The sequence below is a fragment of the Ochlerotatus camptorhynchus genome, unplaced genomic scaffold (genome assembly GCF_037179485.1).
Source record: "Ochlerotatus camptorhynchus isolate MF236.1 unplaced genomic scaffold, CSIRO-AGI_Acam_v1.1 ptg000646l, whole genome shotgun sequence".
Taxonomy (NCBI): Eukaryota; Metazoa; Arthropoda; class Insecta; order Diptera; family Culicidae; genus Ochlerotatus; species Ochlerotatus camptorhynchus.
In genome coordinates, this window is record NW_027041125.1 from 435,200 (window position 1) to 678,992 (window position 243,793).

Consider the following 243,793-nt stretch of genomic DNA (forward strand, 5'->3'; position numbering starts at 1 on the left):
TCGTAGCTAAAGTATGTCAACTACACTTTCAATTCCATTAATTACATTTTGGGTACTATTAATTATATTAAGTACGGGGTAATTAGGGTAAGTGAGCTAGTTACGGCACTAGTGCTCCAGTTTTTGGTCCTAGATATTAGGCAAAATCTTTGTGCTATCGTTGCATCGACATAAAGTTGTTAAAGAATTATTAAAACTTATATTTAGGATAGGGCCACCTTGAGCTGTCAAACTGAAAATTTGTTGAGGGATACACCGATTGTTTATTTTCATCAACATCGTTTAGCGACTTTCCAAATTGTTCATCCAATAGCCCCTCGAAAAGGAATCAGCAATGCTAGAAATTAAACAAAGCCCAACGAGCGAAATTCGACTGTACATTAATTACGCCCCTCGTGCAACAATTATTAACAATTGCTCTGCCGTTTTTTTTTTCTTTGTTTTGTTTTCCGTGCTGAGCACCAATGCTACCGACGCCAGGGAGGCAGCTCCCACACCTGGACCCTACCTATCGACCCATCAACTCATGAACCGGGGACCAACGGCTTTACTTCCCTTCCGAAGGAAGACGTGATCAGAGATGTTATGCCTCAGAACATCCCGGCGGCGCCGACTGGCCTGGCCTGCTGGGGTGAGAGGCAATCACGCTTACCACTACACCACCGGCGCCGCTAATTGCTCTGCCGTTGACGAACCATCTATTTGGTCGTTGGCAAGGGCCCATGCATTAATTATGTCACGCTAAATCGAGTAAACAATAACCCCCCCTCTCCCCTATCGTCACGTTTTTCCTATACCTAATGCATTGCTTGTCACACAATCTTAGAACCCCCCTCCCCCATTAGAGCGTGACATAATATTATATGCATCAACCCAAAAGGTCGAAGGACAAAAGGTCGAAGGACGAAAGGTCGAATTAAATTTAAACGAACAAATTGTCGAATGGACACAAGGTCGAAATGGATAAATGGTTGAAGGGGCAAAAGCACCGACAAACCGACATGACACTTAATTCTGACTTATGCCCAAAAATCGTAAACGGTCGATTTAAATGTGCAGTGATCCGAACTGTCAAAACCATAGGATTTTTAGATAAAAATAATTTGTCCAGAATAGATCAGACACGAACCAAATCATAACTTTTGCATGCGAATTCATGGCTTAGCTGAATGTTTCCCGCGAATACGGAGCAAGATGTCAGTTGTGTGCTTTGGTCAGAAATTTTATTGTTTTTGCTATGGTCATTCATGTTTGTCGGTGGCAAAAGGTCAAATGAACAAAAGGTCGAAATGGGCAAAAGTTTGTAAAGACAAAACGTCGAAATGAAAAAAAAGGTCGAAATGGACATAAGGTTGAAATAGAAAAGACGTTGAAATGGACAAAACTGCCCATAAAAGCATAACTGTCCCATATGAATAGGAAATCAAGCAAATCTGGCAATTATGCTGATATGGGCAGAAAAGGTCAAATACACTAATCGAAATCAATTGTAGTTGACAGCAGCTGTCACCTATGCGTTTGTGTTTGACTGACGATAAACGGTTTCTGTAGGCGGCGATTATGAATGAAATCATTGTCCGGTGGGACCTGGTCGAGCGGGAACGATTGTCGGCGACAAAGCCGCAGAAGACGGTAAATCTTTCGCTTGATCTGGAAGATTGTGGAAGAATCGCAGTTGGTGTGCAGCTGTCTTCCCAGCACGGATTGTTTGAGTGTGTCTAGTTGGTCCTGAGGGACTCATCGTTTCCTATAGGTTTGGAGTTCTGCCAAGAAAAAGCCCCAGAATATTGTTAACTTTACCCATGGAAAGACGGCCAATGGGGAAGCGAATTGGATAAGTGCCATCGCGTCACTTCTGAATACGGATGTGATTGCATCCGGATCATGTGATGGTGATAATGCAAATAAAAGCGCATGATTAGTTTGAATCATCTTGGTGACTTAACCACCGACAAACTGTCATGAATGACTAATAGCGAATTCGTTTATTATCGGGGTTGGAACCAGTTCCAACCCAGTGCGAAACCGAACTTTTTGTCAGTGCGAAACCTGAGCTAGGTTTTAAAAACAAACGAGCAAACTGACGTTTGTCAGAAAACAAGCAGACCCAATCCTGATACCCGATCCAGGTTGGAACTGAATAATAAACGAATTCGCTATAAGTAACCATAGAATTTCTGCTCAAAGAACACTACCGACATCTGTCGCCATGCTCGTAGAAATCGTTTAGCTAATCCACGAACACGCGTGCAAAATTCATGAGTTGGTTCGTGTCCGATCTATTATGGACAAACTATTTTTATCTGGATAAAATAAACGTATCAATCGGCCGTTATAGATTTTCGAGTAAAACTTAAGTTTTAGTTTCATGTCGGTTTGTCGGTAACTTAACCTAATCGCGCACTTTTATTTGTCACGACGGGCAAGCTCATTGTGAAGGTGTATTGAGTATTTTTTTCTTGCCGTGTACGGAAGTAAACCCTTGATATTTGACTCAGTAGGCGATTATCCACACCATAAAGACACGCTATGCATAACTGCTATCGCGAGTTTCGAATCAGACTTCGGCATTATACCACAAATATGACTCATCTTTTAGCCGGTTCCGACCGAACCCTATTCTATTGTTTTCGGATGCTTCAATCATAAGACAAACTACTTACTTACTTTAAAGCATTTCAACACTTTTAGCCGAATTCTTCACTTTCATTACCTATTATTATAATAATAGCTATCTTTGGAAGTACCTAGGTACCCAAATGTTCCAAATCTTCAACCCACATTTCATTGGGAAACCAAATTGACCCATGTGATGCCTTCCTTCCCGTCGGGGTTGGTAATCTTCAGCTTCACCAGTTGCAGCCCCTCGTCATCGACTTCATGACTAATGATGTCGGATTCCTCGATGAACCCTTCGCTAGACGCCAGCAGTGCTGTCGATTCCGAGAGCTCCACCGCATCGGGAAGGTGCAGCTGAGTCGCCGTCTGGCTGTTACTGCTGCTGCTCGTACCAGCTATGACCGTGTGTAGTTCTTCATCTTCTTCCTCCTCTTCGATATCTTCTTCCTCGATATAGTACTGGAACAATACAATTTTTTTTTCAATAATTTCGATGCACAGGAAATCACACGGACACTTACCTCATCCCTCATCAGAATATGCTCCCCGTCAACGTCTTCCTCCAGAATGATTCCATCCTTGGTATCGAACTCGACCGGGTCTCCTATCGAGTCAGTGGTGGTATCAAACTCCAGCATATCCTCGCTCGTTATCCTCGGCTGGTTGACCACGATTGTATCGTTGAGATGGCCCCGTTGTTGCATGTGCGAGTACAGCTGGGGTTTTCGCATGAATCCCGCTCCACAGGTGACGCACTCATATGGTTTTTTATCGCTGTGCACGAACCGATGGGCATTCCGGTTGTCCCGGCTGTTGAAGGTTTTGCTGCAAACCTCGCAAGCAAACGGTTTCGTCCCGGTGTGGATCTTCTGATGTTTCTTGAAGTGCTCCGGGTAGACAAAGGTCGCCGAGCAGACATCGCATTTGTACGGTCGTTCGCCGGTGTGGCATGCCTTGATGTGGTAATCCAGCAACCGCCGGCGTTTGAAGCACCGACTGCAGATGTCGCATTTGTACCGTTTGTCATTGAAATGCGTTGCCCGTTTGTGCGATTGTAGGTTAGACCGCTGGGAGAAACTAGCGTCACAAATGTCGCAAACGAACGGACGTTCTCCGGTGTGAGTACGTTCGTGGTCTTTGATTTCCGCTTTCCGGGCGAATCCTTTTCCGCACGTCCGACAGATGAAGGGTTTGTAGTTGAGGTGGACGATTTTGTGGATGTCCAGATTGTGTTGGGACATGAAGGTTTTCCCGCAATCGGGACAGCAGTAATCCCGCACGCCGGAATGGATTTTCTCATGTTGCAGGAGATTGTTCTGACTGTAGAAGCCTTTGTTGCACTCTTTGCAGCTGTACAGTCGCTCCCGATCCTGGTGGATCTTCATGTGAGCCGTCAGGGTGTACTTGGAGGCGAAGTCCTGTTTTGATGGGATTATATTTTATTTAATTGTTTCATTGATAACAGAATTAGTTGGGGCGCTTACCTTCGGACAAAGGGAACACTTGAACGGGCGCTTACCCGAGTGCATGTTCATGTGCTCGTCCAGCAGATTCTTGGAGCTGTACTTCTTCTCGCAGACCTCACAGGACCACACCTTGGGCGTGGCCACGTGATTCTTGCGGTGCATTCGCAGTGACCGGATGTTGTTGAACTTGGTCTGGCAGACATCGCAACGGAAATCGGTCAGCTCCTGGGCCACATGGTGGTCCAGATGTTGGTTGTATTCCGTACGCCGGCGGAACACCGCATCGCAGTGCTCGCAGATAAGGATCTTTTCGTTGTGGTCGTTCTTCAGATGGATGGCGACGGTTTTCACGTTGTGAGCCGTCGATGGGCCACCGTTGGCGTTGCACAGAGCGCAGTAGTAGTTGTCATTGGTTTTGAAGAACAGCTTTAGTGGAGAAGGGAGGATGGATATAAATTTACTAGGTATTTAAATCAATTGCAGTGTTGACAAATTCTTGTTATAAACTAAAGTGTTTCAAAAATGCGAATCTATTTAAGGACCTCAGTTCTGTGAATGGTGACATGGAAGCTGGAAGTATAGAATAACAATGTGTTTTTTATAGTGTCTTTGTTACGGGTAAAATTAGCATGGTTTGCAAAATTGCTTTAGTCATACGAAAAAGTCACCACGTGCCTTTGTGCACCAAATTCGTTCGAAGAAACTTCGCGCCTCAAAGAACGAATCGAAAATGAAATATTTCACGCTATGCCGACAAACGAGAGAAGTGCTGCCAACGGACAAAACGATTCCAATTGGAAATCATTTGTCAATTTTGAGTGCATTCTGCGGCTGCATTCCAGTTTGTAAACATCAACACTTCGCATTGCTTCGTAGTTTTTCTCCAAAGAAATGCAGATAAATCGATAAAAACAGCAACATTTGTAGAGTGCATTCCATTTTAAAGCTTTCAATACTGGTAAGTATTCGATTGCCCTTGGAATCCATCGAAAATTGCCCCTGATTTCGATTGTTTTCCAGCACAAAGCATCACGATGGGCTTCGTACAGCGGGCACTTTTCACCTGGTTCATCATTCTGGTGTTCCTGATTCTGCTGTGTCTCCGGCTAGAAAGTCGCATTAACTGGAACTGGTTCATCGTTTTCATACCCCTCTGGCTATACGACACCATCCTGATAACGTGGGTCGTAATCGAAATCATCCAACGGCAGCACGCCAATCGACTGATCTCCTTCCGGCACTACGAGTACTACGTGGCCGGAATACTGCTGAAAATCCTGTCGCAGATTGCCATCTGCCTCAAGCTGGAATACAACTCCATTCCGTTGTATGCGATGATGATTCCGGTTTGGTTGCTGCTGGCCATGCTCATCGTCTACATGGCTACCAATTTGCAACCGAAGCCTCGCTCGATGGGATCGAACAAGAGCAGCCGACAGACGGCGACCGCTTCGTCCTAGGGGTACGTCCGGGTGAAGCTTTGAGTTTCGCCCTCACCCTAGAGTGCCCGCGCGGTTTGCCACTGGCGGCACCTGGGGAATTTCCGAGCTGTTGTGTGCTAGTGCAAGTAAGGATTTAGCTTATGTATCTATTTTAATGTAACGTAAACGTGACAGTATAATCTATCTAGTTTGACAAATTGCTGTTGTGTATTAACAAGAACAGCTCGATTTGACGCCCGCGCTTAATACGTAAGGGACGCAATAAATTCTCAGTACAGTATGTTAGATATGTAGAATATCAACTCAATCAATTTACAAGTTAAACTCTATTGGAAAGAAAGCCAAACTTAGTTTTTTTTTATATTGTTAAGGAGAGCATCCCGAGCAGGAGAAAATAGCTTATAAATATCAAATTTAGGTGTAATAACAGCATAACTGGCAACCTAAATATGGCATTGACGAGCCTCTGACATAAGAGGTAAAATATGAAAAATAATCCTCACTAATTTTCTACGAAGAGCGAACTAATAAATAATCTATTTATTAAAATAACTGAAATATAATCAACGCTGTATTGATGCCAGAATTCCGCAATTTGTTATAGAAAAAGACTTCTAATACCAATCCAAAGGCCTCCCTTAGCTCAGTCGGTAAAGGCGCAGCTACAAAGCAAGATTATACTGGAGGTGGCTGGGTTCTATTCCCGATCCGGTCTAGGATTTTTTTTCGGGTTGGAAAATTTCTCGATTTCTCTGGGCCTAGAGTAGGATTGTACTTGCCACACAATTATACTAATGCAAAAATGGTACAGGCATCGGAAGCTCTCAATTAATAAGTTGAGAGCACGCAATAAGCTAATTTGCGATAAGCAATAAGTTTGAAATGCGAAGAAGAAGAATGACAATACAAATGGATGGATATTTTTGGTGGCCAGAGAAACATTGTCAACAAATGCTTTCTTTAAAAATTTATGTATGGGTTCAATATTAGGGACACTACGGCCGACAGTTGGGACATGAACTCTAAATATAAAAAATATCCATAACTCACCGATTCCAGCTTGGCCTTCATGCGGTTCAGGCTCTCGTTCGCCGCGGCTATCAAGATCTGAGCACTGTCGGGATCCGCTTCCTGTCCGAAGGCCTGCTCCGATATAGTAAATTCCGAACTCTTTTCCGAATGACTCTCCACCAGCTGATCGCCTTCGCTCATCTTTGCAGTCGTGGAGCTGCCTCCTTCGAGGGCCAATATTGAGCTGCATGCTTCATCCTCGCTTTCACCGGGATCGTCATCTTCCGGTGCACCAATGGTCTCGATCACATTTTCGTAAATGTAGTCCGTCGAGTTGGCATCGGTTATAATTTCCACCATGTTTCCGTCGCCACCGTCGAAGAACTGTTCCATTGTGATTGCCGTCGAGGGAACCTCACATATGTCGATGTCGCTTTCGATGGAAGTGCCCGTTGAATGGCTGGATATAGGATTTTGTAGAACTTTTATAATTGAACGAGAATTGTTCTTCGATGGGGAAAGTGCTTCCGAGGGTTCGGTTTGTCGAGGAATAAGATGAAGCTTTGGCATTCGCTGCATAATGGTTTCGGTGGTAGTTTCTGAGTCGGACTCTATTGCAACATCGGATGTGACTGGAACAACACCCGTAAGATCGCCCAGTGGAATCGCTATCTGTTGAGAGGTAACCAATTATTTAATCAAATTTCAATGAAGTAGTGGTAGAAAATGTATCTTACCATATCAGTATCAGTATCTGTTAGCCCAAGATCCTGGGACATGCTGGAATCATCCAATGCCTCGGCTTCTGCTTCAACCAGTTCCTTAGCCGTTAAGCTAGCTGCCAGCTTGGTAACCGTACTGTTGTAGCTAACGGTCACTTGAAGTTTGATGGAATCCAATCGATCAAGCAGCTGTTGATACTCGTTGCAAAGTAGGTTACATTGAATGCAGATTGCTTGCGAGTGGGAAAGTTCCGGCGTTATGTCCAACTGAAGCATATTGGCAAGAATGTTGGCCGGACTTAGAGCTTCGTCTTCCTCGCTCATGATCGAGAACAGATGGCATAGGTTGTTGGTGGTGTTGGAAACCGGTATGTTACACACGTAGCAGTAGTGGATGGTTTCCTCTATTTGCTGGTGCAGGTCCTCCAGGACGACTGCTCCTTCGCTGAGCATCTGGTAATGGCAAGTTTATAATATTTATAGAATTATTAATATACATGCTGTGGATATTTTCTTAAATTTAAATTCCTCAACAGAGCTGGCAGAAATTCAAGCATTCTCTGTACGTATATCGAATTCCAATAAGAAGCGGGAACACAAAAGCATTTGCATTGGTTTGTTTTGCTCTGGTATTTTTTCCCCTCATTTTCACCAACACAACAAACACCAATCGATAGCTGTCAACTGTCAAATGTTGCGCTCGTGCGTCACGCCTGCGACGCCATTTGTTGGAGAAATTCACGTTTTTTGCCGCAGTAAAATCATAAAAATCTCACCGGACGATAGGAAATTGTGCAAATTTAAATCCTTTTCATCAGTTTGGGCACTTACCATTGTGATTGAGCGCAATTTTAGCTAGTTTCAACTGATGTAAATAACGAATTCACAAAATTTTCATTGCAGAACGTTGTCAGCAATGATAGTCGGGGAAAACACGAATGGAAATATAACGGAGAAGGGAGAGAACAAAACAGAAAACGGCAGTCGGCTCAGGTCAGTTCGTCCGACCGAATTGTACCGACAGGAATGGAAAAGTGCGCGTGTTGCAATATTTTATCCCACGTGCCAGGGTTATTCAAACGGTGCGAAACAAAACTGGAATTTGGGAATTAATCATTCAATAGAAATTTCTACTGGCTGCTGTACATAACTTTTACTGAGGTTTTATCAAAGATAACTTACAGCTTTATGTTATCTTTGGCTTTATGATCTTGATTGAACAAATCCGAATTTTGTAGCATAAAAACCAAGCATTTTTGGTGAGATTTTCTTACAGCGGTTTCACAAAACTGAACCAAAAAATTGTTATTTTTTGTGAATCCCACACATTTTCGTTACTTTTCTCGTTGTTCTTCTAGAAAAATAAATCGCAAAATAGGGTTAACTATCCCAGCTACCTTTCCATACGTACCGTAAAATTTGATACGGAGAAACAAATTTTTGAGATATTGTTAAAAGTCTAACACTGTTTTTTGACGCCAAACTCGGCCTACGGATTCTAAACTCGGCCTAACCCATTGAAACACCATTGAAACGCCAATTAATTCACTTTGGCCTATCGGACGAAGATAAAGATTGATGCGGTCGGATCGCTTCATTTTTGTCAGAATATTGGGTGGAAACATTGATAACACGCGTTCTTATTGGCTTCGTTCGGTAGCATTTAAACTAAAGTATCGTACCAAAAGCATAATTTACCTGTTAATGCCAAAATCGTGGTTTTATTTTATGTTTTCTGCTTGATAGGCCCCAAATGGGCGCTTATGCCGAAGTAGTTCTCTACCCTATCATTTTATTTCAAAGTGAAAATAAAAATCATAAATTTTGACCAGCTGAAAAAAAAAACTTGAGTATTTTTTTCGGCGTTGTTGTCCCCACTTCCATTAGATCACAGACAAAATTAGATATTGATCAATCGAGCAGTATAAAATGAGGTTTCCCATCACTCAAACTATGCAGTGGAACAATATTTTGAAATTTTTTCTTCAAGAACCTCAAGAAAATAGGGTCTTATTAATACAAAGCTTGACAAATCAGTGCCAACATTTCAAAGGGGCGTAATTGCATTTGTACACACTGGCTTTAGCCGTCGATTTCTCGCGAATAAAAGCTCACTCATGAAAAATAATGACACCAGAAGGTAGAAGAATGTTTCCTCTACCAGCTAGCATTGTTATTTTGGAGAGGTAAGATTTCATTCGCGAGAAATTGACGACTAAAGTCATTGTTTACAAAAGCAACTACGCCCCTTTGAAATGTTGGCACTGAAATCTTGAATTAACTGCTTCATTTTCTTAAAATCTCTTTTAGAAGGTCGTCCCAAATCTGCTAGAAAATATGATAAGTTATTGGTGTTCCATCATTTGAGCAGTTAAAAATGACGTTTTCTGCCGCTCGAACCACGGAGTATTATTATAAGATTCTTTCTTCTAGAACATCGAAAAAATAGGATATGCCTAATAAATCTTCAATTTATTGCCTCATTTTCTTAAAATCTATGGTAGAAGGTCGTCCGAAAACTGCTCGACAATATGATTCATTGTTTTTATGCGTCCTTTGTTGAAGGGGTCAGAGAACACGTAATAAATATGAGCAAAAATGCTCGGGAAATTGTGCGACACAAAGGAAAAGTTTTAAAAGGTTTTACTTTCGGCAACTATTTTTAAATAACGGCGCCGGTGGTGTAGTGGTAAGTGTGATTACCTCTCACCCCAGCAGGCCTGGGTTCAATCCCAGTCGGCGCCGCCGGGATGTTCTGAGGCATAAAATCTCTGATCACGCCTTCCTTCGGATGGGAAGTAAAGCCGTTGGTCCCCGGTTCATGAGTTGATGGGTCGATAGGTAGGGTCCAGGTGTGGGAGCTGCCTTCCTGGCACGTCGGTAGCATTGGTGCTCAGCACGGAAAACAAGATCGACGGAAAAAACAAACCAAAGGAAAAATAAAAAAAAAACTATTTTTAAATGTTCGTTTTTATCGAACCAGCTTTTTAACATTGAGCTAATAATATTTCAATCGTTATCAATCGTTACTGAACACATTTGCGTTTGTTAGTTCTAATTATTCAAAAATGATATCCAATATCTAAAAAATCACTTTGTTCCTCAACAGAGACGAACCAAAAATGACTGAAAGTCTCTTCAATAAAGTAACCTAACCTAACTTTGTTCCTCAAGATTTTTTTTTATTATGGGGGAAGCCGGGGGAAGACAATTACCATTTGGATTATTGAGACAATCAAATCGTGAAAAACATATATGATATAGATTTTTTTGCTACAGCACAGAGAACAGACATTGAGGCTCGAATAAAATTTATGGAAAAACTAGTGTAAAGATTCCTTTTCGACTCAAGTGCCACTAACGCAAACTGCCCCATTTAAAACCCCTCTTTGACAACATGATGGCGAAATCTGTGTATACCCAAAGTTCAACAGCTGAAAGCTCGGTAAACAGTTTGGTAATTTTTCACAGTTTTCTTGTAATTTTTTACCGAATATCTGTGAAAATTTACAGGAAAACTGTGAAAAATCACCAAACGTTCAGCTGATGAGATTTCGGTAAAAATTTCACAGATCACAGATTTCAGTAAAATAATCTTAATGTGTAAAACGCTGTACAGACTGGAGAGTTATAACATTTTTTTTTATCTAGTTCGTTTATTTGGAAGGCTCAATCGCGTTAGCTTTACGGAGACGATAATTCATTGTTCACTGTGTGTAACAAAATTCACTTAATTCTATGTCTAGTAGGAGTTGGGCCGATTACTCGCGGCTTACTCGAGGTTAGAAGGGTACATTTTCGAAGGATAGGATCAGGGGAGGAGCTTGGGGTAGGGTTTCGTTGTCTCATCAGAGCGTTGTCGCCAGTATGAACGGTAGTGCTGTTCTAGCTTCGTCCGGAGTTCGACCGGCTATGGTGGGTGACCAGTGGGCGACGATGAGACTCATCGAGACGGGGGGACAAGACAAACAAAAACTAATAAAGAGAAACAAAAGACAAAAGGAATTAAATTCTTATACTAGACATTTGAAGAAAAACATAAACGGACTGCATATAGCAGAGATCACGGGTTGCCAACACGTCTCTGATAGGAACATAGGGTTGTCTTCCTTGGGCCTCGAGGGTATTCAAAAGTCGCTCTCTGGCGGCGTCATTATCCGTACATTGCCAAACTGCGTGTTCGATGTCATCGTAACCGTTTCCACACCGACAGATGTTGCTGTCCACGAGGTTTATTCTATTGAGATGAGCATCTAGCGAGTAGTGGTTGGACATAAGTCTACTCATCACGCGAATGAAGTCACGACTTAAGTCCAAGCCTTTAAACCACGCTCTCGAAGAAACATTAGGAATAATTGAATGTAACCACCGTCCAAGATTTCCAGTGTCCCAATCGGTTTGCCAACTCGAAAAGGTACTCTGACGCACTAAATGGTAAAATTCATCGTGTGAAATTTGCCTGTCATAAAATTCGCCTTCCTGCGTGCCCACCTTTGCGAGAGAGTCCGCCTTCTCATTGCCTGGGATTGAGCAATGTGAGGGGACCCATACAAAGGTAATCATATATGATCTTTCGACCAGCACACACATCTGCTCCCTTACCTTTGAAAGGAAATAAGATGAGTGCCTACCTTGTTTCATCGACCGAATAGCCTCAATCGAACTGAGACTATCCGTGAAGATGAAGTAATGGTCTGCGGGCATGTTGGAAATCATCCCCAATGCGAAGTTGATTGCTGCCAGCTCAGCAACAAAAACGGAACAAGGTTCCTGAAGTTTGCGGAAGGCGCTAGAGTTTTCATTGAAGACACCGAAGCCAGTGGATCCACTGAGACGAGACCCGTCTGTAAAATATCTTTTCATGCAATTGACTTGTTGGTACTTTTCAGTAAAAATACGCGGAATAATAATAGGTCGAAGTTGATCGGGAATCCCATGAGTTGCTTGTTTCATGGTCAGATCATATTCAATTGAGGAACTGCGATTGGTGAAGTGAACACGGTCTGGAGTATAACAAGGAAGACACATATCTGATGATATGTAGTGGTGGTAGATTCTCATAAATCGAGATTGTGTGTTCAGCCCAAGAATTTCTTCAAAATTTGCAATTATAAGTGTGTTCGTCACTCCGCATTTGATTAGTATTCTGAGAGAGAGCTCCCAGAAACGGTTCTGGAGGGGTGTTACTCCTGCCAGAACCTCGAGACTCATGTTATGCGTTGAGTGCATACAGCCTAGAGCAATACGCAGACAACGATATTGAATTCGTTCCAATTTTATTAGGTGACTTTTTCTTGCCGAGAGAAAGCAGAAAGAGCCGTACTCTAGAACAGAGAGAATAGTTGTTTTATAAAGCGGATGAGCACCCCACCATGTGCCGCAAATTGAACGGAGAAAGTTGATCCTCTGCTGACATTTTTGCTTCAAATACGTAATATGAGCATTCCAAGTGCACTTTGAATCAAACCAGACCCCAAGGTACTTGAAAGACAATGATTGGGTAATGTTTCTGCCCAAAAGATTAAGCTGCATTTGGGCTGGGTACCGCTTTCGAGTAAACACTACCAGTTCAGTTTTCTGCGGCGAGAATTCGATCCCTAGATTCATAGCCCAAGAAGACAAGTTATCTAAGGAATTTTGCAATGGTCCTTGCAAGTCCACGGCATGTGGACCTCTTACGGAAACCACACCGTCATCTGCAAGTTGTCTTAGCGTGCATTGTTCTGCCAAACAGTTGTCGATATCTTTGACATAAAAGTTATAAAGAAGAGGGCTGAGACATGAGCCTTGGGGTAGGCCCATGTAGCTAATTCTGGAAGTTGTCAGTTGTCCAAGGGAAAAGTTCATTTGCTTTTCTGACAACAAATTGTACAAGAAATTATTTAAAATTCCAGAAAGTCCACATCTGTGCAGATTGTCTGACAGAATTTCAATGGAAACTGAATCAAAAGCCCCCTTAATGTCCAAGAATACTGAAGCCAATTGCTCCTTGTGCGCAAAGGCCAGTTGAATATCTGAGGAAAGCAGCGTTAGACAATCGTTTGTTCCTTTGCTCTTGCGGAACCCAAACTGTGTATTTGATAGCAAGTTATTTGATTCGACCCAGCGATCGAGTCTCCGAAGGATCATTTTCTCCAACAATTTCCTAATGCACGAAAGCATCGCAATCGGACGGTATGAGTTATGGTCAGACGCTGGTTTGCCAGGTTTTCGAATGGCTATTACTTTGACCTGTCTCCATTCAGGCGGTATAATGTTGTTTTCTAGTAAGGAATTGAATAAGTCTAGCAAGCGTCTTTTAGCGATATCTGGGAGATTTTTCAGAAGATTGAATTTAATCATATCGCTTCCCGGTGAGGAGTTGTTCGATGAAAGAAGAGCCATAGAGAATTCCAGCATTGTGAATGGTCTATCCAGAGAGCTGCCGCTCGGAGACGCTTCTCGAAGAATGTGTTGTGCTGGAGCTGAGTCCGGACAGACCTTTTTAGCGAAATCGAATATCCATCGGTTGGAGTATTCTTCACTCTCATTAGAAGATGAGCGGTTACGCATGTTCCGAGCCACCCTCCACAAGGTGTTCATTGAGGTTTCTCGTGAGAGTCCCTCGACGAAATTGCGCCAATAACCGCGTTTCTTTTCTTTGACTAATTGTTTCAGCTTTGTCTCAAGCTTTGAATATTCCTCGAAATATGTGGAAGTTTTGTGTCTACGAAAAGCTTTGAAAGCATCAGATTTTTCTACATACAATTTTGTGCATTCTTCGTCCCATCCAGGTGTGGCTGGTCTCCTTTTGAAGGGCGCACTTGGAACTTTTCTTTTTTGTGCTTCCAGTGAACTTTTGTATATCAAATCGGCGAGGAATCGATATTCTTCCAATGGTGGAAGCGTATCTATTGATTCGACACCGATTGTCACCGCCGTTGCATATTTATGCCAATCTATGTTCCTTGTAAGATCAAATGGAACTCGAGATGGTTCTGCAGAGTGAGGGGCACACTTAATTGAAATGATGATTGGCAAATGATCGCTACCATGGGGATCATTGATAACCTTCCACAGACAATCCAGTGATAGCGATCTTGAACACAAAGATAAGTCGAGTCGACTTTCTCGAGCCGGAGGTTTTGCTATACGTGTCGCTTCACCAGTGTTCAAAATAGTCAAGTTGAAATCGTCGCATAAATCGTAAAAAATAGCCGCTCTATTGTCATCATATAGATCGCCCCACCCAGTACCATGGGAGTTCATATCACCCAGAAATAATACTGGGGATGGAAGAATCGAAACTAGATTCCAGAGTTGACTACGGCTAACGGAGGTTCTTGGTGGAACGTATACTGAAGCTATGCAAAGATCTTTGTTCTTCACATTTATTTGGCAAGCAACGATTTCGACGCCGGATAGAGCAGGAAGGGAAATTTTGTAGAAAGGGTAGCACTTTTTGATCCCTAAAAGTACTCCTCCATAAGAATCGTCTCTATCCAGGCGTATAATGTTAAAATCGTGGAAGTTGAGTTCTTTATCGGAAGAAAGCCATGTTTCACAGAGAGCAAATATATCACAATCAGAATTGTGAAGTAAAAATTTGAACGAGTCTAGCTTAGGCACTAGACTACGGCAGTTCCACTGTAGCACAGTGATCATATCTTCAACCTCGTTCGACGAATTATCCATCGAAAGATATGATTGATGCAAGGAGGGGCCATGAAACAGTCAATTGCTTAAGATATAATTCTAGTGTTGGAAGCAAGGCAGAAACTAAGCTTCTAAGAGGGTCTTGTATGTTGAACATATTTAATATGAATTCCACAATGTCCGAAAAAGCTAGCAAACCTCGTTCGGACTTGGATTTCTTTTGAGAAGTTTGAGGAGCAGCTTTTTTGTTTTTCTTATCTTTGTTGGGTAATGGCGGAAAATCCTTACTGCAGCCAGGAAGTGGAGCAGTAGGAGCCTTCGATTTAATTTTTTCATCCCCATTACCCTGGGAATTTTGCAATCCTCTGGGAGTGACTTTAGTTTTCTTACGGCGCACTTTCGGGGAGGAGCATTTTCGTTTTGAGGATCCGTTCGTTTTCAAAGGTGCGTGTACCACCGTAGAGTCACCCTCATCGGATGAGTCAGAGTCCGATTCTTCAGCTGACAAAATCGAAAATTGATTTTCATCTTGGACGGCTGATGCAGCCTTCACCATTTGTGCATATGACTGCTTGGAGCGTCCAGAGATTGAACGCTGCACTTTATCGGAGTGCTGCTTGTACACACTTAGATTTTTTCGCCGATATGGGCACCACCGAGCAGCTCGGCATTTTATTTTGCTGGATCTCAGTGAAAAACTTGCCGAGATTCAGCTAACAAACGGGAGTTTTGCCGAGATCTCAGCTAACAAACATATTTTTTGCTGAATTTCCAGCAAAATAAAATGCCGAGCTGCTCGGTGGTGCCCATCTCGGCAAAAAAATCTTAGTGTGTACATCGGGCACTCCTGCAAGGGGTGAGGATTCTCGCCACAATAAGCGCATTTTACTGATTCTTTGTGGCAAGAATCCTCTTTGTGGTTTTCACCACATTTGCCACAACGAGTTTTGTTGCCGCAATGGCTGGCCGAGTGTCCCAGCCTTTTGCAGTTGGTACAATTATATACCCTCTGTACAAACAACCGCACCGGAAAAAAAGCACCATCAACTTTAACAAAGTTTGGGAGAACTGAACCAGCGAAAGTCACCCGAAACGAGTCTGAATGCTGATAAACTTTTATGCCATCTTGCAAAGATACTGAATGCAGTTGCCTGACATCCAGTATCTGTACCTGATCTCCGATTTTCGAGTTTTTGAAGCAACCCGATGCTCGTTTTAAGTCCGCGACACTCAGACTCGCGTCGGAGACCACACCTTCTATCTCCACATCTCGAGAAGGGATGTAGATGTTGTACTCAACACTAAACAGCTCATGTTCAGCAATTTTATTTGCCACATCATAAGTCGGTGCTTCTACACGCAGTTTATTGAATCTCTCCTTATGTACCAAGATTCCCGGTTACTTCCGCAGCAAGTCTCTCGAAATGTCGAGAGTTTTCAAAGGTTTATTTTTAGGCCGAAAAAAGACAACCCATGGTCCTTTCGAAGACGGTTGGTAGTATCTAGTTCGCGCAACGTAGGTATCCGAAGACGCCATGAGTGTTGCGCAAAAGCGGTGCACAACCGCTTAAAAAGGAAAGAGAAAAAAAGACTAAAAAAAAAAAACCCTTCACCAATTAAACTACTTAACTACTAGATGTTAATATTTTGTTGCCCAGTGTATAAACAACCAAGCAAAACAAAAACAAAATTATCAAAAAAAAAAAAAAAGAAAAAAGAAAAACTTTTCACTAGTTGCAAGAAGTTGCACCACTATAGCCCTCACAACCCTATCAGGGGAGAGAGCAGAGCCACGCGCAAAATTGAATAACAAAAGCGCGGCAATGGGCTAGAGAAGACTATTGTATAGTAGGTATACTTAACACCGGCCGGTGCCGGCTGTGTGAGCTGGTGCAGCCACTCCGTTTGCTGCTTTGTTGTTGTTGCTTGCTGCTTTGGAGTGGTGATGAGATGATGACGGTGAGATGATAGTCCACCTATAGCGTCGCTAAAGGTGGCTACTTCCTCTGCTGACTGCGGTTGCCTTGGGCACTGAACTTCGGCCACGGTAGGTAAAACGCTCGATATAAAAAACCACTATGGTGGGAAAAAAACTCCACCGGCTACGAAACCAATACCCGCAACGGAGACACGAACAAACTACGTCCGGCTACTTCAAGCTATCGGCGAGGAATGAGAGTTATAACATGTTATAACGGTTGTCAAATAATTGCAACACAGAAACCACCATCAAGATAGCGCAATAACATGTTATAACTCTGTAGTCTGAACGTACTATAATAGTACGTTCAGACTACAGAGTTATAACATGTTATAGCGCTATCTTGATGATGGTTTCTGTGTTGCAATGGATCATTTTAGATGGCTGAGTTTTGAACCCACCACAGCTTTCATTTGGCGCTACTGTATACGGACGAACCAATGTAAAATACTGTGGTAGCCACAGTACGGTGCTGTCAAAACCTCAGCATCTTCAATGATCCATTAGTTGACAACCGTTATAACATGTTATAACTGCTCAGTCTGGCCAGCGCTTAAGGCTCTTTCATCAGTAAACTCGTTCCAAAAAAAAAAAAAAAAATCAGAAGTCAACCAGCAGCAGCAATAAAGTGATTCCCATAATAATGCAACATCCGGCTTCTAACCGGAACATGATGGCCAACATTCGCGGTTCATAGAACCAGATGTGAACGTCTTCACAAATGTTCATCGATTATCCCACCGGCACCATGGAGAACAACGGGTGGTTCTTATTCTATCCGAGCAGCACATCATGAATCATGGAAAAGATTTTTTTCGACTGGAAGGCCCCGATCGAAGCGCGATTCGTGGAAGTGGCAAGGTGAGTTTAAACAGTTTCACAAACCAAGCACGAACTTTTAACACTTCATTATTCTTAACATCCAAACATGCTCTCTTCCCAGGCCGGTTTCTAACACCAAACAGTTGATGTACCTGAACAGCGTTGCCAGGTCATTTCCAGAAAAATCTGGAGCAGTTAAAATATAAAATCTGGAAAAATCTGGAATGCTTAAAAAATCCCGTTTTAAACATAATGCTATTGAAATCAAAGTTATGTGCCAATCTCCCGTAAAAATCGGTCAGTATGATCACCTGGAATTTATTTAAAGTACTAGAATGGTTATGAATTACATGTTTAAATAAATTATATAAAGCAAATAATTTGTTAGCATTGCTGAAATCATCCAAAAGTTGAAAAGTATTGACACATTGTGTCCAAAAAGTTTAAATATCCATTACGCAGCATTTCAAAAATTTAGTCAAATGTGGGTTAAATACTGCAGAAAATATGTTAAGAATTGTTTTTTTAAACTGTATCTTTTTTTTAAAAAGAATGAGAAGCAAAGAATCAAGCAAATTTGATGGGATGGATTTGTTTTAACTTATAATAATCGATATAGTCCTTACTATTTGATGCAATACCAGAATTTAAAGATTTTATTGATTCTAAATAATTCTAATATTACCCTGAGGTTGATCAGATTGACAATTTAATTCTTGACATCATACAACACACAACACCCAGGAGTCCAGTAGGCAATTTTATTTTGAAGCAAAATTCACCTGGCTGAAGTGGGAATCAAAGTCTAACATTGTGGTACTCACACACAGTTTTCCTAAACTACGGATAAGTCCACTATTCGCATGACCATTACGAATAATTTTATAGCAAAGAATAATTTTATTATATTATCAAATGAAAGTCTGATAGCTTCATTTTGGAAGTCTCAGGATCTTGAAATGATTCTTAATTCCAGATTTTATATTTTTTCTGGGTCCCAGATCATGAAATTTTTTGTAAGACTGATTTTACTTGGATCTCTTCACAGGATATTTTCGCCCTTTTTTTAGTTCCATTTGAATCATCCTAGAAGTCCATCATAGCTCTTCTCTATATTCCCCTAAAATAATCTTGATAATATCAAAACTTTTACAGTAACATTCTAAGAGTTCTTAGCATCACCTCTTTTGATCTCTTATAAATCACTCTCCAATTCCACAATTTCCTCAAACTCGTAATAATTCCCAAGAATTAGCACAATTTTGTGTCCATTCTTCTCTATAAAATTCTGAAAAAAAAAAATCAATTTTTCCTTGGTACACGCTTCAGAATAACCGCACGCTCATCTCAGACTCATCCGATAATTCCCTTTGGACTGCGTGGTAGGTAAAAATTGTTTTTAAATCCTCTTCAGTATTTCCTAATTATTAAAGAATTTTGAATGTTTCCCAGAAATTGCGCATAATTCCGTTGAAATGTCTTAAAATTAATGTTCATAGGACAGAATTCTATTGAAATTATTCTCACGATTCGTATCAGCATACTCCTTAAGTTTCATCCTAAGAATTTTCTATGATTTCTCTTCCGGGTTGTATTTCCTTTATTGACAAAATCTCCATGCAATTGTCATCAGAGTTGATAAAACAATTGACACTGTCTTCAACCAGAGGTTGCACAGACTGTATATTTAACACTAGACAACGGACAACACACCCAGTAGACCAGTAGGGAAATGTTCAGGTAGTCAAAATTTGCACCGGCTGGAGCGGGAATCTAACCCTCACTTCGTGGCACTCACAATACGCCTGAACGACGGGTGAAGTCACAGGAACACGAAGCCCACAAAGATGGATGATGGAACTCTACTCAGAATTAGCTTGAAATTCTTGTTTGATTTCACAATGAATTACACTTCACTGCGAACTATTTTCAGAATTACCTTAATTATGTAATGTCCAGCGTTGATAGACGTTGAGTAGCAAGTTTTGTTTTTTATTTTTTGATTAGATGGTAAATCAATTGCATTGATAATAATGAGAGAGAGAAGGATTAGTATTTTCCATTTAATTCCACTACTTTATTTGCTTATCCTTGACAGATACGCGTATTTCGTCTACAATGTGCAGACTTCTTCAGTGTCTTGTACTAATACTCGACTGAAGAAAAACATCGCATTTACCGAATATATATTAACACAGGTAAATGGAAAATACTAATCCTTCTCTCTCTCATTATACAGGTATTCCACTAAGACGCCCACATTCATCAGGAATTGCATTGATATTTTTAAAGCAACATGTTTAAAAAATCTGGGAAAATCTGGAACATATTTAAAAAATCTGCAAATATTCGTGGTCTGTCTGTGTATCTGGCAAGGCGACTAAAAATCTGGAAAATCCAGATAAATCTGGAATACTGGCAACGCTGTACCTGAATGCAATCATCCTATAGCGCCGGTTCGTACACGGCGAATGAGAACGACTCAAATTTGCGTTTAGTTCACTCATAATCGCCAAAAGTGCAGGAACTCAGCGATGAGTAAAATTTGTCTCGTGGTTTCCTGTGGAAAACCTAAAATATCTGCCGGAAAATGAGGAAATTTGACAAAAATTTTATTCAGTCTCGGAGTAGTACCAATAGACTGAGTGAATCCAATCTTTACTTTTCTCAAATTCAGGAATTTTTCCCTGGAAAATCCTGGAAAAGTCTGGGAAAACATGAGGCAAATTAACTCATCGCTGAGTTCCTGCTTTTTTGGCGATTATGAGTGAACTAAACTCAAATTTGAGTCGTTCTCATTCGCCGTGTATCATTATGGTCAATTTCTTCGGTATTTATTTTTGAGTGAGGCTTCGAGCACAGGAGTGGAACCTCGGATCAGAAAGTGGCTCCACTTGTCATTTGCGAACACTAGCGCACCTAGCGGTAGAAGGCATCTTCTGCCTGCAGTTAAGATAGGCAGCATGCTATGATAGTGTGAGTGCACATAGAAAGCGCGTGTGGAACGCTACCACGCTACTACCGCTTGTTGAGCAGAAAACCGAATCACGTTTTGATTCACCGATTTGTTTGCACTTCCCCTTTTGTTCTGTGCTTCGAGGCAACTGACGGTTGGAAAATTTCTCGACTTCCCTGGGCATAGAGTATGATTGTACTTGCCACACAATTATACTAATGCAGAAATGGTACAGGCATCGAAAGCTCTCAATTAATAACTGTGGAAGTGCATCTAGAACACTAAGTTGAGAGCACGCAATAAGCTAATATGCGACATGCAATAAGCTTGAAATGCGAAGAAGAAGAAGAAGAAGACGTTTGTGAAATACGCAAGTATTAGTGCAGAACTTGATGTAAATTATAAGTATTAGTGCAAGAAAACCTTTAAATTCACCCAAAGTTCTGCACAAATACTTGTGCAATTCATAAACGTCAGAGAAGTCTATAAACAATTTTTGTGCAGATGAGTAGAATCTTCCCAGATTCTGGGTAATTGAGCCTTGTAAAAAAAATCATAAAGTTAAAATGGCGCGGCGTTGAAAGTTCGACTTTTGCGTACGATTTGTACGATTACGATTACGCTGGAATAATTACTGTTTAAAATCAAACAAAAAAAATGGAACAACAACGGAACAATCTGGATAGTGAAATTTACCAGCAGCTGGTTGGTAAGTATATTATAATATTTTATGCATTAAACTTCGTCTTCCCGATGCAGCGTTCTAAATTATATCCCTATTGCAGGTGGTGATTGCAATGTCGTATTTCATCATAAACAGTCATCAAGAGCTTGACGCGTATGATGAGGTTATGGTTGATGAAGCTAGTGAAGCAGTTTGGCATCCACTCGGACCAAGTACGACATTCTTACGCTGATTTAAATAAATAAATACTGATATACTTTTAAATTGCTTCATTCTTTCTCTTTATCTGGTTTAAGAAATTATTTGTAAGTATTTTAAAGGTTTTCATGGGTTCCCTTTCTATAAAAATAAGTAAAGTCTACCCAGGGTAGGTTCAGTTTTGACCGACCTCGGTAGAGTTCACCCATTTTTGGGTAGTTTCATAATAGCGTGTAGTGAGAAAGTTTGTGAATTAATCAATCACCGGAACACACTTTCCGAAGACAACTTTTTCAATCTTTTTTAGCAAGTGATTTTCACCTGGGGAAACTTCATTAGATTATCAGGACAACAACGTGAAGTTCAGATGCACACTAGCGCCACGTAGTAAGAGAATTCTGAACTAACCTGCCTAAAATTAAGAAGACCTTGGTCAGCTGAAGAAATTTCCCGAAGACAACTTCCTATATCAAGCTGAACATTGCATCAGGTCCTAAGTAACATTGACAGATTCTCTTCATCGATACTGGCCAAAGAGCAAATGTACAGCAAAATGAAAAAAAATTAGGTATCACATTTTTCAATTGCGTAAACTGAAATCAAATTATGATTTCAGTTTGATGTTGATATCAAAACTTGATTTCAATTTGCTGTCATTTTGATGCTTGACTTATCTCGGGACATGAATCACTTTTCTCGACTACTGTGTTACCTGACTTATAACGAATATACGTTGTATACGAGTACCCCGAATACAACGTATGACTCGTCTAATTTTGCATAGCATTTGCAATGTAAAATTAGACGAAATACGTTGTATTCGGGGTACTCGTATACAACGTTTATTCGTTATAAGTCAGGTAACACATTAGTTACTTCAGCTTTGTAAAGGAGCAGAGCAAAAGCTGTAAAACTGCACACGTCTAAAAATAAACCTAGTTGACTGTGAAAATGCTTCCAAAGTAGCGCTAACACAGTTTATTAGCTGAGTACAGGTTGTTTAGAAGTGAAGAAGCTCTTTTGATGTTTATGTTATTCAGCAAGAGTGGTTGGTTGTATAGAAGGCATCAAATGAGCAATATATTCCCTTTATTAGCTTTGTTTTGCAGCTACTGTGTTACCTGACTTATAACGAATATACGTTGTATACGAGTACCCCGAATACAACGTATAGTTCGTCTAATTTTACATTGCAAATGCTATGCAAAATTAGACGAGTACGAGACGACACAGTAGAAGTTGAAAGTTGATTAATATTAGCATAGAAGTGGTATTAGCATAGAGGTAACTCTAAGACAAGTAGGTCCCGAAGATACGTGCTCAAATTTTTGGCTCACCTCTGGTACTATCTTCGGTCCCAAGCTTGTCGAATCACCCCTCGAAACATAGGAAAAACCAATAACCCCTCATTTTATCTGTCAAACTTTCATAGCGAATCAAAACAAACATTGCGTAGTACTAGAATTTCGACTAGAATAGGGTACGTTAATCGTTTGCTTGGGACCAATAGGCTACTAAAGTGGTGAGCCAATTTAAAATCGTTAGTTTCGTATTGATTGTTGGTATTAGCGTTTATTGGCTGCTGTTTTTCAGCACGACTGACAAACTGAATAATGGTTGTGAAAAAGTTGAGTAAACGCTCTCCAAAACTAGTTTGCTAGCTTCTGCTTGCAGCTGTATCTGCAGCTTTTTTCAGCTACTTTACAACACAATGCTGGAAAAGTTGGCTTATAAAGTAGAAAATGTTAGTTGGGCCATAGCTTTCGAGAAATCATCGAGAGAAGTCATTATTTGCAAAAGCTGTTTCGCCCTAATTCCAGCTCAATCTAGATTTGACGTGGTGCGGAGGATGTAGATGAAGGTACGAGGTGAGAAAATTGAAGTAAACTGGTACCCCACACGACAGAAGTTTCGTCAATATTTCCATGAATATTTTCAACAATATTTTCGGGAGGTCATCAATACAGGGTCGCTCTCACTACTGTGTTACCTGACTTATAACGAATATACGCTGTATACGAGTACCCCGAATACAACGTGTAGCAGCTCCAAATAAAACGTCTTGTTCCGATGAGTAGTTGAATATGAATCACGTTTTATTATCAGTATCCTGGCTTGGCCTACTATCATTACATTCTTAAATCTATGCCTACTACATCTCTCCTTCCTTTTATTTTATTTTTTTTTAATTTTATTATTATTATTTTTATTATCATTGTTTAATAATCTTATAAACTTCATAATCATTTAAATATTCAGGTTTGCGTTTCTGTCTTTTTCTTCGAATTTCCACCGGTTCTACTGTTGCTTCTTCCTCCATTTCATTAACCGGAACATCCTCAGAATTGGTGAGAACTTCATCTAAAGCTGTACTACCGACGTTGAATGGGTTACTAGAAATCAAAAGTTTTGCATGATTCACGTGACGGTCAAATTCGATTCCCGTGGACAAATTCTTCAGAGTGAGTCTTGTTCCATTTTTCTTCACGACCACATGAGGTTGTGGATTGAAAGTGGTATCCAATTTGCAGCGTTTCACCAGATTCTTCACTACCACATGATCTCCAACGTCTATTCTTGATTCTCCATATTCTTTTCCCTTTTCTTTCTTCGTTTTGTCATAATACCTTGCATTGTTGTAAACCTTCAAACAATCAGCTTGAACAAACATAGGGATTTTATCCTTCAAATTTCTTCCTAACATTAGTTTTGCTGGAGTTACATTTGCTATTGAGTGGGGTGTATTACGATATGCTAGTAGGAAATCCTGAAGATCATTTTTCCAATCTCTCTTCATTGCTATGCTTATTTTGATTGTTTTTAGTAATGTTCTATTATGTCGTTCTACCAAACCATTTTGGAACGGTGCGTATGGAACTGAGTGCATGATTTTAACTCTGCTCGTCTTGAAAAATTGCATACATTCAACTGATGCAAAAGGATGACCGTTATCACATACAATTTCCTCAGGATATCCGAATCTTGAAAACATAGTTCTTAACTTGAATATTGTAGCCTTTGCCGTAGTTGAAGTCATAACGTCAATTTCAGAATACCTTGAAAAGTAGTCAACAACAACTAATAGATGGACTCCATTTGCTACTTAAGTGAAATCCAATGCCAATTTACGCCAAGGACCTTCTGGCAAAACTGTCCTTGTCATTGGTTCAACATTTGCCTCCGATACCAGTATACATCCTGCGCAGTCTTTCACGTACTCCTGAACCATTCTGTCCATGCCATTCCACCAAACTTTTTGCCTCAAACGTTTTTTCATTGCTTCGCATCCTAAATGTGGTTCGTGAGCAAGTTGCAGGACTTTTCTTTGCAGTGATCTCGGTATTATTATTCTATTATTCTTTATTATGAGTTTGCCATCTGTAGAAAGATCATGCGCAATTTTGTTATAGCTTGATAAGGTTTTAGGCCACCTTGTAAGAGGGTAAGACATCCATCGCATGAGGTCTGCCAGTTCAATATCTTGGTTTGTAGTATCAATAATATCTTCCAAAAGTAAAGCCACTGGACAAGCATCGGAAGATACCAAACGGATGATTCTCTCACTTTCCTCGTCGTAGCTTTGATTACAATGGTTCATTTCTTGGCATAACCGTGAAAATGGATCTGCAATACATATTTGTTTTCCCTGGCTGATATATTACTTTGTAGTCATATGACATAAGACGAAGCTTCCATCTTTCTATGCGCGCACACGGCTTGGCCCTATCTCCGAATATGGTTACCAATGGTTTGTGATCCGTAATAAGCCAGAAAAATTTCCCATAAAGGTAATAATGAAACTTTTCAGGTGCCCATACAAGTGCTAGAGCCTCACGCTCGGTTTGAGCGTACCGTTTTTCCACATCTGATAAAGTTTTGGATGCGTAACTGATTATCTTTAGAGATCCTTCCTTAGTTTTCTGGTACAATACAGCACCGAGGCCGACTGGGCTTGCATCTGCTACTATAAATGTTTCTAGATCGGGATCATAGTATGCCAAAGTCTCGTTTCTTGCTAATTAAATTAAAATGTCCAATTAAAAATTACTCCTTTCTTAGTCAAATCATAGAGGGAACTTGCGGTGGTGGATAAATGAGGAATGTACCGGTTGACGAATGTAACTAATCCCAAAAAACTCCGTATTTCTTCTGCTGAACGTGGTTGACGAAATTGGTTTATAGCTTCTAACTTTTCTCTAGACACCCTCGCTCCGTTTGCCGATAGATGAAAACCAAGAAAATTTATTTCCTCCACGCATTCAATAGTTTTAGCATCATTCAGAAACAAATTTCTTTCCGTTAAACGTTTCCTCACTAAATTTGTCCTAATTTTGAGAGATTCTTGATCAGGTGCGTGTATCGAAATGTCGTCAATGAAAACGATCAACCATGGCAAATCCACTAATATTGTTTCCATGCATTTTTGAAATAGTTCAGGAGCAGCTGATAATCCAAATACCAGTCGTTTGTATCGCATTAAACCTAGCGGAGAAATGAAGTTAGTTATATAGCGGCACTCTTCATGCAGCATCAACTGGTGAAATGCTTGTTTTATATCAAACTTGGTGAAATATTTGCTGCCTTTTAACTGACAAATCATCTGTTCCATGGTTGGTAAAGAATGGACTTCTCTAACAATGGCTTTGTTCGCCTCTCGTAAATCAATTATAATCCTGACCTCATTAGCACTTTTCCTTTTAATGAGCTTTGGAGAAACCCATTCCGATGCTTCATTAACTCTCTCAATTAGGGTAAATGTCGGCTTCGGCACCCATTGACTGTTTTCGGCAATCAAAATTTAAACGTTAATTTCACTATGTTTTACCATCAACACACTTCCCTGAATGTATCCAAATGATTCTTTAGTCTTTCAGCTTCAATCTGATTATATTTGTAGGACCGAGCAATCCTGTTATGCCAGATTTTTCTTCAAATGAAGTATACGTAATACAAAATGGGGCTGATTTCGAGTTGCCGATAATAGAACAGCTGGTTAACACGCAGTTCTAATGGGAAGGTTGCCGTAGAAAAAGAGGCTGCCGACAATAGTCACACTCACCTGAGAAGTTTAGAGCGTTGTAAAAACGCTTTCAAACAGTTTTGAAGAATTCTGTCGATTGGAATGGATAGAGAAGCAAACAGCAGATGAATTGAAACAAACAGACACGTCATATATGTGCGTGACGCTGTGAAAATGCTAATAGAAGTGCGGACGCTGCGGAGAATACGTAAATTCCCCTATATCCTGTTCCTCTAATTCCTTTAACTTTAGAAGCGTTATTTTTTCTAGGGGAATTGGTATGCGCCGGAAAGCTTGCCGAACCGGAGGGACTGATTCATCGATTTTCACAGATACTGTCATGTCTATTTAATTTATATTATATTATAACTGTAAGCAAAGTTATAACTGCTATTAATTCTCACCTTTGATACAGGGCATGGCACTGCTGCTTGTAACATTCAGAAACTTCACCACTCCTAATTTTTCTGCTGAATTTCCAGACAGCAAGCAACACTTCCCATTTTCGATTACAAAGAACGTTGTGTTGCAGGTCCGGTCTCCAATGACAATTTCCACATCGATTTCTCCAAGCACTGTCAACGGACGGTTGGATCCATATCCTCGAAAATTTTTACTGCTGCCCTTTCGTACGTCGAATGCCTTAAATCCCACCTTCTTCAGAGTCTTCCAATCCATTGTACTAAGGACGTCTTCATCAGCACCAGTATCTACCACAAACCGAAGATTTACACCACCAACTGCAGCTATCACTGTGCGTTTACCGTCCAGATGAAACAATTCGCGAATCTCTACTGTGTTAGTAACATTATCCACTTCTCTTACGAATTTGAGCTTTCTGTTCGAATTTTTACCCTGAAAACGATTTGTTGGCGATTCGAGATTCTTAACATCACCTTTCCGATTTTCTCGTTGGCCATACGGATGAAAATTTTTACGCGGCTTCCAACAGCAACGTGCAAAATGGCCAACTTTCCCACAATTGTTGCATCGAGAGACCCGAGCAGGGCATTGCTGGTCACCAGAAATATGAGTTCCCAAACACCGGGTACACGTACCTTTGTTGTCCATTGAAATGTTGCTTGATTTAGAAACCGCATTCAAATCGTTGAAATCCGAAAGCTGACAGGACCTTGAACGAAATTCTTGCACTTGTGCGGAAACTGATTCATGAGTTCGCCCAATTTTCAACATTTCTTCAAGAGTAACATTAGCTTCTAAATATTTGGCCCTTAGTTTATCATCGTTTTCGGTCGCATACACTATTTGATCCATTATCATTTCATTGACTTGATCTTCGAAGTTACATGCTGTTGCTTGAGTTTTGAGGCGTAGAACAAATTTATTCAATTTTTTCCTTGGGATTAAACTTGAGCTGACGGAACTTGTATCTCTCGTATCGGAGTGACATCCGAGGTGAGAAATAATTATCCAATATCTCCATTGCCGCCCGGTAACGATTGTCCAAAATGCTTCCAGATACCTCCAGATTTTTCGCAATTTTCCGAACGTCCGGTCCACCGAAACACATCAACGCATTGTATAGCTCATCGTGGTCATTAACACCTTTTAGCGCAAGGTATGATAAAAATTGTCTTTTCCATTCTTCCCATCGCACAGATGTAGGACCGTCGCCAGACTCGTGGAATGGCAGTATATTGAAATTCAGCTGTAATTAAAATTTTCTGAATATTTGTTCGCATTAAACCACACACGATTTCATTGATTGACTTTTCACTAGCTTTATCTATTTTCAATTAATATAAGAATTATAATTTAATTTTAAAATAAATTTACATAGCGGACTGGAACCCGAAGTTCCCTTCGCTTTTCCCTTATATGGGATCAGTCAAATGGCCTGGAATCTTTGTTCCCTTCATTTGACTCTCTAAATGGCCTGGAACTTGTATTCCCTTCATTTAGAGACACTTCAATTGCCTCACCTCAGTAGACTTCCAGACAAATGGCCTGGAATTATTATTCCCTACATTTATCTACCTAAATGGCCTGGATATTTTTCCATAATTCCCTTCATTTAGGTTCTGTTTTCAACATTGAAAGATTTAAAACTTCACATTTTCCAAAATGAATGTACAAGTTATACTAGTGGAACTCAAACAACTGTTACTAAGAAAAAAAAATATTCGTTACCATGGACATGTTGACGTTTCAAACAATTTGCACAACTTGAAGAAAATTTCCGTCCAATCGACTTGTGATGCCTTGCTGCTCTAACCTTCGCCCTCGTCTTATTTGATGAACTTCAAATTGTCTTTAAACACGTACGGGTAACGTTTCACCACTCGTCGCCAATGTAGCAGCTCCAAATAAAACGTCTTGTTCCGATGAGTAGTTGAATATGAATCACGTTTTATTATCAGTAACCTGGCTTGGCCTACTATCATTACATTCTTAAATCTATGCCTACTACACAACGTATAGTTCGTCTAATTTTACATTGAAAATGTTATACAAAATTAGACGAGTACATTCGTTGTGAGTCAGGTAACACAGTAACATTGTTGTATCCGGTGGAATATTCCGAGTCATATCACAACCACCTTCACCAAAGTTGCCGAGGAGTAGGCCCCATCATCTAGTCAAACAGAAGCGGAAAATGAGGGGAAATATTTAAAACATGAAAATCAAACTTAGTCACTCAAAATTGATCAAAGCAGTCGCACATACATCAACAAAATTAGAATGAAATATTGTTGGTATAAACATCAAACGTCAGAGCGATCTTTTGCGTATTATTTTATTATATTGATACAAACACTAACCAATCCAATTTAATACATTTACAGCACATTACTCTGATATGTGAAAGCTTGATATGGTATGAGCAGGATGTGTGACTTTAAGATTATCCAAGCCAAACATCCAAGCCAAACATCCAATCCAAATCAATCCATACACAAACATAATTTTTCTATCGCTACGCACCCGTCTCAAATTTTGTAAAATCGGGCGAGGGTCGCTGCAGGATATTTTAGCATGGATTGGATGATTAACTTGCAAACTTTTGGGTATGAGTGGGCAATCAGAAAAACAGACCCGTCGCACTCATAAAATAAATCACATAACCAGTGGAAAATATCCATGTGAATTTCGAATAACTTTCATGTGATCCCATAATTGGAAATTGCACCACTAAATCAGATGAATGTTATGTGTCCAATGAAATCTATATGATTTCTCATATAGAATTTCTAATGCTATGTAATATTCAGGTAAAAATCATTGTTTTTGTTTTTGGAAAAATACTATGTGCGTTCCTAATAGAATTTAAGTGAAAACTTTTTTCAGTGCACTTTAACACACTTGCACAGACAAACAGACATAACACATTGAATATTTCAGTGTCAACATTTCAAAGGGGCGTAATTGCTTTTGTAAACAATGGCTTTAGACGTCGATTTCTCGCAAATGAAAACCCACACCTCCAAATTACAAATGCTAGCTGATACAGGAAACATTCCTCTGCGTGCTGGTGTCATTCATTTTCATGAGTGAGCTTTCATTCGCGAGAAATCGACGACTAAAGCCATTGTTTACAAATGCAATTACGCCCCTTTGAAATGTTGGCACTGATTTCTCGCTGTAAAACATCGTTGCTAAAACATTACCGCCATCTGTTGAGTACACTGTGGTGGGCACTACGCTGAACAGATGACGGTAGTGTGTAAACGTCAAACGCAAGGGAATTGACTATGCACGCCACAGGTGGTGGTACTACCAACTACGATACTTTTAAATTGTCCGTTAAATGATTGTTCGATGAACAACTTTCGAGTGTCATGTCTGTTTGTCTGTGACTCTTGGTCATTCGTAACTTGTCCGGGGGTGAGATTTGAACACGTGACTTTGACGTGAGAGGTATGTACGCCGGAATCGCCCCCAAGAATTTCGTAGCGATAAAAGCCATACCGGACGCCAATCCGTCAATTATCATTGCAGTTAAACCCGAACCCGATTTGTTTTCAAGTAGTCAATCCCGAACCCGACCATCTCTAGTGGTGCCAACTCTGCTTCAAATAAAACTCCTTGCATTTACTCATAAGTAATCGATCTTTGTTTTTATTATTAATCTTAATAAAATCTCTTCAACTAGGTAAAAAGTGTTCAATATATTAACTACTTAGTTCGCATAAATGTTTACCCTTCCACATTTCGTCGATTTGTCACGTTTTTCTTCTTTCTTTGTTTTCCTTCTAGTTTTTAACAGTACCATTTAAAAAGAGTATAAAAAAGACAAAACTTAAGCAACGAAAAGAAATACATACGCTTCAGTGGTGGTGCAGACGAGAAAACAAATGAAATTAAAATATTTATCAACTAAATGTCAGTTTGCTCGTTCGTGAAGTGACAATTAGTCATGTTTTTGTTTTATTTATTTAAACGATGATCGTCCTTGTCAAGAAGTTTTCCAAGTTCCAAGTTCTTATCTATCGAATTATAACAAGTAACCCGAAGTTCCCGGCGAGAGGTTTTGGTTTTGAGATGATCTTTGTTAGGTAAATATTAAGTTGCTTAATGGGTGATTTAAAGATTTACAATTTTTCCCTAAATTGAGTCTTACTTTGATTTTACGGGGTTTTCAGATTGACATTTCATAAATGTTGATTTGTTTTTAAAGTTGTTTTGTTTTGGAAAGTTTTAAAGGGTAAGGATTTCTTTGGAATAGTCGATCAATTTTTAAAAGGGAAGCTTTGAAAAAATGTCTTTAAAATTTTCTTCCTACATTTGTTGATGATTGTTTGGTTTCTGTTCGTTTGTTCGTAATCTTTGGTTTGTTCTAATGTTACTCAGCAAATTAACTGCCACCGCCGCTCAGTTCATCTTCGTACTGCTTCCTGAAGCAGTCACCGACGGGGAAGAAGTCCCAACATCTCTGCTGGTACATGTTCCACACGTACGTCTCCTGACCGGTATATTCGGTGTCCGGTTTGTTGATTAAATGCATCAGGAAGAACATGTAGTTCGCCAGGTTGTGCTCCTGGGCGACGTGCGTATCGAACCCGTGGGGTACCTATGGAATATGGATTGTTTGTTAGACTAACCACTGGAGTAAAGCTTTTCGAAACTCACCTTATCGAAATAGTCTTTGCCTATTCCGCAAATGAAGCAGTTAGACTCCATGTCCTCCTTGACCGACTCCAGCTGATCACGAAGCTCACCGAAAGCATCAATGATCAAACCCTGGATGATGGCAAGCAGAATAACGATGACGAAGAAGAAGAATGAGATGTCGAACAGGATACGGTACACCTCGTACTCGTCACCATCCGGATCACCGATTTCGTCACCTATACCACCACCCGCCCGGACACCCTTGTACAGATGGAAGACAAAGCAGGTGCCCATGTCATGACACTTCCGATCGCCCTCCTCTCCATCGTCGTCCTCCTGGATGTAGAACTTACGGAAGAAGTTGAACGCAATTACGGTGTAGATGTACACGATGATTGTGAGCAACATCATCGTCAGCACCAGCTGTTTGCCGTTGTGCGTTACGGACTGCAAGATCGTACGTAGCGTCTTGAAGCCTACCGCCACATCGAGCAAGTGAGCCGCAAAGAAGAAATTATTGAAGTTACCCATGACTGAGAAAATGAAGTACCACAGTGAGTACAGGAACGAATTATCCGTTATGGTGACGCCGGCCTTCCAGATCTGATATCTCCAATCGATGTTTGCTATAAAGTGGAATAAGCCACCTCCTTCGACACTTTCCTGGGCGGCAAAGGCATTCTTCTCCATTCCAAGTAGATTGGAGATAGAATCAAAGTCATAAGTTTCGCTGTACTTCTGACGGACCTTCTTCTTGACGAATTTATCCCAGTAGTTGACCGGGAAAGTCTTGGCCGAAATGACCAGTTTATCCCAGTGTGATTTGATATCGTCGTCTTCCGGTTGCTCAGCAATGAACAGTCCATCGAATTCCAATCGTCGAGCAATTTCCTTTTCGCGCTTGAAGATAGCCAGTGGTACCTTCAGGTGATAGTAAGCGATCAACATGCAGAGCGATACCAAACTGTGCAAGAAGGCCGCCACCCGCATTACGTGTTCCATGTAGAAGAAGTCCTCGTCCACCTCGACCTTTTCCATTGGATCTTCTCCGTCGCCATCATCACCACCATCTCCACTGCCACCATCGCCGCTTCCTCCTTCCAAAACCGTTTCCGCCAATCCAGAGCCAAGTCCCGATGCCAATTCCATCATATCATCGCCAGATCCATCTGCAGCGTCGTCCTCTCCCAGTGTTGTTACCTTGTAGAATAGCAGCATAAAGTTGATACAGAAAGCCAGCACCAAAGCCACATACTTCAGGTTATAGAAATTCCTAGCCAAAAAGCTGACGGCCTTCTTCGTGTACTTGGAGAAGTCGATCTGAGTAACGGCAGCTGGCTCCTTAACTTCAGAAGATGCTTTCTTCTGTTCGGCCTCAATGTTAGCCAGTGTAGCTTCCTGAGCCTTCTGGGCTTCGGATCGTTCCTGAGCCGCACGCTTTGCCGCTTCACCTCCCAAGAGATCAATCAAGGTCATCGGTGGTTCACCACTTGCAGCATCAGCCGATAGTTCGCCGGCACCATCTTCTGGACTGCTTTCGCCAGTCTCCTCCACAGACGAAGACGGACTTAACGCGGGTGATTCGTGCGCTTGTACGCGGTACTGTCCGTTCTCTTCCTTACTGATATCTAAACCGAATGCTTGTACGGTGCTCGGTGGTTCTTCAGTCGGTAACGGTGGTAACGCTAGTAGCGTAGGTTCAACCTCTACGATCACTTCCTCTTCCAATTGAGTCGATCCACGCATCAGTGACATGAGAATGTTCACCAAGTACTTGATGATGACCGATACCCCGAAGCCCGAGTAGTAGAATGCGTAGAAGATCATCTTGAAGAAGCCGACGATGATTTCCGGGAATGATTTCGTCTGCAACACTGCGATCTGGTGCTTGATGTTCGACGGGGAGATCATGTACATCGAGTAGGATAGACCATCCTTGATGGCTTGGATCGTACGTTTGATCGGATCCCGTGCTGCACGTTCCTCCTCTTCTTCGCTAATGTACGTGAAGGATGCCTCGCGGTGTACATTTCCGCCGTCCTCGTCGCTAGCCATCAATCCCGAAGCGTGAGTCATTTCAAAAATGGCATCCTCGCAGAAGTTTACGAACGCTTCGAGCTTTTCCTTGTCGCCACCCTCGGTAACGATCGAGTAGAAGAAGGCACGCTTGGATTCCTTGATTTGCGGTTTCTCCCACTGTTCGATGTTGGCTTCCTTGATCTCGAAGTATACTCGTTCGATGCGTTTGGACGAACCCATAATTTCGATGCGGCCCAGGAACGACTCGAAGTAGTTCAGGACGGATCCGGCAGTTTCCAAAAACCGTGCCAAGCGAGGTTCATTGGGCATGTGTTCCGAAAGGTTGGTCAACAGTACAGCCAAGTTGAAGCCGATTTCCTTTGCCGGTTCGTGGAAACGATCGACGAAACCAATGTAATCGATCTTGCCATCGTGGTTGCTTTCGCAACATGCCAGCAGGAAGTTTATTTCCTCCGGTGTGTAGCTCTTCTGCTGCTCCATCTTCTCGCGGAAGTCCTTCGGTAAAATCCAACCATCACCATTGGGATCAATTTCCATGAAGCTCGGAGTGGAGGTCAGATCCTTCAGCTTGAGGAACATATCGAAGTACTTGAGAATCAGCTCTACGTTGGAAGCCGATTCGACCAAGGTGTCCACCATCTGCTTACCGATCGTACCGTTGACGACATTACCTTCAAGCATGGAAAGCATCATGGTTATCATGTCCTTCTGCAGGTTCAGCAGTTCCTTCAGCAGATCGACCTGGCTAGAGTGCTTGGAGAGATTGTCCTGCATGTGTGAGAACAAGAACAGGAAACCTCCGACGGCATCCCACAGACGGGAGTGGGCCAGCGCCTGCTGATTCTGCGTACACGGACCCTGGATGACTTCAGTGAGGGTGTTGAATACCTGACTGGCGACACCGATTGCCTTGAAGAAGTTAGCTTTACCGGCTGGATCGATCAGTTCCTTACTGGAGTAGTGCCAGTAGAAGTCCATGATGGATTCCTGAAGTCGCAACAGGTAATCGACGGTGCAGATAACTACGTTGACGGTGGTGGTATTACCGGCTTGTGTTCTCAGGTAGTTCTGCCAGTCCAAGTTGTGACCTTCACAGGTCAGCTGGATGAATCGGAACAAAGCGCATGTGAACTCGGCGTCGTGCATGTTCTTCTCGCCCGCTGCTCCTTCGGCACCGACTCCGAGACCTTCGGCCTTGGTATTACGCTCGAAGGCGTCCAGATCGAGGACACTGCAAGAGTTCATTAGGCCAGCGATCGAAGTGAAGAATCCAACGTCTTTCTTCTCCTTCAGGTGATTCAACATGCCCATCTGGATGTCGATGTTACCACCGCGTAGAATGGCAATACCTAGCTCCAGGGTACGCATCACCATGTCCGAAGGGATACCCTTGGATGCCGATATGTGCAACAGGACCATCTCAGCCACTCCACGGTTCGCCAGGCGGGCTTGGTGGAATAGAAGTTTTTGCTTTTCCATTTCTTGTTCCTGGAATGGGGGAAAAACGGTTAGATCGTTTTAATCGAATGTGCAGCACTTATTACCGAGGTTTGAAATCTTACCATGAGCTTATCCATGGTCTTTTGGGTTAGTTTTGGCATGGACGATTTAGAGGTTAGTTGGGATCGCATTATAGGCTTCAAGGGTTCTGAACACGCCATACTTACATGAATGCTAGCACCACCTTCATCCTCGCCGCCGCCACCGCCTTCCTCTTCGTCGCCTCCTTCCTCTTCCTCTTCACCACACGACCGGGCCACAATGCTCGCGTAGGACATGTACAGGGCGTCCTCTTGGAGGGCACCGCTGCGTTCCGTCATCGCACCACGGCAGAAGGTCGTCACCAGCTGAGTCAGCGGATCGGGTTTACCCTCCTCCTCTTCCTCCTCCTTCTTCTTCTTTTCGGCATCCTCGAATGTTTGCTGTAATGCAAATTTCCTGTTATCAGTACGCTCTTCCGTACACAGATTTGAAACAGAACTTACAGTAAGGTCTTCAATCATGACCTCCTGTCCAACATTCTCGTCCTCCAGCCATAGTTCGGAATAGGTCTTGGCGAAGATGTTACACGCTCGGTGTCTAAGAAAGTTTTGGATCCATCCCGGAAAAAAAATATTTCGATTAGTTTCTAGTTATAGTTTAAGCAAAGAAAGAAAAAACAAAACGAAACAAACTAAACTACGACAACGAAACGAAAACAAAAAAAGAAGACTAGGTTAGTTTTAAGCGGTAGGGATCTAGATTAGAGTTCAATTTTATGAGGATACGAAATCGAGCTCGTAAACAATAAGTAAGCAAACAAACGAGATACGAATAAACGAAACATAAAAAATTGCATCTATTGTAGTTTTTAGACGCTCCACGAATCGTTGGAGAAGAGAGAATGATAAAAAAAAAACAACTGCGTAAAAGTAGTAATAATAGTGGACAAGTCACCTGCTCAATCTATACATTGGTTTTGATCTTATACATGCAACAGCCATTTTGCGACGTGCTTGTGATAAAACTAGTTTCACATTCTTACGGCTGTCTTTTGGTCGGCATGCCTATATATAGTTGGTGGTATCCAAGTTAGTAGATTACAATGCGGTTAGTAAATCTTATCTTGAGCCAATAAATATGGTAGTAATGCGTGTGTGCATGTGTGTGCTTGTGTGTGTTTGTCTCGGCGTGCATTTGGTGGGAATGATAGCGAACAGAGAGACAGGGTGTGAAAGAGGGTGAGGCGGTGCGAAAGGGTAGAGTTAGTGGAAGACCAATGAGCGGTGCGCCGTTTGTTTGTTAGTGGTGGTAGTGTGTGATTAGATGGCTGTGTGCGTGTCAGGGGCTGATTAGACGTGTGTTTTTTTTGCTTAAAAGGATTCACCGAGAGCGTAGAATTTTGTTTAGACCGAATTAATAAGATGCTAGTTGAAAGTGCTTTGTCAGGGGGAAGACATTTGATTTTAATTTTGCTGTGGTTTATTTCTCAAAAACATGACACTTAGTGCAAAAATACATCATTCTAGTTTCTGTTGTCAAGTCAAGATCGCTCCCACAAAAAAGGATAACAAAAGATAAAAAAAGAAAGAATGCTGGTTATGCAAAACTTTTCATCTCTGAAAAGTTTTGTTTCAGACTGCGCCTTTGTTAAACTTTGAATAAAATTAATCTTACATTACCATTCATTGCACATCAATCGAATTACGGATAGATAGATAGAAGTCGCAAAACAAAAAACAAAATCGATAGCGCGGAAAATCATTAGAATTAATGCAAAATACAATTCTTTCCAAAACTAACAATGCCCGAAACTTGGAGTTAGAAATGCTTTATGTGAATGGTTACAGTTGTCTACTTAGCATAAAATGGCTCATTCTTCGCACTTAACCCGGCTGGTATGGTAGTTTGCGGCTCTCACCGTTTCGCAAACTGCACATAGTGAAGTCTCAATGTAAAACATCATCAATACTGTCATATGTAATAAATCACACCACAAGTACAGTGAAGAGAGGCGATTTTTGGAAACGTTCAGATGGCTACCATGAAATTTTCTCTGAATATCTTTGTGAAATACAGTCAACTCTCCATAACCCGATATTGAAGGGACCATCGAGTTATAGGATTATCGACTCGTGGAATAACAATTTTTTGTTATCGTCTATAACTTTAAGGATAATACCGAAATACTGCATTTACTGGAATATTTGGCCTTATTTACTCATATGAATTCGGAAAATGGTTCAAGGAACGGATGTTCTGAACAGTTAATTTAACAGATTTGTATGCAGTTCAATGTGATCAAGAATGATTGAACCATTTAAAGTTCAATTGATTTGAACACTTCATGTCTGATTTTGAACACTTCTCTGGGAGCATCTGGAATATTTTTGAATTTGTTACCAATGATCCTTAGCCCAAACATAAATACATTTTGACAAGCTTCCTTACACAGTTATGTTTTTAAGATTTTGAACTCTTAGATGTTTGTTTAGACCATTCGGGCTTGGAAAACTTTTTGAGAGATCTCGGACTGCGAATCTTGATTTTTTTCCGGAATAGAAAAAAAAATCATGCATTGAAATCAACTGCTAGTTCATCTCCGTCAAAAGCTGCTCGTTTTTTCTCACACCAATTTATAGGACTTGGATTTTTTTTTCGATATTGAATAAATTTTATAGAGGGCACTGAATTTTCGAAGATTAGGGTTTTTAAATTTGGTAAGAAATCAAAATTTAAACTTCATTTAAACATGAGCCGTTCTTTAGAGATTTACTGTTTTCGTGATTTTCGGCAATCACATTTTTTTTCCAAGATCATTATTTTCTCACACCAATCTATTTGACTGACTTATAGTTTACTGTGGCTAACAATGTCCTAAGTTTACAAGAAGGCTGTTTTTCTCATAATTCGTTAAAATATGTTATTTTTGGTTAAACAACAATTTGATTGGCGCAAATGTTAAATCAATTTTAAGGGAACAGCTTTACAATCTAAACAATTAAAAGCTTAAGTTGAACATTTACTAAGATCTCAAAAAAATGCAATGTCCTAATGTTTCAAATTCCAAGTCCAAGTTAAAGGTATTAAAAAATTCCAAAGTGCCAGAATAAAACAAAATGAAATGATGTATGTTATGTTCACAATCTTAAAAACATACCGAAGTTTGGCATTACGAATACTTCTGTTAGTGTTGGAACTGAAAAACTTGTCATATTTCAGGATCTTGGAAATTTTTTCCATGTCTGGAATATTATAAAATAAAACTTCCTGAGTCTTAAAGGAATGAAATCTCAAAATTTATTGATTTATTATTTTCTTACCAAATCCAATATCTTGATTTTGGCAGGATATCGAAAAAATATCTATGCTGAAATCATCCTGATTCCCTTGGAACTATTCATGGGATTTATTCAGTGTTTTTTGAACAACTTCCTTACAATAATCTCAGAATACTTTCAGAGTTCATCTTAGACCTATTCCTTGTATACATTAGAAATGATTACCAACTTTGGTAATTTTTACCGAACGTTCAACAGCTGAACTGTTCAGTAAAAATCAGGCATCTTAATTCATTAGTTTTAAGGCTTCAAATCATTGAAAACTTTACCACAATCAGGCATGGAAAATCATTTGCATTCATTTCGTGCATTCATTTACATTCATTTGCCTCTTACTTTTTTCTTCACCAGCATTCCGCAAAATGATATATAAAGCTTTTGTAGGTTTTGTTATTAGCTACAACTTTTGTTAACAATTCAAATCCGTATCTCTCATGCATGACGAAGCAGAGCGAACAGAAGCCACTACTGTTTTTCAGTGAATATATTTTACATTCACTGAAAAACAGTAACAGGTTCTGCCCGCTCTAGTTAGTGATGCATAAGAGATACAGATTTGAGTTATGAGCAAAACTTGTAGCTAATAACAAAACCTACAAAAGTTCTATAAATCTTTTTGCGGAATGCTGTTGATGAAAAAAGTTAGAGGCAAATGAATGTAAATCAATGTATGAAATGAATGCAAATGATTTTCCATGCCTGACCACAATGGCAAGAATCTAATATTTAAACAAGGCTGACAGTGTTTTGAAATTAAAATTAAGTGAAACATCTCTTTAGAAAGAGTGATATCCTTGTAAATCATCTGCTGAATACTCCTTGAAGTCACTATGCAATGCTCTTCAAATTATTAATAATTCATGCAGTAGTTATAACTTACGAATTCTCCAACGATTTCTCTGGAAAATTCACTTGGAGTTCTCCTCAGCATTCGATATGTATTCTTCAGAAATTCCTATGTAATTTTTCTAGGAATTCCTTTTTAGTTCTGCTCAGGATGCCCATATGTTCTTTGAAATGCTCCTCCGAATTCCCATGGAACTTTCTTTTGAATTCTTAAAAATTATCACCGGATTATGCTTGCAATTCACTTGAAATGTTCCTTGATATTACGTATTTCCATAGAGTTCTCTTGAAATGCGTCTTTGTATGAAATCCAGTAGAATTATTCCCAGAATTTCCAATAAATTAATTTCAGAATGCCCTTTGAATTTTGCTCCTTCTCTTAGAATAATACTCACTTTGAAAGTTTTCTAAGAATTGCATAGATGTTTCATTAAAAAATATTTGGCACTCAATTCAAAACTCTTCCGGAATTCATTTCCTAGTTCCTTTGAAGTTCATCTGGAATTATTTTCAGATTTAATTTTAATCCTTCTTTTAGCATACTTCCGAAGTATTCCCGTAAAATTCCCATGAAATTATGCTCCGGATTCTTTTTCACCCTGAAACTTTTTGAAATTATCCTCTGAATTCAGTTGGAAGTTTTTTTAATTCCCTTGGATTCCTTTTCCGAATTTCTTAGGAATGAACTTCAGAAATTTCTATGAGTTTTCATTAAAATTTCATTCGAATACTATTCAGGGATTACTTTGAATTCTACTCAGAGCTACCTTGATATTCTCCTCAGGTTTCACATAGAATCTGGAGTTCTTCGGGATTACTTTTCCTCACAGTTGTTCCCAGAACTCCCTTGGAATGAGTTCCTTAGAAATTATCATCAAATTTCATGAGCCTTGAAAGTCATGCAAGCTACTTAATGTTGATGTTATTTAAATCTGTGATCTCGGATAATACCAATGCTGAAAAAATTGTGTTTTGCTGTGGTTAGCTGCGCGCACGCTGAGTTGATAGAAAGAAGATTGATGGCGATTCTGAAGATTTCCAGCAAAAACATGATGCGCGATGCAAGTAGATGCGAGAAATGAAAGAAGATTTTTCGAAGGTTGATTTACTAGTGTGAGATTTGTTGAGTTAGTAGAATTGAGATTTGGGTGTGTTGCCCTCCTCTGAAAATACCTAGGAAAATACTCAATGTCTGACACAATGAACATTTGTCTTCGGTCCAGTATAAGTATAATTATGTTTAAGCGCAAACTTTCAAAATAGTTTATCCAAAATTTGTGAAAAATATCCATATTACAGAACCTGGCCTAATGACCTTCGGCATCCACCCTGTGCATGTAACCTGTCTGATACATTTCGTGATCCTGCTATAAAATAAAGGTACGGACCATTTCCCCGAAACGCCAGCAACCTGTTCTGATGTGGTAGATGGGTCCTAGGTACTCAATATGACCACCAGTTATCTTGTTTTCAAAGTTCCTTTGATTTCAGCATCATCATCACAGAATTCAGAAGCTCTACTTTTGACATATCGAGTTATAAAATCAAAATTACACTGCATAGATCATCAACCAAAGGAGGTATTGACTTGCAGAAATGTCGACTTATGGAGAGTACGATGCATGGGAAAATTAAGAATCCATCGAGTTGTGGAGGGTTGACTGTATTTGGAATTGTCCAGGAATCACCTGAAAATTTTCGGGAAAGTTTTCGCCGAAGAACATGAACTTTTAAAGCTCTCTAGATATGTCCTGAATGTCCTTTAAACTATCCCTACATGTTCAGAACGATGGAACATCACTCCCAAGTAACATTTTAGGTTTTATTAAGTACTACAAAGCTACTATAAAACAACATTAATAAAACCCTTTGCCATTGATGCATCCACTAAAAACCTTATTAAGGCTAATTTCTGAGGGGTATATTATCAAGCTCTTTTGATGGGTCTAGGTTCTAGGTTCAAGATTGATTTACTGCAAAAAGGTAGTATGACGAATGCATTGAGAACCATTTGAAAACCGTATTCAAGCTACAATCACCAGTTAAATTCAATTTTTTTTTCTGTGAAGACGAGCTCAAAAAAATCCAATAAGGTCATCAGAATAGTGCTGCACCGAGTATTCGGCCGTTATAGTATTCGGCCAAATACTTTGGCTGCATATCTAGCTTTGAGAGGGCAAAATTTCGCTCATTTTGTCGGCCACTCCTTTGAATATCGGCACAGCTCTACCTTAGAATACAGAAAAAAAAAATCATTCCAGATAATCTCAAGAAATATTCTGGAGAATACCAGAAGGCATTCCGAAAGTATCGCAAGGGGAATACAGCAAAATCCCAGGCAAATGAGAATCTAGGGAATATCAAAGTGGTCCTCCATATAATGTTAAAGATATTCCGAAAAATCCCAGATGTACCCCAAGTGATATTCAGCTTATTCCCAAGAGCTACTGCAAATAATTCTAGAATGTTCTTTACTGAATGCTAACAATGATTCAGGAGGTTTCCTAAGGTATTTAGTAGAATCTCGAAAGGGATTGCAGATATTCTGAGAGGCTTTTCGCAGAATCCTACGATCGATTTCGGAAAAATCCATAGAAGTATTCCTTGATATCTGAAGAGGTTTACGGAGAATGTCAGAATCAATTTGAAAAAATGATCGAGTACATTGTAAATGAATCCAAAGAGATATATTCCGCAAATCAAAAATTCCGAAATATTCCACAACATATCGTGTGTAAAATTGGATTTTTTTTTTTAGAAATGTTCATAGGTATTAATTTTGTAATTTCCTTATACGTTGGAATATCTTGGAATATATTTTCCACTTGAAAATCTTCTTTGAAGTTTCGCCCGGAAATTAGTTCAGATTTTTGTTTGGCATTTCTTCAGGATTGTTGTTTATGTTGAGGTTTCCCTTAGCTCAGTCAGTTTAGGAATTTTTGGGCTGGAAAATTAGAGTATGATTGTACTTGCCACACAATTATACTAATGCAAAAATGGCACAGGCATCGAAAGCTCTCAATTAATAACAGTGGAAATGCATCTAGAACACTGAGCGCACAGAATAAGCTAATATGCGATAAGCAATGAACTTGAAAAACGAAGAAGGAATGTATCTTGGGACTTTCCTGTGTTTTTTTTTCTGAAATGTTATTTTCAATTTCATTTTGATTTTCCTTCGGAATAACTTTTATAGTTTTTTGCGATTGTAGTTCTTATAGACTATAGAAGCTTTTGAACAAAACTACTGTACTAAACTAGGGTGGCTACTAACCTGGAATTACCAGAGAATTTAAATGCCTTGAAAAACTTGGAAATATCAGGGAATGTGTATATACACACCGCTATCCCTATTTAACTTTCTCAGAGAGCCAAGAAGCAGACAATTAAAAAGTTAACTGCGCACTGAAGTGACTGAAAAGTGAAAGCAGTAATTTCACTTCATTTCAAAAATTAATTCATCAGTCATTAACTCCTCATAGTAGATGAAATTTGTTTTCGAGATGACTTTTATTGAAAACCAGTATAAAATCTTAACCTGGAAATTTGGTGCTGGTACCTGGAAAAACCTGAAAAACTCAGGGAATTTTGATTGAACTTTTGAGTTGCCACCCTGCAAACGTATGAATGCTTCGTTTACGTCAAAATCATTGATATATTTGAATATGACGGCCATACGTGCTTATGCCGAAGAAGGTTCCAACCCTCGTTTAAAAAGCGCCAAAATTGACTTAAATCGTGAAAGTGGCGTTGTAATCGCCAAAATGACTTTAAAAACAATAAAATAGCCAAGATGGTCGTTTCGAAACATCAAATAAAAGCTTGCTTTGAATTGAAAACAACCCTAATTACGCCAAGTAGTGTTGAGAAAATATCAAAAAATCAAATCTCACCAACGCCCAAGATCACGCTCGATTTTCGTAGACAAAAATCAACAAGCAAACTACTGCGGTTGATTTTGCAAACTGCGATATCGCAGCTCGGAATATCAAGCAGATCTCACCAAACTGTGGTGAGATTGAGTTTAATGATTTTTGCTTTACACCCGAATGCAATCGAAACTTCCATAACGGCTTACAGCAGTCCCTTCGCGTCTGCCATCGGTGAAGATTGAAAAGAGATAGCAAACTATGCTTTCTCTTTCTAAAAAAACGACGTGCAATGGAATCATTTTTGTGTCGAGTCAACTATCAGCTTGATTTTTGCATGTTGTGAATAGTCTCGCAATATCAAAGGAGTTTGTAAAATCAATATCAAGCATGATATTTTGTTCCAATATAACGCGTGATATTGTAAGCGCATGAGAGCGGAAAAATATCAATTGATTTCTGATTGTGCCAACACTGACGTCAATAGGAAAAATTACATTACAATAAATAAATTAATTAATTAATATACTATAGTAGCTAGTTCATTTGTAGGGGCTAGAGGTGGAAGCATCGTCTTCATCGCCAAATATTTAAGGCTGTTTATGGAAAATAAATGTCTCAACTCACTCCAAAAGTTTATCATGAAGGATGCCGTTGAAAAAATTTTAAATGATTTGAATCAGTTTGGCTGAAAATAAGTTTAAATTTTGAGTAACTTTTTTATAATTTAAAATAGAAGTCGTTGTAACGAGTGAAAAAAATTAAAACAAATTGGTTCTAATTTAAGCAAAATTATACTAAAAAATAATAAACTACCTGGGAAATCGTAGAAAATCAGGGAATCTCAGGGAATTAAATTTTTAACCTAGAAACTCAGGTAATCTCAGGGAGTTTTCCTTAAATTCAGGGAAATATTTGTCAACCCTAATTCATAATTGCATTACAAACTATAATATCACCAATCATGTAAATAGGAAAGTGAAATAATGACTTTTTTAAGAAGGCTTCGACTTAAACAATTTAAATCCAGGAAAAAGTTCTTTGGAAACGAATCATTTTTTAGAGATCCAAGACATGAACCATTTCTTCTAGGTTTTGGGAAGTATTTCAGTTTCAAGGGTTTGTACTTCTTTTTCTCTTTTACTACTGTCTTCACAGATGGTTAAGTGCAGGTTGGTCCATCTCACAAGGTTTCGTAGTTGGGAAAATCTTTAAGATTGCGAACTTAGCTTTTTGTCAAAATCCAAGGTTTATATGACATATGATTGTGGATCATTTGAGATTTTATGGATTCCGGATTTATTAATACTTTTTATATTCTAATCCAGAAAGATTTGCATTTCGTACTCATGACTTTGATTCTAATTTTGAATTAAGTTTTGTTTAAGTCTTAAAACAAAAACGAAGCTTGCGGGTCATTTGGAAGTTATCGGATCTTGAATTTGGAAACAGTTTAATTAAGATCTTGGAACATGAAAAAAAATTAAGACCCAGTGTAAAACAAACTTTCAAATCAAGATCCCTGCATTGAAAACAAAATCACGGGTAATTTATAAAAAAATCCAATTAAGAAAAATGTTCACTATCCTCAATTTTCATTTTTTTTTTATGATCCGGTACTTTCTAGGTTCTATACTAAGAAATATTTTCAAGATTCTTTTAAGACATTTTTGATGTTACTTTTATTATTAAATATAATAAATTGAGATCCCGGATTTGCAAAAAAATGATCGGCTTCTACAACCCAAACAAAAAAAAATGAGTTGTAGGACTTTAGAACATCGATTCAGGATTTGTGCAAATTTCCAATATTCGTAAGCATTAAAATGTTAAAACAAATTTAACTCACCAAGATCCCGAGTTTTATATTTTTTTAAGATCCTGAAGTTGAATTCTCAAAGCATTAAAAACATACTTTATGATCAAAACATGATTGTAGATTTTAGATATCTACCGTTTTGTTCAGAAATATTTAAATTTATTTGATTTTGTTATTTGTTGTAATATTTATTCCCATAACAACTATCAAATTTTGAAGAATAATACGAATATCAGTGTAGCATCAAAGATGAACACTAAGATGAAACTGTCGAAAGAAAAACTTCCTATTTTAGTGTCCTCTTTCACGGTCCTTTTCATCCAATGAATGCCCCCCGTAGTCAAGGTAATTTTGTGGTTTTGCTGCCCTCTTGGTAGAGATGAAATTTTGCGCTCATTTTTATCAAAACAATCACACCAAAATCAGAAGTGTTCCATCTTTTAATTACTCGATTAACAACTAATCGATTATTTTTTGTTCGCTGTACTGCCATTTTTCAACCAATGAGAGTGCAGCACATGTTTGAAACGATCGGTGGTGATGATCCTATGGAGATGTTAATGCTTATATCGGCACGATATAACCGATTACAAATATTTTACTTTCGGTTCGTTAATCGATTAATCAATTATTCGAATGAAAATTGGCCATCCCTAGATGAATGTGAAACGTCATTTGAAATATAAGGACCGTACATAAATAATGATACAATTTGAAAGGGACCGGGGCTAATCACAAATTACGTCCCCACGGTAACTGAAATAAACACGAGTGTTCATCGGTTGGTAGCATGGTCTTTCAGCTAATATTTCAAACTTATTAATCTAAAATTTTTTAATGGGTTTCTATAAGGCAGGTGTTCTAGTGGAGTTTCTATAACTGCAGTATGGGAGTTTTGCTCGAAACATGGTGGATTTTCATATGTTTTCAATGGATCAAAAGCATGGTTTATGTTTGCAACAGATATCGCTGGTGTTATTGAAATAGAAACAAAGGTTTCCTGTATTTTAGGGCCAATAGGAACTTCCACATCTAAAAAATGACTACAAGGGACAGCCCTGTGGGGTTGTACGCAATGGTGACGTAGAACTACGTGGTCTTATATAACAAATCTTATTTGTTAACTGCAGCAGGAGCTTGTGTTTTGCGTAGGAATAGGCATTTGAGCGAGGTTCTCTCTGTTTATACTCTTTAGTATGACGCGCTTGGCATAGTTGGCCCACAGCAACTCACGAAGACCTACTGATTCCGATCAATAGCGGTGCGGCTTCTTCTTCTTTATTTGGATGCTCATGTGGGCTGCTACTCGTTGCTTCCAGACAGCCCTTCGTTGTATACTGGAGAACACCACCACTCACCACGCTGTGATTGAATAAACACCGTTTGGTTAGACCGGATGGAATTCAACTTTGAAATCTGTGTTAGGGAAATCACTTTTCACAGGCAATCGGTGCTCAAAGCAACAGTTGCACATTCGTGAAATTTTCAATAGTGACATTTTGAAAACTGATAACGTCTTAAATTTAATAGATGCGTAGAATTATTGAAATTTTCCAGGGGCAGCTGAGGTATTAACGATCAAAATCTTTCATTATTTCGTTACATGTTCCATTTTCGGTTTTCACAAAGTGTACGCCCATATAAAAATCACAGACTTAGTCCTACGTCAAAAACTATGCCTATTAATGGGCGAAGAGCTTAATCATTTAATTTTTAACTAAACCATACAGTTGTAAATTTTCCAGTAAAGTCTAGTATCACACCTGTAGTAGTATTAATCAGTGAGCTTAATTTATTTTTTGATTTCCTTTAATTCTATTATTCCAACCCTGTCTGGATTTTTTTTTTCAGAACAGTGGCTGGAAAATCAGGGCATATCAGGCAATTTACTTTTACACCATTGAGTCGACACTCTGACCTGGATTGAGACACACTGAACTATGCCCAGTTTTTTTTATATTCGCATTCTAGTCACATGAACATCGATCACCAGCTCGTCGGGGGTGAATTGAAACAACCGTGTATTTGGTTTTATATTATCCCTGCCGCCACTCACTCGAGGCTATCTTATTTCGGATCCCCTGAAATTTGATGAGATTTATCAAGTCTGAATCATGTCCGGGAGCCAAGAATTTGTTCCTGGTCTTGATTTGTTTATTCTGAATGTAAGTTTTCCAGTTTTATTTAAAATCGATAATCAATCCCCTGCTGCACGGACTTTTTTTTAAAGTCAAAGATTTTGATTTTTCAATGTTAAGGATTATAAAGTTTTTCCAATGTTTCTAAATCTTACATCCAGAGAATACTTCTAAGTCTATGTTATATCGTGTGAGATCATACGAAATACATTTGTGTAGTTTCTAAAATACGCCAATTAGTTACACAGCGTGCTTTAATGGACCACAAACATCCTTAGGATCCTTGAATCCATTTTTATTAGAGTTCAGCCCTATCCGTGTTGGAAAAATTATTCGACGATTTTAAGACTTTTCCCCCACGCCTCATTTGATTAATGAACCACACTAAATTAAATGTTACAATTACTGCGCCAATATCACCAATACATATATGTTAATTAATAGCTAAACATCAACAATTCCACAATTTAGCTTTGATTCGATGCTTTTTAGTAAATCTGTTCTTTGCTTTTATGCCATTATAGAGTGAGCAGTTGGAATTGTCTTGAACGGAGAGCAAGAAGGTTCTGTTATTCAAAAGAAAACAGGTAAACAACAGTTGCAAAGTTATGGAAATAAGTGAGAATAGTAGTAGTAGGTTCGAGTCAAGTGCAAAGTTAGATGCCATTCTGCCGCTGGTGGAGTGTTCTGATTTAAAGATTGATAGATAGATAGATAGATAGATAGAATGAGGTATTTTGCGCGAGAGAAGATAGAGCTAGGTAAATTTGCACGTGCAGTCATAACTGGATCCAGAATTTTCCTAGAATGTGTTCAACTATTCTCTGGAAAATTGTACTAAACAGTTGGTGACGGAGTAGTAAGTGCTAGTGGCTAGATTTAGGTACTTTTTTTTTGAGAAAGGGAGTGATAGGTAGCCGCTTCTATTCTGGATTTTTCATTAGTTTTTGGGAAATAAATTTCAACTATTGTTAGAACATGTTGGGGTGGGTTTCTAGGTTAGGGACATGTTGATGCTTCGGGGCCAATCGATGGTTGGTGTTAGTAGGTTTGATTGGTTTTATGCTACGAGTCAACTACCAAAAGGGGGAAACTCGATGCAGGAAAATGCCAGTGAAGAGGAACGTAATGTGGGATTTGGTGAATTTTGCATTCTTGGCTGAACGGTTTCAGTACGTGTTAGTTTTGGAAAAGAAGTGTGAGAGAAACTAAACTAGTTGTCTTTTTGTTTATGCATTAATGGTAATTCGAGAGAAGATTAAAGTTTCAAACAATCCTCTTCTTGGCAATACGGCAGTGAATGTGATAAAAACAGAACTCACAAAAAAGAAAAAAAAACAAATAGAATTAAGGTAGTTTTTTCGAGCAACAAAATAATAAACTATAAACCTTGGCAGTGAATGTAAGGAGACATGTCTGAAACAAGCAATAACCGCCCGTTTTCTCTGTATCGATACACAACTTCTATAAACATTTTTACTTTGTTGTTGTGGATGGTCAATCTAGATGTAATACCGGAAATAATATAGTAGTGTACTTTAGAAAATGGTGAATTTTCTTTGGGTTTTGATTTCAAAAAATAGATTTTTCTTAACGGCTAGCAATGTAGATGTAGATGTCTGATTCAATCGATTCGATTTTCGACTTTCTGATGAAGTGATGTATGGACTGAGAGTTTTCATATAACGAGAAGGGGTCGGAATTGGACCAATCGGAACACTTACCATGTGCAATCCGTAGAGGACCTTGGCCATGGCGACGATTCGTTCGACCGTGTCCTCGATCTTGTTGCCCTGCTTCTTATCGGTCTTCTCAACCAATTCCTGGATGGCGGTGTCCTCCTTCTTGCCCAGCTTGGAGTATAAATAGTGCTGCCAAGACATTTCATCCGCCGGGTCTAGCTTGTCCGGAAGCGTCAGCTGAGTATGAGCGAACTCCATCACTTCATATTCGGGCATTTTCTGGAAACAGCAATTATTCCATAGAAGATAACTCTCAGCTAATCCCAACCCAACTCACCTTCAGATAGCGATCCTTACAGTGCTGCACCAGTTCCTGCTCCTTACCGGCAAACAGGTTCAAGCCAACCGGTAGCAAACGCTTCAGGCAGGCCACCATCAAGCTGGACTGGATTTCCTTGTCCTTGTCACGCTTCTTGTCGCGCGCACGCTTCTTCTTCTTGACCTTACCTCCGGCTGCTGGAGCGTCTCCAGAGACGGCAGCCGTACGACGGGTGGCAGTCGGCATAATCAGTGCCATATTATCGATTTCATTGGCAGAGATAAAGTTCTGCTCTTCCTTCAGGAAGTACTGACTCTTTGACCAAACGTTGAAGATTTCGGCAACGTAGTTGTACAGCTCTTCCGCCTCGGCAATGTTATCCTTCAGCCAGTGATTCTTCTGTAGATCAACGTACTTGATCAGCAGTGGATAGAAGGAGTAGATATCGCGAACCAGTAGTTGCCAGTCTTCCTGAATCTGGGCTTCAATTTGGGACGTGTCATCCGTGGAAGACTTCAGGAAACCTCGTAAGCTTTCCTCTTTGTGGAACATGCTGTCGACTCGCTTTTTCGCACGTTCAGCCAACGGTAGGAAGACACCCTTCAGCAACTCTTCGGAGCTGTTTATGATGATCTGCTGAGTGAAGCTAGCAATACGGGTCATCCAGGGTGCATTTTCGTTGGCAATGTTCTTCTTGATCATCTTCAGAACGTTCTTCAGTAGAAGATTCATATGTTCGGCAGTGACCATAGTTACATGGTTTCCAGACTGCGGGCTAACGTTATCCGGACCTTGGTTCCACCAGAACGGTAGATACGAGCATAGCAACGGTAGAATAACGTCAATGATATGTTGAGCGTCTTGGTAAGTCTTTTCCGACTCGACAAAGTGATCCACCTCTGAAAGGATCGTCTCCAAAGTTGGCATCGAACTCTCCATCTTGGTCATGATATCCTGAGCTTCCAGGGAGGTATCGGCGATGCGATTCAGCAGCGAGAACGGATTGTGTTTGTTGCAGTGCGGTTCCAGGAAGGCAACCGGGAAGCAAGAGCTGAACGCTCCCAAACAAGAACCCAAAGCAGGCTTATGCCGTTCGATTTCGGTCTTCAGATACTTACGGTCCCGCGTGAGGTTCGCATCAGTTCCAAGATTATACAGCGATGACAGAATTTTGTAGGATGCTACTTGGATTTCGTCCACTGCAAAAGATACCAACTAGTTCAATAAGTCCACCAAAGCCGGATCTCAAATAATACTTACGGAGCAGATCACTGCCATAATCACAAGCAGCCAGATGATCAAACAACGCCGTCAACACCGGCAGTATAACCTGATTAACGTACGCCAGCGACGTGGACGTCTTCAGATGAGTACCGCGCAGGCGATCGTACTTTCCTTCCTGCAGGTTGAAGATCGTCTGTCCCAAGTCATCGGATGTATTGTTGAAGAACGTCAGCATAGACGTACGGATAAACTCCGGGCAGTTCTTCGTCAACGATTTGGCGTCAATGCCCTTGACCAGCACCTGCAGACAGCGAACGGTGATCCTCACATCGGCTCCAAAAGCAGCCATACGGTATCGCAGCAAGCTAGCCAGCTTGGTGAACAGTGCGGCTACCATTTCCTTTTCCTTCAGCGATGCTGCTCCCACATTGTTCGTGGCCGTAGCGATCGCAATGAAGTAGTTACGATTCGAAGAGAAGTACTTCTCAATCAACGGCAGCACGACCTTCGAGAAGAACTTGATATCTCTTGAGCAGGTCTTGAAAGAGGACCGTCGACTGAAGGTCGTAGAAGGCCTCAGCAGCTTCATGTTAATCGTGGCACGATCGATGTACGAAATCAACTTCTCCAACAGCGAATAAGCGAAACGAGCCTCGATGGCTGCGGCGGTAACTCCCGGCTCCTCGGTCATTCCGCGCGATGGTCTGCAAAGATAGAAGTCAGGTTACTTCCCGAAAACTTCAAGCTATCACGCAAACTTACTTGTGCAACTTCAGACCCTGATACTGCAAATACTTCAGGAACTCTTGTGAGCGTTCACGATCCTTGCGCTTCTCCTTGTCGGTCAACAGATCATACGGCACCAGCTGAGCATGAATAGCGCCACCACACTGGTTTAGCTCTTCGAACTTCTTCTTGGCCCAGATATCATGCGAATTCTCGGCCAACCGTTCGGCCATGTTCTGCATTTCCCTGCTCAGCGTCAGGTTGGTCATGTCGACAGGATGCGGGTTGTAGTTGAACGGCGAACCTGTATCTCCCTGTAATTCCTTTGAGCGTTAATTGGGCAGCGATCGCATACAGAGTTACGCACACAAGGACCAGACGTATTTTGTTCCACAGTTACATGAGGTGAGGGCATTGGGTGAAACGAATAATTTGCCAATCGTGTTTGCAGGTCAGATCAAAAACAGAGTTAAAAGGGTCAATTTTGATTGCGAATTTTTGGGGTTAAGTTATAATGTCAACGGTTAGTAAACAGGGGATCACTACATTACTTACAAGATTCGGCTTGGACTGTCTACGCATGGATCCGCGATTGGAAAGCGGGACGTCACCTTCGGAGTGTTCGACGCGCCAGTTTAGAGCAAGCAGCGCCTTTAAGCTCTCACGGACTGGTTCCCTGTAACGTTCCTTCTCCTGAAACGATCCATCAATTAGATTAGCCATCGACATTTCGCATATTCGTGAACTACTTACGTATTCTGTGAGCATGTTGTACGGTTTGAGACGCGGGTGGGTCTTGTTGGAATCAGACCACTGTTCTCCGTAGCTCCAACCGTTCTCGAACTTCTTGCTAGCCCAGGCATCGTGATAGTGTTCGCTGAACTTCTGGGTTATCTGGTTCAAGTCGTTTCTCAACTGTACCACGGTGGTATCGATCGGTTGTGGGTTGTAGTGCGGTTGATCAGGACTGCTCGTTGACTTACCATACATATCATCTTCGGATGTCTTCGACAAACTGTAGTCCGGTGGAAGAGCGCAACCGATGGCGATCAGGCAAGGCAGTGCTTTACCGAACAGCTCCGGATCGTAGTCCATGTTACTAAGCGAATCGAAGATGTTCGAGAACAGCAGCATAGTGAGACGCTTCTCTTCGTCCGAGGAAGCTCCGAATTGTGACGCTTGACCACTGCCGGTCGTTCCGTAGTACTTGGCACAGCGATCATAGTGCAGCGTCAACAGCCGCAGTGCGACGGTAGTATACTCGGACAGTTTGGAGACATCGACGGTGAGCTTTCGCAGAAGTTTCAACAACATAGCTGGATGCATGGCCGAGGTCAGTGCGACCAAGAAGTCGGAAACTGCCTCACGCTGTCCCTTGGTAAGCATGCGATTCTTGGACATTCGGTAGACGGTGTGCAGGGTGGCGTCCAGCAAGCTGGCATAGTTTTCAGCTTCGTTGTAGAACTTGGAGTGTTTGATGAGCAAAGGCAGAATGGAGTTACCGATGTAGCGATTCATAGACAATGCCATGTCGCTTTCGGAACCGTCACTACGATCCAGAATGGTAGCTGCTCGCAGATCCGGCAGGAAAGAATCTTCCAATAGACGATAGTACAATTCCTGCGTTTCAATTCCATAGACACGCTCCAAGAAAAGTACCACACTCTGTTTGTGTCCAGGAACCAACCCAGATGGCATGTCCGATTTTGGTCTCTCTTCACCGTCAGCGGGATTTATTAGGGTAAACTTCAGACCCAGAACACCCTGGAGATCTTCCAGTGGTACCAGGGAACGCAGAATGGCACGAGCTCGCAGTGATTCGTTCTTGCCTTGCTCGATAACCGATGCATCCGGTGCGCAACGGCCCAGCAGATCCACCAGCGTACAGTAGAAGCACAGCATAGCAGCTCCGGTATCGATGTAGTCCTCGTCATCATCTCCCTCCGGAAGTGGATGCGAGAAACCCAAGCTAGTGACCATACCTTCTGCATCATCGTGCATCTTTCGACACTCGGCAATCTTCTCGGACATCTTGTTGGCGTCTATGATGGCTTTCAGCAGACCTTCACCTTCACCACGAAGCGCAGGACCCAAGCATTCTGGACGTCGAATGAGCAAACGAATGACCAGATTGGCATTCTCCTCGACGCTTTCACCGTTGACCCACACGCAGAATCGCAGGAAGTCCAGATAACGTTCACCTTCCACGGGATCCCAACCAAGATCCGGATAGCCACGTTCAATCAACTCGGAATTGCTTTGCAAACCGCAACGAGATAGATAGACGGCGATCTTCTCCAAATAGTGTTCGCGAAGAGCCAGGGCGAGCTCGGTGTTCTCCATCAAACTGGAGTATGCTACGTCCAGTGGAGTGGAACCTCGAAGGCTAGGCCTGGACAGCAAGATGTTGGAGTTTTCCAGCAAGAAGTCGAAGTGATCGAACATAGCTCGCTGATTTTGACGACCTGTGCGACAGAAGTAACACAGGAAGCGACAGCAAGCCACGACCATCTGATGAGAGGTATCCTTCTCCTTCGGCGGTGTCTCCTCACCCTCACTGGACTGTACAGGTGCGTCGCTTTGAGCCTGAGCGCGTCGACCCAGAGTGTTCATCATTACAGCCATGACGTTCTCGTGCACTCTCAAGATACGAATCAAATCCGGATGCTGGAAGAACGTATGGTTGTTAACCAACTTCCACAAACGTTTGCGCATCAATTCCTCTTCCTCTTGGCTCATCTGCACTGGCAAGAGGGCACGGATCTGACTCAAGCCGATCCACATGTTTGCAACATCGGCAGTTGTCTTGGAGTTGATGACATACGTTTTGTTCATAGCACTGATCAGTTCACCGATCGTATCGTACTGTCTGACCAACAGGCCGAACATCTCACGAACCAGTTTGGGGTTTTCAATTTGAGATTCCTCCGCCCAGGAGACGATCTGCTTGATGAGCACCTTTCGGAAGATTTCTTCCGGAGTTTTCTTCTCAACCTCTTCGGGTTCTTTGGGATCCTCCTCCAACTCCTTGACGGCGTTGATAAAATTGTACAACTTCTTCAAAGCTCCCGGTTTGGTGTCTTCTGTGGCATCGGTGGATTCCTCCTCCGGTTCCTGCAGTGCGTTCAGAGAAACTTTGCCCATCAGCTTGTCATGGAACTCTATCAAACGATCGCGTAGTTCAGGTCCGCATGAGCCGTTCTCCAAATCTTCACCTTCCAGGTTCTTGAAACACAGAATGGCGTTCATCTGTTCTCGTGGTGGACAACGGAATTCACGGGTCTTCTTGGCCGCTACAGCACTCGGCATGTCCGATTGTTTGATCTCGACGTATCTGTAAATGGGGAGTCGTGTGTCGTTTGAATATTCAGATGACAAGAGCTGATGGATTGACTAACCTTCTTAGCTGATCCTGTTGTAAATCGCACACATAATCGTAGGCGAAAGCAACGATGCTTTCCGTTCTGTGCCGCAACTGGACGTCGTACAGATGATGTAGCAGATAGCACATTTGAAGCTTGGCACCTTCGGCCATCTTCATCGTCAGCAGACCCTTACGATGTTCATCCTTACCTTCCTTCACGAATGCAGGATCCCACGTCTCGGGATCGATCATGATCAGCAGCTTCTCGACGTCTTCGTTGATGATCACGCCGACCAACAGCAATCTGTCGATCAGCTTAATCAGCGGCCTAGAAATGTGGCGTTCGTTAATTCACCTCCGGACGGAATTCCCGATTGGCTGAAATACTCACAGGAACAGGTTCTCGTTGGAACCTCCGATCGGATCACGGTTGTGTACCTGATTGATCTCGACCGCCTCCTTCAGGGCGGTCATAACAAACTCCCGCACCACTTGGAGCGGGAATCTTGGCGAATAAAGCGAATCAATTGCCGGAATCGGTTCACTGGAAGAATCTGGTGCTACTATTGTTGGCAAATTCGATTGTGGGGGTGTGGGTGATCTGGAGGGGAGAAAATGGCATGCCCAAAATGTAGAGAACAAAAACGGGGGTCGGGGACAACTAATAAAAGTATAAGAGCTAGACGTAGACGTAGCTGGATGAACGTTTCAATAGGTCCGATCTGCATCGTTTGATTCTATCCGTAGACTTTCTTTTACCGCAATAACTCAGCTTCAGTCCCAGAGTTGTGTTTGACGTTTTGGGCACTGGAAAATAAGTGTGGCGAAAATCACACAATGTGTTCGCATAGCCGTACTTATGAATAGAGCAATTCCACGCCAAATGAAGAATCGGAAAAACTCGACCTTTTCGGGATTGCATGAAACTTTGCATAATTGTTTGTTATGGGCTAGGATTCTCATTTCTGTTAAAATTCGGCCATTTTAAATTTGTAAAATATTCAAACTGGCTTCCTTGATTTTTTTCAAAAAAATGAAGCAAGAAAACGGCACTTCTGATTGAAATGACGTCTGAGACAAAGTTGTAGAGCAAAATAATGTATTTGTGAGAAAAATATACAAACAAATGTACTTAACAATTCCATGTAAAAATAAAAAAAAACTCAAATTCCTTAAACCTTAAAATAATATATATTAAAGTGTCCTTTTCCGATGTTTGAAATAAAATAAAAAAATCTCATGAAAAATTAAATTGTTTGGAATGTTTAAACTATGGACACCCAAACCAAACAATTACACAAAAGGTAGTGGAATTAAATGGAAATTACTAATCCTTCTCATACAAATCGAAGAAGGTCGTTAAAGTTGATGAAGAGAATCGATCATCGCAGATAGGACCTTTTGAAATGTCCAACTAGACATTTGCACTTCTATACTACACAGAGAGTGACGGGAGGTAACAAATAAGAAGCGACAAAGTGCTGCTATCTGGTGGAGGTTAGTGTTCTTCTACGAGGGTTAGGAGCATTGTGCTATACGATGAATAGCTGTGCCTACAAAAGTACACCTATCCACACTCATCACTCGGGGATTAGTTCAGACGGGGTTAGAGTAGATCACATTTTACTGCTTCGTTGGGGTGGATGTACTTACGCAATCTCGGTCATGTTCATTTGGGGTTTTACGGAAAGGGTTTGAAGGGATCTAAGCGAATGACACATCTCCGGGTCCGAGTATAGGTCTTTCAGTTCCGGACCCAATGGGATGATGAATTCGTTCTTACAAACCTCCCTGTGAATGGAAATGAGTTATCGTTGGATTGATGGAGGACTACAGTTCGCCTAGCTTACATGGTGTTTGCATGGGATTCCAGATGGAGAGCGATCAGTAGATCGCAGAATCCTAGACGGAGTGGTCCGCTTAAGTATTCCGATTGGATGGCGTACAGCAACTGCTTCTGGTCAACGTGATTGCAGAGCGCGTGGGCTGCCCGGTAGTTGGATTGGTAGCATAAAGCCGAGTAGAGAGTTAGCGTGTGAGAATGGAACGACAACAGTCGATCCATTTCGATCAACTCGAGGATGTCTATGCAGCGATCCTCTTCGGGTATATGCAGAGCCAGCATGGATACTGGGTCTTCACAAAGCATTGACCAACCACGAATGTCGGACAGCTTAAGGGCATGCACTTGCAAGGCAGTGTTTGGCACACGGGCCCACTGGTGGGGCTTCAAGCATTGAACCTTCAACCTGGGTGGGAACTGTGGGTTGATATGTTTGTCGCCAGTTGGAAGAACTGCAGCCGATAAGGGTAGGGTGGTCGGCGTACGGCCTAGTTCGATTTGGAGTATTTCTTTGCTCGTGGCTTCGACAAAAATAGCTGGAAACAGTTTGGTTTCCGGTTCCATAAGGAACACGTGTGAAGTTTCCTTACCCTCGCAGGTAAAGCGAATTGTACCGGTGGCGGTATCAACGAAGCATCCAACAAACATTCCCTGGGAAGCTCCCTTGCCGGAGGCATCCTGCGAGACTTCGTTGAACAGCTCGTCTGCTCGGACCATGTAGCACGATTGGCGATTGACGCTGGAATTGGAAAATATGCGTTACCTTCTTGATACATACAATACAATCCCGATAACTGAACTTACACTTCCACGGTCTTTTCGTTTTCATCTTCGACGTAGATCGCAGCGTGGCGAACCTTGTCCTGATTGAATTCTTTGCTATGTACGTGGTACTGCGTGGTGACCCAACCGACGTAGACATGGGTCGGATCCTGACCAGGGAAGATGCGAACCCCGTAGAAGTATTCGTTGATCAACTTCAAGCAATCTGCATCGTAGACTTCGTTTCCGAATGACTCGACTCCCTGTGGGCTACCCATAGACTTACGTTCAGCAGCCATCTGGGCGGAACCACGGATATCGGCATTGGAAGAACGCATCGTCGTACTACGGGCGACTGTACGTTGCTGCATAGTTCCCTTGCGAGCATCCGGCTCTGGTGTGCGCCGATCCTTCAGCTTGTCCTTGCTTTGGTCGCGTTTCTTTCCGAACAGTCGGAATGGACTGCGGCCACGTTTCTTGCGATCGTCCTCCAATTCGTGATCTGAGTAAGCGTTTTCAGCATCGGACATGTGCATTTCACCGTTGATTTCGATTCCTGGTGGACTGAGGCCTTCCGCTCTGCGAGAACCACGCGTCGGACGCTGTGGTCCATGACGCATGACATCGTCGGACTCGACACCGTCTTCGGAGTAGTTGCGCTGCAGACCCTTGAGGTCGTTCATGGTGAAGCCACTCTTCATGATGTGGTCCATGTGAGCACCACTTGGCTGGGTTTGGTGTTCGGTTTCCATCAGCAAACGATGCTGGCGGATACGGATCTCCTCCCACCGGTGCATCTTCTCCGTTTCACTGAAATAGGGGTAAGTGAGCTTAAAAGAATCTGGCTGAGTGCTGAGTGACCGAGGAAACTTACTCGATGAAGGTGTCGTCGCAGGTAACCGGAAGCGATAGACGCAAGAACTCCCAGTTGGCCTTCTCCATCGTTTCGAAGGTGTTGTGCGAAATTTTCAGACATGGCGGCGTATCGGCACCACCCGGAATTCGGGTGACGTCGATTTTACAATCCGGGATGTCTTCGTTGTTTTCGAAGATCGGTTGATCCTTCGTGTACCAGTGCGTAACGGCGCGTTTCATGTTACTGAGAGCGAAGGTGTAGGTTTTAGGTTAGGGTTGATTGTTCATGACCTTGCAGATTACTTACACGCAGAAGGGTTCATAGCCCTCTTGCAGACCGCAAGTGGTGAACCATTTAAGTGAGTCGACGTCTTGGCCGTAGACGACGCGGGCTTTCTGACCGATCTGAGAGTTTTTTTTGGGGCAAATATTCAGTATTGATCGATATTATAAGCAAGTGGAATAAACTAGCAAAACTCACTCCAATGGTACAGGCCGGTACGAATCCGACTCCTTCCGGAGCGTTAACATCGGCAAAGGTGGTTTCTCCGCCGAGGGCGTCCATCAGCAGTTCTCCGTTCAACGAGAAGCCTGGTGGGACGTTCAGAAAGTGAGGTTAGGTTCATTGCTTGTAATTCGAAAGTCCAAAAGGGGATAGACACCAAACAGAAGCTATTGTCATAAATTCTCGCGTTAGTCATGCTGTTAGCTCAATCAAAAATTGCCTTCGAAGTTAGCTAAATAAGCGTATTTAGTTGATGGCAAAAGCTGAATTATTTTCTTGAAGTAGTCATTTTCTTTGTATTTACAATGTTTGTTAGACGTCACATTGAAACTCTTGTTCAACTACGGTGGGGATGGAATTTCGAAAAGGATGACGTTTAATTTGGAGTTTTTAATGACTTCCAATGATATGAGCACGATTTGTGAGATGGGTTTCGGGCTATGGAAATGATCAAAATTTCATGCATTCAAACAAAATCAATTTTTGGTTACATTCTCTTCTACTTTTCTCGCTATTTGCAGAAGAATTGGAGCAGGTGAGTGGCAGTCAAAAGTGCAGAGTGGATGTAAACAAAAGTGGGATGTTTTGCAAATGTCAAACCAATCAAAATAAATCGAAAGAGAGAAAAAAGAAAACCCAAAGAAAAAGCGCTGGCCAATCAGAATGATCTGTACAGTAAAACAATCGGCACTACTATCATAAACTACTGGTAAAACTAAGGCAGCCTTAACTATTGGATTTGTTATTATGTTTATGTTGCTTTCAAACAAAACTCTGCTGACGGAAAGATCAATACTTCCCAAAGCGTACAAGGTGATTAAATGTCAAAAATAGTAATAATAGAAAACAAATATGATGCAAAGTAGGCGGTTGCAGCTTGCTTTGCCACGAGATTGCTTGGATGCGTTTGAAAAACTTAGTAATTTGCTTGCAAGACTGTTTTGGTTGTCAAGTTGCTTTCAGTTTTAGGTTTTGGTTACGGTTTTGGCTAAATTTGAGGATTCTTACTGATCGTATGATCCACTAAGTCAAGAAATACACCAACGATATCGCCAGGTACCCACTGTTTGCCGAATGATTCCGTTGCACCTCCAGACACTTTTTCTTCCTATAAATTTTCAAGGGAATTGATTTTTTTTTCAGAGGATTTTGAAATACGGATTAGCCAATCGTTGACGTGAGTGTCGAGTTATGGTATGAGAGTGTTTGGTGGTTGTTGGTTTTGTGTGTATGCGGATTTGTGTGAGTAGATTGTGATCGCAGTGGGCGTGGTTGAGATTCAGTGTTCAGTACAGATTGAGAGAGAAAAGAGAAGAAAAGAGAAAGAGAACAGTTTTAAGTGGAACGAGACGAAGTGTTGGCTCCTAAACAACGAACAACATATATTAGAGTGCGCAAGTCAGGCGAGCATCCGACGAATCCGAGAGCATGGTATGGTAACCCTTCTCTCGAGAGGAGTCGTCGAAGTCTCACGCAACTGATCGTCAGCCTACTGCGGTGATCGGAGGCATAGGGTTACTGGGATGACGACGTATCAAATCGACTGTTTTGTGAACGAACACGAAGATAAACAATTTAATAACAGAAGAAGAGTTATCATAAATCAAGAAGCCTTCGCCATTTCTTTATTCAACATAAACTTTGGGCTGGGGTTGTGCTTACTCATGCTCTTCTCGTGGACGTTTATGAGGCAACCGATGACGTCTCCGACCTGGTATCGTTTACCGAAATCTTCGACCGTGTGCAGATGTAGCTTACGTGCCTACTCAAGAAAGGGAGAAAGCGCGCGGGCGCGAATCGTGCGTTGCGGTAGTAGAGAAGTGGTATTACAGGAAAGTCCGAAATGCCCATCAAGCACGCGGCATAATAGGTTGGTATAGGAGGTCACAGGGATGGAAGTGGAGGTTGTCGGTAAACAAACTTACGTTTGAGATTTAGTCTAGTTCTCTGAATTCTAAATAGCAGTGATTTGGTTCATGATGAACGTGTAGAAGAATATGTCTGGGCTAAAATTTTGTACTGTATCTTCTGATCAAACTGGCTGTGGTAGACAGTGTGCACGAGGTAGAAGGGATGGTGATGTGATTCTTTTTGGGATGATCGGAATCCGTTTTGAAAGCAATACTTACATTGTAGCCATCGAAAGCCCACGAGGAGTCATCACTACCCAGCATGGTACCGGGGTTGCAATCTGCGCGTGCCCAGCCGACCTGTAGAAAAACGAACCTTCAATGACCATCAAGACGCAACTCCGCAATCTAGTAAACGAACCCTCATCGGACCAGCGGTCAACACCTCAAACTCAAAGTACCACTTTCCGGACGTGACGGCATAGTTCTTCTCCGCGCGGTAGGTCCTGAAAGCGGAAAACTTCTGCCGGAATGCTTCGGCAGCCAAGGCTTCGTTAGCCTCTCCAGTTGGTGGATCCAGGTTGTACCCATAGATCAACAAAGTCCGCACAGTTTCCGAAGCTGTATCACGGTTCGCCTTCTTGATGGCTTCATCTACCTTGCTGTAGGGCACCAGATGTGGACTGCGTCGATTCTCGCTGTCTTCGTTCAGACCGTATGTCCATCCCTGCTGGATACGTTCCTTAGCCCACAGGTTGTGCGTATTCTCAGCGAGCAGATCAATCAGCTCTTCCATCTTGGGATTCAGGACGGCAGCGCTCAAATCCAGTGGCGCTGGTTTGTATCCGTTACCCTGCATGTAGGGATCGTTCGGCAAACGGATCGGTCGTATTCTCGCTGGAGGCTTATCCATTGATATGTAGTATCCCAACGCAAGAATGGTCTTCAGCGTCTGGACGGCCAGTTGACAATCGTATCGTTTCTCCGCAGCTGGTAATTTCTCGAATGACGTCAAGCAAGGGTGAATCCTGTACATGTCATCACGACGTTCACCCCAGGTCCAACCGGCTTCAATTTTATTCAAGGCCCACATCTCGTGGATATTCTCCGCCAGCTTGTCTTTGATCGTTTCCACGGAAGCTGGCAACGTAACGGTAGAAGTATCCACCGGCTTCGGTACGAAGGCGCTATCATCTTCCACCATCCATGGACCGGCTAGGACGCTCTTGTGTAGATTACCAAAATAGAAGCACGGATCCAAGCTAAGGTTCTGGTGGGGCATAAGGCACTGAACCAGTGGAGAGAATCCCGGTGGAGGATTGAACTTCAAACGACCATGATCACCACCGAACAGAAAACGGCAACTCAATTTGGACGAGCAGCTGATGACAGGGAAGAACATACCATTCAGATTGAAATCCGTAAAGCATCCATGCACCGGTTCTCCGTTGAACGTAAACCGAATCACTGGAACACTCAGATCCAGCGTACAACCGATCACGTCATTCTTCTTGATGTACGGCTCCGTATTATCCGAGAAAACTATCCGTGTTCTGCGTCCAGCAGACCAGAAGAACATTCCATCGTAACCGTACGAGAACAGGTCATCACCGACTCCATTACCTCCCCATTTCTCACCACCACCTGGGTACGGCACGTACCCGGTCGTATTGGCCCAACCAATTCTCAAGTGCGGGGTCATGTGCGTAGTTTGCTCGATATGATCCATGGTCACCTCAAAGTACCATTTTTGATACACGGCAGACCCTTCAACTCGTCCTACGAAAATGTTCGGTCGGACACTGGCCACATGATCAACCAAGCTGGTCTGTAGCAACAGGTTCTTTCCCGGTAGCAAAAAATCGCAGATGTTGTTCTGAGAAGATCGCACAGCTACGCCGTTACCAACGCAGAGCGAGCACAGGACATCCAAGACTTTCGGATCTCGACCGTGCTTCTCCAACAGCGAAATGATTACCTTGATATGTTCGTCCCGCATCATGTTCAACGCTTCCGGAGAATCGATGAGAACGCAATGCAGTACATCCAACATACCGGAACCTTCGCTGGAGGCTTGCGATCCCAACCGGGAGAACAACCAATTCAGACGGTTGGAGTTGGCAAACTGGGCACAGTTGGTGTGGTTACCCTGGATAATGGCGGCTAACAGCTGGTACAGATAACCGGAGATCATCTCCCAGCTTTGGCCGGTTTCGTCACTTGCCAGGAAGGACGCCAGGAACCCTTGCGAGGAGATGATGTTGATCTTGTCGATCGCTTCCAGGATCAGGTTCAACACACCTTCCTCCTGGAACAAATCCTGACGGTTTCGTAAAGCTCGCAGCCTGTTCTGGCGCTCCTCGTGCTCCATGTCATCTTCCGGCTGAGCAAAGTAGTTAATCAAATCCTCCAGGCACATCACCATTTCGCCGAGATTGATAGTTTGCAGGAAGAACGAATGCCGACGGTTCACCTGCAGAGTTTCAAGGCCACTGTAATGAAAGATTTTGTTTTAGAATAAGCCGCTTTGGTGAATTGAGTTCGGTAACCATACCCGATGAATTTGGTGAACAGATGGCTACACTTGCGGATGACCCGTGCAGTTCTCGATTCCTCCTCTTGGGAGCGGGAAAAGTCCAACCCGTCGTCCATCTTACCTTCCTCGTGCAGGACAGCTTGTTTCTCCTCAACCTTACCGACACCCTTCTTCTTGGTTTCGTAGCTCTTGTAGCTCACCCAGAGCGCCGACTCGTGATGCTGCATGATGACGGTGGAGTCACCGTACTTGATGATCGGTGCACCGATTATCTCAAGATCCTTGTCCTCAAGCACCACCTTCTGGTCATCCTTTTCGGAACGTAGTACGAATGCTGTCTGCGAGGTAGTAGCCTGCTCCCGTGACATCAGAATCAGCTCATTGTTATCGTTGACACCCAGATATCGACCGGTGGTCAGATGACGAATCCGCATTGGATGGGACCAGTTGATGAACCCTCCAGCCCATTTGGTACGGGCCAGCTCCAGTCGCCACAGGGACCGAGCCTGGGACATCACAGATCCGCCTTCGTAGACTACCATGCTATGGAGTAGAATTGATGGTTAGATGAACAGTTCCAGTTATCCAAAACAATCGGAGACTTACTTTTGTCCCGTCTCCTGTCCCCACGTACTCGGTATGGTTAGACACTCGTCACCTCCGTGGAAGAACCGAAGCACATCGCCACCGAAGACGTAGCCGACGTACTTCATGCGTGAGATACCGGTGCCGTACGGCTGGACGCTCCAGTGCGTAACGTGGAAACTCGCGTTGACGATCGATAGGTCATTCTCCTTGGTGGTGTGCTACAAGTGGCATAGACAAACGTCAGTCAACACAAATTTTAAAAACGCGCCTATCTTGTGGGATACGTACCAGGTAACGTTCGGTTGCTACTGAGACCAGAATCAGATCGTCACCGACGCGGACCTTCTCACCCTCGGAACGCTGCTTGCTCGCCGGGTGTACCGTCCACCAGCAGGCTTCGCCTTGGCTGTGCTCCTGCAGACCGACGTCGAACGATAGCTTATCGTTGGAAGACGACGTGGAAAGGCACGCTAGATACTACGGGGGATGGCAAAATCAAAGGGATAATTACTTTGGGAAAATCTTTCAGCTTTGCTTGGAGAGCCATTTCGTGCAGTACTTGGAATCCTGTGTGCCAATTGGTTGTGGCAGCAGCGGCAGCAGCAGGTGTAACTGGTTTCTCACACCCTTTCGTTGGATGATTCATATGTACGGATGAGGGGAAAAGCAATTAATTCGGTTTATTTATAGTCATTTACCTGTTACAACTGAGAATATGTGAAACAAAATTGAATGAGAAGAATGTGGAGCAAGGAAATCTCATTAAGACCGGTTGCCACAGATAACGGGAGCAAAGTGAGCTGGTAGGTGTGGTTTCAAGGCTGTTCAGAAGATTCTAAACCACGAAGTTGTGAAGGGATACCATCACAAACGTCTAGTTTGTAACTCTTGGTCTTAAGCCAATATTATCGTTTGCCTATGTTACCAAACACACACTTGCGGCTTCCATTTCCAGCGAAACATATTTATATCCCACAGAGCGAAAACAAACCGCCTGTTTCTTCCCACTAGTCCCAGCTAGCTCAACCGCAGTCAGTGAAGGATCCCCCGAGTATTTCTGATAATCTAATTTCCGTTTTCTTTTCTTGCATCCCGTTTTCAGCTCCCCACGCACTGGCAGCCACTTCCAGGTTTGGACTTTACCACTTACGGAAAAACCGACTCATAGCTTTTCGTTTTTAGAGTAGCCATTTCACGTCCCACACGTGCTTCATTAAAAACAAAACAATTGTGGCTGAGATAACTGCGAAACAGAACAACAAACATCAACTAACACCAATCAACAAAACGGTTGGTGGTATGTAGGCACCAAGCTGGCGTGAAATGGAATTCACACTTCGAGCAAAAAACCTTTTATTTATGACCGCGATGCGCCACCAGTGAGCATCTGCTGGCTACGCGACCAAAAAACCCTCCGAAAGTCCAGACGAACAGACTCAGTTCAATAGGCAAGGCAGCCACAAAAGCATATGTTTACTCAACTTGCAGAAAGCTTTCGAAATCAATTGGCTCGAATAGAGCACGTATCAGTTGGATCATGATTTCATGTTTCTTGTGGAGGCACGAATCGATTGCGTGACTGACGGTATTTAGCAGCTACCAGTAATCATGCAATATCCTGTTCCTTCTAACTGTTGTTGGTTGATTGGATTTGCATCGGACTCATCATAAGTTCAACCAACCAAAGTCCATCGGGTCGGACTGGGAATGAACCGCTTTAATTGCTTTAACCGCACCGGTTGGTGAATCATTTGTTCAATCTAGCTGATAAACATCTCATTCCTAATGGGATTCATTGCGCTGAAGCAGCAAGTCGGCAGATCGGAAATGTAAAATTACCTTCACTATCTGATTTGTTTGGTAATAATTACTGCTCTTCCATCGGGTCAGAATGGCCGAGCGGTCTAAGGCGCCAGATTTAAGCTCTGGTTCCCGTAAGGGAGCGTGGGTTCGAACCCCACTTCTGACAGTCATCTTTTTTTATGTCCATATTATGATTCACTGGCCGTAGTGCAGCGTTTGGGTGAAGAGAAGAGTATTGCTCTTTTGTTGTGCTAGATAGGGGTTGGAAAATCAGATTTCCATTTCCTTTCTGCGGCGCAGATCGATTTCACACAAACTAAAGTCTGGTCCACTTTGAATTCGGACACATGAAACCAGGTGTTCCTCGGGATTGATTTGAGGTAAGAAAAATTAAATTTAGTTAAAATGAAGGTATTTCATTGTACTTTCAAAATTGCAAAATGACACCAACGCCGTTCAAATGCACTTGCAGACTTTCTTTTGAATTCCCACCATGATCTGCCGCAGACTGGTTTTGAGTCCGCAGCATAAAATCTCTGATCACGAGGAAAGTAAAGCCGTTGGTCCCCGGTTCATGAGTTTGATGGGTCGAAGTAGGGTTCAGGTGTGGGAGCAGACGGATCCTCCGGACGATATTACGACTGCCCAGACAACCAGAAGTCGTATAACAATGTACATATAATATCGTAAATAACTACAGTTTGAGTCAACATCCCATATAAGTATGACATATACCGCATTGTGTTTAAGTTAAATCGTATAGAATGCAAATTTCCGACTTATATGCGATGAATCCTTTTTCCATCGTACTGTACCACAAATTCAATCGGATTACATCGGAAGACTTTTAAAATACGAACCGGGAGTACAAGAGATTTCAAAAGAAGCAACCAACGGCGGCAGGCATCCATTAGGGCATCATCATAGGTAAGTATATGCACATCATCAAAGGTAAGTCACTGTATATACTTTCCCAAAATTACAGCATTTGCAAGATATAAATTTAAAACTACATGACCCAATAAATGCTGGGAAGGGGAAGGACCACCAGAGCACCCAATTGAAGCGATTTGGATGGGGAGAGTGAAAATGTCAACTCCCTGTTGCTAACATTTCGTGGATAAAGGGCGGACTCTTCTTCCCATTCATTGGGGCATCTTCCTGTTGGATGGCTCGTTTTTTGACCAATTGACTGATCAAGTTGTTGGAAGGAGATTCTTTGCTGTCTCAAGGAGATAACTAGGCGAATTGTCGATCAATCCATCCCTTCGTTTTTGGCCCTTCATACAGCGATTTGCTGATGTCAATCAGAGGTTATTAAGCTTGATCAAGTTCAATAGCGAGCAGAGCCCACAGCTATCGGACTAGTTTCCGTGCTACAAAGAGTGTAGACCACTATCTTCACATCATCATCACAATTAGAAACACAAGTTACTAGTGTAAGAATTGTCGAAGGAACTACGCCTAAAATGGCCCTTGTTCTTTTATCGATTGAATGTTAAATGCCTGAAATGTTTTTTTCTTGATACCCATTAAGTCTAGTGATTTAAAAAATGTGAGCTATTTAAGTTGATGGGAATTGTTTGAAGAGCTTGGTATTACTCTCTTTGTAGGGGAAATGGCTCTAATGTTGTCCTATGGATCTAAGATTGGGCCTATCACTAAAAATCTGCTATTTATCAATTTTATCTAGATGAACGCGTCATTGGGACGGTACTTATGAATATTTTAGGTCACTATTGAAAATTTATTCGATTGCTGAATTTATGTATGGACCCAAATAAGGGGCATTTAGGCCGACATTACATCCATTCCCCTTATTTGTTGGTTTCTTATAGATTTCGAAATTGAGCGAAGACGTTTCCCTAATGATGAGAGGAATATCCTTGTGTTACTTATGGCATTCACATTTTTTGATAAATCTTCCCTTTTGACAATGCTAAAAATGTCATTCACGTACCACGGCAAAAAATTCCTATCCTCCAGAATATTTTCTAGGTTAGCCATGAACAATTCACATAAAAATGAGGAAAGCGGATTGCCCATAGGAACACTTTTAGTTTAAATAAAACAGCAAAAAAAGGTTATCTTCCATTTAATTCCACTTAATTAAATTTGGTATCCATGACAGATACGTATTTCGACTACAATGTGCAGTCTTCATCAGTGTCATTTCCACCCAAGCAACACACTTTAATCATAATATGTTGCTGCAATTTGATTGTGACTAAAATAAGTTGTATACAAGTTACCACAACTACTCAGTGACAAGTGTGCTGCTAGGGCACTAAAGAACTTATCAAAATCTAACCCCCTTAAGTACTCATCCCCTAGGTAAAAAAAAGTCAAGATCATAGGTATAAAAATGAAACTACAATGTGTTGAATCGGAACCTACCTAACTAATAAAAACCAAAGATTTAAGTAAGCTAAAGGAGAAAAATCTATACAACTCTCTAATAAGGAAAATCCCCATAGGCTTGGTAGCCACGGGGGACACCCCTCACCATCCCTCTCCAAAGGGGGAGTTTGGTAAAGAGAGATGAAAAAACCGATTTGTACCTTCCATAAAAGTTGTTCTAGCTCTCTATTCTAATATCTATATGCAATCTTCACACTGCCGTACTCTAACGGAACTATCAACTCTATGCTTTCATCTACTCCATCTATCGTATAAAAATTACCACTACAGTCTGTCTAGTCTAGTCTAGTCTAGTCTACACATACACAGCCAGTACTTGAAAGAATCCTGGAAATGATAGAAATACATCTATCATTTTCTTGTCATTATTAATGCCTGCTGCACATCAAGGATGTGAAACAAACAATAAAGCGGCCAGGCCTACTGTGTAGCGTTTAGTTAATTTTTGTGGAAGTGAATGTTTACCATGTCTACTTAATAAGTATAGACAGTGGTTAACATTTAATCCACAGGTAATCAAAGAGCGGGGACATACCGTACCAACCGCTCCGTATGCAGGATTTGGAAATAGGGTATATAAATCGTTGGGAGTGACAGAGCTAAGAAAGTTAATGTACACTCCTTGGTTGTCCGCTCTCCTGGGATGGAACACAGGTATTTACCCCTTGTGTTCGAGCGTACAGTCCTCCCTCCGTACAAGCGTGGACGGCACCGCCAACCCACTGCCATCCCTCAATCGATCCAGCCGACCTCAGTCGAAGGACAACAGAGAGCGGTGTGCGGACGTAACCTATACGGAGGGAATGCTGTATTCGCCTAGGTTATAGCGCCCTTGCTCGCTACCATTTTCTTCTAGCGGTTGGGACCTGAGCACTAACTCTTGTCCTAGCCCTATATGGCATATGGTTATAGCGCCATTACTCGCTTTCTGAAAAGAGAAGAAGGGAAGGGAAGGAGAGGAAAAGGACTTGGGAAAAGGAAATGCGGAATTCCTTTCCTCATTAGTATTTGTATCGTCAACTTTTATGAAAACTATATAAATCATTTTTCCTTGGTCAGAGGTATTATTACGACATTTGAATAAGATTGTCTTATCATTTGTTATTCAAAATTTAATGTTATAATGATCAACATAGCTTTGGATTATCCAATATAAATCGGTAACACTATCCTGCAACCGATGATTTTTCTAATCCGAAAACTAAAAGTTACGAAAAAGCACTTAGGCCTTCATTAAGTTCCACTTTCACGCGACGTTCGATGTTTCGCGGTTTGCTCTTTACGCATTGTTCAGGCTATCATAACAAGCTATGACCGACGTGACGATTGCTTAAGCCCTGGTTAAACAAGTAAACAAGTTATTAAAATGAAATCATGTTCCCGAAAGCAGTCAACAATGTATCTTAAACCGGATCAAGCGTGCGCCCTATTTTTCTAAACATTCCGACGCGTTCCGCCCAATATCTATCAATTACGTTTTTCTAGAATAGTAGCCTGGGATAAATCCTAATTCGACCGACACGTGTTTGTTGAAAAATTATATTCTGCCTAATATCAGTAGTCAGTAGTCATTAGGAAACCTGTTACTATATTACCACATATGTATCCTTCTTTCATGAATTTTTTTTACGAACATGATCTAACACAACCTTTTTCTATGACAAAACTATATTCTGATAAAATTGGATCATTGCCTAGACCAACTATTGAAACTAAAGAACAAAACAATTGGCCACGTGTCTGGAATAATATTAACTTAAAGAACCTGAACTCAAATGAAAAATCTATTCCTAATTTACTTTATAATAGGAAAATTGATCACAGAGCTCATTTGTATCGCATAGGTATTGCTGACAACCCTAATTGCTTATCATGCGGATTCCTCGAAGATCTTGAGCATATATTTTGTAAACGTTTTTCGGTCAATCAGTCATGGAACTATTTTATTAGACATTTACTAAACAGATTTGATCCTCGTTTAATGCGCTTCTTAACCTTTTCCAGTTTGATAGCTCCAACCTTAGAAGAGTTTAGCAGGGATGACAAAATTATGATTCTAAGAAAATTTGTTCAGTTTAGTCAATATATTTTGGAAACAGAATGACATATGATCTCCTTGCCTAGCTTCAAATTCTTCTTAGAAATAAATGCCTGTAATTAGTTTAGAATAGCTTAGCTTGTAAGATATGTTTATATGTTAGGATTAGAATAAAGATTTTATAAAAAAAAAAAAAACCGACTAATTTTGACACATTTGACTGATGCAATTTTTCATTCGTTCATTTATTGTATGTACTGTATGTATCTACAATCACACTCGTGTCTGGCAGTGGTCTGGCAGTGGTATTATGTATAAAATCTACCTGTATACGAGAAGAAGCGAATTTTGAGTTTGCTTAAACGGTTGTGCAGTTTACTCATAAATCGGAAATAGTTCAGGAACTCAGCGATGAATAAATTTGCTCATGTTATTGCAGGATTTCCAGGAAAAAAAAAATTCCCGAATATGAGAAAAGTAAAGATTGGATTCTCTCAGTCTTCATAGACTAAGAAAAACTTTGCCATTTTTTTTTTTTTAGTTTTTCCAACGGAAAACATGAGGCAGATTTACTCATCGCTGAGTTTCTGCACTCTTTGCGATCATGAGCAAACTGAACTCAAATTTAAGTTGATCTCATTGGCCGTGCGGGATAGTCCTGAGAATCCAAGAAATCATGGAAAAGCTCGCTCCTTAATTCTGGCGGAATATTTCCCCGTTTGAATTGGTCAATGACATTTCAAACGGCTGCCATGCCACGTGTGTTTGTTTACAATCTAACTCCCACTGTCTGGCAGTGGCATTATGTATGAAATAAGTTCTTATGAACGCAAGAAGCTTGGACCCGGGAGTTAGACCGTCGCTCAAATAGCCTCTAGATAAAAGATTGACGGGTATTTAGTAATTTAAATGATCGTCTCAATTTAGAGGGATAAGTCCTGTCCAATCTTCCTAATCTTGTATTTTTTAAATGGCTGCATCTTTGAATATTTCCGGGCCGCAGGCCGCACGCTGGGAAGTGCTGTTATAGAGGAAAGAAGAACTAAAAGGCAAATAAACTTAGCTGAACGTTGCTGCGCTTTATTCGGAACGGAGGGCACCTCATGCAATGGAAAGGGAAGGATTTGATGATTTTCACTTATGCACTTTTCAACACAACTTCTGTACATTCAATTAACACTTTTTAACACTGAAATTGTAAATTTTCCACATTTTCACAAGAACGAAAACGACGCAGCAAAACAAAACACGTCATTTTCGCAGCGCTGCCTACTTCGATCGTCTAAAAATTACCACTACAGTCTGTTATTTGAAATTAGCATCTTCAACTATGTAAATCGTTGACTTCACGTAGAAGTAATACTAAAACATATAGTCAAAGTACTTTTTTTGCTGTTTTATTTAGCATTCCGCTAACAACCCAATTTCATTACTTCACTTTTAGTTTGTTTATAAAAAAATCCTCTAAAAATGAAATAATTTTCCTCCATACAAAACAAGTAAGCTTGAAATGTGACCGAACTTTGTTTTCTCAGGTAGAATCATCACTTTACTTCAAAAGCCAGTCCTCTAAGAGGCAGATGGCTTCCTTTACTGGTACACTCGGAAAAAGTGCTGTGACAACAAATGAAACCATGACTACATCTTCCCGAATCTCTCCTGATGCCTGAAGTTGATTTGCGAATTCCTCTACAATCTACTCCTCCTAATGTTCAGATTGTAATAATATCTGCATTGGTCAGACGAAAAAGGACTTTAGATCAAGTTTTAAGGAACACATCGCAGAGGTAAAAAAATGATAACCAAGAGATGGATAAAGGACTTCATTATGAATTTAAATCTAAGGTTGCAGAACATGTCTTTAGAAAGGGGCAACATTTGACAAAGGATAATAGTAATATCATAGAGGTAACTCTAAGTCCAGAAGGTCTCGAAGAAACGTGCTAAATTTTTTGGCTCAGCTCTGGTACTATCTTCGGTCCCAAGCTAATCGATACACCCCTCGAAACATAGGAAAATCCACGAACCCCTCAATTTATCTGTCAAACTTTCATAGCGAATCAAAACAAGCATAGTGTAGTACTAGAATTTCGACAAAAATGGGGTACGTTAATCGATTTGCTTGGGACCAATGGGCTAGTCAAGTAGTGAGCCAATTTAAAATCGTTATTTTCCACCGGTTGGTAATATCCTCCGGAATGTAACTTGGAAACTAGACATAGCAGAAAGTTTAGAAATATTGCAAACATAATCCATCGACATTGCTTAATGAAGATCAAGGAAACGGATACTCAAGACTCTTTATCGTGTTACCTAAAATCACACATCGTAGCATGCCTCTACCTTTTGGAGACTAAATTTAGGTACCAACTAAATTGGTTAGGTAAATGTGGCATGGCAGTTGGTGATTTTTTGTACCTATTGATCAGTATAGAAGTAGTAGATAAAAGATGGATTCTTCAGTGGTGCAGTTGGCACTGATTAAGTCTGCAAGTTGTAGACAAAATACGCCTATCTTTCGAAAGATAAGCAATTATAACGGAATTAAAAGGAAATAATACGGTAAAAGGTTCCACAAAATTAAAAGTTTCGCAATATTATGCTCAGTAAGCAAAATCGGTCACTGCTAAGCCACCGATCTCCTTTCATCGCAACTAAACTGAAGCTATTCAAATGGAATCGATTTTTACGGGTGCCCATAATATTTTTTTCCGGTTTTGAATAAACAGCAACATTTGATAAAGAATGGTTGATTTCAGTAATAGATGTCGCTGGGAAAAAGGATACGTCAAGGAGACACAAACCGGAAAACACTTCACTTGAAAAAAAAAAACAGAATATTAAAAATGGTTTATTCTCCAATATCGCATTAGCGTGTTAAATTATATTCCATTTTAGATAATTTTTTGAAGTCCGAAATTTTTGAAATGATTTAAATGAGCGCAGAATTTCGAATTTTGAACACTAGTGATTAATTGGACCGCATGTTATACAGTGAAAGAATAAACTCAGAAATTATAATAATTAGAAAAAAATTAGAATTTTTCTGAAATCCTATTCCGTATAGGACTTTTGAGATCCCTGACAAAGATTTTTTTTGAAAATCACAAGAGAGAATTTTCAAGTTGTTGAGGCTAGGCCAGTTTTTCACATTGCTAAACTTTTCGAAATTTAGGACTTTAAAAATCCTCACGTGCTCGGTATCAATATTCGGCTACTGTGTTAGGGAAACCACTTTTCCCATCAAGAAAACGCCTCGTTTTCTGATGACAAAATTACGCATTGCGAGAATTTGTATGTACCCCTTCAATACTGTTACGCATTTGACCACAAACGCTTGGTTGCTGGGTACATTATTAGCTTTGGGGGTAATGTGGCTGGCAGCAAGGCGAGCGAACTTTCAATGAAAATTAACTCTTAAACGTATTGTCGTGATAGTTGAGTACTGCTGAGCCATTATGGTGTTCAACACGGATGAGGTTGGTGAGCTGTATGTTGGCCCACAGCAGCTCACGACACGATAATGAATCGAGGACTCTTGAAGGCAACTTTGATAGCTAGCTGCTTGAGGAGAGCCTTTCGTTGTGTACTGGAGAAAAATGTACAACTGCTGCTACTGATGACGACCGGACACCACCGCTCAGAACACGCGGTGATTGAATAAACACAATTCTATTTTGAAATCTGTGTTAGGGAAAGCGATTTTTGCAGGCTATCGGTGATAATTTTAATTATGATAACAACAGTTGCACATTCGTGCAATTTGCAATAGTGACCTTTTGAAAATTGATAACGTCTTAATTTTAACAGATTTGTAGAAATATTTCCTTTCGATTGGTGTATTAAGAATTAAAATCCATTATCTTTGGATAAAAATCAGACCACTTTCATGCCACGACCGACTTTGGTTTTTGAAATTACACCCCTAATGTTGCCTTAAAAATACATGGTATGTTAGATTTAAACATATGGGAACTGACATCCGATTGATGACCTTGACAAATTGCCCAGAAAATATTCTTTAACAAATTTATGATGGTCCTGAAAAGGACAGTTTTGTCATGATGGTTTAGTAATGTTGAGGGTGTTTTAACGCAGATGAGGCTAGTGAGCTGTATGTTGTTTGGAACGAGGGTGACGCGCTTGGCATAGATGGCTCACAGCGACTCACGAAGACCTACTGAATCCGATCAGTAGCGTGCGGGTTATTCCTCCTTCTTCGGAGAATGGACGCTTATGTGGGCTGCAGCTCGCTGCTTGCGGGGAGCCTTTCGTTGAGTACTGGAGAAAAATGTTCAACGCCATGAACCGAAAGCACTGCTACTGCTGATGACGACCGACCGGACACCACCACACACGGTGATTGAATAAGCACCGTTAGGCTACACCAGATGGAATTCGATTTTGGAATCTATGTTAGGGAAAGCACTTTTTGCAGGCAATCGGTGATAATTTTGATCACCATTGCAACTGTTGGAAATTTGTGTAATTTCCAATAGTGACCTATTGGAAATTGATAAAATGTTCATTCGTAGAAAAATTTCCAATCGATTGACTTGTTTAGAATTAGACAGAGTTAAAAGTGGTCAAAACCTAACAACTTTTCTTCACGCGGTTAATTTTGGTTTTTTGAAATTGCACCCCTAATATGTTGCTGAAAGACATAATACAACACAAAAAAAAATTAAAACCTCAGATGAAAAAAAAAAAAATTATGACTCTTGGACTAAAATTAAACTTAAGAATTTTAACACTTATCATTTAACTTTTGAAGAAATGTCTAGAGAATTTTGATTAGAATGCCAAATAAGTTTTGGGGAGAATTTTAGTCGTCTACAATTCTCTCTCTCTAATAGAGAGTCTATAGGAATAGTTCTAAACAAATTCTGAGGACAATCCCAAAGAAATGTGTTAATAAGCTGCAGGTAATTTTAAGAGGCATTTCAGGGAAAACTGTAGCTGAATCCCAAGGTAGTTCAGAAGAGATTTTTTTAAAGATTATTTTGTATTTGTATTTGCATTTAAAGTAATTCAAGTCTTAATGAATAAATTAAATCCGATTTGCAAAACTTCCAGTTGGTTCATTGAACTCGAAAAACTCTTCGACAGCCGTAAACGCACGAATACACGTTGATATTGGTTCGTTGTTCCCAAACATGGTTCTGTGAAAATTTGATTGCAATAACGTTGTATTCCGAAGAGATCTGCTCGGCACACGAAAGTTCAACATTGCAAGCAGTTTGGGGGCATCAGTTTCACCATTCAACAGCTTAGCAACAAGCAACGATTGCTGCACTTTCCGTCGCCGTTCCAATGTGTCTAAGTCCAAGAGTAGGCATCTACAGCGGTAAATTGTCAGGATTACTCCACGGCAAGTTTCTCAGTACCAGACGAATGAACCGTTTCTGAACCCATTCGATCCTTAGGCACCATGTGACATGGTAAGGATTCAAAACGACGGTCGCATTTTCCAAACTTGGACAATGACTTCCAACAATGTTGGTCCGAAAAATCCTTCGCAACCTTAGAAATAAAGCCTAACTGTCGCGTTGCTTTCAATATGATCGCTGAACGGTGTGAATCAAAAGTCATTTTTAACCCGCAGATCAGTCACACTGGTAACTCTGGTAAGAGTATCGCCGTCGATATGATAGTCAAACAACAGTTTTGCAGAAGCCAACAATCCTCTTTTGTGCGCACCATAAGGTTACATCATCTGCATACACCAGTTTGAATAAAGAGCAACGGTCCGAGATTGCTACCTTACCTATCTTCACTCGAAGTACATGGTAGGATTCCAACCAAAAATCCAATTGCATAGAAATGAATCCGTGTTGATCAGTGGATATGTAGCTTTGTGTGGCATCGAGAATAACTCCACCTACCATAATCTCAAACAATTTCAAGACGGCTGAGAGACTCGTGATTCCACGATAGTTAAGAACATTGTGGCGATCGCAACGTTTGAAAATGGGTGTCATAAACGATTGCTTCCAAATGCGAGGGAATTTTGCATGCTGAAGGGAGCGATTTAAGATACCACATAACGGTTGGGCTAAAGCGGCAATACAACGACATATTATAAACTGCAGGCAAACCGTCAGGACCAAGGACACACGAACGTTTCAGCTTATATGCAGCCAATGAGACCATTTCTGGATTTACAGCAAATAGTTCAAGCTCAACCAAATCAGCGGGTACATCACGGGTGGCTTCATGGATTTACAAGTTTTATACGGGATTCAGCGTGAATACGGATGTAAAATGCTTGGTGAACAACTTGCATGACTCTGTAGCTGACGCTGTGGTCGTTTCGTTCAGATGGACATTCGTTGGGATCACTGCACTTTTCCGTTTGGAGTTAACACAGCACCAAACACCACGTGGATTTCTTCTCAGACCCATTTGCACACGCAATACGTAAGATTATGAGCAGAAGTCCAGAGAATTCTGAAGTAACTCTGACGGATTTCAAAGTGCATTAACCCAACACAAATAACGATGACTTAGGGTCTTGAAAATCTGTTAAATGTTAATCAATCATTAAATTAATAAAAACAATCTAAGGAGAATCCCCAGGGAATATCGATAATTATTCCAAGAGAATCTAATGCTGAACATAACTGAAAAAAAAACGTTGCCGAATTTCAATCTGAAGATAGTTTTAAGAAAATTTCTACGAAAATTCATAAGGATTTTGAAAGAATTTAAAGACATTTCCAAACGGGTTTCAAAGAGAATATTTTTCAGTAAATTTGAATTATTGTTTCCTAAAAAGTAGTACCGTTCCAGAAGATTCTAACATCGAACAACACATGGAGATTGCAAAAGTCGACAAAGAGTTGGAAATTGCTTAAGATTTTCACTTTAATAATTTGGAAACATTATCACCACCAAAACTCTAGGGCATTGCTATTTTTTAGATCTAACTCATTAAGTTTTGGTATCCCAAACTAAGGAAAAGTTAAGAATTTCGAGCTTGCTGAATTATTCAAGATTATAAGTTAAATATTTTAGATAGTGGACGTAGACAATTCCTAAAAATTTCAAAATTTAAATTTAATTTTAAAATATATTGTAAACATATTCATGTACATACAAGGTGGGTGACTGGTAATTCGTGTTACACTCGAAAGGAAGTGAAAGTAGACCACATTTACAGCAAAAAATGTATGGCAAGGTAGGTTGAAAAATCAATCCTTACTGAGTGATTGATCTATTTATTTTACATTGCCGAACAACACTACCACTTTTTGCTCGGGCACTCGCGAATATTACCAAAGCCCACCGGGAAGTCAACATTGCTTGGCTACTATGATCAATCTGTGTTTACTAACCACTCTATTCAATTGGCGCAACAGGCAGAGTGGTTAGTAAACAAATTTTGATCATAGTAGCCAAGCAATGTTGACTTCGCGGTGGGCTTTGGTAATATTCGCGAGTGCCCGAGCAAAAAGTGGTAGTGTTGCTCGGCAATGTAAAATAAATAGATCAATAACTCGGTAACGAATGATTTTTCGACCTACCTTTCCGTAGAATTTTTGCTGCAAATACGAGGGGCGACTCTATCTAAGATGCAGGAAATTTATTGCTTTGATGTTGTAAGATGCTCGCATGCTTAGTAGATTGAAGGAAGATTGATGAAGATTTGGTAGATTTCCTGCAAAAAGGTGGAGAGCGGGAAAATGGATTTAGATGCAAGAGATGAAATAAGATAGATTTATTCGCTAACGTGACATTTTCCAACCATCTTAAATTCAGATTTAGATGTGTCGAACCCCCAGTGCAAATGTGATCTACTTTCACCTCCTTTCGGGTGTAACACGAATTACCAGTCATTCTGTATTTAAAATACCTAAGAACATGTAAAAATGTATTTTAGGTTCATATCAAATTTCCGGCTAATTACCAGTGGCCACCCTGTATTACTTAAATTAAAAAAAAACAAGTTGCAGCTAAAGCTGTTTCCAACAACCTACGAGTTCTCACGAGACGTTACAAGAAATCAGTTTAACAGAAGATCTGAATTGAATTCCTAGGTGATTCAAAAGAGATTTTATGGGAATCGTAAGAAGATTGAATAGCAGATGAATTTTAAGGAGGATTTAAAAAGAATTCTAATGAGAATTCAAATAGAATTAAGGTAAATGACGGCTTGGGCATCCAAAATTTAAACGTTGATTGTACTGAATTTTCCCATCAGTACACTTCACTGAATGTGTTGTACCGAGCTTCAATCTTATTTTTTACGACTAAGCAATCTTGTTATGCCAGATTTTTTTTGTATCATGAAATATACGCTCTACAAAATGTGGATGATTTCGTGTTGCCGATAATAGAACAGCTGGTTAACACGCAGCTCAAATGGAAAGGTTGCCGATGAAAAAAGGCTGCCGACAATAGTCACACTCACCTGAGAAGTTTGGAACGGTTTAAAAACGTTTTCAAACAGCTTTTGACAATTCTGTTGATTGAAATTAATAGAAAAGCAAGCAACAGATCAATGTAAACAAACAAACACTAATTGAAGCACGAGAATGTATAAATTTCCCTTTAAGCAAAATTTAAAGGGTGTTTTCTGTGGATAATTTCGAAGGAATAGTGAGTAAAAATATAACTTTAAACCCAAGTAACATTGCAAGTTTTATTGAGGTTTTAAAGCATGTTACAAGTCTAAATCGTGGTCTACAGAACCCTTATAAAACCGAAATGGTTACTTGGGAAGGGATCTGATTATAATAAAAACAAAATTGAGGAGAAGAAGAGAAAAAACAATCAGAAAATAATTATGAGGATTTCTGAGGAGAGAGAAAATTTTGAACAGAATTTCAAAAGAATCTAATTGTCAAAAAAGTTGTAAAGGAATTTTAAGAAGGATTCCGGCAAGCATACTTTTACATATAGAAACTTCTATAATAATCTTTTTAAGAAGCTTCCTGTGGATGCTTTGTTTAGAATAATGAGAAGCTTTTTTTAGATGATTACTCTAGACTCTTGCCCGTCGCCCTGTTCCTCTGACTAAAATATAACACGACAGGACAATAAATCATAAATGGAGCAATTTTCCTTGGTTTATGGATCAATATTTATAAAAAAGGACCAAAGCATGAAACATAGGTATGTGTCAAATTTATGGATCATTCCTATATTTTTTAGTACGCAAACCTGATTTTCTATGAATCAATTTTGTTAGTTTCTGCTTTACTAAAAAAATATGATGGGCACCCGGGTAAAATCGATTCCATTTGAATAGCTTAATGCTGCCAGGTTTTAGCAATCGTTAGTCGTAATGGTTTGTTGTGATGAAAGGAGCTCAGTGGCTTACCAGCGACCGATTTTGCTTACTGCGCATAATATTGTGGATTCAATACAATTCAATTATTTTGTAGTGCGTAAACTTGATTTTCTATGGATCAATTTCATTAGCTTATCGTTCATATTTGATCGTTCTATGGATCATATGTAATATTTTTATGGGTAATTCGTACAATTTCAATGCTCATTCTTTAGAAATTGAGAGGTTCATTTTTACAATTGTGTTGCTAAATTATGCATAAAATGTGGATCATAGATACATTGTTTATAGATCATTGTCACTTTCTTAGGGATTTTCACCGGGGTTTCAAAGGGTCATTTGGGTGTTTTTAAGGAATATTTTTCAATTTTTGATGGGTCGTTTCATCAATTCTTAAGCTGCCCTAAGTATGCAGCCATCATTTATTAGCTAGAGAATGTTCTGAAGAGGTTAGATTGATAGTTCCGCTAGAGTACGGTGGACCTCCCTTAGCTCAGTCGGTAAAGGCACAGCTACAAAGCAAGACCATGCTGGAGGTGGCTGGGTTTGATTCCCGGTCCGGTCTAGGAATTTTTCGGGTTGGAAAATTTATCGATTTCCCTGGGCATAGAGTATGATTGTACCACACAATTATACTAATGCAAAAATGGTACAGGCATCGAAAGCTCTCAATTAATAACTGTGGAAGTGCATCTAGAAAACTAAGTAGAGAGCACACAAAAAGCTGGATAGAGCTGGAATTACGGCGTAACAGCTTTTGTAAACAATGACTTCTCTCGATGATTTCTAGAAAGCCAACGCACGCCCACTCAAATCAACGTAACCATCGGGTAGGGGAAGACTTCACCTTCCCGTTGGTTATGTTGGTTTGCGTGGGCGTGCCTTGAGTTTCGAGAAATCATCGAGAGAAGTCATTGTTTACAAAAGCTGTTACGCCCTAATTCCAGCTCTATCAAGATATGTGCCATACGCAATAAGCTTGAAATGTGAGGAAGAAGAAGAAGAGTACGGCAGTATGAAATTGAGTGAAGGGCCATTTATGCGACAATACTAATCAAACGGGCACTACTTTACCTAACTCATACATTGATGGATGAGGGGATTTGAGGTTTGTCCTGTGGATTTGAGGACATACCTCAAATCACCTCATCCATCCATGTAAAAGAGTGCGCGTTTGATTAGTATTGTCGCATTACTGGCCCTTCCCTCAATTTCAACTTCTGTTCAATTTCACACTGCCGAAATTATCAATCTATCCTCTTCAGAACTTTCTTTAGCTATTTAATAATAATATTATTATTTATTATGTTGATTTAAGTACAGCTTTTCCTCCCAACTGCCCGAGCAGGAAAAAATAACTCATGAATACCAAACTCAGGCTTGAAAATAGCATAACTGGCAACCTAAATATGGTATTAGTGAGGCTTACATAAGAGGTAAAATACCAAAAATAATACCTCAAAAATATTCTACGAATAACGAACTAATAAATATTTTAGTTATTACAATAACAAACGGATAACAGACGCTTTTTTAGATGCCAGAATCCCATAGTTTGTTATTTTGAAGGTCTTCTAATACCAATTCAATAACTCTTTTAGGTGTTTTGGTATTCATTTGATATTTTACAAAGTATTTCGATAACTGAATAATATCAAAACAAGGTTTTATACCACAAGCAAACCGAAATCTGGTATCATACCACATTAAGATATTCATTTGTTATCGATTAGTTATCGGTTCTTGCTCGGGTATGGGTTTGAGTTAAATCCTACAAAAGAACGCAGGATATTTGTGACAAAAATGTGATCTTATAAGAATGATTTCCTGATGTGGCAACTTGAAATCTTGTTCCACCTTTTCCCACGTTGTAATCCTCAATTAGCACCACTTCGTTGCACTTAAATCCTCCCGTCACAGCGAAGAAATCCTCAAGTGTAATTGGCACCACAGTAGCATCATCCATCTATCACGCTGCCAACTCCTGTTCTCTTTTCCTGCACAAAATGGCTCTCGTACGTAATTAATGATCCTGCAGCGTGGGTTACTACAGTGCAGGCATTTCCGTTTCATTACGTTACATCATTAAAACCCTGTGCATGTGTGCTGCCCAGGGGATACTCACCATATCACTGTTGTTGTGACGCAGCAGAATGGCATTGCCGTACAGTAGCGTTCGGTGTCCGGAACCCGTTCCCTTGCCCTAGATTTCGATTATTTTTTTGGTTTATCGTTTGCGTGAAACGAACAATTTCAAATTCAGAGGGAGAAACAAAAATTCGAAAGAAAAACATTCATTAGTAAACGGTTTCAATTAGCTCGCTGCAGCACAGTGTTTTAGAAAAAAAAGCGGTTAATAACTCCATCCATTACGCATTATTATCCATTTGGGCATTCATTGTTTGACAGATTTTTAGGTTTTAGGTGTTGCTTATTTTACGGATTAAAACGTTCGAGTTTGGTATTGTATTTAGACATTCTGGCACAACAATTCGGGTTAAAGCGTCATTCCATTCGGCATTCGCGGCATTCTGTGTTGCTATTCTACTTGGTCTAGTTAAATTTAAGAAATAAAAAAAAAAACGTATTTCAAGACACCCAGAAGGTTACATTCATTAATAATAAAAAAAAACATCAGTGCCACTATAGTTCAGCTCCTTTTGCGGTCTCACATTTGCAGCAGTTTGTGTTTGGAATTGCATGGCATACTTTAGGGTGGGTGATAGTCGAAGGGAAGTAGTCTGCTACGCTCGTCAAACTTTCTTTATATTGATTTTTTTTTCGATTCTTCTACCTTAAATAAAAAGGGGGGTTGCGCTTGCTCTAAAGTGTGATTTGTGTGCAGAGTTTTGTGCTCGTGTAATACTTGGGTTTGGTTTTTCAGCTGAAGGTTACAGGCAGGTTTAGTGAACAGCAGAAAGTGACGACGTGACGATGGCTGTCGCATGCTAACCATCCACTTTCTGTCAATCTCGTACACGCGGGCAAACAGGTGAATTGAAATATATGAGCCCAGATTGTCACGACATGCTGATATGAAGCAATGTTGCTGATACTGTTTTTGTAGAGGGTTTATGAAAGTTGACCTTCTTGGTTTCAATCAAAGAGGATTCCAGCAAAGTAAGGATCTCAACGCAGTAATTTTACTAATGATGATGTGCGTTTCTTAAGTATCCCTTAATTAATCTTAAAAATGGGTGCAATGTGTGATTATTTTGATATGCAAATGAATATTTTCTTTTTGTTTATTATACATTTCCCATAACTTGAAAACGATGGCTACAGATTGCAGCCATTTTTTTTTCTAATTGCCACAGTTGATGATGGAAGTGAACATCGATGCACTGAATACAATCCGAAAGAGCAGTGGAAAAGTTTACACACCCTATTCAAAACATTAAATTGAGGTAGGGGCCAGTAATTCTAATACATACTAACATTCAAACGAAATTTTTGACCAACATAAGAATAGTAACGATCTTCTATCAAAGGGGCCTCATTCGAATGTGAACTATTGCTGATTGCATCTGAAACTGGACTGTCCCAAAAATACAAAAAGTGTGATAAAAGTGCACGTTTCCGTCAAATCGTGTTGATGTCTTCGGAGAACTTATTGCTTGCATCATAAAGAATAAGTGCACAGAAGGCACCAAGACAATTAGACGTAAACTTGCAGTTTTATCACACTTTTTAATAAGTGAAAACGCGCTTAAAGGGTGTCCACGATGAAATTGCCACACACAAAATTGATTCGCAAAATTCGAGTTTTCATCCGATTGCCATCAAATTTTCAGGGATTGAGAAATAACTATTAAACTTCATTTTACCATTTAACTCGTATTTTATTTACAGTGCATACGCAAATGCCCGCACCTTGGCCTTTACCCCGGCCATAAGATTCTGCACAACCTGTGAATCAACCGTTTTTTGCATGTAAACCCATACTTTCTTCAGTTCCTCGACTGTCTTCACTACCTTAGGTCGTTTAAGAAGGTGCTGCTTCATAATCGCCCAGTACTTCTCGATGGGGCGGAGCTCCGGAGTGTTGGGAGGGTTGAACATTTTCGGCACGAAATTGACCTTATTGTCCGCATACCACTTCAGCACGTCCTTGGAGTAGTGGCATGAGGCCAAATCCGGCCAGAAGATTGTTGGGACGTTGTGGGCCTTCAGGAGAGGAAGCAGCCGCTTCTGGAGGCACTCTTTTATGTACACCTGTCCGTTCATCGTGTCCTGGGTCACGAAAGGTGCACTCCGCTTCCTGCACGTGCAGATGGCTTGCCAAACCAGGAATTTCTTCGCAAATTTGGACATCTTCTGAGTGCGAACATGCTCCGGAACGCTGAACTTATCCTTGGCCCTGAAAAACAGGTTGCCGGGGATCTGTTTGAAGTCGACATTCCCAACGTTTTAGCGATGGAACGATACGAGAGATCCTTGTTCTCGTGATGAATGCGCAAGATTTTATGACGCACGAGCTGTTCTTTCGACTCCATTTCCGCGAGTTTTGATCACAGGACTTTAAAACTTGCAGGATGTAAATAATGCACTATGAACTAAATCCACCCCAATTTTCATTAAATTCTACCCGACGGTTAAAAAGTTAGAGCAATTTCATAGTGTGGCAATTTCATCGTGGACACCCTTTATTAGTCCAATTTGGTGTGAAACGCGCAATAATACATTTCTGATTTTCAAGCTTAGCATAAATAAGACTCTATTTTCACGAGGTTCTAGAAGATTTTTATTTCAAAATATTATTCGACGACAAAGTTAAGCAACCTCACTTTAAACAGCTCGAATGATATGATTTATTGAGAAATGCTTGAAGCCATTTAATCACGCCTAAACGGAGCTTTGGACACCTGAGTAAATTCGACATCAATTTGACTTCCAGCAGAGCCCAAACCGACTTTCGTCTGACTAGAACTCGCTATTAGACCAACATATGCTAAAAATAGACCCGAAATTAATCCGACATAGTCTAATTGGGATTCTTTTTAAGGTTCTACCAGCCTGCGGCTGAAAATCTCCTAAATAGAGATAATAATAATAATAATAATAATAATAATAATAATAATAATAAGGTTTTACTTGATCAATGCCATTGAAAGTGAACGGAACTCAATTGACAGTAGTTGAGGTTCGTTTGAAGTCTGGTTAATAATTTCAGCTAAATGTACTTGCTTATGGCTTTTACGTCTGAATTTAAGCATTGCGGGAAATTTGCAGCACAAATTTGTGTTTTGAGCAGCTCCACGCCAAATGACAAATCGGAAAAATTTGAACTTTTTCGAAATCCATGAACCTTTGCATAATTGTTTGTTATGGGCAATCATCCACAAATTTGCTAAAATTTGGCTGACTGAAAACTGCGTTTTTTTCTGGGGCGGTTGTTGTACAGAGGATTTACAATTGTACCAACTGCAAAAGGCTCGTTGTGGAAAATGTGGTGAAAACCGCATACTGTGGCGAGAATCCTCATCCCGTGTAGGAGCGCCCGATGTAGAAGCAGCACTCTGATAAAGTGCAGCGTACAATCTCTGGACGCTCCAAGCAGTCATATGCACAAATGGTGAAGGCAGCATCTGCCGTCTAAGATGAAAACCAATTTTCGATTTTGTCAGCTAAAGATTTGGACTCTGACTTATCCGATGAGGGTGATTCTACGGTGGTACACGCACCTTCGAAAATGGACGGATCCTCAAAAAGAAAGTGCCCCTCCTCGAAAGTGCGCCGTAAGAAAACTAAAGTCACCTCCAAAAGATTGACAAATTCCCATGGGAATGGGGATGAACAAACCAAACCGAAGGCTCCTGCTGATCCAATACCTGGCTGCAGCAGGAATTTCCTGCCATTACCCAACAAAGATAAGAAAATTACAAAAGCTGCTCCTCAAACGTCTCAAAAGAAATCCAAGTCCAAACGAGGTTTTCTAACCTCTTCGGACATTGTGCAATTCATATTAAATATGTTCAACATACAAGACACTAGACATTAGAATCATGCTTTTTTTTGCGACCATTTTTCTGATCTTTTATAATATATATTCCCCATTTTTCAAGATGCCACAGATATTCCACATTTTCAAGTTTCCTTATCACTATTATTAGGAGTGATCGCCATTACATTATCGCAGCTAGACATTACACTTCGAATAAAGTGCACTGCCGTACTAGGAGTTGTTCTCCAAATGTCAAAGGGTTCTATCAGCCCCTTGTCGAAGACCTTACGGCTTTTTTTTTAAAATTGCCGGAGAGTGGCATAGCAAATGTTCCGAGTCTTCCTTTTCTATGCCACAGAAGCGACATACATCATCTTGAAGTTTTCCAATCAGCTTCAAGTGATAACGGCTCAGACAATGACCTGTTATAAAACCTGTATAAATCTTTCTTAGAAAGTTCCAGGATTTTGTGGATCACAGAAATGTTTGGATTAATGAATTACTTCGACTGCCTAGCACGCTTTTAGCTCCATTCTTAAAGATGCAGCCGGTAAGCCACACAAGGGATCTGGCCCTATGAACTTATGAGAAGATCCGAGTCTTCCTAGAGCATAGGCTCTTTCATTTCCGTCAATCCCGCTATTACCAGGAACCCAATATAAGTTGACTTGATTATGGCAAGAGACTTTTTGAAGTGATTGAACACACTCCCAGACAAGTTTTGATGTACATGTCGCTGATTTTAAAGCATTTAGAGCAGTTTGACTGTCGGACATTATGCATATATTTGAACTCTTATAGTTTCTACGCAAACATATAATAGTACACTCTAAAATTACTAGGATTTCAGCTTGAAACACAGTTGGCCATCTGCCCATAGAAACCGATATGTCTATCCCTGGGCCAGTTACTCCTGCTCCCACTTGATTGTTCAACCCACTTGATCCTGGACGAAGAATTGGACCACCAAACATACCTTATCGCAATTGACTGTTTCATGGCCCCTCCTTGCATCAATCATATCTTTCGGTGGATAATTCGTCGAACGAGGTTGAAGATATGATCACTGTGCTACAGTAGAACTGCCGTAGTCTAGTGCTTAAACTAGACTCGTTAAAATTTTTACTTCACAATTCTGATTGTGATACAATTGCTCTCTGTGAAACCTGGCTTTCTTCCGATAAAGAACTCAACTTCCACGATTTTAAAATTATACGCCTGGATAGAGACGATTCTTATGGAGGAGTATTTTTAGGGATAAAAAAGTGCTACCCTTTCTACAAAATTTCCCTTCCTGCTCCATCAGGCGCCGAAATCATCGCTTGCCAAATCTAGATAGAGCTGGAATTAGGGCGTAACAACTTTTGTACACAATGACTTCTCTCCATGGTTTGTCGAAAGTCATGGCTCGCCCTGGCAAATTGACATCACCATCAAGTAGAGGAAGACTTCCCCTACTCGATGGATATGTTGGTTTGTGAAGGCGTGCATTGAATTCCTAGAAATCAACGAGAGAAGTCATCGTTTACAAAAGCTGTTAATCCCAAATTCCAGCTTTATCTCGAAACAAATGTGAATAACAAAGATCCACTATTAGCCGTAGTCGACTCTGGAATCTAGTTTCGATTCTTCCATCCCCAGTATTAATTATGGGTAATATGAACTCCCATGGTACTAGGTGGGGCGATCTATACGATGACAATAGAGCGGCTATTTTTTACGATTTATGTGACGATTTCAATTGGACGATTTTGAACACTGGTGAAGCGACACGTATAGCAAAACTTCCGGCTGGAGAAAGCCGAATCGACCTATATTTCTGTTCAAGATCGCTATCATTGGATTGTCTGTGGAAGGTTATCAATGATCCCCATCGTAGCGATCATTTGCCAATCATCATTTCGATTAAGTGTGCCCCTCACTCTGCAGAACCATCTCGAGTTCCATTTGATCTTACAATCGGAGTCTAATCAATAGAAACGCTTCCACCATTGGAAGAATATCGATTCCTCGCCGATTTGATAAACAAAAGCTCACTGGAAGCACAAAAAAGTGCACCCTTCAAAAGGAGACCAGCCACACCTGGATGGGATGAAGAATGCACAAAATTGTATCTAGAAAAATCTGATGCTTTCTTTCGCAGACACAAAACCTCCACATACTTCGAAGAATATTCAAAACTTGAGACAAAGCTGAAACAAATAATCAAAGCAAAAAAAAGCGGGTATTGGCGCAATTTCGTCGAGGGACTCTCACGAGAAACCTCAATGAACACCTTGTGGAGGGTGGCTTGCAACGTGCGTAACCGCTCATCTTTTAATGAGGGTGAAGAATACTCCAACTGATCGATATTCGATTTCGCTAAAAAGGTCTGTCCGGACTCAGTTCCAGCACAACATATTTTTCGAGAAACGTCTCCAAGCGGCGGCTCTCTGGAAAGACCATTCACAATGCTGAAATTCTCTATGGCTCTTCTTTCATCGAAAAACTCCTTACCGGGAAGCGATATGATTAAATTCAATCCTATATCAATATCCTAGATATCGAAAAAAGACGCTTGCTAGACTTATTAAATTTGTTACTACAACATTGTACCGCATGGATGGAGACAGGCCAAAGTAATAGCCATTCAAAAACCTGGCAAACCAGCGTCAGACCATAATTCATACCGTCCGATTGCGATGCTTTCGTGCATTAGGAAATTGTTGGAGAAAATGATCCTTCGGAGACTCGACCACTGGGTCGAATCAAATAACTTGCTATCAAATACACAGTTTGGGTTCCGCAAGAGCAAAGGAACAAACGATTGTCTAGCGCTGCTTTCCACAGATATTCAACTGGCCTTTGCGCACAAGGAGTAATTGGCTTCAGTATTCTTGGACACAAAGGGGGCTTTTGATTCAGTTTCCATTGAAATTCTGTCTGCAAATCTGCACAGATGTGGACTTTCTGGAATTTTAAATAATTTCTTGTACAATTTGTTGTCAGAAAAGCAAATGAACTTTTCTCTTGGACAACTGACAACTTCCAGAATTAGCTACATGGGCCTGCCCCAAGGCTCATGTCTCAGCCCTCTTCTTTTTAACTTGTGTGTCAACGATATAGACAACTATTTGGCAGAACAATGCACGCTAAGACAACTTGCAGATGACGGTGTGGTTTCCGTAAGAGGTCCACATGCCATGGACTTGCAAGGAACATTGCAAAGTTCCTTAGATAACTTGTCTTTTTGGGCTAGGAATCTAGGGATCGAATTCTCGCCGCAGAAAACTGAACTGGTAGGTCTTACTCGAAAGCGGTACCCAGCCCAAACACAGCATAATCATTGCCTTTCAAGTACCTTGGGGTCTGGTTTGATTCAAAGTGGCACATAGTGAGGGTGCTCATCCGGGAAACCTCATAACGCTTTATAAAACAGCAATTCTCTCTGTTCTAGAGTACGGCTCTGTCTGATTTCTCTCGGCAAGAAAAAGTCGCCTAATCATTTTGTAACGAATTCAATATCGTTGTCTGCCTATGGCTCTCGGCTGTATGCACTCAACGCATAACATGAGTCTCAAGGTTTTGGCAGGAGTAACACCTCTCAAGAACCGTTTCTGGGAGCTCTCTCTTAGAACACTTATCTAATGTGGAGTGACGAACACACTTATAATTGCAAATTCTGAAGAAATTCTTGGGCTGAACACACACTCTCGATTTATGAGAATCTACCACCACTAACATATCCGACGTCTTCCTTGTTATACTCCAGACCGTGCTCACTCCACCAATCGCAGTTCCTCAATTGAATATGATCTGACCAAGAAACAAGCAACTCATGGAATTTCCGATGAACTTCGACCCATTATTATTTTCACTGAAAAGTACCAACAAGTCATTTGCGTGAACAGATATTCAACAGACCGTCTCAATGGATCCACTGGCTTCGGTGTCTTCAATGAAAACTCTAGCGCCTTCCGCAAACTCCAGGAACCTTGTTCCGTTTTTGTTGCTGAGCTGGCAGCAATCAACTTAGCATTGGGGATGATTTCGAACATGGCCGCAGACCATTACTTCATCTTCTCGGATAGTCTCAGTTCGATTAAGACTATTCGGTGGATGAAACCAGACATGCACTCATCTTATTTCCTTTCACAGGTAAGGGAGCAGATGAGTGTGCTGGTCGAAAGATCATGAATGATTACCTTTGTATGTCCCCTCACATTACTCAATTCCAGACAATGAGAATGCGGAGTCTCTCGCAAAGGTGGGCGCGCAGGAAGGCGAATTTTATGACAGGCAAATTTCACACCACAAAATGGTTAGTTGACAACCTGGAAGGAGCGGAATACCTAGCCCTGGTCCTCACAAGTTCCTACTTCACGCCTCCTCGAGTCATATGATAACAAAAGGCTACCAGCTGAAACATGGACACAGCTGGGTGGCGTAGCCTGGGCAATGTTGCCAGTTCGGAAATAGCAAAGTGAAGAGGTGCGACGCGAACACTGGCGCGGTAACCATAGTAAGGTGATAGAGGAAATGCTTCACCAAACCCGAGCGTCTGTTCACCATGGAGGAGCGGCTCAAAACGGCGTCTGTTCTCCATGTTAGGAGCGGCTGATCACCGTCCTAGTGCCAGCGTGGGACTCTAAACAGAGCTGTGCACGATGGTCCCCCGGCGAGACAGGGGGTTGGGGCAGGCGTTACAAGCCGCCCTGGAAAAAAACAAAGTTGCAAATACAGGCACAGACCTATGCGACGAAATAAGGACTACGAATGGAAACTCGGAACATGGAACTGCAAATCGCTCGGCTTCCCGGGTTGCGATAGGTTAATCTATGACGAACTTCAACCACGCAACTTCGAAGTCGTAGCACTGCAGGAACTTTGCTGGACGGGACAAAAGGTATGGAAAAGCGGGCATCGAGCGGCTATTTTCTACCAGAGCTGTGGCACCACCAACGAGCTGGGAACCGGCTTTGTAGTGCTGGGTAAGATGCGCCAACGCGTGATTGGTTGGCAGCCGATCAACGCGAGGATGTGCAAGTTGAGGATTAAGGGCCGTTTCTTCAACTACAGCATCATCAACGTGCACTGCCCACACGAAGGGAGACCCGACGACGAGAAAGAAGTGTTCTATGCGCAGCTGGAGGAGGTGTACGACGGCTGTTCGCAACGGGACGTCAAAACCGTCATCGGCGACATGAACGCTCAGGTAGGACGGGAGGCAATGTATAGACCGGCAATCGGGCCAAACAGCCTGCATGCCGTATCGAACGACAACGGCCAACGATGCGTGAGCTTTGCAGCCTCCCGGGGTATGGTAGTTCGAAGTACCTTTTTCCCCCGCAAGGATATCCACAAAGCCACCTGGAGATCACCTGACCAACACACAGAAAACCAAATCGATCACGTTCTAATCGACGGGAAATTCTTCTCCGACATTATCAACGTCCGCACGTACCGCAGTGCGAACATAGATTCGGACCACTACCTAGTTGCAGTTGCATGCGCTCAAAACTCTCGACGGTGCATAACACATGTTGAAGTCGAACGCCGCGACCCAACATTGAGCAACTACGGGACGCCTGAGTTGCCCAGGACTTCGCGCAGCAGCTGGAAGTTGCACTACCCACGGAAGAGCAGCTTGGCGCAGCTTCTCTTGAAGATGGCTGGAGGGACATCCGTTCAGCCATAGGTAGTACTGCTGCAGCGGCACTAGGTACTGCAATCCCGGACCGAAGAAATGACTGGTTTGACGGCGAATGCAAACTGTTAGTAGAGGAGAAGAATGCAGCACGGGCGAGAATGCTGCAACACCGCACGAGATTGAATGTGGAGCGATACAGACGAGTGCGGAACAGACAAAACTCAGTTTTCCGAAGGAAGAAACGTCAGCAGAAAGACCGAGATCGCGAGGCGATGGAAAATCTGTACCGCGTAAACGACACACGGAAGTTCTACGAGAAGCAAGAGAGTTCGTGGGGCAATACCAGGCGGGATTCATGGGTGCCCGCGCTACCACGGACCAAATTTTCGCGATTCGGCAGGTTCTGCAGAAATGCCGCGAATACAACGTGCCCACACATCATTTGTTCATCGATTTCAAATCCGCATACGACACAATCGATCGAGATCAGCTATGGCAGATTATGCACGAGTACGGACTTCCGGATAAACTGACGCGATTGGTCAAGGTGACGATGGATCGAGTGATGTGCGTTGTTCGAGTATCGGGGACACTCTCGAGTCCCTTTGAATCTCGAAGGGGGTTACGGCAGGGTGATAGACTTTCGTGTCTGCTGTTCAACATCGCGTTAGAAGGTGTGATCAGAAGAGCTGGGATAGACACGAGTGGCACGATATTCAGGAAGTCCATCCAGCTCCTTGGCTTCGCCGATGACATTGACATTATGGCACGGAACTTTGAGATGATGGCGGAAACGTACATCAGACTGAAGGCTGAAGCTAGACGGATTGGACTTGCCATCAACGCATCAAAGACAAAACACATGAAAGGAAGAGGTTCTAGGGAAGACAATGTTTGCCTCCCATCCCGAGTTCAGATTGACGGTGACGAAATCTAGGTGGTCGATGAGTTCGTGTATTTGGGCTCACTGGTGACCGCCGAAAATGATACCAGCAGAGAAATTCAAAGACGCATTATGGCAGGGAATCGTGCCTACTTTGGACTCCGGAGGACGCTCCGGTCGAATAAAATTCGCCGCCGCACGAAGTTGACTGTCTACAAGACGCTGATTAGACCGGTGGTCCTTTACGGCCACGAGACCTGGACTATGCTCGTGGAGGACCAACGCGCCCTTGGTGTTTTCGAACGGAAGGTGTTGCGTACCATCTACGGTGGAGTGCAGATGGATGACGAAACGTGGAGGAGGCGAATGAACCACGAATTGCACCGGCTGCTGGGAGAACCATCCACCGTCCACATTGCGAAAATTGGGCGACTACGGTAGGCTGGGCACGTCGTAAGAATGCCGCACGACGACCCAGTGAAAATGGTTCTAGAAAGCGACCCAACAGGAACAAGAAGAAGAGGCGCGCAGCGGGCAAGGTGGATCGACCAAGTAGAAGGTGACCTGCGGACCCTTCGCAGACTACGAGGCTGGTGAACTGTGGCCATGGATCGAGTAGAGTAGAGACGACTTCTTCGGACAGCAGAGGACAACAAGGCCTTAGCCTGATTGGTAAGGTAAGTAAATTTCACACCATAAATTTTCCCATTTAGTACGTCAGAGTACCCTTTCAAGTTGGCAAACCGATTTATCACGCAGTTATCACGGATAATGGCGCCACCAGAGAGTGACTTTTGAATACCCTCAAGGCCCAAGGAATAATTTAATTGCTTTGTGTTTTGCCTCTCTTTATTTTTTTTTTGTTTGTCTTGTATCCCGTCTCGATGAGTCTCATCGTCACCCACTGGTCACCATAGCCGGTAAAACTCCAGACGATTCTAGAACTGCACTACCGTTCATACTGGCGACAATGCTCTAATGAGACAACAAAACCTCACCTCAAGCTCCTCTCTTGATCCTATCCTTCGACAATGTACCCATTTAATCTCGGGTAAGCCGCGAGTATTCGACCCAACTCCTACTAAACACAGAATAAAGTGAATTTTGTTACAATGAACAATGAATTATTGGCTCCGTAAAGCTAACGCGATTGAGCCTTACAAATAAACGAACTAGATAAAAGTAAATATTTCGTGATCCATGCACCCATAAGTGTGATTTGCTATCCTGAAATCGTGAACTTGTATCACATGCAAAGCTGCTGCTGTCATTTTCCGTTGTCGTAGAATTTATCCATACTGAGTGCTCGGTTCCGTCGAGAATTTTGTTTTTATTATTAGAGAATGCAGCTGAGCAGTACCATCAGAATGGTTGCCAGACATAAAGCCAGTGCACAGCCAATGCCGTGTACCTTGAAGAAAAGGATCCCCGAACGTTGCTCCCGCCGCTGCAGTGGAAGTCGAAGGGTAGTGTTGATTTGTTGAAAGTGTGTCCATTCCATCCGCTGGACAGATGCCTGACGTCAGTGTGGGTGAAATATGCATCGAGTCTTCCATTGTTTTCTTTCCACTTCCTCACACCATTAAATTTTTTGAAAATTATTTTATTGTTGGAATTTTACAGTCCATGAACCATGTTCCCGTTTTCGAAAACAGGTTCACGATATCCAGCACTACTAATGAACATAAATCACGTTTATAAGAACTAGATCACTAGATTCAGAACAAAGTTTTCTGTTCTATGACATTTGTTGCCTTTGCTGGTGCCCGGTACACCATAAAGCAGGCGTTACTTTTGTTTTGCGGAACCCAATTTCGGAACGGAATTTTTCCCTTGCAGCAGCAAAAGCGCCAGCTTTGTCATCTTTTTGCTACAAAGAATTACTCCCATTCGATGTAGTGGAAACTATATCTCACGTGTTACATTTTTTTTTCTCCTTCCAGATTTTCCTGTTCCAAGTCGAGGCAAAATAGTGTCACTCAACCTGGAAAGTGCACATGCATCCGTTGGATCCGAGTCCCGGACCGTTAAAGGTTGGTACATAGAAGTGTGGTGGTGATGGTTATGGTGGGAAAATCTTTGCTAGTGGCTCAAAGCATGCTCGACTGAATACGAGAGTACCTGCAACTATAGGCATTAGGGTGGGTCAAGTTTGTACAGTGCACTGTGGTCCAGAATGCAGATTTAGGTGGAATGATATGTTTTGAGCCTGAAGTTGGAACTTTAGACTAAAAGTCTCTTCTACAAAGTTGTTCCTTATAGTTAGGCCCTCATTTTTATGACAATGAATTCTAGGGTGGTTCCTATTATCATTAAAATCAAAAATTTAACTTTTTTGCTTAAATAAATTAAGGTATACATTTTTCGGCAAAGTTATAGATGAGCTAATTTCAAGCAACTTTGTTGAAAATAACTTTTTTGTATTTCTTAAATTGGCCGATTTAGAGCTATTTTCTTGAATTGAGTTAGGGTGGCTCTTAAAAAAACAGTTTTTTTTGCTCTATTTTTCTTATTTCGAGTTTCTCAGCAAAGGTGTCAAGAGATAACTTTTAGATCTTAAAAGGCGCATATTTTTGATGCACAAAACTTGTCAATATGTTTCACCGATCAAGAGTTATTGACGTTTTTATACTAAAAATATGCACTTTTCAAATATTAATATCTCTGGTTGGGGCAAACAAAAAAAAAAGTTTTTTTTGCAGTATTTGAAAGGGCGTATGTTATTCTCAATCATATGAAAAAAAAGGAGGTACATTATTTTTTAAACTCGTATAAAATCAATTTGAATTTATTCATATTTTTTACTATATTTGAGTATATCTTTTTTATTAGAAGTGATACAGGCAACAAATCCAGCTATAACACATTCGTCTTAAAGAGTTTTAAAAGTCTCTAGAAGATGACTTTCATGATAAATTTCAAATAAAAAAGTTATTGGCAAAAGATGGATTTCATAGGACCACTCTAATGACAAATTTATATAAAATGTGCTAGTACATTAGTTTCAATATTTGGACATTTAGTGTCTTCGAAGAAGTTTTTGTTCTTAAAAATTCCCTTCTTTTGGTGTTTGCAAACGTCAGGGTGGTCCTCAAATTAGGGAATTTTTAAAACTAACTTTTTTGTTTTACAAAATATAAACATGTGTTGTTGAAAAAAGTAGCAGTTAAGTTACTTGCAAGCAACTTTGTCGAAGAAATTTTTTTTTATCTCTTAACGTTCTCATTTTAGAGTAATTTATCGGAGTTGACTTAGGGTGTTCCTGGAAAAAATAGTGTTTTAGCAATAACTTTTTTATTTGAAAATTCTCATGAAAGTTTTCTACTAGAGACTTTTAAAACTATTTAAGACGAATGTTTTATAGCTGAATTGGTTGCCTGTATCTCTTCTAATAAAAAGATATACTCAAATATAATAAAAAATATGAATTAATTCAAATTGATTTTATACGAGTTTAAAAAATAACATACCTCCAATTTTTTCATATTATTGAGAATAACATACGCCCTTTCAAGTGCTGCAAAAAATTGTTTTTTTGTTTGCCACAACCAGAGATATTAACATTTGAAAAGTGCATATTTTTAGTATACAAATGTCAATAACTCTTGATCGGCGAAAGATCTTTGTGCAGCAAAAATTTGCGCCTTCTTAAGATCTTAAAGTTATCTGAAGACACCTTTGCTGAGAAATTTGAAATAAGAAAAATAGAGCAAAAAAACTGTTTTTTTAAGAGCCACCCTAACTCAATTCAAGAAAATAGCTCTAAATCGGCCAATTTAAGAGTAACAAAAAAGTTATTTTCAACAAAGTTGCTTGAAATTAGCTCAGCTATAACTTTGCCCAAGAATGTATACCTTAATTTATTCAAACAAAAAAGTTAGATTTTTTATTTTAATGATAATAGGAACCACCTTAGAATTCATTGTCATAAAAATGAGGGAGTAACTATAAGGAACAACTTTGTAGAAGAGACTTTTAGTCTAAAGTTTCAATTTCAGGCTCAAAACATATCATTCCACCTAAATCTGCATTCTGTACCACTGTGCAGTAAATCACAAACCCCCTGTTCTCCACTGCTCTTCCGATGTGCATTAAGTTCCTCACAACGGTGTCAAATTTGAACGGATTTGGTTATGATCTGGATTTGCAGGAAAATTTTCAGTTTTGTATGGGAAAATGTATGGGAAACGAAATGAACCTATTAATTTGCATAACAAACATTCAAATACTACTCAAATTTTCTCCAAATCTTGGAAAAAATTGGTATGTTTCGAAGACTGCAAATCGATTAGACTTCTGAGAAAAAATATTATTAAATTAATTAAGACACATTTCACCAAACATACCTACAGTAACTTTTTGTGCAAATATCAAATCGATTTGCAGTCTTCGACAAAGTTGTTTTGTATACTATTCTCAATTTAAATCCGAGATTTAGTGAAATTTGAGCAACACTATTTTCATATTTTATACATCGAAAGACCAGTGGGGAAGGGGGGGTTAAAGTTGACCCACCCTAATGTGCATGCTAAGTGGCTCATCGAACTGTGCTGGCGGAGGAAGGGAAATATCTAGCATGGCTCCAAGGTTGACTGACTAGCGTTTTACCACTGGATGAGAGGGATGGGATCGATTTTTTTGATTCATCCTTCGCGCCGAGGTGATGAAAAAGCTATCTTCCAATGCATCACGATTCACGGTTGCATCCCACGGGAGTTGAGTATATGAGCATTCAATATATCGTTCCGCTATTTTCGGCATGATTTATAAGCGTTTTTTAGTGTTGCAAGGACACGGTGAGGCCATCAAGAGGCGGAAATGTATGTAGAAAGTGAAAAAAATATTGATTGCGCCATCGTTGTTGGAGGTAGGCCAGCTTAGTTGTCGTCGTCGTCGTCGTCGTAGTGGATGCTGTGTTTAGCTCCGTGATTTTTTATTCATCGTGCATTCTTGATTGTGAGATTTTGATTTATGAGAGCGGGAGACAACGCGAGGGTTACTGTACAAAGTGAGGCACTTGTTCATGCTTTTTGTTGTGGATGGCTGAAAGCGTCTGCTGGCAGTATACATTCACGGATGGTCCATGGAGCGAATTTCATGTATGTAAATAGTCAGTTTTTGTTACACGAGCAGCACGAGTGTTTTGTGTTCTTGTGTATATAATGGATTTTTACAAGTCCACGTGACTGAACGACACGCTTGGGAGTAACTTTTTTTTTCCACCGTTGTTTGGTAAATTATCCTACACTATCCTAGTAGCTGCATCGCGATGGAGGACACTCAAAATTGGATAGCTAGAACTTTGTTTGTGGATGTAATTTACATATGCATGTACATTCAAGGCCGGGCGCCTAACTCTATATATTGTGTCAAGTGCCGTGTTCACCAGAGGAGAAGAGGATTTTGAACCGAACAATGCATTGATCCGTATTTTCGATTCCGCTAGGAGCAATCAGTGTTAGACTTCATCCAAAAAGCGGTTTGTTTGTTTATTTGTCGGTTGGTAGGTGTCTGTTTTGCTTAATTTCATTCCGCGGCAGACTCAGAACAGAGAACAATATCACAAACACAAATCGGTCAAAGACAAACGGATAGGATAGAAATTTTGAAAAGGAGTAAATTTAGAACGAACAAAAAAATAAGAAAGAACAGGACAGAAAAACAAAAAAAAAAAACAAACTGAAAAAAAGTGCAGAAGGAAACAAAGGAGTCGTACACCAAATGCAGCCAATGACAAGAAGAAGAAAACGGAAATAAGTACAAATCATAAATGGCAACGAAAAAGATTATACAAAACACATAGGTCACGAATACGAAGTCACGGGGTTGCTTGCGGGATGAAATCTGCACCGAGTGTGTGTACTTACTACCGATTCATTGCCCTGAAATTGAGAGAGAGGTGTTTTTTCGGTGAAATGTTCTCGGTAAGCTCTAATACGTAGAATACGCGCAGAATCGATTAGAACTATTTTGTTGATTGAATGTAGGTCAATCAACAGCGAAACGTTTTGTGATTTCTCGACTGTGTGAACCATTTTTTTCGTTGATGTTTAAAGACTTTTGTGAATTATTTACTCGTTATTGTTTTATTCATTTTGATGTTTTGTTTTGTTATGTTTATAAGATTGATGGTCGATTATTTCATTTTGATAAATTTTAGTCACTGGAATTTATGGTTACTTATAAGTTAATCAAAGTATTTTTAATCTGTGATTATTTATTTTGATAGATCGTATAGCAGGATTCAAGAAGACTTTTCTAATTAACTTCCTTTTTTTTTTCGTAATTTTATACTTCAACATAAAGTTTTAAACATTTTTTTTTAACTAAACACTCTTTACTAAAGAACCATATACAATCTTCTACTGGATTTGGGAATATTTAAAAAATCTGATGTTGTTTAACAACAGGGAAACCCTAAATAAAAGGGCGTTATGTAGCTAGAAAAAAAAAACGCACCCCTCGCAATGCAAAGTTGCAGTTTCATTATTCGAGCACTATTTTGCACCAGATTTGCAATTTCTTTGGGTGAATTTATTGATGTTTCCCGTAAATGTTCAGAGAACTTCATAGAAGTTGTGAAGATTCAATAGATGAAGGAATTTTACAGAAACGTTGGGAACTTCTGAGAAGTTTGAGAATAGTTTATAGAAGTTTGGAGAACTTCATTTAAATAACGAAGAGCTTCACAAAAAAAAATCGTTAATTGTTAACAGTAAACTGTATGGAAATTGTATTTTTACAAAAACTTTAGGGAGTATCATTGAAGTTTAGGTAATTTCAAAGAAGTGAGAGGTATTTCGTACAAGATCGGGAAACATCTTAGTAGTTCTGAGAGTTTCTTAGTATATTATAGAACTTCATGGAAATCCATGGATCTTCGCAGAATTTCATGAAAGCACTAGCGTCTTTTACGTTTAAAGATATTCTCTCATATGATACCAGACTGCTCAGAAATTATTCCAATGATCTTAAGTTGTTCTAAAATCTCCAAGAAGTCCTTTAGATATTTTTCAAAACTTCAGGTTGATCAGGTATCATTCTGAAAATGTCCAACTATCCAACAATCTAAATTATATCTCTCAGATATCCTCTGATATCAGGCAGCTCAGAAATTTCTCTATGTGCTTCAAGATGTCTATAAAGTCCTCTGGATACTTTTTCAAGACTTCAGGTTGATCAAGTACTATTATGATGAAGATCTCAAACTATCCAACAATTCAAATCCTTTCAAAGGCCTTCATGTGATCAGAGATCACCACAAAATTATCAGGATGTTCTCATGTGCTCAGGTTGATTTAGTATAATTCGAAAGATCTTCAACTGTCCTCTCAGATATTTAGCTGCGATACTAGGTTGCTCAGAAATTGTTTAAAAGATAATCAGGTGATCAGGTTTCTCTATAAATAATCATACTTTCTTTACATGGTTCACCTGCGAATCGTCCGAGAACTCTTCTTGTAGTTCGAACTTGTTACCTGACACTGGATTACGAATCATCGAAGCAAACAAAATTTGCACACGCACACATTTGTAGGGATGAATATCAAACGCCTTTTAAAACTGCGCATTGCGCTGATCGTGTCAAATTTTCATGTTTGACAGTTTACAATTTTTGAACTGTCGAGTAGTTTGAAACAATTTCGAAACTCAGCATTGCGAACGGCCTAAGAAAAGTATGGAAGACTCCTTCGAAAAGTTCAAATTGAACTGTCAAATTCAACCCACACGCAAAAAAAAAAAACACCGTTGCGATATTCGTGAACAAAAAATCATGATAAACTGAACTACTAGTTCTTTCGAATTCATGAATTAGTTCCCATAAACGAGATCGAGTAAATCGAATTTTCATGAATCTAATCTCAAATCTGTGAACTTAGTTCACGCCTGTTCAGCGCAACTAGCGATTTCGTAACTCTTAGCAAAATACAAAATAACATCATGATTTCGTGATACCATGAAACCATAATTGAGATTTTCGTTCCTGAAATCGTGAGCTTGGATCTCATGCAAAGCTGTAGCAGTCATTTACAGGTTGCTGTCAAACTTATCCCTACTGAGTGCTCGGATTCGTCGAGATAGTGTGTTGCTTATTAGTGCATTCAGCTGACCCGTTTCGTCAGAATGGTGGTGGAGTTCATCAATCTGGCTGAAATCCTCGAAGGGGTGAACCAGTGATCGTTCTGTTTCAATGCGATAAAACGGTATCAGTTGTGGACACAACTTTGAAGATTGTCCCAGAGGCGGCTAGTTGAGACCATAGAAATAGCATGAGAGGGAAGGTGAGCAGGCACTGATGCAGCTAGCATCAATGGGGATGTGATCAGTACTTGTTGCTTGTTATGATGATGATGATGAAGGTGGTCGTAACTGCGGTCATGGTGACCGAAGATCCGTTGAATTGATAAACTCAATGTGTGTCCACCTACCCCCTGCTGCCAATTTGGAGAATGGATGAAACCTGCATTGTTCGGTTGTTGCAGCCAAGTCTTCCGCCTTTTTCAGATTCCTTCCACTGTACAATCCAATCAAAACATTGGAAATTATTTTAATGTTGATGTTTTACAGTCCATGAACCATGATTCTATTTTCGAGAACGGGTTCACAATACTAAGCACAACTCATGAACTCTAATCACGTTTACCAGAACAAGATCATGATTTTCAGAACAGAGATCACGTTTCTATGACTTGTGTTGCCTTTGCTGGTGCCCCGTGCAACTTAGCGTAGGCGTTACGTTTATTCTACGATTTTTATTCATGGTGTACTTTCGTAAACGAAAAATTGACTTGTTCCGAAAATCGTGACTTGAGGTTGACAAATTTCGGATCAGATTTTTTCCCGTGCAATTACTAAGTACTATAATCGTGAATAGTTTTCCAACTCAGTACATTAGACTGGCCCCCAAAAATAAAAGTTCTAATTTTCCACGGGCCAACCTCTAGATGTGTGCCTTTAGGTGAGAAAAAACCATTCTCTGAAAGTTTTAGCTCATTTTGTTGTAGGATGAGCTGGCGCTTTTAGTTTGAATTTTGTATGGGGATTTTGGATCAAATACATGAAAAAATGACACTCATACACTCTATCGATCACAAAAAAGTTTCCTTATTCTTGATTTTATTCACATTTTCAAAGCTTGTACTTCAACCAATGAGTAACAACTTTTAAGAAGACCGCATTTTTTTAAATACTAATTTGAGCAAAGTTATTTCTTATAGATCAAGCTACATATTCTGAGCATAAAAGAGTTTGCTGAACCAGTTTTATGCACGAAACAGTGAAGGGGATGTTATTTCTCCATGAATTTCGAAAAATATCCCCATTTAAACTTTTAGCCAAAAGCGCCAGCTCGTGTTACATCCGAATGAGCTTAAATTTTCAGAGAGTGGTTTTCTCACCTAAACTCCCATATAAATGTGGGCCAGTCTACAGTACATGTTATCCAGAATCATGAATACATTTCTAAGTTCAATATATAGTAATGTCTTCGTTGTCTCTTCTTGGACAGAGGTCTTGAAATATTTTTGAAGTCTAAAAGTGAAAATAATTGTTTCAAAGAAAACCGTAGGTTCGGATCGTTCGCTTTTCAAAATTCGGCCTAATGACCCATTCGACCTAATGGCTTTCGGACTAGTGGCCTTCGGCCTAATGATATTCAGCCTAACGATATTCGGCCTAATGATATTCGGCCCAATGATATTCGGGGCAATGTTATTCGGCCTAATGGTATTCGGCCTAATGATATTCGGCCTAATGAAATTCTGCCTAATGATGTTTGGCCTAATGATATTCGGCCTAATTATATTCTGCCTAATGATGTTCGGCCTAATGATATTCGGCCTAATGGCCCTATACCTTCACTTTTTACTCCGCGTTAAATTTAACGCAGACATTGGAACACAGCCGGATAATTCGTTGCGTTAAGAAGAAATGAGTTTCAAAGTTTTGACAAATAAATTGTGCGAGAGAGATTCTCAAGATTATTCTATTTGATTTTTTCCTCTTCCAATTGCATTAAATTTCTCACAATTGTTCACTAGGGGCAATGAATCAAGTTTGTGCTCGAATTCGGATATTTAGACTCTTTAAACGCCTAACGTTTAAAAATGGCGTATTCGATATTTTTCAATAAGTCATAGCATAAAATCGGCTTATCTGACAACGTCTGAGACAAAGTTGCAGGATACCCCGTAACGTGGGTAGATCACCTTTTCGTGGTACGTTATGGGATGTAAGATCTACCACCGATTCCTAGTCCTGACTACTTAAAACTAGGGGAACAGGATTTTTCAGTAATCCAAGGAACACATCTTAGTTCTTGTTACTTTTTATGCCTTGTTGATAGTGACAAGACTCGGCTTTGCCCACCGAGGATGATCTTGAAACAAGGAAAAAATTAGTTAGTTAGTCTTAATCTATGTGATTCCTAATCTTCTGTTTGTTGATCTCTAGTTTAATGTGGTTAAGATAAGGGTTCTAGGGGTCATTCCTTAATTTTGTTGCTAAGGAATCCAATTTTGACTGACAGAGGGGCGCGCCTATGGAGGGTGTTTCAACTCTCCGAAGGGTATAAATAGCAGAACCTTTCAATTAGAGTCGGATCCTTGTGATAAATGCAAGAATGACAACTGTAAAAAAAATTCGAATATTTTATCATTTCTCAATAGTGATGGAGTAATACGACATGCTAAACTAAGGACACGGGATAGACTACAATAGATAAAATTACTGGTCGCAGTGGTGTTAGGTGCCGAACAGAGGAAAAAAAAAGTTGTAGGAAATGGGAAATGTTAAAAACGTTATGAACTACTTCGGCCTAAGCGACCATTTTGGGCCTATCAAGCAGAAAACAACCAATAAATCCATGATTTTGGCGTTGCGGTAAATTATGCTTTTGGTACGATACTTTAATTTTAATGCTACCTAACGAAGTCAATAAGAACGCGTGATATGAATGTTTGCACCCAATATTCTCAAATACAAATGAATTCTTATCTTCATCTGATAGGCCGAAGTGAATTCATTGGCGTTTCAATGACGTTTCAATGCGTTACGCCGAGCTTAGAATCTGTAGACCGAGTTTGGCATCAAGAAACAGTGTTAGACTTTTAACAATATCTCAAAAAAAAAATTTATCTTTATCAAATCTTACGGTACGTACGGAAAGGTAAATAAATTTGGAAGCCATCAGTGATCATCTGTTTGGCGCTAAACTACGCTTGATTAAGGAAGAGTTGTACGGGTTGTGCTTAATTGGCCGGAAATGGGGTAGTTAACCCTATCAACTTTTTTCATATTTTGACGAAAATTAGTTATTTTTTCAGTGTGTATTTTATTTATTTATTTTTTTCAGAAAAGGCATTCCAGGATCCTACAACTTTGTCTCAGGCGTCTTTTCAATTAGATGAGCCGTTTTTATCAGTGCTGCCCAAGCTTGCAAATACTCATTACTAAAATAATGTTTTTTTTCTTCGGAATAATAAAACCAAAGATGGTATGATGTCATGTTTTACTTGTAACTTACAAGAAGAGGTTACAAAATTTGCGTTTGAAACATAAAACCTGTAAATGTTGCTTTCTATGAGTCACAATCAGCGATTTGCTGATCGCTGAGTGAGTGAGTGAGTGAGTGAGTGAGTGAGTGAGTGAGTGAGTGAGTGAGTGAGTGAGTGAGTGAGTGAGTGTGTGAAAAATGGCTGATTGTGACTCTCATGAAGTGAAATAAACAGGTTTAATATGTCAAACACATTCTTTGCAACCTCTTCTTACCAATTCAAAATATGATCATAGTATCAAATATATTATATTAACAATATGATCCACTCTTTCGCTTAGCTGGCGAACCGAATTTTTAGCGATGAAAGCACCTCTGTGGCCAAAAAGGCTACCAATGTATTTGTTTATCGTCATGAGAGGTAAACCAAATGAATAATAGGTTAATATTTAAAATGAATATATTTCAGCATTTTATTTTATTTGATGACAACAGTGACATGTCAGACAAATTTTAAAGTAATATACACAATGTAATTAACGAAAATAATTTGACTCTTACTTTTGTAATAAGTGCTATATTCGCATCCCTAGATTGTAATTGAATGATTGTTGCTGACCTTTTTCAACGCTAGATGGTGTGTGAAGCAATATTTTGCGGGTCGCCATTGCAACATTTGGAAAATGCATAAATGGATCATATTGTTAATATGATATATTTGATAGTATCTAATTATTTCAAAATTTAAAAAAAAATACATTGTTTTAGCTGAAATGAGTATTTGCAAACCTTGGTGCTGCCATGGTAAATTGAGCTTGAATTTTCATATGTGCGCCCCCAATCACCTCAAATTCAGTCACTCCCTTTCACGAGCGTCCATTATTGTAATGTACTAATGTATAAATACATGTAAGCACAATAAGATCCTTCTCGGAACTTCCCCGAACTTCACGTAACTTCTGTAAAGATCTCTAAACTTTATGTAAATTTCTTTGGGCTGCTCTCTGGACTTCCCTGAAATTCATTAAACTTCCTAAAAGTTTTCTGGACTTACCAGAAGTTCCCTGAACTTCCCTGAACTCGTCAGAACTTTTTAAAAGTTTCCTGAGGTTAATGGAATGATTTTAAAGTTGTTTGATCGTTCCTGAAGTATGCTAACGGATTTCTATTAAAATCTCTAAAAATTTTTGAACTTCTATGGCTTTGGCTAGGTTCCCAACATTTACTAGAAGCTTTCGAAACCGTGATTTCCCTGGTGCTCATGAATCTTCTCTAACGTTCTCGTTATTTTTCTGGAATTTTCAAAACATCTTTGAAGTTCATTGGACCTCTGTGAAGTTCTCCAATCTTTTCTGAAGTTTTATTAACTTTTTGGAGTTCTTTGGACTCCCATAAAATTGTCGGAACTTCTCTAAGGTATTTTTTCTGTAATTAACATCCGATTAATTTGCTGAATTTAATGGAACTGTCTTGAATTCATCGGAACTAATTCATCAAGATTTTTTAACTATCCTGAAAACATAAACTCTCCTAACAAATTAGAGCTTTCCTGAAGTTATCGTAACTGCCCTAAAGGTCTATGTTGAATTTAATTCAACGGGACGTTTCCAAAGTTATTATTCCCGCCCAGATACAAATGAATAAATGGAATCCAATTGTTGATATAGTGAGAGTATAATTTTCCTAAGTAGTAGGTAGATACATAATCTTCATTAGATTTCATTCGTATAATAGTGTTAGTTGTATGTTAACGTTAAGGTTTTATTTTGCTCTAGCTTGCATATTAGCTTAGGCAATGGTACGAACTTGTTGTAAGTTTAATGTAATTTTAGATTACTTACGTTTAGTTCCCTTTGTAAATTTCAACCTCAATCCAATCAAAAGAGCAACTGATAGTTTTAGCAGTAAGGCCTGGTAATCATATAAATAGTTTAACTAATAGTTTTTTTTTGTTTTTCTTCATATAAATTCATCGTCTGCATCTCTAGGAGCTTTAAGAGAAATTACTCTTACCGATTCTGGTAGCTACTTCAGTACATCGGGTGTAGCTCAGACGTAGTGATAACAAAGGTATAAGGTTAGCTGTAGGTCCTAAATGTAAATAGTTGATATCTTTTAGTTATAAGTTTGAACTTATATATAACTCCTTACCAATTTGATCGTAGTTACTTTACACTAGTTTAGGTTTATACACTAGCTTTAAGTAATATAAATACACCTATTAATTAAGATTAACACTCTGTAGAAATTAGCATGCTTCTTGGCATGAAACCATCGTGTTTACACATTTTCCCTTTTGTTCTACCGTTCTCCCAACTGTACTCACCGACGTGACAATTACCTGTCACTTCGCTGTACTCGGAACCACCGCAGTAGCGCGCTACGCGTGATGCTGTCACCACCACAGTGTATGGGTTGAAGGTGTTCGCGCTGGCCTAATAGGGTGGGCCAACACTCCCTCCAGAGTACGTCAACTTCCGGTGGGCTTACTACTCGACGCGCTGAACATCCAACACTGCTAACTTGGCTGCTGGACGTTCGTAGACACCGGTGAATGTTTGTACGATTGCGGATCGGACTTGACCGTCTTTACTGGAAATCGTACTGATGACTTTTCCTTTTGGCCAGCAGCTCCGGGGCATCTTAGGGTCGACGATAATTACAACATCTCCACTAGCGACCGGCTTAACAGACTGGAACCATTTGGACCGACGAGTGATTTCAGGAAGATAATCAGTTACCCACCGCTTCCAGAACAGGTTGGCCAGAATCTGAGAGGTGCACCAGTTCTGCTTCAGGGCGAGATGGCAGTCGTCACTCTTGACCAGTGGTTTCGTCCCGTTGGATGAACTGAGTAGGAAATGGTTCGGGGTGAGAGCCGGAGCAGAATCGTCGTCTGCCGGCACGTGCGTGAGTGGCCGGGAGTTTACTACGTTCTCTATTTCGGTTAGAGTGTTTCGCAGCACTTCGTCGGACGGTTTCTTAGTTATGCAGACAGCCATCAGGTTGCTATTTACTGTTCTTATTAGCCGCTACCAACTTCCACCCATGTGTGGTGCCAGCGGAGGATTGAACACCCACTCGGTCTCAGAACTAGTGAACTCCTTCATTATCTCGTCATGGTTGATCACTTCTTCAAGCTTCTTCAGCTCTCGATCCGCTCCGACGAAGTTGGTTCCCCGGTCACTGTAGAATTTACGGGGTTTTCCGCGCTGAGCGACGAAATTGCGGATTGCCATGATGCAGGAACTAGTGGTCAGTGAGTGAACTAAATACTTCAATATGTATCGCTCGAACGGTCAAGCATGTGGCTAGCATTCCCCAGTGTTTCTCGACCCTCCTTTGGCGCCCGAATAGGGACCTGAACCCTAGACCGTTGGTGTTCGCGCTGGCCTAATAGGGTGGGCCAACAGTCTACTTTCCAGAATGTTACTCTCTTGGTTTACGGATCTCCGTTTAAAATCTCTTAACTTTCCTGAGCTTCTGTGGACTTCCATGAAGGTTTTAGGACTTGCCAAGGAATTTTTCGGGTTGGAAAATTTCTCGACTTCCCTGGGCATAGAGTATGATTGTACTCAATTAATAACTGTGGAAGTGCATCTAGAGCACTAAGTTGAGGGCACGTAATAAGCGAATATGCGATAAGCAATGAGCTTGAAAAGCGAAGAAGAAGAAATGTTTCGGAAATGGTCCTTGAATTTATGGAAGGCAATTTTCTTGAAGAAGCTCTTGGAGCATCTGTTATGTCGCTGAAATTTTACAGACGTTAATGAAACAGCCCTGTAATTCTCAATGTTTCGTTAGTTCCCTAAAGTTCCTACAGAAGTCCGTAGGACTTCACAATGTTTCTCAAACATCTTCAAACTAACCTGATGTTTTCTGGACTTACTGAAAGTCGTGGAACGTCAGAAAAGTTCATTAAATTTTATCAAAGTTTATGAAATTACCGCTGAAGTTCTCTGATCTTCATCCACAGTACTAGACAAAACAACCTCGAAATCATACCGATAAACCTGGAATGGTTGATCAACCAACAGAAAAAGAAAATACAACAGTTTAACGCAAATCCTTAAAAATTACAGTGAATTTAACTTTTTCGGAGAGATGAAAAATCACGATGTTCTGTATTTTTGTCCACCACTGTATGTTTCAGCCATTCTATAGCAAAACGATATAGTGGTTTTCAGAATTTCGTAAAAATGGGTAATTTTGTTTCTGATCGCAAAATATTAGACCCATTTTTTTTATTTTGTCATTAAGGTGACCATTCCCATGTTAGGGTGGTTCAGTTTTTTTTTCTAATGTTCATACCTTTTGAACCACTGAGTCGATTTCAAAGATCAAATGAAAGTTAATTGAAAATACTTTTTAGGAAACATATAATGATATTAAAAAACTATGATTTTGTTTTGAAAACAATTGATTGTATTTGTTTTTTATAGTTTTCATGGTTTGTAGATAGAGGGCGTAATATGTTTTTATATTTTTCATTGAAAAATTAGGCTTTTTTACACAACATATCAGAACATCAGCGATGTATTTTTTTCCTATTTGAGTTATATTTTTTTGAAGTCATCATGTTTTGGGTTTTCACTCAATACTCCTATGCGGCAGGACTACCATGCGTCGTGACCATGTTACAGTCGCTATAAATCAATGGAGAAAGGGAACCACTCTTGCCTGTACCCATCTTTATATGCAGAGCAACCGTGCGTCGATTGAAAGAGATACAACTAACTTTGTATCGATAAGAGAGTTGATCGTCTTACTGAATATTGACTGCCGTGCTTGAGCTAAAGTGAAACCACCGTATGGAAAATTGAATAAATCCACAATTTTTGCTATAATATTCGTACGGAGTTTTAACCATTTAGCATTGTATGGCGAGATTGTACGTGTCTTTTGGCGTTTGTATAAAAAATACATGTTATGGTTGTCTTCGAATACATGTAACGATTTATCAATTGTTTGTGACTTTTACCGTTTTTTGTTTATTTAGATTATTTATATTTATGTGAATTATAAATTGTTTGTTAAGTTTACCGAGAATACCGTTTATGCGTCTTTGCGTCCTTGTTGTTGGTGAATAGTTTTAAGTGTTTGTCCCTTCATACCTTCCCATTACACATTCCCGCCAAAAAGAAAGAAAACAGGTATTCATTTCATTAGCATATCACCACCCGGTACAAGTAACGTTGTTAGCATTTTGTTCTTTACGACTACCCGGGCGCCCATAAAAATGAAACTTGAGAGCAATTTTCCCTTTCTTCGTATTTTGGGCGGTTTTCCCCGAAAACACCGGTTGGTATGTTCCATGCTAGTAATCCTGATACATTTATGGCGTGGTGCCGTGCGTGTCGGTGTGTAGTGCGTAGCGAGGTCCAAGGTTTGACATGTGTGCTTACAATCAGTTTCGGCAGTTGCGTGTGAGCACCGTGTCCAAAAACATAATTATGGGTTTGTGGGAGTGGCCGTCAAAAAGCAAAACGGAAGATTCTCACGGCACGGCTCATTAAGGTGGGTTACGTGAGAAAAGTTGGGTTTTCATCGATTCGGCCGTCATTTTGGCGCACAGTATGCAAATGTTGCGAGCTGAGTACATCGATTTCAACCAGCACCAAATTGCAACAAGTCGCCCGGGGTCTCGAAGCGGAAAAAAGGAAAGGATGGGTGATAAATGAATTCAGCACACAACTTTTTATCTGCATCAAGCTATCGTGTGCCGTGTGGGGTGTAAGGTGAAAATTGTGCTTGAAAACTTTGCTCTTGGTTGTGTGATCTTTGTCGGGTGGGAACAGTGTTGCCAGATAGATTGAAACTGTTGACTCATTGGGTTCACGTTTGGAGAGTTTTAACCTAAATTTGACAGATGGGAAATTTTCAAATTACCTTGTTATTCCAACAGACAAGGAATCAATTTTGACAGTCACCTTCTCGAAAATCGGTCGATGAACAACAGAAGGATTTTCGAAGCGTTAAATTTAAGCATAAATTCACCAAATGGAACTCAGCCTCAGTTTGATTTGTTCTGGCAACACTGTTTCAGTGCTAGTCTTCGATTCTACAGGTGTGTATAAATAGTCGTGGCAAACCGGTGCGCTGCAAATTGTCTCGCGCCTAATGGGTGTGGGGAGCGATCTTCTTCAGATCCTACTGAACGCTTTCTTTGAACGTTGATTCGCTTTTCTTTCTAGTCAAATGGACGGGTCGGCGAGTTGTGCAGGGCTGTGTGGGGGTTTGCTCTAAAACAATCTTTTTTGCGCTTTGTGCATCTCTCACCACAGTGCCACAGTGTGTTGGTGGGAAAATGTTCAACCTGTAGCTATATTTAAAATAAAACCTCTTTGCTAGTCGTTCCGACGTTTTGTGGTTTGTGCGACGTTGGCAGCTATACTTACGGTTTCGGAACCGGCAGCCGTGACCAGCTCCTGCAGGGCACGAACGGAGAGCGCCTGCTCGATGACGAACACGCACTGCGATAGGTCCGGGGGGATGTTCTTGTCGGCGATGTTCTCGAGGAAGCAGTGCCGGTTGCCGAAGCCCTCGGCCGCCAAGCAGACACGTTCGCCCGTTGCCGTGCAGGACAGACAGACCATGTCTTCCTGAAATTGAAAAAAGTGAAATCGTTAGTTTTGTCGCAGAAATCAGCTTGTTTAGTATATTCAATAAGTTCAATTTCAGTTCAAATATAGTCTTTAAATTGTTTCTAACTCGTTGCCCACCTAATCTCTCAAAAGAGTTGTTAATGATGAAAGTTACACTAACTTTTTGTCAGTCAGCGGAAAACTTTTCCGAGAACTAATCCTGTCTCTATTGTATCCTATCAGCGGAGGCAATAAATCTTTTCCCACGCAGTCGACCCCAGTGACATCCGGATAACTTTTGGTGAAACTTTTTTCAAATAGAATTATTTCTTTACTAATGTTCATAGTACAAATTTTTCAGCTTTCTGTGTCGGTTGGTAGCGACCTTCAGTTTCCGTGAACGCAGCAAGCCCACAAGGCACTGGCAATAAAATTTGCCAATATTTTATAATCTTCACGCCTCGTAATCGCATCCGTGACACGAGGAAATGCTTGAAGGCATAGAAAATTAAACATTCATGGAAGGTGATTCGAGGCGTGTTTGCGTTTCTGTATTTTTTTGCCAGCCTCGTTATATCAGGGTCCTTGTAATAAATTCGTTTAAGAGACGGGGGGTGCGCCACTCTCGGTAGGTTGTAAATATTTTATTCCCTAAGGATCGGTGCGGTGGTATGGTACGATGATGGTTCGTTTTATCTGCTGGTGAAATATTAACATCAATTTTACCTCGCCCTCACGCAACCCACAGCATCTGGTTCTTATTTATCGAATTTTGACCTTCCGTTGAGGATTCGAAGCATACCGCTGGATTTTTGCAGTTTATGTATTTCTATGGGGGAGGTCGTGGATATTTGCTGATTCGTTTTCATTCTTATATTTTGTTTGTTCGATCGATTTGGAACTGTGGTAAATTATTGGAATATTGATTCGTTTGTTATTAGTTTCTGTGCTGTGTAGAACCCTAAATATTACCCAAGTTTGGACATTGATAGATGCCCTACATACAATTTATGCATTGCATTTCATGTACAACTTGAATTCGAGCCAATTTTGATTCTCACCGTTATATATTGGAAATCGGGATATGTTGAACACGTTCACGTAGCTAAGTGTCCGTTTATTATAATCATAAACTAAACGATGTTTTAATTCCACCCTATTTGATCGCTCGATAGCAGTAACAATAGTTCATCCAACGATTTTTTTTATTCATGATCCTGTGATGAAAACAAAACCCGGATAAAATTCCGAAAGGCCTTGTAACAGGCCACCAATTTCAAGGCTATGAACAATTTTTAACCAAATCCGAAAATGGTACCAGAACAGGTAGGGACCAAAATCTATTTCGAGTAAAAAATTCACCCCTCGACATTTGTGTTGTCCAAACTTGTTTGAAAACCTAGTTGCAGATATTCAACAAATAGGAAGGATACGGTCCGTACGGCCGTGACGTTTGTTTGTTTGTTTTCTCTGTCGCGTTGGAAAATTTGGAAAAATTTAAAATTAATAATTTATGTGAGATAGTTTGTCTCGTAGTTGGAGCACATTTTCCGCGATTCGAAATTCCAGTCATGACCTGTGTTATATTTATACTTGGGTGCTGATCCAGTCAACAACTACCATAGATGGACCTGGATTCTATTGCTCGGTTCTGGGTCGCCACCAAAGCCGAGATTCAAGAAGTTATTTTCACGAGCAGCTCAATTCCTGGCGCAAATGGCCAATCTTCAGCAACGGAAGATCACCCATTCGGAGCACCGCGAGTGCACGTACATCGACGGTCTGCAGGACCTACAATATCCCCCAGCTTGTTCCTGGGGCCGCTGTCAAGCCAGCAGACCCCCAACGTCCCATCGTTCAGTGCGATCATGTTACCGAAGTAGGAATTTGGTTAACATTGGAGGCATTTGGTGAGATCCTTCCATTACACTGTATTTTATATACCATTCATTACATTGCATATTACTGTTACATTCACTCATAACCTAGCTCGGAGCTTTTGGTACGGTATGTCCACGCATCCTTTCACCCCTGAAGATTCACGAAATGCATCGCTGTTTAGATATACCTTGCCAGCACCATATTTGACGCGTTCCTAATGATGACGCACTCGTCTATTTTAACAAAATATTTTAAGAAACCTTATAACTCCATAATCCCTAGAGCACTGGAACTAATAATTGCAGAAGTAACATTTGAAAAATAATTATTTAAAATAGTCGAACATTATGGAGTGCTTCGATTTAGGAACTGCTTCGAATATGGTGCCTCCACGGTTTATTTGAACTTGAATCCTTTAACAGAATCATCTTTGCGGCAGATGCAACGCAGTAGGCCTGGCCGTTTTGATGTTTGTGTCATATCTCAGATATGCTGCAAACATCAATGTCAAATGATTAGGTCTTATCTGGTCTTATCTAACCTAATGATTTTCCAGGATCCTTTCTTGTACTGGCTGCGATTGTATTAGATAAGATTAGATTAGATTAGATCTAGTTGCAGATATTCAAATAGCCTAAAGGGTGTTATGATCAAAATTTGGTCGACTTAAACTTGACGCATTTCTTTTAATCGAACCAATGGGTATGCAACTTTGCACGTACTAATCTGTGCCGCGATATTTAGCTGCACCGATAGCTGTGCACTGTGCCGAACGTGCCGAAGTAGGCCGAAGCGTACCAATCAAGGTGTCAATATCCCATGAGTCTGGCAACCCTGAAGTAATAATGACTTTTGTGATTGTGTTTTCATTTTGAATTTCTTTTATGGTTTCTGACAAACATTAAGTTTCATTTTCATTTGAACGTGAATTGACAGCAGTGGAAGAGGAATTTGCTGCCATCCAAGCTATACAGTGTTCCAGTCAGAGCTGGTAAATATCACGGCCGTCATGTGACAATGAGAAAACAGGTCCTCTCACTATCACGAGACGAAACTACCTATCATTGGATTTCTTGTCATTTTCCAATGATCAAACACTCACGAGAATAATTCATATGCGGTTTTGACATCAATATTTCTAACTGATTTAGATGAATTTAAGCAAGCAACCGTATGTAATCGGCAGAGTGAATATATTATTAAGATTTCCTCGGTAATAGTAACATTAATAGCAATAAATGAGCTTGTAATTACAATGATCACAACACTGTCACGTTCCTTCATGACCAAAATTTCGATTAGATTTTGAAGAAAATCTCAATCATCGTTTTCTCATCCGATGATAGTGACAGAAGTATCTCTGTAAATATCGCGTGACATCTTTCATTGAAAAATACATTTTCCAGCCCTGGTTCCAGTAAATTCGACCCGTCCAAAAGAAAAGAAGCTGTAACCTGTTTGATGGTTGATGAAATTTCCTCCAGTTGCCTGTTAAATGCTCTCCGACAAAATCAAAACCAGAATTGGAACGTCCGAAATTTCAATCCCACCCTAGAAACCACATCCTCGAACCAGGTCATCTGATTGACTCAGAAGTACGTGACCTCGAAGACTGATATCCTACGCAATGTACTACCAATGAAACCCAATGGCCATTGTACCACCGATGAAATCCATCAAATATCTCCCCACTCTAGATCATTCATAATTCGGAAACGGTTTGTGATCCAGATAAGCTTCGTAGCTGCAGTTCTACCTGTGATTGTTGCTGCTGATCTGCACGCCCATGGGCTCTTGCACAACAGTAAGGTACTTAGTGTCGTCATGCGGGAACCGTTGACCCCACCGAAACCCCCTCTTCCACGAATCAAATTTTAGAGATAGATCAAGGCCTTACTGACCTTACAAGAACTGATCGGTAGGCCACCCATCGCATTAGGGCCCTTTTGAGACAACAGAAAGATGATGACAGAGATGCATCGTTGGCCGGATCGTTGATGATTCGTATGTGCTTGATGTCGGACTCAAGGAATGGTATGTTATTGTATTGAGCTGTTCCTATTAATCCTATACTAAAGTCTGTTCCAGTTAGTATTGTTTAGTATGCAAACCCTACGCCTATGCTCAATCGATTGCACAGCCCTGTGTGCCCCATTTGTCGACGCTACTGATGTCGGACTATTTCTGTTCTTCATTCACCTTAAGCGACAGATGCTGTCTCTGCGGCTGGAATCTGGACACCTGCAGGACCACTTCCTCCGGTTCGATCGCCTGGTAAGGGAGTACCGGGGAACGGGCGCTGTCATCGAGGAGATAGACGTCATTTGCCACCTGCTGCTTACCCTCGGCCCGGCCTACTCGACCGTCGTGATGGCTCTAGAGACTATGCCCGAGGAAAATTTAACTCTAGAATTCGTCAAGTGTCGCCTTTTGGACGAGGAAATAAAGCAGCGAGGCGGTGCAAGTGCGGAATTCTATTCGCCGAAGATGGAATCTGCTGCGTTTGTCGGAGCGAAGAAGAAAAACAGAAATAGTCCGACAGCAGTAGCGTCAACAAATGGGGCACACAGGGTTGTGCAATCGATTGAGCATAGGCGTAGGGTTTGCATACTTAACACGCCCGCTCTAACACTTCTACGGGTCAATCCAAGGTACTCATGGAACTACCTGAAAGCAGGGCCTGGCAGACTCTTCGTCAGTATGTCTGCTTGCTGCTTCAACGTAGGGATATACTGGATGCGTATCTGGTTGCTCTCCAACAGTTCTCGGATGAAAAAAAATGCTTCACGTCCAAGTGCTTCAGCCGCTCAGAATCCTTCGGGTCTAAGCCCGTGGCCCCAATGACCTACCATGAGGACAACCAGTCCACAATGAAGATTGCCGCTAACCCGAAGGATTCTGGGCGGCTGAAGCACTTGGACGTGAAGCATTTTTTCGTCCGAGAACTGTTGGAGAGCAACCAGATACGCATCGAGTATATTCCTACGTTGAAGCAACAAGCAGACATACTGACGAAGAGTCTGGCAGGCCCTGCTTTCAGGAAGTTCCGTGAGTACCTTGAATTGACCAGTAGCAGAGTTTGAGCGGGTGTGTTAAGAATGCAAACCCTATGCCTATGCTCAATCGATTACACAACCCTGTGTGCCCCATTTGTCGACGCTACTGCTGTCGGACTAATTCTGTTTTTCATTCTATCTACCTATTACTGTACGGACAAAGTTCCTTGAATAAACATGCGTTTTGAAATCGTTCTCTCTAAGTATTTCGAGTCTTTTATTTCGATCCGCAAAGGTTTTCCGTTGAATAATATCAAAGATATTTAATTAACAAGATATCCCATTAATCAATTCCTCATATAAGGCAATGGATACACCACCCTTATGTGATCGCAGTGACATCTAGTGAGTGCACATTGAAACTCTGGGGAGTCCCCCGCCAACTTCACCAACTTCAAATGACAGGTGTCAGTATGACATATACCAGCCGAGGGAAGAAGATGATCGATATCATCATCATTATATTTCGAAAGCAAAATTCTCACTTTGTTGCGATTGTATCGATTTTCAATCATTACCACGTTATAGGCTACAGAAACGCTTGAGAATACAAGGACACATCCAAGCTGGGCTTGTAATATGTTTTGCTTTCGAGTGAACGAGTTTCCAATATCACCACCGGTATCAGTAAGATGCATTGTTTACAATAGCAGATACGTTCTTTCGAAAAAGTAATCGAAAATTGATGATTTTTGAATCTGTCGCTCAACATAATCTTTATAAGCATAGAAGTATACTTCGAAAAAAAAGCAACGTATTGAAATCATTGCTTTGTAATAAAATATGCCGTCTTCCTTGGCCAACGTTGCACGCATTCTATTCAAAAATTACGTTGGAATAATGATTAATTTCCTATTTTATAAAGAAGGTATTTGTCAACGCCACCGAAATCGCAAACTGAAGCTGCCAGAGCTGAGTGATGACGATGAGTGTGATGACACCGCTTCGTGTTTTGATTTGCACTGTACCCTCCGCTCAGTGGTGTGCGTTCGTACATGCATAGATGTTGGTGTGCGTGTTTTCTTTCAACGCTGCAGTTCAACGTTGTATCGTCACATACCTATTGGCGCTGTTATCTGTCTCTATAAATTCCAAAGAGTGGGGGGGGGGGGTCTGATAATATCAAGTATTTGGCCGCTTCTTTTTAATTACTGTAGCGCCTCTAGTTATCGTAGCAAGAAACTATTCACAGCGTTTTGATCCGGAAGGATTTTTTATTTAGTAGGGAAAATTCATCAGGATTCATATGCTTGTTCAAAAGTTATCGAAGATGGAACGTGACAGACGTGAAAAAATTCTGCACACTCACGTGCAAAATCCAACGTAGTCATTAGGAATGATTGCAAAGACTCTCAAATTTCCAGAATCGACTATAAATACCGTGCTTAAACGTTACCGGGAAACACTAACGTTGGATCGTGCAAAACAAAACAAACGTAGAAGTAGAACATATGACCGAAAACTACGAGTGAAGGTCATAAGGGCATTCCAAAAGAATCCTAGGATCTCCAGTCGTGATTTGGCGAAAAGGTTCAGTGCGCCACACAGTACAGTTCGGCGAATCTGTATGCGAGCAGGTTTCCGGTCGTACCATGCCAGCAAACATCCCAAAAGGACGCTGAAACAAAACCTGGTTGCCAAAAAGCGTTCAAGAAAGCTGTACGAGCAAGTTCTGACCAAGTATAACTGATGTATTTTGGTACATTCCTATCAATGTGCTTGTCGAAGCACTCTCCATGATCATCCATCAAGTTGACGAAAGAAGTATAAAGCAACTAGTGAATGTCGTCAGCGGTGGCGACTAATCACCAATCTGGTTATTCTCGACAATCATTACACTCATCTGTGCTCGTTTTGAAGCAGTTGCTGCTGTGTTTGCTTATGTGAGTGTGGTGGTGAGTGAGCCCAACAGCTTTCGTTTAATTTTGCCAGCATTGTTTTGTAACTCACACAGTCGCGCCTGCCGAGACAAACTTGGAATGCGTAGGCATTGTTTTCATTTGCTTCTGTCGTTTCCCTTTTTCTCATCATCGTAATGCAGAAGTCTTAACCAGTGCGCAAAACAGTCAGGGTCATTGAGTCACTTTGATATGAATATGAACTGCCATCTGCCTCATCATTCACTGCCTCGTGAGAGTCTGAATGATTCAGAGGTAAACGAGTTACTGACAGCCGAGCACTCAGTCAGTAGCTCAGTCAAAACGTTTATTCTGCCGTGATGGTACCCAATATTTGTTTTGAATGACTGAGCGTGTATTTTTTTTATGGAAAAATGACTCAATTACATGCTGTGTGAGTGAATGCAAGTGGTGTGCGTCGCCTGCTCGTGAGTGACTGAATGTTTTTGTTGGCTCTTTCATTGCCTCGTCCTTTACCATTTGGTACAAACGGTCTGCACAGAGCAATGGATTGAATAGTGCAGTGCTTTCACACTCAGCCTAGGCATTCAATAATTTTAAGCTCTGGTCTTAACTGTTTTCGTTGTGCTTTTCATCATCAGCAGCGAGTGTTACGTTTTGCCTGTGAGCAGCGACCATTATTGGTGATTGTTGTTTGCCATGGCTACTACCTCTCACTGCGTGACCAGTGCTGCAAAATATCAATATCAATACCTACAAAATGCTGAATTTCACTAGCCACCTGATGCCAGGATCAGCTCAGACACTTAGAATATCAATAAAATTCGCCTCAATGTCAGTGCGCAAATGACACTGACATCGTAGAAGGGACCACTGATATGAAAAGCTCTACCTTTAATGTTTCTTATATACGCCAGCTAATCGAGTATCAATATTTAGAAAACTCATCAGTTATATCAAAATAATGCAACGGTTATACAAAAAAGTTGATTTATTGAGATAAAAGTGATATTTTCAACTTTTCCCTAGTGATACTCAAATGGATAGTAATATCAAAGCCGTACCCGCCTGATATCATGCCTACTACGAATATCAGTGTCGGAAGTGAAATTCAGTGCTTACGTCAATTGAAATTGTTGACAGCTCGCAGCACCGTACGTGACAAAACGTTCCGTCAGCGATAGTCAGTTGATGCGTTGACGAGTGTCGAGTCAGTGTCATGATATTTTGCATCACTGCTGTTACTAGCTAGGTGAATTGTGGAAAAATATTAATAACTTTTCATCAATAAAAGTGGAATGCGCACAATAAAAGAAATGACACGCATAACATTGAACTACTGCAGAAAGACAACAAAGTACTTTCGCTGCACAGTGGTCCAGAACTGCCAAAAGACGGTCAAAAATAACAAACTCGTGAATCTTACATGTTAGATAAGTGGTGTTTTCGGGAAAGGTGCTGGATATGAAAAATTCTTTTTTTTTTACATTGACAGATGATTAAACCCCCTAGAAGTGAGATTCAAAATATGTTTTTATAAAGTTTCAGATTCAGGTATCAAAATTTTAGAAAATATCAAAACAAGAAACTTTAACGAACACACTAGGTGACAAAATTGCTCAACCAGTTTTGTAAATGGTCACCGTAGTTGAAATATTTTCTGTGATAATCGACTGCCTTTGCTTCCGACACTTGCAAAACAAGCCATCAAACTACAATAGCAAACTAAAATGTCATATGACAGGCTCTGTCATACGACACTGCTGCCGAAGACTTGGGCAAAGTTGTGCTTTTCATAACATTGAGAAATTAATAATGCCAAAGACATCAAATACCTATTTTGATGCGAACAATGCTAAAAAATACCTATGATTAACTAAAAGCTAGTTATCAAACCATTTAAAAAAAAAATGCAAAAATGCGATTTCGTGCATTTTTAAATAAACATGCAAAAATTAATGGCTTCGTAGTTAGTTTATTATTCTTACCCACATTTTTTTAATGTTGCGAAATAGTGCAACATAAAATCGTCAGCTAATCAAAATGGCGCATTGATAAAGTTTAGTTTGGACATAGTTGAATATTTTATTGAGCATAGTCCAAAAGGGAAGAGCAGGCATTTGTGTCAAACTATATTCTAATAAATTTTCGATTTTTTTTATTCATATGACGTTTCATACCATCAAAAGAAAAAAAAAAAAACCAACTACACCAATCGCTCTAAAAACATTGGCTGCAAAATTGGTAGTCTCTTTCTGGCCCCATTTAGATAAACAAACGAGATTTAAATTCCACAAAGTGCCATCCATCAGAGCCAAATACCGGAAAATTCACCCGCTTCGTGGATGTGTACTGTGTGCATCACAATAAGCATCGCCATGATTGTTTAACGCCATTACCAACCCCCGGCAGAAAACAACGCCAACGCTGGGAAATCGGATCCATTTGTCGATGATGCCGATAAAATGAAGCACTTCTATGCTCCGAACAAACGACAAATGTGATAAAATCCTACCTTCACTTAACGCTGGGTCGGATCGGTCGGTTGTTGATTCGTATGTAGGTTTATGTTGACCGTATGTATTGTACAATAGACTGATGCAAAAATTTAAATTTTTGCTCCACAGTGCTTAAGCGGTTCCACAGTATTTCAAAAGCTTGTATTTTTAATTAGTTTTAAAAATAAAAATTGTATATGTGTTGAATAAGTAGATTTTAACTTGTATACGTTTTTAACACTTTTTAGAATTTTTACTAAAAATTGGGGTTGTTGGAAATGCTATCTAACATGAAGCATTAGTGTGATAATTTGGGGATTTAGGTAGTGATGAAACGGCTCTAGAACTATTCCTCAGCCGCAGACAGTAATGAACAAAGGCGGGCGCAGACTTTATGCCTGTAGATTTGAAGACATACTTCAAATCTTCGCTTACATCGTACGGGTTAGGCAAAAGGTGGCCCCTCGCTCATTTTCAACTACTTTTCAGTTTTCATATTGCCGTACTCTAACGAAAATATCTACCTACCCTCTTCTAAAGACCATTCTCTAGATAATAAATTATCACACTAAAGCTTCATGTTAAATAGCATTTCCAAACAACTCTGAAAAACATTGAACTAAACATTGATTAATAAAATTAACCGTGTATATTTTCCTAGAACGAATTAACTTTCCCAATAACTTTGTCTCAGACGACATTTCGATTAGAAATGATACTACGATTTATTAGAAAAGGTCAAATGCCTCATTAAAAAAAAATTCAAAATGGTAAAATTTTAAACAAATCTGAATGATTGCCCATAGCAAAAAATTATCCAAAGTTTTATGGAAATCAGACAAAGTCGAGTCAAACATTAATTTTATTTTTGCTATTTTGCCTGGAGCTGCTCAGCTGAGAAAATGTCATAGAAGTACAGATATATATTTTTTGTAGATCCATATGGATTTTTTTTTACTTTGTTAACTTTGTTTTCCCATATAAACTTCAAATGGTTTTGTGCACAGGCAGTTTTTAACTGAATGATTTCAAATATTGGGAGTATGATCAGAACCTGATTTTGAACCGTTTGAGCACAGTGGAGCGAATATTTCAAATTTTGCATCAGTCTGTTGTACATTTTTGCAAAACAACGATTGTTTACGTCTGTCTGGGCTGGCTACGGGAAAAATGAGCTAAATGTTTACTTTGTAGAATATACTTCATTGCTCCGGTTGTTAAGCTTAAATATCGACTCGGAATGTTGACCTGCAGATTGTTTACTGCATCATTTAAGTGTAGCGCTATATTACAATTTCATTTCCTCGAATTAGTGTAAACAAATTCCCTTTTCGTTCGCGCCAACGAACTGTTGTTCCATTTTTTTTCTTTTTTTCGATTTCGGGAAAATGCAGTGAACAAATAGCAATTACTCACCGTCCGCAGGAACGAAACATCATCCTGCTCCGACCCTCCTTCCGCTTCCGCCATGGTGGTCGCTTGTTTGGTGTGACCTCTATTCCAAGTGGGTTATTTTGCTTACTTCAATTTTCTTCTTCCAATCAAAAACATTAAAAATCAACCGAAAAACGAAAGAACTTTTGAGCCGGATCCTCGCGTTACTTCATGAGTTCTGTTTGGTGCAACTGGTTTTGTGTGTTGAGTATTCACTTTTCTTTTCAGAATTTTTGCTTTACACAGGTGACACGGTTTTTCATTCGTTTGGGTTTGTTTTCGCTACTTTTACACTGAGGAGTACCGCGTCACCTTCAGTCTGTTTCGTTTCGTTTTCTCTATTTTCCACTAATCGTGCTTTTCCCACCTAGTGATGGCAAATTCCTAAATGAAAAATAAGAAAATGATAAATACGCGACGTTTGATTCAATCGATGAATTTCGGTCAGAGAGTTGAATCTGAAATAGAGAAGACAAAAAGAGAGTTCAATTAGTACATTCATCAACGAACAAATCTACAGGCGAAAAATTCAATTTAACCCTCTTTATTATCGAGAGGAAAACTAACAGCTGTTCCCTAGTAGTACCACTAAATCGTCGTGACCTGTCGTTCGTGGAGGGTCATAAGTTATTAAGGCTCTGTTGCGCCAGATTTCTTACTTCTTCGCCAAAACTGGCAACGGCCGGTTTTCGCTTTAGCTGTTAGCTAGACATGCAAGCCCATAAAAAAACGAGCAACAGTTTCGGCACGTTGCCTTCTAACACACCGCCGACGAACACACCAGCTTCTCTAGAGTGGTACGAGCTCCATAATATATTGTGCCCGGTTTGGGCCGGGTGTGGGTGGCTAATAAATTGGCAAGTAGAGGCGAATGTTTTTTTGGGTTCCCTTTCCGGTTCACGCTTCTTGCAGGAGATTCATTGTTGACGGTTAGTTTGTTGCCCGGTCCGGTAGTTTGGTAGGTGACTCAATGGTACTTAATAGGAAGCTATTTTTTAGAGTTAATGTTCTACGATTGCTAAGAATTTCAATTGGGTCTAAGATCGAAGATAGGGAAACAATTTAATGGATACATTATTTTACATGGTAGAAGTTATAAAGGCTTTTCTGTGAATAATAGTTCGTAAATCCGGATTCCTTGTTTTAAAATTCTTTGGTACTTATGGTACTAATGTCGCGGATAGACTTGCATGACAATCTATGAGCATGAGCAATATTTGTTTAATACATTATAAGCACATCCATGGTCTCACTTGAATAGTTTGTGTAGAGTTGTTGTACAGTGCTCATAATTATTATACAAATTATGCTCATGCTCATAGTAGGTCATACAAGTGTATCCGTGGTATAATAGTTGCTTTAATCATTTAATAAAAACTTTATTTTAGATTTTACTGACTGTGCACCGGTATTGATTTTAAAAATACAGTTAACTCCTTTACTCTCCCTTACTCAATATTAGTGTTGGAAAAATAGGACCAAGGAGCATGATCTCATTTGATTATCGTAAACAAAGCTCAACTAGCAAACAACAGCGGTTGATAGTACAAACTGTGATACGGTAGCTCTGGTATCTTGCTAGCAAAACTCCCCAGCTACAATTATCACCAAACTGTGGTGAGTTTGAGCTTCAAGATTTTTGCTGAACACTTGAAAACGATGCGAAACGTCCATAACTGCTGGCAGCTGTAGCTTCGTGTCTGCCATCTGTGAAGGGTAAAGAGAGATAGCAAACTGTGCTTCTCTTTCTTAGAAGACGATGTGCAACGGAATCAGTGTACTCGTAGGTACAATTTAGCATGTTGTGAATAGTCTCGCAATATCAAACGAGCTCGTAAAATCAATATCATGCATTATATTTTATTCCAATATTACGCGTGATATTGGGAGCCCTTGAGAGCAAAAAAAAAAACCTTTGAGTGAGGAATATGCCATCACTTCTTGATATTCGGTATCTTGATATGTTCCCTAACTCAATGATTTTCAAAATCCCTTAAATTTTGCAAGCATGTGTCTCTCCTTAACACGATATTTCTCTAACTCGATGCCTCTTTTACTCAATGGTTTTTTGGTTTATTTCCCCATGTATTTTTTAACCTCCCTAAGTCGATTTTTTCCTTGATTTATTTTCCGTGCTGAGCACCAATGCTACTGACGCCAAAAAGGTAGCTCCCACACCTGGATCCTACCTATCGACCCATCAACTTATGAACCGGAGACCAACGGCTTTACTTCCCATCCGAAGGAAGGCGTGATCAGAGATGTTATGCCTCAGAACATCCCGGCGGCGCCGACTGGGATTGAACCCAGGCCTGCTGGGGTGAGAGGTAATCACGCTTACCACTACACCACCGGCACCGCTAACTGAAATGGTTATGGAACTTTACATGAACGTTTGCGTGATAAAGTTTTAGCCTTATGTATTATGTTTCCTAAGTGAACCTTACAAATAATGGGTTGTTAAGAACCATTACCATTCAAAATTCTTGTTTTCTCCAAACATTTTTGCGAAAGGAATTATATTGGAACCATTTAATTTATGATTTGAGAACTTTAATGGTAATGGTTGTGGTAGTCGGTAAGGTTCATAGATGGTTTTGTAACATCCATCAACTTTATGTGGAATATATCGCGAACTGGTTGTAAACTGATTACCAATTCGTGAAATATTCCACGTAAAGTTGACCGATAATACAAATCCAAAAATGGACCATACTGGCTACCATACCCATTACAATTAAAGTTCTCAAACCATAAGTAAAAAGGCTCTAATATAGTCCTGTCTCCAAAAATAAAATGTATGGAGAAAAGAACTATTTTGAATGGTAATGGTTCTTAACAACCCATTATTTGAGAGGTTTTGTTTATGTTGAAACGTGATTATATTTTGATGTGTTGTTGTGTGCGTATGGATTCTCCTTAACACGATCATGAGGACCGTGGTTGAATGCTGATGGTTGTCACGGCCGGTAGTGCATGTTTGTGTTCGACCAACGGCTCACTTGGGTGTTCGAGAAATATTGTGGTGAAAGCCAATAGCGTTTGTGCAAAAGTTTGTGACCTACATTGCTGATTTGTTTATGAACCTTAGTCGGGTCGTGGCGCATTGAATCTACGAATTGATTTAAAAACACAATATAGTTTGGTCGAGATCGCTTAAAATATGTACAGTAATTGTTCCGTAATGCTTTATCCTTTAAAATCATGGTTGAGCCTTACGAGTAGATAATTCTATGTGTAAGTTTTCGCAGCTGCCAATTTCTTAATGTTATCATTATGGCAGTCGTCGCCGGTACGTGGACAATCGTTAGTGTAATGTTGTTGTTCGGTTATATAGTCCAACCATTTTTGCGTACTGACCAGAAGAGCGTAGGTTTTATCCTGATCAGCGTTGCCAGGTCATTTTCAGAAAAATCTGGACCAGTTAAAATATAAAAGTTGAAAATTATTGACACAGTTTGCCCAAAAAGTTAAAGATATCCATTACGCAGCATTTCAAAGATTGAATTAAAAGTAGGTAGACTTCAATACTGAAGAAAATATTTTTAGCGTTGTTTTTTTTTAATTATAACTTTTTTTAAAAAGAATGAGAAGCAAAGAATCAAGCAAATTCGATGGGATGGATTTTTTTAAACTAATAGTCGATGTAGTCCTTATTCAGGGGGTAAGTCACTCTGCCACCTTGTGTTAAACACATCAAAAACACTCTTCAACACACCGAAACACTCTTAAACCACCATGAGAACCAATTTTTCGATCTTTTCTTACAGCACTGCCTAGAGCCAAGAATGTTTACATTCGTTTGGTGCCCTTTTTGTTTTTGTTGATTTATTTTCTGAAGGAGGCATCTCCCTCCAGCAATCGGTAGGATTCTACAGAAAACAGATCGGGACATGGAAGTAGCACTCACTCTTGCAATTGGGACATTGAAAATACAGACAATTTAGCCTCTAGAACAAGCTAGAATACCTGCAACTGTGTACGAATGAAAGAGCGGATAATAATTATCACGTCAATTATTGACTGATAGCTGATGAGAGATATTTCTATCTAATTTGGTAGTCATTCCAAATACACAATACCAAATCAGAGAGATTCATCCTACTAGCTGAGGCGTACAAAAAAGTTCGTATTCTATGCGAAATTTAGAACCAGAGATTTCTTAGAAAGGGACATGCTCGGGGAAGAATAATTTACTAAAATGAAAGTCTGATAGCTTCATGTTTAAGGTCACAGGATCTTGAAATGATTTTAAATTCCATGAAATTGTTTGTAAGTCTGAATTTTTTTTCCTCTGTTCGGGACATAACACCACTGCGACCAGTAATTTGATCTATTGTAGTATATCCCGTGTCCTTAGTTTAGTGCATGTCGTATTACTCCATCACTATTGAGAAATGATGAAGTATTCGGTTTTGATACAGTTGTCATTCTTGCCTTCATCGCAAGGAATTGATTCTAACTGAAAGGTTCCGCTATTTATACCCTTCGGAGTTGGAACACCCTCCAAAGGCGCGCCCCTTTGTCAGTCAAAATTGGATTCCTTAACAACAAAAACAAGCTATGACACCGATAATGACCATGCATCAGAACCCTAGTCTTAACCACTTCAAACTAGGGAACAACGATTAGAAGATTAGGAATCACATAGGTGAAGACTAACTAACTCATTTTTTCCTTGTTTCAAGATCATCCTCGGTCCAGGCAACCCGAGGACTTATCACTATCAACAAGGCATAAAAAGTACAAAGGACTAAGATGTGTTCCTTTGATTACTGAAAAATCCTGTTCCCCTAGTTTGAAGAAGTTAGGACTAGGAATCGGTGGTAGATCTTACATCCCGTAACGTACCACGAAAAGGTGATCTACCCACGTTACGGGGCAAGTCTGAATTTACTTGGAACTCTTCACAGGATATGTTCGCCCTTTTTTTTTAGTTCCATTCGATTCATCCTAGAATACCATCATACTTCTTTTCTATATTCCCCTAAAATAATCTTGATTATATCCAAACTTTTCCAGTAACATTCTAAGTACGTACCTCTTGTTATCTCTTATAAATCTCTCTCCAATTCCACAATTCCCTAAAACTGGTTATAATTCCCAAGAATTAGCACAATTTTGTGTCCATTTTTCTCTATGAAATTCTTTTAACATTCTTAATAATTTCCTTGGTACACTCTTCAGTCCGTCACGCTCTTCTCAAACTCATCCGATAATTCCCTTTGAACTGCTTTGTAGGTGAGGTTAGGATTGTTTTAAAATTCTCCTCAGGATTCCCTAATTACTCAAGTACTTTCCAAAATGGTTTTGAAAATCTCATAGAAATTGCGCCTAATTCCGTTATCCGTTCTGAGGGCAAATCAATTGCAGTGATATTTTAAAAGCAACATGTTTAAAAAATGTGGGGAAAGCTGGAAAACATTTAAAAAATCTGGAAATATACGTGGTCTGTCTATATATCTGGCAAGACGACTAAAATCTGGAAAATCCAGATAAATCTGGAATACTGGCAACGCTGATCCTGATAGAGTCTCATCATTTGCCTTTGCGTCGATTTCGGAAAACAAAACATTATATCAAGGTGAATCATGATCCAACGAACCCAACCTACTAACAAAATCTCATTTCCTGTGACCTTTGTGGGGATGCAGAGGTAAACACTTTCTCTGGTTCAGTGTTGTGAAAATATCAAAAGATCTAATCTTACCAATGTGCATAATCTCATTTGAGTATCGTAAACCAAAAACTCAACACGCAAACAACAGCCGATGATATTACAAGCTGTGATACGGTTGCTATGATATCATGCTAACAAAACTCCCCGGCTACAATTCTCACCAAACTGTGTTGAGTTTGAGCTTCAAGATTTTTGCTGTACATCCGAACACGAAACGAAACTTCCATCACTGCTGGCAGCAGTAACTTCGTGTCTACCATCTGTGAAGCGTAAAGAAAGATAGCAAACTATGCTTTCTCTTTCTAAGAAAACGATGTGCAAAGGAATCATTTTTGTGGTAAGTCAACTCGTGGCTGCAATTTGACATGTTCTGAATGGTCTCGCAATATCAAAGGAGCTTGTAAAACAATATCATGCTTGATATTTTATTCCAATATCATGCGTGATATTGGGAGCCTTTGTCTGTCAGAGAATTGTGTTCCGTTGTCTGTCAGTATCACTTCCGGTACACCGAAAAGTAAGAAGATCATGTTCTTGACAAATTCGATCAAGGAACTAGCTTTAGCTTCACGGAACGGTTGGATTAGAACGAATTTGCTAAAGACATCTGTCGCCACGAGCAGACATGTGTGTCTTCCTTTTCCTGACGCAGGCAGCGGACCGACGTAATCCAGTGTAACGAATTGCCATGGGTATTCGACAAATTCCTTCTGAGCTCCCATCGGCGGCGTGACGTTGATGTTTCCAGCTTTGGAAGTCTGGCATTTGAGACAACCTTGACAATGCTTCCTCACATCCTTAGCCATTCCTGGCCAATGATAGCGACGTTTCAAACCTTGCAACGTTTTATCGAACCCGAAATGAGCCACTTCGTGTTCGTTTTTTACGATCTCGGATCGCTCCGCCAGACGTGGTAACTGCTTCCACCTGAACCGGATGTCTTCCATGCGGTTCATGTTCTTTACATAACGGTAGATAACTCCGTCCGTAACTCGATAATCTGCGAATTTTCTTGGATTGGCTTGAATGTTCTCGATTAGCTCATCGTACTCGTCGTCTTGGGATGATAAATCGAGGAGATTGATCGATCGAGAAAGGCAATCTGCAGTTATGTTGTTCGCCCCCTTCCTATATTCCAGTTGAATGTCGTACGATTGAATTTTCAACGCCCATCGAAGGAGTTTTGAGTTGCCTGACTCAACTCCGATGGTGAATAACCACAAGAGGCTCCGTGCATCCGTGACTACCTTAAATCGAGACCCTTCCACGTAGTGGCGAAAGTTTTCAATTGCTAGTAATACCCCTAGACACTCCTTTTCAACACTCGAGTACGCTCTTTGGGTTCTACTCAGCTTTTTGCTAAAATAAGCAACTACTCTGGTTTCTCCTTCCAACTCCTGGACCAAAGCTGCTCCAACCGCTGTATCTGACGCATCGCTCTCTATCGTAAACGGTTTCGCAAAGTCTGGGTTCACTAGAATCGGTGCAGACGTCAAAACTGATTTCAGATCGGTGAACGCGTCTTCAGCCCCCTCAGTCCATTCAAATTTTTTCTTCGCCTTCTTCAACAAGTCCGTTATAGGTGCGGTTATTCTGCTATAGTTTCGAATGAAACGCTGATAGAAACCTGCCAGCCCTAGCAGTCTTCGAACATCCTTGACATTTTTCGGTCTCGCATAGTCCAGTATTGGTGCTATTCTTGAACCGTCAATCGCCACACCTCTTTCCGTCAGCAAGTAACCGAGGTATTTAACCTGTTTTCGACAGAACCGAGACTTCTCGAGAGAGATAGTTAGGTTCGCATTCCTTAGCCTATCAGCTACAATTTCCAACAGGCGAAAATGTTCCTTCAAGGTTCTAGACGCTATCACGATGTCGTCTAGGTACACGAACACCGAAGGCATCAGGTCAAAGCCAATAACCTTATCCATCAACCTGCACATGGTGAAGGGTGCATTGGTGACTCCGAACGGTAAAACCTTGAACCTAAAAAGTCCTCTGGTCGTACGGAAAGCCGTATAATTTCTGCTTTCTTCCTTTAGTGGAATTTGGAAGTACGCATCCTTCAAATCGATGATCGAAAAGTACTTCGCATTTTCCAGTCTCTGGAATATCTCCAGCATATTCCTGATGGGGTAGCTATCCTTCACGGTCATGCTGTTTATCCGCCGGGAATCTAAACAAATCCTTATTTTACCATTTGATTTCCTGACCGGTACTATAGGGTTCGTCCACTCACTGTAACATTCTTCAATGACATCCATGTCTTTAAACCTCTGGATTTCAGCATCGATCTCCTTTTGGATTGCCGGTGCGCATCGGTACATTACCTGGTTTCTCGGTTTAGATCCTTCCTTAAGTACGATCTCGTGTTCTATCAAATGAGTCCGTCCCAATTTCTTGCTGTGGGTGTACTCAAAACCTTTCATCACCTGAACTAATTCCTGTCGCTCTCTATCCGATAAATCGTGTTCCACCTCCACTGTTTCCACCGTAGGTACTTGTGCTTCCTCTGGGATGTCAAAAGTTGGAACGTCCAACGTTGTGTCGTTCCCCGTTATTGGAATCTTTGGAAGTTCTCCTACAGGTTCCAGAGTGAAAGCGATGATCTCGTCCGCATCATTGAACTGACCTACTTGTTCTGGTCCGTGACCTAAGTCAGCCATAGGTGTAATGCCAAAGCTTCGCCAGAAATTACAGCCTAGTATAGGTTTCGCGATCTCTGGAACAACTACAGTTGGTACTACCCTGGTAATACCTTTGTAAGTATATGGAATATTCAGGTATCCCAAACATTTGTATTCCGTGTTGTCGGCTGTACAGACTCTCAATCGAGTTTGTTGAAGTTTCAACCCATACTTTTCTGACAGCTCGAGGGAATTTACAACACTTATTCCGGCCCCTGAGTCCAAAAGAGCTGTAAGTTCTGTATCAAATACTGTTACGTTGAGGTAGGGACATCTTCTAGTTTGAATGTTAATGGTGTGTATGCGGTTCACTGGATCGAAATTTGATTCTTTGGGAACCTTGTCGTCCTTCAGAATGTGCGGGTCCCCCAGCGTACATTCCCTTACTGGTTTCCCTGGTTCTGATCACTCCTTCTGCGACTTGATCCCGTGCACCGCTGACATGAACGGATTGTTCGACCTAGTTCGCCGCATCCGTAGCAGAAGATCGCTCTGGGTTCCTTGCAGTCTCGCCAATTGTGGCCAGCTTTTCTGCAATTCCAGCATACGTTTAGTGATGCCTGTGTCGTCTGCTGTTGATTTGCTGGTGCTGTCCTCGACATTGCTGGTTGATTTCTTGGGCTTGGTCTTTGATCTCTGCGGTTAGGCCTAGCCTCTATCGCGTCCACTGCTTCAGGCTCCTCGCTTTCATATTCCGATGACGCACATTCGATTTTATATATGTTCCGTTGATTCCGTGACTCCGTGTTTTTGGAATCAAGCTGTTGTTGGAAACTGGAGTCTGCCGCGTCGATTCTATGGTTTAAACTGATCAAGTGGTCCAAGTCTCGAACTCGAACGATGGAGATTTTTGAACGGTAGTGTGGGCGCATGTTGTCCCAAACAACCTCGAACTTCCGCCGCCTCGAAAGTGGTTTGGAAAGCATCTTGTTCAGTCGCTCTATCTCCGACACGAAAGCGTTGAAAGATTCGCCTCTGTGTTGCTTCCGTTCATGAATCCTTTGCCGGATCCCTTGATCCTGATTTGGATTCCCAAACCGAAAACGTATCCTCTCTTCAAAGTCGTCCCAATCCTCGAACTCATCAACGTATGTGAAGAACCAGTCCGAGGCTTGTCCTTCCAAGATGAGATGAATATCTCTTAATAGATTCCGCTCTGAAACTTGTTCACGTTCCGCTATCTTCTTCAGTTTATACAGAAAATTTTCAACCGATACAGTTCTGTTGTCTCCGGAAAAGGAGAGCTTCCAGTGCTCAATCCTCCGTACCTGTCGAAAATCTCTGCTGTTTCTTCCACGATATCTGTCCGATCCACTGGTTCTATCGTTACTGGGACTCCTACCCTCGTTGCTTCGTCGATCGTTGGCCAGCCTTCTGTTACGATTCCTGTCACGCTGCCGATCGTCGATCTCACGGTCCGATTCGTCTGAGTACGATCTAGGTCCCTTATCGTTTTTGCTACTTCTTCCTTGTCTTTTGCCGCTAAGTCTTCCTCTATCCGGCTCACTGCTGTCGGAATCTGTGTCTTGTGACTTGTATTTACCTGATCGCCTGTTGGCTGGCTCCATTCGTTCTGTCCTCCCATGATCTTCCCTCGTGTTCTTTTGGTCGTCCTTGGTTCTCAGATTTCCCAATCGCTGCAATGTGTTCTTGAGTTCCACAATATATTGTTGCAACTCTTCGTAGCTTGGCTGTTTGTCTTTCCCCTTTGGATCATTCTTGTTGTGGATTGGTCGTGTAGGAGGTAGTTTAGGTTTTGCTCCAGTCTTATTCGGATCCTTGGGTTTCCCATCTTGGTCTGTTGTGTCATCTTTTTCTGTATCTATGTCGTCCTCTGAAGGTTTGTAAGTAAGGCCTCGTAAATTTTCCTTAATCGATCTGAGAAGTTCTTTACGCGTATTTTCCATCTCTACGTTTGACGTCTCCCCTCTTTTAACCCGTAAATAGTAATGTTTTAACCGGGACACAAGCTTTGGATCCTCCTCTTCTTCTATTGCTTGTTGGATTTGCTGAACCCGATTCGTGATCATATCAACCTCCTGCTCGAATTGGTATGGAGGCCTGTATTCCCTTCCTTCTTTTTGATCTGTTTGAAACAGCCTACGCAACAACCGAAGTTTTGTTTGAATGTCCTTCCCAGTTTCTTCAGTATAATTTCGCAACATTAGCTCATAATTGATTTCTTCAGTCGTCAAATAATCAGCACGTGGATACTGCATTTTGTAAATCCACGTTTGAGGACAATGAGGTCACAAATAAATTAACAAATACCTAGACAGTCGTTCACTTAAGTTAATGTTTTATTCTATGAAATGTATACGAGAATGATGTTTGAAACTATACCGCATATAAGAAAAATAATAATAATGATAAAAAAAAATGTATCGCCTTATTTTATATATGTACAGTGTATATAATTTACCAAATGAAAGAAAGAATTTAAAAAATGTACAATTCCCCAATAAGCTCCAAGTAAATTATGAAAATATGTAGGCCTTCTAAACGTTGGGCGCCATAATGTAGCGTGCAAAATGCGGCTAACGGTTTTCCGTCTTCTGGATCGTTCCCTGGCTCGATAAACGGACGGCTTAAGCGCCACCTCCAGGGAGGACCGTCCGTCGAGTCTTGTTTGCCCGGCTAGAAACCCGACCTCAGGGCGGGTTTGTTCAATCAGAACCAAAATTTAAGTTGAAACGATACAGAAGACTCAAACGGTACGATGGATCGAGATTCTCCACACAAAGAGGTCGCCTCAATCGCGACAAGAGAATAGTTGATGCTACTGGTCGTTCTACCTACCCACGAAAACAACACTCACCAGTATCATCACCGGAGGAACTCACTTATTCAAAAATCCCCGCCGATCGAGACACGTGAGTGGAGAGACTGATTTCCCAGGCAGTCTAACCTGGCGTACAAGAACATAAACACAAAAAAAGTAGAACGACGCGAAATGTGAGAATTCTCGAAACCAAAAATAAGTTACATGGGAAACTTTTACATTTAACGGAAAAACATTTATTGGGGTAAACTACTATAAATATTTAGATAAGTTTATTTTATTGCATAACCTAGGTTTTCATCATTCGTGTTTCTGCCTCTCTAGTTTCCCTACTGTGTGCGGATTTTGTTCTAGTGATCGCTAGCTAGCTTTGCTCATCGAGCTCTTCTTTCGTGGAGTGTGTGTGTGTGGTGTCGTTAACGCATGCGCATGGTTAAATAATTGTTGGTTTACTCACGGTACCGAAATAGCTGCCTGATGAATTGGTCGGCAAAGCAGATACCGGCTGATTTGCGGCGGTATTGTGGCTATCGCCCGAAATGCGGCGATTGGCGATGATGCTGCGGAAATTCCCAGTCGATGGATGGTCTCGAAGCTGGTACTGAACTCGCGCCGAAATGGATTGGCGCTGTAGACGACGTTGGGGACGTCGGTGTTTTTTTACGTGTTGACCACGTGTGGCGGAAATGGCGAAATGACCGCTCTGTCGAAACGGTTTGTTTCCTTCCGGCTTTCCCCTCAAACCGGGACTTTTGACGCCGAAGCGTGGGGTCGAGAGTCGCGTTTTTACTCGAGATGCGGTGTGCCGAGCTTCGGCCGTATATCGCTAGAAGCGAATCCTATATAAAAAGCCGTCGAACGGCTGTTCGACGCGTTAACAATAAAATTTCCACACAAAACAATTATCCACGAATTACCTTTTCTCTACACGTACGCACACACAAAAATTGACCGCACGTCAACTTTGACCTAACTGCTGAACTTTAGGCTACACGAAGGAAACAAAAAGTAACATTAAATTCGATCACTAGACTTCTCACATTTTTTATAGGTACCAATTAAAACACACCGCGACGCAAGAAAACTATTTCACGCACTCTCGCCTCTTCCACGGTCCAGGTCAAAATGGACGAGTGGACGTTCCGAAAACCCTCAGATCAAATCGTGATCATAGTCTTCGTGGCCGGAAGTACGTCAATTACCGAAGTAATTAACGACCTTTTCAAACGACAAGTCTCATCAACTACGATCTTGAGCCGATTGAACACTCTATCTCTTTCTCGCTCATACCGTTTGATTAAACTGTCTCGCTTCATTCTAATTCTGGCTCGATTGATTTTTTTACGAGAGAGAATGTTCGGATTCGAACCTTGGACTTTACGACGAGTCTCACAAACCAGAGAACGTTTCCAGTGGCCGATAAAATGAATTTGGAAGGCAGCTTGTATGCAAGCGTTACGTTTTTATGCGGATTTACAATAAGTTTCATTTGTAATGGTGATTTCAATTTAATTTAAGTGAGCATGTAGTTATTATGTAATGAATATAAATAATAAATACATAACGTGAACGATAATTATTAATGGAATTCAAAAATAGATGGCAGAACAAAATATAAATTCAAATAAATACATGGAAATCCTTAAATAAGTTAAATTATATTTACATAAAAGTGACCATGCTACAGAGCGAAACAAAATCATTTGAGTGAGGATTATGCCATCACTGCTCTGGTTTACATGAAACTTTGCATAATTGTTTGTTATGGTCATTGATTCTCATCTGAGCTGAAATTCTGACATTTTGCGACTCGCAACAGTCTTCAAAATAAATGCTGACTAAAAGTAAATTAATACGCACAAAAAACCTGTAATTCGCGATTCAATAAGTTTAAAAAGTCAATCAATGGTTGATTTACAGTACTTATATTAGAACTTCAAAGTTACAGCATTAGATGTTTATATTTCTCCAGTTCGAAAGAAATCTTCCTCTTGATGAAACCCAAACTTGTACCAATTGTTCTCTATAGTAGTGTAAACAAACCATTGTCAAAGATTTTCAATTCTCAATACTAGAGGTGTGCTAGCGGTGCGCGAGGGGCGTACCAATTTACTTTTAGTCAGCCTTTAATTCCTTTTTTGGACAAATATGCACCGTAAAATATTTCAGTTAATATTTCCAAATTTTTTTTTAATAATTAATTTATTTGTACAGGCTCAATCTAATGAACTTTACAAAGCCAAGTTATCATTTGCGTTATACATAATTGATGTCTTACATCTAGATTTAAAGGAACTGAACCGATTTCTCGCGGTCATCTCGAGGTTAGTAGAGATTTACAGTTTTATGGATGGGGAGAGGGAGGAGGAGGTTTGAGTTATGATTTACGATACAAATATTTGATTATTCCTAAAACATGAACTTATTCCTATTCAATTTGGTATCCACAGTGTAATTATACAATTATTACAGAAACAAACATTAAAGAAAAAACCCACACGAACAAAACAAAAACTAAACACAAGGATAGTCAAACTTACAATCTAAGGTTAATATTCTTATATAAGTTTCATAAGCTCCAAATCGCGTCTACCCAAAATATCTCGAACTGGAACATTAGGTTGTCTACCTCGAGCCCGAAGGGAATCGTCAGATCTGACTCCGCGATGCTCAGCACAAGACCAAATAATGTGATCTTCGTCCTGGTAACCATGTCCACATTCACAGAGATTGCTGTCCCCCAGCCCAACACGGAACAAGTGAGCGTTTAACGAGTAGTGATTGGACATGAGGCGAGACATCATACGAATGAAGCCTCGACCCACATCCAACCCCTTGAACCAAGGTCTCTTCGACACTTTAGGGATGATCGAATACAGCCATCGTCCCAAACTTCCTTCGCTCCATTTATTCTGCCGGCTGACGAGTGACTGTTGACTATAAATGAAGAAAAATTCGTCGTAGGCGATTTGTCGATCGTAAATATCGCCTTCCATAGCGCCCACCTTAGCAAGTGAGTCCGCCATCTCATTGCCCGGAATCGAGCAATGAGATGGGGCCCATGCAAAGGTGATGACAAAAGATCTTAAAGATAAAGCACTTAGAAGCTCTCGTATTTTTATGAGAAAATACGAGGAGTGTTTCACCGGCCTCATAGAGCGAATAGCCTCGACAGAACTGAGACTATCCGTAAAAATAAAATAGTGATCTGGTGGAAGTGAGGCGATCGTTTCTAGCGTATAGTATATAGCCGCCAGCTCAGCAACATATACGAAACAGGGAGCTTGAAGCATTCGAGAGGCGCTATGAAATTCGTTATAAATACCAAAACCAGCGGGCGGCTCTATTAATGATCCATCTGTGAAGAACGATCTTGCGGAATCAACTTGGCCAAACTTTGCAGCATTAATTGACGGAACAATCATGGAACGATGATGTTCTGGGATCCCACGAATCTCCCGCGTCATAGATAAATCAAAACTAACTGAATTGCCGAAGTCGGAGAAGCATACACGATGAGGATTATGCTGTGAAGGGCTGACATCCAGTGTTATGTACACGTAGTACAATGACATAAAACGAGTTTAAGGGTTCAGCTTAAGAAGCTTCTCAAAGTTTTCGATTACCAGTGGGTTCATAACTTCAGAACGGGTGAGGAGCCTGAGGGGCAATTCCGAAAACCCAAAATATTTCCATTGAGAGTGACATTTTTGACATTGTGTAATAGTTGAAAAATATCGAATAAGCCATTTTGGGAATTGAAGTAGGCCACGCTTGATTGACGTATATTTTTTTGTTGCGTACTTTTGTTTTTCTTGTTTAACTATACTCAAATTTAAAAGAATTAATAATGGGAAACAGAATTGAAAAAAATGTGTAGTTAGATTATAAGTAAATTCCGTGACGATGACCAAATTGGAGTCCCACACTTTTCAGTTGCTGGCGAATAGTTCCGGAAGACAGCCGTTTGTTCCAGCCTAGGGGCATCCCACTCTAAACTTTGTATTTCTCGCATTATACTCAGTAAGTTCTTACTGATATCTAAGATACCTGAAAATACATAAAAATACTTAAGGCATATTTAGCGCTAGCTTGTTACCACCGTTGCTAGACAGATTTCATTCCATTATTAACCCGCTGTCACCTGGGAGTTTGAGTATTCCTTTTTTATGGGAATCGATGAGGAGATCATTTTGATTCAAGGAATATTACATTGCCAAACCGATTCACCTGTCATTCAAAGGGAGAATAAGGAACTACAGTTATACCTCGATATAACGTAACTGTCAGTTTTGAGTTTCATCGTCGATTTCTCACAAAGAACAATTAAATCGCACAAATTAACATTACTATTAGATAGGGGATTGTGTAACTTGTCCGATAGTATTGTTACTTTCCGCGATTGAATAGTTGCTTGTGATAAATCGACTATGGAAGTGAATGGTGACAGTGAATGGTCACTGACAGTTACGTTATATCGAGGTATACCTGTATTTGGAAAGTTACTAAATCCTCTAAACAATTTTTTCTATCCTACAACCATCTCTCCATAAAAAAATATTTTTCGTCCAATAGGATCTTGATCCAACGTAAGATAGCTTCAGGCATTTACGCTGATTGAAGCTGAATAAGAAGTCGTTAGAGCTTTCCACACCATCCGCACTTATAACATCCGGAAAGCGACATCTCCTAGATTGCCACCGAATGAGTTTAATATTGTAGAAGTTAATCCCATTTCCTCGGATTTGGAACCTTCGATGCTTAAGGTTTATTATTAAGGCTGGCTATTGTCGACAACATATTAGCTTGGTGTTAATCTCAGAACCGCTCTCTAATTGATTCCATCATTCATCAGAAGCGGTTGTTACGTATTAATGCATAAATTTGGGGAAATTTTTGAGAATATTTTGGCATATATTTGGGGAATAGTTTGAAATGTTGATTTCACATAAAGCCTTCGGTTACTATCAGGATACTCACTCACCTTCCTTACCAGTCCGTCGTGAGTAATATTTACCGATGTAAGTTTCTCAAAACGCGGCACGATACCACCAGCAGTGGCAATTGCAATCAGTTCAATTTTCTAGTCAACCAACCCAACGACTTGCTGGCAGTTACACTTCATTGTATTGCTATTGTTCTCTGGAAAATAACCAGCGTAGTCCTAGCATTCTTGACCTGCTTAAAGCCAAGAATTTCATACTCATGCAGCTTACGGTTCAGACTCGTTGGTTAGAAAGGCCAGTTTGGAATCTGGTTGCGAGTCTGAACGACAACGGCACCATTCGCCTCCAGCTAAGTCTAGTCTAGTCTACACATACACAGCCAGTACTTGAAAGAATCCTGGAAATGATAGAAATACATCTATCATTTTCTTGTCATTATTAATGCCTGCTGCACATCAAGGATGTGAAACAAACAATAAAGCGGCCAGGCCTACTGTGTAGCGTTTAGTTAATTTTTGTGGAAGTGAATGTTTACCATGTCTACTTAATAAGTATAGACAGTGGTTAACATTTAATCCACAGGTAATCAAAGAGCGGGGACATACCGTACCAACCGCTCCGTATGCAGGATTTGGAAATAGGGTATATAAATCGTTGGGAGTGACAGAGCTAAGAAAGTTAATGTACACTCCTTGGTTGTCCGCTCTCCTGGGATGGAACACAGGTATTTACCCCTTGTGTTCGAGCGTACAGTCCTCCCTCCGTACAAGCGTGGACGGCACCGCCAACCCACTGCCATCCCTCAATCGATCCAGCCGACCTCAGTCGAAGGACAACAGAGAGCGGTGTGCGGACGTAACCTATACGGAGGGAATGCTGTATTCGCCTAGGTTATAGCGCCCTTGCTCGCTACCATTTTCTTCTAGCGGTTGGGACCTGAGCACTAACTCTTGTCCTAGCCCTATATGGCATATGGTTATAGCGCCATTACTCGCTTTCTGAAAAGAGAAGAAGGGAAGGGAAGGAGAGGAAAAGGACTTGGGAAAAGGAAATGCGGAATTCCTTTCCTCATTAGTATTTGTATCGTCAACTTTTATGAAAACTATATAAATCATTTTTCCTTGGTCAGAGGTATTATTACGACATTTGAATAAGATTGTCTTATCATTTGTTATTCAAAATTTAATGTTATAATGATCAACATAGCTTTGGATTATCCAATATAAATCGGTAACACTATCCTGCAACCGATGATTTTTCTAATCCGAAAACTAAAAGTTACGAAAAAGCACTTAGGCCTTCATTAAGTTCCACTTTCACGCGACGTTCGATGTTTCGCGGTTTGCTCTTTACGCATTGTTCAGGCTATCATAACAAGCTATGACCGACGTGACGATTGCTTAAGCCCTGGTTAAACAAGTAAACAAGTTATTAAAATGAAATCATGTTCCCGAAAGCAGTCAACAATGTATCTTAAACCGGATCAAGCGTGCGCCCTATTTTTCTAAACATTCCGACGCGTTCCGCCCAATATCTATCAATTACGTTTTTCTAGAATAGTAGCCTGGGATAAATCCTAATTCGACCGACACGTGTTTGTTGAAAAATTATATTCTGCCTAATATCAGTAGTCAGTAGTCATTAGGAAACCTGTTACTATATTACCACATATGTATCCTTCTTTCATGAATTTTTTTTACGAACATGATCTAACACAACCTTTTTCTATGACAAAACTATATTCTGATAAAATTGGATCATTGCCTAGACCAACTATTGAAACTAAAGAACAAAACAATTGGCCACGTGTCTGGAATAATATTAACTTAAAGAACCTGAACTCAAATGAAAAATCTATTCCTAATTTACTTTATAATAGGAAAATTGATCACAGAGCTCATTTGTATCGCATAGGTATTGCTGACAACCCTAATTGCTTATCATGCGGATTCCTCGAAGATCTTGAGCATATATTTTGTAAACGTTTTTCGGTCAATCAGTCATGGAACTATTTTATTAGACATTTACTAAACAGATTTGATCCTCGTTTAATGCGCTTCTTAACCTTTTCCAGTTTGATAGCTCCAACCTTAGAAGAGTTTAGCAGGGATGACAAAATTATGATTCTAAGAAAATTTGTTCAGTTTAGTCAATATATTTTGGAAACAGAATGACATATGATCTCCTTGCCTAGCTTCAAATTCTTCTTAGAAATAAATGCCTGTAATTAGTTTAGAATAGCTTAGCTTGTAAGATATGTTTATATGTTAGGATTAGAATAAAGATTTTATAAAAAAAAAAAACCGACTAATTTTGACACATTTGACTGATGCAATTTTTCATTCGTTCATTTATTGTATGTACTGTATGTATCTACAATCACACTCGTGTCTGGCAGTGGTCTGGCAGTGGTATTATGTATAAAATCTACCTGTATACGAGAAGAAGCGAATTTTGAGTTTGCTTAAACGGTTGTGCAGTTTACTCATAAATCGGAAATAGTTCAGGAACTCAGCGATGAATAAATTTGCTCATGTTATTGCAGGATTTCCAGGAAAAAAAAAATTCCCGAATATGAGAAAAGTAAAGATTGGATTCTCTCAGTCTTCATAGACTAAGAAAAACTTTGCCATTTTTTTTTTTTTAGTTTTTCCAACGGAAAACATGAGGCAGATTTACTCATCGCTGAGTTTCTGCACTCTTTGCGATCATGAGCAAACTGAACTCAAATTTAAGTTGATCTCATTGGCCGTGCGGGATAGTCCTGAGAATCCAAGAAATCATGGAAAAGCTCGCTCCTTAATTCTGGCGGAATATTTCCCCGTTTGAATTGGTCAATGACATTTCAAACGGCTGCCATGCCACGTGTGTTTGTTTACAATCTAACTCCCACTGTCTGGCAGTGGCATTATGTATGAAATAAGTTCTTATGAACGCAAGAAGCTTGGACCCGGGAGTTAGACCGTCGCTCAAATAGCCTCTAGATAAAAGATTGACGGGTATTTAGTAATTTAAATGATCGTCTCAATTTAGAGGGATAAGTCCTGTCCAATCTTCCTAATCTTGTATTTTTTAAATGGCTGCATCTTTGAATATTTCCGGGCCGCAGGCCGCACGCTGGGAAGTGCTGTTATAGAGGAAAGAAGAACTAAAAGGCAAATAAACTTAGCTGAACGTTGCTGCGCTTTATTCGGAACGGAGGGCACCTCATGCAATGGAAAGGGAAGGATTTGATGATTTTCACTTATGCACTTTTCAACACAACTTCTGTACATTCAATTAACACTTTTTAACACTGAAATTGTAAATTTTCCACATTTTCACAAGAACGAAAACGACGCAGCAAAACAAAACACGTCATTTTCGCAGCGCTGCCTACTTCGATCGTTCCGGCACCATTCGCCTCCAGCTAAGCAATAAAACTCAAAAGTTTGATAGCGTACTGAACAGTCAGTTCGAAATCATAAATAATTTACTGGTTCGCTGAAAGAAAACTCTTTTTGATGAACTATTCAATAAGTAGAATTAAAATACTTACGCATACACATGATTACACTACTTCCTTAATTTTAAAACAGATTGAAGCTAGCATTAATATGCTTTAGAACGTGATTAAACGTTACGGAATATACAACAACAAACAACTACATTAGTAACCGGTCACTACGATTAAAAAAAAAACCAAAACTTAAAATACTTAAAAATACTTAAGAATGCTTATCATGTACTTGGAAATACTTAATTGATACTAGAGCTATTGTTTAGAGTGAGATGTCCCTGGGTTCCAGCCGTTATAGTTATATAAAAAAAAACAAATAACTGATGGTCATTAAAATTGCGTCAATAAACAACTGCAATTCTGCTTTCATCAACTTTCATCAATGTTTACCATTTTTTAGCACAGACTCATATTTTTTGGGGTAATGAATCAAAGTGGAGGTTGGTCTATAAGAAATCTAACACTTTTTTTCCAAGATGAAGCACTCTAGTTAGGCCATTTGGTTAAATCCATTTAGGCTGATTTCCACTATTCTGAACGCAATTAGGCTGAATGCCGTTTGGTCGGAATTTGCATTACTTATTTGTGGTACTGCATCCCAATTCTTCCTGATAAAAAACAGTAGAACGCTTCAATTTACATTTTCAAATTAATTAACAAATCTTAAATATGGATGATGATTCTGGTAACATAAAAAATCTGACAAAAAGACTCAATATTATCTTGAATTTACGAACACTTATAACAAGTATTTCGCTTCAACACCTTCAGAAAAAGATTACACAAAAACGCAAATAAAACCGTCTACCACCAGTGGATAATTGCAGCAACACCAAATATTTAGACTGTCTCGGCGATGGTAGTGTAATCCTGTCACCAAATTTATGACCCAATGCAGCTTGCGTTCCACAACAGTCAGATAAAAAGAGGTGCAACGCAAACTCCGACCAGAACAAGCTACGGGTGGCCCATAATGTTAATTGAAATTTGAATTTGCCTTATTTCGCACGTTGCGTTGGGATCCAATCCACTGCCAGTCATAAATTGGACTCAACGACAATGTTTCTTGTGTCATTCAAACGAACCTGCAAATAACTAAAATAAACCAGAGGTGGTATTTTGTTCTGTCTTCCCGGTCCTTGGTCCTGGTCGTTGAATCATTAAAGATAATCAGGAACAAATTCTAGTGTCTGCACGGTACCGTTCGTTGATATGTTTTGTCTGTTCAAACGATGCGGTAGGACGAAGAAAAGGTGGCAGGGTGTTATTTTCTTCATGGTCCAAGTGTCGTCGTTACTGGTTGTCGTCCTTGTTGACGACGACCATGAAAATTCCATTTGATCCTTCCTTTGTAGCACAAAGTATCCACATGTTTTAACACTCACAAAAAAAGAATCCGCAAATGGCACACGGTTCGAAGCTTATACGAGCTTAGTGAGTTTCTACAAAGGATGATGCTGGGGCGGTGGCAAACAGATGAGATGAAAAACATGGTTGAAAGGACGGAGCGAGCAAACAGCAATGCACTACATATCTGGAGAAGATTTTTATTAAGAGAGAACTTTCACTTCAAGGGCGAAAATTCTGTTATTTATGGAGCTTGTGAAACGGGGTGTGACATTGATTGGTGCTATTTTTTATTAGATTTTGCTGGGTCAGACTATCTTACAATTTGCACTATCTCTTATTTATGGCAAAATGGCGATCGAAATGAATTTTTGAATCGACCTTCTCCGCTATATATGAATCTTTGCGTAATTATTAGTTATGGGTAATGATTTACATTTTTGGTGAAATTCTACCATTTTGGATCTGTAAAATTTTTAAAATGGCGTCTTTGAAATTTTTCAAAAAAAAAGGTAGTCAGAAACGGCATTTCTGACCAAAATGACGAATAAAACAAAGTTGTGGAGAAAAATAATGTCTCTCTGGGAAAAATATACAGAAAATGTTCTTATTTAAAAAAAATATATAGGGGAAAGGTTGGCTTCGGCAATACCTTAACCTATTATCGTCAGGGGGTAAACAACGTCCTTGAGAGCTTAATTTTGGTATGGGGATACATTGTGTTTGAGAGCATCTATTGGCTAAATTTTAGTGCTCTAGGACTTTGTTTACCCCCTTGACGATAATAGGTTAAGGTATTGCCGAATCCAACATTTCCCCTATTATAAGCCAAATATTTCAAAAATGTTCTTGCCGATTTTATTTTTTTTTGTCATACAAAGCGTATGAAAAATGCAACATTGACAAGAACTTTTGGTAAATTTTTAGGAACATTTTGTTGGCACGCATTACGTATATTTTTTTCACATTACAATTCACAATTACATGAACAAAACGTTGTAACAACAAGTTAAAAAAATTAACCAAAAGTTCTTGTTTTACGATTTTTGTCAACTCACATGACATGACACCACGTCAAACTTGACGATAATTTGTGACTTTCTTCGATAATTCCAGAATCCTGCAGAGAAAAAACATCTACCATAGATAGGCAGATATGACAGCCCTGCCACATTATCTTCCTTCCACATGAAACCGAATAAAAACCGCCTGTTGAGCGAACGAAAACGTAGGCAGTATTATCGCCACCAGCACCAAAACCACTTTCATTGCTTGTCATCTTCATCCTCAGAATGGATTCATGACATATTCATCTACAACATGACGACGACGACGACGACGACAGAATGAAGTTGAGAAGGGGGCTTATCGGAATAACTTGGCTCCGGCTTAATGTGCGAGACTACCGGAAGCGTTTTTCACCCGAAGCATAGTGACACGTGCAGAAAAGTGAGTTCATCAATTTGAAAAAAAAAAAAAATACTTCCTGTAGACTTGAAGCTTGAGAAAAAAAATCAAGCAATAAAATTGAAAATTCAAAGCAAACATCGCAGCATTCACCTGAGGCACAAAAAGATGCTTCTATTTGATAATCGGATTATCAGTGTCGACACGATAACGGCTATGAAAACAAAAATAATCGAAGGCTCGTTTGAGTGAAGAAAGCTGGCGGGGAAAAAAAAGCACTGAGGTTTCGTTTGATATTTATGGCAAGATTTTCAGAAGGGAAAAAAGTTCGTTTGATCTACGAACGTCTCTTGATCGAGATGATTTGTTGAAAAAAATAAAATAAAAGAATTCAGACTAGCGAGTGTCAACAATAAGAGGGATAAAACAGCCAGCCTTGACTCAACCCTGCCAACGAAATCAAGATAGGCATTGCTAGTTTTAGCAATCTCTTCGATTAGCTGAAAGAGATATCAATAGAAGATAGGAAAATAATGGCTTCTTTGATTACTTTCCTCGAAGCGATTCTTAACTTTGTCGTAGCTCCAAACTGTAAGAAACCTGCCTTTCCCGTGCTCGGTTGCTCATCGGTGTCATGGCCATATGGGGAGCAACTTTTGGGACGACAGAAAGTTTTTCCTGTGTGTATGTGTGAGTGGCTACCAGCTTCCAACCGCTCTTATATATCTACACCATCCGAACGGTGCGATGTCCCGTTTGTGTCCTAAATTCAAGGACACACGAGAGTTGCTTTTAGCTAGAATTTCACTACCGCCAGGGGGATGGGACGGTAGTGAACAAAGAGATAATCCTACAGATAGCGTGGCCGACAGGAGTGAATTAGCTTTATTGTTATGACAGCAGCACCAGAGATAGTTTTTTTCTAAGGGAATAAGTTGTTTGTTTCGGTGGTTCTGTGGCTAGGGTAAGCAAAGGTACGGGAGAGCGAGGGTGATAATATCGTGATTGCATTATCGTAGATTCAGTCCTAGGGATTTTGTCTATCGGAATGAGATGTGATGCTTTTATTTTTTTTTTTTTTTTTTATTAATTTATTTGTACAGGCTTAATCGAATAAACTTTACAGAGCCGAGTTATCATTTGCATTATACATGATTCATGTCTTAAATCTAGAGTTAAAGGAATTGAACCGATTACTCGCGGTCGTCTCGAGGTTAGTGGAGATTTACAATTTTTTGGATGGGGAAAGGGAGAAGGAGGTTTGAAATATGATTTATTATACAAATATTTAATTAATCCTAAAACATGAACTTATTTCTATTCATCTTGAAGACAAACATAAAAAAAAACTACACGCACAATACACAAACTAAACACAAGGTTAATCAAACTTACAATCTAAGGTTAGTATTCTTAAAGTAAACATATATGAGTTTCATAAACTCCAGATCACGTCTAGCCAAAATATCCCGAACTGGAACATTAGGTTGTCTACCTCGAGCCCGAAGGGAATCGCATAGCTCAGATCTGACTCCACGATGCTCAGCACAAGACCAAAGGATGTGATCGGCGTCTTGGTAACCTTGTCCACATTCACAGAGATTGCTGTCTCCCAGCCCAACACGAAACAAGTGAGCGTTTAACGAATAGTGATTGGACATGAGGCGAGACATCAGACGAATGAAGTCTCGACCCACATCCAACCCCTTGAACCAAGGACTCTTCGACACCTTAGGGATGATCGAGAATAGCCATCGTCCCAAACTTCCTTCACTCCATTTATTTTGCCAGCTGGCGAGCGACTGTTGACGATAAATGAAGAAAAATTCATTGTAGGCGATTTGTCGATCGTAAATATCGCCTTGCATAGCGCCCACCTTAGCAAGTGAGTCCGCCTTCTCATTGCCCGGAATCGAGCAATGAGATGGGACCCATGCAAAGGTGATGACAAAAGATCTTAAAGATAAAGCACTCAGAAGCTCTCGTATTTTCATGAGAAAATACGAGGAGTGCTTTACCGGCCTCATGGATCGAATAGCCTCGACAGAACTGAGACTATCCGTAAAAATAAAATAATGATCTGGTGCAAGTGAGGCGATCGTTTCTAGCGTATAATGTATTGCCGCCAGCTCAGCAACATATACGGAACAAGGAGCTTGAAGCATTCGAGAGGCGCTATGAAATTCGTTATAAATACCAAAACCAGCGGACGCCTCTATTAATGATCCATCTGTGAAGAACGATCTTGCGGAATCAACTTGGCCAAACTTTGCAGCGTAAATTGACGGAACAATCATGGAACGATGATGTTCTGGGATCCCACGAATCTCCCGCGTCATGGATAAATCAAAACTAACTGAATTGCCGAAGTCGGAGAAGCATACACGATGAGGATTATGCTGTGAAGGGCTGACATCCTGAGTTATGTACACGTAGTACAATGACATAAAACGAGTTTGAGGGTTTAGCTCAAGAAGCTTCTCAAAGTTTTCGATTACCAGTGGGTTCATAACTTCACAACGGGTGAGGAGCCTGAGGGACAATTCCGAAAACCGATCCGATAGTGGCAACATGCCCGCCAACACTTCGAGACTCATCGTATGAGTCGAGTGCATGCATCCTAACGCGATACGAAGACAACGATACTGGATACGTTCCAGTTTGATGATGTGAGTTTTAGCCGCCGACTGGAAGCAAAAACTACCGTACTCTAAAACCGATAAAATCGTTGTCCGGTACAACGTTAGAAGATCTTGCGGATGAGCTCCCCACCACGTTCCGTTAATTGTTCGGAGAAAATTGATCCTTTGTTGGCATTTTCGTCTCAGATACTCAATGTGGGATCTCCAGGTGCATTTGGAATCGAACCAGACCCCAAGATATTTGAAAGACATGGAATGAGTGATCGGTTTACCCAAAAGTTGAAGCTTTGGTTGTGCTGGGCTATGCTTCCTAGAAAAAACGACCAACTCAGTTTTCTCCGTGGAGAATTCGATACCTAGCTGGATAGCCCAAGTAGACAAATTGTCTAAGGTATCCTGTAAGGGTCCTTGCAGGTTGACCCCTTTGGGCCCTGTCGTAGACACTACGCCATCATCTGCAAGTTGTCTCAACGTGCAGTTGTCACTTAGACAATTGTCAATTTCTCTGACATAGAAATTGTACAAAAGGGGGCTTAAACATGAGCCCTGGGGGAGACCCATGTAACTAAATCGAGAAGCTGTAGAGTTTCCATGAGAAAAGCTCATGTGTTTCTCTGACAGCAAATTGTACAAAAAGTTATTAATTAATGGGGAAAGGCCACAAGCGTGGAGTTTGTCTGAAAGGACTTCAACCGATACTGAATCAAAAGCCCCCTTAATATCCAAGAAGACAGAAGCCATTTGCTCTTTATTAGCAAAAGCCAACTGAATTTCAGTGGAAAGCAACGCAAGACAGTCGTTCGTTCCCTTGCCCCTACGGAAACCAAATTGAGTATCTGAGAGTAGGTGGTTCAACTCAACCCATTTGTCTAGGCGAAAAAGGATCATTTTCTCCAACAATTTTCGAATGCACGATAACATCGCGATGGGACGATACGAGGTATGATCTGACGCGGGTTTTCCAGGCTTTTTAATGGCTATAACTCTCACTCGCCTCCAATCATCTGGAACAATATTAAACTCCAGGAACTGACAAAACAAGTTCAACATGCGCCTCTTAGCGACGTCTGGGAGGTTCTTCAACAAGTCGAACTTGATCCTATCAGCCCCCGGAGCCGAATTGCGACACGAAAGGAGCGCGAGTGAGAGCTCTAGCATTGAAAAAGGCTGGCTGATCTCGTCTACCGAATTCGTCGTTTCGCGAGGAATCATCTGTGCCGGCACGGAATCAGGACATACTTTTCGCGCGAACTTGAGAATCCACCGATCCGAGTACTCCTCGCTCTCGTTGTTTGAAGACCGGTTACGCATCCTTCGCGCCGTGTTCCAAAGCGTATTCATCGACGTTTCGCGCGATAAACCGTCCACGAATTGCCGCCAGTATCCGCGTTTCTTGGCTTTGATGAGGCTCTTGAGTTCGTGTTCAAGAGTCGAGTACGCTTCGAAATACTCGGGTGTTCCGCGTTTCCGGAAAAGCTTAAACGCGTCGGACTTTTTACGATAAACCTCAGTGCATTGCTGGTCCCACCAAGGGGTAGGAGGTTTCCTACGAAAAGACGTTCCTGGAACCGGCCGAGTTTGAGCTCGAAGCGCGCTGTCCAAGATCAGATTGGAGAGGAAGTTATATTCCTCCAACGGTGGAAGCTCTTCTACCGACGACACGGCTTCATCTATCGCGGTCTTGAACGTTGTCCAATCGATATTACGGGTGAGGTCGTACGCGACGTTAACGGATTCCGACGAATTGAACCCACTGGCAATCGAAATTTTGATCGGCAAGTGATCACTACCGTGGGGATCCTGGATCACATTCCACGTGCAATCCAACGATAATGAATTAGAGCAAAGTGTGAGGTCTAATCTACTTCCATTTGAGGATGGACCAGCCAGACGTGTTACTTCTCCATTGTTAAGAATTGTCATATTGAAGTTATCACAGAGGTCATATATCAAAGTAGAACGGTTGTCATCATACAGTTCCCCCCAGCCTGTACCGTGGGAATTAAAATCTCCCATAATCAACCGTGGAGTAGGAAGAACTGAACAGATATCTGAAAGTTGTTTTTGACTAATCGAAACTCGGGGAGGAATATACACAGAAGCAATACAAAGGCTCTTGCCTTTAACAAAAGCCTGACATGCGACAACTTCAATACCTGGAAATTGTGGAAGATTCACTCTATAGAAGGAATGGCACTTTTTGATCCCCAAAAGTACTCCTCCTCCACGCGAATCCTCGCGATCCAGTCGAATAATGTTAAAATCATGAAAAGGAAGATCGATATCTGAAGAGAGCCAAGTTTCACATAGAGCAAATGCATCACAATCATTATTGTGAACCAAAAACTTAAACGATTCTATCTTAGGAATAAGACTTCGACAATTCCACTGTAGAACAGTGATCAAATCCCCGACCTCGTTTGGAAAATTATCCATCGAAGGAGATGATTGCTGCAAGGAGGGGCCACTTCAATGTCAACTGCTTCAAGAGGGTTTTCACAGTAGGAAGCATTGCCAGAACAATGCTTTTCAGAGGATCAGAAATATCGAGGTAATTGAGGATACTGTCCACAATGTTATCAAATGAGAACAACCCAGATGAAGAAGGGGCTTGTGTTCTGAAAATTGGGGCATCGGGGGTTTTGGATGTCCCCGGGAGAGGTGGAAAATCCTGGGTATAATCAGTTCTGCGGAATCCAGGAGGAGTAGAAGTCTCCTTTTTTCCACCACTCCTTGATTTGGGCAAGCTGATTTGGGGTTCTTGATCTGCAACTTTCCGCGAACGGATGCGTTTTCGTTTCCGGGCAGAACCTTCCGGAAAACTGAAAGAAACTCCCTCCTCAGCCAAGTCAGAGCCAGACTCGTCATCTGACAAAAGAGCGAAGGGATTTGTTTCGTTGGTCGATGGCTTGGCTGTCTTAAGCATTTCTGCAAAAGACCGCCTGGAACGTTCTTTAAGAGAGCGCTCTAGTTTTTCCCCGCGTTGTTTGTACACCGGGCATGACGAGAGACCATGAGGAGTTCCCTTACAGTACACGCATTTTGGTGCAGTGACTGTGCAGGCGCCATCCTCGTGCTTCTCCCCGCATTTGGAACAGCGTGCCTTGCTGCCACAGTGGGACGCCGTATGTCCCAACTGCTTACAGTTTTGGCAGTTCATGACCCGGGGAACGAACAAGCGCACAGGTAGTCGAAGTTTTCCCAGCTCGATGTAGTGAGGAAGGGCTGAACCAGAAAAGGTCACACGGAACGAGTCTGTGGGGGTAAAACTCTTTTTACCCTCGCTGACAGATACTGAGCCCAGTTTTTGGACATCCAGTATCTTCACCGGGGGGAGCAAGGGGTTCTTGAAACGGCCAACCGCCTGCTTCTCCAAGATCTCGGGGGTCAGACTCGCTTCGGTGACCACACCTTCGATCTCCACATCACGAGCTGGTATGTAAACCCTGTACTCAATCGTAAAGAGCTGGGAGGCAGCAATCTCGTTAGCCTGCTTCAGGTTAGAAACGACAACACGAAGTTTATTATGCCTAACCTTCGTGATTTCGGTCACGGCTGAGTATCGCTTCGTCAGATCAGTGGAAATTTGCATCAAGTTCAAAGGTTTGTTTTTGGGCTGAAAGTAGACAACCCATGGCCCAGTCGAGTCATCTGGATAGGCTCGCGATCGGGGGCTTTTCTGAGACGAACCATGAATGACAGGACGTTTTCGTCTTTTCTTGCCATCGAGTGGCAAACTGGTGTCATCTTCCGACAAAATGTCCATATCGTCTTCTGACGAGACGTCCATTTTGCCGTACTAGTGGGAGCGGTAAACGCTCTACCACTGAAACGATGCTTAAAACCACACAGACACAATAAACAGAAAAAAAACTACAAACACAGAAACACAAAATTAAATTTAACTGATGGGCGAGAGAAAGAAAGAAACAGGAAAAAAAAAACTTATCTGCTATACTACTATCACCGAGTGATTACACAGCAGCAGCGGAGCGACGCGCAGCGTGGGTGACCTTCGATGCGCGTGTGCGGGCGATCTTTGTAGTGGTGTGCTTGTATTAGGCTCGGCACTCAGCTGGACACACGATGATGGATGACCGGTATAAATGCGGAGGCAGATGCTGACACTCGATGACGATGATCTGTGTGCAGGTATGCGTGATCACGCACCGATGAAGCGCAAATTGCTTTGCGAATATGCAATTGCAAGTGAACAATTTTCTTTCCGATGGCGCCGAAAACCACTTTCTTCTCAGAAAAACTCACTTTCAGATAATTGTTTAGCCGGGTACTATGCCAGTAATCACTAAGCGAGAAAAAACTGATAATTTAAGCCAACCGAATACCGAGAAAACTTCCGAAATACCGGAGCGCGAAACAAGTCGACTGTACTTCTTGCTAGGTCGCAGTGGGATGATGTGATGTGATGCTTTTAGTCACGGTTGATTTGAGAAGCTTTGTAGAAGGAAGCCTCGGAGAAAAAAATTGTTACTCTTTTCCACCCGCTACCCGTACTTACAAAAAGTTCAAAAATTTGACCAAAAGGTCTAGTTCAACGATTTTTGTCAATTTTTATGTGTCCATGGTTTTCAATATTTCAAAAGTTTTCATTTTTCGTTCATAAAAAAATGTAAAAAGTTAACAAGTAGCTGGGTCATTCGGCCTAATGGTGACTAGTCCAATTGGTCATTAGGCCTGAGGTCATTAAGCCGAATGGTAACTAGGCCGAATCTCGGAAAATCATTTCTTAACACTTAGCGAATTTTAAAACAGCAAAAAAGGGTTATCTTCCATTTATTTCCACTTATTTAATTTTAGTATCCATGACAGATACGTATTTCGACTACAATGTGCAGTCTTCATCAGTGTCATTCCCACTCAAGAACTTATCAAAATCCAACCCTCTTAAGTACTCATCAGAGGTACAGGGAATGACACTGATGAAGACTGCACATTGTAGTCGAAATACGTATCTGTCATGAATACCAAAATTTATTGAGTGGAATTAAATGGAAGATAACCCTATTTTGCTGTTTTATTTAAGCATTCCGCTAACAACCCAATTTCATTATTTCATCAGCGAATTTTTTAAAAATGTCTCAAATATTTTAACAAATCATGTTTGGATTTCTTTATGCGTGAAGTTAACGCTTCACATAGTAGGAAAAGCTTAACGTCAGATATCAGACTTAAAGTGGTGATTTTATATGATAGATGAGGAGATGAAAGTATAGAGTTGGTAAGAACGGATCGTTAGAGTACGGAATTGTGAAAATTGTATATAGAGAGTAGAAAGCGAGCAAAGGTCAATTTTGAGGAAGGTATGAATCGGGTTGATCATCTCCTTTACCAAACTCCCCCGTTGGGGAATAACTTTTCGGGGTTAACTCAGATTCACATCCGGTCTTGAGCCAATATGTTCCCAATACTCCAAAGGTTCTACATTTTGTACACGAAGAAAACCAACCAACTACAGCGCCACCTAGAGCCATACATTTTGTCGATTTTCCCATACAAACTTCAAGCCCTTTGAGCGAATGGTTCCCGTGAACCAAGTTACTTTAAATTTTGGCATAGTGTTTCTGACTTCCTAAACTACCATTCCAGGGGGTTGCGTTTGAAATACCAGACCTTGATTTATTTTCCATATAACGCTGAAACACTCTAGTGTACAGTGCCTTCCCGTTTTTGGCAACACGTTAAGATATTGAATACCGGCCGGCGAATTCTCCCAATATCAGTAATAAACTTGACACATTCTACGTGACGTTACAGTGGGTTTGCCTGTTTATTGACAGATTTTGTACTGTAACTGATAAAGTGAAAGATAACCTCAAACATATTATTGCAGATTTGAAAAGTGCGTTAAATTTCTTTAAATATTTTTTATTCCTTGATTTGTTTTCCGTCGATCTTGTTTTCCGTGCTGAGCACCAATGCTACCGACGCCAGGAAGGCAGCTCCAACGCCTGGACCCTACCAATCACCCATCAACTCATGAACCGGGGACCAACGGCTTTACTGGGGTGAGAGGTAATCACGCTTACCACTACACCACCGGCACCGCTCTTTAAATAATTTATCAATGGTTTCTGATTTGAGCAGTTCGAATCGATTTAGTGAGTAGTTGTTTAGTTGTGTAGTTGAGAAGTGCGAAACGAAGTCACGACACGCAATATAGTCGCTCACCAAATCATTTTGTGCTGTGCTCAAATCATGAATTATTGGTCCATTATTTTTAGCGATTTATCACACTTTCCAAATCTGCAATAATATTTTAGGGATGCGTTTATTTTTTTCAGTTACAGAAAACTGTCAAAAATTCACGCTAAAACGTGAATACATCCCGGTAGAATGAGTCACTTGCAGATGTATATATTAAATAAATCAAAAACTCTACCTTCTCCGATTCGCATGAAACTTTGCATAATGGTTTATTATGGTTAATTATTCACATTTGAGCTAAAATGCGTCCATTTGGAATCTTTAAAAAAATAGAGAAAAAATTTAAAATAGCGTGTTCGATATTTTTTAATCGAAATCGTCATTCAGCAGTTCCATGCCAAATAGCGGAAAAAGTTAATTTTTTAATCTTATTTCTCCGGCTTGTATGAAAATTTGCGTACATGTTTTTTTATGGGCATTGGTTCACATTTTTTGCTGGAATTCGGCCATTTTGGATCTTGTAAAATTTTAAAAATGACGCCGTCAATTTTTTCCAAAAAAATCTAGCACGAAAACAGCATTTTTGATTGAAATGAGGTCTGAGACAAAGTCGTAGGGAGAAATAATATCTACATGGGAAAATAAACAAAAAAAAATGTTTGTTATTTCTTTTTAAAGAAAAAATTCAAATAAAAATGCTTTAATTCCCAAATATCTCACAATGTCCACGTCTGATTTTTGATTTTATTTTTTTTTCAAATAAAAGCTTATGAAAAAGATAAATTTCTGGAAGAGATCGCAGTAGGCTAGCCCACGAACGGTTGGGTTTTCATAAGCTGTCACGAATTTATTTATTTTTTTCAAAATGTGTGATAAGTATTTGGACGATTGATTAGTATTGTAGTGAATCTTATGCGCGTGAGTTTTAATTAATAAAATATCGTAATTTATGTTACATCGATTTGGGAAAGGACCGGTTGAGAGTGTCTGCCGGGTGGCGTAGCGCTACCAATATAAATGTGAATGAATGGGCTAGAAAAGGAAATGTGGCTGTTGTCAAGTTGAAGGGTGACTTGAATAGAAGCAGGAAGAATCTTATGATCAAGGAAGTGAGCGGTTCATAGATAAAAAGAGAGGAGATGAAAAAGTTTATGATGATCGATCACAGTCATGCAAATCATCCGGTTGGTAAGACCGTTTCATTTTATATATGTAATTGTGGGAGTTTATCATTTTATCTATATATATATTGCTTTCGCTCTGCGTTTGTTTTTTCATCGATAGAATAAAGTGCTGGTGTTAGTTATAGTTAGATTCTGGGAAAGGTGTGAAAAACTATGCTAAATTTCAGATATCCCTATCCAGGTTAACGTAATACCACGTAATTTACACAAAAAATTAGTTGCCTTATTTTCCAGGATGCTTTCGCGTACAGGCTGTGTTTGTATTATATTAGATTAGATTAGATTAGAAAAGGTAAATTTCAGATTGTTCAAAAATATTCTCAGTAAATTATTTATTATGTCTTAAGCTCTGTGTTTTCTGAGTAAACAGGGTGATTCAGAATATCTTCCACCGATTTCATAAATATGCAATTCTCGATGGGTAAATTTTCAAGTATTTTTGTTTTAAAATGTTTGAGGCGTCGCGTGCCATCTGTGGTTAATTGCCGTGACAAATGTGGCTGGTAATTAAAGGTAGTGGGAGAGAAATTTGAATTAAGGTATGTTTAGTTGAAGGTTATATATGTAGTATGTCTGGAATACACTGACATAAAAAAATTCATGCTAGCGTTCAATCGCTACGACCATTTTCAAAAGTGACAGTTATTCAGAACCACCCTGTACATTATATGAAAATACGTTTTAATAAAATGTTAATATTTTACATGTTTTTGTTCTACGGCTATTGTCAATTTTTCGGTGTTCAATTTGCATTTTTCTTCAGCATTTATTTCAAAAAAGTTCATAAATCGGACAAGGGCACTTCGAGATAACATTTAGAATTTTTACTTGAATGACTAAAAACATTTTTTTTTTAAATATATTTTGCTCTCTAACTTTGTATCAAACTTCAATGCGATCAGAACTGCTGTTTTCATGCTACAATTTTATTAAACATTTCAAAGGCCTCATTATGAAAATTCAACATGATCGAAAATGGCCGAATTTCAGCAAAAATATGAATCATTGCCCATAACAAACAGTTATATAAAGCTTCATGCAAATCGAGTTTTTCCAATTCATGATTTGGCGTGGAATTGCTGCATTTCCAAACAAAATTTCGTTTGAGACAAAGTTATAGGAACCAAGGGGTGGTCACTAGACTGATGCAAAATTTGAAATTTTCGCTCCACAGTGCTTAAACGGTTTCAAATTGGGTCCTGCTTAGCCTCCCAAAATTTGAACTACTTTAGTAAGAAACTGACTTGGCACAAACCATTTCAAGTTTATATGGGAATTACTATGGGAGAACTTATGTTTTTGTTCATATCTAACAATTCACCACATCACTATGCTTTTAAAAATTATTACAGTGATTGTAGCAAAATCAGCTACAACTTTGTTGAAATCCACTTTTCAATCAAATGTAAGGAAAAAAAAATTGTTAATGATTCAAGTCACTGATATCTTATCATTATGCTCATTCAACTGTTCAGCAGGCAACATTGGTGTTTCTGGTGCGAATAATAGAGCACAAATATCATGGCTACTATGTCACACTGCAGAATACAGTGTTTCCCACAGAACAGCTGCTTGATCATGCCATAAGATTATCAATCTCTCAAACAATTAATAACAATTTAATTTGACATTTGGCTGAAAACGATATTCCGCAAAATTGTAGCTTAGAAAATTTCCCGTAAGATTAGTTATAGAAATTTCCGAAAAAGCAATACGGAAAATGGGTAGAAGACAATGAACAAAAAGTTTGGTTTTCCCATAGTAATTCCCATATAAACTTCGAATAGTTTGTGCCAAATCAGTTTCTTACCAAATGAGTTTAAATTTTGGGAGGTTAATCAGGACCTAATTTGAAACCGTTTGAGCACTGTGGAGCGAAAATTTCAAAGGTTGCATCAGGCTAGTGGTCACTCTACTCACGTATTTTGCGCCAACTTTTTTCTCAGTGTGCCTCACGTGTGCCGCAGCTGTGCCGAGACTGATTTTTTGTTTGTATAATAGTATGTTTGGCAACCCGATTAATTTGACAATTTACATGTTTTGTTTTGGAGAAACAAAAAAACAAGCAGTGGAATCCTATCCAAGATCCTAACTGTCGTGGCTCTGAACCTAATAAGCAACGTCTTCGGCCACCGAATCGAAGCTTCGAGCGAGAACGTTCTCCGGGGGAGGCACTTCCAATTTCCGACAGGACAATAACTTCTACTGCACTGGAGTATTATGAGGACTCAGATGAACCACAGGTGACGGTAGCAAGCAGACGAAGCGAGCGTGCATCATCAGAGGAAACTGGTCCAGATGCTCTTCAGATTCTGATGAACGCCTCTAGGAGTAGTTTTTCCCGAAAGCCATCGTTTCAGTCAAAGATGCGTCGCCAGCGTTTTAGGGGTAAAAAAGCAATCACCGGTGAAGATTCTACCTCCGAACAAGGTCCGAATGATCATCGAAGGCGAAGTCATCGATGTCAGTTATGATGAGGAACGAAACAAAGGAAGTGAATGTCTGTTGGCTGATCAACGAAGTGGTGAAGCGTTACGGAATCAAACATGGTAAACGATCACTGACAAAACTACTACGGCCAAATGGTGGCCTTCGTATGTACACCGATCTCCTTAGGGAAGGTCCATTAATTATGTCACGCAAATTTGGCCCATTTTCAAAAACCCGCTCCACCCTTTGTCACATTTTTTATATGAACCTTAATTGTTTTTTGTAAGGCTCGTCATAGTTTCCCTGTGACCCCCCCCTTCCTCCCTAAAAGTGTGACATAATTAATGGACGATACCTTACGACCTTCTATGCGGCTCGGATTTCATAATCAATTTGTACCGTAGAGTTCGAAAGGTGCGTTCGGATCAGTTATACGAAGATTATAGCAAACATCGAGATGTGGAAATGCTTACCGAACGCTCCAATCGTTGGGCACCATGGAAAACACCGGACACTTCGCCGGGACTTCTTCTCCGCCAAGCCTATAAATATTCTATTTCACGTGCTGGGTTACCAGGAGCGTGTCTGAGAGCTAAACCTATGTTTCAACCAACACACCGATGTCGACTTTCAGGAGCTCACCTTCAAACCATACAACGGACTAGTCAACATCTTACATTTCCACTTAACCTCTTTCGGCTGTGATTTCAACTCCGTAACGAATCTCCCCGCCCCAAATCCATCTATCAACGTCTTATACATTCCCTTCACTTTCTCCGTCAGGGTCTCGCTCTCCTCAGTAACCAACTCACTAATCACATTCCGAATCGGTATTATGACCAGTAGCAGTATGGTCATCTTTTCAAACCGCTTCCGATACGATGCCACCCCTTTCCAACATAGATCAATCTGTTCTGAAACACCAAAGCCTCCCGCACCAGATCCTTGAACAGTTCGATCGTCTTGAGTGGAGGTTCTCCAATCTCGACTCTAGCACCATCCGGAAGAATTTCAGTATGACCCCCAGATTACAGTTGTACTTGGCAACGGTCATTGCCTTGATGACCTTGCTCATCCTTATGTTTTGAAAATATGTGTGCTGTGAGGAATCCATGGCAGAACTTCGCCGGAAATTCACGGTTGAAGCTATGAAATCAAAAATTGGATTGTGTCAACAGCAATGATTGCAATGGTTAAAATTTTGACACATGTACAGAGCAGGCGCAGATAAGTACAGTGTTGCCAGTAACTTTGAATAGCATAGTATATCATAGCATAATTCAAGTTGCACACAATCGTAGGTTGTCCCAGTTCTAAACTGATGTTAAGAAGAAGGCTCACCTTTATCCGTTACTGCAAGCAAGTGATTTGGGATTAATCACTACCTCTTAGATAAAGGATGTGTCTTCTTCCAACAGTTCAGATCTGTCCTGGCCACGTCCTTGCAACTGGTGGGGATGGGGAAGGAATGTTAGTCCAACATTTACTCTACGACCTCTCATAAATGTCACGGGTAGGGTGGAATATTGTTAGTAGGTCTGGTAAGCCATACGATACGCCTATACAATCCTTGTATTTTTTGGTTACAAATCCAATTAAGTACTCAAAACTTAAATAACAAAAAAATATCCTCTACGATTTAAATTGGAAGTGACGTTATAGAGTTGTTTGCATGATTCAAAGTGGCAGAATTTTAGCTAAAATCAAGATTACCCAGAACAAACAGTTTTAGAAAGTTTTGTTCAAATTGAAATCAGATCAAAACTTCGTTTGGCGTGGAACTGCTCCAATAGGGACGTATTCTACATTGAAAACCCTCCCGTCTAAATGCCTTGAGATCCGGCAACATTCTACCAGGGAGGCTTTTGGTGCCATCCTCAGATGGTAGGTCTTTCTTCTTCTAGGATTGAGTAAGGTTCTCCAGGTCAAACATATTTTCATGTACTCCTGTATCCGATTTAGGATAACAATGCACAGAACTATACGCAGAAACATGCTGACTGCTTTCTCACTGACAAATGAAATCCCTAGCAACATTTAAAGTTGTATTGAAGCTTTAAAGGATTAATCAGGCCTTCATCATGGTCTATGGGAGTATATTTATCTCTACTCAAATGGGCTTTTCCCTACTCCTAAGGAAAAGCCCATTTGAGTAGAGATTTCTTTAAAGCTCTTTCTCAAAGCACAAATTTTACTAGTCTTTTCGCATCAATAGAACAGCGCATTCAAAAGAGAGTATGATAAAACCATAACTTTTAGTTGGGATATGGCATCCCTTGTTCATTTCTTGATAGTGATAAATCCTATTTTATCAATAGCACATTGAAGGAATGAGACTTATCAGCACTGTATCTGTATCTAAGGAAGGATATATACTCTGGTTGAAATAATGAGATACTGGTGAATGATATTCCAGAAAATTAGAACTGCCACATTATTGAGGTTTTTGTCGTTGGCCTTTGCTCATAGTCCCTAGAACCGAAGCTCAAGTAGCTACGCTTGAATAAATAAGCGAATGAAAATCAGTCAAAAAATATGTGCAATGATGTGGAAAAATTTGTTTCCGCATTCGGAACTGTAAATCATATGTTGAATTGCCAAACAAAGTGGAATAAAATCTCTATGAAATCTGTTGAAGTGGATCGCTTTGTGGCTTGACGCAACGCCCACGGTTCTTCGATTCTGTCTGTGTATTTCTTTGTGGAACACGCGTTCTAATAAATGAACCCCAAACCACAAATACCGTAATAAAGCAAAAGCAACCGAAAATCAATCACAATCGTGTGCCACTCACCCATAATCAGCCAATTCCAACAGTCATTCGAATCGGTAGGAAGCAAAAATCATTTGAGACATGTTCAGTCCGCATCGTGCTCTCTTGCCGTGCGGATCTATTTGCTTTTTGCTGAAGGAAGTGTTACTACTACCTAAAGCTACAACAAATTTAAACAGCACTTTTCAGTGCTCAACCTGTAAAAATTTTCTACCTTGTTCAACTCTTATTCCTCTTCGATCCTTGTTTGGACCCTACCCGAGGTAATCCTTCTTGGATATCGATTTGGAAAATTCCTCTTCGATCCTTCAGATTCTTATAGTAATCTGTTTGGAAGTCGATTTGGATAAAAATTTACTGCCGCCATGGCGCCTAAACGCAAAAGAAAGGGGCAAACTCTTGACCCCCCTTCTGATGAAATTAATTTGAGTAATCAATTTGATTTGCTCACGGATGATGAGAATGATCCATCATCCAAGAAAAATTCTAGTAAACTTTCCCGGCTTAATGCCAAGAAGGAAAAGATTCCCCCTATTGTGATAACCACTACCGATTTCCATGCTCTTCGCATGGAACTTTTGAATTTCGTGAAAGTTAAGTTTTCACTACAAATTGGACGTCGGGGTGAATGCCGTGTATTGGCTGAAACCTTGGACGGATTTAAATGTCTTCTCAAGTATCTTACTGAGAAGAAGCACACATTTTTTACTTACGACACCAAAACTGAACGTGTGTTCAAGGTTGTCATGAAAGGACTGCCCAGTGGTGAATCCCTGGATCAGATCAAAGATGAACTGGCAAAATTACTTGGAGTTGTGCCACTCCAAGTAATCAAAATGAAAATGAAATCCCGTCCTGGCGATTCGCGCAACGGGATTTCTAATGATTTTTATTTAGTTCACTTCAAGTCTAGTGAACTAAACAACCTTAAGGCCTTAGAAAAAGCTAGCCTTATGCTCCATGTCCGAGTGAAGTGGGAACACTTCAGGAAGACTGGAGGAAATTTCCAAAACCTCACCCAGTGCCGTAAGTGCCAGGGATGGGGTCACGGAACTAAAAATTGCTACATGCCAGCTAAATGCATGAATTGTGGTGATTCCTCTCACGCAAAGGACGACTGTCCTGTGAAGGAAGATCCTAAGAAATTTAAATGTTCAAATTGTGGTGAAAACCACAAATCCAATTTTTGGGAATGTAAGACTCGCAAAGCGATCCTACAATCTCGTTCTAACCGTCAGGTAGGAAACGCTCCACGTTTCCGACCAGGTACAAATTCCTCTGCTGTTAACAACGGTCAGCGAGGAACAAATTCTACATTCGTACCCGTAGGTACAAATATCTCCCCTGCTTCAAATGTTTCATCTGTACCTACTCCCCTCGCTGCTAACAATGTTCAGCGAGTTAATGGAGCTACCTATGCTGCTATTGCAGCGGGTAGAAATCAAAATACTAACCAACGTTCTAATGGAAATTTTGACAATTTTGACTTAGGAAGCATTACTGCCCCCAAAATGGAATTTTTACAGAATTCATTAATTGACATGATTTCTGATATGCTTAAATCTAACTCCATGTTTGATGCTATTCAAACTGGAGTAAAATTTGCAAATAATATTGTCATGACTTTAAAATTCAGTAATGGATTTTAAAGCATTAAATATTGTAAATTGGAATGCTCGATCTCTTAAAGATAATGAAGACGAGCTATTTAACTTTTTAAGAGTTCATAACGTGCATATTGCCGTTATAACTGAAACGTTCCTTAAACCTGCCCATAAGGTTAAGAAGGACGCAAATTACTTGATTTATAGAAATGATCGTCTTGATGGACCCTGTGGTGGCGTTGCCATCGTTATTCATAGACGAATCAAACATAAAATTCTTTCTTCATTTGAAACCAAAGTTTTTGAAACTTTGGGAGTTTCTGTTGAAACAAAATTTGGACAACTTACGTTTATAGCTGCCTATTTGCCATTCCAATGCGTAGGCCAGCAAAAGAATTTTCTCAAGGGTGACCTCCAGAAACTTACCCGTCATAGGTCTAAATTCTTCATTATTGGTGATTTTAATGCAAAACACCGCTCATGGAATAATGCTCAAAGCAATTCCAATGGTAATATTCTGTTTGATGATTGTTCTGCAGGATATTACACTATTCAATATCCAAACAGCCCAACATGCTTTTCTTCTGCAAGAAATCCCTCCACTATTGATTTGGTATTAACTGATTCATGTCAACTTTGTAGCCAATTGGTTACCCATGCTGACTTCGGTTCTGATCACCTTCCAGTAACTTTTGAAATATCCCAAGAAATAATTTGTAATCCCAACAGCTCTACTTTCAATTACCATAGAGCTGATTGGGAGCAATATCGAACATTTATGGAATATAACTTCGATCCAAACATTCCTTTGCAAACCAAAGATGAAATTAATTATGCTCTTGAATCTCTGACTACTTCTATAGTTGAAGCAAGAGCTGCCTCAATACCAAAATGCGAGGTTAAATTCGATTCAATTATAATAGACGATGATCTTCAGCTCTTGATCCGTCTTAAAAATGTCCGTAGGAGACAATATCAAAGAACACGCGATCCTGCCATGAAAGTTATCTGGCGGGATTTGCAAAAACAAATTAAAAAGCGATTCTCTGCCCTGAGGAACAAAACTTTTGAAAATAATATTTCTAAATTAGACCCGAGTTCCAAACCCTTTTGGAAACTCACAAAAATTTTGAAAAAACCTCAAAAGCCTATTCCAGCGCTTAAAGAAGGTGGTAAAATTTTGATCACAAATTTGGAAAAAGCTCAGAAACTTGCTAAGCAATTCGAGAGTTCCCATAATTTCAGTTTGGGTCTTACTAGTCCTATTGAGAATCAGGTTGCTCGGGATTTTCTGAATATTTTCTCTCGGGAAAATATTTTTGATGATTCCTGGGGGACTGATTTGGACGAAGTAAGGTCTATAACTAAAAATTTTCAAAATATGAAAGCTCCAGGTGATGATGGAATTTTCTATATCCTCATCAAAAAACTCCCAGAGAGTACCTTGTCTTTCTTGGTAAAATTATTTAACAGATGTTTCCATTTGGCATACTTTCCTGATAAATGGAAAAATGCAAAAGTTGTTCCAATTTTGAAGCCGGATAAAAATCCAGCTGAAGCTTCTAGCTACCGTCCAATAAGTTTGCTTTCTTCAATAAGTAAACTTTTTGAAAAGATAATTTTGAATAGAATGATGCTTCACATCAATACGAATTCAATTTTTGCAGATGAGCAGTTTGGATTTCGCCATGGGCATTCAACTACTCATCAACTCTTAAGAGTTAACAATTTAATTCGTTCAAACAAATCTGAAGGCCACTCAACTGGAGTTGCTCTTCTAGACATAGAAAAAGCATTCGACAGTGTTTGGCATGAAGGTTTGATTGCAAAATTGAAAAAGTTTAATTTTCCACTTTATATTATGAAATTAGTTCAAAATTATTTAACTGACAGAACTCTGCAGGTAAATTATCAAAATTCCAAATCTAATCGACTACCTGTTAGAGCAGGAGTTCCTCAGGGTAGCATTCTTGGGCCTATATTGTATAACATTTTCACTTCGGACCTCCCTGATTTGCCTCAGGGTTGCCACAAATCTTTGTTCGCTGATGACACAGGCATTTCCGCTAAAGGAAGAAGTCTTCGTGTTATTTGCAGCAGACTGCAGAAAAGTTTAGATATTTTCTCTTCTTATTTACAAAAATGGAAGATTTCTCCCAACGCTTCCAAAACTCAACTTATAATATTTCCACATAAGCCTAGAGCTTCGTTTTTGAAACCTAGTAGTAGTCACATAGTCACTATGAACGGAGTTCCAATTTCCTGGTCAAACCAAGTGAAATATCTTGGATTAATACTTGACCAAAAATTAACTTTTAAAGATCACATTGAGGGCATTCAAGCCAAATGTAACAAATATATTAAATGTTTGTATCCTCTTATAAACAGGAAATCCAAACTTTGCCTGACGAATAAACTTCTAATATTTAAACAAGTTTTTAGACCGGCCATGCTTTACGCTGTGCCAATATGGTCTAGTTGCTGCACTACCAGGAAAAAAGCACTTCAAAGGATTCAGAACAAAATTCTGAAAATGATTTTGAAGTTGCCTCCCTGGTACAGTACAACCGAAGTACATAGAATTTCGAATGTTGAGACTTTAGCACAAATGTCCAACAAAATAATTAATAATTTCAGGCAAAAATCGTTGCAATCCTCAATTGCAACGATTAATTCCCTTTATACTTAGATAAGATTTAGTTTTAGTTTTTAGTTTTAAGATATCAATTGTTATACTGACATGCAGGTTAAAAAACCTGTTTAAAATACTGAATTGCCAAGACATGAACAATGTAAAAACACTTAGATATATATCATAACAATTAAGGCTGGTACGTTACTGCAGTAACTGGAGCACCTAGGTTAAAATGAAATGTAATTTATTTTGAATTTGGAACAAATAAAGAGTTAAAAAAAAAAAAAAAAAAATTTGAGACATGTTTTTCACTCTCCATCTTTAGTCCATTGACCGGGACATCGATTCTCAACCTGGGGTTCACGAACCCCCACTAAATGGAAATCACATGAAATTAAGCGATGTGGGGGAAACGTTGAGAATCGATGGACCGAGGGATGGATGGATGGATGGACGAGGAAAGGTGTAGTACGTGATTGATTTACCGATGTCCTCCCAAACCATAACTCTCGTATCGCGTGACTTCCTCACCACACCGGGAAGTTTTTGTATAGGAATACGTTTGGTTCAGAAGGGGAACAAGCTCAGGAAAAAGGTTATATTGAAACGGAAGGAAAGCCGTTCCTACGCTTATTGGTGCAACTATTCAGGCGGGAAATTCGGAGAACTACTTTGTATGTGCATAAATTGCCGGTTCATATACCGGCAGGAAAGTGGCTCCATTCGGTCGCCAGTTTGATTGGGACACTTTTCAAAGAAGCAAATTCCTGGAGTTCTTTTGGAATAGGTCGGTGGATTTGCAGTATTGGTGTATACCATCGAAAGTTCAAAGATTAAATAAAGGTTGTAGGCGAATTAGTTAATCGGTTTTTTGAACGACAAATGGACATACGACTTATTCGAAAATTAATCGAGATTCCTTCCTCACACTCCAACATCAACTAGGCACTAGGGAAAGAGTAGGCAAATGAGGTAGACATGTATCTTCTCTTTTGTCATCTCATCATCGTCATTAGCATTGTTGCCATTCGGGGAGAAGGGTTGACCATTTCGGTAAATAAAACTTTGTTTGGTTGCGGTTACGAATCGGAAAACAACCGGAATCAGATTAAATAGCATGCAGATTGAACGACCTTCTCAGATTGCGGCCGCAAGTTGCCTTTTGGAGACATTCAACTCGAGGCAAGCACTCTCAGTTTGATAATTGGCTTTCGTCTAGGACCGTCGTTTTGGGCTTTGCTGATGCAGGAAAAGATTATCGTATAATTTCGCTCAGATTGGTGATTTTGGCATCGGTTGATAGATCTGATTCGATTTAATTTACCACGAACAAAGCAGCTGACATCGTACGGGGATCGAAGAAACTGCCAATCCAGACAAGTGGAACGGAAAAACATTGAAATTGATTGCCCATTTGTATTTGCAGCCCATCGGGAGCAAACGAGCCGTCGCAAATGCAAATTCGATAGCCAATCGACTGATGAACCATTATAAAATGATGATTTCAACGCATGTTATGGTGCTGTACGTTGTAATAGCAACGAAGGAAGATTTCCCTAGAATCCATCCAACTATGAACTATTGGGACCGTTGGGATACTAGTATCTTGAACTTTGTACAAAATATATTTGAAACACCTGCCGGAAAGTGAAATTGCAGTGGGATAATTCAAACAACCAACACCTCATTAAAAAAGGTACAGACTAGTTAAGTCTGTAAAAACTGTTTGATTGTTCCGCAAAATTCTAGACACACCTGAACTAAGTTGCACCAGCTTAAAGTTGGCCTATTTCTTTGAAAAACAACCGGAGCTGCCATTAAGCCGAACCGCACTGTGCATCCACCCCAAAGCTGACGCTAATGGTGATGAGATGGATTATTTTTAAATTCCATTCTTTTTGCCATGATCTTGAATCTTGGCTGTGGTCCAGCAGCGAGAAAAACTCCTGGCAAGTCGTTTTCTGGTCGTCATCCTATTTTTTTACTCCATTAAATATTCTCAATTTTAATTAGGCACAATGAGTAAACTTGGGCTGATTATGAGCGGAGAGTTTCTTCAGCATACAGTGTTTGCTCTTTTGTTATAACTCATGAAAAGGCAGAGCGCCCAGTGCCGGATGGCTTGAAACTTTTCTTCGTTTTTCGTTCATAAATAAAAGGAAGAATGGAAGTGCACAAGTTTGCTTGCAAACTTTTTCGCGTGCTGCTTATAGATCGTAGGTATATATGTAGCGTAGTATAACTGTGTCGACTGTGGATGAAAAAGTCGAATAGACTTGTGGTACGTCTTCACTCAACTGTTGAAAGTTTGTAGTTTGCGTGCGGTGAGAAACGTCGAAGGGTATGGCAACAAAGTTTTGTGAACTTTTCAACTTGAAACGGGTGTGTCTAAGATTGCGACTGAAAAGTTTGGAGACAATTGGGAAAGATTTCTGAGGTTGTCAGTTTTTGATTTTCATACATTGTCTGAACAAGCTGAGGTCACAAATTGACAACTCAGTTCCAGTCAGAACGACCACCGAGGAGCACTTATCTAAACTAACACTTGCACATCAAAATCAATAGATTGTGTATTGTAGCTCTATTTTTAAAGCAGATTATGAAGACTTGGCCGCGTAATCTTAACATAAGAAAAAACTCTCCGGTTCACTGCTTAGTACTGTTCATCAGATCGGGAAATTTCTGATAATATTTTCCATTTAAAATTTTTCATTTGTTACTTTTGAATTCCCCGCTTTGTACCGGAAAATTTCCTCGATTTTTTTTTCTTATAATGACTAAAATCACTTGTCGGGCTGTGACTCAAAATATAAGAGTCAAATTTTACTCATTTGGGAAAAAAAGCTTCGAAGTGACATTGCTCGAAATTTTACGGAATATTTTGAAGCTGTTTCTGATAGGGAAGAGTATTTTTTTTCCTTTATTTAACGTCGGTCTCTGTTCCGCAATCTAGTGCCAATCACCGACGGACATCGATTGCCATCCATTGACGACAATCGAATGTGCAAGGAAGGCAGCATCCACACCTGCGTAGGCTATCGCACCCATTCACAACACACATGGGCCGGGACCAACGGCTTTACTTCCCCTTCCGAAGGAAGACGTGACCAGAGATTTTATTTAATGCCTCAGAAAAATATCACCGACCTCGGCTGGGATTGAACTCAGACCCATTGGGGTGAGAAATCAGTCACGCTTACCACTACACCACCGGCGCCGGCTTGACTAATCTTTATTAACTCTATAGTTACATAGTGCATGCGTTGCTTTGACTTGCATGTCTCTAATACTCCTCCTAGAACCATTGAATTCTGTAGACCCATCGATTCACGGCAACAATTCATCTTCGCAGGAGGTAACGGCTTAGTTAAACCGTCTGCAGTCTGTTTGTCTATACTAATGTACTTCACCTTGATTCCTCCTTTTTTCCAACGAAGCACGGATGAAATTGTGGCGTATACATATCAATGTGTTTCATTCCACTGCGTCCTAGCAAGAAGTACGGTCGACTTAGTTCGCGCTCCGCTATTTTGGAAGTTTTCTCGCTATTCGCTTGATTTAAATTGTCAGTTTTTTCTCGCTTAGAGTTCCCAGCTAAATAATTAACTAAAAGTGAGTTTTTTCTGAGAAGAAAGTGTGTTTTCGGCATCATCGGAAGGAAAATTGTTTTTACGATTGCCAATTCGCCAACCATTTTGCGCACCATCGGTGCGTGGTAACGCATACCTGCACACGGATCATCGTCATCGAGTGTCAGCATCTGCCTCCGCATTTACACCGCTCATCTATCATCGTGTGTTCAGCTGAGTGCCGACCCTCACATAAGCACACACCAACGAAGACCGCCCGCACACGCTGATCGAAGATCATCCACGCTGCGCGTCGCTCCGCTGCTGCCGTTTAAACGCTCGGTGGTAGTAGTATAGGATTATCAGATAAGTTTTTGTTCTTGTTTCTCTCTTTCGCCCACAGTTAAATTTTAAGTTTGTGTTCTGTGTTTGTAGTTTTTTTTTGTGTATTGTGTCCGAGTGATTATCGTTTCAGTGGTAGAGCGTTTTTCGCTCCCACTAGTACGGCAAAATGGACATTTTGTCGCAAGACGAAATGGACGTTTTGTCGGAAGATGACACCACTTTGCCACGCGATGGCAAGAAGGGTCGAAAACGTACGTCATCTCTCCCTGGTTCATCGTCTCAGTCTGGCAAAGGACAGGCTCAGATAAACCCCCGATCGCGAGCCTATCCAGATGACTCGACTGGCCCATGGGTTGTCTACTTTCAGCCCAGAAACAAACCTTTGAATGTAATGCAAATTACTAATGATCTGACGAAGCGATACTCGGCCGTGACTGAAATCACGAAGGTTAGGCACAATAAACTTCGTGTCTCCGTCTCTAACCTGAAGCAGGCTAACGAGATTGCTGCCTCCCAGCTCTTCACGCTCGAGTACAGAGTTTACATCCCAGCTCGTGATGTGGAGATCGAAGGTGTGGTCACCGAAGCGAGTCTGACCCCCGAGATCTTGGAGAAGCAGGCGGTTGGCCGTTTCAAGAACCGTTTGCTTCCTCCGGTGAAGATACTGGATGTCCAAAAACTGGGCTCAGTATCTGTCAGCGAGGGTAAAAAGAGTTTTACCCCCACAGACTCGTTCCGTGTGACCTTTTCTGGTTCAGCCCTTCCTCACTACATCGAGCTGGGAAAACTTCGACTACCTGTGCGTTTGTTCGTTCCCCGGGTCATGAACTGCCAAAACTGTAAGCAGTTGGGACATACGGCCTCCCACTGTGGCAGCAAGGCACGCTGTTCCAAATGCGGAGAGAAGCATGAGGATGACACCTGTGCAGCTACCGCACCAAAATGCGTGTACTGTAAGGGAACTCCTCATGGTATCTCGTCATGCCCGGTGTACAAACAACGCGGGGAGAAATTACAACGCTCACTTAAGGAACGTTCCCGGCAGTCTTTTGCAGAAATGCTGAAGACGGCCACGCCATCGACCAACGACAAAAATCCCTTTTCTCTTTTGTCAGATGACGAGACTGACTCTGACTTGGCTGAGGAGGGAACTTCTTTCTGTTTTTCAGCACGGAAACGAAAACGCATCCGTTCGCGGAAAGTTGAGAATGAAGAACCCCAAATCAGCTTGCCCAAATCAAGGAGTGGTGGAAAAAAGGAAGTTTCTACTCCTCCTGGATTCAGAAGAACTGACTATACCCAGGATTTTCCACCTCTCCCGGGGACATCCAAAACCCCTGATGTCCCATTTTTAAGAACAGAAGCCCCTTCTTCATCTGGGTTGTTCTCATTTGATAAAATTGTGGACGATATTCTCAAGTACCTGAATATTTCTGATCCTCTCAAAAGCATTGTTCTGGCAATGCTTCCTACTGTGAAGACCCTCTTGAAGCAATTGACATTGAAGTGGCCCCTCATTGCAGCAATCATTTCCTTCGATGGATAATTTTCCAAACGAGTTCGGGGATTTGATCACAATTCTACAGTGGAATTGTCGAAGTCTTATTCCTAAATTAGACTCTTTTAAGTTTTTAGTTCACAATAATCATTGTGATGCATTTGCTCTTTGTGAAACTTGGCTCTCTTCAGATATAGATCTTCCTTTTTATGATTTTAACATTATTCGACTGGATCGTGAGGATTCGCGTGGAGGAGGGGTACTTTTGGGGATCAAAAAGTGCCATTCTTTCTATAGAGTGAATCTTCCACAATTTACAGGTATTGAAGTTGTCGCATGTCAGGCTACTTTTAAAGGTAAGAGCCTTTGTATTGCTTCTGTTTATATTCCTCCTAGAGCCGTTGTTAATCGAAAACAACTTTCAGATATATGTTCGGTACTTCCTGCTCCACGGTTGATCATGGGAGATTTCAATTCCCACGGTACAGGCTGGGGGGAACTGTCTGATGACAACCGTTCTACTTTTATATATGACCTCTGTGATAACTTCAATATGACAATACTTAACAATGGAGAAGTAACACGTTTGGCTTATCTTCGAATGGAAGTAAATTAGACCTCACACTTTGCTCTAACTCATTATCGTTGGATTGCACGTGGAATGTGATCCAGGATCCCCACGGTAGTGATCACTTGCCGATCAAAATTTCGATTGCCAGTGGGTTCAATCCGTCGGAACCCGTTAACGTCGCGTACGACCTCACCCGTAATATCGATTGGACAACGTTCAAGACCGCGATAGAGGAAGCCGTGTCGTCGGTAGAAGGGCTTCCACCGTTGGAGGAATATAACTTCCTCTCCAATCTGATCTTGGACAGCGCGCTTCGAGCTCAAACTCGGCCGGTTCCTGGAACGTCTTTCCGTAGGAAACCTCCTTCCCCTTGGTGGGACCACCAATGCACTGAGGTTTATCGTAAAAAGTCCGACGCGTTTAAGCTTTTCCGGAAACGCGGAACACCCGAGTATTTCGAAGCGTACTCGACTCTTGAACGCGAACTCAAGAGCCTCATCAAAGCCAAGAAACGCGGATACTGGCGGCAATTCGTGGACGGATTATCGCGCGAAACGTCGATGAATACGCTTTGGAACGCGGCGCGAAGGATGCGTAACCGGTCTTCGAACAACGAGAGCGAGGAGTACTCAGATCGTTGGATTCTCAAGTTCGCGCGAAAAGTATGTCCTGATTCCGTGCCGGCACAGATGATTCCTCGCGAAACGACGAATTCTGTAGACGAGATCAGCCAGCCTTTTTCAATGCTGGAACTCTCACTCGCGCTCCTTTCGTGCGGCAATTCGGCTCCGGGGGCTGATAGAATCAAGTTCAACTTGTTGAAGAACCTCCCAGACGTCGCTAAGAGGCGCATGTTGAACTTGTTTTGTCAGTTCCTGGAGCTCAATATTGTTCCGGATGATTGGAGGCAAGTGAGAGTTATAGCCATTGAAAAGCCTGGAAAACCCGCTTCAGATCATAACTCGTATCGTCCCATCGCGATGTTATCGTGCATTCGAAAATTGTTGGAGAAAATGATCCTTTTTCGCTTGGACAAATGGGTTGAGACGAACCACCTACTCTCAGATACTCAATTTGGATTCCGTAGGGGCAAGGGAACGAACGACTGTCTCGCGTTGCTTTCCACAGAAATTCAGTTGGCTTTTGCTAAAAAAGAGCAAATGGCTTCTGTATTCTTGGATATCAAGGGGGCTTTTGATTCAGTATCCGTTGAAGTCCTTTCAGACAAACTCCACGCTTGTGGCCTTTCTCCATTAATAAATAACTTTTTGTACAATTTGCTGTCAGAGAAACATATGAGCTTTTCTCATGGAAACTCTACAGCTTCTCGATTTAATTACATGGGTCTCCCCCAGGGCTCATGTTTAAGCCCCCTTTTGTATAATTTCTACGTCAGAGAAATTGACAATTGTCTAAGTGACAACTGCACGTTGAGACAACTTGCAGATGACGGCGTAGTGTCTATGACAGGGCCCAAAGGGGTCGACCTGCAAGGACCCTTACAGGATACCTTAGACAATTTGTCTACTTGGGCTATTCAGCTAGGTATCGAATTCTCCACGGAGAAAACTGAGTTGGTCGTTTTTTCTAGGAAGCATAGCCCAGCACAACCAAAGCTTCAACTTTTGGGTAAACCGATCACTCATTCTATGTCCTTCAAATATCTTGGGGTCTGGTTCGATTCAAAATGCACCTGGAGATCCCACATTGAGTATCTGAGACGAAAATGCCAACAAAGGATCAATTTTCTCCGAACAATTACCGGAACGTGGTGGGGAGCCCATCCGCAAGATCTTCTAACGTTGTACCGGACAACGATTTTATCGGTTTTAGAATACGGTAGTTTTTGTTTCCAGTCGGCGGCTAAAACTCACATCATCAAACTGGAACGTATCCAGTATCGTTGTCTTCGTATCGCGTTAGGATGCATGCACTCGACTCATACGATGAGTCTCGAAGTGTTGGCGGGCATGTTGCCACTATCGGATCGGTTCTCGGAATTGTCCCTCAGGCTCCTCACCCGTTGCGAAGTTATGAACCCACTGGTAATCGAAAACTTTGAAAAGCTTCTTGAGCTGAACCCTCAAACTCGTTTTATGTCATTGTACTACGTGTACATAACACAGGATGTCAGCCCTTCACAGCATAATCCTCATCGTGTATGCTTCTCCGACTTCGGCAATTCAGTTAGTTTTGATTTATCTATGACGCGGGAGATTCATGGGATCCCAGAACATCATCGTTCCATGATTGTTCCGTCAATTTACGCTGCAAAGTTTGGCCAAGTTGATTCCGCAAGATCGTTCTTCACAGATGGATCACTAATAGAAGCGTCCGCTGGTTTTGGTATTTATAACGATTTTCATAGCGCCTCTCGAATGCTTCATGCTCCTTGTTCCGTATATGTTGCTGAACTGGCGGCAATACATTATACGCTAGAAACGATCGCCTCACTTGCACCAGATCATTATTTTATTTTTACGGATAGTCTCAGCTCTGTCGAGGCTATTCGCTCTATGAGGCCGGTAAAGCACTCCTCGTATTTTCTCATGAAAATACGAGAGCTTTTAAGTGCTTTATCTTTAAGATCTTTTGTCATCACCTTTGCATGGGTCCCATCTCATTGCTCGATTCCGGGCAATGAGATGGCTGACTCACTTGCTAAGGTGGGCGCTATGGAAGGCGATATTTACGATCGACAAATCGCCTACGATGAATTTTTCTTCATTTATCGTCAACAGTCACTCGTCAGCTGGCAGAATAAGTGGAGTGAAGGGAGTTTGGGACGATGGCTATATTCGATCATCCCTAAGGTGTCGAAGAGTTCTTGGTTCAAGGGGTTGGATGTGGGTCGAGACTTCATTCGTATGATGTCTCGCCTCATGTCCAATCACTACTCGTTAAACGCTCACTTGTTCCGTGTTGGGCTGAAGGACAGCAATCTCTGTGAATGTGGACAAGGTTACCAGGACGCTGATCACATCCTTTGGTCTTGTGTGGAGTATCGTGGAGTCAGATCACATTTTTATGATTCCCTTCGGGCTCGAGGTAGACAACCTAATGTTCCAGTTCGGGATATTTTGGCTAGACGCGATCTGGAGTTTATGAAACTCATATATGTTTACTTTAAGAATATTAACATTAGATTGTAAGTTTTATTAACCTTGTGTTTAGTTTGTATTTTGTACGTGTGGGTTTTTTTATGTTTGTTTTCAAGATGAATAGAAATTAGTTCATGTTTTAGGATTAATTAAATATTTGTATCGTAAACCACATTTCAAACCTCCCTTTCCCTTTTCCCATCCAAAAAAAAATGTAAATCCCCACTAACCTCGAGACAACCGCGAGTATCCGGTCCAGCTCCTTTAACTTTAAATATAAGAAATCAATAATGTATAACAAAAATGATAACTCGGCTCTGTAAAGTTTATTCGATTGAGCCTGTACAAATAAAGTAATTAAAAAAAAAAAAAAAATATCAATGTGTTTAGTCCTCGGTTGATAACCAGCACTCTTCGCCACAGAATTTGCACTCTGGTTGTCACAGTGAACCACGATGGCCTCCTCGTCTTCGAACAAGCCCCGTAAACGCTTCCACCATATTCCTGCACCGCTGCCGATAACGCCATGTACTCAGCCTCGCATGTGGACAGTGCAGGTTTGTTGTCGTTTACAGCACCACGAAATCGCTCCTCCTTGAGAGGTAAATACGTGGTCGGATGCCCTGTCGGTATCCGAGAATCCCTCGATCGTTGATTCCTTGTTGCGGCGGTATGCGGGGCGACACTTGGAGGTCCCTTTCAAGTACCGAAACGCGCTTGACCGCATTCCAATGTCGCTCTCTAAGGTTGGTATTGAACCGGTTGAAAATATTCACTGCATACCAAACAGCTTCCTTATACGGGACATCCTTCATGCGTTCGGTTTCTTCGATTGTTGACGGTCAAATTTCATTCGTCAGTTTCTCGCTCACATTCATTGGAGAATGTATAGGCTTACAAGTGGACATTTGAAACCGAGCTAGAATCGCATATACGTACGGTTCTTGCTCCAAAATAACCGCTTCGTCTGTCTTGGTGATTCGGATACCAATAGCATATTTAGCAAGTCCAATATCCTTCATCTTGAACTCTTGACTAAGCTTGAGTTTGAGTTCCTTCGTCCAGCGCTTGCAGTTGCTGAAGATGAGTACGTCGTCTACATATACCACTACCATTGATCCTGTAGTACATACAAGGGTCGTATGTGGTACACTAAAGACCACAATTCCGGAGGGCAGCATTCAGTTTTGTATTCCAGACTCGACTGGATTGCTTCAGCCCGTACAAGGCTTTGTTAAGTCGACAAACCGCCCAGGAAGCAAGGAGGTTGCACATTGTTTGCATTGACACCAAATCGGGCCGAAATAGTAATGGGCCATCATGTTGACGGATCATGGGCCGCAGATGCCGATTCAAAAACTCCCGAACGGAAATTTCAGTGTTCATCGTCTCCTTCATCAGAGAACCGAGAGTCGAAAACAATCAGGAAATACTGGATAAGAACCAGGATGTTGATTGGATCCTTAACATATAATTTTTGTTAATACATATTCAAAGTTCGGTATCTTGAATATTTCTTTAAGAATTTTGAATCCAGCCCTATAATCTTGAACTGTTTTCTAGGATAATGATCCTACATTTGTGTGTACGGAATCTTAAACTTAACTTAATAATTTTTTTGAAACTTATCTCTGAATATCTTCAATTCTCATCATGATTTCTTTAGAATCATTAAAAATGCTTTCAGAACTTTTTCTTTCACGATTTACTTCAATAATCTGTGATTCTGTCCGGTGTTCCCTGGAAATTGTCTCAATGAAAATCGAAATTATGTGCCGAACATTTGAGGAATTCCCTCCTGAAAATTCTTGAAATCCATTCTACGTTTATCTTTGTATTCTTAGAAATTCTCGCGAGATTTTGATTCAATTTCTGTTCATTACAGCTCGCTTGAAATATTCCTGGAATTCTCTTGGTGTGGCATTTACCATTTAGGTAACTATTATCCAAAAAAGCCAACTGATAATCCTCATAAAAGTATCTTCAGAACTACCTTAGCATTACCCTTACACTTTTTTTGTAATACATCTACAATTATCATAATATTCAAATTCCATTGAAAATGTTCCGGTAATTCATTTATTACTTCTCCTAGAATTATTCTACAATGCTCTTAGAACACATTTGGAATCAGGTTTGTCATGGTGGTTAGTCATAGTCACTCCATGAGAAACCAGCTCCGAAGACCGATTTTTTTTATCAAATCTAACAAGGCGCAGAAATATCGATCTAGAAGTTTCAAATACTTCATAGAAATTCCAAGGACTACAGAAAAGTCTAGAACTTTGAGGAAGTTTAAAGATCTTTATGGGCAAGTTCTGATAACTTCAGAGCTGTTTCATAAATTTCAAGAAAATTTCGTGAACTTGATGACGATTGGAGAATTTCATTGTAGTTTCGTTTACTTCAAGAACATTTCAGGAACTTTATAAGAAATTCAAGAAAACATCTTGTAAGCTTAAGGATCTCTTAGAAAAGGTCAGAGAACTTCAGGAAAGTTCCCTGACCAATCGAAAAATTGTGGATGCTTTAGAAAAATTACTAAACCGTCAAGAATTTTTTTGACATATTCAGATCCAATCGATTGATTTAAAAACAAATGCAGGAAGATCACAGATATTCCAAGAAAAACGTCCACAAAACTTTAAGTAAGTTGGAAGACTCGAAAATTTTAGGAACATTTTGAATGCATTATGTTGGTTCCATTAACATCAGGAAAATTGCGGGGGCCTTCAAGAATTTCTGATAATTTCAAGTAAATTTAAAAAAAAATCAAGGTTCTGAGAGCTTCAGGCACGTTAAGAACTACGGAGAATATTTCAGATCAGGTTTCAGGGCAGATCGTAAAGAGTAAGAGGTAAAGAGGTTATGAGGAATGAAGCAAATTCCACGGACTTCGGGAATGATTCATGAACAGACTGCGGGATAATAAGATGAGATCTGAGTACTCCTATAGCATTTTGGGCACTTCAGGCAACCTTCGAGAACTTCAAGGCGGTTCTAGCAGCTACAAGAAAACTGCTGAAACATTTAAGAAGCTTAAAAAAACACCAGAGAAGTCATGTAATCTTAAGAAAAGTCCAAAGAACTTGAGTAAAACTGTGGATACTTTATAGAAATTTCAAGAACCTCAGACAAGCTAGGTCCAGAGATCTTCAAACAAGCAAAACGATCTTAAGGCCAGTTTCAATAACATTGGGAAAGTTAAGAATTTCGGAGAAGTAGGGAAAATTGCTCTACAGGGTGATTCGTAATAACTGTCACTTTTAAAATCGGTCATAACGATTAAACGCTTGCATTATTTTTTGATATCAGTATATTCCAGATATACTACATATATAATATTCAGCTTAGCATACTTTAATTCAAATCTCTCTCCCTTTATCTTTAATTACCAACCACATTTATCACGAAAACGAACCACAGCTGGCACGCAAGTTTTAGTTCTAGCACTTTTGGAGTCCTGGCGATGCGTCTAAGCACAGATATTGAACGGATTTTCCACGCATGGTTCCTTTTTACCTCTATAATGATGCGAAAAATAAATGTTTCAGTCTTTCGAAGAGATTTCAGATTTTATACAAATTTATGACATGCTCCATTTTCACGTCCAAGACTGCTTGAAATCGAAAACGAATGAAATTACAAATCCTACTATCAATACAAGCTGATAGTGGCACACACTTTAAAACAAAAATACTTGAACATATACCCATTTTACCCATTGAGAATTGCATATTTCTGAAATCGGTGACAGTTATTCTGAATCACCCTGTAATGTTGACCTATGGATCTTAGATTGGGCCCATCGCATTAAATCTGCTATTTATCATTTTTATCTAGATGAACGCGTCATTGGGATTTTTGGGATGGATATTTTTATGTTATGCATGGGCAATTATGCTGACATTACATCTATTTTCCCTGTAAAGAGTTAGTATCGATCAATTCTGGGCTAGAAAACTTCATACATATTTTGAGAACTTTACAGAAGTCCAGACATTTTAAGGGAAAAAACTTCAAATGAAGAACTTTATGAGAATTGCGTGATCTTCCCTGTATCTTCGAGGACATTATAGAAGATCAAGGAACTTTTCCCATTTCTTCCTTTTCTAAGCATTTCAAGCTTATTGCTTATCACATATTAGCTTATTGCGTGCTCTCAACTTAGTGTTTCCACGCATGCACCATTTGTGTATTAGTATAATTGTATGGCAATATACTATATTTGCCGAGTGGTCAACACATAGGCCTCGTAATCTCAACGTCCATGGTTATTTTTCATAAGGCAAATCAGTGAAATTCAAACTGATTTCTTGTGGCTAAAATTCATAAGTGAATCTCATGGAATTGTTACGTCTATTTGCCTCAGTGCAGGACTGAAAATCGCAACGTTCGTGGTTCAAGTCCAGTCGGCACCCCTTTTTCTGTTGTGATTAATTTGTCCCACTTATTTGTCTCCACATTTTTCGGAATCCAATTTTCTTGCGTATATCTCGTATATCGGTATATCTCATCCTCCGTTCATGTGGTCTCCACTAAAATCCTGCTATGATGAATCCCACATAATTGTAAGAGATATATTTTACCCCAGTGTTGTGGTGAGTTTTGTCCGTTCTTGTCATGTATTTTGCCTCAATAAGCATATTGCACCGTGAATCAGGCGTTTTACCCCGATATAATTTTGAAGTCGATTTAAAAAATGCCTTGAAAATCATGAAAAATCATCGTTTTAGGGCTCAACATCATCACTCGATCTTCGGAGAAAACTTTGTATAGAACTATACTCAATTATTTCCTTCTTGATTTTAGCTGCCATACGGAAGCATTTGACGATTTTGCTAATACGGTGCGGTTTGCGCCATCCTACCATACCTACTACAGACGAACCACCAATTTGAGCCTGGTCCTCAGTTGGCTACAAGTTGCGTTTTACAGCATTTTACCGTTCTACTTTTACACCACCACAATCATAATACCAAACGACTTTGCGTCACGGAATTTCCCTGATGGGATGGTGCGAAAGCCGGGAACGCCTGAGTGCAGCATTTTAGAATCCACCTTGATGATAATGAAACAGTTGAGTATACTGTGTTGTGTGTATATGTAGACACACACATACAAGCATATAGTTGATACGTACAAAGCACACATACGTACAACATTGAAGCACGAGACGGTTCGAATAGTCGTACTGCAGTCAGTTGTATCGTATCCTTCGTAAACTCGAGAGCACTTCTTACACCTGTAGCCTCCAACCAATTCGTTTTCCACCTGGTGCTGCTAATGTGGTACTTCAAGCAAAATTGTAAGCACAACAGGAAATTATGCACGGTGACAAATGGAATCGGTCTTCTGTTTTGAGTTTTTCTTAGCCAATAATCGTAATTTACCTCACGAGCACACAAGGTGATGGGAAAATTGAAACTAAAGCGTTATGTCTTCATAGCTTTTTTCTCATAGGATGGTAATGGACTAATTAAAGACAAGAAGTTGACCTCTGCGGTACTTTGTCGTATGTTGCTTATTCTCATAGGAATTGCTTAAAGTCAACAATTTGAGGTTACTTCCTTGCTTGCTGCCGTTAAATTTATTTACTTAAATGAGTTAATTACGATTAGTGTAAAGACACTAAAACAGTCATCTGATAACAAAGTGACGCACTCTATGGCTAATTTTCACTTTTTGGACATCAACCAAAACACTTGAATTTGGAATAATATTCATCATATGTAGATTTGTTCTACGATCGTCCCATCTATATCAAAATTTGAAACAGACAGAAATAGATAAAGGTGTATAAGAGCTGCCTTATGTTCGACGAAAATTATTCATAAGTCACACTTTTCAAATACATATGTCGAGCCTCAAGAAATTCTTAAGTTTATTTGCCTCAGTGTAGTGATCTTCGTCGTTACCAAATGCTTCTGGAATCATTCAGTCGGGAAAAAACCCGTGAATTTCGAAAACGATCCGGGAAAAAAAAAACGTAATTCATCCTTTCCTCAAGAAAAATTAGCTTTTGAACGTTTTAAAAATTGCAAAACCTTTGGACTGGACTAGATTTTCGGAATACAGACACTGAAAAAGTATTACGAGAATCTTAGAAAAAAAAAAAGATTTCCAACGCAACTTTGAGCAGATTTGACTAAAACTCCAAATGAATTAGGGTAAACGCTCCTATAGTTGCGGTACGTTAGAAGCGTTAGGTTCCTATAGTTGTGTATTGAGTCTCCATGCGTAGTTGTGTATTGAGGAACCTAACGCTTCTAACGTACCGCAGCTATAGGAGCATTTCCCCTATGTGATTTCAGAGTAATTTTTCTAACTAGCTCTGTGAAAAAAATGCCTGGCGATTGTGAAGAGGATTCCCGGATCAATCCCGGCGTACAATTCCAAAGGAAGGTAATTTTAAGGAAACTCCGAGGATGATTTCAAGGGCACCTCGGAAAGAATTTTTAGATAATTTTAAGGGGAGGTCCAAGTGAATTATCAGCATAATTTAGAGGAGAACTCAAAGATTATTCTGATTGCATTTGAATTAAGGAACGATTTGGATGAATTTCATGAACTTTATGAAATGCTCTGTAAAGAATGACTTTTTGACGTAGGACTACGTCTGTGATTTCCATATGGGGGTACACTTTGTGAAAACCGAAAATGGAACATGTAACAAAATTATGCATGATTTTGACCGTTAATAACTCAGCTGCCCCTGGACCAATTTCAATAATTTTATCACCAATCGATCAGATATATTTCTATGCATCTGTTACATTTAAGACTTAATCATTTTTCAAAATGTCCCTAGCACACAACGAAAGGTGTTCTCCAGCACACAACGAAAGACTCCCCGCAAGCAGCTAGCTACCAAGGCTGGCCTCAATCGCTAATCGGATTCAGTTCCAATCACCGTCTGTGGTGATCAGGGCCCAACAAAGTCACTTTCAATCGAAAATCTTCAAGCGACAATGAAGCTGCCAACTATCATTTTAAATTGAAAGTCATTCCGTCATCTCTTCGAGCAGATCCCCTTCAACATCAACAGAACCACTTTCGATCAGTTTTCATGCTGTTTGTTTTGGTTTGACTCGTATTCATTTCGTATTTCATTGTCAAATGAACTTACTTTCGCATTGAAGCGAAACTGTTCGATTCACATTCGCGCAGATTTTCTGACTTTTGTTGATTGTTCACTCACTTAAGCGCATGTGCACGTGGATGTGAAATTTAACATTGACGGGAGGTTTGATTTCCCATCAATATGTGTGTGTGTATTTTTTTTAATCGGGATGACGTCTAGAAGCCGGAAATCGATATCCGATTTCATTTTGAAGTCCAATATGGGGACGGAAAATGTGGAAAATACTGTCAAATACTTGAGCTGCACTGAACAGTGCTATTTGGCCTGGTATTCGGTGTTTACATGCAAAGTTTCGCTAATATTCGACCATTTTCTTACAAATGAGTGGTTCAACGCTTGATATTCGGCCGAATACTATGGCGGCCAAATATTCGGTCCAGCACTATCAAATACCCATCAATATGGGTATTTTTGGAAACGGGATGACATCTAGAGAATAAAATCAATATCAGACGCCATACAAAATGGCGGCTTCCTATTTCTAAAAAGCTGGAAATACTGTAAAATACCCATCAATATGGGTATTTTTTTTTTAAATCGGAGTGACCTCTAGAGGCCGGAAATCGATATCCAACGACATTTTGAAATCAAAGATGGTGGCTTCCAATTTCATAAAAAGTGGGAAATACTGTCAAATGCCCATCAATATAGGTATTTTTGGAACCAGATTGACGCCTAGAAGCCGAAAATCGTTTAATTTTAAAATAAAAGGGGGGAATACTGTCAAATTCCCATAAATATAGTTTTTGGAGGCAGATTGACGTCTAGAGGCCGGAGATCGTTGATTTTTTTTAAATAAAAGCAGGAAATACTGATGCCGTCCCATCCATATGGGTATTTTTGGAATCGGTATGATGAATAGATAATAAAAATCGATATTCGACGCCATTTTGAAATCTAAGATGGCAGCTTCCGATTTAATTAATAGTGCAAAATATTAATTTCCATTTAATTCCACTACCTTATTTGCTTATCCTTGACAGATACGTGTATTTCATCTACAATATGCAGACTTCTTCAGTGTCAAAATACTGAATACTGAAAAATTCCCATCAATATGGGTATTTTTGCAATCGTAGAGGGTAGAGATTGGAAAAAGATATGCGACGCCATTTTTAAATTCAAGATGATGGCTTCCAGTTTAAGAAAAAGTGAGAAGTACTGTTAAATACCGATCAATATGGTAATTTATGGAATCGAGATGACGTCTAGAGAATAAAAATCAATATCCGCCGCCATTTATAAATCCATGACGGTGGCTTCTGGTTTAAGAAAAGTGAAAAATTGTATCAAATACCAAACAAATTTTTTTTTTAGAATTAGGTTAACGTCTAGAAGCCGGAAAACGATATCACCATTTTGAAAAAGTAAAAAGTATCAAATACCCTAAAATATGGATATTTTCAGAATGGAGATGCCACGTAGAGGTCGAAAATCGATGTCAGACGCCATCTTACAATCCCAAATAGCGATTTCTGGTTTCAGAACATGTGGGAAATACTATCAAATACTCATCAATGTGGATATTTTAGAAATCCCAGTAAAGTCTAGCGACCACAAACCGATGTTTGACGGCATTTTAAAATATTATTCATAAAAAGAGTAAAATACTGTCAAATCAGATCAATCGAGTATTTTTGGAATTAATTTGGTCGATCAATGCGAGTATTTTTGGAATCGAGGTGACATCTAGAAGCCGGAAATCGATGTCTGACGCCATCTTGAAATTCAAGATGGTGGCTTCCTTTTTATGCAGTAGTGTTAAATACCCTACAAATGGCGTCGGATATCGATTTTTGGCATCCACGGGTCGTTGCCGTTTCGAAAATACCCATATCATAGGGTATTTGACACTTTTCGTGAAACGTCAAGTATCGATTTTCGGCATCTACACGTTGCCTCCGTTCTGTAGGGTATTTGACACTTCTGAAAACCAATGGCCACTAAATTGGATTCCAAAATGGCGTCGGGTGTTGATTTTCAGCTCCTGTCCCCGTTCCAAAAATACCCTACAATATGGGGATTTGACACTTTTGATTAAACACGATGGCCGCCATATTGGATTCCAAAATGGCGTTGGATATCGAAATTCGGCATCTACGCGTTGTTCCCGTTCCGAAAATACCCATATCTTAGAGTATTTGACACTTTTTTGCAAGGTTGCAAATACTCATTTCAGCTAAAACATTTTTTTTTTTAATTATGAAATAATTAGATGCCATGACCATATTTTGAATTGGTAGGATACAAGAAGAGGTTGCAAAGAATGTGTTTGACACATGAAACCTGTTTATTTAACTTCATGAGGGTCACAATCAGCGATTTTTCACACACTCATTCACTCACTCACTCACTCACTCAGCGATCAGCAAATCGCTGATTGTGACTCATAGAAAGCAACATTTACAGGTTTTATGTTTCAAACGCATACTTTGTAACCTCTTTTTGTAAGTTACAAGTAAAACATGCCATCATACCATCTTTTGGTTTTATTATTCCGAAAAACATTATTTTAGCTGAAATGAGTATTTGCAACCTTGCTTTTTTGAAAACCGATGGCCGCCATCTTGGATTCCCAATTGACGTCCAATATCGATTTTCGGAATCTACGCGTCGTCAGAAAATAATCATATTGTAGGATATTTGTGGCTTTTCCTGAGCCCGATGACCACCATTTTCGACTCCAGAATGGCCTCGTTAATTTAATTTTCGTTTAATATAAAATATCATTTTATTACCAAATTTAATCCGGATGCCATCCCTATCGGCAACCGATATTAACTATCCGGATTCTATATGTTGATGCCTGTTGACGTGACGCGTGACAAGTCGAATGAGCCCTGAATTGAAGTGAAAATGAAAAAAAAAACGAAGGAAGCAGTTTTCGAGTCATTCATTGCGTTGATTGAAACAAGTCTTTGCTTCAAATGAAATGAACTGATGCACTTGACGAACGAAACAAGCGGTAACAATAACTTACACGAAAATGATATTGCTCAAAATGAAGCGATTTTGCGGAAAGCTCATTTTCTTTTCTGTGTTTCGAAAATGCAGAACCCTGGTGGTGATGTCCGGTCGTCGGCATCAGCTGCAGTACACAACTAAAGGCTGCCTGTTAGCAGTAAGCTGCAGTCCACATGAGTATCCATAGAAGGAGGAAGAAGCCGCACCGCTATTGATTGAAATCAGTAGCTCTTCGTAAGTTGCTATGGGCCATCTATGCCAAGCGCGTCACCCTCATTCCAAACACGACAAAACGGTCCTTTTCAGGACCACCATAAATTTTTAAAAGAGTATTTTTGAACATTTGCCAAGGTCATCAATCGGATGTCAGTTCCCATATCAAGATAGAGCTGGTATTTGGGCGTATCAGCTTTAGTAAACAATGACTTCTTTCGATGATGTCTTGAAAGTCAAGGCTCGACCACGCAAATCAACATCACCATCAGGTAGTGTAGACTTCCTCTACCCGACGATAATGTTGGTTTGCGTTGGCGTGCCTTGAATTCCTAAAAATCACCGAGAGAAGTCATTGTTTACAAAAGCTGTTACGCCTAATTCCAGCTGTATCTGGATATGTTTAAATCTAACATACCATGTGCTTTAAGGAAACATTGGGGGTGCGACTGTGGCGCTGGTGGTGTAGTGGTAAGCGTGATTATCTCTCACCCCAGCAGGCCTGGGTTCAATCCATCTCTGATCACGCCTTCCTTCGGAAGGGAAGTAAAGCCGTTGGTCCCCGGTTCATGAGTTGATGGGTCGATAGGTAGGGTCCAGGTGTGGGAGCTGCCTCCTTGGCGTCGGTAGCATTGGTGCTCAGCACGGAAAACAAGATCGACGGAAAACAAATCAAGGAAAAAAATTGGGGGTGCGATTTCAAAAACCAAAGTCGGTCGCGGCATGAAAGTGGTCTGATTTTGATCCAGAGATGATTGATTTTAATTCTTAATATGCCAATCGATAGGATTTTTTTCTACGAATCTGTTAAAATTAAGACTATCATTTTTCAAAATGTCGCTATTGAAAATTTAACTGTTCTTATGATAGTTAAAATTATCACCGATTGCCTGCGAAAATCGATTTCCCTAACACAGATTTCAAAGTTGAATTCCAACCGGTCTCACCAAACGGTGTTTATTCAATCACCGCGTCCGTGAGTGGTGGTGTTCTCCAGTACACAACGAAAGGCTGCCTGCAAGCAGCGAACTGCAGTCCACATGAGCATCCATAGAAGGAGGATGAAGCCGCACCGCTATTGATCGGAATCAGTAGCTCTTCGTGAGTTGCTATGGGCTATCTGGGCCATGTCAATCGCGTCATATTAAAGAGTATAAACAGAGAGAACCCTGCTCAAATTCCTATTACTACACAAAACACAAGCTCCTGCTGCAGTTAACAAATAACCCCATAGGGCTGTCCCTTGTATTTAAATAGATTTTCAAGGGACATCCAATAATTACATTTTATTTTACTTATTAAAAGCTTTGGATTGTGGAATCTTTGGTTATGATTTGTTTTTAAACACAAAAAGGTGTTAAGTATTTTCTTTTTGATTCATATACAATTAAAAAAAACTGATAGAAATGTAACTTTAAGTTTACCATCAATCTAGAGAAAAAAATATGTTGAAATCTCGACACAAACTGATTCTAGTTTTTTAAAGATCTATAATAATACTAACAAACCTTGAAATTTCAGTTTCGAATGATCATTAATTGTTGTTAGGTACATGGTTACCTTCCTTAACGGGTTTTATCTTACTGTTGGTATCCATTTCAATTCGTATATTGATTCGGCTTTTTGCACACAACCGGCCACCATTTGCAATATTTACAGAGTTTTGAATTTATAGATAGCAAAAACAATTGTACCGGCCAATCGTAGTCCTACGTCAACTTTCCATTCGTGCCCCTATTCACAGCCTCTTATCTCTTATTTAGTCAGAGCAATGGAGCGACGGGTAAGAAGCTTCTTTATGAAGCTCATTCTAGACACTTGCCCGTCGCTCCGCTCCTCTGACTATAAACAAGTAAGAGGTTGTATCCAAGACACGACCGTAGATTTGACGTAGGATTACGTGCTCGGTATCAATATTCGGCGACTGTGTTAGGGAAATCACTTTTTCCCATCACGGAAACGCTTCGTTTTCTGATGAAAAAATTACGTATTTTCGTGTACAAACGTTCGACGAGACCGGATGGAATTCGATTTTGAAATCTGTTTTAGGGAAAGCGCTTTTTACAGGCAATCGGTGATTATTTTGATCACCATTGCAACAGTTGGACATTTGTGTAATTTTCAATAGGCATCTATTGAAAATTGATAAAGTGTTTATTTTAGCAGATTTGTAGGAAAATTTCCAATCGATTGGCTTGTTTAGAATTAAAATCCATCTGCTATTGACAAAGTTATATGTGGTCAAAACCTGACCACTTTTCGTAATGCGGTCGATTTTGGTTCTGAAAGTCCGACCGAAAGTCGTAATCCTACGTTAAAAAACCGGCAGGAGTAGCTACGCAGTAAAATAGCATTTTCTCAAGGTTTAAGAAGCATTTTACCATTTTAATAGTGTGTTTCCATAGCTGCCAATCCCACATCCTACGTAGACGCAATTAGTGTGATACAATTTGGGTAGTACTAATTAAGCGTAAATACAAATATGGAAGGAACATTATTCCCATTAGAACGATCCAGAATCGTATTTTTATTGCCTCCAGTATAAGAATGGTCTAGTCATTCGCTCGTAAAACCATTTCACTTTATGATATCCTACGACATGATAACGATCAAATATTACAGTAGTCCCTACATTTATGCGGTGGGTGGAACGGTGGACGATTAGTGTCGTCAACCATAAACTAGTTATCAACAGAAAATCAGCTGAATTGTTTAAAGGATAGCCAAGAAATAACGATGGGTGGACGGTACCACTCACTGTATAAATTGAGGGATTCCTGTACATCCATAATCCTTACACTAACATCTCCTGCCCCCTGACATCGTAAAGCGTCAGAACAAGTTCAGAGACGGGCCCCAAATAGTTTTTGAGGCTAGGGAAAAATTGAAAATGGTTTTACGCAAGAACAACTTCCGTTTTTCGTTGCCATAGTTTTGGTACACAGTGAAAGCGGACAGCAAAAACGAATCCTGTATGGGTGGACTTGGAACCGGGAATCATCATTCCACTCGGAAAAAGTTTATCGGTCGGCAATCAGTTTCCGGTACAACCACCTCGAAAAATGGTAAACTGCCGGCAACTTTTGCTCCTACTCTTGGAATCCTCGGAATAATGGCACTCACTCATGGCAAATATTTAGGTACCTAGCTAGCTACACATTCACCGACCGGACTTTTCAAGTCTGTTTTATTTATTTTTATCATCGCCGCCAGACAATTTCCCCTTGATACTCTCTCTGGCTCTCCGATGCTGGCCCCTTTCACATCCATTTGTCTCTTTCCATTCCTGCTCTGCAGGATCAAGCTGACGAAAAAAAAAAAATATCTGTTGAGCTATAATCCCAGAGTAGATGTCATACTTATACTCTTCTCAATTTCGGTTCTGCTCTTTTGAATAGAAAATAAAATTTTGTGCTTCTTGAATTATTAAAAGAGATCGAATTTGATATTTATTTTAAATTGGTTATTTCGTTTCTGAGATATTTTATTTCGTCTATGAATGACACTTCTACGTGAATTGATGCGCTCTTTTTTACACGGAGCTGAGATAAATTGTTTTCGAATTCTATTATATTCCCTCCCTTGGCAGTTTCTGCCGCTGTCTCCGTTGATTTTCGAGAACTATTTTCGCTGTTTGTCATATCTTTTTGTCCGCCCCAAGCGCAATGCACAGTGGGTCAGGAATTAAATCTAGCTGAAAAATAATAAAGCTTTGGGATTGCATCCAATTGCGTTGACGTCTTGGGTAAAGTTTCTCGGATTTGTTAGGAATACAATTTGGTGGATAAAAATGCTGTCTTTGGCAAAGTTGTAGAACTTAATATATTATGAAAAATTTCGGAGACCGTGACTCAATCAACTGAGATATTCGAAATTTTTAGTACATATTATATTTTGAACATTCGCTCAAAAGGATACTTTTATCGCTACTCGCTCGATACTGATCAATACAATCTTTTCCAGATCAATTCTATTACTTTTAGAGTACTGAAAAATATATATCACATGAAATTAAAAAAAAAGATGATTGTCTGAATGAATTGTCTAAAAAATGCACAAGAGTGCAAAATGTCATCAATTGTTCAAAATGTACATCGAAAGACTTTCTCAAAATGTCACAGGGGTATAATGTGATACATCTGTGATGTTCGGACTTGAATCGCACAATATGTTTTATAATGTATCGCTGCGCCATCTTTGCGGCCAAAACTTGAACTATTTTTATCCATTAAATAGTAGTCCTAACTAATCCAAGAAACTTCACTCAAGACACCAACTTAATTGAATGGGAATAGCGTTAATATTTGTTTCCTGCTAGATTTAATTCCTGACCCACTGTGAAATGTATGCGGGCATCTCTATTTTGTGTGTGGTTTTTGCTTTCACGACCCACAACCATTCTATATACTAAACGTAGTGAGTGAACCAGCAGATACGTAAAAATAGATCTACAAACCAGAGCATTTTTTTTGCATACAAGAGTTATAGATTTTTCGTTTGCTTCCCGCCGACAACTGAACGCAACATTCAATTTCTGAGCAAGTCACCGTCGATCGGCCGGTCGGCGCGGAATGAATTAAATGCGGGCTTGAAACCAGCCACCGACGCAGGAGACCGGTTAGTCACGATTGTCTTTGCCAGGAAATATTTGGCACCATTTCGAGGCGTTTACTCCCCATCATCAGCTTAAGCAGATCGGACTGGTCCAAGAATTTATATTCTATTCAATTAAATTCTCAAGGTTATGTATGTATGTATGTCTACATCAGCGGTACAAGTGGCGGAAACTGGTTGAAACGGTCTACCAGTAACACCATTTTAAGGTGTGATGATGAAACGTGTGAACTACCGTAGCTAGTTAGCAGGAGCCAATGACAGAGTGCCGTGTGTGGTTTGAGTCAACCACGTTCGATGATGAGTGGAAAATCTACTGAAGGACTATGGACTCTGCCTCTTGTGGTACACGCTCATTTCCATGTATAATCTAGTTGGTTTATTAATAAATTAGTACACGAGACGGTGTGAAGCCATAACGGCGTGTCAGGTTATGTCATAAATATTGTTCGTACTGTATTTTAGCAAGCAATGTCCTAAGTAACAAGGTGCTGTATATTTATTTGTTCCAATACCACCTCAATGATTGATGATTGACTGTTTTGATAAAATGGTTTTCAAATTATAGAGCTGTACTTTCCTCAACCATACATTTAGAAAATATAACCGACTTTGGTAAGATTTACCGAAATCTCAACAGATAAACTGTTCGGTAAAATTTAGGCAGTTCAATATAATTGTTTTAAAGCTACTATAAAACGAAAACTTTGCTACAATAGCACGATTTGTTCATATGAATAAGGTGGAACGTGTATTGAAATAACTTTTGAAAAAAAAAGGCTTTGAAATAAAGGACATAATTTTACCAGTGGTGTCGCGTCCACATGTGCAACCAGTGCACGACACAGGTGTAAATAATTAACTTACTTACTCAATTAAATCTTCGACCTTGATTTGCTTCAAAAAGTATTCAGTTCAGTTCGGATGGTCTGCCTAATCCCTAATGCATTGATTTATAAGCATATCGATATCACTACCATGCCAAAAATCGTTAAATAGTGCACCTAAAAGCGAGCTTTTTTGGGTGGCGGGTGGCGAGTTTGTGAATGGTCAAATGCCTGATGTAAGCCAAACAGACCTTCTACCACCTCTTGAAACATACTACAAATTTCCCACAATATATGGTGGTTTGCACCATTAGTTGTAATTGAAACTTTCAGCAGTCACTCATAAAACGGGAGCAATACGGAAACAGCAGTCTGGTACGCTTTGTACGTGTATCATACTGGCAGACCGGTTTGAATGTGTAAGTTTAAATTAGAAGAACATTTGTGATGTATAGGTGCCTAAAGCGTGCATTTCTCGCTGTGCACATGGATATCTGATTGCAGGCAAAGAGAGTAATGGAGAAAGAGAGCGCAAAAGCTCGCTCTAACTCTCTTGTCAGTTGTAAATCTCTCAATTACCGATGGTTGCGCCGGTGCGCCTGTCAAAACTTATGAGCTTCTCCTGGTTCATTCTGATAGTGTTGTTCTGGTGAATTAAGAGTTGATTAATTCAAGTTTGCTACCCAGCGGACTATGAATTTTCTTTGGATTTTCACATTGTTTTGTATCAAAAAATGTTTTTGGAAGTGTTTGACGTATATTCTTCATTACACTTCAGTCGAAAGAGTTAGCCTTGTGATAAAAACGAGAATTAGTGAAGTTTTGAAATTCCTTCTACTTCGGTTAGCGCGAAAAGGGCCATACAAGTTTTGTTCTCACAAGATGATAGGCGCTTCAAATGTTACGTTAGGTAGTGATTAATATAGTAATATAGAATATGTTCCTCGAATTCATGTAGCATTGAAAAATAGAACAAACACTAATATGTGGTGGTAAACTATAACGAACAATGTTTGGTGCACAGGTAAACAAATGGTCCACGCGACGCCGCTGAATTTTACCAAACGTTGACTGTTGAGATTTCAGCTAAAATTACCGAGCACGACAATACTTTCTGAGTGTGCATCATTGGATCAAAGAATCATCATTATCGAGTTATATAAGTTACATTTAAATCAATAACATACAATGATCCTTAAGTGTTCATTTTTGTTTGGCGTTAAATGAAATAAAAGTAATAATAATGCACAAACTGATGAGTAGACACCCTGGAAGGTACGTGATACTTAGCTGCTGTAGTCTGCAAAATGTTGCCAATTAGGGGTTTCATCCGGTAATTACGCTACAGTTCGTATTTCTATTTCAAAATCAAGTCTAAAAAGCCCCAAACATCCCAATGATGTTCAAACTAAGTGGGAGTGATAGATAAAGTAAGTTATGTCGATTGGATCTGTTGTTTATGCAATTCTAAAGCACACGAACTCTAATACCGACCTGATTACCGAAATTACCGGATTCTGAAAATTTTGGCTATTGGGTAGGTAATGGAGCTCGTGAGCTCCCAATTTCGAATCAATACAGATCCAATCGACACGACTTACTTCATCGATCATTCCCACTCACTCCAAACAACATTTAGATGTTTAATCTTAAAAGTTGACTACTTGGTTTGTCTTTCAGTCACATGAAAAAGGAAAGCAGAGAGTTTCTACTTTTCGACGTTCCATAGATATGGCATGTTCAGGAAATTCACTGACACACTATAACGCAACGTAGTAAGGAAATTCTAACCTACTGATCAAATTTGCCTAATACAGAAACTTAATACTATATGGCTTGGGTCCCAAGATCTAGCATAGTGTGGAAATTCACTTCCAGACTAGTGGCGCATTAAGAGAAAATTCTGAACTTCTGTCCACCAACCAAAAGTTCTTGACTAACTGAACAAATTTGCCGGATATTGTAACCTTCTATATGGCCTGGATTCCAAGATATAGCATATTCAGGATATTCAGCTGCACTTCTTTCCACCAATCAAAAGTTCTAGACTAACTGAACAAATTTTCCGTAGACTGTAACCTTCTATATGGCATGGATTCCAAAATATAGCATATGCATAAAATTCACTTGCACACTAGTGCCGCGTAGTGATAAAATTTTGAACTTCTGTCCACCAACCAAAAGTTTTCAACTAAGCGAACAAATTTTCCAAAGACTGTAACCTTCTACATGGCCTGAATTCCAAGATATAGCATATTCAGGAGATTCAGTTGCATACTAGCGCTAAGGAGTGAGACAATTCTGAACTTCTGTCCACCAACCAAATATTCTTGACCCACTGAACTACTTTGAAGAAATCGAAAACCATCTATATGGCCAGCGAAATTCTGACCTACTGAACAGAAAAGTGCTTGACCTACTGATCAAATTTGCCTAAGAAAGAAGCCTACTACTGTATGGCATGGATCCCAAGATATAGCATATTCTGGAAATTCACTTACAGACTAGCGCCGCGTTATGAGAAAAGTCAGAACTTCTGTCCACCTACCAAAAGTTCTTGACTAACTGAACAAATTTTCCGGAGACTGTAACCTTCTACATGGCATGGATCCATGCATATTCATGAAATTCATTTGCACACTAGTGCCGCGTAGTGAGAAAATTATGAACTTCTGTCGACCATCCAAAAGTTTTTGACTAAGCGAATAAATTTTCGGACGACTGTAACCTTCTACATGGCCTGAATCCCAAGATATAGCATATTCAGGAGATTCAATTGCATACTAGCGCTATCGAGTGAGAAAACTCTGAACTTCTGTCCACGAATTAAACGTCATTGAATTACTAAACATATTCACCAATTCACTTGTACACTAGCACCACGTAGTGAGAAAATTCTGAACTTCTGTCCACCAACCAAATATCCTTGACCCACTGAGCAACTTTGAAGAAGTCAGAAACCATCTATATGGCCAGCGGAATTCTGACCTACTGAACAGAAAAGTGCTTGACCTACTGATCAAATTTGCTGAAGACAGAAATCTACTACTGTATGGCATGGATCCCAAGATATAGAATATTGTGGAAATTCACTTACAGACTAGCGCCGCGTTATGAGAAAATTCAGAAATTCTTTCCACCAACCAAAAGTTCTTGACTAACTGAACCAATTTTCCGGAGACTGTAACATTCTATATGGCCTGGATTTCAAGATATAGCATGTTCAGGATATACAACTGCACACTAGCGCCACGTAGTGAACAAATTTTGAACTTCTTTCCTCCAACCAAAATACTGAACTAACTGAACAAACTTTCCGAAGACTGTATCCTTCTACATGGGATGGATCCCAAGATATAGCATATTCATGAAATTCACTTGCACACTAGTGCCGCGCAATGAGAAAATTATGAACTTCTGTCCACCAACTAAAAGTTTTCAACTTAGTGAACAAATTTTCCCAAGACAGTAACCTTCTACATGGCCTGAATTCCAAGATATATCGCTATGGAGTGGGAAAATTTTGAACTTCTGTACAACAATTAAATGTCATTGAATTACTGAACAAATTTGCCCATTCTCTTGTACACTAGCACCACGTAGTGAGAAAATTTTGAACTTCTGTCCACCAACCAAGTAGCCTTGACCCACTGAGCAACTTTGAAGAAGACAAAAACCATCATTCCAAGATATAGCAAAATGAGGAAATTCACTTGCACATTGAACTTCTTTCCACCAAGCAAAACTTCTTGACCTACTGAACACATTTTTCCGGAGACTGTAGCCTTTCATATGGCAAAGATCCGAATATACAGTATCCTCCCGCTAGTCCGACAAATTTGTATCTGGATTGGCGGGGTTGATCCGATAATCCGACTGTCAATGTCAAATCCATACAAATTATTGTTACCTACCTTACAATGAAAAAGAAACCCCATAAGAGACCATGGTGTCGGATTATCTAGTCGTCGGATTAACGAGAGCCCGATTAACGGGAGACTGTAACCTTCTATGTGGCCTGGATCCCAAGATATAGCATATTCATGAAATTCACTTGCAAGCTAGCACAACGTAGTGAGAAAATTCTGAACTTCTGTCCACAAATCAAAAGTTCTTTACCTACTGAATAAATTTGCCGAAGACTGTAACCTTCTATATGGCCAGGATCACGAGATATTCCAAGGAGGAACGGACAGCCCACATGTGTTGTACAAAGTACAACGTGCGAGTGCTCGTGTTACAAATGTTGGCCCGAGTACTGAAAGCTTAAATGGCAGAATGAACACGGCCTTTTTCCTGTTTAAATTTCATTCTTACCGAGCAGGAGGAATGAGCTTATGAATGTCAAATTCAGGTATAATAACAACATCCTAAGTATGGCATTTTTTTTTTTAAATAATCCATTTATTTGTCAAGGCTCAAATGCGTTAGCTTTGCGGAGCCGAATATTTTTTACATTATTGTGTGTGAATATCATTTTCTGACAACTAATGTTAGTAGAACGGGGGCCGATTACTTGCGGTTTACTCGAGATTAGGGATTACATTTATTGATCATTTGGAGGGAGGACAAGGGAAAGCATTTTGAACTAATTTAAAACTTAACCGTAAAGGATGACTAAAACACAAAACATTAAACACACACATCAACAGCTTTAAGAAAGTCGTAAATAAGCATCATAAAGTCGATATCACGGCAAGCCAAGACGTCTCTAATTGGCTTAAAGGGTTGTTTTCCTCGGACCCTAAGGGAATTACACAGAACGGATCTCGCCTCATGATGCAAGGAGCAGGACCAAACAACATGCTCGATGTCGTGATAACCGTTTCCACAGATGCACAAGTTGCTGTCGGCAAGCGTAATACGGAAGAGGTGGGCGTTTAACGAACAGTGATTGGACATGAGCCTGGACATTACACGAATAAAATCACGACTCATATCCAACCCTTTGAACCAGGGTTTGATCGACACCTGTGGGACAATAGAATGTAGCCATCTTCCCAGATCACCATCATTCCACTTTTGTTGCCAGTTGGCGAGGACTTGCTGACGAGAAATCGTGAAAAATTCGTGGTAGGCGATTTGTCGCTCGTAAATATCGCCTTCTATAGCGCCCACCTTGGCCAGCGAGTCCGCTTTCTCGTTGCCCGGGATAGAGCAATGAGAAGGGACCCATACCAAGGTGATGATATGCGAGCTGTTTGATAAAGCACTCAATGACGATCGAATTTCCTGGAGGAAATACGCCGAGTGCTTTATCGGCCTCATTGAACGCATAGCCTCCAGGGAGCTTAGGCTATCCGTAAAAATGAAATAATGGTCAGGTGGAAGTGAGGCAATACGCTCTAACGTGTACGATATAGCTGCTAGTTCAGCAACGTATACCGAACACGGCTTTCGAAGCGTGTATGAGGCGCTATGAAGATCGTGGAAGACCCATCTGTGAAAAATCTCTTCTTGGTGGGGACGTGGCGGTATTTGTTCGCAAAAATAGTTGGGACAATCAGGGAACGGTAGTGCTCCGGAATTCCTTGAATCTCCTGCCTCATTGTGAGATCGAATCTCACGGAAGAACAACTGAAATGATGGGAGACAGCGCCATTGGGGTTGAACGAGGAGGGGCCGATGTCCAGAGTCATGTACTCGTAGTACAAGCTCATGAATCGTGTTTGAGGATTCCGCTCTAGCAGCTTCTCAAAGTTTTCGATCACCAGCGGGTTCATGACTTCACAGCGGATGAGGAACCGGAACGATAAATCCGCAAAACGATTTGTTAAGGGGAGGACGCCCGCAAGAACTTCAAGACTCGTGGTATGCGTCGATTGCATACAACCTAGCGCGATTCGAATGCAACGATATTGAATCCTTTGGAGCTTCAATATGTGCGTTCCCGCCGCCGATTGAAAGCAAAAGCTACCGTACTCCAAAATCGAGAGAATGGTGGTCTTGTAGAGTCTTATCAGATCTTCTGGATGGGCTCCCCATGAAGTGCCGGTAATGGAACGAAGGACATTGATTCGCTGTTGGCATCTCTACCTCAGATACGCTATGTGTTTTCCCCAAGTGCACTTGGAATCGAACCAGATACCTAAATACTTAAACGACATGCTGTGAGTGATTGTTCTACCCATAAGTTGAAGCTGAAACTGTGCTGGATAAAGCTTCCTAGAAAAAACAACCATCTCTGTTTTCTCCGGAGAGAATTCGATACCCAGATTCATTGCCCAAGAAGACAAATTATCCAAGGTATCTTGCAATGGTCCTTGCTGGTCCGGTGCTGTTGGTCCAACCACGGAAACCACGCCGTCAACTGCAAGCTGCCTTAGCGTGCAATTTTCGGCCAGACATTCATCAATGTCTTTGACATAGAAATTGTACAGAAGGGGACTTAAACATGAGCCTTGTGGAAGACCCATGTAGCTGATTCGTGCATTTTCCGAGTTGCCATGAGAAAAGCTCATTCGTTTCTCGGACAATAAATTAAACAGGAAATTGTTGATAATCGGAGAAAGCCCACTCGCATGGAGTTTGTCCAAAAGGATGTCGATGCAAACAGAATCAAACGCCCCTTTAATGTCCAAGAAAACTGAACCCATCTGCTGTTTTTCAGCATAGGCTAATTGGATTTCAGTTGAAAGCAACGCAAGGCAGTCGTTCGTCCCTTTGCCCCTACGGAATCCAAATTGCGTATCTGAGAGTAAGCCATTCGCCTCGACCCACTTGTCCAGACGAAGAAGAATCATTTTTTTCTAAAAGCTTCCGAATACACGACAGCATCGCGATGGGACGGTACGAATTATGATCCAACGCGGGTTTACCGGGCTTCTGGATGGCGATAACTCTCACTTGTCTCCAAGTTCAACAATCGCCTCTTTGTGACTTCTGGGAGGTTCTTGAGCAGGTTGAACTTGATTCGATCAATTCCCGGAGCCGAGTTATGGCATGAAAGAAGAGCAATTGAGAATTCTACCATCGAAAACGGGGAGTCCATGTCATCGTTTTCCAGCGGCGGATCGCGAGTGTTCCATCGAACCGGAACCGAATCGGGACAAACCTTACGCGCGAAGTCGAAAATCCACTTGTTAGAGCACTCCTTGTCCTCGTTGACCGACGATGCCGCGTTACGCATTCTCCTGCCGACATTCCAGAGCGTTTGCATGGAAGTCTCTCGCGATAGCCTTTCGACGAACCGACGCCAGTAACCGCGTTTTTTGGCCCTGACCAAGCTCTTAAACGTTTCCTCTAGCTCCGTATACCGCTCAAAGTATTCGCGGGAACCGTCTTTACGAAACTGTTTAAACGCGGTAGACTTCTCGTTATTCACGTCGGTGCATTCCTGGTCCCACCACACAGTGGGAGGACGTTTGCGAATGGTACTGCCAGGAACAGGCTTCGTTTGTGCTTGAAGCGCGCAATCCACTATGAGCCGCGATAGGAAGGAGTACTCATCCAACGGAGAGAGAAAACCGACCGATTCTGAACCGTCACGGACCGCGTTCGCGTATTCTTCCCAATTGACGTTTCTCGTGAGATCGTACGCGATGTTGATTGGACACTGTGAAGATGAACCGTTGGAAATCGAAATTTTCATGGGCAAATGATCACTACCATAGGGGTCTTGAATTACCTCCCACATGCAATCCAATGATAGTGAGTTCGAACAGAGTGACAAGTCTAGTCTGCTCTCTCTTGCTGGAGGTTTGGCTATTCGAGTTACTTCACCGGTGTATAGAATGGTCATATTGAAATCGTCGCATAGGTCATAGGGTTGAGCGGTTGTCATCGTACAGCTCTCCCCAGCCTGTACCGTGGGAATTAAAATCCCCTAAGATCAACCGCGGCTCAGGTAGCACTGAGCAGATGTCAGATAGCGCTCGCCGAGAAACAGCCGGTCTCGGAGGGATGTATAACGAGGCAATACTGAAGGTTTTACCTCTAATATTCACCTGACATGCGACAATTTCAATACCTGACACTGGAGGAAGGTCGATTCTGTAGAATGAGTGTTGTTTGTTAACCCCTAGGAGCACCCCACCGTACGAATCTGCACGATCGAGACGGATAATGTTGTAGTCGTGAAGAGAAAGGTTAACATCTGGAGAGAGCCATGTTTCGCAGAGAGCAAACGCATCACAGTGTATGTTATGCAGTAAAAATTTGAATATGTCTAGTTTTGGTAAAATGCTTCTACAATTCCATTGAAGGAGAGATACCGTATCATTTTTTGGAAAATTATCCATCGAAAGATACGAATGGAAGCAAATTGCTTCAGAAAAGGTTTCACGATTGCAAGCATTATGTTAATGGGGTCAGTGATGTTGAACAGATCGAGAATGCTGTCCACAATTCCAGAAAGCGTGAACATGGCGTTCTGCTGTTCTGGTTGCGAAACTGGGACATTTTAGATGTTCCCGGAAGCCCCGGAAATTCTTTGTCATAATCGACAGGCTTAAAACCCGGTGGATTGGGTTTCGGTCTATTTCCGTGACCTCTTGATTTATCCAAGTGGGCTTGGGAGTCAGTTTTTTTAGTTTTCTGCGAGTCATTCTTGGATCGCTTCCTTGAAGGACCTTTGAAAACAAAAGGACTTCCGTCATTGCCCTCTGAGTCAGTGTCGTCCTCGTCAACTGGGAGAAGATTGAACGGATTATTGTTTTCTTTTTCCGGAGTGAATTTGGGAGGAGGATTGAAAGTCTTCAAGATCTCCGCAAAGGAACGCTGAGAGCGCGCCTTCAGAGACCGTTCAAGTTTTTTCCTTGCTGTTTATACTTCGGGCAATCTGCGAGAGGATGCGAAGGTGCCAAACAATTAACACATTTAGGAGGAGCACCACAAGCACCCTCCGCATGCTTCTCGCCGCACTGATCGCATCGTGGCTTGTTGCCGCAGAAGGCGGCGGTGTGGCCTAATTGTTTGCACTTAGTGCAGTTCATCACCCTTGGTACAAACAACCGCACAGGAAGTCATGCACTGGACCGTCAAGTGGCGTCAGATAATTATTTTTTACGAGTAAAAATTCAATCCTGATGGTCCTGATTGCTACAATCAGTATTGGCATGATTTGAGGAACGAAAATTTCACCCGTTCCAAGCGAAATTTTGATTTGAGAACGAGAGCCGCTTCCAGTGGTTTCATTGTATGGCAGTGTTGCCAACGTGGGTCAGAGCGCTTCCATTGTAGCAATGGACGCAAAACGTGGTCAGCACTCACACACTTATCACTAAACGGTTGCTCTCCACAGTCAACGACGCATCGACCGAAGGAACTGCTGATGAAGAACAATGAGGAGGACCACACAATCAATGGCTGCTGTCGCGAAAACAGACGATCGTGTGGCACACATCGAGAGTAGCCTGCTTTTGTCGACAACCGAGTGAACACTGCCTATCATATGCCGTTTCACGCCAAACAAAAACGTGGTCCAAGAAGAAAGACATCACCGTACTGGAATGGCCAGCCTGCAGCCCGGATTGCAATCCAATTGAGAACTTTGAGATTATGCAAATGGACGCCAATTCGACACAGTAAAGGATCTCAAAACATGTATTCGGGAGTGCTGGGAGCAAATCTCTCGCAATACATTTCATAACCTCGTCAACTCGATGCCAAAGAGAGTTTTCGAAGTGATTGAGAGCAGGCATGGAAAATCATTTGCATTCATTTCATACATTCATTAACATTCATTTGCCTCTAACTTTTTTCATCGACAATATTCCGCAAAATGATGTATAAAACTTTTGAAGGTTTTGTTATTAGCTACAACTTTTGCTAATAACTTAAATCTGAATCTCTTATGCATCACTAAAAAACAGTAGTGGCTTCTGTTCGCTCTGGTTCGTCATGCGTAAGAGATACGAATTTAAGTTGTGAGCAAAAGTTGTAGCTAATAACAAAACCTTCAAAAGTTTTATAACAAAACCTACAAAAGCTCTAAACATCATTTTGCGGAATGCTGTTGAAGAAGAAAGTTAGAGGCAAATGAATGTAAATGAATGCACGAAATGAATGCAAATGATTTTCCATGCCTGATTGAGAGTAAAAGAGGAGCTACTAAATAATAATCAACCATCGGACTCCAGAAATCTGAACATATTCTGCTCTAACTTAGGGTGCGGCTTAACGATTGCACCTGTTCATTTTCATTTGGTTGCTGCTATATTTTTCCAACGTGAACTAATTTTGAAGTAATGGCATTCACGCTAACTTGAAAGTACTCATTAATGAGTAAAACAAGACCCATTTTACCCATTAATGAGTATCTGTTACCCATTGATGATTAACAATTACTCATTAATGGGTAACAGATACTCATTAATGGGTAAACAATTTACTCATTTAATGAGTTAAGCCACTTTTCTTCAAAATGGGTCTTTTTCAACCATTAATGGGTACTTTCAAGTAAGCGTGTTGTCAATCTTAGTTGACAGATATGAATAAATGTATATACAACTTGTTCCATTTCAATTTGGTCTTAATGAGAAAACAGCGAAAAAGATGGTGCGACTAAACGAACGCACCGCACTGTATTTCAGCGACAACTACAAATCCATTCATTATGTCATCAAATGCAAATGACTATGCATCGGTGAGATTTATGGACGCAACTCTCTTCTCTTTCAGGTTGACCACCTACTGCAATACATCGCCATTGGTTTGAAGATTAAAGCTGGAAACCATGCTGGGGGGGGGGGGGGGGGTAATAAATTAATGGCATTAAGTAATCCAGACCGTCGAGTGAGACATTTTATTTGGTTCATCATGCTTCTCGAAGCTGCGTCATTATTGGGGACTCAGAAAGTTCTCATGTTGCGTGTAGGCATTAGTTCCAGTATGAACGTAATGATCCAATCAGAAGATAAAAGAGATGGGAAAATTAAATGCCCCCACCTATACAGTTTCAAGGGTGGAGCGGTGAGACGAATCAACATGTGTGCGTGCATGCGTGGATGCCCCCATGTGCTCGCTTCGCACAATATCTACTCTGCGTGATTGCTATTCAGTGTACTTTTAATGATTTTTTGATGGGGCTCCCCCACCGGCTGTATTATTTTTTTTTTATGTGTCAGACAGCAACCGTTCAGGAAAACGAAAACCAAATGCTGCTGCTTCCGTTCCCAAAATGGCCTCGACGACGCGATAACGCCCCAGCGGAAAACACTGCTGACTGTAGTGGCGAACAAATTGCTTAGTGTTTCATTGTGCCCCTGCTGACTGCTAACTGAAAAGGGGTGGGAATAAACCACAAGCTAATCGCCTGGCGGAAAATTGTTCTATATACGAGTTCCATGGGAAACGGTGGAGGACGTCCGTTGGTGAAAGGCAGACAATTTCCGTTTGAGAAAGAGATAAGATTGAACAGTTCCCTTCCGAGGGTCGAGTTAGGCAGCGCTTGGGTAATTGTTGCTTGCCAATGGCTTCGGAGGCACTTGGTGCGAAAGTTGAAATTAATTAAGTGTTGAATTCTATGAAACGCCCATTTCAATTGAAGGTATTACATTTTTAATCTGCTCATCAAAAGGAAGTAAAACTCTCTCGTCCCAATGGACTGTTAGGTGGAGAATTGGAGTAGCAAACACATTTTGCACCGACCAGCTTCAAGCTCACTTCTTTAGTTTTCCTACGCGCTAAACTTAAGCAATTTGTTTTCACTTATGGCTTTATGTTAGGTAAGGCTTCTTGTTGCTTGCACCTTAGACCGGGTCGAAGTTTATGTATGAGTAAAATCCACCCAGAACAGTTGGAACGTCATCACGTGTCGTCAAGGTCGTTTTGAAAAGGAGAAGTCTGTGACTAGTTCAACGGCGTGACGAACCGAGTTCCAGTGTGCACCTTATACATACAATATTTACTGGCAGAGAAAACGGAGTACCATTAAAAAGCCATTAAAAAAAAATACCAAATGGCAATCATTAGAAACATACAGACGTATAGTCACGAGTGCCATAAATGTAGGCATTGGTCGAGCTCAAACTGAAATCGGACGGGAATTTATCACACTCACCCTCTCTTCTTACTGCTCACATCAGCGTCTTGTTAGTGTACAATTGGTTTTCCTCAACTGGATCTACACGCCATCTCTCAACTTTGTGTTCTTCTAACCTTTCGACAGTTGTTAATTGAGTATTACTTTCCACCATCACATTCAACAGATGTCGCTCCGCCAGTGGTGGATAAACCAATTTTGATGTATGGAGATTTTTAGAAAATCGGCGATTTCTCTTCAAGTAGGGGAAATGGATGTAATGTCGGCCTAAATGCCCCTAATTTGGGCCCATACATAAATTCAGTAATCGTTTAAATTTTCAATAGCGACCAAAAATATCCATTAGTACCGTCTCAATGATGCGTTCATCTAGATACAATTGATAAATAGCAGATTTTTAGCGATGGGCCTAATCTTAGATCAAAAGGCCACCATTAGAGCCATTTCTCCTATGTATAACCTTTTTTTTTGTAAGAAGGGTAAAGGCAATCGAAATTTTGAGCTAGACTTGGAGGAATTTACTGGAAGAATTTTAAAATTATTTATGAGAAATCTGGAAAGTATTCTTAAGAAAATTTGAGGAGGATTCCTAGATCATTCTAACAAAAATTTAATCAGTTTGATGTGCAGAAATCCTTCGCATTTAAAGCGTAATGCTTATCGCATATTAACTTACTGTGTGCTCCCAACTTAGTGTTCAAGATGCACTTCCACATTTATTAATCGCGAGCTTTCGATGCCTGTGCCATTTTTGCATCAGTATAATTGTGTGGCAAGTACAATCATACTCTATGCTCAAGGAAGCTGAGAAATTTCTATACCGGACCAGAAATCGAACCCAGCCACCTCCAGCATGGTCATGCTTTGTAGCTGCTCCTTTACCAACTGAGCTGAGGGAGGCCATGAGCAGAACTTCATATGAATTCTATGAATTATACCATAGCATAGCTAGGACCATTAAGAAATGAAACAAGCAGTTTCTGCAATTACAGCGATCCCAGTGGACGGATTTGGATTTTTTTACGTATTCGTGTGAAAAACAAAATGACAATAACAGTTGATTTAAAACAAATAATGATTGTGCATCATTTCCTGAAAAAAAAAAAAACGCACATCTAATGGTCAATGCGGCGGCATGTCCGGACCCATTAAGGCTAACCCAAATACCATGCCTGTCACTACATGAGTAACCAGCTCCGAAAAAATCGAGTATTAGTTTTTTTCAAAGCTGCTCAAGAACATTTTAGGAACTAAACAAAAACATTGAGAAACTCCTGAAAAACTTCCGGAACTTAGGAATACTTAGGAAAGGTCAGAAAGCTTCGGGAAAGTTATGAGAACTTTAGAGTGTTTCATGAACACCCGAACTATTATGGGAACTTTAGGGAAAATTTTGATAACTTTAAAAAAGTGCAGGTATTTTACCGATGTTCCTAGAACAAAGTCCAAAAACTTTAAAGAAATTGCAAGAACCTTAATGAAGCTCCGAAACCTTCAGAAGTTACAAGAAGTTACGAAAACTTCAGGATTGTTCCAAGAGATACAAGAGCGTCCAAAACTACAGGGAAGTTTTAAGATGCTTTATGCTCCATAGATTTCAGATAAAAATCGAGAATATTAGTGAATATCAAAGAGCTTCATGGCAGTTCCATGCAGTTTGCAAAACCTAAACCTAAATATCTTAAAGGAAGTTTTGTGATCGTAGGGGTAGTCCTGAGATCTTTAGAGTTGCTCGTGGAAAATCATGAAAACTGCGGGATTTTCAGGAAAGCTCCCAGTGCTTCAGCTCAATTTTGAAAATTTTAATGCAGCTCAATTTAATACCGGAAAGTAGTGAGAACCTTCTAGAAGCTCTAAAATTGAAGAATATAGAGGGTATAGTATGAGAGAGGAGCGGATTTAAATCAAACTGCTTTGTTAATCTATGCCTAGGCATTTTCTAGCAACACTGACACTGCAATCAAGAATGGCGCTGCTCAATTGGTTCTAGCTTTTAAAGTTCGTTTGGCTCAATAAGAGCCAGTCGGGTCCTCTCTTACCCTAGACCCTCTCTAGTTCAGAGCAGTGTTGGCAAAATCATAAATCAAACGATATTTTCCGCTCTCATACGCTCTCAATATCACGCGTGATATTGATTTTACAAGCTTCTTTGATATTGCGAGACTATTCACAACGTGCAAAAATCAAGCTGAGTGATGATTCCGTTGCACATCGTTTTCTTTGAAAAAGAAAGTATAGTTTACTATCTCTTTTTACTGTTCACCAATGGTAGACACGAAGTGACTGCTGCCAACCGTTATGGAAGTTTCGGTTGCGTTCGGGTGTAAAGCAAAAAATCATGAAACTCAATCTCACCACAGTTTGGTGAGATTTGAAGCTGGTGAGTTTTGTTAGCTTGATATTCCGAGCTGCAATATCCCAGCTTGCAAAATCAACCACAGTTGTTTGCTTTTTGATTTTTGTCTACGAAAATCACGCGGTGCATTGGTGAGATTTGGTTCAGAGAGCATCAGGGAGGTCTCAATAAAAAATCGTGAATGTTACAGAAGCTCTGAGAAATCAGGGAAGTGCAGAAAACGAAATTTGTATGTGCTTTAAAGATGTTCCGAGGAATGAACGGAAATACCGAGCATTTTGGGGGAAGTTTCATTTCAATAAGCCTTAGGGAAACTGCAGGAACTTTTAAAAGGTCTAATCACTTCAGGGATATCCAGGGAACTCAAGGGAAGTCCAGAGAGCCTGAGAAAAGTGTGGAAACATTGAAAAAATTCAAAGAACATCAGAGAAGCTTCGTCAAGAGATCTCAATTAGCAGCCCCTATAGCTGTTGGAAAGTCCAGGATTTTGGAGAAGTTTATAGATGCGTAAAGGATATTTTCGATAAATTCAAAACAGCTCCATGAATATCTGAAAAAAATGAAGGAACTTTAAGAAGGTCTGGGAGTTTATTCAAAGTTCAGAACTCTTTAGAAGTTAAGAGAACTTCAAATATATTTTGGGAACCTTACAGCAGTGCAGAGAATTTCAAGGAAGTTCAAATATTTTTAGGACAGCACCAAAAACTTCAAGAGAATTGCTAAAGCTTCAGTGGAGTTGAGAACATCACGCAAGATCAGATAACCTCGAAGTAATCAATTGTTTTCAAGGAAATTACTCTATAGAGACCCAAAATACTCAGAAAATTTAGCCAAAATTGAGCATGTTTTCAAAATTGTGTTTTTCTTAATTTGAGAGACTTTCAGCCTTAAGCTGGTTCGTCTCTTCTGTCCCAAGATCTCCAGGAAACACAAAGAAAGTTTTGAAAGGCAAATTAATTGATTGATTGATGAGAACTTCAGAGCAGTTCCATTAATTAATTGCCGGACCTTTTAAAAAGTTTTGAGGAATTACGGATAAATCCGAGAATTTCAGAAATGTTCCCAATATTTCAGGAATATTGCGAGGTCTAAATTTAACTTCCATTAACATCAGGAAAATTTAAGGAACTTTGGAGAAGTTCTAAGCACTTCTTGAAAATTTAGAGAATAATATATTGAAATACTTTGACTATATGTTTTTAGTATTACTTCTACGTGAAGTCAACGATTTACATAGTTGAAGATGCTAATTTCAAATAACAGACTGTAGTGGTAATTTTTATACGATAGATGGAGTAGCTAGCTAGGACAACACCCCTCACCATCCCTCTCCAAAGGGGGAGTTTGGTAAAGAGAGATGAAAAAACCGATTTGTACCTTCCTTAAAAGTTGTCCTAGCTCGCTTGTCTAATATCTATATACAATCTTCACACTGCCGTACTCTAACGGAACTATCAACTCTATGCTTTCATCTACTCCATCTAGCGTATAAAAATTACCACTACAGTCTGTTATTTGAAATTAGCATCTTCAACTATATTGAAATAACTAAAGCTTCAGGCAAGTCCATATAAGTTCAGGGGAGTACAGAGATTTTAAGGGAAGTTCCAGGAAATTCTGATGAAATCTGCTAGGGAACTAAAAACAAATTTCAAAAGATTCTCTCAAAGGAATTTAAGAGAAAATTTTCATGAAATTATGAGATGAAATTAAAGAAAACGTTAGGAGAATACTTGTCTAAATTATTGTTGGCATAACAAGCAATTTCCAACCAAATTTAAATTATTATTATGAAATGGAAAATTATGGAGAAATTTAGGAAAGAATTATTAAGAATATGAAGTTGAGTGAATTTCGAGAGCTTTTTGGAGGAAATTCTTTAAGTGCTGGCTGCCGAAACTGTTATGGAGGAAATTTATAAGGGATACCGGACACATGATTATTGAGGCTTATCCAGAAAGTAAAAGTAATTCGAAAGACATTTAAGAGTGATCTTAAGGATATCCTTGAGACATTTGCAAAGATATCCTGAGATAAGTTCAAACATTGATATTGACATTGAAAACAAATCAAACTCCTGGTTCCGTACACCAAAATACAAGATCCAGGATTATCAAAAGTTTTCAAGATTCTGAGAATTTTATTTCAAACTAATTTCATGATCAAGAATTTCATAACAGTGTAACCATGAGATATGTGTGATCTTAAGCTTGCAAACATCTTCAAAATGTCAAACTTTGGGAAATGGCTATTTTTTTTAGCTCTCACACTTATTTTTTGGTATCCTGTACAGGCCTGTCATGGTGGAAATTAATAATTACTTCATGAGTAACCAGCAACTTTTTTTTTCACTAATTGGGCGCAAACATCGAAAAACTATGCATCAGGGAAATTTTGGACGCCCATCCACCAAAATGTTCTGTACTCGTTCAGATATATAATTTTTACGGGTATAAACACTTTAAAACGAGATCCGAGAACTACAGGAAAGTCCAGAACTTTGTGAGAGTTTAAAGATCTTTAAGGGTAAGTTTCGAGCACTTCAGTGCAGTTCCATGAGCTTCAGTAAAATGTTGTGGTCCTAACATATAGGAGAACTTTACAACAGTTTTATTCATTTCATGAATATCTTAGTAATTTTCATTAAATTTTCGGAAATCTTTGGGAAAGTGCAAAGCGCTTTGGAATATTTCTAATAACTACAGAGTAGTTCCATTAGTATCCAGAAAATTGTGGAAACTTGAGAGGAGTTCCAAAAACGTCAGGAAAATTGTGAGTACTTAAGGTCCGTTCGATCCATGTCAGAAACATTGCAGGAACTTACAAGATGTTCTATGAACAAAGTTTACAAAAGATTAAAGAAGTACCCTTCGTCAGTAAATTTTTGGGAACTTTAGTGAGGTTCCAAGAACTTATGGATAATTTTTAAAATTTCACGTTAGTTCCTCCAACATCAGAAGGATTGCGGAGACCTTCAAGACGTTATGAGAACTTCATAAAATTTTCAAGAATTTAAAGGACGTTCCGAAAACTTCAGGGTAGTTCTAAAGATTTCAGGAAAACTTCAAAAACTTCAGTGGAGATCAAAGAGCTTCATGGGAGTTGCATTCAGGACAATTGGAAGATCTGAACTGAATGTAGCAAAACTTCAGTTGAGATTAAAGATGTTTAGGGAAGTGACGTAACTGCGAGCACTTCTGAGACCTCAGGGAATTTAAAATTCACGGAAATTTAGAGAGCTTCAGACCAATTTTATCAATCTCCGGGCAACTCTAGGAACACCAACAGAAGTATAGCGAGAATATAAGGAAAGTTCCAGAAACTTAAGGAACAATCCAAAATCATTGCCGGCGCCGGTGGTGTAGTGGTAAGCGTGAATGCTTTCTAACACCGCGATGGGTCTGGGTTCAATCCCAGCCGAGGTCGGTGGGATTTTTCTGAGGCATAAAAATCTCTGGTCACGTCTTCCTTCGGAAGGGAAATAAAGCCGTTGGTCCAGGCCCATGTGTGTTGAATGGGTGCGATGGTGCGATATCCTACGCAGGTGTGGAAGCTGTCTTCCTGCACATTCGATTGCCGTCAATGGATGGCAATCGGTGTCCGTCGGTGATTGGCACTAGATCGCGGAACAGAGACCGAAGGAAAAGAGAGAGAAAAAAAAATCCAAAATCATCATATGATCTTTATAGGCTCTGATCCTCAAGTACCCAACACCCATCGACGACATCAGAACATGTTCCTGGTATTTCGGGAAAATGGTCCGTACCTTTAATTTATACCAGGACCTATCATGAGATATATCAAACAGGTTATATTGAATGCTCAGGGTGGATGCTGGGTCTTTAGGCCAAAAGGTCACTAGGCCGAATGGTTACTAGGCCGAATGGTTACTAGGCCGAATGGTTATTAGGCCGAATTCCGGAACATTATTTCTTTTACACTGGCCAATATTTACTGTTTTGAAAAAGAGAATCACTAGCAATTAAAAGATGGATAAATAAGCCTATTCCATTTTGAACTCAAATCGCCAATAATTATTCCGTCTTATGTCAGGAAGAAGACTCATCCTAGAGTAGGGCTTTTATTTTTTGAATTTAATTTTGATTAAATTGATTTGATTTGATTTTAATGTTTTAAATGTGCTGTAATGGACTTGTAAATTATGTAAATAAGTTGTATGTCGGAACTTTGTGACGAAAATATATGCCACTATAGGCGTCCAAAATTGCCACCCCAATGACAGTGCCTTTTACGTACCCCACTCGGTGTTGGGAATGGTCCGGTAAGCACAGAAAGGAGAAGGTGGATTTTCTTGAACAGAATGCGAGATAGTAAGGTTTGGGGAAATTTCAGGGAAACTTAGAGACCTTCAAGGTGATTCCATCTGTTTCATGGAAACTGCAGGAGCTTTTAGGAAATTCTGGAAACTTCAGGGATATTCAGAGAACTTCAAGGAATTCATGAAAACTTTAGATAACTCCAAAGAACTTTGAAAAAATGGGAACACTTTAAAGATGATCCTAAAACCTCAGGAACATTAGGTTTCGAGATCTTCAGGAAGGCTCAGAAATCTTAAGGGCAGTCACAATAGCTGTAGTAACGTTCTGACTTTCGGGCACGTTCAAAGCTCAGCGAAGGTAAGTTTCAATATCTTCAGGACAACACCATGAAGGTTAGCATAATTTTGAGGAAATTTTTGTATGTTCAAGTATTTTTGGGATGCTGGAAAATTTCGGAAAACTTTAAACATGTTTTTGAAACATTACAGAATTACAGTATAATTAAGCTTAGGTCAGAACTTCAAGCGGACTTGTGAGAACTTTAGGGTAGCGTCGAGACTATCAGGAAAGACCAGTTAACCTTAGGGCAGTTCAATTAACTTCATGAAGATTGAAGGAACTTTACAGATGCTCTAAGATACTCTGGCAATTTACGAAAGCTTTAGCAATTTTCTGAGATCTTCAGGGAAGTCCAGAGATCTACAAAGAGGTTTAATGATTTTAAGCAGTTTCATTATTTTCAGTGATGTTCCTAGTATTTAGCGGAAGATCAGATAACTTCAGAGTATTTCCATTATATAATTACAAGAAATTGCAAGAAGTTTCGAAAAATCATGGAATAGGGTAGGGGTACTTCGGCCTAATAGCCCATTTTGGGCCTATCGAGCAGAAAACTTTTAATAAATCCATGATTTCAGAGCTAACAAGTTAGTTATGCATTTGGTACAATACTTTAGTTAGTATGCTACCGAACGAAGTCAATGAGAACGCGTGATATGAAGGTTTGCAGCCATTATTCCTAAAAACAAAAAAAAAAAGCGCTCCCACCGAATCAATTTTTATCTTCATCCGATAGGCTGAAGTGAATTCATTGGCGTTTCAATGGTGTTTCAATGCGTTAGACCGAGTTTAGAATCCTTAGGCCGAGTTTGGCGTCAAGAAGCAGTGTTAGATTTTTGACAATTTCTCAACGATTGGTTTCTCTATATCAAATATTACGGTACGTACGGAAAGGTAAATAAATTTGAAAGCCATCAGTAATAATAACATTCCGTTTGGTACTAAACTGCTCTAGATAAAGACAAACTTAGTGCGGGTAGTTAATCCTATTCGCGAATTTAATGGTTTTCAGGAAAGTTCCATGAATGGGTGGAAAATTCGTGAAAATAAGAGAAGCTCCAAGAACTTTTTGAAAATTAAGGGAACTTTGTCGAAGTTTAAAGATTTTACAGGAAGTTCTATGACCATCAAGGAAGTATCGAAAACATCAGGACAATTTTAACAGCTTCAGAAAGGACCAATAAATTTCAAGGCGAGTCAAAAAAAAAAAAAAAAAATTATGGGAAAATTCAAAAAGTTCTGAGAAATTCAGGGATATCTGGAGAATATTACTGAAGTGCAGAAGTTAGGGAAGTTACAATTACTTCAGGGCAGCACCGACAACTTCAGGGAATTCAAAACATTTGGGGAAGTTTAAAGATCTTGAAGAATTAGTCATTTTGCTATGGCTTTTCAGTCAGAAAAAAAGTGTTGTTATAGTGCTATCCACGTTTCAATCCAGGGGTTGCAATCTTCACCAGGGTTAGTTTAAGTATATGATCGTAAAGATGTTTGCTCTGAAAAATTATAATTTTATAATCTTTGAAGAAGGCCAAGTACAAAGACCGAAAAGTCTTTCATAAACCATCCTTCGATCAACACTCTACGAAAAATTCATGTAAATTTCAGTGTCCTGAGACCGACACATGCAAGCGGTCCTTTTGACATAAGAATCAGCTGAAAAGGACGGGAAAATCAATTCAATCAAACGCACTTTTCGTCGAATTACATATGTTTCAGTTTCAGGACACTTAATTTTACATGTCATGTTTGTTTGCGTTCCATGATTTACGTCAAAGCTGAATTAAAAAAATAGTAATTTCTAAGTGTGCACCGTTACACTCCTATATCCGAACAATTTAGTATTTTTTTTTATTTCACGGCAATTATAATTGCTGAATCATAATAGTTTACCCGTACTGTAGTTTTAATAAGATGGATCTAAATTGTGTGTACATTATGAACTTACAATCATGGACACTCCTTAAAGGAGGCGCACATACATAAAATCAGTGAGTAACCAGCTCTAAGTGTTCATACTGATCCTGTATAGTATAGATAGGTAATCAAATCTGGGATTGACGAAATATTCAACATTCTAAGATAACTATTCGAAATACTGGACTTTGAATAATTATAAACAGAGTTTGATTAAGGTACAACAAAACAGAAAATATTTTAAGGATCGAATCAAATTTTCGGTTATTTCCTTATTTTCCTAGTTCAGTGACCACTCTGCGATTCTGCGGAGAATTTCATGATTATACTGATGCATATTAATATACCAAGGCAACATTTTAAAGTACCGAACCTGCAAATGCGTTTCGATGCTGTTTTCATGCTCGTTTCTCGGTAACGGTAATATTATTATATTTTTCTAAAGTTTTTTATTAGTTACCTTCCATTTGATATTTTGATCTGTGAAATCAGCCAAGTGGTTCAAAAGTTATGAATTTTTGATTAAAAAATTGATTTTTGGTCCACCGTAGCATGGAAATAGTCACCCTAATGACAAAAAAAAATCGAGTCTAAAATTTTGCGATAAGGAACAAAATTACCATTTTTACGAAATTTTGCGAACCAATATATCGTTTTGATATGGTATGGCTGTATATACATATTATATGATCGTTTCTCGGTAACCAATATCGGAGAAAAATAATAAACGAGTTCTTGTGAAATTTTTGAGAAATAATCATTTTTTCGTGCAGATTTTGGACGACCTTCAACCAGCGATTTTATGAAAACGAAGCAAAGCATTCCAGATTTTTCAAGCGTCATAAATAAGACCCTATTTTCTCGAGATTCTAATAGAAAAATATCGAAATGTTGTGCCACGGCAAAGTTTGAATGGTATTTATCGTCATTTTGAATTGCTCAATGGTATGATCCATTAGAAAAGAATTGTTAAGGAAATTCCAAGAACTTTTCTAGGAAGTATTATTAAAATGGAATATGAAAAAAATAAGAAAGAAAGAGAGAGAATCTCAACATTATTCTTGGTAAAATTCAATAAAAGAAAACTGTGGGAATAGTAAAAATAATTTTTTTTTAGTTATAGTCACTAACGCTCTTGGGTCATTCGTGACTTGTCCGGGGGTGAGATTAGAATTCGTGACTTTGGCGTGAGAGGTATGGATTCTAACCACTACGCCGGGGTCGCCCCCATGTAAAAATAATAATAACAATCACAAGTAGAAATTTATATCAAGTTTCATAGACGTATCAAGTTTAATAGACAAACCATTACATTTTGCATCGAAAAATGTTGAGGGTTGTGACATAAAAAAAAAATCAAGGGTTTGAAAGTTTGAAATTGTGAGGATTTTGAAAGGAATTTAAATTTTGTTTAGTGGCTGAATCGTAAAGACCTTGAAAATTTACGCACTGGTCATTTAACTTTTTTTTTTTATAAATCAGACTTAGGAAAAATAATATTGCGGGCTTAGCTAGAAATATTGTGAATACAAAAAAGGCCTGTTTTAATAAATTAGGAAAACATTTCGCTTGAAACTTACCCATCAGTGATTCATGCACCAAATCTCCTAGATAGTCCAAAAGGGGTTTATCCCATTTTGAGTGTCCAATCTTCCTTTTCATCCATCCCTGACGCCCTCGCGAAGTTCCAACGTGTCACTCGATTATCCGCAATTTCGCAATCTTGCATCCACACACACACACACACACACACATGGACATCCAAATTCAAAAAAAGTACACCACCAATCTTCGGTCTTTTTCAAGGCAACTTGAGTTAAATTCTTTCGTTTTCAGCAGAACTGGTGCTCATATTTTTAAACTCAGAGGGTTTCACCGCCAGCGTCTCCGGCTAATTACTTTGCGAACGCTTTTGTCTCACGATTCCCGCTTTTTTCCTTCGTCCTGTACGTTTTCCCTCGAGTTCGAAATCGCATGTATTCTGCCGTTCATCATGTAGATCTGCGGTACCTACTCTCTGGCCGGTGCTGCCTGCCAGTAAGTAGGAACCTTCACATCGTTTCGATAAATTTTGCGTTCAACTGCTCGCGGCAGGTCATCGGGAATATTTTTATAATACCCCTCATATAACTTTTCTTCATTGCTTTGAACTGCCACTGTCGAATATATATGCACACATCACTGTTGCTTCCTCTTCAAAATTTCCCAGCCGTAACGCACACTTTGAACCATTCACTCTCACACTACCGCATCACGTGTCGTGTGCGTACGAATCATGGGTCGAAAGGTGCGCGCGTCGCTTTTCCTCACTCACTTTGATTCCCGTGAACTCAGCCTGCTGAGGAAAATTTTTCGAGATGAAAATTTTCAGCCCAGGCGGACAATTTCTTCTCTTTATGGGAATATCTGAAGCAAATCCTTGAAAACTGTTATGTTCTTCTTGAAACCGGTAGGAACCGGTAGTCTCGAGCACGGATCTAACTTTCACAATCATTCATAGCGTGGAGTAGGCAATTTAGTCACACTATTCACGGATTACCTAATCCGGGATGGAGAAAAGAAAAAAAAGGTATGCCTCCTGCAGTAGAATTCAACCAAAATCACACACCACTGTCGTAAATCCGGATAGCTGTTCACACACTGCACTGCAAGGACACGATCCAGAACGCGTTCCAGCACACGCTGCTGAGGCTGCTGCTAGTCTGGACACTGCAAGAAACCGTAATCCACGGGTCGGTTAATTGCAGGAACTTTCGGCTGAGAAAGATGTTCCGCGATGTTCGCGACTGGTCCAACGACGAGCAACTGACGACCGAACGGTGCGGCGATATTTTAAGATCCGAGCGCGGCTGCGAAGCGAAACTACTCAAAAATATCACTTAGCCACCCCGGGCAAAAGAAGTGAAATTCTTTTTCGCTCGCGGCTTTTCTTCTTTGCCTAGCCGTTCGTTCCGCAGACGATCTGAATCACGTTTTCCTCAGACATTTCTTCTGAACCAACCGACGACTTCCTGAAAACTTGCCACTTCTTAGCCAACTATCGAACGACAGGACTCACTCTGACCGCAGTTGAGGGAAAACCACTCCTTTCCAGATGCCAATATCGTTGTGGTTCTTCTCCCTGCAGCTAAATTTATACGGTTTACCGCAACAGACTTGCCTGCTGATGAGAAGCAACATGAATAACAGTACACTTACTGATGAGCTGGCGAGCGGGAAAACTGCGAATCCTAACTGTGTGTTCTGCACAATGCAGGTGCGAGTGTGTTGGTGTGGAAAAACTGTACGCTCTTACTCGTCGGCGGGAGGAACTTTGAGAATATAATTTCACTTCATTTCGCCACGACGTCCAAGCCTCGACTGAGCGGTGGAAAATCGGTTCAATCGTGCAGCAGTCTGCGCTTTCGAATCGGGGAAAATGTGGAGGAAAATTTGAGAGTGTTGCTTGCAGGGCTGCGTTGGACGGTGTGTGTGGACGGAATGCAATTCTTTGATATAGAACAGAAGTATTAAATTGGGAAAATTCTCGAATAATTTTTGCTGCTTCATTAAATAGTATATCAATAACAAAATAAATGGTTTAGACATGTAACTTCAAAATGAACAATTCATTATAATGAAATTGGGCAATTATTCATAATTAGATTCCAAACATGTTCACCCAAACGGCGCCGGTGGTGTAGTGGTAAGCGTGATTACCTCTCACCCCAGCAGGCCTGGGTTCAATCCCAGTCGGCGCCGCCGGGATGTTCTGAGGCATAACATCTCTGATCACGCCTTCCTTCGGATGGGAAGTAAAGCCGTTGGTCCCCGGTTCATGAGTTGATGGGTCGATAGGTATGGTCCAGGTGTGGGAGCTGCCTTCCTGGCACGTCGGTAGCATTGGTGCTCAGCACGGAAAACAAGATCGACGGAAAAAAAAAACAAACCAAAGGAAAAAAAAAAAAACATGTTCACCCAACTTTCGGAAACGTACTAATGTTAGTCATGGCAAAACAACTTTAGAAATCAAAGAGCACCTGACATCACAAATCTTTATGATGCAGGACTATAACAGACAAGTGACTTTCATCTAAAACTTATTTCAGTTAACTTAAATTGAGTTTAACATAACCTGTGCTGAGTAAAAAATCTATAAAATAGCAAACGTTGTAATTGAATAAATGGAATGTAAATTTAATTGTTTCATTGTAGCATAACAAACTCCCAATAGAATGAACTAAACCCCATGTACACAACATATAGTTTCAGTCCTAATTATAGTTTTCATAACTTTCAATATTCTTTGTCCTCTTTTTTCGAGAAAGATTGCCACGCAAATTGCATACATCGTGAGATATTCATCTATATTCTTGTTTACTTTCGAAGCTTTCGGATTGAGCCATACATAACGGTTTGAACAAAGAGAAGAATTTGGGTGATTGACAAAAAAAATTGTGTGTGCTTAGTGTAGTCATCATTTTCCAAGTGACGGCAAATGAAATAAAAGTTGATGACAGATGCTTAATTCTAGTTGGAACTAGCAATAAAATTCTAAATTTGTGGTATTCATCTGAACAACTTTTCCAAAGACAGCTTCCTTCTATGTAGTAGAACAGTCAAGTCTGTGCTGTACAGTATACAAAAGGTCTTATCCATTTGAATAACTCTACTAAAGACAGTAACGAAGTAAAAGTGACTCACTCTCTGAATAAGATTAGTTTTCAGTGCATATAGACTGCTTAAGCAAGTGAAGCTGCATGGTGAGTGAATTCTGAACTGAGAGGCCAATTATGCGATAGGTCTGTCCATCCGAATACCTTCACTGAATACAGAAACCTGCTTTATGGTCGTGCTGTCAAGTTAAAACAAGGAATGTGATGCACATTTCGCACTGAGCTTAACCATCCAATAAGTCTTATCTATCTGAATCACTTTTTTTTCTTACTGAGATCGCCACTGAAAACGAATCTTATTCAGAGATTGAGTCACTTTTAATCATTAGTATGCAGAAATTTCTAAAAGCTTACACTGAAAACGAAACTAACTCAGAGAGTGATTCACTTTTACTCAGTTATGAGTAACTATTGCTCATTCGTATGGAGACATGTCTAGAAGCGTAGGTCACTCTGAGCATGAGTAACCTACGCTTTTAGAAATTTCTCCATACGAATGAGTAAAAGTGACTCACTCTCTGAGTAACACTCGTTTGCAGTGTATGTTACTCAAGCGCCGAGTGACCTTCGCCTTTAGAAACTTCTCTATACAGAGACACACAAATGAACTACTCACTCTTTGAGTTAGTTTCATTTTCAGTGTAAAACGCAACGTACGCCCCTTTTTAGCCCTTGTTGTCAAACGATAACTGCAATAAAATTTAGTAGTAGTAAAAATATGTTTATATCTGTTGATAATGATTGTACATTGAATTAAAATTTCAATTGATTAGCCTATCTGGGTCTGCATTTTTGTTTCATTTGATATTATAATTTGATATTTGCAGTTTTCAACCAGTTTACAGAATATCCGTTGGGGTGTGTTTAGTTTGAGTTGAAAAAATGTGATAACCTACCTAACTACGAGTATAACTTAACCTAATGTGCTAGATTACGTATGACCTGATGACCTGATCTTAGACAGGTGTCTCTGAACCTTTCCAAGAAGACCGTTCTTTGCTCTTCTAGAGCCTGAAGACCAGCCAGGCGGTGGACCTCAGTATTTTGCGTCCGTGCAGGACTGTTTAGGATCATCCGAAGGATCTTATTCTGCATCCTATCCCTATGGAGTTTAAGGTGATGGCATTTGACGCAACTCTCCCAGATTGGCATACCGTTATCCATTACGGGAAGGATGATTTGCTTGTAGCCAGCAAGCTTGTTTTTCAGGGCCAGAGTGGATCTCCTGTTGATGAGCGGATACAGGGATCTCATCAGGATGTTGCATTTTGTTTTCGTTTTGTCAACGTGTTCCCTGAAAAGCAGTTTGCTGTCGAGTGTAAGGCCGAGGTAGACTACCTCTTTGGACCATTCCACCACTGTGCCAACTTAAAATCTTATTATTCTCAGACGGAGATTTGGAATGAGTAAACTTGATGACCAGGGATCTCATCAGGATGTTGCATTTTGTTTTCGTTTTGTCAACGTGTTCCCTGAAAAGCAGTTTGCTGTCGAGTGTAAGGCCGAGGTAGACTACCTCTTTGGACCATTCCACCACTGTGCCAACTTAAAATCTTATTATTCTCAGACGGAGATTTGGAATGAGTAAACTTGATGACCTGGGTCTTTGCCGCGTTGATACGGATCTTCCAGCTGTTGAAATATTCAGACAGGACGTCCAGGCCTCTCTGAAGTTTGGCAGTCAGAGCTCCGATGACCCTACCCTTGTAGACGATGGATGTGTCATTTGCAAACAGGGACAACGATCCACCATCAGGGAGAGCCGGCATATCGGAGGTGAACAGGTTGAACAAGATGGGGCCAAGGATGCTTCCTTGTGGAACCCCGGTGTTCCACCGATGTTGAATGCATCTGAGCCATTCAGAGAGACTCTCTGATAGATAGTTTTATGAGCTTCACAATTTTTTTTTCAACGTCCAACAATGCCATGGCAGATGTTTTGGATACAGTCGAGCGACCTTTACAGAAGCCAAACTGTTCCTCGAGCAACAAGTTGTTTTCATCGGCAGATGACAGGAGTAGCTAGTAGACTGTCCTTTTGAACAGTTAAGATAACCTCGAGAGAAGGCTGATGGGTCGGTAACTTGAAGGAGAAGACGGATTTTTCCCAGGCTTCCGGATGGGGATGACTTTAGCTGGCTTCCAGCACGAGGGAAAGTAGCCAAGTCTTGGTTGAAGAATCTGGAACTCAAGTGTATGAGTTCTAGATTCAGAATTTGGTCGAAACCTGGGGCTTTCATGTTTTGGATGATTTGATATTGGCCAAAATTTCGTCGAAAATCGTTGGCAATTTGATGGAGGTTGGCTGCATTTCCAGCAACCACAGTTTCGTATGGACTTGCCATGTTTAGTCCGAGATTATGAGAGCTGTGTTGACCTTAGCATTAGCCTTCTCTTCAGGGGTTATCAGATTGGCTACTGAATCATTGGGTTGATTCAACGGTACAAGTGGTGGCTTATTTTTAAGGATTTTTGTTAGTTTCCAGAAGGGTTTTGCACAATATGGGAGAGAACGGATCTTATTGGAAAAATCGTCATTTCTGAGATCCATCATCCTGACCTGAATGATCTTTGTTAATCGATTACACTTGGTCTTCAAGTTAGGCAGAACAGAATGCTCGTACTGCCTACTACTGGTGTTACGGCGCCTAATGAGATCTTTGGGTGGGCTGTCAAGGTTCAGAGTGATACTCATCTGTCTGGATACTGGCACGTGTTGTTCCCTGGCCCGGGATATTGCCTCCTCCATAGATTGTAGACACTGGTCAACGTCTTCGGACGTCTCCGGTTGGACATCGGAGTAAGCCGCAGCGATGGTGATGGGGCCGACATGAGTAGAAACTTCCACCCCTACGGCTTCGATCATCTTCAGCTGGAAGCTCGGCAGCAGCCGACAGTTGATGTTCCTCCTTAGAGCGCTGACCGCTCCTCTTACCCCGGAGCTGTTTCGATTCAGCCTCACACGCCGAAAATCGGGAAGGAAGACGTTAATCTCGGGCTTCAGGTGCGTTTCAGAGATGATAGCGATATCGATATTTCGTTCGTTGATGGGGCCTCTATAAGCAGAGTCGGTAGAGGCGCAGCTACAAAGCAAGACCATTCTGGACGTGGCTGGGTTCAATTCCCGGTCCGGTCTAGGCATTTTTCGGGTTGGAAAATATCTTGACTTCTCTGATTGGACTTGCCACGCAATTATACCAATGCAAAAATGGTACAGACATCGAAAGCTCTAACTGTGGAAGTGCATCTAGTACACTAAGTTGAAAGCACGCAATAAGCTAATATGCGATATGCAATAAGCTTGAAATGCGAGGAAGAAGAAGTTCGTTGAAGGATTCAACGAACTCGATGCTCTTGCTCACGGTCCACATTTATTGATGAGGGATATGGCAGCATGAAGCTGCTCTGTTCGGGTTCTGTATGTGCGCTGGATCATGATAATTTCTGTCATGAGTGTAACAAATTCCGCCATTGGAAGCAGAGTGATGATGCTGCCACGATAGTCCCGGAGGATGAGAGGTGCATCGGTATGCAGCGGTTGCCGCGTATGACTGTCGACTTGAGTTTACCGGAGTTTTATGCACCCCAACTGTTGGCGGGACCGAAGTAGCGGCAACAGCCAAACAGTTATTGAGTGGAAGCGGCGCAAGAACCAGAATCGAACGCCGTTGGGTAATGACGGGAAAGTTCTGCTCGTTTTGTGCCGGAAACTTCTTCGAACCTGGCTGGTTTTGCGTGCAGGCTCTTTTCCGGATATCCATGAATTCCGCACGTTTGGTTTGCTGGTATCCCGATGAGCTGCACCACAATTGGTGTATTGTGGATCAGCGTCCTCCATTCTCTCGCATGCTTCGGGTGCATGTTGCTTACCACAATCGTTGCAGTGGTGAGCCAAACATGAGGCAGTTTGAGCATTGGGTAACGTTATGGTGGCAAGGTTGAAAACGTTCCCAATGAACCACGATTTGGGAAAGGGTCCGAATACACTGAAGGTCCTTCAGACACGTTGAGCATTTACATTAGCATTCGAAGATCCACATTTTTTTCTATATTTTGCTGAATGAATATAAAAAAAAAAAACATAGAAAACAAAATTACATTGAGTACTATCTATTTTCTCGATAGTCATAGGGGAGCGAGCACTAATGGGTTGATTAGGGCTAAAAACTTTGACCATTTTTCAAACCAAACAAATCTTACATTCAATTTGAATAAAATGGTGTAAGTTAAATTTAATTTGTTTCATAAATTACCATGCTATAAGCGTGCAAAACCTGACACTATTTCGTCACACATTCTTTTTGATTTTCCCCCCTTAGTATAAAGAGTGTCCACAGTTAAATTGCATCTCTTTGAAGTACTCGTCGAAAATAAGTCAAAAATAATCGATGGTCATTGGTTTACGTATCTTTATTTCACTCTACTTCTTCACCAAATCCAAATGCCCGATTTTCCTTCTTAATTCCACCCATAAGGTTTTGTACAACGGTTGAATCGACATTTTTTCTGCTTTCAACCATAATTTCAACATTTCCTTCTCCGTAGTGACAACTTTAGGATGTTTACGAAGTTCGTGCTTCATTATAGCTCAATATATTTCGATCGGCCGCAACTCCGGTGTGTTTGGGGGATTGAGATCCTTCGGCACGAATGTGATCCAATTCGTCTTGTACCACTCCAGAACGTCTTTGGAGTAGAAGAAACTAGTAGAAACGGAAGCAGTTGTTTCTTAAGGCACTCATTAATGTAGACTTGGCCATTTACGGTTGTAGTTGTTACGAAAGGCTTGCTCCGTTTTCCGCACGAACAAATCGCCTGCCAAAACTCAAACTTGTCTTTCGCAGTCACATACTGGTTTCCCGGAATTTGCTTGCAGTCAGATTCTACTTGTTTAAATCAGAATGAGCCGAGTGGATGGATAATTGTTATGGGGATGGGGTGAGACAGGTTTTTTTTAACAGGACAGGTTTGGACCGAAGGGTCTCTGAATTGAATGAAATTTAATAATTAAATGAACGAAAAAAACTTAAACAAATTCGGAGTGGTTTATTTTTTTGGGAAAAAATTAGTTGAAGTTTTCGAATTTTCCTGGACATTACCTACTTTGGAAATTCCTAACTCACATCAGAATATGTTTCTGGTGTCCTTGGGAAAAAGGCTTTGTTTTTTTTTTAAATTATACCAAAATCTATCATAAGGCACTTGAGCCCCAGGTAACAATTTGATGCTTAACAAGTGTTGTTTAATCGATTTTAATTCAACCTTAGTTTGAATAAGTGCTTTTTATGGCATTGAATAGCAGTCTTTTCTAACCTTTGTTCAGCCTTCTAGTTTCGTTTAGCAAAAAATAATAATTGAAGACCACTTCATATCATATATTTTTTAAGGAACTGCAACAAGGTGCTGACTAATTGGATTTACATATTTAAATTTTTATTAAAAGTCTTAAAATTACCTTTGTGTTACGGGATTCGAACCGGCAGTCACTGATTCATAGGCATCAATCATACCTACTGGACCACTTAAGCATATGTGTGGTATGATCATTAACTTGAAATACGTCAAACTTAAGTTGAATAACAGTAACCGGAAGAGTGTTATACAGTAATGCGGAATTGTAAAAAACAACTGGTGACAGTTAAACATTCCTCTAATTTTCAAGTGTAGTTAACACAATGTGGACCCAAGTTCGTGAATTATTTCGATGGTCATGTGGAAGCTATTTTAGTGCCATAATTGAGTTATATTTTTGGAATGCTGTCTGAAAATTCAGGTCAATGTTGCAGTCAACACACAGATATAAAAATGTTAATACTTTCGACGTCGTCGCAGCCCACTTCTACATGGATCTATTCCTAAAAAGCTCATCTACCATGACTCTATCACTTTTATCACATTACTGCTGCCGCTGCTTGGGATTAGAAAGGTAGGCAGTGAATTTAGAAGAACTAAAATGCCGGAAATGCATCGAGTGACACTGACCGCATTTATCAAATCAGGCTATCAAAATATTTGTAGTGGATTGCTGATTTGTGGAGCAGTGTTAAGCTAAAATAATGCTTGTTCAATCTTTAAATCAGCTACATTATTGAATTATGAAGATTCAATTAGATTCATGCACTACTAATCAACTATATATTCAGCCTGCTGTTAAGCAGCTTTGTACACCTTAAATCAACCAATAACCAGCTTCTGTGCTTACTGTACAGCTTGAATTGTTACTTGGGGTACTCAGGGCAGGGGTGGCAGGTGTTTTGAGCAAGAGTCTTCATTTGTCTTCACCACTTCTGTTGAACTGTGCCCCACTCCCTCCCAGAGCTTTCAATATACATAAATATATTTTTAAATTGATGCCATTGTTCATAATAATAAAATTAAAAAAAGAGGGATCCAGGCCACAGGTAGAATGGTTCCTAATTTAATAAGTTAATACATTTTCAGATTTTTTTTAATTGCTAAACTTTAAGAATCTTTAACCATTTTTTAATTTTAGGTGCCTACTAGCATTCACATTTTTTTTTTATGTGTGCGATCTCCATAGCTTTCAAATTCTCTGATATTTTAGGTTTCATAGACATTTGTTTTAGACATAGATTTTGAAAATGAATTAATTGAGATCCAAAACAAAGTTTTAAAATTTGATTGATTGAAGATTCTTCAAGACAGTAAGATTTAATGAAACTTTCAATATCATGAGTCAGATTCCTCAGAAGTTGAAAATAAACATTTTCATATGGCTGAAGAAAATTTGAAATTCCAGGACCTTAAAAAAGAATAAACCAGCTTGAGAAATTTTCAAAATTCTGTAGCAAAAATTTAGATGTCAGATCTTGAAATGTTTTCCAAGATCCTAAATTCGAAAACGAAAATCAATATAATGGGTATTTGAAATTTTTTAAGGTTCATGAGCTTGGAGAAAATATTCATGATTCTGGAATTTCGTGGCATTACCTTGAGAATGTTTCAATAAATCTTTGGCGAACTTAAAGGGAATTCTAAGGAGCATTCTAGGAGAGTTCTGACTGGCATTCAATTTTAGTGTTGAGGAGATCTTCAAGCAAAATCTATGGAATGCGTTCAAGGTAATTCTGAGGTCCTTTTAATTCCTGGTAAATCCTCAATACATTTCCAAGATGTTATTTCAAATGAGTATTGCTTCAATTTATTTTCTTCAAGATCTAATCTTTTCTTCAAGATTATTTAAGCATAATTACTAAGCAAATGTGGGAATTCAATTGAAATGAATTCTGTGAAGAAATTCAACCGGGGATCGAAGCATGATTCCAAGATGCAGCACATAGATAAATTCGACATGGTCAAGTTTGGTTCGCAATCACCCATTTCAGGTCACCCCTGCAGCTCGTCAACCGCGGTCGAAAATTCAAATATTTCGAATGCGCTGTATTTTCCCCTCGCTTCAAATTTTCCGCGTATTCGAACATCAACAACTCATCTGTTGCCGAGTTTTCCCGAACAGCTGGCATGCACACGGCGTGGTGTGGATTTTCCAAGAATCGGGTTTGTTTTCAAAAATGCTTCCACTGTATTGGTCTCTCAGCATAATGGGTAAGACAGGCACATGCGCATATGAGCTCAGTTCAGAAAATCAACCTGATGCAGTATGTCGAATCAGACGTACGTTCAAGTGAAACTAATTATGTAGGTAATTTTTACAATGAATGGTTTTTTCGCTGTTAATTGAAAAATGTTCAATTTTGACCTGAATTTATCGTATCATCAGTTGTCCTGTTATAACAGTAGTAAAATAAAGCTGATCAATAAAAACATTCCTTTTCATTGGAGTGAAAGTAATCCGCAGTCGTTGCATCTCACTCTCTCGGAGGAAAAACCGCCAACTTGGCATGCAACAAGTGTTTGGCCGGGATCGTGTTTGGCACGATTCTCATGTTTTGCGGCATTCAAATCCAAACAAGCGCCAAGTCACACTATCATCTCTCGACGGCAACAGCAAGGTACGCACAATCTACTGAGCATTATTAGCAGTACAGGTCTTGCCGCTGTAGTTGTGGGACACCACATCGGAAAAAACTTTTCCCGCTTTATTTTTTGTCCCCCGAACACGTTGTCGTATCACCGTCTCAAATCACGACAAGAAGAGGGACAAGCAGCTGCTCCGTACTGTGCTGGTAGACCATTTCAACTATTCGTCTACATTGAGACTAGAAATAAGTCATCTTGAAGCACAATGTTGATGGCTTACTTAGCATCAGCTTCAAACTGAAAATCTGCTTTTGCATTCTTCATTTGATTGGATTCTGAAAATAAAAATAGCGGCAAATAGCGTTTGCATAACATTGCGAAAATGATTGCCCCTTGTTCAATCTGCTCAATGTCGGCGAGTTCATCGTCGTCTGTTGCTGTTTTATTTTCAGGATGGTTTATTTAGACATTTCGATAAACTTTGGGCTGTGAGTTTTACCCGGCTCTGACTGGTTGCGCGTTCATTTTAATTCAATATATAATATATATAATAATATTCAGCGATGAAATTTGGTTCAGTTTATTTTTGCGAAAAAGTGTTTTAAATTTTTAACTGACTTTCCATAAAACAAATCTGTGCTGGTACCGTTGGTCCCCGGCTCATGAGTTGATGGCGTCGATAGCATTGGTGCTCAACACGAAAAACAAGATCGAAGGAAAACAAATCAACGGAAAAAAATCTGTGCTGGTCAATAAATCAACTTTCGTTGTTGTATTCTGAAGCCGTACAGCGGATGGGATTGCACATATTGTTATGCGAGAAATTATGATGGGCGTTCAATGACATAGCAAAAGATTGAAAAATTTGTTTTGCAACAACTCAGCAAATTTCTATCAACTGCCCAACACAAATTTTTAGCTGCAAAATAACTTATACGGTCAAAAATTGCCACTATAAGCTAGTCTGCAGCTAAAGTTGTAGTTAAGTGTCCCATATGGTCTAGTGGCTAGGATATCTGGCTTTCACCCAGAAGGCCCGGGTTCGATTCCCGGTATGGGAAAGTTTTTTTTATAAGTAAGAAGAGATAAGTTATTGTTCCATCGATATCAACTTGTTCTTAAATAAACAGCTAGACTAGTGCTGAGTTTTGCCATTTTAACTGATAAATTTCACGTTATATTGATCAAATTGTCTTTGTCTTTGTCACTGGATGAATTTACTATCACAGAAACCTTCGTCAAAATCTCCTAGTAACAAAAAGTGAAATGTTGTGCACACTGTTGTCATAATTGCAGTTGAGAACGTAGATGCATGTTTACTTTGACGACTGTATGGACTGATTTTAATTAATTAATTCAATTACTTATGTTACAAATTTAGCTGATAACAAAACATGGACATGTTCATCACATGGCACATGGCATGCTTAGAAGATCGTTTTCATTTCTTTGTGATAGTGACGAAAGCTAAGCTAAGCTAAGAGGCCGGGCTTACCTCCAGCTCCCCTACCCAACAAAGTGCCCCCTATCACAAAGCTGGAATGGCTATGATGTATGTCTGTATGCGTCACCCCGTCCTACTGTAGTATATACCACCAACACAGTAAGCCGGGTGATTGCACTACTTAAGGTTCAATTTACTTTGATGCTTTTTCGAAAAATTCAAGAGCAGTTTTTTTCGACGCATTAGTCCAGATTGCAAAATGCTCGCACTATTCGATTCCTTTTGCTATTCTACACAAAATGACGCGAGCTTTTAGCAATCTGGAAGAATGCGTCGAAAAAAACTGCTTTTGAATTTTTCGAAAATGCATCAAAGTAAATTGAACCTTAAGTACGAATGATTTTTTAAATTGTAACCAGTCCAGAACTTGTTGCAGTCAACATCCAATGATGTAACTCGTCCCGGACTGATTCTTTATAAACTTTTGGTACCCTCTTCCTTCAGTTGCAACTATATTAACACACTAATGTACCCTATCATCACTCTCAACTATGGCATGATAATGATACCTTGAAAACGTAATCGGCAAGGTGTGGTGACTTTGATATGTCATTTACCAGCTATAATGCTCTGGTAGTTGTACCCTTTTCTGATAGTATAAGTAGCTACTCAATTAGGTAGGTCTGGTGAGAAAAATATTTTTTCAAAATCATGTTTTTCAGCTCACCTGTTAACTTCCTACACACCTGCCTGTCAGCGAGGTACTGACCAGGCGACCCGCTTATTGCATTCCATGGTATACTGTTTTTTGGATATGGTGGCTTGAAGTTATGTCCTACGTTTTTACGGAGAGAATACAGGCATGTCGAATGTCACTACAAGCTCCAGAATCGGTTAACCACCGCCTGAGCTAATGCAAATTTAGGGAAAAATGGAAATTTGGAGGATTTTCTTTTCACGCTCTAGTTCCTCGATGAGTGCATGTGCATGTGTGTGTGCAGTTTCTATAGTGTTTTTTAGTAAATTTAGTTCCGCTTCTAATGGTGGCAAATATTCCAGATTTATCCACCACAGACAGCCTGAGCTATGGGACGCCGCGCAAAACCTTGCTTGTAAACTGGCCCTCTTAGAGCTCAAGCTTATTTGCATTATTTTACAAGTTTGGTTCTAGTATAAACATTAAACATGATTTTGGGATAAAGAAGTCGTCTAAGTTCTCCAAAATGTCCTGGAGTTCAGATCTTGATGTTCCATAGGCTCCCTACTTAACACATTATCCGAACTTTGTAAAGCTTCATGATTATACAATAAGATATGTAATGCTCTCCAAACTACACTGGAGCTAATGATCTTGAAGTTCTTGGCTCACTATAGTCTTGAATAATGTCCTGAAAATTTTAAAGCTCAAGACAACATGCGGTATCAATGAGATGTGCAATGCTCTTCAAACTATTCTGAAGTTAATATTTGAAGATCTATTTTGATTTGATGTATCACTTGATGGATTTTAATTTAAAAAGGATTTACCACTTCCCCGGGGACACCCGGAATATGTCCGGGTGTGGCCAACATGGTGCTGATCACTCTTCATTACTCTTATTGGTCTTATTCTTTAATTCTCATGTGAATTGATTTATCGCATGGTGGGTTTGGCACTCCATGAAAAGCTCTAGTCTGATGAAGACCCATACTCACCGGAATATGTTCCGGCCATTGTTCTGGAACCAGCAAAACAAATCCAGTAACATTCAATAACGTTCTATGGGACCATGGTATCTTTCTACTATTCAATACTGTGCTAATCTAATGCAGCATCGTCATGGAATTGTAACTGACGTGCTGTTATTTTTCTCATTGACGTTACATGTAGTCGCAAGTCAGTCCCACTCAGATTTTGGCGATAAAATAAAAATTTCACGATATTTTTTCCAACATTGTACAATATCGTACATCACATTGTACGTTTATTTTTAAATTTATTCCTCCAAAATAAGTGTCAAATCAGAAAACTTGTAAAATCTTTGAACGCCGTTTTCTCATTTCCAGTTTTTTTTTCAGATGGGACTGACTTGCGATTATGGGCAGTATAGGCTCAATAAAGTCTTGAACAATGTCCTGAGCATCTTCATAAGTCCATGAACCTAAAAAAAAGTCTCCTGACAACATGCAAATCATGGATTGATATCACTAAGGTATTAATTGCTTTCCAAACTATTCTGAAGCAAAGATCTTGAAGATCTACAGGCTCAATATAGCCTTGAACAATGTCCGGAAAATCTTCATGAATCCGTGAAACTCAAGAGAGCCTCTTGACAACATGTTAAAATTTGATTGGTATCAATAAGATTTTTAATATTCTCCAAATTGTTTTGTGCTAAGATCTTGAAGTTCTACAAGCTCAATAAAGGTTCCAACGGCGCCGGTGGTGTAGTGGTAAGCGTGATTACCTCTCACCCCAGAAGGCCTGGGTTCAATCCCAGTCGGCGCCGCCGGGATTTTCTGAGGCATAACATCTCTGATCACGCCTTCCTTCGGATGGGAAGTAAAGCCGTTGGTCCCCGGCTCATGAGTTGATGGGTCGATAGGTAGGGTCCAGGTGTGGGAGCTGCCTTCCTGGCACGTCGGTAGCATTGGTGCTCAGCACGGAAAACAAGATCGACGGAAAAAACAAACCAAAGGAAAAAAAAAAAAAAAGCTCAATAAAGTCTTGAACAATGTCCTTAAAATCTGTATGAGTCCATGTAGTTCAATGGAGCCTCTTGACAACATGCACACCATGGAATAAAATTCACACCATGGATTGTTGTCATTTAGATATGTATTGTCCTCCTTTCTTAACTCTAGAATTCTTTGGAGAGTAATAAATATCTTTATGATATCAATCCATGGTGTGAATTTTGTCAGTAGGCTCCTTTGAGTTTCTTGGGCTCATATAGATTGTCATGCCATTGAACCTGTATAACTTCAAGATCTTAGCTCCAGAACAGTTTGGTGAGTACTAAAAATCTTATTGATACCAATCCAGGTTGAACACGTTGTCAAGAGGCTCTCTTGAGTTTCACGAACTCATGTAGGTTTTCAGTACATTATTCAAGACTATATTGAGCCTGTGGAACTTCAAGATCTTACCTTTAAAATATTTTGGAGAGCAATACATATCTCTGTGATATTAATTCATGACGTACATGTAGTCCAGGGGCTCTCTTCTGTGTCACGGGCTTATAAAGATTTTAAGGACTTTGTTCAAGACTTCGTTGAGCCTGTAGATCTTCAAAATCTTAACTCCAGAGTAGTTTGGAGAGCAGTGAATATATTTTTTGTTAACCTTTTTATTTATTTTAAATCTAAATAAATTACACTTCATTTTAATCTAGGTGCTCCACTACAGTAACTTACCAGCCTTAATTGTTATGTATCTAAGTGTATTTACTTTGTTCCTGCTTTGCCAATTAAGTATTTTAAACAGGTTTTCTATAATACCTTCTTCTTCTTCTTCTTCGCATTTCAAGCTTATTGCATATCGCATATTAGCTTATTGCGTGCTCTCAACTTAGTATTCTAGACGCACTTCCACAGTTATTAATTAAGAGCTTTCGATGCCTGTACCATTTTTGCATTGGTATAATTGTGTGGCAAGTCCAATCATACTTCTATGCCCAGGGAAGTCGAGAAATTTTCCAACCCGAAAAATTCCTAGACCGGACTGGGAATTGAACCCAGCCACCTCCAGCATGGTCTTGCTTTGTAGCTGCGTCTCTACCGACTGAGCTAAGGGAGGCCCCATAATACCTGCATGACAGTATAACAACAAACATCTTTAAACTAAAAACTAAATCCAAATATTATCTAAATATGAAGAATCAATCGTTGCGCTTGAAGTTTCTTTAATAAAGTAAACTAACCTAACCTTACCTCAATGGTGGATTGCAACGATTTTTGTCTGAAATTATTAATTATTTTGTTGGACATTTGTTCTAAAGTATCAGCATTCAAAATTCTATGTACCTCGGTAGTACTGCATCAGGGAGGCAACTTATAAATCATCTACAGAACTTTGTCCTGAATCTTTTGAACTGTTTATTTCCTGGTATAGTGCAACAACTAGACCATATTGGCACTGCGTAAAACATGGTCTGTCTTAAAACTTGTTTAAATATTAGAAGTTTAGTCTTCAGACAAAGTTTGGATTAACGGTTTATAAGAGGATACAAACATTGGCTTGAATACTCTCAAAGTGATCTTTAAAATTAAATTTTTGGTCTGATACTAATACAAAATATTTCACATGATTTAACCAAGAAACTGGATCTTTGTTCATACACACTTAGAAAAAATCACCGACTTCACCGGTAAATCATTCACCGAGTTCTCAACAGCTGAACGGTCGGTAATGTTTTCGGTAATCGAAAACAGTACCGAAAAATCTGTAAACTGGATCGGCAAAATTAGCTGTCAAATTTACCTTAAGATCGGTAACGTTTACCGATGTGCATTCCTTGATTTGTAGTCGACTTTACCGGAGAACTGTAATTTTGAGGACGATATGCAAATCGAAAATTACCGAGAGATCTGTAATGTTTGCAAAAAGGTAACCGACTCAACTGTAACTGTTTCAAGGTGGCGGTCACTGCAACCCATGCAAAAATTTGGCTGCAGTCGTGATCAATGTGTTAGTGTTGCAAATTGCTCCACCAATCAACAAAAACAAGTTTTTGTCGGAACAATTCGGCGCTACACTGAAAACAGGGAAGCATTGGAAGAAGATTCCAACTGCTGTTTTCAGATCGTCGCCAACAGGAATGGAACTTTGACCGACCGAAAAAAACAAAAAACAACATCGGCCATCTGTAATTGGTATTTATTTAGATAAAGAAACTTAATTACTTACGGAAAATATCTACGATTCGCTCATCTTGGTGTTCCATAACAGCCTCCATCGTTTCACCTTTTTATTTTTCACAAACACGAACGTTTTTAAAGTCGATCGAAAATCACAATATGGTGGATTTGACGTTTATCGAGACCGCTTTGTTTACCGAAACTTCAGTAAAATATTTCACCGAAGTCAGTGATGAAGCTGATTTACAGACCTGCCGGTAAAAATGTTTACCGTCATTTCTTTTACAGTTTTCAGTAATAAAGTGAGAAAATACCGAAACTTCTGTAATTTTTAGCATTATCGATCTAAGACGGGGATTGTTTTTACCGAACTCAGGGTCTCAGGCTTGTACTCGAAAAAAAATGCACCATTTTTATCCGTGTGTAACTTTTTTATTCGTGGGTAAAAATTGATGAAAATCTGGGTATAACTAGTTTGGAGTGAATTGTTTACATGTGCAATCGGTTCAGTGGTTATTGAGATGTCATCGAAACAAGAAGAAAATCGCCGGAGAAATTTGCGCGCCGTCATGGAAAATCCGACTGCGACCATGAGATGGATCGGAAGACAACTGGGAATCAGCCATATAACTGTGTCTCGGGTGGTAAAATCGTTTAAGGAGTCCCAGACGACTGAGCGGCGGGCTGGAAGTGGAAGAAAATCGAAGACAGCTGACCCTGTGAAGGCCCGGAAGGTGTTGGATTATTTCAAGCGTAATCCGAACCTTTCGATTCGCGACGCAGCTCTGAAGGCAAAGTGTTCCGCCTGATTCGTTCAGCAAACAGCTGGGATTCGTGTATTCAAGGTGTGGAAGGCACCGGACGGCGTGATCAACAAAACACGGCGACCAAATCCCGCGCAAGGAAGCTGTATCGAGAGTGGTTAACGAAACCGATGTGTGTCGTTATGGATGACGAAACCTACATCAAGGCAGACGCAAAGCAGATACCGGGGCTGGAGTTCTACGTTGCCAAATCACGGTTTGATGTTCCGGAAGACATAAGGAAGAAGAAAGTGGACAAATTTGCCAAAAAATACTTGCTCTGGCAGGCCATATGCCAATGCGGTAAACTGAGTAAACCGTACATCACAATGGGTACCATCAACAGCGAAATTTACCGCACCGAGTGCCTCCAGAAGCGTCTGTTGCCCTTCCTGTGGTCCCACGGAGGCGAGACATTATTTTGGCCTGACCTGGCATCATGCCATTACGCGCGATCGACTTTGGATTGGTACAGACAATAACGTTGTTTTTGTACCAAAAACCGCCAACCCGCCAAATTAACCAGAGATTCGTCCGGTGGAAAGATTTTGGGCCATAATGAAGGCCAAAGTTCGAAAATCGTCCAAGGTGTTTAAGAACGAGCTGGAGTTGAAGAAAGCATGGATGAAAGTGACCAAAAAGGTCGGCTCCACCATTGCACAAAATGTAATGAGGGGTCTAAAGCGGGTTTTCAGCGATGGAAAGGAAATTGAATAAAGCAATTATGCTGAAACATAAAACATATGTATTAGTTCATTCCCTGAAAGTTTCAAGAAAATCCAACCTAAAATAAATTTTTGGTGAACACTTTTGTCTGGTGCATTTTTTTCGAGTACAGACCTTAAGAGTTGATAAGTAGTTGAATGCCCTTGGCGACATCCAAACTGCTCATCTGCAAAAATTGAGTTCGTATTGATGTGAAGCATCTGTCTATTGAACAATTTCTTTTCAAATAGTTTACTAATTGATGAAATCCAACTTATTGGACGGTAAGCACAAGCTTCAGCTGGATTTTTCTCCGGTTTCAAAATTGGAATAACTTTTTCATTTTTCCATTCATCAAGAAAGTATGCCAAATGGAAACATCTGTTAAATAATTTTAACAAGAAAGACAAGGTACTCTCTGGGAGTTTTTTGATGAAGATAAAGGAAATTCCATCATCACCTACACCTTTGATATTTTGAAACATTTTAGTTATAGATCTTACTTCATCCAAATCAAATCCAAACCCCCCAGGAATCATCAAAAATATTTTCCCGTGAGAAAATATTCAGATAATCCCGAGCAACCTGATTCTCAATAGGACTAGTGAGACCCAAATGGAAATTATGGGAGCTCTCGAATTGCTTAACAAGTTTGTGAGCCATTTCCGTATTTGTTATCAAAATGTTACCATCTTCCTTAAGTGCTGGAATAGGTTTTTGAGGGTTTTTAATTTTTTTGTGAGTTCTCAATAGGGTTTGGACCTCGGGTATAATTTCGAAACATTACTTTCAAAAGTTTTATTCATCATGACAGAGAATCGTTTGTAATGAGGTGATTTGGTCAAAACAGTGATGAGATATCGTGGAACCCGTTTTTTCAAACCACTAACTTTGAATAAGAATATCTCAGTCATAATATCTTCATATTTATTCTTCTTTCAGTTAAATGTATATTTTGAGGCCCTGAAAACAAGTTCAAACAAAAAATAAAGCGTGTTTTTACCGCACTACTATCCTGTGCCTCTTTAAGGCCAAACAGCATGAAAAAAAGCATGTTGAGGTGTTGGGATATTGAATAGTGTAATAACCCGGAGAACAATCATAAAGTAATATATTTCCATTGGAATTGCTTTGAGCATTATTCCATGAGCGGTGTTTTGCATTAAAATCACCGATAATGAAGAATTTAGATCTATGACGGGTATGTTTCTGAAGTTCGCCCTTGAAAAAAAAAAATCTTTTGCTGGCCTACGCATTGGAATGACAAATAGGCAGCTATAATAGTAAATTGTCCGAAAGAAACTCCCAAAACATGAAAAATGTTGGTTTCTAGCGAAATAAGAATTTTACGTTTGATAGGGTTACGGGATGTAATGTCCGCTTAGCCCCTCACTTCGGCCTATCAAGCAAATAACCCATTCCTTCAGCAATAATACACAATAATTATGAAAAACTAATACCACATCTCCTGCAAAATTCTAATCCGTAAATCAATTGCCTATTTTTGGGACAGATTTTGAACATGTTTTGCTCTTTTTCAAATTTAAATCTTAGTGAATTTATCTTAATTTTCGATTTTAAGGCGCCATGATCTTGCCGTATTATTGCACTAACGCAAATCAACGCTTCGGGGATCATCAAAAAATATGATAATTGCATTAATTGAATAGACTAACCATTTTGTAACATGCTAGCCTAATAAATCAACATCACACTTTTCATTCTTATTACTAATTTAGAAAATTACACGCTTTTAGCGCTTTATAATTATGGACCAAACTTTAGGGACATAATTTTGAAAGGTGTTCCTAATTATGGCCTACGAACTTTATTTGATAACTTTGATTTGGTATTGGTGAAACCATTCGCATTTACGATGACTCTGCAGCTGTTCACTCCTATAGGAAAATGTCGTAAGCAAATTTCGTGAAACATAGCGGATAGTTTTTTATCCTTCCTTTTATTTTTGCGTGAAAGGAGGGGTCGACACGGTACACACGCTGTTTCTCAGCCACCGAAATTTGAGAAGGATCTACTCATATTCGTCATAAGTAAGGCACCCGAAATTAGGTAAACAAAGTTTAGACTAACAAGATGACGAATGGAAAACATCGACCTGTATCCGAACGAAGTTGTTCATTTGTCATCTTGTCAGTTAAAACTTTGTTTGTTCAATTTAGTGTAGTGTAGGATTTGAGTAGATCCTAATCTAATCTAATCTAACACCAACACAGCCAGTTCATGAAAGCATCCTGGAAAATTATAGATATACCTCCATCCTTTTTCTTGTCTATTTGGTATATTTTGTATATCAGAGATGCGCAAAATAGGGGAAATGTCTCTAATGTTGGCCTATGGATTTAAGATTGGGCCCATTACTAAAAATCTGCTATTTATCAATTTTATCTAGATGAACGCGTTATTGGGACGTTACTAATAGATATTTTTGGTTGCTGTTGAAAATTTAGTCGATTGCTGAATTTATGTATGGGCCCAAATTAGGGACACTTAGGCCGACATTACCTGCATTTCCCCTATATCAAAACAGCCAGGCCTACTGTGCAGCATTTAAGGGGCAAGATGATTCAGAAACATCGAGTCAACATACATACAATGCTTCAGAATCCAATCCGTACCGTCCGTTCCGTTGTTATAAATGATTGGTCGTTGGGAGCATGTAATATAAAAAAGTTAAATGATGCTCCATTTTCTTCGAGTGGTTGGGACATGAGCACTAACTCTTGCCTTAGACCTATATGGCTTATGGTTATAGCGCCATTACTCGCTTTCTGAAAAGAGCAAAAGGGAATAAAAGGCCGTAGGAGAAAGGAAAAGGAGGAAGGAACCCTAGTTCTATCTTCCCTTATGTTCGCTAAAACTCACAATGGCTCGCGAACTTTTCCTTTTGAGTGTTTGATAAACCTCGCAAGATTGTCCAACGCTGAACACGAACAGGTGAGAGGTAGATTTCAGTAGAGAGTAATAGAACGAAAATATATTATAAATTTAAGAACATATAAATGAAAATAAAGCGAAGATCTCAGCCAGTTTCATTAATATTGTACTCTTACTGGCCTGCTGCACTACTGTTGAACCAAAGGCACTTCCAAGACTTTTCCGTGTTATATCCAAACTAATTCAAATATTCTTCAAGTAAATCATGATCACAAAAATGAAACTTTAGGGTACAAAACATCAAACGTCTAAAATCAGAAAAAAGCACTAGGAGGACTCTCTTGCCGAATGAACCAATTGGCAAATCTATGTTGGAACTTAGCCATACCCACTCGTTCCCAACCTTTGACAATAGCGCACTCGACATTTGATTTCTCATCAAAATACAGCACGAAAGCGACTCTTCGAAATGATGTCTAAGACAAAGTTGTAGAAACCGAAACAATCAAATTACACGTGCGATGCATTTTGCAACACGCATTATAAATTCGAGCGTTTTCAAATCTACCACACGAACGATTTGTCACTGTTATAGACGCTAATAGTTATAGAGCTGTCAATTTGCTGCAATGTTGTATCCAAATCGAACAGTTCCCATACGATTTGAGGGATTGTTTTGATACGTCAACTAACGTTGGCCGGTCTATAACTTGACTGTCTATTGTTACTGTCAAAAAGTGAATGAAATGGACAGTGTGCTTCCATCCTATTCCATCTTTTTATTCGAGAAGCATTTAACGGTCAATTTAAAAGTATCATAGTTGGAAGTACTGCCACCTGTAGCGCGCATATTGCGTTAGACGTTAACAATTCCCTTGCGTTTGACGTTTACACATTACCGCCATCTGCTCAGCATACTATCCATCACAGTGTATTCAACAGATGGCGGTGATGTTTTAGCGACGAATTTTTACAGTGAGAAATATTCAATGTGTTATGTCTGCTAATCTGTGGTTTTAGTGCTGAACAAAGCAGCTGTTGAAGTCGTTTTGTACCTGAATAAAGGTCGTTAAAAATGAGGAAAAAATCGAGAACAATCAAAGGGAACCCGAGAGGAAACCTTATTACAAACTTTTACAAAGGATCAGGTTAAGAAAAATCAATATAAATACTTGTGCTAATCATTATGTTGAGTTCCATGTCCAATGATACCTCAATCGCACGATGCATTTCGGCGCATGTAAAAATCTTTCCACTTCCGGTACCCGGTACATTTGAAAGAGGCCATTGTGATCATTGGGTATGAATAAGTCCACCATTGATCTTATAGTAAACTTCAAATGTGATTTGAGGTGTCGCATGATTAGTTTTTGATATTCAACATATTTGGCAACATAACTGTCGTAATCGGACGTCTTGCCTGCTGATTTTCTTGCAGGTTGGTGCTGCTGTTGGTCTTCTCTTTGGGTATGACCGGTGCCGCTAGCCGAACGATGCAAGCCATCCATCCTCGAGTGCTGCCGATTTTCTCTTTGGGTGAGTGCTGCTGCTAGGAGATGTTTATTGCTTGCGGTCAGAATTAAGAATGATTTACTTGGGCTACGTTTCTCACTTAAATAGGTATATTTTCTCCTCTTTTGACCAATCAAGAAGAAGGAAGACATACACTTAAAGAATACCCTTGTTTACTTTTCTTTCTCTTTTTATTGAATTGTACCTTCAAGTCAGATTTTGAATTCATTTTATTTACCTCTTATCTTTATGCTACAATGACCTCATCAACTAATTCTTTCTTCAAATTTGGGCTAGCATTTTCTGGGGATTAATTCATGACATTTCAAGTAGATAGGATCCCTAAAGAGGGGTCTTGTGATATCAGAAATGGAATTAAGCGTTGGGTGGATTTTCTAGAAAGTGAAGAGGACAAATATGATGTGTTGACAAAAACGGGAAGACTCTGTATCAATCTTTTGCGAATTCCCCCGGGGGATCTGGGATTCACATTTTTGTTCATATCTTCGGAACCATGATTCCGACCAATAACAAATCAATAGCAATCTATGGAGATCTAAAACACATCACATTTGTTCCACTCAAATTGATCCAGCCATCTCTGCGGAAAGTGAGTGAGTTACACTCATACGAACTTACATACATACATACATACATACATACATACATATCTACATATATACATATATACATACATACATACATACATACATACATACATACATATATACATATATACACACATACAGAAACATTTTCCGATCCCGTTGAGATGAGTCTATTGGTATATGCCATTCGTCTCTCCGGGTCTTGGAATGAAATTGTATGTTTCAAGATATCATCCCAAGAAACATTGCAAGTTTTATGAAGGTTTTAAAGCATGCTAGAAGTCTAAATCATGGTCTACAGAACCCTTATGAAACCGAAACAGGCTAAAAGGTTGGTATCACCAAATTGTGAAATATTTATCCAAGTTTTTCTCCCCCAGGTGTGTAATTATTTTGCAAAATGTAATGAATATGTTGCTTGATTGATTTATCTTATTTTGAAACTGTATTTGTAAAACCGTTTTGTACAAATTTGTAAAACAGTGTTAGTGTTTAGCGCCAATTCGTCGTACTTGGCTTCGTTGTACAGTACTCTCCATTTCTCGATAATCTTTATTGCGATAATCATTCCTATATGAAACGTTTCAGCAACCCTGATCCTGATGTATTAACACTTTTTGAGCATGAAGTGTTTAGAATCGTATTAATATGCCTATAAATTGCCCTTTTGTTTGTCGATTTCTCCATATTTAGGTGGTTGGCTAACTAAGATCTCACTAAGATGTGCTCCTTCCACCGCTGCTGGCGTGCAAAAGGACCAGTACTAAGCTGAGTGGTGCGGAGAAACACGAAATGGTTGTCAAAAAGAATCCAACTGGTGCTGTCAAAAAGAATCCAACGATCTAGAGCTGCTAAAAGTGATACTTTTCTCATACAATCCCCGCCGGCAGAGAAAGTATTGTGGTCAATGTTGAAAATATTGTCATTTCGGCATTTTTTTACTTATATTCTTCAACAAAAAACTTGCTCAAATACTTGGATGTAAACAATGTAACGAACGAACGAACCTGCACGAACTGCTGAAGGAAGAATGCAAACAAACTTTATAAGAGTCATGTGGGTAGGTGCACTCTCAACACCATGTACACGTTATTTATGGAGCAAAGGGTGAACTTTCGACAGCATGTATATGCAAATTGTGAGCAGTGCATTAGCAAAACAATATGTGATATCGGAAAATTTTCAAGTTGTTTCCTGCTGACTTGCAAAACAAAAACGGCTGTGTTCGCAGTACCCAGGTACTAAGTAGCTACTGGTTTTCCACACTACACGGCATATAAGATCAACTCAAATTTAAGTTTAAATAACTCAAATTCTAGAAAAAGTAGTTTACTTGTAGACTTTGTAAAAATTTCGAGCCTCATAAATCTTTTTGAATATGTCGAAAATTGATGAAAAATTTACTCATTCTAGAAATATACACTCAAAGAATAAATCACATATCCAATGGAAAATATTCATTAGAATTTAACATTACTTTCATGTGATATCATACTTGGGAATTGCACCACAAAATCACATGAACCTTATGTGTCAAATAAAATTTTTCCTGTTAAAGCTCGGAAAGTTTTACTCAGTCTAAGAATTAACTACATTTCAAGAATATTAGTGAACTAATCGCAACTTTGAATAGACGAAATTTGTCGTGTAACCGTAATTTATCTGTTTATTAACTGCTTTTAACGTATACTGCGTTAATGGATGCATTCCCAACTCCAATTAGGTTCAATTCGTTAAAAGCTTTAACTTTTAAGACTTTTACTGAAATTCAAAATTTTGCAAACTATTTCGAGACAAAAGATGATTCCCCCCCCCCCTCCGTCACATGCAAAACTTTTGTTAATTTTATGCAATTCAATTACAGACATTTCTGAAATTCACATACATTTTTCGCAGACTTCCGAAATAAAAATCTGGCATCTCTGCTTGAGTGTGCTCATATTTTCTAAGACACCCTATAGCAACTTGGAGTAGCTCAGATTGACTGAATGAGCGCCAAAAAAGAGCTCACAAGTGGTTGCGATGACATCTCAATGAATATACTTATTGTTCCATCGCATTAACGACCGGGTTCAGTGTGTTCACTTCTAATTCACCACTTCACCATTTGCAGGAGCACTCGACTCAAGTAGATCTGCAAACACTTATATTTTCAGTTGTGTGTCGGAGCAAATGCAGGTTGTATAAGAAAATACTTTAATGACCCACGCCCGTTCCACTTTGTTGGATCCCAGAAATAACGCAGTTGGCTATTGTACCAAACCGGCTGCATGAGTGTATAATAAATCATTCGTCCTGCTTATACATCCTACTTGAATCCACAGTGAGATGAATCAACAGGCTAAAATTTTGGCACATGCGCTTTTCGAAAAAATGCAGTTGAAATGTGCTTCTCTGCATCGAACCAGACATCCAATCCCATATGGTCTAGTGGCTAGGATATCTGGCTTTCACCCAGAAGGCCCGGGTTCGATTCCCGGTATGGGAAAAATCTTTTTTCCCTTCCCAGACATTTTAAAATGTGATATCCACTTTCGACAGAATCCAAAAAAAATCCCGTCTCGATTTAATTTGTAATGAAAATAATTAAATTTATTAAAAATTATTTAATGTATATATACTTGACAGAAAATTTACTTTTTCTGCTTCTTTCATGTTTTCTTGTTTTCCATCGTCACTGTATCCGCTTGTTCTTCGACTTCTGCTCCTTGTTTTTGTCTTCTCGTCTATAATCTATTTGTAATTTTCATTCTTGTTTTTTTTTTTTTAGACTTGTGAGTTGTTGTTTTTCGTAACGTACGTGAGCGGGATTTCTTCCCCCATTTATACAACTTTTCGTTTCGTTCGTATTATTTTTACATCCGGTTTGTTTTGCATCAATTTACTTCAGCTCGTATCTTTTTCTTCTTCCTCTTCTTCTTCATCTTCTATAAGAAAAATCGGTTTTCGTTTCTGTCTGGCTTTGATTTTGCTTAGTTCTGTACAATTGTCTCATCATCAGTATGGGGGTGTGTGTTTGTGGAGAAATGCATTACTGGACGAACTAAACTCGACTTGCATGATGCTGATGATGATGATGATGATAATGGTTATCCGAATCGAAGGTGAAATGGGGAAAAGTTGTGGATGGTTTTTAGATACTTTTTTTTTACACATTCACTTGAATGAATGAATTGAACACTTTTATCTAATTTGGCTCAGCGTTTCGTCTTGATTGTTTGTTTTGTTTTGCTTGTTCTTGTGGATGAGAGTTTAAGTGTGAATTACAAGTGGATTGATTTGTTGCTGTTGTTGTTTTCCTTGACTATCTAAGAAGATTTGATGTGATTTTTTTTCTTTGACTTTCAAAATTCGTTTTTCCTATATGGTACAAGTTTACTGGGATTGGGATTTGGTGGCTGATCTGTCAAACGTAAACGGAACAAGAACGAAACTGTCGGACTGTGATCAGGTGCTATGGTTACTTGCCTTGTTCGTGGAGGTATCGGCATTCATTTGCTGTGACAGGTATGAGATCATTTTGAAAAACAAAACTAAACTCGGATTCGGGGGATCCGTAATTCATACAGAGGAGGAAAGAGTGGCAAATAAATTAATCGACTTATAAGGTAGGTTGCTTTGATAATTGTTTTTTCTTCAATTGTTGATGTGTTACGTTAAGAGGATTTAGAACTAAAATTAAGACTGCGAATCACTCGCTGTTGTCTACTTTTAAAGAGTATTTTTTAGTACGGTTAAGCTCTCGTTTTTTATCTTGTTTCTGTTTGTGTCAGCAACTAAATTCAATTGTACGAAAGAGAGTAGGTACGGGCTTAAAATTTATTGACTAAACATAATACTTAATCGAAATAACTTAAACGATGGTTCCGTTTTTGCGTTTTGCTTTGTATTTTTTTACACACAAAAAAAGAGTTTAAAATGACAACATCTCACAATGTTTTCTCTTTGGCAAATAATTTGATGGAGAGGCTTTTGCATTTGCAGCTTGATCGATTCCTTACAAAATGAAAAGAGTATTATTTACAAACGTTTGATGACTTAAACTTAAGTTTTTTTTCTTGTGTTTACCTTCTTTTTCTGTTTCGTCTTCTTGCTTGTATGTGTGAGTGTTTGAGTGTTTGTTGGTTGAGTGACGCATTCCTCTCTCGTCCAGGCCTGCTTTGAGAGACTGACAACTTGAGGTATTTTACATCTGAGAGTGATGTTTTGTTTTGTTTTTTATTTTCTTCGTTCCGTTTCCTGTTTGTTGTAGTTGTTTAAAAACAATTAAACTTAAAACATTCTCAATGAATTGGACTAAAAGCCGGGCAGTTTGATCCGCATTTTCAATTCTGGTTTGTTGACGTCTTAAAAAAGTGCTTCATCTTGGACTCGGCCGAAAGTGGCTGACCGCAACCTCCGCACGTTTGCTTTGTTTGTTTTTGTTTTCGTTTTTTTGGTTAATTAATTATTGTCTAAGAAGTTAAGAAATTTGCTAATCATTTTCTTTCTTATGAGTGAGAGAGAAAGTTTGTTTTTTTTTTCGTTTGTTTTGCCTTGAATGAGCATCAACGTAAAACAGTTTGATAGGGGAAAGGGGGGAAAATTGACTATTTGCTTAAATGCAGCTCTTTGCGCTAATTTTTCATTTGTTTCATACTGATGAGTGTTTGTTTGCCGTTCTGGTTGTGAATTTATCCCTGATTTCTTACTTTTTCTGCCAGATCTAGTTTTGTTTTGTTTTTTAAAGTTGAAATTAAACATTTCCTTCCTTTAAGTATAATACATGTATATAAATTTTGTTTTCGTTTTCTTAAAAAAAAAAACCTTTTTGAAAGTATTTTTTGTTGGTTTATATTCATAGAGTCAATAATATAATACAAGAAATATGTACAGTTCTTATCCTCTCATGCATGTCTGCTTATGTTTATTCGCTATTCTGTTATTCCCTAGTTTTCCTTCGAAGATTTAAAAAATCAATTATTATACTTTCAATGACTTTATCTATAAATAAAAGACTTTCCCTTTAGGGACGTGCCCCATTTCGACCTGTTTGATTTATCTTTCTTCAAATTGTATGTACACATATTCGTTTCGTATTTCAGCAGTACGTGATGGAGTGATCGGTTTAAACTCGTTTTTAAACTTAATAATTGGCATAATGTGTGTTTCAGCTGCTTCTTCTGCTCGTTCCACTTTCGCACTTACGGACTTGAATCACAACACGATCTTTGCTAGCATGCTGCTTTTAAGATTTGCTTTAACAAACAGACAGAGACGTGTATACACTTAAAATTGTTTGTTTGTTTTTCTTTTATCGTGTTTGCATTGAAGGTTTTGGTTTCACTCTTGGTTGTTTTGTTTCGATTTAGATTCGAATGTTTTTGCAGGGGGTGACATCTTCCGGTACGAACATTTAAAACGATCTTCATTTATAGTCTCTTTTTCGCGCTTTGATAGACAGTAATTTGATAGATTTCATTCTCCTATTCTTTTTTTCTTTTGCTCAGTTCATACTGGTTGAATGGTTTAGATTAGGATCCTTTGTTTTCGCTCTCGGTCTCTTCGCACACACACACAATTACCTATTTATTTTGTATTTAACTACGATCTGGCTCCTTTCTAACTGTGTCGGTCCGGTTTGAGCATTCATTTGCAGTCACATTCTTGCACTTATCACTCGGTTCTGATTTTTTTGTTTTCAATCAAATAGAACTGATGCGAATGGAACTGAAATTTTATCAGGAAACAATTCATGAAATATCAAGATAAGGGTTCACCTGTTTCACCACTTCGTGTTTTTAAGGGCACACATTGCGTTAACTCGCTGCAGCAAACAGCTAATAACAGTTGCAGTTTCATATGATAGGCAATTCGTCAGTTGTGAAGGAGAACATGCTTAACCCTTTGTCTGTATCTTGGGGTCAATATGACCCCAGGCTATTTTTTCAATCTTGATAATTCATCAAAACGATTTTTTCTCTGACATTTTTGCCTGCCTGAATCTTAGTTGAGACACATTTCGAATTTTGTTTAATAGCCGTTTTGAAGGATTTTTGCAATGAACTTAGTTTTATTTAAGAGGTACAGACAAAGGGTGAAGAACGTGCGAAGTAGTGAAACTAATTGTATGACAAAAAGCTTCTGTGAGCCATATCCTTAGATTTTATCTGCATCTGGCTGGGTTGTAGGCCAGAAGCCAAAAGCTCAACCGACAAAGGGTCAAACTGAATAAAGGAAGGACAAAAGGTCGATGGAACAAGAAGTTGAATCGATCAAAAGATTGAATTCTCTCTTTGACGCTTGAATAGTTCGTGGATAAGTTTTTGCGATTTTGACGTTATCTTTTGACGTTAACTTTTGTGCAATTCGACCGTTTGCAAAAGGTCGCATGAACAAAACATGGAATGAAGTATAAAGGAGCAAACGGTCGAATTGCACAAAATTTAACGTCAAAAAATAACGTCAAAATCGCCAAAACTTATCCAAGAACTAAAATCAATTTTAGGGTAGAAGATATTGAGAAGCAAGTTCAAGTTTAATGCGACCTGATATTCATTTCATCTGTTTCTCCTTTCGATTTCTCGTCCTTCTGGTTTTCATTCAGCCTTTTATCATTCGTTTGATTTCGTTTGACCTTTGTTCCTTCGACCTTTTGTCGGGTAGACTTTTTGTCTATTCCATGATTTTTACCACGACCTTTTCTTACATATTTGAGTGGTTAGGGTCAAAATTGGGTCACGATTTTGAAAACATTGGCAAACGGTTTTTCGATTTACATTGCAGCATGTTCCTCAATCTCATCGCTGATTCAAGAATATGAGAACTGACAGGAATTTTTAAGAATCAACGACACAAATTTAAGGTAGGCCTAAAATTTCCTCTTGCAATAACTTCATTACCATCTACCTCTCCCGAAATGTACGTAAATCCCCATTAGAAGATTTCCTGAATTTCACCGAAATTCTGCAATCAACCCAAATCCATGGAATGTTCTTAAATTTCCTCACTAGGTTTGCCACTTCAATTTAACGTTTCTGGAGATTGCCAGTTGATGTCGTAATTGATAAGATCTAAATTCCAGGTTAAACCATGGCCCACTTAGTAATGGAACAAACTCTTTTGCTCATTACAGCGCTCCTAGTGGACGTTTTCGGCAACTTTTGACGTCTATTTGTACAATAGCCATAACAGTGTATTTTTTTAAGTTCATAAAACGTTCTTGTTTTGGAGCCAGTCATCAGGTAAATCCATCGTGGTTCGCTGCTAAGCGGTGACTAAAGTGTTGAATTTTCCTAGAAACACCGTATGGTGGTTGCTCAAAATTTATAGTGAAACCTTGACGACAAAGTAAATGCCAAAGTGGAACTGTCAACCGTCAGCTCCATGGAAAGGTCGGGAGGTCCATCAGAAGCAATCCAGCTATATCCGATCGCGATTTAGGAAAAAAGTGTTATGCCACCCGTAGTACAGTACAACGAATTCGCTACCGTGAAGTCTTACTCGAGCAGACTACCGTAGCTAGCTGTGCTCGAAAGCTGTATGACAACATGCTGACCAGTGTTGGCAAAATCATCAATCAAATTATATTTTTCCGCTCTCATACGCTCTAAATATCACGCGTGATTGGAACAACATATCATGCTTGATATTGATTTTACAAGCTCCTTTGATATCGCGAGACTACTCACAACGTGCAAAAATCAAGCGGAGAGTTGACTAGACACAAAGATCATTCTGTTGCAAATCGTTTTCTTAGAAAGAGCAAGTATAGTTTACTATCTCTTTTTACTGTTCACCGATGGCAGACACGAAGTGACCGCTGCCAGCCGTTATGGAAGTTTCGGTTGCGTTCGGGTATAAAGCAAAAATCATTAAACTCAATCTCACCACAGTTTGTTGAGGTTTGCAGCTGGTGAGTTTCGTTAGCTTGATATTCCGAGCTGCGATATCACAGCTTGCAAAATCAACCGCAGCTGTATGCTTGTTGATTTTTGTCTACGAAAATCAAGCGTGATCTTGGGCATTGGTGAGATTTGATTATTTGCTATTTTCCCAACAATACTGCTGACCAATTCCGGTGGGTGAATACTTATGGATGATGAAACCTATGTAAAGGCTTATCACTCAATGAAAAACGCTATGATGAAACATGAGTTCGATAAATGCATAGTTAATTGGATTAACGAAATGCTTAGAAAAAGAGAAATCTCAGCAAACATTGGAAGATCATCCATAACAGTGAGAGCTGTAAAAGGATGTCCTCAAGAAGGTGTTCGTTCACCTCTACTCATAGGCGTAGCCAGATAGGGGCAGGGGGGGGTCGACTGCCCCCCCTAAACTCGGCAACACAAAGGCTTTCGAGGAAATGGCGTTCGGTGAAATGGCATTCGGCCAAATTTTCCATGGTAATTTTTTTTCGCCCCTCCCTAGCTCGAAACCTGGCTACGCTCTTGCCTCTACTGTGGTCTTTAATAGTTGATGACCTTCTCAAAAACTTAGAAGCACAGGGCTTCGAGATTATTGGCTTCGCAGATGATATAGTCATATTAGGGCGTGGAAAATTTTCTTTAAATTATGTTTCATCGTGGTGCACTAGCGAAGCATTAATTATTAATCCATCTAAAACAACTGTTGTACCATTCACACGAAGAAAAAAAAAGTCCCTAAATAATATTAAACTGAAAGGAATAACTTTAGAACTTTCAAACACAGTCAAGTGTCTAGGAGTTACTCTTGATAGCAAACTAAATTGGAATTCGCATCTAGAGCAAGTCATCAGTAAAGCAACAAATGCTCTTTGGATAAGTAAAAATACTTTTGGTAGGAAATGGGGAGTAAAACCTAAACTGATTCACTGGATTCATTTGACGATTGTAAGACCCAGAATAACCTATGCATCATTGGTTTAGTGGCCTAAAACAAATGAAAAATTAGCTCAGAAGAAGCTGGGGAGGCTGCAAGGACTACCCACTCTCTCAATAACTGGTGCAATGAGCAGCACACCAAGTATGGCACTTGATGCTCTACTTTATCTGCTTCCGTTGCATCAATTTATTCAATTAGAAGCCAAAACGAGTGCATTAAGGATTCGACGGTCACAGCACTTCCTTGAAGGTGATCTTAGAGGACATATGAGCATCCTAAAAATGTTCAATATTGATTCTCTTGTGATACAAAATGAAGATTGGATGAAGAAAAAATAACACTTTTATCGTCTTTACAATGTAGCAGATGCGGATCGCGATTTGTGGGACAATGGGGGATCAATCATTCGTCCAGGATCGTTTTTTATACAGACGGCTCTAACAGGTCCAGGAATAAATATCCCAATAACTATGGGCTACTGGCCTACCGTGTTCCAAGCAGAAGTCCAAGTAATTCTTGAATGTTGTAAAACTTACTTGCGTAGAAATTATAGACATTCGAATGTCTGCATTATGTCTGATAGCCAAGCAGCACTAAATTCTTTGAAATCAGCAACATGTAATTCGAAACTTGTATGGGAATGTGCAATGTCACTCCAAAAAATGGCCTGCAAAAACCAAGTAGAAAAAGAAGACTCTGACCACCTGCTATGCTCTTGCACAGCAATCTTCAATAAGAGACGTAGTTTTCTGGCTAAGGGGCTGACCCTTTGATATTTGGAATTCAGTCCTCAACCAAGTAGTGCAATTCATTTGAAATGTAATACCTGACTGGGAAAATGCTTTCGGTCAGTCCATGTCGGTCGCTTCATAAAATGGTGATACGACATGCTGATAAAGCAATATTAAAACGGGGAATATATCACAATAGATGTAAGCACTGGTTGCAGTGATCAAAATACCCAACACAGAAAAAAAAAATATAAAGGCCGACTTCGGACAGCTTCAAGAGCCAACATTTTACATGACGAAGGCTCGAGGAAGTGTACCTGGCAGATTCAGATAAATTCGCACGCAAATATATGATCTAGCAGGGAATTTGCAGCTGCGGCCAGAAGACAAAGGTTTTCGTCGCTGAGAAAATGATGAACTCGGAGGTTTACAAAACCGAATATCTCCAGAAGCGAGTTCTGCCATTCATCCAGCCACATGATGATTCGGTGCGAGTCACTACTGTCACTACTGCTGGGAATTACAACAGTGGTACAATGACAACGGAGTCCAGTTTGTTTCGAAAACCCTAAATCTGCCCAACTGTCCCCAATTCTGTCCCATTGAAAACTACTGGGAAATTATGAAGAGGTAAAAGTTACAGTCATCAAAACCGCAGCTCATAAAATCACCAAAAACAGTGGACGAGATCGGTAATTTTTTTTAAAATAATTTTAAGTAAAAATTTTTAGTAAAAGTAATTTTGAGTAATTTTAGGTAAAAAAAAAAAATTACCAAAAGTTCTGATTGCAAATTTTTGTAAATGTTATAGTCAATTTAAAGCCAATTGAAAAAAAAAACACATGTCCCTGTAGATTCCCGGTATCGTAGATAAAATTAAAAACACTTGTGTTTAAATAGAAGGCAATCTATCAGGCAACAAGATGAGCTGCAGAAAGAATCAATTCAACAAGGCGACAAGGGGGAATCAACTCTGGACACTGTGTCAAAACAAAGTATGACGCACTGTTCGGCACGTTAAGGCACACGCTGATACGTATAAAACGAACAATATTATATAAAACGGCAACACTGTT

The 243,793-nt window shown here is 40.0% G+C and overlaps 3 protein-coding genes and 3 non-coding genes across 28 annotated transcripts; 4 read left to right on the forward strand and 2 right to left on the reverse strand.

Moving 5' to 3' along the window:
* Positions 1–2,660: 2,660 nt before the first annotated feature.
* On the reverse strand, positions 2,661–8,193 carry LOC135714434 (zinc finger protein 432-like). Its single transcript, XM_065237808.1, has 6 exons — positions 8,092–8,193; positions 7,276–7,713; positions 6,578–7,210; positions 4,104–4,511; positions 3,141–4,037; positions 2,661–3,078 (listed from the first exon to the last, which is right to left on the reverse strand). Exons 1-6 carry the CDS (start codon positions 8,092–8,094, stop codon positions 2,785–2,787), a joined length of 2,673 nt encoding a protein of 890 aa, XP_065093880.1. The 5' UTR covers positions 8,095–8,193; the 3' UTR covers positions 2,661–2,784.
* LOC135714440 (transmembrane protein 60) lies at positions 4,925–6,051 on the forward strand. The gene is made up of 2 exons (XM_065237821.1): positions 4,925–5,043; positions 5,106–6,051. Exon 2 carries the CDS (start codon positions 5,120–5,122, stop codon positions 5,543–5,545), a length of 426 nt encoding a protein of 141 aa, XP_065093893.1. The 5' UTR covers positions 4,925–5,043; positions 5,106–5,119; the 3' UTR covers positions 5,546–6,051.
* A 22,416-nt stretch (positions 8,194–30,609) lies between the features above and the next one.
* RyR (Ryanodine receptor) lies at positions 30,610–211,076 on the reverse strand. 23 transcript variants are annotated; one of them, XM_065237788.1, is made up of 30 exons: positions 210,936–211,076; positions 120,218–120,602; positions 109,322–109,525; positions 97,297–97,311; positions 81,099–81,176; positions 63,705–63,893; positions 63,435–63,634; positions 62,847–63,371; positions 60,714–62,784; positions 60,572–60,652; positions 59,451–59,550; positions 58,419–58,528; positions 58,245–58,342; positions 57,957–58,181; positions 57,125–57,892; positions 56,328–57,059; positions 56,131–56,268; positions 54,869–55,078; positions 54,512–54,805; positions 51,867–54,447; positions 51,669–51,806; positions 51,150–51,436; positions 50,424–51,091; positions 49,182–50,362; positions 48,887–49,123; positions 48,552–48,664; positions 35,656–35,749; positions 35,338–35,592; positions 31,649–35,158; positions 30,610–31,589 (listed from the first exon to the last, which is right to left on the reverse strand). In XM_065237788.1, exons 2-30 carry the CDS (start codon positions 120,269–120,271, stop codon positions 31,374–31,376), a joined length of 15,372 nt encoding a protein of 5,123 aa, XP_065093860.1. In that variant the 5' UTR covers positions 120,272–120,602; positions 210,936–211,076; the 3' UTR covers positions 30,610–31,373. The 23 variants fall into 23 exon arrangements, with proteins under 23 accessions (XP_065093860.1, XP_065093855.1, XP_065093857.1 ...); XM_065237783.1 differs by having other exon boundaries at positions 120,218–120,619; XM_065237785.1 differs by lacking the exon at positions 210,936–211,076 and adding an exon at positions 210,796–210,859 and having other exon boundaries at positions 120,218–120,619.
* Positions 65,302–65,385, forward strand: TRNAL-UAA (transfer RNA leucine (anticodon UAA)). The gene has a single exon. It is a non-coding gene; the product is annotated as a tRNA-Leu (tRNA).
* Positions 211,077–221,322: 10,246 nt separating the features above from the next.
* TRNAE-UUC (transfer RNA glutamic acid (anticodon UUC)) lies at positions 221,323–221,394 on the forward strand. Its single transcript has one exon. It is a non-coding gene; the product is annotated as a tRNA-Glu (tRNA).
* A 14,161-nt stretch (positions 221,395–235,555) lies between these two features.
* TRNAE-UUC (transfer RNA glutamic acid (anticodon UUC)) lies at positions 235,556–235,627 on the forward strand. The gene has a single exon. It is a non-coding gene; the product is annotated as a tRNA-Glu (tRNA).
* The last annotated feature ends 8,166 nt before the right edge of the window (positions 235,628–243,793 follow it).

Excerpts from the sequence above, each read along its gene's own strand:
- RyR (XM_065237788.1), bottom strand. The coding sequence starts at position 120,271 with ATGGCGGAAGCGGAAGGAGGGTCGGAGCAGGATGATGTTTCGTTCCTG. Across the intron at positions 58,529-59,450 it reads CTTAGTGGATCATACGATCA|GCTTCTCGTTGAACGGAGAA; the intron begins GTAAGAATCCTC and ends ACGTCCCACCAG. Across the intron at positions 57,060-57,124 it reads AACGAAAAGACCGTGGAAGT|CGTCAATCGCCAATCGTGCT; the intron begins GTAAGTTCAGTT and ends TTCCAATTCCAG.
- LOC135714434 (XM_065237808.1), bottom strand. Across the intron at positions 4,512-6,577 it reads TGAAGGCCAAGCTGGAATCG|CTGTTCTTCAAAACCAATGA; the intron begins GTGAGTTATGGA and ends TCTCCACTAAAG. Across the intron at positions 4,038-4,103 it reads AGTGTTCCCTTTGTCCGAAG|GACTTCGCCTCCAAGTACAC; the intron begins GTAAGCGCCCCA and ends CCATCAAAACAG.
- LOC135714440 (XM_065237821.1), top strand. The coding sequence starts at position 5,120 with ATGGGCTTCGTACAGCGGGCACTTTTCACCTGGTTCATCATTCTGGTG.